At 38.8% G+C, this 224,751-nt stretch overlaps 1 protein-coding gene across 1 annotated transcript; it reads left to right on the forward strand.

Moving 5' to 3' along the window:
* The first annotated feature begins 68,341 nt into the window (after positions 1-68,341).
* TMC1 (transmembrane channel like 1) lies at positions 68,342-208,399 on the forward strand. Its single transcript, XM_087822542.1, has 20 exons — positions 68,342-68,414; positions 122,114-122,161; positions 125,230-125,398; positions 130,419-130,547; positions 148,517-148,607; positions 148,776-148,857; positions 159,039-159,145; positions 162,312-162,410; positions 173,748-173,890; positions 178,419-178,563; positions 179,146-179,340; positions 181,895-182,074; positions 182,188-182,349; positions 186,687-186,815; positions 195,210-195,277; positions 199,019-199,258; positions 203,361-203,486; positions 207,069-207,147; positions 207,248-207,299; positions 208,342-208,399. The coding sequence occupies exons 1-20, from the start codon at positions 68,342-68,344 to the stop codon at positions 208,362-208,364; spliced, it is 2,340 nt and encodes a 779-aa protein (XP_087678668.1). The 3' UTR covers positions 208,365-208,399.
* Positions 208,400-224,751: the final 16,352 nt, after the last annotated feature.

Below are 224,751 nucleotides of genomic sequence, written 5' to 3' on the forward strand. Positions count from 1 at the left end.
TACTACACTGTTGCTGAGGTGGTCTGGTTGGTCTAGGTGTTTGACCAGGGCTCATGTTGAGTCCAAGAGGAAAAAAGGTTCATTCGTGTGTGTGTGTGTGTGTGTGTGTGTGTGTGTGTGTGTGTGTGTTTTGGTGGTGGCAGGAGGGGGGTTCCCCACACCACCAGGCAATTCTCTGACACCAACTGGGTATCTTACAATTCAGATCAGTTCTGACACTATCTGAAAATAATATCAGATTATACAAGTTAAGGGCTCAGTCCCAAAAAGCTGCTCCTACCCACCACCACTACTTCAGACGCCAGTTACAAGTCCAGGTTGTCACCTGTGCTTCTGATTAATTAGCTATAGATCAGAGGTGTCCACCTTGGGCTCAATTAATTTGCTAGAGTGACTCACATGACTCAGAGAAATTTACTTACTAGATTATGGTTTATTATAAAAGGATATAGCTCAGGGACAGTCAGATGGAAGAGATGCATAGGGCAAGATATGAGTGTTACTAGCATTAGGATTCTTGGGTTTCCCAAGATAGAAACTGAGAGAAAACTCCAAAGAAATTTCCAGACAGGTCTTATTAAGCTTATGCTCAAGCACAAGGGAAATAGCACAGAGGAAAGGAAGGTCCTCTGGACTGGTTCTGGGTCTGGCTCTGGGCTGCTGTAATAAGCCGGGGACAAAGTGGACTTGAAAGAAAAAGAGGGACTGTGAAAAGTTTGGGGACTGGAATTTTCCATGTGTGTGGCTACAGAAGTTGGGTTTCTTGGCAACTATCTTGTACCTGTGCTATGGGGGCAAGATGGTGGTGCTTCTTATTACTCCAGAAAGGTCTATAGCCTTCAAACCTTGATCAACTGTGCATGCAAAAACAGTGGTTCAACATCAGCAGTTGAAAGAGAGATAAACTCAGTTACCTCTGTGTTTTTGAGCACAGAGTGCAGGGGTAGTGACATTTTTGCAGTCAGTTTATCCCACATTCCTTCTGACTACTTGGTATTAACTTGGCTTTCTGGCCACCCCGTATTTTCTGTTCCCGACCTAAGTCCCTGTGCTGTCTCATTGGGAACAGGTGCAGAGCTCTCATGCCCCCTTCAGAATGCATCACTCTCCCCACATCTCCAGCACACAATCTCTTCAGACACTGTGGTCTTTTGGGTTTTTATGGAGGTTTCATTACATATGTATGATTGATTAAATCAGTAATTGTCAACCTTTTTCATCTCATGGCACACATAAACGAATTACTAAAATTCTGGGGCACACCAAAAAAATATATTTTTTGCCAATATGACAAAAAAAGGTGTAATTTTGATTCATTTACACTGGACAGCTATTATTATGCTGGCTATTATCATTTCTTTATTTGACAATCTAAGGGAAAAGAGGTCAGTGGCACTGACTAACTAGTTAGGAATTGCGTGGTTTAAAATTTTTGTGGTTCACCGATTGAAAACCCCTGAATTAAATCATGGACTATTGGTGATCTGATCAAGCCTCTAGTTTCTCTCTCCTCTACCCTCCCTGGAGAAGGGGTTGGGGGTGGAGTGGAGTGAAAGTTCCAGCCCTCCAGTTACAGTCATGCAGTGCTTAAGGGATGGGGAGAAGTTCTGAGAAGTGTGTCATTAGGCAGTTTTTGTGTGCAAACATCATAGAGGGGCACTACTAAAGCCTAGGTGACGTAGCCCACCCCAGACCTAGGCTGTATGGTATAGCTTATTGCTCTGTGGGTGAGGAAATATAATTTTCCATCTTGACTGTGACATCCTTGTAAAAAAAAGTCATTAAGAGGAGAAACACAAGTTTAATAATATGCATACCTCCTGTATACATGGGAGAGACCCAGGAAAACTGAGTAACTTTTCAAAATGACTGAAGCCGCTACCTTAAAAAAAAATCTTCATCTAAAGACCAAAGATGTTAAGGATGGGGGAAGTCCGTTACGGGAGGTTACTAGGAAAGGCCCTGTAAACAGAGGTAAGGCTGTTATGGAGCTAAGTAGTCATCTTCTGTACAGATAAGAGTTTCTAAACATAAGGTCATCCCCCTTTTTCTGGAACAGCCTGGGAGACACCCTTACAAGTGGAGATTTTCCTTACAAATGTAAATGTCTTTCACAAAGGGTAACTTCTATGGTGGCACCTCAGTTTTCAAACGCCTCCATTGACGAACATTTTGGTTTACCAATGCTGTAAACCTGGAAGTCAGCGCTTCGGCTTTTGAACAGGCCTTGGAAGTAGAACACGCCCCGCTGCTCTCGCTGAGGGCAAGGTCCTGAGGCCCAGCTGTGGGCTGTGGAGCCCTTGGTTTTTGAATGTTTCAGAGCTGGAACGGTCTTCTGGAACAGAGTACGTTCTAAAACCGAGGGACCACTGTACGTGGTTTTCAGAGTTTCTCCCATGTCTGCAGCTTCTTAAAATTAACCAACCTAAAATTATCCTTATGCCAAAGAGACATATTCTGGGGAGACAAATTCTGTTCCTCTACAACCTGCCATCTTCAAACCTATACAGCATGTGGCCGTACTGACACTGTAGGCAATAGTAATGCAATGGGGAGAATTTGTGTAATGTGTTGCACTATGATGTTACAACTGTTAGTGTCACTAGGCAATAGAAATTTTCAACTCTATTATAATCTTAGGGGACCACTGTTATATATGTGGCTGGCCTGTTGTCGACGGAAATGCTACACAGGACTGTAAAGGTGTTATAGCATAGTAAAAGCTATGAAAATTCCAAGACAAGCAGAATAGGGAAACTGAGACCTATGGTTAAACAGCAGTTTGCACCCATCCAGTAAATCCTATTTTCCCCAAACCAAGGATATTTAAGAGTAAATGGTTTGCATTTCTCCTCCCCAGCCAGAGGGTAAATAGCTTAAATCACACAACTCAGGGAGGCAGATAACAGAACTCCAATTAGTGCCATTTGCCAACTACACCCAAGGAAAGACAAATTGTGGAGGGGGGACACATTTGTAATACTTTCAACAATAAAGATAAAGTTAAAGAAATAAATAAAATAAAAATAAGTTGACAAAAAAATTAAAAAAATGTCATTGGCATTTTTCACAGAAATAGAAAAAACAATCCTAAAATTTGTATGGAACCACTAAATAAATAAATAAATAAATAATAAATAAATAAATCTCATTTTGGTGTATCAGCATACAGCTGATGAATATTCTATTGATTTACTTCTAAGACCTCCCCTAAACACTCAGCCTTTAAAACCCCTGAAAATGAAGGTCTTAGGACACTCTCCTTCCAGGAAGCAAGCCTGTGCCATTCTTTTCCCCCTCTTCTTCCCCCACAGGCATGTGTCCCCTAACCTCTAACGGACCCCATGAAACTTGCAACCAGAGGAGGAACGGGCAGTGGCAACTCATCCTGGACTAACCCCCTAAACCTGTCTTCAGGTCCCCTTTTCCTCCTTTTCTTTGACTTCCCAGTGGCCAAAGCAGCCCAACCTAAGCTCTCCTGTTCTTCTTCTATGCCTTTTCTGTTCCATTGTCCTAAGTATTTTTGCTGCAGTCAATAAATTTTTTCTTTTTTGCCTACAATTTTTGTTTTGATTGAAATCTTTCCCTCAAGAAGACAAGAACCGAGGTCTCCTCCTCGTTCCCCCACCACCTCGAGTTGGTTCTCCTGCAACCGATCCCCAAAGTCACATCAGTCTCCCCACTTAGGAAATTCTAAGGATTTTATTTATTTATTTATTTATTTATGTATGTATGTATGTATGTATGTATGTATGTATTTATTTATTTATTTATAAAATCCTCAGAGAGTGGAAGGGAGAGAGAAACATCAGTATGAGAGAGACATATCGATTGGTTGCCTCCCACGAGAGACCCAGCCAGGGCTGGGACTGAGCCTACAACGGAGGTATGTGCTCTTGGCTGGAATTGAACCCAGGACCCTTTGGTCCACAGGCCAGGGCTCAAACCACTGAGCCAAAACAGCTAGGGTGGAAATTCCAAGGATTTTAGAAGTTTTATATTAAAAAAGGGGACACAGACCAAATACCTATTTCTTTTATAAATCACAATATTATAAAGGGGACTACACATTTTAGTGCTCAGTGACTATTCTTCAAAGTACAGCTGTTGTGCTCACGTGCCTAGATTGGAGGAACTTTCAACATTAGTCATAGTGCTCAAACCATTGAGTCTGTGTAGCCAGTCCCTACAGACATCAAACCATTGGCTCTGTGTCATCAGTCCCTACAGACATCTCCAAATTTTAACTTGTTTTCTATAATTAGAATTTTTCACTTTCAGTATTGGCTAGGGTTCAGGGGCTGGGCTCTTTATGCAGATTGGGCCACCTCCATCCCAAATAAAACCTCTGCTTATCAGGATGTGGGCAGATTTACTCAGCTGCTGGAACAAAACCGAAGGCCTCCAACTCTTCTCCTAGGAAACAATGGGTTGCTACTTGATCTATATCGTTTTGTTTTTCTTTACCTAAGAGATTCACTTTTGTGACTCCATGAAGGTCAAAAAAGATCAAACAAACAACAAACGTCAACCAGCTCTACTCCATTCGATTATAACATCTGGAAGCATTTGAAGTAAAAAGATAAATACATATGTACCTAGGGCAACTCGCCTTCTGCTCTTATGTGTCATTTTGATCTGACCTATAATGTCAAAGTGTAGCCATACAAAATAAATGATTTAGTAAGTCCAATCATTGTAGATACCCAGACTACATAATGAATAATATTTTAGGCCCATTCACTAGGAAATTAGTGCTTTTTCCCATTTAGTCATCTGAAATGGCTGACCTTTAGCCAATACTTTTTTCAAAGAACAGCTACTGTTACACTGCAAGATCAGAGAATTCAAAGCAGAGTGGTAAATAGCCTCTTTTTAATTTGGGAACTGCGCATACTCTACTATTTCTGACCTATTGATTATAAAAATTCATCAAACTATTTTTATCTTCAGTGAAATCTCATTGAATTAGCTCTTGAATTTAAAACTTTAATTTATGGAGTATGTTGCATCCCAGTCAATGTTTACATGTGCACAGTTGCAGAAGGCAGTTGCTTAAAGCAAAGCCATCCATCAAAGAAAGGGAGGTGCCTGTAATTATATTAACGAGACTTGCCAAGTAAAAAAAGAGAATGTGTTTTAGTATATGGAAAAAACAAATGCACTTGGTTTCATGACTTTCCTACCACTTACTTTTTCAATGACTGTCTAATTCAAATCATAAACATTTTTATGGGCATCCTTTTCAGTAATCTTCACTCTATCAGTTTGAACTGAGTAATGCTGGAAATTTCAATCATTACATTTCTTATAATGATAGTTGTTGCCATGGAGGGAGTCATCTCAGATTCAAGGCTGAGTTTTGTATACCTTGGTTACATGGAGTTAGATGACCCTCTTCTTCCTAAGAGTATTCCAAGAGGGTGTTGAGAAACAACAGAAGTGTAGTTCACACTTGGGGGTCAGATGTTGTCTGATATGCCTGGTAGATTTGAGGTTGGAGTGCACATGTGTTAGAGGTAGTGAAACTGGACAACAATGGGTCTGGCCAGGCTGCCTGTCACCACTTGAGCCAATTAAGCAGACACAAGGCTGAATCATATATAAGTGTTTATTCCAATATTGCCGGCAATATGGGAGAACAGGGGGTCATCCATGAAAATCTGCTCTAACCTCCTCTCCCCAATAAGCCAGATGCTTACACTGGGTAGAAGGACAAAGATTACATGGGAAAGTAGGCAAAGGAATTGCAGGCATGGGGAAGTAGGCAAAATGGATAAGAATGAGTATAATTGTTCAATGCAGGATGGGGTTTGAGGGGCGCCTCCCCCTCTGGATGGAGAGGATGCAGGCTAGGGGTACCAAAGGGCAGGCACCTCCGGGAACAAGGCTGTTATCTTTCCATGATAAAAGAATGGATCACATTCCAAATGTTAACTCCCATGTCCCAGGACATACAACTCCCAGCCAGGTTAAAAAGTGCTTTTTCTAATTGGAACAGAACAATCATAGTTAACAAAACATGATTAATATTTCTTATAACTATAGCTAAAAATCATGGTCAACAGAGTATAATCAACATCTCTGCCCCCAACAATAGGAGTACAAAGTGACAAGTTTTGTGAAGCCACATGGAGTCCCTAAAACTGAATTCACCATAAGAAAAATGTTCCGTGGGACAAATCAGACTCAGGTACAGGCCAGATGTTGGAGGACCTGTGAGAATGAAAGAGGTGTTGTGTTCAAGTGTGGCAGCTGATACTAAAAATCTTTCCTAATAAAACCACCTTGTGTGTCAGTTCAGAGAGAAAATAAACAAAGCTGTCTCCCTATATTTGCTACCCCAAATCCCAGGAGTGTGCTGTTTTTTACCTTCCCCTCTTGCTGCCCAATACTCCTGAGAGTCCTCAAGGAGGGCATAACAGACAGGGCTATTACTCCACTTGCCATTCTCTGTGTGCATTACTGGCTGGGAAGAAACTTGGGCTGAAAAAAAAACAGTGAGAGGAGCGTGGGCCACAGAGTTCTGGTGTGGCTAACAAAGACACCAATGTTGGGATCAGTGTGCAATGACCAGAAATGACTTGTAAGAGCTTCCTGAGTGATTCTGACGTACTGGGCAATGGGGAGGGAGAAACTCTCAGCAAGGGCCTGGAATTCTTTCAAGAACAAGTCTGAGTGTAACTGATAATGTGACATCATTTGTACTAACAGTTAAAAAAGTCAAGAGCCATTGGGTGATATTATTTATTATCATTTTATTAGTAGTTTTCTGATAACCTTTGTAGGACAGGTCTTTATAAACAAAAAAACAAAAAAACAAAAGATTGAAATGGAACTTCAGCTGATGCCTCCATTCTAAATTATATAATAGCAATTGTATCACACACACACATACACACACACACTTACTGATTCTGTAACTTTTGGACAGCTTTACTTCTTAAGAGGTGCTATGAGATGTTTCCATGGATTGTGTTCTTTTGAAGCCAGTTGAATACTTATAAAATAAGAGATAGACTATACCCAGTAGAAAAGCAAAGGGTTTTGATGTTAGGCAAAATACACTAGAAGGAAAATATACATAGATATTGTTAGAAGATAATTTTTAATAAAAAAAAAATCATAGCTATTAACATACAGGGATGATTTTCAAATGTATATCATATATCTACTTAGAATTCAACAATATCAATACAACATTTAACATTTACCAAACATCACTATATGCCTGAAACTGCTAGGGCCTGAGATACAAAAATAATGAAGACACAAACTGCCATGAAGGAGTTCCCAACTTAAAAGGAAACAAATAATTCAATAAATAATATAATAGTGATGCTCTGTGACACAGGGGAAAGAGTAACTGCTTTGGGGAAAGTGGTTTGAGATGATGGCTTCTCAGAAAAAGGCTCTCTTAGCCTGGGTTTGGAAGATGAGTCGGGTAAGGAAGTGAGGTCATTTCAGGTAGGGGAAAACCTATGTGTAAAAATGAGGGCTTATCAAATAGAATTTTATTCACTGGATGGAAGTTTCTGCAGTTTTTCCTGTGGGCTAGAGAGCCTCAAGAAAGCTAGTATAACAAGAATTTAGGGAGCATTTAGAAAGTGCTTAAGGATAACACTGGAGAAGTGAGCTTTAATCCAGTTTTTGAGAGCTGTGATAGGGAGTTATATTTTATACTGTAGGCAATGGGAAACCATGAGGTGTTTAAGTAGAGTGATATATTTAGATTCATGAATTAAAAAATAACACTACCTGGCGCCCTTGTAAACGACTCCCTTTCCCACCTCGGTCCCACTTCTTTGTGGAACTCTCTCATGTATCAGTTGCTTGATACATGATCATCTTTTCTAAAATATGTGATCATCTTAGTCTTTTGATGTTGTAAATGTTGATTTTTGAGAAATAGATTTCATTTCATGAGACCATTCTTTTACTATATTGTTATAATGATTTTTGTACAATAAAAATGTTTCAAAGTTGAGAAGTTATGCATTCTCAATTTTTAAGATCATTTTTTGAAATAGTGGAAATGTGGTTTGTTGGTAGAATCAGGTGTCTTAATATGTGTGGTGATAAATGTGACCTCATTGTTTTCCAGATGCAGTGAGGACTATTTAAAAGGATCCACTGTGGAAGGAAGATTCGAGATCTGAGTGAGTTTACTGTGGCATGTGGGAATCCATAACCCATTTTGGTTTTAGTTATTTTTAAATACACTAAATTCAGGAAATGATGGTAAAGACTATGGTTTTGAAGACGATGTAGCTTGCTTTATATTTAAAATACTAAGCAGCAGAAATAAATAGGTACTTGAAGTAAATTAGTCTAGAATCACAAACTCTTATCCTAATTCAGAATGTTTCTAATTTAGAGAGAAGTAAGCCTATAAAATGTGGTTACATTGATTACCATTTTAATTCCGGCCACAATTTGAATAGTTATGTAGGGATTTTTGCCAGTATTGTGAACAAATTAAGACTTCAAAATATCTGTTGTGCAATGTCTGCCTATTGTGGGCATTCAATAAACATTCAGTTGAATCACAGCAGTTCTCACTGTAATAAGTTGCTTTCCTCAGCTGGATAATTTTGTTTAACATTCACAACATTTACAAGACCTCTGGAACTTTTCTCTGATGGGGAAGTAGTATGGGGAGTTACTATTTACTACCATAAAGAAGACATCCGTATTTTCTTACAAACTCAATTCGCATCTAACACTGTTCATACCCTAATTAGATCCCCTTCATGCTTCTAGAACTCATTTGGTTCCACAATTATTTCAACAAACATTTATCCAGTACCCACTCCTTGCAAGGCACTGAGACACATGGGAAGAACACATTTGTTGGTATTGGTTTTAGTGTTGTCTACATAGAGGTTTCAGTTGCTTAATATGTAAGTCCAGAGTCTTCCATTATCTGACAGCAGAGCTCATTGTTTTTCATCTTCTTCCTTTCTTTTTCCCCCTGCATCATTCAATACTGATACATCTGAAACTTATATAATGTTATTAAGTGATGTTACCCAATAAATTAAAAATAAAATTCTAATGTACTGAATTCCAGTTCCATATCAGGAAATTGCAAGTCACTTACAGAAGTGGCTGTGGCTTAGGAAAATGGATGTAAGAAAAGGTGAATGGAGTTCAGCTTAGTGACTAAGAGCTCTGGCTCCCTGGGTTCAAATCCTCTCCTTATCACTCACTAGTTGTGTGACCTTGATAAGGGACTAAACCTCTGGAAACCTCCATTTTCTCATCTATGAAATGCAGATAATACTAGTATCTATCTCAGAAGATGATGTTAAGTGTTAAATGTACTCATGCATATAAAACTTAGCACATTGTTACCACCTGATAGATGTTAGGGATTGCTATAGAGATATAAATCTAGGAGAAGGTTTTTCCAGTAAAATTTAGGAAGAAGTAAAGAAAGCTGAGGAAGCAACCCCTGCCTTAAAGGCACCATGTTCTTTTCTTTATTAGAATGGTGAGAACTCAAATGTGTTTCTGAGGGTCTTTTGCCCAGAAAAGTTCTTGAAAGAGCCCAAGATATATTAACATGAATATTACCAAAAGGATTTGGAAAACAGCTCCTCAGGTGTGCAAAATAGGCCCACATTACGAAGAGCCGTTTGAGCATCCACTTTTAAATTTGTCCCTGAAATCATGATGTCAGTGGAGATGGCAGGAATTAGAGCTCTGAGTTATAAAAATGAGAAAGGACCACAGGTCAGGTTTAAAAAAAGAAAAACTCAGAAAGAACCAAACACATTTAAATCATGCCCCCTCAGCATGCAAGCTATTTGTGATGGAGCAAATAATTTTATAGTTCATAAGCTTAAAATTATAGTTTATAGTTTTTCTTACTTAGGAAAAGTGGCCTTCTGAAAAGTTCATAGTGAGCAAGAGTTGGAAAAAGGAAATTAATTATGCAGTATATAGTATGCAGTCATTAATTTAAGATGTGCAATGACATCAGCAATTTATTTCATATGCTGTCTTTGTTTTCATAGTGGTTGAACAATGTCTGAAAGCTTCCTTAGAGTTACCCTTTAGCTCACATTCCCAATAGACATATTTCTTCAATAAGGTCTCAGTTTGCTTTTCTTTAATATATTCTTTTGTGAAGGAAGCTTAATGAAGTTAATTACTGTTCTTGGGTTTGGGAGAAGACACTATTATGCTTTCTGTAGGGGACACTATTTTATGTATTTAAGTACACTATCTAAATATTTAGTAGGTATGAGTGGCCCCACAAAAGCGCATACGTATATGTCCAGTAATCATTTGAAAACCACATCTACAAGCTTATCATTGCTAACAGTAACAAATTACAGGTAAAAAGAGGCTGTGTACAAATAAATACATGCACTTCTATGTGTTTGATTTAATCTGCTTGAAATTAAGCTTAACATATCTATAATATACAACATGAAACATACTATTTTGAAATTAATATTGTATTTAACATATTCATAAGCATTATATTTTTTAGCATTTATTTTCAGATCAAAGGTTAAAAGCTTAAGATACACAAAAATTCTTAACCTTCTGCAAGAAGTCTAAAAAGTGATTGAAGACATGCCACTGAGAGACTGGAGGGGAAGCAAATAGCCTAGGAGACAAAACAGAATTATAAGATGACAAAAAAGTTAGAAAAAGAAGAAGACTGATTGAAAATGGGTGGGGGGGGGGGGAGGGAGGAAAGTAATACAGGAATTATTAAACAGAAGCATTGGATTCAAGTAACCAAAAGCTATAATTAAAGTAGAAGTTGAAAGTATTTCAAATATGTATTATGACTATGAGGAATGGAATTTCAGATGTTAGGACCTTGTGTTTACCATATGAACAAATAAAGTATTTAATTCTTAATTATAAAGATTTTGAAGAATGTATGTTAGTTATGATATATTTCCAATAAATGATTATGTTCCAAGAGCGCACTGGGTATAACAGAAGAGGGTCTGACAACTTACTTGAGAAAATGGAGCCCTTCCTTAGTAATAGGGATAGATAGAGTATGTTTCTCCTCTCCTGCTGGCAGAAACCCACGAGTGGTTTTCTTTGTGAACACTGGATATTTACTGGTTTAGCCAAGGGAAGGATGTACATTTGTCAGGCAAAGAGTTACCTGGCTGATTATACTGAAGCAGGGATTCTCAAAGTATGGTCAGAAGACCAGGAACAGGGGCAAGCAGCATCGGACACCTAGTTAGAAACGCAGATGCTCTGGTTCCGCCTAAGACCTACTGAATCAGAAACTGAGGGTGGGACCCAGGCAAAGCTTAGGATGACTGTCCTAAATGGTGGCAGTTACACCTCTGTTGGTCAGATGTCAAGTAAGAAGAGGAAGTATGGTGACATATGCATGGCATCTTTAAGGCACTTTTGAAACACGTGTGAAAACCTAAATCAAAGGCCTTCTCCTCTATGAAGCATTCCCCGATCACAATAATGAAAATGAAACAATATTTCCTCTATTCTACTGCTGCAGAAATTTCCCTGGTCAGGATTGGCCTAGTTGCATATTCAACTTTGTTTTTCTTGCAGTGCACAGCATGTTTAATTGACATGTTTGAAAATTAAAATTAAATTGAATGAATGCCTAAGGTAAACAAATGTGGAGTAATTTATCGCATTATGTTCAAATTCCTACTTTAGGGTGAAATCAAGCATAATAGTAGAGGGAGGAAGAGAATACATACATTAAAGATTAAAAGGAGAAAAGGGAAGAAATAGGGAGAGAGCTAAATAGGGGAAATATCAAGGAAAATTTAGGAGTGTAACTTACTTCTACTCCTGAGTATTGAATTGCCTTTGACTTTTTGGTATATGCTCAAATTAGTTAATTTATAGAGATGTAGTAAAATTTTTTTCAATTAAATTTTCAAATTGAATTGAATTTTAAAACTGTTTGGATTTCTACTGAGCACTGAGCACCTTGCTCGGAGCTGCTGGAACAGGGCTGAAAAAGTTCCTGCTTTAAAGGAACTCATAGTCTAGGGCAGTTTCTCAACCTCAGCGCTACTCGTATTTGGGGCCAAGTAATCTTTTGTGTGGGGGCTGTCCTGGGCATTGTAGGGCGCTAAGTAGCACCCCTGGGCTCTACCCAGTAGATGCCAGGATCATCCCTATCCTTAACTGTGACAATCAAACATGTCTCCAGACACTGCCAAATGTCCCCCAGGGACAAAAGTTTCCTCCAATTGAGAACCACTGGGCTAGTGGAAGGAACAGACACCCTACAGAAGTTTCGCACACACCATGGTAAGTGTCATGAGGCCACAGGGCCGATGGGAGTGCAGTGAGGGGGCATCTCACAAAGACTGGGGGTGGCGGGAATTAGGAAGACATGGAGCAGGAAATAAAGCGGAGTGGGCTGCGGGGGAAGCGAAGGAGCAGGGGGAGGAAGGGGACCTTGGAGGGGGAAGCTGGCGCAGTGGTGGGGAATTACTTGGCCCAGGCCAAGGGCACAAGAGGAGAAAACGCAGAGGCCTACACCAGTGTGCTACATTAAGGGACCCAGAAGCTGGTAAGTGCCATGTTACCCAAGCGTAACGTGCAAAGGAGGGGAAAGTGGGCTTTGCAGACCCAAGGCCACAGACACATTTTTCATAGCCCAAGGTCAGTCTTCTATTACCCTTTACAGTGAGCTTTTATAATTATCCATTCTTCTCTTGTCATTGCTGGGGAGTCCATTAAATACTTGCCACTATACTTGGTCCCGACAGTTAATAGACTGTAGCATCTTTTATTTCTTCGCCTAGCACTGAAATCAGTTGAGCTTTTGCCAAATCTCAGGTGTGGTTTTTTGTGTTTTTTTTCCAGGTTTGGGGCAGGGACATTTAAAAGATGCATGATACTTGAAAATAGAGAAGAAAATAGCTTTAGCTGTTTGTTCCTTTGTTCAACCTCAAGCTTTTCATTAAAGTAAAAAAATATTTAAGGATATTGTCATCATTTTAACTGAGTTCTTTTGACTTCTTGTGAGCCCTGGGAAAATGGGAATCAATGTCTTCTTAATGCCTAATATATAGAAGATGCTTGACCAACTTTTACTAAATAAAATATATTTACATATGTTATTTGTAATAGTAACAAAATTTAACTATGTCTATTTGAACTTCTATAACAAAATATCACAGACTGTGTGGCTTATAAACAACAGAAATTTATTTTTCACAGTTCTGGAGGCTGGGTAGTCCAAGATCAAGGTGCTAGTAAATTTAGTATCTGGTGATATCCCATTTTCTGGTTTATAGATAGCTGTCTTTTCACTGTAACTTCATGTGGCAGAAGGGGCAAGGGGTTTCAGGGGTCTGTTTTGTAAGAGCACTAATTCCATTCATGAGGATTCTGCCCTCATGATTTAAGCACTCCCAAAGGCCCCATCTTCTAATACCATCACATTGGGGATTCGGTTGCAACATAAAATTATCCAGTGTATAGAATGTTTCTATAGAGTACAATTCGTGATAAACTTCTCAAGGATGTGATCTCATTTAATGACTACAACAGCCCAATGAGGTAAGTAAAGAATTGTTTTTAACTGCATTACAAGTTGTGTCTTATCCTTGACCCTATATTACTTAAGCCACACTCTTCTACCTCCTACACTGAAAGAAAACTGCTAACAGAAATATTTTACATCTCGCTTAAGTGCTTATTCTTGTGGTGATAGATAATAGAGAGGGTAGGCACTATAGGTTTTTATTTCCAACTTTTTAAAAGCATTAGAATCATAAAACAATAAAGGAGGCAGGAGCCTTTAGAGTCAAACCTTTTGATTTCATAGGTGAGGAAACTGAGGTCACATAGCCACTCAGTAGAGCCAGATTTATAACTTGTATCTCTGGGCTCCTATGTTTGGGTGGACACACCAGGATTTGTTAATAGGTGTGGGTACCTGAAATTCCTATGTCTCTCAAGCAGCAGACCACCACACATCTGCACAGCAGGAGCCGGGATTGCGGAGGTTTCTATTGTACAATGTGTCTTCTGTAGACACATATGTTCCAGAAGAAGGCTGGCTTCAAGGATATAAAAAAAACACATTAAAAAACGATGTGTATGCCTATTCTTTTATACCAATATTGAATAATACAATCTAGGTGTCTAAATACAATAACTTGTTTTATTTTTCCCAGAAGAGGAAGCAAGGGTCCAGAAAGGCTAAATTTTGCATAGGATTTTATTGGCCAAGTCAACATCTGTGTGCTTCCTAGCAATGAGTCATCTCTATTCGTAATAAGTAGGGCAGGAGGGCAGCTGGAATTTCCCAGCTCATTCCTAGGTCGCTGCTTCCTGTCTCTGCTGCTCTTTATCCTTTGTGGCACAACTTGATTGGTAAAAAAGGGAAACAGAGAGTACCCCAGATAGTTGCCTGTACTGACTCAGATGCCTTCGGCTTGTGTTATGAGAAATTCAGGGCAAAACAAATGTCTAACTTTAATGACAGTATGAATAATTGGATCTCTTCCCAAGTTTTGTTGCTCAATATCCCACCCAGAAAGGAACACTGACTACACTCAGGCTTTCAAAGGACAGCTATGACTGACAAATGCAAAGCTTGTCACAGGTGACGAAGCTCAATAGCTAGATCACCGCTGAAAGAAAGAAAAACACTTGGAGCTGTTGTGCTGTCTCCTTGCTCACATGAAAAAAATCCTTAAAGCCAAAAACTAAATAAATGTTGATGCACCAAGCATTACCCACTAGTCTTGCTTGTCCCCGAGTCTTGAGAGCCCTCATTAGGCCCTCATTTGGGAGGGTGAGTGTGTGTGTCTTTCTCTAGAAGGTGGCAACCCTGAGAATAAAAGGAAAGGATCTTGTTGAAGATGCATTAAGTTCCTATTGCAGTTAACACATCTGGGGCACCCACTTTAGCTCTTAGGATAACCCACTCCCTTGCACAGCTGTTGTTTTCGCATTCCATGTGTACAACTTGAATTATCCAGTGGCCTTGCTTTGAGGAAATTCATCATATCTTATTGATCTTCTCACTGTCTAGGACAATGGGGAGCACAGGGAAAAATGCACAACAGATACTGCTGAAACTAAATTAACTCTACAAATTTGAAGTTCTAGGATGCCACTTGATCACGCAAGCCTTGTTTTCCAAGACATCACCTGCCAAGGGAAAAATTAAGAGCTCGTAGAGTCACGGCAGGGTTAAATTCTAGCATTCAGTCTTTTTATAATTGGCATTGTTTACTCTAAGAGCTTTCTTTCCCTCTCTGTTTCTTAAAAACAAAGTAAGACAAGACAAAACAAAAACAAAACAAAACTAAACAAAACCCCTGTGACCAAAAAAAAAGAAAGAGTCAAAAAATGAGTAAGTTTTTAGTCTAGACCAGTAGATTTCCCTAACATCTGTGGGCCCAGGGCACAAGTATGGATGGAGAGAGAGAAGGGGGAGACTCCCATTCTTTTCCTACTCCTGCTCTTGGCCTAGTGGGAGAGGCTTGGAGAGCATGTGATCAGCCCAGCAGGCAAGTACAAGCTCTTTGTCCACCAAGCCCCCTTGGAAAATACTTGGTTTTGGTGTTGTGCACACCAGGTAGCGTGGTCCACCTGTGGGAGAATAGACTGAGAAGAGAGATCTATCCAGGCCCTGGAATTGTTCTTACTGTCATTTGGACAGATAATGCAGGGCCTTGGGTACCAGGAACATGGTCTGGGTAGGGAGTGCGTATGTATCAAGTGGGCATGGGGTCCTGTTGGGCATGTTCTCTTGACCCTTAGGACACTTTGCCCCATGAGGAACATGGCTGGAAGAAGTTTCCCTGAAACTTAGGGTCCAGGGCAGGATTCCCAGTTGCTCAGATCTATGAGCAGTACTGTTAAAAAAAGGCACCCTAAAAACTTGTTTAAAATTCAGATTTCTAGATTCTTCTTCCAGATACTCTGATGTAGCTGTTCTGTGGTTGGACCCAGGAATCTGGCTGTGCAGCCACTGGTGGGTATTCTGGTGTTTCCTGATTTGACTGCTCATCTGGGGATGTTTACCATCCGGAGAGAGGCTTCTTTCCTCTGCCCTCCCCCAGGCCCTGAGTGACTCACCCTCCTCTTGTTGCTGGACTCTCTTTATTGTGTTTGCCAGCACCCCTGCAGTGCCTTTTGCAGAACTCGCCTGTTCCCTGTATGCTCGCACTGGTTCTGTTTCCCTGCTGCCACCTCTATGGATTGTTCTGCCCCTTGCTTGTTGCAAGAGGACTTGTTATTGTTCCAGCTGTCACTGTTATCAGTTGCAATCACTGGGCTGTCTCTGTTGCTGGAAGAAAGGGCTTCCACTTCTGTAAGCTAGACTTAGAGCTCTTTCATTAAATGACAATGATACTGTGGGACTCACCTCCCCACTCACCCCATATGGCCTCATGGTTTCTACCCCTCTAGGTAGTACTTATACCTGTTCTCTGAAACCTGAGAATGGGCCCAAGTCCTTCAGTATTCCCATTTTCTTGGGGCATTTACCCCCCAGAACAAAGGTCCTGAATCTGAGAACCCAAGACTTGGCTGTCAGCCCTAACATCCCTCTTCTCTCTTCCTTCAGGGAGTCCACATTACTTTCTTTCTTTTTTTTTCTTTTTTTAATATATCTTTATTGATTTCAGAGAGAGGAAAGGAGAGGGAGAGAGAGAGATTGAAACATCAATGATGAGAAAGTCATTGATCGGCTGCCTCCTGCATGCCCCTGACTGAGGATGGAGCCTGCAACCCGGGCATGTGCGCTGACCAGGAATCGAACTCTGATCGCCTGGATCCTAGGTAGACGCTCAACCACTGAGCCACACCTGGCTGGGCCGCATTACTTTCTAAATTTCTTGTATTCCTGAGGCTGGTAGGCCTGTAAACTGAGTTTCATTGGGACTTCTGTCACACTTACGTGATAGATTTATCTAACAGGATTAAGTAAATAATTGTGAAATCCCTCTTTTTGTGTGCTTGTAAAAGACCCGAGAAGCATGAAGACTGGGCAAGGCCAGATATTATATAATTAGGCATTTATTTAAAAATATGATAAAATATGGGCCCAGAACATTAAAAAGTTAGTTAGAAGATATTTAGGTATTGAACAAAAGTTCCTGTGACTTTGTGAATAATAAACTCTGCTGTGGTAAACTCATGCACACAGAATAATATCTGTGCATTGTCTTTTGTGTATGTGTATATAAATGTAATATAATATAATATAAAATATAATATATGTAATAAATATAATATAATTAATATAATATGTAAATGCATTTGTCAACATTTTTGGTTCATGTTCTTAAATAACATTTTGAGATTTTCATTCCCAGGTTGTTCCCAGGTTGATCTTTTTTCTTTGCCTTTACTATTCATTACTTCTGGGAAAAAGTGACTCAGAACAACACTTAAGAGAGAATCTAATATTTGTCCTTCGGGTAATAAATCCATTAGTCTGGATATAAGAGAGAAAATTTAGAATAAAACTATCAGATTAAATCAGTCTTTCCCACCTGCAACTAGATAAAAATTTCCAGAAGAAGGGAGAGAATGAAAACTTGGCTTCCCAATTAAGGGCTTTGCCCCAGTTCTGAGGGTAGAGGGTAAGAGCTATTCCCCCATCTCCCCCCACCATAAGTTTTGGGAATGGAGGTCAGGGAGTAATATAGGGTCTGGAGGAAAAGGCAGAACTCAGAATTTCTACATGACCATCATGAATTGGAGATAATGAGAATATCATTGAGGTGTACCTGGACTGGTGCATATGAGACAACTTCATGGGGTTTCTTTAAAGCCCAGGGCAATCGAAGAGCAGCAGAACGTTTTACATGGCTGAGAGCTGTATAGTCATGGAAAAGACTTCAGAGCTAAATGATCTTGCAGTGAAAATAAAGGATACACAAAGACAGTTGATCTTGTGTGGAGCAACAGCTAAAGACCAGTTGGGACTGAGAATGGATAAGTGGATGCACCCAGGACATATGGTTGCCCACAACTGATGTTTCTTCCTTGATATATTATGAATTATTTTACAGTATGAAATCCTGCAAGATAATTGCTATATTGTTGATGATAAATGCTATACTTCATGAGTTCCAAAATAATCTCAGCTATTGTCTCTTCAAATAATGCCTCTGCCCCACTATCTGTCTCTCTTCTGCGATTCCAATGAAATGCATGCAAGTTCGTCTCAATATATTTTCCATGGCTCTTACTTCCTCTCTTGTATTTCTCTTTTTTATGTCTTTGTGTTTCATTCTAGATAATTTATTGTGACATATCTTTCAGTTCACTAATTCTTTTTTCAGCAGTGTCTAGTATACTGTTAAGTCTATTTATTGAATTCCTGATTTCAGTTATCAAATTTTTCAGTTCTAGGATATCTGTTTCTTGCCAGAATTTTAAAGTTTGACTTTTGTCTCCTTGAACTTAGCAAACACAGTTGTATATAAACCTTTTAAAGTAATTCCAATATCTGAAGCCTCTGGAGTATATTACCTATTTGGATTCCCATCCCTTCTGTTTTGGGGACTGGTAGTTCATCGTATCATTTTAGCTCTTTGACGCCTCTAAGATTTTTGTCTCTTAAAATTTCATCAAGCTTTTTTAGTCATCTTTTGTGAGAGGATTGTTTTACATTACCTAGTCTGACAGGAGAAGCAGAGGTAAGTTTTGATTTAAAATAGTTTGTTGGACTTAAAGCTAAGTCATCTTGAGGCTATGGTTTTGTGGTGAGGTGAGATGAAGCAGATTCTCAAGAGCCATGCTGATTTTTTACCATGGACTATGGTGAGACTTTAAAAAGAGTACTGTAGTGTATTTTAATTTTCTTGGACAGAATCAAATTAATCTTCAGAAAGACAAAATGCAAATCTAGTCTTGTAAGGGCTTGCTGATGAGACTAAATTTTCTGAGTGCCCGAGGAATGGTTAAGAAGGAAAAGGCAAAGTAATTTATTTATAATGACCCTATGGCTCAGAATTCCTAAATGGGAGTCAGTGTACTAGTCTGGGCTTGGGCTTACTTGGTATAGAGGATCCTGTCATTGTGACAAACTGATTTTTCCCTAAATCTGCATACATACAAAAGTGGGGGTGGGGGTGAGGGGAAGGAGGAAGCTACATTCTATAGTAAGGTCTGATTCTTTCTTAGCCTTGGAGAAGGATGCTGAGATAGCTGCTAGGACCAGCTCAAGTGCCCCTCTTCTTGCTTTGCCTGTCAAAAGCTGAGCACCTTGCTGTGGAGTGTATTTATAAAGAGAACTCCCACAGCTCATAGTGCATAATTTGAGATAGGCTTGTGAAGTCTTGAGGAACCCAAGAGAGAGAGAGATACCTGGCTCTAGAAGGATCTTTGTGCAGCCAGAATGATTTACTTTTACCCAGGCAGATAACTCTGCTCCAGAGACTGGATGAAAAATTGGAGGAAGAGGACATGGCCTGGCAACTCCTGTGAGCTGTGCTTTAAGCAGACTGCTGCTCCCCCTCCTCATTTTCTCCTGAACATATTCCACCAGAGATGTCTCCCAGCAACCACCAGAGTTGTGGCTGAGAGCACCCGGGCAATCTGATGAGTCTGGGGAGATGCCAGCCGCACAACCTTGCACTGCTTGTCATGTGAGTATTCTTGTTCTGGAGAGACAAATGACACACTCAGAGCAGAGATCCATCTGAGGTAGCTTATGCAAATAATGAGAATTTTTGATGATATAGGACACACTGACACAATCTAAGACAGAAATATCTATGCTTTGGGAATAAACTAGACCAGAGACTTGAACATGTCTTCGTCTATGTGGCTGATTTCAGGATTTTTTTCTCTTTCTTTGCAGACTAGACTTTTCTACTTTTTCATGAATCAGTGGAAAAATACAATTGCTGAAAGTTACCAAAGTTATATGTTCCACCTCCAGCTACCTGGAAAGAGGCAGCTGTTTTTCTCTTCTTTTCCAATTCCAGATTGTGGAGCCAGATACCTTCTCCTGGCCCAACTGACTACGGTCATAGGGTAGGACCATGAAACAGAAATATGACATTAGGATCCATTCCTTTAACCATTTTATAGACAGTAGTTCACAGGAAAGGTGGAGGAGATGTGGAGGGAGGTGCTAAGAGATGTAAAAGAGCTCCATCAAAGAAAGCTCTTTAAGGTGATTCAATTTGTTATAAGTATTCTGGAAAAATTCTTCACTCATACAACCAAGAACTGGTAAACAATTAAAAGATTGTATCCATGATGAAATTATAACTGATTGGTTAAGAGCTAATATAGCTGTAGATTATATAATTTTTAAAATTTGTGGTCTAAATATTATTTTGGCATATGTGGAAAAAAATCCCAGCTATTTTGAAAACCATCATCAGAAAAATATTTATGAAAACGTTACTGGAATAATATATATTTAGCTCCTGCGAGAATGTCCAGTTCAACTTCCTTACTTTACTGATGAAGAAACTGAGAGCTCACTTCACAAGATTGTAAATTTAAAAAAAAATTTTACTTCAAAATGCTTTATTGTTTCCACTTGGCCCAATGCATGGGAGAGGGCTCTAGGATGGTTAAAAGGATGCCTAGTGATTTTACGGGGAGGCTCAGGCAAAAGCCAGACACCAGGGGAATGCAGAGGGGCCCCTCAAAGGCCTCTGGGCTCCAAAGGCTCCTAATCCTGCTTGATGGTGAGTCTTTGGAAGAGATACTTGCCCAGCCCAGCCTGGGGGCGGGTCAGCCTGTGGAGGGGAGTCAGGTGTCACCCAGCCTCGTGGGTTTCACCTGCTCACCCAGGAAGTGTTCTCCAGGAAGTCACAGAGCTGAGGGTCTGTGCAGGTAGATCCCAGGCATGCGGATCCCAAAGGGCCTGAGTCAGGTTCCTCTCCAGGACACTGTGGCTTCCATGGCATCCCGAGTTTTGCCCCATTTACCTTGGGAAGGTTCATAGCACATCCTGGAAATGAACACAGCTGCTGATGAATTTAGGAGCTCATGGTTGCTGGGCAGCAAGGAGTTAAGGTAAAAAAATGGTGTTGGCTGGTCTCAGGCTGAGGATGGCTGGGGTGATTCTGAAGGTGGTGACTGTAAAAGAGGTTGGAGGGTGGTTGGAGGCTGGAAGATGGGGTGTCCCTTAGTCTGTTCCATCCAAGCACTGTTGAAGCAAAAGACAGATCCAGGGGACCACCGAGGGCACTGCTGATTGAAAAATTTTTTAAAAGCAACTTTTAGGTTTTTTATTCAGAATGCTTTTTTAAAACATCCCTGAAAATAGTGGTTAAGAAATAAAAAATACCAAAGACCAATGATGTAACTGACAGCCTGTTATAAAGATTTAGAGTACTCAAAGATCTGGTGAAAGAAAAGGGTTATTATTAATTTTTTTTATATCAAAGTAGAAATGGTTTATTTTCAGTATCACTACTCTTGCTTTAAGAGTGTGTCTATTATCTGTTAAGCCAATACTTGTGAATTGTCCCAATTCTTAGACAAAGACAGTCGATTCATGGGTCTCTTAGAAAGAAAAACTAGTTGGGTGTGTTACAGCCACATGAATCATCTGGGATATTGCTTAAGGCTATATTTGTCATGGGTGAAAGAATGTTTTCAAGGGAAACTATAGGTCTACCTAAAATTACACGGTTCACCTCTGTTCCGAGGACTCATCTTTTTAGGATGTTGTCAAAGGTGCTACAAAAGTACCCTTGTAAACTGTGAGCACTGCAGGAAGAAACTCTCTCAGGGTTGTGAGACTTCATCCCTGAAAGTTTGGATTTCTCCTGGAAACTTGTATTTCCATCATTGTTTTAACTGCCTTCTCAAATCCTCGATAACAAATTGCATGTCTTACCATGGCTGCATTTAAACTTTTCAGACTATCGCCTTTCTTTTCCCTCTAATCCAATTTATAAACCACAGTCAAGTGAGGGTATTTGATATGCCAATTGTGTCCTTTACTCTGCCTCAAGAACCTTCAGTGGATCCATATTATCTCCAAAATTCAATTCTAGCCACGCATCCTGAATTTCAGGGTCCTACAATCTGCAATATCTAGTTGACATTGTTTCTTCCTCCATTTTAATACTTGTTCTTTACCTCATGAAGGAGATAGGAAGATAGGGTTCAGTGTGTCCTAAGCATTTCATGCTCAGTCTTCACTATCACATTTTATTCCATTATTTTCCTTTCAGAGGCTGATGTGATTCTTCCTTAAGGTGCAAGGACAGAGGTGTTGAAACTGGGGGCAGTCAGGAATCTGCTTCAGCGAGGCTTGCTTATCCTTGGTTGTGCTTGCCCTTGACTTTTTCACTTTTTAAATTTTAATCCCACTCCCTCTCCAAACTGGGAGCTATGTCTTTCTAGAACTTGTTCTGAATGTTTACCTTCATCCTTACTGTTTGTAAGCTGGCACTTAGGCCTGCTTCTGTCCTTGCAATCTGACCCTGTCTGTGCAGGCACTTGTTTGTAGTCATTTCTTTTGATCCCTAATCATTATTTCCAGACTTCATCATCGCCGTTTTGATACCTCTCTCTTTGGCTGCTATAAACCACTGGCACTCATGTGAGAAACCACGTGCTATAGTAGTTAAGAGCACAGGATCTATAAGCAAACTATGTGGGCTTGAAACCCAACACTGTGTGACTGAGGCAAGTTACATAACCACTCCCTGCCTCAGTTTTCTCATCTGTGAAATGGAGCTAAACAGTACCTCCTCGTAGAGTTGTTTTAAGGCTAAATTGAGTTAATACAAGCATAGTGATTAGTTATTCTTCTCAGCTTAGCTGTTCTGCCTCCTTTAAATACAATCACCAACACTACTTTATTTGTTCTTTATTAAAACTCCCGACCCTTTTGGAAGCTTGGCCAAACCCTGAGCTGGATTGGTTTCTCTGAGTTAAAGTTTGCTTCTGCTCTCCTTTTCACCTTTTCAAACCTGTTCTTTGATTTCCATCTCTAGCCCCATAATCTTTAATTTCTCTCACCTACATGGATGGCCACCTTTTCTGAAATGCCATGGCCCTCGCTGGGCTAGCCACCTATTTTGATGCTGTCTTATATTAACCAGCACTGTCCCTTAACCAATTCTTACCTCTTTATCTTAATCTCTCCAACCAAATTTAAAACTTCTGGGTACAAAGGATCCAAGGTCATCCCTTTGGATCATTCATAGCCTATAGAACAGTAGATACTGAATAAGTGCCTGAAAGAATTGTTTGAGTAACCATACTTCCTTAAAGAGCCTAGAAGCCTTCCAGGATGGTTTTGAGGGTATTAACTTCAGAAGACAAAGCTTGATGGGTAAAATTTTCCTGACCGCCAGTGTTCCATGTGATTCTCATGAATGAGGTTTGGCTAGACCTAGGGATCTGAAGGCAGGAAGAACATTCTTGGCAACACTGCTTGTGACTTTAGCAAGAAGTGAGTTCATAGGCTCTCTTAGCAGACATAGCTTAAAACTGAAAGAGGAGATAAAGTAAAAAGAGTTATAAAACAAACAAACAAACAAACAAACAAATAAAAAAAAACCTGAGCGAAGTATTTGGAGTTCGAGAGCCAAAGAATCTGACCTAGGACAAGACTTCTGATCCAAGCTCTGACTCACAGAACAGGTCATCTGCTACCTTTAGAATTCAGCTTTCTAATGTGTAATATGAAAATACCGGCTAGATCTTGCCTTGGCTTTCAGTATATGATGATTGGGCCACGCGGCTCAGTTGGTTGGAGCATTGTCCCGCACACCAAAAGGCTCTGGGTTTACCCTGGCTGGGTAGCTCAGTTGGTTAGAGCATCATTCCCATACACCAAGGTTGTGGGTTCGATCCCCAGTTAGGGCACATACAAGAATCAACCAATCAAAGCATAAATAAGTGGAACAACAAATTGATGTTTCTCTCTCTGTCTCTTTTTCCTCCCCTCCCTCCCTCCCTCCCTCCCTCCCTCCCCCCCTCCCTCCCTCTCTCCTTCCCTTCCTCTCTCTTTAAAGTCAATAATAATAATAAAAAGTTTCAGGTTTGATTCCCAGTCAGGGCATATACTTAGGTTGAGGGTTTGAGGCAACCAAGCGATGTTTCTCTTTCACATGGATGTTTCTCTCTCTCTCTCTCCCTTCCTCTCTCTCTAAAAATCAATAAACATATCCTCAGGTGAGGATTAAAAAGAGTGAGGGTCTGGCTTTACATTTTATCTTTACTGTTATACTTGTTTTTTGTGTGAGGTTGCCTTTGAGCAGTGAGAAAGGGTTTTCCTTGCTAAACCAGTTTCCTCTCCTCAACCAAAGACCCACTATCCACTAATTGTTTAAACCAAAAATGTGGGACTTCTTAATTTCACTTTTGTTCACTCTTGCCATCCGTATTGTGAGCAAATTTTATCAGTTCTACTCCAAATGTAGATTCCAAATTTATCTGCTGGGTTCAGGCCTATCCACTGCTTTTCATCTCCCCTTGTCATCAAGCCATAACAACTTTTCATTTAGATTATCAAAATAATCTTCTTATTGGTCTCCACATTTTCATCCTTGCTTTCCTACCATCTATTCTCAGTACTGCAACCAGAGTTATCTTGTAAAAACAAATTTGATCACACTACTTTCCTGTTTAAAATACTTCAATGTTTTCTTTTTGTGCTTAAAATAAAATTTAAATTCATTTCCATAGCCGATAGGGTGCTATATGATTTGGCTCCTGCTTACTTCTCCAGGCACAACCCAAAGCATTCTCTATTTTACATACTGTCTTCCAGCCACATTTTTTTCTTTTAATTCCTCAAACACACCCCATTTTTTAATAATACACAGTGTTTACTCTGGTTGTTCCTTCTACATGGAATGATTTTAGCCCTGCCCCTTGAATGGCCTTTTCCTTCCCATTCTTCAGTTTTACTACTTTGTAAATTATATTGATGTGTTTTCTAAGAAAGAAAAAAACAAAAGCAAAAAACAAACCCTTATACCAATATATTGGTCTGTCACAATAATGTATAATAATATTACAGGTTCTCTTTCTAAGACTTACCTTGGCAAATTTCCCAGTGACTTTATTAAAATTGATCTTTGGCTGTTCAGGTTCAATAAACAGTATAACCAGATTTGTCAACCTGTCTTTATTCACAGTTAATCAAAGAATAATTTTTATCAAGTTTAATTTTAAAAAGTCTCTTTTACACAGAACAACAGATATAGTCCAGAAAATCTTAAAGAAATAAATGCATTTAGCAGAATCATAACAATCCTATTGCATGATAATTTCCAGAAACCGTAAAATTGGCCATGTTACTGCTTCTTTGAAATAGATTCTAGTGGCTTTTAAATGTCTCTTCACTCATAATGTTCCACTAAAGTATCTTCACTAAAAAAATATTTTTCACAAATTTGTCATATTTGCTAAAAAACCTCTGAAGTTCTTCTGCAAAAAGTTAGAGAAAATCACTAAATGATAACAAACATTGACGTTATAATCCATGGCTTTAGAGCAAGTGCCCATTCTTGGTAAAAATGATCAATGCACTCAAATGTCCTTTTGATTTTATTGTTGCTACTGATCTTTTTCTTCAGAATTTGATTTTTTTTTCTACATAAGTGTCCATTTTCTTACAATTGGTGTTGTATATTTATTGGGTTCTCCATAATTTCTGTTCACTGATCCTCAAGGAAAAATTTTAAAACCTGGTGTTTCACACACATTGCCCAAAGCCGATTCTGTCTCGGCAAATTTCTTTATCTGATTAACCTCAACTAAAACTTCACTCCAGGAAAAAAGTTAACTCAGAAAAGAAAAATAGCCTTAGCAAAGAGAAAAACCTGAGCGATCTTCCTGTGTACACATTTTCTTTAGTATCTTACAGTAGGTCAAAGGTTGGGATTAACGTTTCAAAATGTGTCTTTATTCTGTGTACAGCTTCCAAGTGAATAAATACTCCATTGTTCTGGGAAAGCCTATTCACACATTCTTGCAATCGGCAGCATTTCCCACCAATGAATCTTTTTAAAATTGATGAAAAGGAGGAATATATTTTTTCAAGGTTTTCAAAAATATGTATGAAGAAAAACTTCCAAAATTGTGAACTCCTCAAAGATTTGGAGGATGATTTGCACAGGGCACAGATAAAAATTTCAAATGAACCTCTTTGAATTTTTACCCAAATCCCCAGTGAGTAATGGCTACAGTTGTAGCGTTATCATATGTGTGTATATATTTGTTTATTTTTACCACAGTAGAGGTTTATGTCCAGTCTTTTCCTATCCAGTTGTTGTGTTGTAACTTTTATGTGAGTTCAGCAGCAGTTATCCCAGAAATAGGAAAGAAACTTAAGAATGAATCCTTTCTTTCATATTTGCCATCCACAATATGGACATAACTGAGCACGTCACGTGTGCTCAGGGTGTGACACGTCGGGAGGATTAGGAGCTACAAAAAGGGATCAAAGACTTGGAGACACGCACCGGGACTGAGGCTGACTCTAATTATTCCGCACCTCCCTGAACCTAAGGTGGGAACAAATGCGTGTGGCTGAGTGTCTTAGTTCCTACTGCTGTAAGCTGCAGAATACCACAGGCTAGGTGGCTTAAAAACAATTTATTTCTCGCAGTCTGGAGGCTGCAAAGCCCAAGATCAAAGTGCCAGCAGATGTGGTGTCTGTTGGGGCCAACTCCATAGCTTGGAGAGGGCCATCTCCTTGTGCAATCCTCTGGTGGTGGAGAGCAGAGCACCTCTTGAATGTCTTTTCTAATAAAGGCGCTAATCCCATTATGAGGGCTCCACCCTCCTGACCTAATTACCTCCCAGAGGCCCCGGCCTCTAAATACCAGTGCTTTGGGGATTTAGGCATCACCACATGAATTTGGCGGGGAGACACAAACATTCAGTTCACAGCACTGTGTCTGTGTGTTGGGAACTGATTGTGTAACTGGGAGCTCTTCAAATTAACTTCCATGTAGAATTCTGTGTGTCTTAAAGGATAAGTAATAGAAATGTGCTACTTTTCAGTTATTAAAATTCAACAGTAACCGCAGCAATTATTTAGAACTTAGATCAACAAAAGATTTTTTCCCCCCAGGAGAAGTGCTTTATTGTCGACATTGTTTAGAATTGCCAGTGGATGATGAAGATAAAAAGCAGAATGATTTTAGTCAGTTTTATTACTGCTTCTGAGCTTTCTAAAGACATCACACTGTCCTAGCCCTGGGCGTATACACACTCCTGAGAGCAATGTTCTCTAGTTTCAATACTTATGACCCCTTCATTTAATCTTAATCTCCAATTTCTCTTTATCTCTCATATAGTATGTATAACACTTTGCAGTTATATACTTCTTTGTTTGTTTATGTGAAGTATCTGTCTCCTCCACTGGATTGTAGTTTGTATTCTCTATAAGGGAAGAAACTATATCCCTTCTATCCACCGTTTAATTTAGTGCCTTCCACAGTGCCTGCACATAGCGAACAGACAAATATTTGCAGAGTAAATGAATAAAGGAAGATTTTAGAACAGTTTATAAGAAGCAATAGATCCCCAGAGCCTAATGTTTCAAAGAAGCAACTTTATTCACAAACATCTTTGCTGGGTTTTATTACTCAGCAGATGTCTGTTGCAAGGCCTTATACACTCATATAGTCCCATCATAAGTGATCATCCCAAATCATACTTTATATTGCATTAAAGACTTTAATTATGCTTTCTCTTCTTTAGTGAGTCCGCCATGCTAACAAGGAGTACAAAGCACCTGGAAAAGTAGTCTCTGTTAATCAGATTAGAATTAGCTAAATTTTAAATTAAAGAACCAGGGAATACTTTGCAAGCAAATAAATGATACTTATATTGAATTACTTGCTATTTGAAAAACCAGCTAATTGACTACCTATCTTGTTTGTACCATGAGATGATAATAACTGGATTTTAGCATATTGTGACTATTTCTATTCTGATTTATATTGTTGTTCTATTTATTATATTTAAAAAGGTATGGTGTCAGCATCTCAATGCTTTTCTTTTTACATATGATAATTTCTTTTAAAATTTAAATATTATGTATGTGTAACTATACATGTGTACATTTACACAAATATGTATATATATATATATATATATATATATATATATATATATACTCATGTAATTCTTAACACTACATAAAATGTGACTTTTAGGGTTCAATTCTATATATTTTAAAATATAGGTACAGCCCAGCTGGTGTGACCCAGCAGTTGAGCATCAACCTAGGATCCAAGAGATCGTGGTTCGATTTCCTGTCAGGGCACATGCCTGGGTTGTGGGCTCTATCCCCAGTAGGGGGCGTGCAGGAGGCAGCTGCAATGATGTTTCTCTCTCTCTATCCCTCTCTCTTCCTCTCTCTGAAATCAATAAAGATATATTTAAAAAAATAAAATGAAATTAAATAAAAGTACAATGTTCCAAGATATAAAGCATAGTCACATGTCAGTTGCTGTGCTATTATTATTTTTTATTTTATTTTACTTTATTTTTTGGAATTTTAACCACCCAGGATGAAAAAACCTGAATGTAGAGTTAAATATCTCATGTAATTTCAACTCTATACTAAAAGAAATCCATTTATTTATGAAATGACTCAGTTATGGATTCTCTAATCTTCTCTATTGCTAGGTTTTGGAGGGACAAAAAAGGAATAAAATGAAGCATGAAATAGAATAGAAAGTAGAATTTATACCATAATAGTGTGCTCATATTTTTATCAGAGCTTGCCTGTACTTCTGATACATTTTCCTGCCAGCTTGACATTTTAAAGGCTTATTTTAAATTGATCTCTCCTGAGAAGTGGCTGACTCAATGTATAGAAATGACTATGGTTACTTTCATCTTGCATTTTCTCTTAAAAATAGTTGAAATTCTGATGCCCTAGACACATAATGATTAGAAATTATGCTGCCAGTTCTATATGGAACTATCTCAATTGATCTTTTCAATACATTTGTGTGTGTGTGTGTGTGTGTGTGTGTGTGTGTGTGTGTGTCTAAATACTGGTGTATCTCTACGGCTATCTGAAAACAAATTCAATTTTTAAGCTAACTGAATTTTATGTCTGGATATTTCTGTTAACTTTCACAAATGGAAGTCCTTTAAAAAATTCATTTACTATTGGTCCACATTCTCAAAAAGGGCAGAAAATACCTAACAATATTTCCTCATGATGCATAGCACACACACTATTGACTTTTGATTCTTTAAAGTCTTGATATTTTAAAAGCATTTAAGAAATTGACTGATTCCACTGTATTGGGTGTTGTCTTTTGGGCTTTGGCTTTTCTTAGCTATGTTCATTCGTTGCTGAACAACTAAGGACAGTTCTTTCTTACCAAAAATACTTTTTAAATTAAAATTTTTTTCTTAACTTTTGCCTCAGGCTACTTACTTCTGGATCTAGTGTTGCTCCAGCCTGCTGAGCATTCCAGAGGGCTGCTGCCCGAATTAGCCAAGGTTTGAAAATGTTGACTGTGTTGACCTGAATTCTTTCCAGATGCTATTTGCATACTTTCAACCAGAGTGGTTATTTCTCATCAACAGACCAAAACCTGGAAATATTAGGACAAAACTATGTGTTGTTTCTTGGTGAGATTTTTTTTTTTAAACACATCTTTATTTCAGAGAGGTAAGGAGAAGGAGAGAGAGAGATAGAAACATCAGTGATGAGAGAGTCATTGATCGGCTGCCTCCTACATGCCCCCTGACTGGAGATTGAGCCCGAAACTCAGGCATGTGCCCTGACAGGAAATCAAACCACAATCTCCTGGATCCTAGGTTTGTGCTCAACTGCTGAGCCACATCTGACTGGGCTCTTGGTGAGATCTTGACCTTAGTATGTCATTCTTCCCTCTTGGTTTGAGCTTGACCTTTGAAAGTTAGAGGAGGGTAACAGAATAATGGCACATGAGCAGCAATAGGATGTGACAGGACAATCCTTGGAGTGAAAGTAGGAGAAGCTGGCACTAAGCTGGCCTCTACTACTAACAAGCTTAAAGGATTTTGGTATATGACTTTGTGGGTGTGGCTTTCTTATCATGAATAAAGGGGTTTGATCATCACAAAATCTCATTATAAAATAAAGGGGTTCGATCAGATGACTTTATAAGGGTCCTTCTCGCGCTCTGACATTCTGTGATCTATTACAACAGTTAAAGGCCCCAGAGAGTAAAGGAGGCAGAAAATTCCTGAAATTTACTCAGTTTCTTTATTTGTAAATATTCTTGAATTCTGAGCTGCAATTTCTTGGGTAAATGCCTTAAGCAACTAGATTTCTGTTGACTTACGAGAAATGCACAAAAGTTGACCTACTTTAATGTAATTGTTAGTAAAAGGCATATAAATGACACATTGGAGTGTCAGAAAAATCAGTAGTTTCATTTTTCATGTCTATGAGTGTCTCTTATTAAGATTTAAATGCTCCAGAGATATTATCTCATATGTTCTCACAACATCCAGATGAGGTAGTGGTAGTGGTAATCCCATGCAAATATGCAGAATCCTCTTAGTAACTATTTTCTTAGGTCTTTTTTGGCTTGGGGCCTATTAGATGATGTTACTCAGGTAAATGAATTCATGACTAAGGTTAAAATGAAAAGCAGGACTGTTAGTGACATCTTATGTAATTGGGAAATTTTACAAAATCTAAGTGACTCATTCAGAGTCAGATAGGGCATGGATTATTAAATCAATGTCACCAAGTGAACACTTCGGTGCTTTGGGTATGACTGTTTGCTATATATTGTATGGCCCAGTGAAGATGGAACAGGAAGTGGAGAATGGATTTGAATTGGAGGGCTGATGGTTGTTAGAGAAGGATGCCAAGGATCCTAAATTCTATTTGCATAAGTGTTCCCTAAGTTTGTAATTCATTCATTCACTCCTCCATTCAAACACACACAGACATTCTGCTGAGGGATAGGGAAAATAAAGGTGATAAAAAGTAAACTAATAGATATGATTATTTAGATTAAGATATAAAAATAAATATTATGAAGACCAGGAAACTGGTAATATGACTCAGAGTAATGGAGGTGCAGGCAGAGGTAGCTATGTTAATAGGGTGGAGCCCTCCCTGAAGAACTGACTTAAGTAATAAAACCAGCCACAGGAACATGGAGGAAGTGCATTCCAAACAGAGGAAAGGGCAAGTGCAAGGACCCTGAGGTGGGCAGAGTTTGGAATGTCTGAGAACAATCACAAGGCCAGTGTGTTTGAAGCAAAGGGGGTGGAGGGCTGGCAAGACATAAGGCCTCGTTGGCCGGGGCAAGGAATTTGTATTTTAAAGTGTAATGGAAAGCCATGGGAAGAGTTTAAGCAGAGGAATGACTTGATCTGATTTGCATTTTAAAAAGATAGAGCTGTGTGCAGAATGGATTATGTATTGTAGAGGCCCAAGAGCAGAAGCAAGGAGACTATCACTCTTAGTCCAGATGGAAGATATTGAGGGTTTGGATTTGAAGAGAAGCAGGGGCTTTCCAGGAGACAGATTTAGGGCTGATGTTTAGATTAATGGATCAGAACAAAGATGGGAGAAAAAGTACGCTAAATCGCTGGATTATTGCCCGATGAAGATAAATAACAAGGAGCAGGAAAAAAAAGGGCACTAGGTTCTGAAACAAAGAACTTCTGGGAATTTCTTGAGGGCCCCTTAGCAGAAGGACTGTAAGTTTAAAGAACCAGATTTCCTTTTAGTAAAAATAGAATTTGTTACCACCCGTGCAACTGGTCATCATTGGCCAGGGATGAGTGTAAAGAGGAGGAAAGACTCAGGCCTCATATGAGGAATGATAATTTGCTTGAAATTCAAAACCAACACACTTTTGATTGTTTCCCACATATGTGACTATCAAGTAGGAATACTGTATAAGAATTACAAAATAAGAAAAGTAAGAAGATCAGTAGATCAGAAGCTAAGTGGATCTGACCACTAATGCACTGGGTGACTGCACAAGTCACTTGTCTGTGAGCTTTGTGCCTTGTGAAATGAAAGCTTGGATTGAGTTCTCCCTAAGGAATTTCCAAAATTTTTCCTATATATAAACCTCAATTGACACTCTTGTTTTCCAAAAATATACTGTTTAAAGCAATTGTTCTTAATTGGGGTACTTTTGCCCCTCAGGTGACACTTGACAATGTGTGGGAACATGTTTCATTATCATAATTGGAGGTGAGAGGTGGAATGCTACTGGCCTCTAGTGAGCAGGGGCCAAGGACGTTGCTGAACATCTTACAATGCACAACAGAGACTCTCCCCCGACCCCATGCATACAGCAAGGAATTAAACAGTCCAATATGTCAACAGTGTTGAGGTTGAGAAACCCTGGCGTAAAAGAATGACAGAAGTGTTAACAGGTTGCTTCTGGAAGAGATTAAGGGCGATTATTTTCCTGCAGTTTTAAAAAATGTTCTGTCCTTTCCAAATGTTTAATATTGAGCACATTTTGGTGTTGTTCAATATCGAGTACTTTGTGTTTTTGTTCATTTAATATTTTACCATGATTTAAACAAACAAAAAACACACACAAAAACTTAAGAACTGAAAAATAAGAAATACCACCACCAAACAAATGTCTCCCCAGACCTGGGCATGAGTCTCCTGAGCAGACATCATTGGCAACACGCCTAATGGCATCTAAACTGTTAGTCAGGACTGGCCGAGGAAGGAGGAGCCTGCACTGTTTGATCTGAGATCTGCAGAAGACCTTACTAAGCAAACATTCAAGATTTCCAGTGAGTCACTTGCCTGTGGCTTTGTCCTGCTTGCTCAGGTCCTCCTGTGCTTTGGTTCGAGAGAGGCTGGAGAGGAAAAACAAGCTTTCCTTTGCACTGTCCTTGAGCAATACCTACAGCTCCGGCTGGGGCTCCTCGCTCCGTGGGCCTCCACAGCTGGGCCAGCGTGGAGTGCGTCAGAACCCGGAGGCAGGCTGGCTCACTGGGAGCAATGATTCTAATAATGTTAAAGGTCACTATTAAATTATTTAAAAATTAAACATTAAATAACATTTCAGGTTATATTCAGAGAGAGTATATGTGCTCCCCTAACACCATAGAGAAGCCAGAAATTAAATAAGACTGCTTCTTTAGTGAGGAGAATTGTTCAAACAGAAGGCATAGGAAACATTCTTAACTTGTCTGTTTATTTAGTGAGTCTCTCTCTCTCCCGGCCCCCTGTCCCCCCCAACAAAATTCCCATTCACTCTCATTACTTTACCTCAACCCAACCCAATGAGAGTTAAATATCTTCCCCTTCCTGTGGAATACTAGTGTGTCGATGGCCCTCTGTAAAGCTAAACATAAAGTCATGAGTTTGTGAAATAATTCAGGTTACACTGTTTTTGAGATTCCAAGGTCACAGGGAGATTCTGACCTGTGAATTATCTGGTAAACTGTCACAAGCATGCACTGCTTTGTCTGTTCAAATTTGGCAAATGCTGAGGAGCACTCATCCAACCGGAGAACTGGACTCCAGCTCACACAGCAAAATAGAATTTCAGGCTCAGTGGTTTTTATCTGTCACCACTTGCCATTTTTCTATTGGAAGAAGGCAGATTGCTTCACTGATCTCTATTTCTGTTTCATCGTTTGAAGAATCAGGATGATAATGGTGATCTGGCTTACATGCTTGTGAGGAGGAGTTATTTTAAAACACTTTACAAGTACAAAAATGTTTGGCAAAATTGCAGAGTCATCCAGATGCTGCACCACCTGTCTGTCTCCTTTGGGGAAATTCATCGAAGTCCACACCCCTCCCAAACTGACTCTCCTGGTTTTTATGTCCTCTCGCTCTCTCTTTTTAATTTATCTTTATTGTTGAAAATATGATAGAAGTTCCCCTTTTCCTCCATTGACCTTTCTGCACCCCCTGCTCCGCTACCCCCCACCCTAGGCTTTCACCACACTATTATCTATGTCCATGGGGTATGCATATGTGCACATAAATTCTTGGTTAATCTCTTCCCACCCACCCACCCACCCCCGCCTTCCCTCTGAAATTGGTCAGTCTGTTCCATGCTTCTGTGTCTCTGGATCTACAGTGGTGTCTCGGTTTTCCAATGTTCTCTGTTCCCGAAGACCATTCAAGTTCGGAAACGTTCGAGCACCGGAGCGTTTCCACAGGATTTACAGCGTTGGTAACCCGAAATGTTCGTCAACAGAGACGTTCGAAAACCAAGGTACCACTTTTTTTTGTTCATCAGTTTATTTTGTTTTTTAGATTTTACATACGAGTGAGATCATGTGATACTTGCCAGACCTATGTTTTTTCTGTTGAACGGTATCTCCATTTAAAATGCTTACTGCCTGGCCAGTGTGGCTCAGCGGTTGAGCATCGACCTATGCTCCAGGAGATGAGATTTGATTCTGGGTCAGGGCACATGCCCGGGTTTCAGGCTTGATGCGCAGCAGGCTGTGTGCAGGAGGCAGCCGATCAATGACTCTCTCATCATTGATGTATCTAGCTCTCTCTCTCCCTCTCCCTTCCTCTCTCTGAAATCAATAAAAAAAAATATTAAAAAAATTAAAAAAGAAATTAAATTAAAATACTTACTGTATGTGTGTGATGCAAAAGAATTCTGTTAAAGTATTAATACCTTGAAACTTGTGTTTATAAGTTATACTTTTCATTATAAAAAGTGTAATTTCTGGTTTCAACAATTTTATTTTGAATATAAGAAATGCAAATAAAGTCCACTTTTCTCTTCAAATGGAAGAGTCTACTCTGCAATCACAAGAATTTTTGTTTGAAAAAACTTAGGGTCTAAGTAAGTCACATAACTTTTCAATTTGATGCCTTATTGAATTCAGATAAACACATTTTAATGTAAGGAATGAGCCAAAGATCTTTTTCTTTAAAATGAACTTCATTTAGATTTGAGACACAAATTACCTTGAGAGGAAAGCATTTCTTTTATAAAGAGTAAGCTGGAATAGACAACAGAATAAGAGAGATAATTTTACACAAACATAACTTCAGTTTTATACTAGAAACTTCACATGGCCCTCTTTTACCACATTCTTAAGGGATCATCTCAATGGCGACCTGCTCCACAGTACTCCCTTTATAATGACCAGGTCTTCTTCTGAGCTCCTTCAGCACTCTGTGGCTTTCTTGTGAAACCACAGTAATGGGTGATGCTGCTCAGCAGCAGGGAGTCCAGATAGCAAAGAACAGGGCCTAGACAAGAAAAACAAAGAAAGAGAGAAATAAAAGAGCTGTGGAATGGACAAACAAAAGAGAACCTGCAAAGCAGACACCAAACCCAGAAAAATAGGATATCATGATGGTCACCAAAAAAGAATTGTTAAGTTTTGGGAAGTTGAGATGAAGAAAACGAGTTCATTTATAATGCTTTCATCTAAATAAAAACATTTTAAAGAAGATTGGCTAAAGAAAGAGAGTAGTGGTCAACCATGTCAAATGCTGTGAGGATTAAGAAGTGTCTAGATGAATTTAGCAACAAGGAGGTTATTGGTAATGGGTGTACAAACCAGACTTCAATGTGTTTAAGAGGCATCAATTATTTTGGAATATATTGATTTCAGGTTGAATTTAGGGAAGAATTCCATTGTCTGAAAGCTTTTATTTGGCTGAGGAATATCAATTTATTCTTAAATAGGTATGTTGAAAGGAGCCACTAGGCCTATGTGACCTTGATTACAAGAAAAATGAATGATAACCATGACAGATCACCCTACATTTGTTTCTAGCTTTTTACAGCTCAAAACATTGTTGAAAACACTAATTATCACAATATCCTCAAGAAGCAGGTGTTAATACCTACCATATACAACTGTCAAACTCTGATGTTTGGATGAAAACAATTATGTCATGAGTCATAAGCTATTACTACTTAGTTCACTGGAGTTGCATTACACAAGTATCTGATTGCAGAAGCAAAGCATGAATGTACCACAGAATTACACATGCATATATAAACATTTCCGGCCATTGATCTTTATTTAACTTTGGTCAGATAAGTTAATGCTCTCCCGTGTCCTTGTATATCCTGAGTCAGCCTCATGCACATGAACGTTGCCCTAATATACTCAATTTGTAAGTATCTTTGATAGAGCTCTCACTTTCTTCCCCTGTGTTTATCTCCTGTCTGCTTCCCTAGGTAGTGTTTTGTAAGTTTCACCAGCTCTCCTCAACTAAACTTCACTTTACCACCCAAATAAACATGATAATTATTACTTTATTTTTCTGATTGCATCAGGCCTCTGTAGGGACACCTGTTAGCCACAGATATTTAGATTTGATTTTTCCAACAAATGTGTATTTCCGATCAGATACAGGACAATGACAATAGCAAGGCTGTTTGGGGACTTCTGGAGAGAGAAGAAAAATGAACTCAGCTGTGTTTAGGTTTCTGGTCTTTGTCTCTGAACCATATAGTAGATTTTCATGGAAGTGAAACTATCAGTTTTAGGAGATCACAGCAGTGGCAGGGACAGCTGATAAAATGAAGTTAACTTATTAGTCTCACTACTGGCCATAGTAATACAATAATGTCAACAAACAGCAACAGGTAACATTAAGAGGGGCTTACTCCGAGGCAGAAACTGTTTTTAATTTGATTAACTCTCTCAGTCTTGTGAAGCAGGTCGTGTCCTGTCTTAGAGCAGAACACTCTGAGGATCAGCAAGGTTAAAAAGTGACTTGTCAAAGGTTAACAGAGATAAGAGTTCAGAGCTGGGATTTAAACCCAGGTTGCCAATTTCAAAACAATATTCTGTGATTCTTCCTCAATTACTTCATTACCTTTTAGGCATACTTTCAAATAGTGCGTGTTTTGGGACCTTTTAACATCTCCAGATGGCTGGAGATGTTAAAAGGCCCCAAACAAGGTAGTGATAATTATAACATCTACTGTCTAATGATATCTCACCGTGCTATAAAACACCCTTAGTTACCATTCTATCCACTTGGTTACCTGCGAACATTGACTCTTTAAGTTCTGTCCTTCCCTGGCTATATCCTCTTATATACTCCAAGGCAAGGGTCTTGAAGGTTCTCATAAAAAAATTTTTTTAAAAAAGCACTTTTGTGGGTTTTTTTGGTCACTGGCTTTGCATTACAACATTTCTTTTCAAGCTCTCGTACTCACCAAATTGACTATGTCCTATGCTTAGTCATATGACCTGCTCAACTGCTGCCTGACATATGTGTGGAACAGTGCTCTTTGTAATTTACAAAATTCTATGTAATTTATGTGATATATATTTTGCAGCGCATGGTAGATTGCTTGAAAACCAATATATTTTTCTTATAGCTGGAAGTTTAAGTGAGATTATACATGAAGATCGTTCATATTTATCATCACTACAGGAGGGATAGATAGTTTGATTCATAAACATTTGAATACTTATTGTGTTGGACATTGTATTAGGAAGATGCAACCTAATGTGTTCAGGAGTTTGTTAGTAAGCAAATAATCATAATATAATGGGATAATTGATTTAACAATCGTTTATTAACTGTGGTATGGAAATACAAAGATGCAACTAAGTCTTTGGGGATTCAATGAAAACTTGACGGAGATGTGGCATTTGATCTGTCTTTCAGATTAAGGAGAAAGTTAACAGGTGGACAATGATATGGTTCAAATGCAGGACTTATAAAGAGAGAGTACAGCATAACAAGGATTTTTTAATTTTTTTTTTTGAGAAACTGAGTACTTTGGGGAGAGTTGAAGCTGCAACTACATAGTCTTGATGATGAGAAGAGGTTGGAAAGTGGATTGAGATTCAATTGAGAAAAGTCTTCCAGATCAGATGAAAAATTTGGCCTTATTTAGGCAATAGGAAGCCATAGAAAGATTTAGACCATCATTAGCTTTATATATTACAATAGTAATTTGGCTTGCCATAAGGAGTATGGATTGGAGGTTTATAGGAGAGGACTCCAAGGGACCAATTCATCAAATCCAAGTGCCAATAGTTGAAGAGACAATGACAATCAGGATTAACACAGTAGCAGTGGATTCCAGAATTATTTCAAGGATTTAAAAAATGGACTTAAGAGATCATTTGGGATGGGAGAAAGATAGAAGATGGGGGGAAAGAATAAATTGATGTCTTCAGTGATTGATGATGCTTTTGCTGAGATTGGGAATACTGGAGGGAGAATAAATTGGGAGAGGAGAGAAAGATATTGAATTTTAATTTGAATATATTGAGTCTGAGATACTGGTGGGACATCCATAGCCTAGGCCCTTCTTGATTGTTATTTCCTAGGTGATCATATCAAAGTCCTGGTGATAATCTCAATCACACATATCAGTTGTGGATAAAGAAGAAACTTTGAGTCTTGTGTACCAATCCTTTATTTACTCTGCCACTTAGAAAAATTGCGTTTTTACCAATGCCAGGGTTTTTTTTGTTATTTGTTGAGATCAGCTTAAAACTTCCCCTATATTTTCCTAATTATTGTAAGCTAGGGAAAGCATTAAATTGTGTTGATAAAATTGCTGGCTACAATCTGGCTTGAATGATAATAGCTTAGAATCATGAAGCAGCAATATTTTAGCCTGAGAGAAAACAAACTTTATCCTGAACACATGTGTTCTTTTGCCTCTTTCATCTGATGCTGCTTGAAAATTTTATTTTTCCACTTTGAATAGTGGATTCTGCCAACTGTTTTAAAAAGCTTTTCTTCTTTTAGGGGAGGAGGGGAACAGTTTTCCCTCCCTTTTGTCTGATAGCTGAGAAGTGAAGATTTAATCAGGGAGAAAATATACACACTACAAACCTCAGAATGTTCCCACTGCTTTTAATGTTTGATGTGCCTGACAGATTACCCTTTCAAAACAGAATAATCGGATAGGTGGTGCTGGAAAATATCTTTTCCATCCAAGGCAAAACCACATAGACATTGAAAAGAACTGGCATTAGCCTAGTCATTTGGGGAAGGGGAACATGTCCTTGGGGCACAGATTCTGTACTGAAAGGCTTCATCTCTTTAATCACACACTCCAGTCTCACCCCAGAAGGTGTAATGAAAAGAACATTGAGCAAGAATCAGGAGACTTGGCATCTATTTTTGACTCTGTCACTTTGTGGGACTGGGTGAACCTTACCCCTTTCTGTGCTTCAACATTTTATAGGCAAAAACTAATGGTTGCATTAGATGATTTCTAACTTTAACCAAAAAATAAGTATAATATATTTTTGAATTCCCACTATATGTCAGCTACTTTTATATACATACTGTATATGCACTCAATATAAATTATGAAAACAAACAAACCAACAAACCCATGTTACCCTTCAGTTACTGATGAAGAAACTAAGGCTCAGAGAAATGAAAAGATTTATTCGATGTCAGGCAGTTAGTAAGCATTTTTGAGGCACAATCTTACTTTATTAGTTGTCCTTTCTACAGTACCGCACTGCTGCTAAACAATTTATATCATTCGGCTAGAAGAACATGACAGGTAGGTATATCTGAAACAAAACGTACCCTAGGCAGAGCAACTTTGACTATGAATTTGATGAAATCTCAGAGTTTTGAATTGGGTGCTTAGAAAGTGACCATGAGGAAGTGTTACAACTCAGCAACAGGCCCTTTCTTATTCCTGCCAAGACTGAAGAACGATTCGAAAGCTGAGGAGGAAATAAAACACTAAATCTATTGCATAAGAGGTGCCTTGCAAATTGTGAGGTAGTTAGGAAAACGTTTAGCTTTACTCTTATCATTTTATATGCTATATATCTTTGAGAATTAATACTTGTAAAAAAAAAAAAGAATTAATACTTGTTGTTTGGAAGGGTGTGTGTTTAAACACTTTTCATGTGTGTACTCACATGCAATTATTTCAGCAGTGGCTGGGGGACCATGTGTAGAATAAGTCAAGAAGAGGCACTGGCTCTTACGGGAGGTAAGCCCCTAAAAACGACCAGTTGTGTGGAAGTTCCTCCTCCATTCCCTCATCAGCCATCAGTTCTTCCAAAGGCCCAGAGAAGTCAAGGTCTGCCATTGCCTTTCTAATGGAAGCCCCCAGGAAGCCACTCCATGAGGAATGCCTTAGGCTTTGGGACATGTATAGGATTGAGGTGGGTGGGAAGGGGAGAGGAGAAAGCAATCCTCAAGGTTGGAGGGGAAGATGGGGAGTGGATCACAATTGCTAAAAGAACAGGACCTTTGCAGAAAAGAGGAGACTCAACAATGATAGATGTGAAGGCAGGAGAACAGGCTGGAAACAGGAAGAGCCCATAAGGAGACTCCACTGTGAATAGCTGAACACTTTAGAGTCTTTGGACTCATATAAAGCTTATTTGATTGTTGTTGATTCTGCCACAGACATATCTTTCAAATGGATTCCATCCATTTCTTTCTAATCTACCCCTACTATTTTAGTCTGGGGTCACTCTCCTCTTTCTTGAGGTTACTGCCGCAGACCTGAGCTCCCAACACCAAGTGCTTAGTCATTTTCATCTCTTCATACATTCCACATAATATAGCCAGAGAGATCTTTTCAAAATGAGAATCAGACCCTGTAGCCCCCCAGTATCAGCTGTGTTATCATCTTCCACTTTGCCTTCATGGTCAACTTCAAGCTCTCTAGTGTGGGGCGTAAATCCCTTTTTGATTTTCCTGCCTCAAGCCTCACCACTCTCCACTTCACAGATGATGCCCCAACCATAATACATTCCTAGTAGGATTTCGTAGCCTCTTCTCTGTCCTCAAGGCTATTCTCTCTGCTGCATGATTCTCTTTCCCTTTTCCATGAAGACTCCCTGTAAACATTTCCCTGAAAAACTTGTATTAATTCTTCAGATTTCACAGAAGATGCCACTTCCCTTGGGAACACTTTCCTAACTGCTCACTGAGAACATGTGTTCCTGTTTATGTTCCAAAAGCACCTGGTGATCACCCCATAATAAGAATTATCAAACCTTCTTTTAGATAGCTATTGACTTCTCTGTACTCCCCACTATCGTTTAAACTTTTCAAGCATGGAAAAATTTGTTCATCATTGTAACCGCTTTCCCCAGGACAGTTTCAGATATTTGACACTAAAAGAAAACCAGTCCTGTGGAAGGAATAAGTGACTATTTAGCACCATTTACAAAGTAGATCTTCAGCTAAAGAGAGCTAAGATACCATCTTATTTTGTCTCCAATAAACAATCCTGCCTTTTCCATCTTTGTTTATTAATCAAGACTTCATCTTGGGGCTCTAAAACTTTGTTGTAATCAAAGTCCTAGATCCTGTTTTATTCCATACATTAAATTTACACTTTGGTCAAATTTCCATTTCTGTGGCCAGTGAGTATATAATTAGTGAGAATTGAAAACCTGTAAGTATGTGGAGGTATGGGAAGGGAAGAAGAGGGTATGGGACCCATACTGATTATTTCTTTGGGGATTTCTGGTAGAAAAGGATCTCCAAGATTAAAATGGTTTTGATTTTGTAGTCAGCTCCTTTTTTTCAAATTTACTGCTTCCTCCTCCACCTTTTCTCAAACCCCCAAGCTGAAGTTCCCTCTTCAACAAACTCCCCTCTGCCCCACAATCAGTCACAAAGCTTTACCTATGGAGAAAATGCACTACTTGACACAACAGAGGTAGGAACCCCTACTCTAAACATGTTTCTTGTACTTTTGTTTTGATCAGATTTCCCCACTTTCCAACTAAAATGGAAACTAAGAACCATATTCTAGCATGAATATGATCAAAATAAAACAGGATTTCTTCAAGAACTTCTGCTAATGTTGCATTTATTCAGCAGCTACTCACTGAGCCATGCTATAAGTTTAGCACTGTGTTAAGCACGGTGGGTTCAAAGATGTAGAGGACATAGGGTGTTTCTCAAAGAAGCTTACACTGCAAGCTTCAGTTATTATAAATAAATATTGCTTAACTATAATACTCTTGACTTACATTCTTAAATATTTTGGGTCTTGAGAAATTTGTTGATTTTTTTTTTTTCATTATTATGAAATGCCTGTTAACTCAGTGGATTTTAAAATGTTTGGCTAGTTCTCTGATCCAAGATAGTAGACTGAACATTCGCATTTACTCCTTGTGCTTCCCCATACCTCTCTGAAATAGAACTGTGAATGTACAAAATTAAGTAAACCTATACAGCAAAGGGAAAAGAAAGAGACATTATTAGCAGATAAGAAATTTCTTTAAAATTTTAGAAAATGAAAGGTAAATTGAATAATAAGCTATATATAGCATTATCAGTCATGTTTGGAAAACCAACAGCATAACAAGACAATCCAAGAAAAACTAACCGACCCCAATCAAAATGGAAGTAATTTGAGAAATACAGACATGAACTAAAAAATAAATAATTAAAACCAACAGTTTGTATTTGGTACACCCAGGAAGAATTTGGAAATCTTTGAATCCATAAAATAAGAGTAGGGCGCAGTGAAAAAAACTGGAGTCTGTGACCAAATGACGTGTGTGTGTGTGTGTGTGTGTGTGTGTGTGTATAAGTAGGTAAGAAGCAAGAAAATCTTTTAAAGGAAGTAGGGGGCTGAGCTTATTGGTAAAGTACATGTACAGGTGGATAGAGCCAGGCATTTTATGCAGAGGAAGCGACATAAACAAAACACAGAGTGAAGTCCAGGAAACTATAGAAAGATTATAGACCTGAAGTGTGCATGGAAAGAGGTCAGCCTGGTGAGAGAGACAAGAGCTAGTTCTTAAAGGGCTCCAGGCTTTTAAAGCCATTTCAAAGAATTGGCCATTTATCTTGTCAGTAATGAGAAACAAGGACACGTTTTGTGGAGATGATTAATTGAGGAAAGGATTTATATAATCAGATGTATTTCAGGTTGATTGCCCTGACCGCTGTTTGCTAGACAGAGTTGAAGGGTTAAAGCCTGAGGCAGGAAGAGGAATCAATGGACTGAAATGGCTTGACCAAAGGTGGTGGCTTTGGGCTGAGGGTGGGGTGTCAAAGCTGTTAAGGTGGTGGAATTGATTGGGCTTCGTGAGTCGAGTGGCAACATTCTTCTAGGCAGAGAATACAGGATAAAGAGCAGATTTCAGAGGAACATAATGAGCCCTTTTTTAGCTCTTTGTGAATGTTCAGAAATGGCAGCTGGTGTTGCATAATTGCGAAATTGGGGCTTAGCTAGTTATTGGCTTCTAAGAACATAAATGCATTCTTTTTTTCCTCTGGCCTACTCTTTGAAAAATGACACCAAGGGGTGGGGCTCCAAGGGTGTCTTTTGGAGTAAAGACCTAAAGGTAAGTTTCTTTACATCTTTCTTTACCTTCTCTGTCCCTTTTCAACATTTTGGCTGGATGTTCTACCTACAACGGTAATCCAAGATCATGGCAAAAGTTAAAAAAAAAAAATGTAGAAAGCAGTGAAAAAAGCCCCTTAAGTATCTTTCCCAGAAACAACTATTACTAGCAATTTGGCCTACAGTCTTGCAGGGTTTTTAGTGTATATTCTTTTACTTGACCACTCATTATATTTTATGGGGTCTTACTATAATACAGCTTTTGAATTCACGTATTCCATTTTCAATTTTGGGGGGAAAAAAGTAGAGAAAATAATGTAAGACCTGCATGCATAGCATTTAGATTTAAAAGAAATCAGCATTGCCAAATTTCCTTTTATGTAAATAAAATTTTAGTTAGAACTAAATGACCCCATTGCTATCACTTCTTTCTCTTTTCCTCTCCTCTCTCCTTTTCTGTATCCCAAAAGTTTGCCCTATCCTGAAGTTGGTGTGAATCGGCTTGATGCATGTTTGTTTTTTACAATAACTTTCTACATATCTCTCTATCCAGAAATAATATATAGTAATATTTTCTATTATTTTATTATTTATATTAAATGTTTATACTCATAGTATCACACTGTGTACCCTTTTTCAATTTGTTTTCTTTAAATGCAATGTTATGTTTCTGAGAGTTATGTTGCTTCACATAGATTACTTTTAAAATCTCTATGATACACAATTTCACTTTTCTTGGTATTGTTAGTAGTGCTATAAAGTGTATTCTTGAACATCTTGTAGAAATATAAAAGACTTTATAGAAGTGAGACTATGGGAGGTACCCATACTCAACTTTACTAGAGATTGACAAACGACTTTCCACGGGGGGAGATACCAGTTTTCATTCCCACTAGCAATTTGTACACTTTCCAGATTTCTTTCATTCCTTGCCAGGGCTTGCTTTTTTTAGATTTAAAATTTTTGTAAATCTTATTGATTACGCAATGGTATATCTGTGACGGTTAATTTTATGTGTCAGCTTGACTGGGCCATGGGGTATTTAGTTAAATATGATTCTGAGTGTGTCTGTGAAGGTGTTTCTGGATGTGACTAACATTTGGATTGTCCCTACCCACCCATCCCCAATGTGGGTGGGCCTCATCCAATCCATTGAAGACCTAAATAGAACCAAAAGGAAAAGTAAGGGAGATTTCTCACTCCATGCCTGACGGTATTCAAGTGGGATCATGGGTCTTCTCCTGCCTTCACAATAGGACTTGGACTAGAACTTACACCACTGGCTCTCTTGGTTCTCAGGTCTTCTCACTCAGACTGGAACTACACCGTCAGCTTTCCTGGGTCTCCAAATTACTGACTGCAGAGATTGGGGCTTCTCAGCCTGCATAGCTGCATGAGCCAATTCCTTATTAAAATATATCTATATCTATACCTATAGTTATGCCTATGTATCAGTCTATATCTATAGCTATATCTATATTTATATCTAGATATCTCCTATTGGTTTTGTTTCTCTGAAAACCCCAGATTAATACAGTATTTCAGTATTGTTTTAATAAGCGTTTCCCTTGATAATTAGTAAGGTTGAACTTTTTTTTCAAGCTTATTAACCATTTAGATTTTCTCTCTTATGAATTTTCAGTTCATATACTTTGCCCAGTTCATACGTGTCTGGTCATAGCCCATCCAACTGCTCGCTCTCTCAGATACTTTACTTTAGGGACATCCTTTTTGCCTTCATCCCCCTATACCCAGAAGTTAAGTATAACATTTGTTTCAGTATAAATTGAACAAAATGAAGGCTAGCTCAGAATAAAGAAGGGTGATATAGGCAGAGGAGCAGTGTGTCCTGTAAATAAGAGCTTTAGAATAGAAGGTAGAATAACTGTGCAACTACCTAAAGCACCACCCACGAATGGCCTCATCGTACAGAATGACATTGGCATGCTGTGCCAGTATTTCTACCCACCACAATGACCCAGAATGAAGGAAAAAAGGGACGTTGTTGCTAAGTTCTGTATGGATCTTGAAAAAGAACATACCTCACTTTAAGCCATTAAGGAAGCAGATAATAGTTTTCAAAGTGGCTGGTCTTGTTCTCCTTTGTATGGTTTATAATGATCCTAAATAATTCTCGGGATAAAAAAATCTCACTTGTTTCATTCTCTTTAATTATAAAATTTCTGTTTCTGTAACATTCTGGTGGTATTTATGTCACATGTTTACTTTTTAAAATGTTTTCCTGCCCAGCTGGGCGTGGCTCAGCGGTTAAGCATCGACCTAGGATCCAGGAGATCAGGGTTCGATTCCCAGTCAGGGCACATGCCCGGGTTGCGGGCTGCAGCCGATCAATGACTCTCTCATGATTGATGTTTCTATCTCTCTCTCTCCCTCTCCTTTTCTCTCTCTGAAATCAATAAAGATATATTAATGAATAAATAAATAAAATGTTTTCCTTTTTTTGTCTTTTTCTTTTCTGCTGTTTTTATTAGACCGTAACATTGCCCTGTGCTCCTCATGGGTGTTTCTTGGAAACCAAGAATTTTTGTCATGGCAGAATTGGGACTAACAGGAAGAGCTGTGGACAGGGTCTCCTCTAGTCAATATGGTTAAAGAACTTAGATAAGGGAGTGTGTTGAGTGACCTTCATTTAATGGAGTGCTCAACCTATTCTTTGCTCCAGCATGGGTGGCCATCCTGTCTTACCCCTTGGCTCAAGAACTGATATAAAATATCAGGAATGCAAAACAAATATCTGATTATTGCTGCAGAGACTTCTTCCATTATAGATGTTGTACTCCTTCAGACTGCTCTCCAGTTGAAAGTTTTCCTTTCAACCCAGATTAAGATGAAAATCCAATTTCAAAGACTGTTTCCTTTTACAAAAGGCATTTAACATCACTCTTTCCTCCAATAATATGGAATCAGTTTTGAAACTCCATTGGAAACCTTACCCATTCACAGGGAGATTGTGAAAATCCACCTGCTAATCATAGGAAGTCTGAACTGGTATAGGGTGGCAAGTTAACTTAAGGTGGATGATAGTTATTTCTTTGTCACTTTCTATACCTATTCTGCGATGAGAGTCATGAGAAGTATGACACATGCTGAAGGTGAACCTTTAGAAGGGAACTCTCTGAGAATTTTTCTGGCCACTTGCTCCTTCTACAGTGCTCACATATGCTCTCACATCTCCCCATGTGCTGATCAGGGCTTTGCAGAGAAACAGTACCAGTAGGATATGTTGAGGATATATTGAGATTTACATGGGAGATTTATTATAAGAATATGCTCACTCAATTATGGAGGCCAAGAAGTCTCATAATTTGTTGTCTACAAGTTAAAGAACAAGAAAAGCTTGTGGTATAATTCTGTAGGAATCCAAAGACCTGAGGACCAGGAAAGCCAATCAATGAGGGCAGGAGAGGATGGCTGTCCCAGCTCAAGCAAAGAAAGCAAATTCACTTTCCTCTGCTTTTTCATTCTATTGAGGCCCTCAACAGGTTGGATGATGTCCACCTGCTTCTGTGAGAGCCACCTTCTTTACTCAGTCTGCCCATTCAGATGCTAATCTCTCACAGACACACCCCAAAATAATGTTTTACCAGCTATCTGGGCATTCCTTAGCCCAGTCAAGTTGACACATGCAATTAACTATCACATTGGGCTTACACTCCCATCCCCCATTGTTGGATTTGCTCATTGTAACTGTTCGCTTATCTGTCTCCCACAAAGACTTCAGTATGACTGTTGGATTCCCCAGCTAGAGCTGGGTGTGGGGAGAGGAGCGAGCTGCCAACTCTCAGGAGGCTGTTGCACTTCTTTCAGCCAGGTTTCCTCTCTCAGCCCCTACCCTGATCTTCCTTTATCTCCCTCTTGCTACTTAAAAGGAGACAGAATACACTTGCATAATGGATTTACATGTATTGTCTCATTTACATTATTATTCCACAATACTAAATGAGGTTTAAAAACTAAATGCCACATTCTTAAATTTGTAGATCTCTGGAACAAGATTTGGGAACAATGACAACATTCTGAACTCCCAGAAGGTAACAACTATGGGGATTTTTGTAGACAACTGAGAGAAGTACATGCACAGATGGTTTGCTTTTATTGGTCCATTCTTGCCCAGAAGGCAACTAACTGAAACAAAGGAGCCTTTTACCAGAGGGTGTGGGGTCACAGCAGCTTTCAGGGTGGCCTAGGTCCTTGCTCTGCCATGCCTCTCTCTCTCTCTCTCTCCCTTCTCCCTTCTGTATTGCTCATCTTGTTACTTTACAATCCAGGACTTGTGACATTTTTTCCCCCTCTAGAGTGGAAATGACAGCGCTATAAAGCATTAGCTTCTGATTGGTATCTCTGAATCAGTCAAGAGAGCTGGGGCGATTAAAACTAGGCTCACACATATCTTCCCATCTGATAAACAAGTGTTCAGAAATACAGGAAAGACTTGTTAGAAGGTCCCCAGGAAATTATTTTCGGTGGTAAACCTGCGGAAGTAAAGCAGGTTTCCTCTGTGCCTAAAGAGATGGCACCACTTGGGCAGAGCCCTTTGGCAGAATCTCCCTTAAGATAACAAAGCAAGCTGTATGAATCACTTCTAAAAAGTAGCTCAGATGCAGAAAGAAAAAAAAGTAGCTCAGATGTGGAAAGAAAAAAAAAGTCCAATTTCACTGAGCAAGAACTGTGATTATGGTGAGCTCCAACAACTGTAGTAGTTGCCAAGAAGTTAAAAATACATTTGAACTCTGAAGACCCCCATAAATATCTTGGATAATCTCAGTTTATGTGCAAAATATGTCATGGTCTTTTTCTCTTTTTTCTACCTCTCGTCCTCTCCGTTCTTCTCTTTTCTCTTTCCTGTCTGAACTCTTTCTCTAGACCCTCTTCTTTCGGTTCTTTTTCTTTCCCATCCCTCTCTTCTAGCTTCCCCTTCCTCTTCCTCTCTAATGCTCAGTGCCCCTTTGCATCAACAGACATGTGCTAATTATGTGCTAAGAGCTGGGCTGTATCAAGATGAATCAGTTGTTTCCTGCCTGGCACCAAGGGACGGTTTGATGGGCTGTGCCCGGCCCCTCACTGCACCCCCAACTTGAACCCCCTGGAGCATGCTTCACTCACCAGCCTTGACATTCTGCAATATTGGCAATTGAGATTTTTCTTAATTTAATCAAAATTATCCTCAGAAAAACCTGTTGCTTTTTTTTCTCTTTTAAAAAATTTTAGCCCTAGCTGGTTTGCTCAGTGGCTAGAGTGTTGGCCTGCGGACTGAAGGGTCCAGGGTTCGATTCTGAACCTCAGTTGCAGACTCAATCCCAGGCCCAGGATGATGTTTCTCTCTCTCTCTCTCTCTCTATCTTCCTTTCCCTCCCTCCCTCCCTCCCTCCCTCCCTCCCTCCCTCCCTCCCTCCCTCCCTCCCTCCCTCCCTCCTTCTCTTCCACTCTCTCTGAAAAGCAATGAAAAAAGTATCCTCAGGTGAGGATTTTAAAAAGTGTAAATAAATAAATAAGTAATAAATAAAATTTAAAATACAGTTGACATTCAATATCATTTTATACTAGTTTCTGGTGTACAGAACACTTGCTAATTTTTTATTGACCGAGAACATATAATCTAAGGATAATTAATGTGTTTATTGTGCCTTCAACTGCTCCTTTTCCAGCAACACATCTGCTCCCTGTCCCTCATCTTAGAAACCCTGCCGCCACCACATTGTTCCTGCCCTCAGGCGGCTCACCACCTAGGAGAGTCAAGTCTAAATTAATTGCTTTAAAATTCTTTAATCACTCTGGGAGTTGACAGGAAAAGCTGGTACAAGCAATTTAGAAGCTCCCAGTTTGCAGACAGTTACACCAGGGCCATGGGTAGAGCAAAGGAAAAGAAACCTCAAAGTCTCGGTGCACTCACTGTGATTGTATAAAAGAGAGAAGTGTTACTCCCACAGGTACTGGCCGGGACACTGGGTAATACCTTCAGTTCTAGTCAGGTAATAAACAGTTCGCCCAGTAAATAAGTAAGATCTTAGTTTCTGTAGCAGCCTGATCAAGATCAGCTAACCTGTAGGCACAGAGCAGGACTCTTCCTGCTAAAGCTTTTGGCAAACTCTTTTCAGCTTTATGCAAGGGATTAGGTTAACTCTTGCAAAACTGGTTCACCAGGCACAATGAAATGACTAAGTGGATTTTTTTAGTATCTGGCATATTGTGCCTGAGCAGCTATAAATCTATTTACAAGCTGGGATTTCAAGGGAAGGTAGTATTAGCTTGCTGGAAAACAAGCCAACTGAGTTATGGGCCTTCACTCAGCCACCAGCCAGCACACTGTGTTTTCATCTTTACCTCTTGCAATTTTATTTTCCTTCTCAAGGACTTTTGACCCTGTCATTTTTTTCTTTCACACAAATAATTTCTCTCCACCCTGTTGTGTGTGTGTGTGTTCTGATCTCCCTACAGGGGGTGGAGAATCCCATATAGGCATGTCCATATTATTAAAAGTACTATCTGCTTATTAACCACTCCAGTGACGAAAGCCAACTGACAAACCAGCAGTGCTCTTATCCTTCTTTGCAGGCGGTGAATCTGAAAGCCCAGAGAAGTTGTCTTTCAACAGGAAGTGTTTGGAGTCTGAACGACTCTGCCTTTAGACAGTGCAGCTTTCAGTTCCCAATCTTGGCAATGGGGCAGACAGAGGGTGTGGTCAATACAGATTTTACCATAGGGCAGTGTTTCTGGTGGCTTGTTCCCAGGAATTAGTGACAGCAAGGTTGCTACAAAAGCCTTTAGTGAAACAAGGATTTCCAATAAGGGAGCGGTCTTAGAGTATTAAATATGCTAATGTGTCTTGGGCATAGTCAAGGATGAATTATGATATGTGTCATTTTTCATATTTATCATTAAAACCACATCACCAACTGCCTTTCTCAAGCTTAGCATTCTCAGCAACATACTTTAGAAGTGCCTGAGGGCCTCGGGAAAGCACCGAATGAATGAAGCATCAGAATAGAAAACTCCCTGTCTTAACTCCTGTTGATGCTGGCCGGTGGATAACTTTCCACTTTCCATCACTGGAATTGATCTGAGAAAGGTAATCCTGAATTGAAGACGGCTGTTTGAGGATCCGAGGCTTCTGGAATTTCCCTAGTTCCTTCTTGCTTCTTTGTCCTACCTTGTCCACTTTTAAAAATCAACACAATCCATTTGGCAACAGAGCCAAGCCTTTCTCCAGAGAAAGGGGTTGTAATCACATGTATATTTACACATTTTTTATAATCTGTTCAGCTGCCTTATTTTTCTTTTTAAATATGTCTTTATTGATTTCAGAGAGAGGAAGGCAGAGGGAGAGAGAGAGATAGAAACATCAATGGTGAGAGAGTCATTGATCGGCTGTCTCCTGCACGTCCCCTTCTGGGGGTGGAGCCTACAACTCAGGCATGTGCCTGACTGGGAATCGAACTGCATTCTCCTGGATCATAGGTCAATGCTAAGCCATGCTGGCCGGGCTCAGCTGCCCTTTTTAAAGTGCAGGTCAAAGTTTGGTAACCTAAGCACTTACTCAAACTGATCCTTTTACCACCCTTGTTTCTTCTCTGCAAGCTGCTTTCTCTGGCTTCTCCTAATCTCATTATTGCCCTTGAATCTACAATTTTGTCTCCCTAGTTCCCAGAATCACCTGCCTGGTCTCTGCTGTCCAGGACTCTGCCTTAGAAACCTTACACTCGCATTTCTGTATGTCACTGGGCTCACCCCTGGCTGGCCTCAGAATCACCCGGTCTCCATGCCAGTGCTGAGACAGGCCAGTAAGTTAGGACAAGTGGAATAGGAAAACTGAGACAGATAGCTGAACAAACTAATAGCAATTTACAGCAAATACAGGTCACCTCCCTAGAAATAACATCTAGGCCTCAGTTGTATTTCAGCTCCAGACCCAGAAAAACAGCAAAACCACATGGGAAAGACTAGGACCAGCTACGATGACTGATGAACCCTTGCCCTGACATTGACCAATCAGTGAAGACCACGGCCATAAAGGAGCACACCTAGAAAACTGATGAAAATTCTGCTAAAACCATCCCCTGAGACCTCCCCTAAGATTCCTGCCTGCAAGAGAGAAAAAAAGCCTTAAGACAAAGGACCCAGCATGTGGTCTCCCTTGGGGAGCACCTCCTCACCCCACCATTCCCTTTTCCCCTCTTCTTCTCACACAGGCATGTATCTCATAAACTCTAAGGGACCCCCTGTAACTTGCAACCAGGGCAGAAGTGGGCAGAGTCAGCTCATCTTAGTCTAATGCCCTGAACTTGACACCAAGGCTTCCTTTTCTCTGACTTCCCAGAGAGCCAGGACAGCCCAACCTAGGCTCTCCTGTTGCTTCTTCTATGCTAAGCCCTTTCTTGTTTTACTGTCCCCAGCTTTAATAAATGTTCCCTCATAGTCATCTGGACTCCTGTTGTGAAATTTTTCCTTCATGAAGTCAAGAACCCACATACTACCAGCTGGCCCTAGGCAGACCCGCTTGGGACGACAGGTCCCCTTTCCAGCAACAGTGCCATTGACTCCACTTGGTCCTTGGACTCAAGGATGGGGCCCAGGAATCTCCACTCCTAAATGGCACTCCAGTTGATTCTGATGCCTGCCACGATTAAGCAACACTGCTTTAGGTTCTGGAAACATAGCCTCCGTCTTTTTTCCTGGAGCTCCTCCTGGGCATGATTCCATTTCCCTTCCTCTCCCTGCAGAGGGGTGGAAATGGGAGTATTTAGGAAGTGTCTACTATGTCCCAGGTGCTTTAAATATGTTATTTCCTTTAATCTTCACAATACTCTAATGAAGTGTATATAGCATCATCTTTATTTTAAGGATGAGGAAACCAAGATTCAGAGAGTCTAGGTAATTTTCCCAAAGGTACATCATTAGGAAATGGCAAAGCAAGGCTTCAGACTCAGATCTGTCAGTATCTACAGTCTCTTTTTCTTTTTTTAATATATCTTTATTGATTTCAGAGAGAGGAAAGGAGAGGGAGAGAGAGATAGAAACATCAATGATGGAGTCATTGATCGGCTGCCTCCTGCACACCCCCTGCTGGGAATCGAGCATGAAACCCGGGCATGTGCCCTGACTGGGAATGGAACCACGATCCCCTGGATCCTAGGTCAATGCTCAACCTCTGAGCCACTCAGGCCAGGCAGTATCTACAGTCTGACTACTTAAAAAGTGTGGTCCCTGGACCAGCAGAAAGGCATGACCTGGGGTCTTGTTAGAAATGCAAATACCCAGGTCCTGTCTTAGACCTACTAAGTTCTTTTCTGTGGGAATGAGGTCCAGAAGTCTGTATTTTATCAAGCCCCCCAAATGATTCTGATGTACCCTAAAGTTTAAGAAGCACCAACCTAGAGTACCATGCATTTCCCCCACTATATTCTCTTGTCCTTTTCTCTTATTTCTTTGCTTGGAAGAATGGCCTTGCTTGTTTCCCGGTAACCCCTCTGTCGGCTCACTGTGCAGCCTCGCTCATATCTTTCTCAACCAGCAATTTTATTACACATACCCTTCTCATTTCCTTCACAACACTCACGGTATCTGACTGAGCAAGCACGGGGACCCAATCTGGCTTCAGTTTTGCCCTGTCTCGCCTGTCTCTTAATATCTCCCCTTGCACATCTCAGGCATTGAAGACCGTGACCTCCAACCCCCCTTCCTAAACCTGGGGGTGCACATTTGCATGTGGGCACACACACACGGAGTGAAGGCTGATCATGCCAACTACCTGCTTGATTAATTTATGTTCACCACAGCTGGCAAATCCTTACTTGTGGTCTCCCTCAAGCTTGGATTCCCAGGCAAAGGAAAGCTAACATCCAGTGGCCTTGGAAAGTCTCATTTAGCCTTGAACTGTATTCCTTCAAAGCGAAGCAAGGGTGGGGAGATTTTTGAACATGCATCTGCTGATAACGTGGCAGGCACCTCCTCAAAACTATAATCTCATTCAGTGTTGGATACTGTCCAAGTCAAAGCAGAAATGCTCCCATGCAACTCTGCCCTTAGTCAGAGGTTTCAGGGTGGAAAACAGCACTTGCTGACTCTGCCTCTTTCGGTAAGTGCAGAAGGTCCAGGCCGCTCAGCAGAAGCCGGGTACACTGTACGACAGTTTGATCCCAACGCGAAAAGAATTTTTATGCTACTTGGACTACATTTGAAAAATGAATTTATTTCAATATCTTCAGCCTCCTAAATAATACATAATGATTAGCGAACAATTAGCATTTGAGAGTTCAAAATACATAAAGTTTTCTTGGGTAGCTGAGGCATCATTGTTAAATAGAATAAGGGAAAAAAGAAGTTTGACAAGGAAAACTTAGTTTAGGGGTCCTCAGTTACTTACTTTTCTTCAGTTACATTTAGCTTCTCAGATTGTTTCTTCACTGCCGTCTTTAAATATTAGGTTATATCCCTGGCTGTCTGTAATGGTCAATTCTTGCTCGTAGGATTGTAACAACTTGAATTGCGGTTGGTATACTGAGAGGCATTTGGATCATTTATATCTTTCATTCTCTGTTCTAAATGGATTCTCACTGGATTAGAGCTTCTAGCCATGCATACTCTTGGGTCAGCTTAATTACTAAAAGAAGAATTACAGTTTCACTTTACAGTGACCCTGCAAGAAGTATCAGGGCAGCTCAATTTCAAATTCTGCTCAGATTTCAAATATATTCTTGATACATTTTGCTTAGCAGTTTATTTGCCCTCTCATCACCACTGTTTTTCCAGAATAACAGCACCATACTCTATAAATAAAACCCAATAATATGAAGTGACTCAAAAGTCTGGTTATTTTTATTAGTAAACTATTTTGGGGGTGAACACTCCACATTTTACATTCTCATGCTCCAGAGCACTGTAAATAAGTCTGAATTGTTTTCCTTGGGTTCAAGAGAATGTTTTGGAGATGATTGGCAGAAAACAAAATTAGTAAAATAGTGCTTCAATTTTTGTGTTGGATAAGTTTAGAAGGAATGATGGCATCTTATACTTAACAATAAGCATACAAGGATTTATAAAAGTTGGCCAACTGTAAGAAAAACACATTTAGAAAATTGTGCTATGACTCGATGTTCTGGCTATACAGCTGATTTACTTGTTGCTGTTTTCTTCTAAATGTTTAAGATGTAATTTAAAGCACAGTTTATTTTGGCTTCCATAGTCAGCCTGAATATTAACTTGGGATTTAGTTACTATCTGAAGGGGGATTTACTTCTGACAGTGAGACCCAAATAGCCCGCTTGGAAGTTTCCAAAGAGGTTGACTAATCTTTTTAAATCCTCCATTCCCCTCTGCCTTCTCTCTTTGTATGCTAATTTATCACATAGACTCTTTATTTTTATTTTCTGGAATTGTTACTTCAATGTATGGGGAAAACAAAATTCAATGAAACTGTTGATTTTGAAAATCTTGACTTTTTTTATATTTCTTAAAAGTAATTTTATTTCTAATTTAATAATCTTGCTGGTTTAAGGATTAAATGTAAGTTATTCATACCCTTTTTAAATACCCCACTTGTGGAACCCATGCTAAAACTCAGAAATATTGAGTCAATTATCTACAAATTCCCATTCAAAACTTCTACAAAACAGAAATATGTCTTCATTGTTATCACAAACAAACAAAAACAAACAAAACCATTTTACAAAACAAAAGAACAAAACAATTTTACATCTATTTCTAGGATGTTATGTTAGGTGATGCATGGGTTTAATTATTAGACATCTAATAACCTTTGTCATTTATGAGCAGATAAAATAACTTCACCACTTTAACCTCTCTGGCTCTGCCTCTCACCATATGACCCTTTATTAGAGGTCCCAAGAACAAATTATGCACCAAAATTCCAAATGAGCATCATTGTTTGCTTACTCTATATTCCCTATTAAAAATCTTATACAAGAGCTTTTGTTTCAGAACTAAGTACCAGGAAAATGTTGTTTCCCCCAAGCAATGGTATGTTTTCTCTTTCTGGACAATGAGAAGCATGTTATTGAACATATTTTCCTTTGTGCTTTGGCTGCCAGGAAGCTCAGAGCCAAATTTGTAGCCTAACTTTTAAGTTTCTATGGGCTGTATAAGATTCTATGGCCCACATATCTGGGTTTTTCCTTTTTTCTTGTATTGACCTTTAATCCTGGCTTCAGTTTACAAAATATGCCACTAGAAAAAAATTGTACAAGTCCATAGTCTTCCTGAAATCGTTACGGAGTAAAGTTGGATTATAAAAAACCAGTAAGTCAGCTGTTTGAAAACCAATGCATTTTTGCAGGGAGATGACTTTGTGAGTGATCTTTAGGTTTCTAGTCCAACCCACAGAAGCCCGTTGCATTTCAGCGTTCGCCTCAGGTTCACTTCCCATGTGGCAGGCAGATGTGCTCCCAGCAGAGAGGTCCACAAGTACTAACAGGGCTCCGTCTCTCAAGGGCCTCGGAGGCTAAGAAGGAACGGCAGATACAAATACTGTGAGACCAAATGAAATAGGTGTTAAACAGCAATAAAAACAATTCAATGGAGGGGTACAGGAGAAGGAACGATTCATTCTTCAAAGGCTTCCAAGCTGAAGAGGTTTTTTGAAGGCAAAAAAACCTGAGGGCGGGTCATTCTGAGCCAAGGAGGCTGCATGAAGAAAGAATAATGTCACTAAATTGCCGTCAGAAGTGACACAAGGTTGTCAGCGTTGCTGCAGAGCATTATTAATAAGTCGTAGATTATCCTTCCTATGGCTCCTGGAGGAAGACAGGTTTATGTGGAGGGAGTAGGGCTTTTTGAAGGGCGCTGCTGGGAGTTTCAGCCCACCGGTCCTCATTGCATGCATTCCAGCTGAGAAACGAGCTCCCCTTGTTCTCGATAGAGGGTGCTCCCTGGAGGGTGCTCCCTGGGACTTCTCTAATGCTGTCAATCACCACCGGGGCTATTTCTGAACTGCCAGTCATAATGAAGAGGGGAAGCTAAGAGGAAAGGAGAAGGCAGCCGAGGAAGAAGGGGGAAGCCGAAAGTGATGACGGAGGCCAGCTGCCTCTTCCCAAGCAGAGGGAGGGCCTGAGGGTTAAGAGCAGGGGAGCCGGGATGCGAGTTCCCCGATTGGAACAGACTGAAATGGGGGGGAGAAAACACGGCTTCCTGCGGCGTCCGGGGAAAGGTCAGTGGAGACAGAAGGTGCTGGGCCAGAGTGGCCCGCTGTGCGCACGGGGCTGGCGCAGCTCGGTGCACTCGGCGGCGGCTTCGCCAGGGCCCTGCCAGGGCCGGGCAGAGGCTGCGGGCGGCGGGGATGCCACCGCCCTGGCGCTCGCCCGGGTGGACGCTGGACTCCCGCTGACCAGGGCACCGCCCCGAGCTGTGTGACTTTGGCAGCTAATTTCTAACATCTAGAAAAGCAGCTAGGGCAAAACCAGAGGGAAACTTCATGAACGGCAACGGCAGAGATTCCGCCTGGCTGTGTGCTTTTGGAAACAATTTACACAAGGGCTCATTTCGACAGGCACGGATGTATACAGTTCAGCAGGCATTTTATATGGAAACTTCAATTAATGGTTCTAATTGGTACAGAATTTGCATAGATTAGAGAGCCCCACAGGCCTACACATTAGGGCTTAGGGGTTTGAGGTCACTGAATGGAGATGCCAGTTTGATTCAGGTAAATAACGAGTTTTAGAGAATCCTCATAAAGTTCGCCTAACACAAACTAGACAGCCTTTTTTTTTTTTTTTTTTAATGTCTCAAGCTACTTATTTAAGCAATAATTTTAATAGCAGAAGATTGGTGACAACTTAGATGCCCATCAATATGGAAGAGATACCTTATGTCTATCCATAAAATTAAATATGTGCTTTTAAAACAATGAGGCATGTAATAAGGTACAGTGTCTAAGATGTATTTCTAAGTTTAAAAAGAAGATGAAGCCCGGCCGGGCATGGCTCAGCGGTTGAGTGTCAGCCTAGGATCCAGGCGATCAGGGTTCGATTCCCTCGATCCCCAGTCAGGGGCGTGTAGGAGGCAGATGATCAGTGACTCTCTCATCACTGATGTTTCTATCTCTCCCTTCCTCTCCTTTCCTCTCTCTGAAATCAATAAAGATAATGTTTAAAATAAAAAAAATAAAAAGATGAAGAATAATGTATAAAGTATGCTTCACTTGTGTTTTAAAAAGAGGAGTCTATGTATACATTTTACTGTATCTCTCTGTATATAGTGTGTATATAGTGTATATATATAGTGTACATTGTGTATATAGTGTGCATATATGTAGTGTGTATATATAGTTGTATATATGGTGTGTATATATAGTATATATATGTGTACATAGTGTATATGTGTAGTGTGTGTGTATATAGTATGTATATATAGTGTGTGTATAGTGTATATATGTAGTGTGCATGGTGTACATAATTTGTATATATGTAGAGTGTATGTATATAGTGTGTGTATAAAAGTATAGTGTGTGTATATACTGTGTATATATATAGTGTACATAGTGTATATAGTGTGTATATATGTAGTGTGTGCATATGGTGTATATATGTAGCGTATATACTGTACATATATCCTAGTGTTCCTTTGGAAGGCCCTGGGAGGGAATATTAATGATCAGAAGTAGGAAGGAGACTTAGCTTTTCACTATGTTTCTTTCAAACTAGGCAGTCTTACCTTGAATTTCTTTCACTCACTTTTGTCCAGTGGCTTAAACTAGCTCTCCATCTCTCTAAGATCCAGGACAAAGGGAATTCCTGTGTGGATACCAGGCAGGGCAGTTCTGATTTTCTAGTCCTCTTCTGTGTGGATGTGTCTGTAACTTGCGTCAGAGCAGCTGCTGGCCTCATTGTGAAGTTTTTTAAAAGGCTCTTCTTCAGACAGCTGACTGAGGAAAACCCCTCCCCCCATGTGGAGGGAGCATAGTAAGCAGAGTGGAATGGATCTCAGTGACTACTTACCCCTGAGTTTGGGTCCAATCCTTGCACTGCACAAGCCTCTGTGGTGGCCCTGAATCGGGTCACTCTGATGGGAGAGACTGTGAGTTGAAGCCACCTCACTTGGTGCATCACTAATAGAAAACTCAAGCTCTAGGTCAATCATTACACCTGTCCTACTATTCCACCTGCCCTCAGTCTTCAGGGTGACAGAGTCCAAGGAACTAACGGTAAGTCCATATTATAGATAATACGAGTGCCATAGAAGAGTGTCTCTGAAGGGCTTTCAAAGTGTAAAGAGGAAGCCACTTATTCTGCAAGTTGATGGTTATATCAGTTGTCTAGGCCAGTGGTTCTCAACTGGGACTCCTTCTAATGGAGACATTTTGGGTTAACTCAGTTCAGGGTGGTGGTGCTACTGGCATCTAGTGGGTAGAGACCAACGATGCTGCTGAACATCCTACAGTGCACAAGATAATATGCCCCAACAAGTAATTATCTAGCCCAAAATCTCAATAGTGCTCCCATTAAGAAACCTGGTCATATGTGGGTAACAATTACTTTTAAAAATATCAGTGGCTTTGCACTCCAAACTTAAGGGCTAAGGATAGCAATAATCATTTAATTCGCTCAGGAAGCTGAAATTTGGATAGGGTTGGGTGGGAACAGCTCATTCGTATACCATGTGGCGTCAGCTGGGACAGCTCAGAAACTGGGGGCCAGAATCATCTGAGAGCTTGATCACTCACATGTCTGGCAGCTGATGCTGACTATAAACTGAGACCTCAGCTGTGACCGTCAGCTGGACCACCTACACGTGGCCTCTACATGTGGCCGTTTGGCTTCCTCACAGCATGGTGGCCGGGTTCCAAGGCAGAAAGTAAAAGCTGCCAGTTTCTTAAAGCCTGAATCTGGAAACTGGCAGAGCATCACTTCTATCATATTCTGTTCATCAAGGAGTATAGAGCCCAGATTTAGGGGGAGGGAACATAAGCTGTTTCAAAAGGACGGTCAAAGAATCTGGAGGCAACGTTTTAAAAATGCTTCCCAGAAAGAAAAAGAAATGCTTCCCAGGTTTATTCCCAGGGTAGAAGAAATGGCAAGACTTTTTAAGGTGAAGTTCAGGGAATGAACATTCTAGATAAGTGAACAGCACAAGTCAGGGCACATCAGAGCTGAACTCACCTCAGTGTTCCAGCAGGTTCTGCCTCCTAGCTACTCACTCCTAATGCTGACATAAAACTTTTATAAAAATGTTTGATCCAACTGTGAAATATAGATTAAATACACTGTTTCATAAATGTAAACTGCAACCTGAGTTTATTCTGATTTAACTGTCTAAAATTATACATGATTCATTCTAATGCAAACAAAATTATTTTTTTTAAAAACTGTTATTATTTTTTTCTGTTAAATGTGTGTTTCCACAGTAGTTTAGTTTACTTGTTTGGGGATTTTATAGATTAGTGGCATTCACTCTGCTTTGGATTCATTTTGCTTTGAACTTCATGATTTCATTTAGACTTCAAAACAGGCTGGTGATGACCTGAAACACTTTCTTCAGGAATCTGATGCTGTGTTGAGGAGCAGCATAAATGGGCCATCCTTTTTCTGATTTTGAAAAGGGGATTATTACCAATATCCATCAGTATTCCTATCTTTTTGGAATCAATCCTAACAGCATTGGCTGTGGGTCATAGAACTATTAATGGTGGAGTTAGACCTCAGATCAGCAACTTCAGTTCTTGAGTTCAGATAAGAAGAATTCAGACCCAAGAACTCTGGCACAAGTTTATTTAGCAAGTCACAGAGGCAGAAGAAGTGAGCCAGCTGGGCTGTGTGTATTCAGAAAACATGTTACAGAGGCAAAAGAAAGGCCCTTGGAGCTTAGGAGAAAGCAAGCAAAGATAATGCCCCTGAGGGAAGAAAAGGAAGAAAGGCATGGGCATGATCTAGAGAGGGAAAGAGAGAGAGAGGGACAGAGTGAGAGAGAGAAAGAGAGAGCACGCACTGGATTCTTTGTCTTAAGGGTTTGTATCCGTTCTCTAAATGTGGGGATTTTAGGGGATGCCTCAGGGAAGTGTCTCAATAGAATATTCACCAGCTTCAGGTGTGTCTTTTCAGGATCCTGGTCTCTACTGATTGGAAGGCACTAGGGTAGGGGTCATTGGCCATTGCATCTGGTCCTTGATGTCAGCCATGGTATTGCTTCATCTGGTTTTGCTGCTTTTCTGTGCCTGGAGCAAAAATACAACAGAGGCCTAGATGTTATCTCTAGTTAGAGCAGAACTCTGTCTCTGTGGTCAACAGACCTGAGGCTTTGTTCCTAAGATTATTTGGTGCAGGTCAGAAGCTCATTGTCCTGAGGGCTTAATTCTTAAGGGAAAAGTCCTACAAGGGTTGTATGGGAGCTGTATGAGGCTATTCTCTGGCCCCCTTGTCCCTCCTACAAGGGGATCTAAACCGCATGACTGGTGACATGCTAAGGGAGGAAAGGTCACCTTGGGAGCGAGGTCTTAGCATAAAATAGTTGTTTTTCCTAGTTTTTCTCATTGCTAGGCACTCAAGACTTTCCTCCCAGTGACAACATACCTGGCCTTTCGTTCCTGCTCTGCTCATGCCTAACTGCCTACTACTCTTTCAGATCCATAGAATTTTAGAGCTGAGAGCATTATTTCAAAGTCATCTAAGTTGAACTTCCTCATTTTCCATATGAGGAAACTGAGAATCAAAGATGCAAAATGACTTCCTAGAGTTTTAACTTGGTTTCATGCAAAAATAAGAAGGGCAGCTAGTATGTTCAGGGGATCCACTGATGAACTACAGGGGATGGAATGCTTCCCCCTGTGTTCTGTGCTGAAGGAGATCCAGTTTCTTAGCTTCTGCTGCATTGGCTTCTCTGTGACCTGTGTCTCAGCCCTTGCCTGCATCTACTCCCTGTCCCCAGGCCTGGACCATTCCATCTGGCTCCTGATTATGCACCAGCATCTGCCTTTCCCCTCACCCTTTGTTCTCACTCTTTCAAATTCAAGGGAGAGTTGCTCCACTGATAGCATTTGGATTCAGCTCATGAAAAATTCTATAACAAGTATACTTGACCGTTTGATCTCTGGCTTCTCCCACACACTTGCCCTTTATACCCTGAGAGCCAAAAGCTTCATTTCTTTGGAGCAGATTGCAATTTCAATGGAAAGGAAATAACTGTGCAGCCTTCATGCTGAGCTCAGTTTTAATAAGAACCAAGTAAAACTTAATTTTGGTCTACCATGGAAGCTCAGGCACTCAATCAGGATGTAGAAATCTCTCCTCAAGCACAGTTTGGTGGTTATGCTGTTGGAAATCCCTGGCTGAGGTTCAAATTCTGGCCACACTATTTACTAGCTGTGTAATAGGGAAAGATGCTTAAACTCTCTAGACTCATTTTCTCCCTAATGAGTCTAGAACGCTAATGAGAGCCCACCTCAAAAAGTCCAACAAAATTTGTTAATGTGACCTGGGTGTCAAACTCCTGCAGTTTATAATCCAGTGGGGAAAGTGAACAAGAATTAAATAATGATAAGTGAATATAAAAATTACAACTAAGAAATTCATAAACCATAAGTCCATAACTCAGGACTTCCTGAGCAAACTAGCATATCTGGATCCTCCCCAGCCTAGCTCTCCCATTACAAAGAAGGTTGGGAAAGACTTCCCTGAGGGAGGGAAGATGGAACTGAGATCTGCAGAATGAGTGAGGATTACTAGGCACAAGGGGTAAGACAGAGCAACTTAGGCCCAGAGAGCAAGCAGCACATGCAAAACTCTGAAGGAAGAGCAAACAAGGAGCCTGCAAAGATCGAAGACCAGTGTGGTAGAAGCTCGAGGGCGTGTGGCTTTAAGGGCAGGGGCTGGATCACTTGTCTGCCTTATAGGTGTTAGGAATGTGGGTTTGATTCTGGCCGGTTTTACTTAGGGGAATTTCAAGACCACATCTGCATTGTTTTAAAAAATCAGTCTGTCTGCACATGAGAATGAATTAATGTTAAGTTCTCTGTCTTGGCTTTCAAAGTGTAGCTCTTAAGCAATACCAAAGCCTGGGTCGCATCCCCAGAGATTTGGATTCAGTTGGTTTAGAGTAGATCCCAGTAGATTATCATATCTGCCAGGGTTGAGTTTCACCCTAGAAGGAGGCTTTGATGGATGTGGGGAAGAACAATTGCAAAGTCACCACAGTAGCCCAGAAAAGAAACGATGGAATAGGTCCATAGCAGCAGCAGAGGGGCTACAGGGGTAGGGCAGCGGCTCTCAAAATGCAGTGAGTTTCCGATCCCCTGGAGGGCTTGTTCAAACGCTCCCGGATTCAGTAGATCTGGAGCAGGGCCTGACAATCTAAGTTTTTCACAAGTTCCCTGGAGATGCTAATGTTGCTAGTTCATAGACCACACTTGGAGAATCACTGATGTGGAGAAAAGCTATCAGATGGTAGATGAAATCATCATGCTTTGGTGGTAGATTGTCTATGCAGCTTTAGGTGAAGGAAGATTCAAGGACGCTTCCGTTTTCTGAATTTTGCAACTGAATATATGGGTTGTGCCATGCATCGGTAGCAGCCTATCAGACCAGAGAAGGTCATGAGTTAAGTGCTACACAAGCATTGGAGGGCGCCTTTGAAACAACTAAGTGGATTGATCAAGTAGGGACATACATAGAAGACTTGGAAGTGTAGATGATTAGGGATATAAATTGGGGGGCCATTGGATAATTGGTCATTGAAGCCAGCAACTTCTCATGGGGTCACTCAGTTCTCTTTTAGTCTGCTCTTATCTTCAGTTTTAAATCTCTGGCTTCTCTTTTTCTTGGCCTTTCCAAAGTGCCATAATCCTTCCAGCCTCAGTGCCTTCTTGCTTGCTGCTCTGTTAGGGAGAATGCTTCCCCCCCCTTCCACAATTTAACTCCTTTTGCACCTCTGGTTCCACTCCTCAGTCTTAGTCATGTGTCGTGTTAGCAACCAGGTACCTTTGTTTCCTTCTACACCACGAATCAGAGTCAGTGATTACGTGTTTATTTGTATGGTCATTTGCTAAATGTCCGTCTCCCTTACTAGATTTTACGAGGACGCCATTGCCTCTGAGGGAGGGTTTAGCACAATACCAAATCCTCTGGGAGAGTTGTTGAGAGTCCAGATTAGTTACAGAGGTGGTGGTGGTGGTTAAGACAGTGGTCACGTCTCCAGAAGGGGGGGAAGCAGTCAGCTCCGTGAAGCAGTTGGTGTTTATTGGCTAATGAGATTGTTTTGTAGGACTTGGGTGTGTGAACCAGCAACAGCGCCATCTGGTGGAAACAGCTATGATCTGAGATCAGGCTCGGGGTTGTTTAAACAAATGTGACTCTGGGAGAAAAAACTCATTTTTTTTTTAATACTTAAAAAATTCGAGTAAACTGTGTAAGAGGAGAGATAGATTCTCTTTTGAGAGAGCTAGTTGAAAAACTGGGATGCTTACTGAAAATTGTGTTGAGTTTTCAAGGAAGAGGGGTACTGTAATTAAGAGGGGTTTATTGGAAGGACATATGGAAATAAGGAAGTTAGAGATCTCCACCCAGAGCTAGCTTCGCAGAAAAACAGGAACAGGCAATATAGCTGGCTTCTCGGGGTGATTTGCATTTTGGAACTGATGGGTGAGTAAGGATCTTGCTCATTTTTAGCCCTTTGTGTTTAACCCCCCTAGTTTCGCCTTGGCTCCTCCAGCATTACTCATAGAGGCCCTCCTCCTGCAGGGCATGGTGTTACTAAAATTGTCGACAGGAGGGGCTGCACAATCTGATGAAGAGAGGTATGAGAGCGTACTCATAATATTTGTTTCTAATTTCTCTCATAATGGAGAAGAAATGTGACTTTAATTCTGGGATAGAAAACAAGCACTGTGACTATGTATCCCACAATGTATGTAATTGATTTAATGTCTATCATGTCTTTTTCATATTCTATCAAATCGTTCCAACTAATCCTTTCTCCTTGAAATTTTGAAATGGTTTGAGGAGATGCTACAATGCCGGTAGGAGATGGACATACTTTCCCTCCCACCCCCATTCCATCCCCACACAAGCCCAATTCTGCTCTGCATCTAAGTAAACTACTCCTGTGGCTACCAGTAGACTTACTGAAGTAAGTCTGGTCAGTCACTTCCCTGGATATGATATCACTATCAGACAGAGCTTTTGTATTTGGTCACTGCCCATTCTGCATATTTTTTTTTATACTTGAAAAATTCAAGTAAACTGTGTAAGAGGGAAGATAGATTCTCTTTTGAGAGAGCTAGTTGAAAAAATGGGATGCTTATTGAAAATTATGTTGGGTTTTCAAGGAAGAGAGGTACCATAACTAAGAGGGGTTTATTGGAAGGACATATGGAAATAAGGAAGTTAGAGATCTCCATCCAGAGCCAGCATCGCAGAAAAACAGGAACAGGCAATATAGCTGGGCTTCTCGGGCTGATTTGCATTTTGGAACTGACGGGTGAGTGAGGATCCTTCATAGACCACTGTACATCCTGTATAATATTTGCTCAAGGGTCTGGCGCTCTCTGTTATTCCATCCAGATATGATCATTGTAGGGGGTCACATAATACCGAACATCATCCCCCTACCAGTTAAGTGGTTTTGATTCAAATAGGCTTAAATAATAAGGGAATTTATTTCTAATATAACTGGAAAATCTACCATTAGAATGGCCTGCAAATGAGGGTTGATCCAGGGGTTCAATGATATTAAGAACCCTGTTTGTTTTTGTACTTTGCCATCCACAGTGTTGGGTTCATCCTAACATTGTCTTCTCTAATTATAGGGTTTGTTTCCATGAGGATAAACTAAACTCTGCTGTGGTAGGCTTGTGTCACCCCACCCCAATTCATACATTGAGGCCCTAATCCCCAAAGTGATATTAGAAAGTAGGGCCTTTGGGAGGTAACTAGGGTTAGATGAGGTCATGGAGGTGGAGCCCCATTATAGGGTTAGTGCCCTTATATAAGAGGAGGAGGAAACATCAGAGCTTCGTCTCTCTGCTCTGTGAGGACACAGTGAGAAGTTGGCCATCTGCAAACCCGAAAGGGGGCTCTCACAAGACACTGAATCTGCCAGTACCTTGATCTTGGGTTTCCCAGCCTCCAGAACTTAATTTTCAAGCCACCCAGTCTATGGCGTTTTGTTCTGGCAGCCTAAGCAGGACCATGAAGTTGGGGAGCTGCTGAAACAATGCCTAAAAATGTGGGAGTGTTAAAGGTAATTCTGGCGAGAACTCAGAAAGAAAAAGAGAGCTGTAAAAAAAGGCTGTCATCTTCTTAAAAAATACCTAAACAATCATGACAGAATGTGGGTAGAAATATGGATGGTAAAGGCCATTCTGGTGAAGTCTCAGGCAGAACTGAGGAACGTGTTATTGAACAACAGAGAAAAGGCAATCTGTTATAACGTGGCAAAGAACTTGACTAAACTGTGTTCACATTCTAGTGTTCTGTGGGAGGTAGAACCTGCAAGTGATGACATTGGGTGTTTAATTGAGGAAATTTCTCAGCAAAGTGTTGGTTTCTCCTTACTGCTTATAGTGAAATGCAAGAAGAGAGAAATGAATTGTAGAAGGAATTGTGAAGCAAAAAGTAACCAGAATTTAAATATTTGGAAAATTCTCAGCGTATCTGTATTGCAGAGAACACCAAGGGTGTGGTGGAACAATGTTTGTTAGGAGGTTACTATGGTGTGAACCATACACCTGATCAGCCACACCAGCAGAAACACTGCTAGGTTGAACTAAAGGGGACAGCTCTCGAACTTCTTAGATCCTATGGGACTGGACCATAAGGCTATTGGGCTGTGCAGTGTTCACGTGTGAAAGACAAGGGAAGAATAACCCCAAAGGCTATTTGGAGACAGTCGGGGCTGCCTGCCTCCTCAGTTCTCTTCCTTCCAGGCATCATCTTCCTCCTCTATATCATTCTGTACACATGAAAGGGATCAGATTTAGTCATTAAACTAATTACACTAAGGTGTGAGTACTCCCCCTGTCTACCACTCTTCATTCTATGGGCTATGTGAAAAAAACCTTGGATAGCTGCTCACTGAGCCATCCTTCCTTTCTTTTCCTGCAGTTAGGAGCAACATCAACAGCAGTTCTTTTTTTAAAAAAAAATATATCTTTATTGATTTCAGAGAGAGGAAAGGAGAGGGAGGGAGAGATAGAAATATCAATGATGAGAGAGTCATTGATCTGCTGCAGCCTACAACCCAGGCATGTGCCCTGACCGGGAATCGAACCCTGATCGCCTGGATTCTAGGTCAATGCTCAACGGCTGAGCCATGCCCAGCCGGGCTCAACAGCAGTTCTTCCAACACTAGTCCCAGGATTTTCTGGTGAGAGTGGGATAGTCTGTGTCCACATACTTTTTCTGAGCCTCAGACCTGGGGGCCCACCTCCATGGAGTCACTGTCTGCCTACTGATGTCCCCCATTCTGACTTCTTCCCCAGGCCACTCTCCTTCTATCCCTTTGCCTGAGGACAGCAGTTCTTAATCCACTTCTTTCCAGGGCTCTGAGACGCTGATCACTCAAAGCCAATGCTTATAATTGTCTCTTTTTCAAACCCTATCACCTCAAAAACTGGGTGATCGTTTTACCAGTCTCTAAAACATGGAGATAGTGTTCCCAGTGACTGAATGTCATTGCTCTTTGGGACATAGAAGAACAATTAAAGAGTGGTTGCAGGAATTCTCAGGAATCTCTTAAGCGACGGTGGCTGATGGGACCAAGGGAACAGACATGTATTGCATTTAATTACCCATGAAGATGTTTATTTAATTGAATTTTGCTTCCTAAAAATGGAAACTAGTTTGTTTATTTTGATGCCGCATAACTTAAATGCAATAAAGAGCACATGTTTCTAATATGTAGTTTGATGAGTTTTGCATATGTGCACATCTATGTGACTACCACCCAGATCTCATAACATTTCTAGCACTTAAAAGTTCCTTTTGCCCCTTCCTGGTCAGAATGTCCTCCAAAGTGTTTACTTTTGAAAAGAATTGTATTATAAATGTTTCAAACATAAATTATAGAGAACAACAAAATGTACCCTTATACATATATCGTCCTTACACATATCACCCAAACTCAGTGATTATAAAAATTTTGCCACACAAGATTCACCATTCCCCTCCCTTTATGTGTGTTAAGTCACATTTTTCTATTCCAATACGCATGTCTAAAAACATGGAGATTTTCTTACATAGCCATAACGTCACTATTATCCATGAGTAAACAATAAATCCTTGGAATCACTTAACGCACAGTACACATTCCAATCTCCCCAATTGTCTTTGTATATTTTATTTGTTCAAATTTGGATCCAATCAAGGTCCTGAGTAGTTTGTTCTCTCTTCTCTCTCTTTCTCTCTCTCTCCCTCTCTTCGTGTCATTGACTTGTTGAGGATATTAGTAAGCTGACCTGTAGAATGTCCCCCATTCTGGATTTGCCTGTTTCCCTGAGGTGGTGTTTAGCTTGTTCCTCAAGCTGCCTTTCTCTTTTTCAGCTGGAAGCCGGCTCCAAAAGCTTGATTCAGTTCAAGTTTTGCAGGAATATGACGTGTACTCTCCTTTGCATCACTTAGGAGGCTCATCAGATCTGGCTGCTCCACTTCAATGACATAGATAGTGATTCTTGAGTTCAAGTGCTCACCACCTGATCTCTTTATTTCCTTATCAGCCTTGCATGCAATGGTCACCACATGAGCTTTAAACATTCTGCAAATATTCATCAGAGCCTCCATTGAATACCTTTTATATGCCAGATACCAGGGTTACAAAGGGGGACAAGACAACCCAGCTGCTAACAAGTATAAAGACTGTTTATGCATCCTAAGCCTATTAGCATACCCTCCAAAATATGGGGTTTCTATTTTTGAGGCAGATTTCTAGCCAAGGAAAGATATGAATGGAAAATAAAATGGGAGCCTGGAGGTTCCCTAATGTCTAATTAACTTATTAACGTTCCTTCCTTCTCTTGTCCTCATTCCATTCCTTTCCCTCCCATCTCCCATTTTCCAATTATTTTGCCCTCATAATGTGCCAACTAAATCGAAGATTAGTGTCAGAGGTGTGGCGCCCTAGTTCCCTCTTGTTTGTGTGCCGCGTGAATCATGACGGCGCTAGCGAGATAGCAGATCACACAGCCGCCTGATTTTGTGAAACAGGAAACTGACATGTACGAAAACCTTGCTGCTATTCCAGTTTACACAATGACCGACCCCAATAATGAAGGACTTCGTTACGAAAGTACCCAGCAGCACGCCTTCTGACCAGCAGCAGGGACTTTTCCAAGTCGAAAGGTAGTCAAAGGCACACCGTGTAAATCTACACCCACGCGGGCCCGGGAAGAAACTGTATACACGTCTCCTCTGGAAACTGCTGTGCTGTGTGTTTAAGCTGCAGGCAGCTTAAAGCAATTAGAGTTGTATGTCCTCAGGCATCCTTCGTGGAATTCAAATGTTAAAGACTTTCATTCCACCTTGAGGAAAATACAGAACTAAGTAGAGAAATGAAAGCTTAAAAAGCAGGAGGAAAGAACGAAGGAAAAACCCACTAGAGGCTCTGGAAATAAATGTGTGCAATCCTTGACTGTCAGTGGCTTGTACATAAGCCCCGCGAAAATCTCATGTTCCTGCTTCATTTTATGACAGCGTGGAAGGTACATCGGCCACCAGCAACCTTGTAAATATTTGCGGATTTGGATTTCACAAATTGAAATACAGTCCGCCGAGGGCTTTGCTGCTCGTGTTACAGCAGAGCCGTGGCAACTATCTCGAAATCGCCACGTGGGAGACGGCTCAGATGATGAGATGCGGAGCTCCTAGCCAGCAAAGTTTACTAGGAAAGGCTTTCTAAGGCTGCCTCGTTAGAGAAGTACATTTTACACTTGTCATGGACCAAACAAAGTTCTGTTCACTCAGTTTGCTTCCTTTATAGAGAAGAAAGAGCCACACAAGTGCCAGTCACACGGGCAGGAAAAGTTTTCTTGCCAAGTGGGTCAGCGGACACGGGGACCGCGTGCCCCACAGTAGCGCAGGTTAGCTCAGGGCTGCTCAGCTCCGTGGAGCCACAGTGCTCTGTGACAGGCTTCAGTTTCTGGAAGAGGAAGGGCCATTTTGAGGGTACCTGTTCTTCACGCTCTGTTAGATTAAGATTGAAAAACCCTAGTAGCCGCTTGTATGAACTGGCATGGGGTGATCCTGGCTACTCACGTCAGCCCCAGGGAAAGGCTTCATTTTCCAAGCTTTTCACCACGTGGCCATGGGTTTGAATAAAAGCTAGTGTTTACTAGGGGCAGACAGAGAGCTGGTAATGACACCTCTCACAAGTCCCTGGCCCAGATAGAGGGGCCACCGGGCCTTTAATGTTATTGGGACCTGTATCCTGTGTTCTCTTTGGCTCCCTTAATGGAAGATAGCAACAGTAACAACAGTATCATAATAAAACCCAGGTGCCAACGCAGACCCTTTGTTCTCTGTCTTCTCCAGGATTTCTACATCTTCCCAGGGATTAAAGTCAGCTCAGGGCTGGCTCCCACTTCCAGCTTCTGGGAGACCATCCCATAGTCCCAACCCCCCCCCCCCCCCCATGCACGTTCCCTTCTCTCCACCCCGTGCTGAACCAAATGCCATGCTCATTCCCTTTTCTTTGAGTTGCATGAAAAAACACACACACCTTCCTGGGGGCATTTTTGTGTAACAGTCTTTATTGCATATTTGAGAAGACAGATGGGGGTTTAGATCCTAGCAGAGCAAACATCTTAAATGGAAAAAAATAACCTCAGCCACCATAGTGAGGCTTTTCTATTATCTTTTTCTGCTCCCTCCTTTATTTCTGTAGCTTCCCCCTCAGAAATGGAAATAGGCCCTATCCTCAGTCTCTGTTCTGGAATTTTCCTGTAGCTCCCAAGACAAATGGATGTGCTTTTGCTCCGCTAAACAATTTTCTTTAGGGCTCTGTCCTCATTGCCCACCAGTCTCTGCAATTGAAAGAGGGCAGCACAGAGATTTATTTTCCAAGTAACATGAATTATTTCCTCTCTCTGTTCTTCCAACTTGGAAGGCAGATTTGATTATGGTGAGTTTTGATGAAAAGCAAGGTCATATTTTTCCTCCAATACTAGAAAAATAATGTAACGGAGCATTATAAGGTGGTGATTGTTCCCTGCTCCATAATGTCATCTATGATTACTAATATCTTTTTCCGCCCCCAGAGGTTGACAAAAGTGTAGCAAATACAGTGGACGTGGAGCCTTGATAATAAAATTACTAAATTCCCTAAGGCTAAGGGCCTGGTTTGGAGCTATGAGATTCCTAATCTTTGCCTCCTTACTGCTAAAAAGGCAAAGATGGCTTAACAGTTTTTAACAGTGAACCACACTTACAGGGGACCAGGAGAGAGGAAGATGTCTTTTGGGAGAAAGCAGAATTTATATCGTGGAAACTATTTCTTCTGACTTTTTTTTCCCACGGGGGAGAAGAGCCTTGGACTTGTTTCTTTCCTTTTCCTGTACACCTGGGGATGTCAGAGCCATCTGTTTATTTCTCTCCACTTGGTTGGGTGCTGACAATGGTCCCTTGTCTTAAAGATGCTGCCTATTGGAGCAGCAGAGTGTTTGATGCTAATTGGACATGAAAAAAGTGGTAGGAGAGACATGACTTAAATAGGAGGGGGAGTACCAGGGAACATCTGCATTTCCCACCATTTTATTTGCAAAGATATTTAGATTTCTCTCCAGTAGGTGTGTTCCAAAGAAGATGGATGGGGCAAAAGCCTTCTTGCAGATATCTCCAAAAGGAGCTGACCAGTAGGAGAGTGGATCCTAATTTCAAGAAGTCTCTTGGTTGGAAAGGGCTAGTGAGATGAGTATAGGAGGTCATGCTGAAGTTGGATTTTCCAAACCAAAAAAAGGCATCCTCAGTACCCTCCTATGAATGAACAAATGCATGTCCAGGAGACCGATGGCCCTGCCATGTTGGTGATAGAGAAGCAGCAACAACCACCAGAAAGGGACATCAGAATTGCCATCAGCAGCTTGTGGTTTCTCAAATAAGTCAATGTTGCCTCCTCATTCTTACCTGAAGTTTGGGGGTAGGCACAAGCTGGAGAATCAGAGAGGAGAAAGGGAGAAGGTAGTCATGAGAAAGTAGACCATGCCTTCAGTGACATACTGGAAGCAGATCATGGATGTTCATGAGGCTAGGTTTAAATTTCAGGAATTTTGCCGGTTGTTCATTGGTAGCTTGACTGAGCCATGGTGGGAGTACTCAACATGTCACTCAATATACAGTGGAAATCAGAAAATGCTACAAATTGGAGCCTTTTAATTTTCTCTCCCCTGTAGAGCTGGTTTACTAACATGTCCCTACTCACGCTCCCTGTCCCCAAGCAGGTGCACTCAGGGGACAGCCAGAGCCTGAGGTGGTAACTTGTCTGACTGCCTTAATAACCAAAGTGGATTGAAAAGTTTTAACACTAGACTTAAATATAATTAGAAATGCTGCTACCCAGTAAGAAAAGGAAGGTCAACAGAATGGAATTGTGCAAGTTATTAAAAAACAAAACAAAATACCATTCTATATTTTTACCACTGTGCCTCTGGAGGGAAGGAAAAATAATTTCTCCTCTAGCCCTCTGAGTTCTAGCTGAGACCCCCTACAATAGTAGATAGATTAACAAGAGAAAAACAAACAGAAATTTGTTAACATGAATACCTCATTACATCAGAGGTACCTAGGGAAAGATGTGTAAATCCCTGAAGCAGCCTGAGGTTGTCTTAAATAGTATCTTAATAGGGAAAGGGGAGGGAGAATGTAGGCCTTTTAGGGGAGAGTACATGATTTTTAGGAAAGATGAATGGGTCCTTAGAAAATAGACCCTTAGGTTAGAGGTATGGTAGTTTGTGACAAAGTTTTTCTGGGTGTAGTGTCAACTACTAGTCTTCTATCTTGGGATAAGAGCCAATCTTCTCTGGCTGGTGCAACTCCCAGGGAAGGGATTTATGACCGTTGAGTTCCTTTTGAAGCTCTGTCTTTAGGCAGATAAAGGGGGTTCAGAGAAAGCCTCTCCTTGCATTTGCTGTTTTGAAAGTGCCTACAACTCAAAATAATCAGCTTACCAAAGTATCATATTTTAGGGTGAAATATTCTGCTGGCCTTCACTTCTGTTACAGGTTGAACTGTGTCCCCTTCCCCAAAAACATAGGTTGAAATCCTAACCCCCAGTACTTCAGAATGTGGCCTTATTTGGAAATTTATAGAGGTAATGAAGTTAAAATGAGGTCATGAGGCTCTAATTCAATAGGACTTGTATCTTTATTAAAAGGAGACATTTGGACACAGAGACATACACACAGAGGAAAGCTGATAAGAAGACATTCAGGGAGAAGACAGCCATATGACCAGAATAATACATCTATAAGCCAATAATGCATAGATTTCTAGCAACCACTGGAAGCTAGAAGGAAGGAATCTCTCCTACAGCTATCAGAAAAAGTATGATCCTGCCAACACCTTGGTTTTGGACTTTTAGTCTCCAGAATTGTGAGACATTAAACTTCTATTGTTTTTAGTACTTATTACAGCAGCCCTAGGAAACTAATACAGCCTCCAAAATCCAATTGCAATAACTGCCATTTATTGGTTATTTACAATGTATGTGGTGTGTGCCAACACCTTGCTTTATTTATATTACCTACATTAATTAATACAAAAGTCCTGCAAAGATGAGAAAACTAAAGCTTCCATTGATCATTGCAAAAGAACATCAGAAATTTCAAGGGAAGGGGGAGCCTCATACATCTCAGAATCAACAGGACATGATCAATAGATTTCTCAATGCAGACTATGAAGAGCTGGGTACTTTGTGGGGAGTTATTTTCATTCCATTCAGACCCCATCCATTGTTCCAATTCACTGAAAAACTGGAAATTGTCTTTTGACCTGATGGACATAGCAGTAGATAGGGACATGATGGTGAGCAACCCTACAAGTAGGATATTATCAAACAATTTGCAATTAATTCAAGCTGTTGTAACTTATAAGTGTTGAGTGCTCCAGGGAAGAAACAGGCTTAGACATCTGGCTGGATATCCCAGCTACTCTGGGCCAAATGCTTCAGGCTGAATGATTTAGCAAGAATAAAATACCAGGGGCACAGAACCAAGCCAAGCTGAGAAGGGAAACTATTCTAAAATGTCAGTCTGAAAAGTAGTGAAATGGTAGCGGGGTTGTGGTTGGCTGTCTATGACCAAATAACTACCATGATTCTGGAGCCAGGGGGATTATTCAGAAGGCCAACAAATGTGAGGTCAGCTGCCTCCCAATTGCTACACCCAGCTTATCTTGCAGCTTTGACTTAAATTTTAAGACTCATGACTTAGGGCCTGGGATAAAAATTGGGGGTTCATTTCAATATCAACTGATGTTGTAATTTGGGGGGTCAGGATATCTGAAATGAAGTGAGAGTTTCAGTGTCTCTCAGAAAACAATGGCAACAGACAGGATGTTCTGTCTTGGAGAGTATGTCTACTGGAACCTTGGAAGTGGAGGAGGTTTTTCTCAAATGTAAAGATTTGATCTTAATGTGGGTGGAGAGAGGCTCCAGATGATTGCTGTGTTTTCCTGGCTCATGCATAGATCTCACATTTTAGACCCATGAGAAGCCTTTACTTACTAAGCATGCCTTTTGCTCTGAGCTTTATGCCAACTGCTGGGGACCCACAAATGAAAATGCATTTTTTGCTGTCAGTAAAAGTTAAGTAAGTAAAAGTCTTGTTGAGAGACAGACATTCAAACAATACTTATATGCAATGTAAAAATTAGTACTAAGGGTTAGCACACGGTGTTTGGGAAGCTTTGAGTTAAGAGTGACCAAGTCCTCAGTGGTGGGGAGTGGGCTGTCAGGAAGGCTACAAGGAGGAAGTGTAATTATAGGATTGGGGTCCATGAACTAAGTTAACAGGTGCCAGACTACAAAGGCTTAAGGGAGGTATTTAAGCCTTTTAAGCTGCATGGTGACATGATTAAATGTGTAGTGTAGAAAAATCTCTATGGCAGCAGTGTGGAGTATAAAGTGACAAAAATATACACTCTAGTTTCCTTTGCTTTAAATGGCAATTTTACCTTTACCTGTGTACACATCTTATTGACTATAGTCAAGTAACAAAATACACAGGTATAGAAATTCTGTTACATGCCTGTATCTAGCTTTGTCACGGATTTACCATATGCCTATGCTCCAATCTTACAGTTGTACAGTACTGTTTATCAAAATGCTTAAGACTAATGAATAATAGTCTGTGTTCAAATGTACAGTCTCACAATGATCACTGTAGGCTATTTTTAAAATAAATTTTTCCTTTGAATCTTTGGCTTTATAAAATACATTAACTGAATTTGATAATAGATCTCTTGGAACATGGTCATGTGGTATGAAGTACTTTATCCAGCAGAGTCAAAAATATAATGGTAAGAGTTATCCTACAGAAATCCTATAGTTCTCAAGCCATCCCTGGAATTCTTTCTCTAGTTATTTAAAAAAATAAAATTAGCTATTCTCATGTATGTAAATAGTCACAAAAAGCAGAAATCCTTAGTAATGTATTCAGTTAGAACTTATTTTCTATTTTACTCTTATTGAACAAGCTCAAAAAGAGTCTGGAGGCTTTGGCTAGAAATAAATGATAAAGATTTATTCAAGGGCCTTAGGATTTGCAAAGTGTAAGCACAATTAAGGCAATACCTAGAGTATTCTGAAGAAGAAAGGAGAGCTAAGAGTTCTTCTAGTAAAGAGTGCATTCTTGAGAAGAAGCAATCCTGCATTCTTAGCCTCTGGATTGGTCCAGTTTGTTAATTCTCTAGATGATCAGTGGTCTGGATAGTGGATATCAGGTCATCTGGTAAAGTAAACATTTCTTAGTCCTTCAGGAAGTAATCAGAGAGTTATTTGAGAGTGTGGTGTATATCTAGGCATTAATGCAGGGCTGGAAAGTTCAAAAGTTTAAGTTCCTAAACTCATTAAAACAAGAATAGACTCTTTTCCTCATGCTTCAACCTACTTGATTTTGGTAATTTAGCAGCTTGACTAGAGTGACTCCATTTTATTTCTTCAGTCTATTCCTCGCCCTCTATTCTATATGTATGGTTCTCAAATTCCACTGTGGATCACAGAATCACCTGCAGGGCGAGTTCAAACAGAACACCAGGTCCTGTCCCCGGAATTCCTGATTCAGTTGGCCTGGCATGTGGCCTGAGAATTTGTCACAATTTCCCAGGTGACCCTATGGCTGCTGGTCCAGGAACCACACACAGAGAACCACTGCTCTGAAATAACAATGGCTAATTTTTATTGGGCACGTTCTGTGTTCCAACTGTGTTCTGAATATCTTATTAATATTAATATATTTAATTCTCATGGTAGCTCTATGATGCAGGCATTTTTAGTATCACATTGAAGGGCAGCAGACCGTGCCACTCCAAAATATTCATCTTGGACATAAGGATTATTTTGAGTTGATTATTTTGAGAAACAGCACAGATCAGAGAAGCTCTGAAAACAGAGTAGAAAGTACCGTTTTGTGAGGAAAATCTACATTTACAAAGGAACTCTCATTTGTAAGGGAGTCTCCCTCTCTGTACCAGGAAGAGAAGTATGACTCTAAATCACTAGAAGTTCTTATCGGTGAAGAAGGCATCAGGCTGCGATCTGCAAAACAACCTTACCCTTGTTTACTAAACTTTTCCTGGCAACCGCCCCATAACTGCCTCCTCCCACTTTTCTTTCTTTTGTCTTTAGCTGAAGATGGTATTTAAGTGGGAGTGCTAAGCCGCCCAGAGAGCCACTCGTTTTCTCTGTTTGTTTTTCTCTTATGAAACTGTCTTTTATTACAAGGGTCTCAACTAAAACTCAGAAGGGTAGAGGAAAACTATTTTTCCTTCTCTATGACATTGTTACAAATGAAACCAAGGTTTGAGAAAGTAAAGTAACTTACACAAGGTCCCTCAGCCAGTAAGTGATGGTTTAAGATTGAATTCAGCATTATATACGCTAATGAATTGCCACCAGTCCAGAAACTCTGGGAACATTTTGTGTTTCAGGACCAATATTGCCTTGCTCGGCTATAGATGTCTTTCTTTGTGAAAACATTCACATTTTGAGATAGAAAGTTACTTCGTCCCCAAGGAACATTTCTGACCATAAATTGCCAAACCTGCTGACTCATAACAAAAATAAAGAGCATCTACTCTTTAGTTCTGGCTTTTACTTTTGGGAAGTGGTGGGAGAAAGAATAAATTGCCACCCACCATAGATCATTTTATTTTTATTTTATTCAATGGCATTTACAGTACTGTATATGGAGGTGGTCTTGAGAGCTTTGTGGAGATTAGTTTTTCAATAGCAAACAGATGGCTCTGCTAAATATTTAAGGCATCTTGGGGAACAAGAGTATGACCCTGATTTGGCCATGTACATCACTTTGCATCAAGTGCTTTGGGGTCTGAACATCTAAAATGCACACATACTTTACTGGCTTATTAACTCATTGCTGGAGTCACTGACGTCTGAAGCTACAACTTCATGCCTGACCGCACACCAGGGATTTTTTATTGCTTACTTTACTGGCTCTTTGCCTGTTCTCCTCTTTTTACTCATAACCATGTATGTGTAATGCCCAGAAAATTCTTTCTCTCCCTCTCCTTCCCTCACGCTCTCTCTCCCTTTCTCTCTCCTTCTCTCCCTCCCTCCCTCTCTCTCTCTCTCTCTCTCTCTCTCTCTCTCTCTCTCTCTCTCTCTCTCACACACACACACACATACATACACACAGCATCTTTCATGGATATATTAGGTCAGAAAAATGTCTATGTTCTCAAGCTAAGCATAAAGCTTCTCCTCTGATTACGGCAATGCCCTGTTTAGTATTAAAGCTCTTATCTTTTCAGAATGAAATAAAAGGGCCATCATCACTTGGTGATGAAGTTTCCTGTAATTATAATCTCATCATCAAGGAGGAAACACTGATACGCAATATGCCTAGGTTCCAGTGTACAATCCTAGAATGCATAACACTGTGTAAGCCAGAGGGAGCAGTAAATCAAGAGGGCAGGGATGATGGCAGGATCTCTTGCTGCAGAGAAGATAAGGTTGATGAGGGTGTGGGAAAAGTCTATCAGATTTGGTGATCAAAATATTCAGGGCAGTTTTAGTCAAGGGCTGACACTACTGGGAAGCTGAGCAAGCAGTTAGGCCCCTCTTGTCTGATATTATGACATTATGATGGACTCAGTAATCAGGGTACTTAAAACTTTTCTACCAATGTTTAGCAGCTTGAGGATGCTAGCAGAAAAGTAGACGGCAGGGAGGGTTGGGGGGCATGTTGGTACTTGGGGTTGAAGGTCTGAATGGTGGAAATGGATTTAAGGATTATAGTTGTTAGAAAAGGTAGCATTGATCTATCTGCCTATAGAATTTTGTTTTAGAAGGGAGACAAATAAAGTCAGAAGGCCAGAGAGGATTTAGGACAGGATTTTCAAAGTGTTCCCTGTTTCAGCTTGGATCAGTGGGTCTGAAATAAAGGCCAATCTATGCTGATCTCAGTACCTTCTCCCATAAGTATCACAGGATCTTGGCTTTGATCAGTTTGAGATATTAGGGCTCTAGGCTGGGGAAGTCCTGTTTGCTCCCCAGGTCCACCCTCCACCTTCCTACACTCTGCTCTGTGACTTGGGAGGCCGACTTATAAGGGCAATAGGTTATCTTGCCCTCTTGCTTCTGTTCGGACCTGGCCATTGGGGAACTCTAGCATGGGGTTGGAAGGAGGAAGACTGTGAGGGAGGCATTCATTCCTCTACTTCCCTTCCTACAGGTGATCTTGGTCCTCTCCCCTTCAGACCTAGAGATGGTAATAAGCTCACCTTTCTTAGCCTTTTGATTTCTCTGTGCTCTGCCACACCTTTACAAATGCCTACAGAAATTATTCTGCATATGCTTCACTTCCTCAAATTACCCAAGTTGAATGTTCCATCTGGACCCTGTCTGACACAAGTTTTATGTAAGATTTCATTATAAAAACTTGTCATCACAAAACACATGTTTGAAACCAATAGACTAGGGCAGGGGTTGGCACACTTGTTTCCTAAACAGCCAGATAGTAAATATTTTTGGTTTTATGGGTCATACAATCTCTGTCATCACTACTCGACTCTGCTGTTTGAGTGAGAAGGCAGCCACAGACAAGTAAATGAATGAGTGTGGCTGTGGTCCAGTGAAACTTTATTTATGAAGCCAGGCAGTGGGTTTCTCTTTTGGCCAATGGGTTATGGTTTACTGACCCCTGATGTAGGACAAGCACTCTGCTCTTTAATCTGTGAGAGTGGTTCTCAATTTGGGAACATTTTGCCCCATGCTGGATGTTTGGCAAAGTCTTGAGACATTTTTTTTGTTTATCACAACTGGAGAAGGAATGTTACTGGCATCTAGTGGGTAGAGGTCAGGGATGCAGAGGTCAAGAAATCCTGGTCTTGAAGAGGTTAAGGAGATTGTCAGTTTGTTCATCACGTCACTGTGACTTTAGTGAAAAAAATCAGTTAATTTTATAGCTATTAGGACTGGTAGAATCATGTTTTTTCTAGCTCTAATTTTCACATCATTTTACAGTACTTCTTAGAAAAGTGGGATATGAAGCATTTATTAAGAACTGTGATAGTTTCATCAACAATTTTTTCATCCCTCAAATCATTAGTCATATTAATCTACCTTAACTTACTCTTTTTGTTCCCTAAATATCTTTTGGATAGATATAGCGTTCATTCCTCTTTTAGCAAAGTTTTGTCTGTCTGACATTCTGAAGCTGTGTCTTCCTAGATTTTCTCAACTTGCTTATTAAGATGAAGGACTGCTCAGTGGAAGAATTATATTTGGTCCAATGGAATAGATATGAATATGGTATAAGTGTGGGTGGTGGGTGGTGGGGGGGCTGGAAGATGAATAGCTGAACATAAGACACATTAGAATACTGAAAGGGGGGACTGTTTTCTTTGTGTGTGTGTGGGTGGCATGGCCTAGTGTAGTCAGATGGCACTAATGAAGGTCTCAGGAGTTGGGAAAGACTGAGACACTTTATTAATGGCAAGAGGGAGTAAGAATGACAGCTAGGAAAATGAATGGTTAGAAAAGTATGTTGGGGAATGTGCCCCTGAGCTAGTCTAGCTTTTGATTTTAATCTTATGAAGCTCTGTGTTTAAGACTGGCTACCTTAACATTTCAGAAAGGGAAGGAGAGAAGTAGATAGCTCCAACATGGGTTATGGTACTCTGATTTTTAAATGAACCTATATATTATCCTTGAACCAGAGGAAAACTGCAACATTTATATTCCCCGAACTGAACTGCTACTTCTTTTGACTAATGTTTTTGGTTTAATGACAGGGGACTATGTCTCACTTCCTCTCCCTTTCAGTATTCTAATATTTCTCAGGCTTAGCCACTCATCCTCCAGCCCCCCAGCACCCACCTCCTCCCAGCCCCCACAAGCTGCATCCCTGCACACATTAGTGGGCAAGCTGAAGAGCAAGGACACATGGAAATCTGTATCTGGATAACATCAAAATTCAATCAATAGAGCAGCCTGGCAGTGGCCTTGAAGAGATGCTTAACTTTTGGAAATTACTTCTTTATTGCAACCAATGCTATTAAGTTTAAAGGTCCAAAAAGATAAGATAAACAGTCACAAAGGCCTTTTAAAACTCATACTCAGTGTGTTAAATGGGTTTAATCGTTGTCAGTTAAATATGGTGATATTAAAGTGATGTCCATACACTGGCAAAACTCAAATCATTGACTGCTTAATGGGGGACAAAAATTTGGAGAAGAACGGTAGATGAAATGTCACTTATATGTCATTTTAGAGTCATTTTTGCAGGGTTCTCAAGGGAATAATTTGACCTTAATGTACTACAGTGAAAAACAGCTCTACCTAGGTCTCTCCTCAAAATTAATTTTAGAGTTTATTTTTAGAGTGGACACTTTCATCACACCCTAATTTATAGATTGATAATCCTTGACAGATTGTTTTAGAATAATCCTGATCCTGAATACCAATGGAGTGCAATTGACTCCAATTTAGCCAATGTAGTAAGTATACAATATAATCTTTTTTTTTTTTTAAATATATCTTTATTGATTTCAGATGGAGGAAGAGAGAGACAGAGAAACATCGATGATGAGAGAGTTGTCATTGATTTGCTGCCTGCCTCCTGAACACCTCCGACTGGGGATAGAGCCCACAATACTGGTATGTGCCCTGACCGGGAATCGAACCACCATCTCCTGGATCCTAAGTCAATGCTCAGCCTCTGAGACATGCTCAGCCGGGCTATACAATATAATCTTAAACCTAGCTAATATTGATTATTTCCTATTGCCAGGCAATATACTAAACCATCTACATGGTTTACTATTTTAATTCTGGTGATAAATTGGAGGTATGTGCAATTATTGTCACCCTCATTTTACAGATGGAAAAAACTCAGGCTTGAAGAGATTACATAATTGGCTTAAAATCACACAGTAAGTGGTGCTGTTAGACTTTACACCCAGGTAACTTAATTTCACAGCCTACACTTAACCACTGTCTCATTCTGCTTTCTTTTTCTGTATTTTTTTGTAGTGAATATGAGAAGATAATTTTGAGAGCATTCTGGTATGTTAGATATTAATAACCCAGGTGATGAAATTGCCTATAATACAAGCAAAACTGTGTGGTCTTGGGGAAATCATAAACTTGTATCAGTACAAGGAGAGATTGTACTGAGTGATCTCTAAAAGGTATTTTCTTCTCTAATACTGTGATTCCAAGACAGTGTATAGATTTTTAAAACCATGTCCTTCAGTCAGATATTCATTTTATTAAATTATTTGGAGTAGATACTCCCTAAATTCACAAAATAATTTCCCAGTCCTTCTTTGACCCTATTGGTTGATGCTTAGATGGACTCAGAAACTCCAGAGTCAACAGGGAGAACATTGCTTAAGTCATCCTTTTGTCAAAAAATGGATGTTTGGCTACTACAGAAAATTCACAGAATTTTAGAACTGTCAGGGGCCCGAGACATGGTCTAATTCAGTCCTCTGGGTTAGATCATGGCTAGATCCCTTCATAGCTTCCTCATCTGAAATCTGGAGAGGTTCAGCGGCATGCCCAAATTCACAAAGCTAGTTCACAGTAGAGCTGGACTACAATTATCTGGATTCAGATCCCGAGGCTCTCCCAGTGAGTCACAACCACTCTGCCTTCACTTCCCCAACTCATGACAAACCACTGCCTTGTGTTAGCCTGGATAGTACAGTGGAACAGCAAGATCGGAGTTTGAATCTCAGCTCTATTCTTACTAGATGTGAAACTTCAGGGAAATTTAAAGTGAAAATATGTTTGTATGTATATATATTATGCAAATTCATGTATAATGATCAGGATTGATGTACAATGTTCATGATCACCAGACTGAACCTCAGAGCTTAGTACTGACATATAATGGGGATTGTGTTAGTACTAAGTCATATGCCTGCAATTGTCAAATACAAACATATGGGAAGAGAGGTCAGTCTAATTTGTAAGTGAGGCCAAATGATGGAATGGGCTGGTATGCTCCAGTTTTCAGTCATTTTAATAGAGTCAAGTGATGAGAGTATCAAACCATGACAAGGGCACAGGAGGATGGGTGAACCTAATCCCAAAAGGCCTGTCCTCCCCTCTTCCCAAACCAGTGCAATGTTTACAATGAAAGGAATGGCTCCACTTTCTAAAAGCCATTAGCACCTGTCGATTTAAATTCGTATTGTTGAATTAAATGTTATTAACATTGTAGGTCTGCTAGCTTTGAGTTTGTAAAGGTGTTTAGTCTTGTTCTTATATAAGGACTGTACTCATAAGTAGTTTATATCTCATTTTGTATTACATATTTATGTAACATTATTATAATATAGAAAATTAAGTTAAAAAATGAGAGAGGATTTTTTTTCTTTAAGAACTACTCATACATTTTCTTCTGGGCATGAAAAATGCTTGATAGTCCAGTACAAGGACTCCTTTTAAGTGTTAAAGATTTTCTTAGGCCCAAACATGATGACAGGTTCATGTTTCAAATATGTTAACTGAGACAGTTCCAAATGGTAAAAGACCATTGTGAATTCGGTAATGTTCCAAAGTAATTTCATTTATCACACAGGCATTTATATGCATTTTACAAAATGCTAGTACATGAAAATAATTGCATGCAATGCTATTCACTACAGAATGATTTATAAGAGCAAAAGAGTGAAAAAAATTCAAATGTCAACCAATAGGGACTGTGTGAACTCATGATGTTATATCCACACAATGGAGTACTACACATGTGAGAGACAGAACAAGGACTGTTTCTATACACTGCCAGGAGTAACATTCAGGATAGATTGTTAAGTTTAACAGAAAGACAGACAAAACAAATTGTAAGCTACTATTTATCCAAGGAGAGTATGTGTGTGTATATACACACAAACGTGTATATATAAAAATATATATGCGTACACATGATAGTTAATTTGTGTCAACTTGGCTAGGGTATGGTGCCCAGTTTTTGGTCAGACACTAGCCTGGATATTGCTGTGAAAGTAATTTTTAGAACTGACTAACATTTAAGCCAGGAGTCTGAGTAAAGCAGATTACCCTCAATAATGGGCGTGGACCTCATCTCATCAGTTGATAATCTTATCAAAGACTGAGCATTCCCCAAAAGAAGGAATTTGGCCTCACGACTGCAACATCATATGATTTCACTCATATGTGGAATATAAAACTGAAACTTGCGGACACAAACAACAGTGTGGTGGTTGCCAGAGGGAAGGGGTGAAGGGGGTCTTAATATATGGTGATGGGAGAAGATATGACTTTGGGTGGTGAGCACATAGAGCAATATACAGATCTTATAACATAGAAACCCACACCTGAAACTTATATGTTCATATTAACCATTGTCACTCCAATAAATTTAATAAAGTGTTTTAAAAAAGTAGAAAAGACTGCAACATCAGCTCTTACCTGAATTTTCAACTTGGTGGCTTATCCTGCAAATTTTGGATTTGCTAGTCTCCACAATTGGGTGAGCCAATTCCTTAAAATCAGTCTTCTCTTTCTCCATAAATACAGGGTGGGGCCAAAGTAGGTTTACAGTTGTATGTGAAACAGTTTATTCTTGAATTATTATTTCTTAATTATTATTTTCCATACGAACAACCGTAAACCTACTTTAGCCCCACCCTGTGTATGAATGGAGATGGAAAGGGTAAAGAGGGCAGGGATAGAAGCAAGACTTCTCTGGATATAGCTTCTTAGTAGATCTGACCTTAAAACCAAGTTAAATTCTATAATTAGAAAAATTAAAAGGAACAATTTCTTAAAAGGAGGTAAAAATAAACACATTAACCTAACTATAAATTGAGTTGGTGGCAAAACCACACAAAAGAAATTTTCAAGTTACTTTATTTTATTTATTTTCCTTTTAAATTCTTTTTTTAAAAGGAAATTTCTTGGGTGGCACTGGTCAGTAGGGTCATACAAGTTTCAAGTGTACAATTCTATGATACATGCTCTGTATATTGCATTGTGTGCCCACCACCCAAATCCAAATCATTTCCTGTCACCATATATTTGGCTTCCTTCACTTTTTTCTATCTTCCCACCCCTTCCCTGTGGTAACCACCACACTGTTGTCTGTGTCTATGAGTTTTGGTTTTATATCCCACATATGAGTGAAATCATATGATTCTTAGCTTTTTCTGACTGACTTATTTTGCTTAGCATAATATTCTTAGTAATTTGACTGCATGTCCCTAGTGAGATATAAATGAAGGTAAAAGAACTGCAATAAGCATAGTTTTTAACAATTATTGTTAATAATTATAATATTGAAGATGGCCAGTAGACTTATGAAAAGATATTCAATGTCACTAATCATCAGAGAAATGTATATTAACACCAGGATGAGATAACCTCACACTTGTCAGAATGGCTATCATCAAAAAGTCAACAAACAAGCATTGGGGAGGGTGTGGAGAAAAGGAAACCCTCGTGCACTGTTAGTGGGATTGTAAATTGGTGCAGCCGCTGTGGAAAGCAGCATGAAGTTGCCTCAAAAATTAAAAATAAAGCTACCATATGACTTAGCAATTCTGGTTCTGGGTGTTTATCTGAAGAAATCCAAAATGCTAATTCAAAAAGATGTATGCATCCCTATGTTCACTGCATTATTTACAATAGTCAAGATGTAAAAACAACCTACGTGTTCACTGACAGACAACTGGATAAAGGAGATGTGGTACATATATACAGAGGAATATTACCCCGCCATAAAAAGAAAGAAATCTTATTTGCAATAACATGGATGGACTTAGGGGGACTTATTTTGCTAAGTGAAATAACTCAGTCAGGGAAAGACAAGTACCACATGATTTCACTTCTGGGGAATCTAAAGAACAAAATAACAGAAACACTCAGGTACAGAGAACAGACCGATGGTTGCCAGGTGGGAGGGGGATTGGAGGGCTGAATGTAAAAGGTGAAGGAATTAAGAAGTATTAATTGGCAGTGACAGAATGGTCATGGGTATATAAAGTACAGCATAGGGAATGTAGTCAATAATATTGTAATAACTATGTATGGTGTGAGATGGGTACTAGAATTATCAGCGGGAACACTTCATAAGTTGTATAAATGTCTAAGCACTATGCTGTACACCTGAGACTAATATAATATTGAATTTCAACTGTAAATAAATTAAAAACAATTTAAAATCATTTTGATTTTGTTACTCTAAAAGTATTTTATATGTGTACATATTACATATATTAATGCGATCATGTTTTACTTTATCTTAAGCTATGAATGTACAGATATTAGAATGAAAGGTAAACATGATTATGTTAATATTATTAGGAACCAAGTTTTTCAGAGTAAACAAAAAGAGATAAAATTATAAAATTAAAGAAATTAGTAATAACCTTATTATCGTAAGTTGAGATTTGAAAGATCGCTATCAACTCATAATACTTTTCCTCTTAAAAATTAATTATTTTTTAGTTCTGTTCCCTAAAAAGACAGAGCAACAAGTACCAAGCCAGTAGCAGTAGCAATAAACTCCCCTACTGCCCAGATGGTGCTCTTGAAATACCATTCCACTAAAAGAAATGGGGCTCCTTGGAGAGCTGGCTGATGTCAGATATTGGGCAGAACACGTACAAAAAGGTGCCTGTACAATTGATCATGCTGGAAAGCAGGGAAGCTATAAAAGACTCTAGGAGTTGTATCAAAAGAACTCGGGGGCCAGTGAAAAAGGGCTCCCATCATTTAGAGTTGCAATAATTTGAACATTATTAGGAATAACAATTCTTTTTTAAAAAAAATATGTCTTTATTGATTTCAGAAAGAAGAAGGGAGAGGTGGAGAGAGAAAGATAGAAACATCAATGATGAGAGTCATTGATCGGCTGCCTCCTGCACACCCCCAACTGGGGATGGAGCCCACAACCCAGGCATGTGCCCTGACTGGGAATCAAACGACGATCTTCTGGATCTTAGGCTGATGCTCAACCACTAATCCACACCGGCTGGGCAGGAATAACAATTCTTAATTCACAATGATATGAATATAATTAATAATCCTATCATAGATGTTCATAGCAGCATTATTAAACACAATGAAATATTAGAAGCAGCCTAAACATTTAAAAATAGCAATATGTACTTATATATAGGAATGTCATTTAAGCTTTGTAGAAAAATAGTTTATGATTTAGAAAACTGTTTACAATATATTATTAAGTAAAATATGTTATGAAATATCATACTTACAGTATATTTCCATTTGCTAAAAATAATATATGTATAAATATGCATAGAAAGAAAACTGGATGAATACACAGTGACTGTGAGTAATTACTGTATCTGTGGTAGGATTACAGGCAGTTTTATTTTATCTACTCTTTATTTTCCAATTTTATATAGTTAGCATACATAATTTTTATATTTTTAATAGAAAATGTTTACTAAATATTTGTCTAACCGAAAAATGCAAATATTTTTTGAAGTGGTAGCATTTGAATGGAGAGCTATATTATTTTTCAGACTATAGGTAATGCTTGCATTCAGAGATTTGATACTCTGGGTAGGAAACTACTGATCTAGTTCAACTTTTTTCATTTTAAATATGAGCAAAGCCCAGCCGGGAGTGGCTCAGAGGTTGAACATCGACCTAGGATCCAGGCGATCGGGGTTCGATTCCAGGTCAGAGCACATGCCTGGGTTGTGAGCTTGATCCCCAGTCGGGGGCGTGCAAGACGCAGCCGATCAATGGCTCTCTCATCATTGATGTTTCTCCTCTCTCTCTACCGCTCCTTTCCTCTCTCTGAAATCAATACAGATATATTTTTTAAAACTAAATAAAATAAAGATGAGCAAAGAAGAACCCTTCCCCCTAAAAAAAGTGAGATGACTAAGCCAAGGTCATCTTCACCAAGCAAAGAAAAATAGTCAAAAGTGAAACATGTGGTTATCGTTTTAGAATTATATTTGCATTATTTTGAAGTTAACCTGGATCCTCCATCTGTGTGCAGAAAGCTTTGTACTCATCTCCTAAACCTAGAGAAAAATGGCCGAGTTTGATAGAGGTGAATTTATCACAGACTAATAATAAGTGACTAAAAGATTGCTCTTTAAGAATCTTAAATCTGGTCAGTGTAGATTTATAGTGATTATGTTGCACCTCAAGAGGTTTTGTTTTTTTTTAACCCCTCCCTGTCTCCCTCCCTCCCTGTGTCCCTCCCTCAAGAGGTATTTTTGATAGATACATTACTGTAACTATCTGGCAATTCACTATTTTAGAGCAATTAAAATTGGAGGGAGATCCTTTTCCAAAGCGCCCCACGAAATTCCCAAGGAGACTGACACTGTCAATCCGGGATCCGAATGCAGCCAAAGAAAGTGCTTTGTCACAAGAGGGAGTGTGTGTGTGTTTGCACCAGGCATATTAAACTCCTTTCAGCTGACTTGAAGCATAAAGCAAACGTATTTGCTGGGGCAAACAGTATAATCAGCCACAGATTAGGGTGCAAAGAAGTGAAACACTCAGTGGAGAACAGAAAGGAAACCTCTATAAGGAAATGATCTCAGTAGGCTTGGGTCTTCAGATTTATTGTGTTAAAAGAAAAAAAAGATGCAATTTAAAACACATTTGTTTCAAAAGGAATAGAACAAAAAAACTAGATAAGATAAAGTAAATTGCAGTTAAAAACAGAGAGAATAGAAGCCCTGTCACATCGGTTGACTCGGGTGGGATGATGGGCTCTTTAGCCAGAATGAGTGAAGCAAAAGGGTTCCTTACTGGTTTCCCCTCCCACCCTAACTCTGAATCCAGTGAGCACGGCAGAGAGCTTTATTCTGCCCTAACCCTATGGCTGGTTTCCTGCCTTATCAGAGTTGAGTTCTGCTCTGATTTTCTTTGGATGTTGGCTCCACTGAGGGTGCAAAGAAAAACAAAAATAAAGGCCTCACAGAAAGCAAACTAGTGGCTGCCAGGGGTTGGGATGAGGGGTGTGGGGAATGACTGCTTAATGGGCAGAGTCTCCTCTTGGGGTGATGAAGATGGTCTGAAACTAGAGTGTGGTGATGGTTGTAGACATAGTGAAATGTACTAAATGTCACTGAATTTCACACTCTAAAATGGTTAAAGGGTGGATTTTATGTTTTGTGGGTAAATAATAAAAAAATAAAGGCCTCTGATGTAGTGCTTTGGGGAGACTGATATGAGGAAGAATGGGGAGGTGCTGGCATCAGGGAGGCCAAAGGGAGATGGTGAGAGAGCGAGGGGCTGTGGAGATTAAGCTAGAATCAGTGGGGCTTCTGGCTCAGACCTGAGTCCTGATTTTCTTAGGCTAATCCATGTTTAGTTCTTTCTTAGCCTTAATTCAGCTTCTGATTCAGGTTCACCCAAGATTTATACAGAAGTCATAAGCTAGGTGTCTTAGAGTCTAATGTAGCTTATAGATTTGTATTTTATTTTATTATTTATGTTTATTTTATATTTTATTTTATTATGTATAAATGTCTTCAGATGGGATATGCTTGTTCCAATTCTATATGCTCCCCACGGATCCCTATTATTTTAAATTGTTCCTGCTTCATTAATTTATAATACATGCCTGGCTCATGAAAGCATTTGTGTTTGCAGTCCTTGATTTTTCAGTCACTTACACATGCAAAGCACAATGTTAGATATAGTTTACTCTAAATGGGCTCTTGTCTCATGGAGTCTTTTTAGGATGAAGACACAATGTAAATGCCTTATTACAGCAGAGGTAGGATAAGCACCCAAATGGTAATACAAATTAAGTGGGCTGAGAATAAAGACAAATTCAAAGATCATGTAATATCTCTTTGCTTGCACTTCTGCTCTTTGCATTGAGATTTTATTTCAGTGAAAGCAGTTAAAGAAGACAAATGGTATTTGTTAAGAAACTGGGAAGAAATACCATCTAACCTGTAACTAATAGTCATCAGAGCATAACACTTTATTGTAACACATTTTTGCTTGGGCATGAGGAGTGTATTACATTCTTAATAAAACAATTTTGGCAAGATGAAATCTATATGAAAAACATATACACTTGGATTCTTAGCAATTTAATAGCAATGCTCTCAGGATATAAAGCTACTATTTATTGATTCCTTCTCTGTGCCTCACAGATGTTATTACTGATCATAACAGCAACCCTGTAAGTCAGTGTATCAGAGGAGCACCTTGACATTAGTGAGGGGACAGTTTGAAAATTTTCTGTCCTTAACTCCAAAACGTGCGCATGGCTCTTGGATTTCCTGAATTGTATTTCCTTGAAGAACCAGATACTAAAAAAAAAAAAGAATCAGATATTACTTGTGGGTATTCTCATGTCTCATTAAAAATTTCCCTAATTATTAGAGCTTTAGTTTTATCTCTGTTTTGATAGTCATTTCAATAAACAAACAAACCAAAATCACCTTAGAGAAAGATGCCATAGGAAACGAGTAGAAAACATATTTGAATTAAGAAGACTTTGAGATGATCTCATGCCCAGCCATTACCTCACCACAACTGCATGAGAGCTCTGTATGCAGTGAGAACTCATTCGCCGAACCCAGTTGACTTCCAGATTCATACATAAAATAAATCATTGTCATTGTTTAAGTTACTATTTTGGGGTGGTTTGTTGTGCAATATAGGTAACTGATACAGATGTCCGGTAGGCAGTTGGCTCTTTAGGTCTAAAGCTCAGGAGAGAGATCTGGCTTGGATATATAGATTAGGAAGTACTTTAACAAGGAGAAAGTCATTGAAGCCATTTTAACTGATGAAGTCATGGGGGAGATAATGTACATTGAGAAAGAAAAAAAGAACCTATAGTGGCACCTTTAGTAGTAACACTGAAGGGATCAAAAAGAAAGAAGCATTTGCAAGGAGACTGAGAAGGCATGGACAAGGTGATCAGATGACAGTCAAGAAAGATGATATGAAGGAAGTCAAGAATGAGAGCATGCAGAAAGAAGGATTGCTTTCCGAGTCAAACACTGTGGAGGGAGGGCGAGTAAGACAAAGACTGCAAAGTGTTTCTTGGATTTAGCAACGATGAATTTACGTTGTTGGCAAAAATAGTTTCAGGGAAATTGTGGGTTAGTCAGTGATGGGGGCAGAAGCCAGATTGAAGAGTTAATGAGGGAAGAGAAGATGAGAAGGAGGGTTGTTGACTTTTACTACATTGGTCTGTACATAATTCTTTTTCTGTAATTCAAAACCCATAACAATAGCATCACGTCTTGAATCCTAGAATTCTACAGTAATATAAATAGGTCATATAGTGGTGTAGATATACTGTTATACTTTAACCTCCAGTTTCCAGTTATAAATATATTATTGTGTGTGTGTGTATCATTATAATCACTTTAAATCTCTTATTGCTTCTCTTGTAATTAAAATAGTTCACCATTTAAAATAGTGCTCAGTATTCAATGTTCATTGGTGCCTTGTAATTACTCCAGAAAAAGAATCTCAGTTTAAAAGTTATAAACTCTTGAGTCATCTCTGCAGGAGGAATATCTTACTTTTGCCGGAGAAGTCTGGGGAAAATTATTCTAGTCATAGCCTGCTAATTCATGGGCCTGATTGTCAAGGGAGGCTGGTGTGGGACTCTGCTTATCCAAGTAGGGGTCAAGGCCTTCTCGGCGACAGTGAATGAGTTGCTAGGGGTTTGTGGGGAAGAATTCTCAGTTCAACCTGTAAGGAGATCTTGTTATAATGGCTTCTAAAGGCTCCTCTAAGCCTCTCTTCCCCACCTCTTTTCAGGGGGAATCTTATCCCATCTCTTTGAAGGCTGGTGTGGAGGCAAGCTCTAGGATGAGCCTGGGAGTAAGGTCTTCACATCAAATATTTACATTTCAAAGGACTTGAACTTTATATTTCAAATGTCATTTCCAAATGAGGGTTTACACACACAAAACATCGACTAAAAGATTTGCAAGATAATGTGTGGCATGCATTTTCAGCTCCTGTTGCATTCCTCCACTACCCTGGCTGCAGCATCTTTCTACAAATCCTATCGTTTCCTTGTAAATATCGCCGGAGTATATTGTACTTAGAAACATTCTTTTGTTAGATGTAAAAGTTTAAAATGTACTGCTATTTTTGAAAATCTCTTTTGGGAGCAATTCTTCATGTTTTTGGATGCCAGAAACTTCTAAAATGGAAAATTCTTTGGCATTTCTCAGCACCTGAGAAGTCCTACCTGGGGCAACAACTTTGACTCTGTGGAAGGAACTGTGGGGTGTGGAGGATGATCCTTTGAGTGCTCAGAGGGGTTTGGGAAGGGTAGAAAACAAATACTTGTGCATCGAGCACGTTTTTGTACTTAACACTATACTGCACTCCACACATTCTACATTTAATCATGTAGAATTGCATGGAATGAGGCCCGAGAACACAAAGTCCTGGGGAAATGGTCTGAGCTGTCATCAGAAGGGAAACCAAAGCATATGGACTTAAAAGCAGTTTACCAAGGGGTTTTAGATAAGGGTAGAGGGGAAAAGATCTTGGCAAATTTATTCTGCACAAATATTTGTGTCCTCCTCGTTTGTGTAGGCTTTGTGACTCCTTGTCTGGGTTCATCTGGTTGGCAGATGGATGCAAATGCCTTTTGGCCTCAAGGAGGGCATGCGGAACGCACGCGTGGATTGTGGCTGTGCGATAAATCGGAGAAGCCGAGCCTCAGGGGGCTTCAGGTGTGTGAGCGGTCACCTCGTGTGCATGCACGTGCTTGTGCTGAACGTACCACACTGATTTAAATAGGATTTTCAACGGGAAAGATTTCACATGCTTCTTTAGTGTGGCCCAAGTGAATATATTTTTAGAGATGAAAAGTAGAGCATGTTCCAAAAAAGCTTTTTTTCTGCCATCAGGGATAGGAAGACTTTTATTTATAACAATTTCAGGTCCATAAATAACTTCAGCCATAGTATAATGGGGCAAACAAAAAAAAAATTAAGCAGTAGATGATTAGATAGTGTTATTTTACAGAAAACCTTATTTCTGTTGCCTTTGTAAAATATAGACCTTCTTTTCTTAACTATGATTAGAACAAATTCTTTCCTAAGATCTACTTGAAAGGAATATCTTGCCTAGGCAGCAAGAAGATGGTTAGTACAATTGATCTTATCTCTTGGCCTTGATGATTCAAAGGAAAATACATCCACAGGAATCAAATCCTTTGAATTTGTTAATATTTATTATAATGTAAATATACATGGAATAAAAATATGCATGGAATGGAAATATACACAAAATGGAAATATTCAGCAATAACTAGAAAAAGTCTACTAATTTTTGATCTACTACTATATGCCAGATTTTTTTTAGTTATAGTCACTACATCATTTAAATTCAAACAATCCTATAAGGTATGTTTTATGATCACCATTTGTTCCAATGGTGTTTCAAAGACATTAGGTAATTATTCCAAGGACACTGGTTAGTAAGAGCTGGAAGTTTGAACCTAGGTTTGGCTGACTCTGAAACTTATATTTTTTCTAAACAATTTGCTTTTCAAAGTCATGACAATTACTGGGTTGTATTACTAGGAAGGCAACTATGTTTATTATTCAATACTGTCCACATTCAAAGAACTATTTGTTGAGCTTTCTTCCAGGCACAGTGATAAATAATGTGGAATCTAGAGATCAAAGTTGAGGTGTTCCTGCACTCATGGAACCCATGAGCTAGTGGCGAAGTTAAAAAAAATAATAATAATGAATATGAACATTGGGCATTGACATCTTTCAAGGTCAAGCTCTGCAAAACTCTATCAGTGAGTTCTGCCTCTGAGTTAGAGTGATCAATCCAGTGCTGAGGCGAAATTCCAACTGGGACCTCAGAAAATAGTGGTTAACTCTCAAAACAATATAAATTGCTTGGCGGGTGGGGCACAAGAAACTAGGAGAAACTACCCAAGAACTTCACCAAATAAGCATTGTCCTCTATGCCCATAGTTCTTTCAATAGCCTGACATGGCTGGTGAAAAAGCCATGTGGCTCATGGTAGAGACCATGGACTATAGAAAATTAGACATCCATACACTGCCACCATCTTAGATACCTTGGCCACATTCCTAGTCTTGCACCATGCTGTAATGGACTTGGCAAATGCTTTTTTCTGTATATCCCCAGCTGCTGAGTCACAAGATCGATTTGCCCTCATATGGGAGGGCCAACAATGAACCTTTCAAGTGCTTCCCCAAGGCCACTTGCACAGCCCAACAATGTCTGGAGATATGTCCCTGTTCTCCTTCTCCATATCAACAGAATGCTCCCATTACACGGATGATGTAATGTTGACATGTGAAGACTTGCCTCTGCTGCTGGACACTGCATGCTTTGATGTGTGCTGTTGCAGAAATGGTTACTGACAAGGTGCAAGCTTATCCAACCTTTAAGAATGTGAAAGGGGTGCAAGTTTTTGTAGGGATTTGGAGTTTGGGGAGGACTTTTATTCCCCACCGGGCACAGTGCCTCCATCCTTATACCACCTAGAAAAGAAAGGACATACGTGGGTCTGGGGATCAGAACAGCAAGTCACCTTTGAGAAGGCAAAAATACTAGTGAAACAGATTTAAGTTCTGGGCCTCTTCCAGTCCGGGCTACCATTTGAGTGGAATGTGTCTGTGATTCTGAAAGGTAGGGGGTACGCTCTGTGGCAGAAACAACAGAAGGAGAGAGGACCTTAGAACTTTGGTCTTAATTCTGGAAGGAGCAGAAACCCAATATACCCCCTAGAGAAACAGCTCTCCAATATACACAGCACTCCTTCAAGTAGAACCTCTCACGAAGGAGCAGCATATCATAGTAAGAACTTCCCTTCCCATCATGGGGTCAATTGAGAATATTTCCATCAAATTACCTCGCCAGGGCTGAAGCTCCCACTTTGACAAAGTGGATGCCTATTTGCAGCAGAGAAGCCCCCTGTCCACCAGCACTCATGTACTCCTTTGTTGGGAACAAAAATCTCCTGCAAACAGAACCAACCCAACTGTACCAGGGATATAGGATAGATGTCACTGGAACTGTGCAGTCAGTCTGTCACATTAAAAGATTGAGACTGGTTTGGTGCTGGCAGACTGGTTGAACTGCCAAGGTATTTATTGGGTAGCTCCAAATGGGACCTAATGTTTGTGTGGCACAGATCTTTGGCCATAGCTTTCATCTAAGTTGCTGGGCTCCTGCACCCTGGGTTTTCCCTAGGCACAGGGGAGAATCTGCCCCATAATATCAAAACTTGCCTACCTCCCTCTCCTCAAGGCTAGATGGGCACATTTTGTTTTCCACTAATAAGGTCAATCATCTGCCATAGTCATTGTTCCCTCCACTGGCCTGGTGGACTTTATAGTGCACAAAGAAGCCCTTAGTACATTCACCCAACAAGCCTTAAATGATAGCTGGCAAGCCTGTCTTTATTGAACATTGAAATGTCTCTAATGAAAAAAGCTGTACTGCAAAATAGGATGACCTTGGATGTTATGACTGCCTCTCAAAGAGGCACCTCTGTCATTATCTAAGCAGAATGTTGTGTGTTTATACCTGATGACTCAGCTAATGTATCATCTTTATTAAAGCACATGTAGATACAAGTGAACACCCTGAGTGATTTAACTCCCAGCCTAAGGAATTTAATAAATCAGTGGTACGGATCATGGGGCTTTTGGAGGAAAGAATCATTGCTTACTTTGGGAATCATTCTCTTAATCTGTGTTTTCTCTTGCATGTGCCTACATTGTTGCTATGGTTTCTGCCTCTAGTACAGCCAGATAGCTGCCAATGAGCCACCTCTGTGCTGGTGAAACTCCTTGCTCATGGCACATTGTGAAAGGGGGCGGGAAGGCATGTAAGATTGTAAGAGCCAGTCATGAGGAGTGGAGTCTTGGAGGAGGTCATCAAGAGGACCTCACCCTTGAGCTGGAGCCAAGCAATCAAAACTTTATCCCATGCCCTGTTCTTGGAATGTGTGTTCGTTTTGTCTTCCCCACATCAGAAGCTGTCTCAAGGACACAGTCTTGAGACAGAAAGGTGTTGTTGAGACCATCTGGACTACATACATGACTGAACTTGTTAAGGCTTCTATATAGGCTTTTAAGATTCTGGTGGGCAGGTGCAGAGGTCTACTCATCTTGTGGCTGCCCAAGACAAGTCTTGTAAATTCCCTTGCTTGTTAAAACTGCCACCTGCCAATCTGGAGTGGTCTGCCTCTTTTTTCTGTTTCTCCTTGACCCCCTTTTTCGGGGGCTAGTTTCAGATTTCACCCAGGGAACTCCTGAGGTTATGAACCAACATACACATACTGCTAGTGGTCTCGATTTGAGATTATCTAAATGAGATTGTGCCTTTCTTCACATGTCCAGTGGCTCTGTGTTTCCATCCCCTGAGAAATTATAGTTCATGTTTTTGTTCATTTTTCTCTTGGGTTACAGGTCATTTTATATCTTCACATGTGAAGTATTTGTTCAAATCTTTTTCCCTTTTTTCCCTTTTGGGGTGCTTATATTCTTGTTGATAGGTAGAAGTTCTTTGTTTTTTATACTTTTATGAAGTGTTGTGTGATTGTAAATGTTTCCTACTTTTAAGAGTTTCTTTGAAATACCTTTTGGTGAATAGAAATTTCTTATTTTAATGTAGTTGAATTCTTCTGTTCTTTCTTTTATGGCTTCTGTCTTTAATATTTTGTTTAGTATTGCTTTTATGCGTTTCTGAATCGAAGGCTTGCAGAGCATCATTTGTTAAATTACCCATATGTTTATTATGGTTTTTGTCAGAATAGTATTTAGAGTTATTTTATATATTTATATCTAAGTTAACGTAAATTAAATTACATATTTTTCTCACCCTAGATTACAGGCCCAATGATTTGCAACAAAACTTCATAATCTCTTTACAAATTCCCAAGTTCAAGAACCACTCTGGGCATCTGTAAATATGAGTACTTGTATCAGCTATATCCTATCTCACCATTACAATTAAGATCTAGTGTCCAAATAGGAAAAATCTCTGTGAGCATCAGCCTTACAGAGCTTTGGCTTAAGTCATAATTCCAAGTGTGCTACAAACTACTTTGGCTAAAATCTATGTAGCAACCTTTATATTCTAGAAGGGTCAGATCTGTGCACAAATCCATTTGTGAAGCCAAAAGCCGCTGTGGTGTAAATGTACCACCAGGATCCATTTCAGAACACTGCTTCCTCTTGCCAAGGTCAGTGGCTATCGCTGAAGTAACCAGAGAATGCTGGTGTCTTCACTGTCAAAAAGACCACCTGTTTTGCAACATTAAATTTCAGCTCTGTCTCCTTTCTTTCTCTTAAAGATGGAAAAATATTTTGTTTACTACTATAGGAAAATATTATTACCTTTCTATGAGAAGTTCTGATAGAAAAAAAAAGTTTTAAAATCTTGCCTGGAAAATAACAGTTTCCTCTTATAGCAAGTTTTATTTTCAGAGAAGTTGAGAAAATGAAGACAGTGTCTCCAGGTTTCTCCCCATTGGAGATGGATTGTTCTGGAGCTTTGCTACTTAAACCCGAACTCCAGGTGTAGCAGTATCTTCTTTATTTACTCATTTAATTTGCCTAGTGTTCTTAGTGGTCAGTATTTCTCACCTTTCTAAGAGTGCACTCACTTTCACTGCCCTCAGTATATGTCATTAGGATAAAACCCTAGAATGAAAGGCATCTAAAACGAGGCAAGCAAACACCTACAGAGTGGGATGAAGCCAGATTTGCTTTGAATAGGACTTACATGATCAGTTTGGTTTTATTTCAAACATAAGTTCCAAATACAGCCCTTTTGACCTGTGTACTCCATCCCTAAATGGCAAACTAAACATTCATGAAAATTTAATGGTGAGGAAATTAGTACCTTCTAATGTTTCAGACTGTGAAATGGCACCAGGGAGCACTTTCAGCGACAGGCAGACGTGTGTGGATGTGCTGGACCAAACCTGAAACATTTGTCTCTTCAGCCTGTCATCCTTCTGCAGGTCAGCCGGTAGCTGAGACTTTCTGACAGGACCTCCCAGGATGCCGCCCAAGAAAGGTATTTCAAATAAAGACCTGGTTGTAGAATAGCCTACCTTTCTTAGAGATTGAACACTGAAAAGATTTTTCACAATTTTTGTTCCCCCTTTGGGGCTTTTCCCTTTTGATTTTTTGTGTGTGTGTGTGTGTGTGTGTGTGATTAGAGTTTCTTTGTTTCTTAAGAAATTGGAAAGGGTTCAATATTTCTTCAACTTGTTTTCTTTAATGGACATATGATTTCACCAACTAGAAAGACTTGCCTTTCTTCCACTTAGGAAGACAATGAGGGGAAGTAAAATACACTGAGATTCCAGCGCAGCAACTCAAATTCAGGGTTCAATCCATAACAGTGACCTACTGTGAGGTTGGTGTGTGGGACAGCGTGGTGAAGGAAACCTGTTCTGCTTCAGTTTGTGAATTAAATACAGTCAGAGTTAAGTAAAGTTGAAAAGGAGAGTAAAGAAGATTAAGGCAGGGCACGATGAAGCGAGACATAAAAACCAATTAGGAGCACTTCTGTGAAGAGGCGAGCCACGCATTTTTGTTCGCTATGACTTGCCATAGGGGCGCATCTCAGTACCATCGAGAGAACGTGTGAGGTGTTCAGCTGTCATTCTGTGATGCTTACGTAGCTCACATTTGGATCTGCTCTCAGCCTCATTTCAGTCCCCAAAAGACAAACTGGTAGGTTTTAAAAATATATATTATTGATTTTAGAGAGGAAAGGGGAGAGAGAAAAACATTGATGTGAGAGAGAAACATCGGTAGGCAGCCCCCAACGCATGCCCCGCCGGGGATCAAACCCGAAACCTGCGTATGTGCCCTGACCGGAATCAGACCTGCCACCTTTTGGTGTGACACCGCTCCAACCAACTGAGCACACCAGCCAGGGAAACGGGTAGAATTTTTAACTATGAGAAACCTAGTAAAACATGTTTGCTTTTCAGCATAGAACTCCAAATCCAGATGGCCCTGGCGCCGCCATTCCTTTATCTGATTTATTTCATCTTAGCTTGGAAAGTGGAGACAGAGACCACACCTGGAGATAACCTATTAGAGTCATCCAGCTTCAGTCCTGTGCCCTGAGAACCTGAGAAGTATCATATTTAATATGCTTAATAATTTTATTGACTTCAAACACTAGACAGTCTTAAGAATATCATTACTGAAGTAGGTAACCAAACAGATATAAAAAACAACCACTTCTTTTGAGGCTCCAAACAATTTCCAAAGAAGTTACTAGAAATACCCCAGAGTTGTATATTAGCTTTTAACAGGTGGGGTTGGTTTTCCACTAATAAGATCAGGGTTTGAATCTTATGTAGACATTAAACGTCAGCACCTCTAGGATTTCCCAACCTGGGGTCCTTAAGCAGCTCTGGCTATTTTGGTAGTGATGGTGTTGGCAGGCTCTTTTTAGAAATTCAATAATTCTTACAAAAACTTGCAATAAGGCTGCTCAGGCTATCTTCATGACAACCATTAAACAAGCAGTTGGAATTGATTATTCTTGCTGTTTATTAATATTGTCTATTATTTATCTTATTGCTTTAACAACAATGGATGTTTTAAACTTTCATTGTGTTATTTTGATTATGAGTGGAATATATGTTGTAGAAATGTGTAAATTTTAGAAAGATATATTAAATAATAACATCAACAAAAAACATAGTATCCCACAATAAAAGATCACCATTGACATTTGGGTATCTTCTTTCAGGCTTTTTTTATGAAAGCTCTGTTTGGTTTTATATTTAATAAAATGGATACAAATTAATACATAATAAATGTCATTTTTTAGACAATGCTTAGACTTTATAAGAAAGGAAAAGAATGATAGAATTGCCTCTTTTGGTTACATAAGATCATAGTATCATAACAATAGTTTCCATTATTGGTGCCTATTCACATGCCAAGCTCTGTACAATGTGCAGTGATGAGTTACCATGATGGCTAGCTGTGAAGCAATGACAAGGGACATCTTACCATGATGTCTACCACTTTCAACAAGCTATGAAGGGACATAGCAGGTCAACTGGCAGGTGTTTTACTCAGCGTGTTGATCTTCTCCAGACAGGACACAAGAAAACACTATTTCTAGGAGTAGCCCATGAAGAGATAGAAGAAAGGTAAATTTGTCTGCTTGGATCCCTCCTATTTCCTGTTTTCACCCCACGGAGGGTTAACACAACAGATCTGAGTTGTGTTATCCAACCCCTTCGATGGAGCATCTCTGTAAGATGCCAGATACCACACTTTATGGTGTGGCGCTCCATTCAACTCTGGAAGTGACAGAGACCCTAAAAGTCTGGGCTTGCAGGTAGTCTACTGCCTGAATAACTTCCTTTAATATTTCTTGTAGTACAGGTCTGCTGGCAATGAATTTACTCAAATTTTTTATGTCTGAGAGAGTCTTTACGTTATTTTTGAAAGACATTTTTTATAGAAATAGAATTCTAATTTGATATATATATGTATTTTTTCTTTCAGTGCTTTAAAGCATTCTCTTTTTCATAGCTTTTGATGAAAAGTTGGATCAATCTTTGTGTCACTTTGCTCTGGCTGCTTTTAAGATATTTTCAGTATTACTGTTCATTTTAATACTTTGTCTGTGCTGTGCCTTGACATAGTTTTATTCTTCTATTTTCTGTTTAGAATTTGCTGAGCTTCCTGGATCTTGTGTTTATAGTTTCTATCAAATTTAAAACAATTTTGGCCATTATTTTCTCATTTTTTTCTGACTCCCTCTCTGGGACTCCAAGTACATATATTTTAGACTGTTTAATATAATCCCATAGCTTTTCTTTTTTTAAATCTTGTTTTCCTTCTATGTGTGTGTTGTTTTTGTTTTGTTTTTGACAATATCTGTGTCTTCAAGTTTGGTACTCTTTTCTTCATAGATGTCTAATTTATTGTTCATCCCATCTAGTATATTTCTCATTTTAGATGCTGTATTTTTCATCTCAAGAATTTGATTTCTATTTTAAAAATATTTTTTCTTATGATTTTCTTAAACATAGAGAGTATATTTATAATAGCTGTTTACTGTTATTGTCTGCTAATTCCATCATCTATCATTTCTGCATTTAATTGATTCATTTAATTGCTCTCCTGGTTGTGACACATTATTTTTTCCACTTTTTGCTTATCTAGTAATTTTTTTATTCATTATTGGTAATATTGAATTTTACATTTTTGGGTTCTGGATTTTTATAGTCTTTTGAAAAATTTATATACATTGTTTGATTATTTTCTGGGATGCAGTTCAGTTACTTTGAATTAGCTGGATGCTATTAAGCTCTGTTAAGGTGAGTTCAGCACAGGGCTAACTTGGTCCAGGTAATAACCTGCTGAGGACTCTAACCAATTCTCCACGAATTAGGAGGTCTCTCCTCTCTGACTGGTGGCAAACTTGAACTCCTGACTCGTGAGCTCCAGAAACTATCCTGCCCACTCCTCTCTCTTGGTTCTTTCCTTGGTTGTGGTAGTCACCACACATGTATGCACACATCAGTACTCAGCCAAAGTTTGAGAGGGTTTATCTGCAGATCTCCAAAGCTTTTTTTCCTCTGTAGTCTTTTTTCTTTTTTTAATTTATCTTTATTGTTGAAAGTATTACAGGTGTCCTCTTCCCCCCTCAATGATCCCCTCCACTCTGCTCCTGCCCCCTCCCCAGCCTTCCCCGCACTACTGTCTGTCATGGGCTATGCATATATGTATATAAATTCATTGGTTAATCTCTTCCCCCCCACCCTCTAAAATAAGTTAATCTGTTGCATGCTTCTATGTCTCTGGATCTTTTTTGTTTGTCAGTTGTTTTTTCCCATTAGATTCCACTGTAGCGCCTTTTTTCCTGGTTATTTCACTGCACAAATTATGGCTGCATTGGACTCCCTAAAATCAGAACAGTGTCTCCTCAACTCAGTGAGACCACAAACCTCTATTTGGGTTCCCCTTTTCCTGTGTTGTAACCTAGAAACTCTCAGGAAAATTATCAGGCAATGTCAGGGCTCATCGCATTTGCTTTTTTTCTTTCAAAGATCACTGCCTTGGGCTGTCTGTTGAGCAATGTCGAAAAGAGATATTTCATATATTTTATCTGACTTTGTTGTTGCTTAAAGTACGAGAGTTAATGCATTTCTAGTTACTTCATTGTAGCTAGAAGCTAAATTCCAATGCTGTGTTTATAGTATGCTTGGGTTTAATTATTCAAGGATTCCCTTTAGTTATCATAGCTTCTAGGTAATGTAAACAGATTGAGAATATCTTCAAACATGTTTTTCTACTTTGGATTAGTTCTCACAGACCTGGCTCTTAGCCAATGATATAGATTTTTAGTATTTATATGCCAATATTTATAAACATTGAGTATATCCATATGGAATATTATAATGGGAAAAGAAAGATGAATTACTACTCTTGTCTGATGTCTTCATAGGCCTTGGAGGGACTTGAAGGAGAGTCATGAAATCCATAACTCTGTATTAATGAGACAGCATTAAAAAGATTCAAGCCAAAATTGTCCTAGCCAATTAAAATATCCCAATGAAAAGCTGAATCTCTAAGATTTTTTTCTTCCTGTGACATGTTCTATAACAGTTGTTTCAATTTAGGAATTTATTTTTAAGACAAATTCAAATATTTTACATTAATATGTGAGAATTCTTCCTCCTCTTCTGGTTGTTGTATGGGGAAAAGTCAGTCCCCGTCAATGTAGAGCTTCAGATTTACCAGTACTGTTCTTAAATTATCCTCTCATCCCCCTGGGTTTGAACAAGCTATGGATCTTTAGTGCATTTAACATAATATTTATTGATTATTGAATACAACATAAAGTATAACAGACACTCCTGGACTTTAAAAAGCTCATAACCTATTTAGGGAAATGAGACAAATACATAGAAAATGTTAAAAAGTAGTATAAGATCATAATGAGAAAGATGGTTGAATGCAAGATATGAAGTGTGAATTGAATTGTAGTGGCAATATACACTATGTGCTTTTTTTCTTTTGCAACTCTTTAATCTTTTTCTATGGCTCTCTAGTGAACGTTCTTTAATTTAACCAGATCATTTCTTAGATGCAGAGCTAAAACATTCAGCAGATATGAATCTGAATAGTTATAAGTTTGGATGATTACATCAAATTTCTGACTGCTACCGTTCTGTTTATGCATCCCAAGCCTGTTCTTGCTCTTATCACTATACCATGTCATTATCTCTCAGCAGTGTGGGTAGTGGAACAAATGTTAGAATCATGCAAACCCAGGTATAAATTCTTTCTTCACTTCTTTCAGGCTTTAGATCTTGAATGGGTATGTTAGTTAAGGGCAATTTAGTTAAAGATAAAATATTCCAGCTTAGCTAACCTAAACAAAAAGAGAGCTGGAGGTGGTGGACACTCATGGGACCCAAAGGCAAGGATGATGTTCAGTCTCAGGCTCAACTAGAACCAGAGACTAAAGTACTACAGCAAACCCAGAAAATTCTCTTTGTGTCTTACTTCTGCAAATCTGCTTAATTCTTTCTGGCTACATATGATTTTCTCTCTCTTACCTGTCATGTTTACTTTTTACAGTAGACATGACAGGTAAGGCAGAAGCTAAGAGTATGAAAACTTTCATTTTTTCAGCCATGTGGGTGAATAAACATGTGTATGTTTGTGTCAGGGTACAGTTCACAGAAAATGTTGGGAAGTTGGTAGGAAAGTTCCCATAAAAGCAGAGTAACTGGGATAATAAAGTGATGGCTATTCACTATAACTAATAATTTCTTCTATTTTAGTCTAATTTATATGCACAAAATCCTCCATAAATACTAATTTTCTTCTCCCTTTCTAGTCAATTTTTATTCTGTCATAGACAATTTTTTTGCTAAGTGTACATAATATGCATTATCTACCAACAGGAATGTGTTGATTTGAAATTATTGAAATATTATTGAATTATTGAAAACAGCTTATATTTTCATTATTTATCAAGGCAAGTATCCATACATTCCTCTTGGGCTAAGTAAATGCAGTGGAAAGTAACAGGGATTGAGTGATTTTGATGATTCTTCACCCCAGAAGGTTGTTTGCTGGGGTGAGGGTTGTAGAGCTAAAGAAGCTGCCTATGGGGCCAACTATTGGGGCAATACCTATGGGAGTTTAGCAAAAGGCCCCAGTGGAATGCATTAACCAAGTAAAAAAACCCAAAACATTGTGTGAGAGTTTCCTCAGTGCAAAAAGGATGGTTCTGAAGAATTCACAAATTTTCCCATGCCATAGCCATAGATGGACCACAAGGCATGGTGGCCACCCAGTGTGAGCAAAAATGCTTAACTTTCTGCCCTTCCAATACTCATTTTATTATTCCATGCCATGCAAGCATCGGAAATCACATAGTGAGTGGAGGAGGCATAAGTTAGGAGAAATGGTCAAAGGTGTCTCCATTCCCTCCCCCACTTCAGTCTCCATGACTAGGTTCTTAGCATGAGTAAAAAGAGGGAGATGCTTTGGAAAGGATATGAGATTGAAGTTTTAATTTAAACTAGATTGGATATTTTAATACCTTAACACCAAAAAATAAATATGAATTATAAAAGTGATGTGGTTCTTATAAATGACCAGAAAGCTATAGGTTCTGCCTAAAATGTTATCCAGGGCTGGGAAAGTGAAATCTGAAGAAGCCTGATTAAAGGTAGCATTTATTTATCCTTCCTACAAAGGATCACTTATTGAAGTGAACTATAATTATAGTTAATAGGGCATATAATATATTTTGATATAAATGTCCAGTTCTTCCTCTTAAGGGAACTAGTTAGAGCCTTAAAGCAAGACAGCTAAGGAATTTCTTATGGGGTGGTGTAGCTCATCCACCATCTGTGTGCTCCATTCTGCTTCTGGTCTAATCTTAGCTGGGATCTCTATTTGTGATTACAGGGACTTAATTACTTAGGACAGAGAGTTCACAATCTTTGCTTTCTAACTCCGAGAATGACTTCATGACACTACAAGTCTTTTTCTACTCCTGAGGGCTAATGGTCTGTCTTAATTCTCATGTCTGTCCTTTTCCCTGGAGGGGAGGATTGTCTATAATCTTCCTGTGTAGTTTGATTAGGTCTTTCTGCCCCCTTGATATTAATGCTCTTTTTTGCTTAAAGTCAAAACTGAAAATGGGTTCCTTATTTATGTAACATAATAACACTTCCTGGGTAATAAATAATTAAACAGACTTCCCAACAATAGTAGATGAATGTGTTTGTTTGTTTATTTATTTATTTTTAAATATGTCTTTATTGATTTCAGAGAGAGGAAGGGAGAGGGAGAGAGATTGATAGAAATATCAGTGATGAGAGTCATTGATCGGCTGCCTCCTGCACACCCCCAACTGAGGATCAAGCCCTCAACCCAGGCATGTACCCTGACTGGGAATTGAACTTCGATCTCCTGGATCATAGGTGGATGCTCAGCTGCTGAGCCAAGCCAGCCGGGCTGGTTTTTTTTATTTTTTATTTTTCACCCCACAGCCAATATTGTGTGCAAGTCAAGTTTGCAACTAGTCCAAGCCTTTACATATGGTGATTTTGTGAAATGGAATATACTTCTTTTTCATTGAACTTACTGAATTACATTCCAGTCATTTCTCCAGTTCTTAAACATCTGGTTTTTGAGAGGCAATGACCAATACATAGCATCTTCCTCCACTCTATCTGCCTTTGAAAATATGTTTTTGATTCAAACAAGAAAAGTTTTCCTGCCTCTGTACTTCTGCTCCAATTCCCCAGATACACAAATAGTTTTACAGAGTTCTAGAGTTTCTCTGACTCCACACAAAAATTTTTCTTGTAGATACGTATTGGCAATGCTGAACTTCCACTGAATACTTAGAAAATAAATATATTCTAGTTTTTAACATCTTCACGGCAAGGTTCTTACTGAAAAACATCTCCTGGACCCTGCAGGGGGTGCTTGCAAGTTCCATTCAAAATTATGAAGTATCTTGATTTGTGCTCTCCTTTGGCTTCCCCGTGTTATAATAATACCATCATGATCTAGGATCAGGTATTCTAAAGCTCTCGGTCTTCCACCTTTCATTTTAGCTTGCTTTCATCCAGCTATCTGAGTGAGGAATGTTAGTATGTTATTTTTACACTGGAATATAAATTATGGGTAGTTAAAAGTGTGTTTTTCAATTTTCAGCCATGTCTGATATTTTTCAGATCTTGCCTAATTCTTAGAGTATCATTCCATTGTGTCTCTTCTTTCATCAGAAGGCTTAGATCGTTTGCATTGCTGCCATGTGACATTTGAACTCCCCAAACTGGTATGTCATGGTCTTCTGCCATTTGAACTTAGTCTTACTTTGAACTCGTATCTAATCTAGTTGATCTACTTCATTCCCTGACTGCTGAGCACGTGCACCAACCTCTATATTTTATTTTATCGTAGTAATCACCTTAGTCTCTCTCAATCTTTTCCTATCATCACTCCACCCATCTTCAAAGCTCAGTTGATTACCACCTCCTTTCTGATGCTTTTCTGGATTTCCTCAGTAAGACTCAATTTCTTCCTGTTAATGTTTTCTGTGGTATTAAGTCTGCATCATTTACCTGTCACTCTTCTCCATGTGCTTTGGAGTGGAGATGTTATTTATGTCCCTACTATGGAGTGACCATTTTTACCAGACCAAACATTGAGACTCTTGGCCAAATCATTTGATTCAAATTTGTGAGTTTCTTTACATAATTAAAAACTTTTATAAAATTAAATTTCATTCTGTAACATTTTGTTTTCAAATTCACAAAAGTGGAAAAGTCCAAGGATCAGGTGAGTCTGCTCATGGATGGTTTGTGTTTGCTATCTAGCACATTATTGCTCTAGAGAAATTCTACATGTGGAACCAGATGATAATGCAGATGTTGTCAGCAGGGCCCATAGTCAGAGCCAAAATAGGTTTATAGACTTGAAGGATGTTACCACCAGGTCTGATAGAACAGTCCAGATTTGCCAACAGGAAGAAATATGGGAATGATTTATCTTGCCCAGAATCTGATCTCTTTAACTGGATGACATTTATCCTGTCTCTTTAGGAAACCTTTGCATGTGTCACAGCTCATCATTTATGTTTTGATGTTTAATAGCACTCAAAGGTTTTGTTTGTTTTGTTTTAATGATATGAGAGAAAGTGTATTCACTTAATAAGCTATGTATTCAACATGTGTTACTTTTTAAATAAGGGAAAGAATTTTGCAATAATACATCATAGCTAGCAAAATATTTGTAATCAGGACTCTTCTAGAAATTTCAGGACATATCATTGTATCACAGATTATACTGGAAGATCTAGGAAAACAGGAGCATGGATAACTTTCAATACCATATATCCCCACAAAAAGGGTTAAGACTTAGTAAATATATTGAAGAATGGTGGACTGTTTGAACAAATACATAGATAACAAAAGGAGTAGACCTAGGTTTTATAAGACACTTCCTGAGACCTGCTTTTTGGTAGATATAAGAAGAGACATTTCTAGTCTAGGGCCCCACTCCTTGTTCTTAATTGCTGCTTGCAGGCTGTGTTAGAAAAGGAGATTGGCCTCTGGTGTTGTTTTCCTTGGTAGGTTATAGGGGATCAAAGGCAGAACTTGTGGAATTAAGTATATTTTTAGATTTCATGACTTATTTAGATAGGTTGCTATAGAAAGTGGTGCAAAGATATTTCAAGCATAGAATATCACATCCAGGGTGCTTTAACACTGCATTCAAATAACCCAGGATGAGATGGGGGAAGCATCTGCAAACTGAAATAAACAGCTACAAACTCTTCTTTGGAATCTATAAGTCTGGCAACTGGTGACTCAGGTAGTGGGTCAGAAGACCTGAATGTTACCCCTGGCATCATGATGCCACCTTAGTTTATAGACTTGGAGATTAATCTCACAAACCTTCAATAGTTTGCTTCCTTTAAAAAAATCTGTTTAGCTTTTCCCCCCCAATGAATTTCTGCTGGTCCATGGCCAGATGTAGGTGAGGGCAACTGATGCGTGTGAGCTATCAGCATCAACTGGTAGGAGGGAAAATTCTCCCATTCAGGAGTGAGTGACATTTGCTTTCTCTATGAAGAGGAATGACTTGTATAATGGCGTTGGTCCCTTGCCTTGATTCCTTCTCAATCCCCTGCAGTCGCATCTCATCTGAATGGAGGAGGCTTGGGTTATGTGATGAGCAGAGGTGCCAGGCTGCTTGAATGCTGTAGTGAGAAGATGGCAAATTAAAATATTAGAATTCTCAAGAGGAACAATTTATTGAGAGGTATAAGAGATGCAGTTAAGGAGAATATAGATTCTTCTCTAAGGGAATTAGAAAAGAACCCTGAAGAAGCAGTCTCATCTCTTTGGCAAATTTCTATTCCCTCCATGGCCTGTGCCTCCTTCCATGTGACTTTGCTCATGATCTTCCTTCCTCTTGGAAAAGTTTTCTATAATAATCCAAAGGCCCCAAGGCTCAGGGAAATGTAGTAAGAATGAGACTGGAAGGTATTGGTAATATCCCTATTGTTCATTAATGGATTGGTTTGTTCACTCATTCACTCATTCATTCATTCACTCTTTCATGCCACAGATATTTACTGAGTTCTTACTATTTGCCAGACACTAAAGATAAAGAGTTGAAGAAAATCAATAAAACTCCTTTCTTCCAGGAGCTTACCTGACTTGTGGGGAAAATAAACAGTGTATCAATTAGCAAATAACTGGATAACATAATGCCAAGTGGTGACAGTGCTATGAAGAAAATTAAAGCACGGTAGGAAAATTAGTGGTAACTTGTAGTTTTTGTTTTTTTCATCTGGCTTTTGCATCCTCAGTGAGGTGGGAGTGACAAAGGAAACTTCCAGAGCTGACTTTCAGGTTAGGGCAGTTTTCTACCCTTAGTCCCACCCCTGCCCTCTCCCTTGGGCCTCTAAGATCTGACCCCTAGATTCTGAAGTGTAAGCCAGCTCCTTCCCTTTAGTTGCCACTACATTCACTATAAAAATGTACAGGCACTACTACATTCCTTCACCTAGATAAACCAGAAATCTCTTTTCTGTTTTCTCATTTTTACAATCTTGTAGACAGCTCTCATCCATTGATGCTCCTTCTTTGCCGGTTTGTACTTCTTAAAATCCCTTCACTACCATGTGTGGTTGGATCTTGGGAAATACTGAAGACAAACACCTATATGCAACTCACTATATCAAATAGATTTATTCACTTAGTAACACAACCATCATTGGCTTTCTCTGTGGACCCTGGATATTTTTGATCCTTGCAATTTTTGAATTGTTTATGAGTAACACAGTCATGGAACAGCACCTATTGTTACAAATTCCACCTCCACCCCCATTTTCCCCAATGGAGTTGTCCTTCCTCTCCACCAATCCCACTCTGTTTTTGAGATTCCTTTAATTCCCAGTCATCCACAGGAGCCTCCAGCGATTTGTCAGTTACAGTGTAGGTTTTCCTACTCAGTAACAGTTTGAACAGAGGGTTCTGCTCCAGTAAGTTGTGATCCTCTGCATCTTCCTGTCTCTCTCTCCAGTTTTGAGGCTGCAGTTTGCCCTATGACCTCAATTCTCTGAAAGACCTAAGAAGAGTTGTTGATTTTCAGTTTGTTCAGCTTTATTCCTGTTGTTAAGATGAGATAGACGACTTCGGGGATCCTGACACCTGGAGACACAATTTAAGTCTGCCCCTTTCATGCTGCTTACTCTGATCATCTCAGCTCTGAGATATCTCCTTTCTCTCAGCTTCTGTCCTTGACATTAGATATCAGGTAATTAAATATATTCCTACTTAACGCCAAATGTTTCACTTCTTATTTGCTTTATGGCTCCCCAGGTTTCATTAGATTAATGTAGATTTGAATTCCTTCTATACACCAGACACTGCCACACACTGGTTTAATTATCACAACCTTCCTATGAGATTATTTGTTTACATGATTTGCTGAAATGGGAGCTGATGCTCAGAGAGGTTGAAAAGGAGCCTGTGGTCATGCTTTTTGAGTGGCAGAGCTAGGATTTGAACTCAGATCTGTTTGATTCTAAGAACAAGACAATGGTCCTTCACCTAAGCTATAAAGTCCCTTTTAGTGCTTTGTTTGTCTCCACAGACACTAAGTATATTCTTGTTGCTTGAATGAACTAATAGGTAAATTATCTGTGCCACCTTTTACTACTGATCTCTTCTCTGTAAAGTGAGGATCATGGCAGGAGCCTGCCCTAACAATAGTCACTGAGGTCTCTTAATTTGGCAACTAAGACAAAGGAGAGTTAATTGACTAGCACCCTCTCCCATCACTTCTCTTTAAACTTCCAGAATGTTCCAGAAGCATTTTCCTGAGCTCTATTACAAGCTGGAACATTTTAGCCACTACTAAAGAAAGCACTATTAACATTTTATGAGCTAGCTTCTTTCTTAACACTGTGGGAATCAAATGTTTTTTGCTAAATACTGGCTGCTCTATTCCTGTTTTTGTTTTGTTTTTTTCATGTTTTATGATTCAGGCCTTCTTTATAAAGACACACCCAGAATAATGCTTAACCAAATATCTGGTTATTCTGTGGCTCAGAAAAGGTGACACATAAAATTAATCATCACACGCTTTTACTAATGCATGCATCTTCTCTAATATTGGGCACGGAGCCTTGCACAGAGTAGATGAACGATATATATTTATTGAATTACATTGGATGAGGTTATGCTTAGAATATAGCTCAGATATGGACAATAAATTATTAATACCCCATCATTGTTCCCTATTCTTCCCATAGCCAATACTGATGGCAAATGGTGGGATTGCCTCTTGTCACAGTATAATTTGCTCTCGAGACAGACTGGTGTTCGGATCTACCCTGTGTCCTTCTGGTTTGGTATTTATTCTGGTTTAAATCATTGACTTAACAAGCATCCACTGAGCACTTATGTTAACGCTCTGAGGGACATCTGTGAGAGGTACTGAGTTGAATGGAGCCTGGGCTAAAGAATAAAGTGTGGCAAACTTGTGGTATCCAGATATGCATTTTGTGTTAACCACCGTTTGGCCGTGTAGCGACTGAAGTTGCTAGCAGAAACCTGGATTTGAATCTATGCATATGTCCTATTTCAGACCCCCTGTGTTGCTAAGTTGCTTGCATTCATCGTTGTTGACTTTATAGCAGAGACTTTGGCACCTTTCAGGTGAACTTTTACAATGCATGGTGTGAAAACAGATGTGGAAATAAAAGGCTAGGATTTAAATCATGGTTTTGCCACTTATTGGTTTTGTGATCTTTGGCAAGTCATTGAACAGAGTGTATCCAGAGTTTCTTTGATAGAAGGAAAGAGTTGAACTGGAACATATTGATCTCAGTAATTAGTCCCATCAGGCACAGATAAATCTTGGATGTGTATCCTCAGTTAGCTTGTTCATTTTCACATTGAAGACAATGTTTCATTTTAGAAGAATAAATTCTATTGTTTAAGAACTTGAGTTTTGGAATTCATACTCATTCTCCTAGCTTTGATTTGTGGTTCTGCCACTTTCTTACTATAGAGACTTTAACAAATCAGTTAATTTTTCTGAGCCTCAGGTCTCTTACAGTAAAATAATGCTTGTAATTACTATCTTATTACATTATTATGAGCATGAAATGAAACGACATTAGTTGGAATGTATTTTGCACAAAAAAAGGTCTTAATAATTTTAGCTTTTTTTTTTTTTAAAGAAAAAGTTATATATGTTATACATATGGTCTCAATTTTATTGTCATAGATTATATTATATTCTGTTTTTCATTGAGGTATCAATTTCACCCAGGAATTGGTTGACCCTTGTGAGATACGTGATTTGGCCAGTTTTGACTCTGATAGTCTACAAAAAGAAAGATAATTAGAAATCACTGGTTGTAATCTTATGTAATATGTTTAATAACCATGACCAAAATGATGCCAGGAATGGATCATAAAGTCACAGACATAAATTCTTTCCTTTGTTTTAATAATATTACCCTTTAGCATCTATACTAAATACTTATGTGTTGGAACAAAAAAAATTGATGTATTTATTGGTAACACTCCTAGCTCTCATCCAACTAAAAAAATTTCTGTGTTTACCTAGTTTTTTACCTTTTTGTCTTTATTTTTTTCATTTTTATGTATTTTTATTGGGGTGACATTGGTTAATAAAATTATATGGGTTTCAGGTATACAATTCTATAATACATTATCTGTATATTGTATTGTGTGTTCACCACCCAAAATCAAGTCTCCTTCATCACTATTTATCTCCTCTTTACTCTGTTCTACCTCCCTCCGGCTCCCTTCCCCCTGACAATCACCATACCTCCCTCCAACCCGCCTCCTCTCTGACAGTTGTCTGTTCTCTATCTATGAGTCAGTTTCTGTTTTGTTTGTTAGTTTATTTTGTTCTTTAGATTCCACATAAAAGTGAAATCATATGGTACTTGTCTTTTTCTCTGACTGGCTTATTTCACTTAGCATAATACTCTCCAGGTCCAACCATGCTGCTACAAAAGGTGAGAGTTCCTTTTTTTTAAGGCCTCATAGTATTCCATTGAGTAAATGTGTAAATATACCACAGCTTTTTAATCCACTCATCTACTGATGGCCACTTGGGCTGCTTTCAAATCTTGGCTATTGTAAATAATGCTGCCATGAACGTATGGGTGCATAAAATATTCTTTCGAGTTAGTGTTTTAGGTTTCTTCCGATATATTCCCAGAGATGGAATCGCTGGGTCATAAGGCAGTTAGTTCCATTTTTAATTCTTTTTTTTTTTTATATATCCTTATTGATTTCAGAGAGAGGAAAGGGAGAGAGAGAGAGAGAGAGAGAGAAACATCAATGATGAGAGAGTAATTGATCGGCTGCCTCCTGCACGCCCCGACTGGGGATCGAGCCCGCAACCCGGGCATGTGCCCTGACTGGGAATCGAACCCCGATAGCCTGGATCCTAGGTCGACAATCAACCGCTGAGCCACGCCCGGCCGGGCCATTTTTAATTCTTGAGGTAACTCCATACTGCTTTCTATAGTGGCTGTACCAACCTGCGTTCTCACCAGCAGTGTACTAGGGTTCCCTTTTCTCCACATCCTTGCCAACGTTTGTGGTTTGTTGATTTATTGATGGTAGCCATTCTGACAAGTGTGAGGTGATATCTCATTTTGGTTTTAATTTGTATCTCTCTGATGAATGGTGACATTGAGCACCTTTTCATATGTTTATTGGCCATCTGTATGTCCTCTTTGGGAAGCCTCTATTCAGGTGCTTTGCCCATTTTTTAATTGAATTGTTTGTTTTCTTGGTGTTGAGTTTTATAGGTTCTTTATAAATTTTGGATATTAACCCCTTATCAGCTGTACCATTGGCCAATATGTTCCCCCATTCGATAGGTTGTCTTTTCATTTTGTTGATGGTTTCCTTTGCTGTGCAAAAACTGTTTGGTTTGACGTGGTCCTGTTTGTTTATTTTTGCTTTGTTTCCTATGAGAAATGTCTGAGATTTTACTGCCTATGTTTTAGTCTAGGATTTTTATGGCTTCAAATCTAACATTTAAGTCTTTAATGCATTTTGAGTTTATTCTTGTGTATGGTGTAAGGAGGTGGTCTAGTTTCATTTTTTTCGCATGTCCTTTTCTTATTTTCCCAGCACCATTTATTGAATAGACTGTCTTTATCCAATTTTATGTGTTAGACAAATATAAGCAGAGCAAGGACAATGGGCCAAGTATAGAAATTCACCAGGGAAGCCCCAGATACCTAGCAAGGGGCAAAACTGGGAAAACAAGAACTTCACCCCCAGGGTAACTTACCCTTCCCTAGCGTATCACTGGGTATATGGTTTAGACCCCCCGACCTTTTCTTCCCTAAAGATAACATCTAGGCCTCAGTTGTATTTCAACTCCAGGCCCAGAAAAACAGCAAAACTAGACAAGTGATGCTGTGAATGTCTCAGGAACAGCTACATTGACAAATGACCCCCTGCCCTGGTACTGATCAATCAGTGAAGACCATGACCCTGAAAGAGCACTCCTGGAAAGCTGATGAATATTCTATTAAGACCCTCCCTTAAGACCTTCCCTAAGATTTCCACCTGCAAGAGAAAGATAAATACATACACTCAGGATAAAGGATCCAGCAGGTACTCTCCCCCAGGGAAGCAAGCCAGCACAATTCCCTTCTCCCCACTTTCCTCTGAAGGGACCCCACTAGACTCGCATCCAGGGGAGCAATGGGCAGCGGCAGCTCATCTTGGGCTTACCCCCTCAACCTGTCTCCAAGGCCCCCTTTTCTCTGACTTCTCAGTGAGCCAAAGCATCCCAGCCTGGGCTCTCTAGTTGCTTCTTCTATGCTCTTCCTTGTTTCACTGTCCTAAGTACATTTTTACTGCCATCATGGACCCAATACCCTTTGGCTTGGTGCTATGTAGCCCTTCCTTTGGATATCCCCATCCCCAATTTCCTTTGCTTTAAATGAATTTAATTTTTCTTTATTCACCATCTGAGATGGCTATTTAGCCTGCCTACCCACCACCAACTTTAACCTTTCAGTATGTTTTTGCCTCCTTTGTCAAATATTAATTAACCATAGGGCATGGGTTTATTTCTGGGCTTTCTATTCTGTTCCATTGATCTGTATGTCTGTTTTTATGCCAGTACCATGCTGTTTTGATTACTATGGCCTTGTGGTATAGTTTGATATCAGGTAACATGATTCCTCTAACTTTGTTCTTTCTCAAGATTGCTGTAGCTATTTGGGGTCTTTTGTGGTTTTATATAAATTTTTGAAATACTTGTTCTAGTTCTGTGAAATACTCCATTGGTATCTTGATAGGAATTTCATTGAATCTATAGGTTGCTTTAGGTAGTATGGACATTTTAATGATGTTAATTCTTCCTCTCCATGAACATGATATATGCTTCCACTTATTTGTGTCTTCTTCAGTTTCTTTCTTCAGTGTCCTATAATTTATTGAGTTCAGGTCTTTTATGTCCTTGGTTAAATTTATTCCTAGGTTTTTGTGGGGGTTTTTAACACATTTGTAAATGGGATTGTTTTATTAGTTTCCTTTTCTTATAGTTCATTATTGGTGTATAAAAATGTAACTGTTTTCAGGATATGTATTGTGTATCCTGCTACTTTACTGAATTCATTTATCAGTTCTGGTAGTTTTTTGGTGGAATCTTTAGGGTTCTTTATATACAGTATCATGTCATCTGCTTGTTTCTTTTACTTTTATCTAAAATTAAAAAAAAACAAAAACCAAAAAAAAGCTCTTCCATTTATAAATTCTTAATATATTTCACCCCAAAAGTTCTCATTTTGCCCCTGCTATTTAGAATGATGCTTATACCAATGCACGACTCCCACTTTGTCTTAAATTTAAAATGATCTTTTATTTGAGGCATATGGGTTCATGGTCTTGTCTTGTATTTAAGCTTTTATTATCTGCTTTCTCCTCCACCTTCAAGATCTTTTTTTTTTCTAGACCTCTATTTTCTGACTCCAGAAGATTTGCCTATGTCTCTCTGTCCCACCTTCCTTTTTCTATTCTTAATTGCCCTTTTAGCTTTACTGAAACCAAAGCATTTGTTATTTGTACAAAATGTAATATATAATATTTTAGGGGGAAAACCTACTATTTCTTCTAATATTCTACAGTGAATGGCAATTTTGTTATTTTTGACAAAACATATTTCCTCTAGAGTTTCAAAGTTTTACTGTGATTTTTATTTTTTATAAAGTCACCTGAAAAATGGAAAGGATAAGATATATCCTATTGGCTGTTATGAAAAGGCAATTAGATGCAACCTTGAATATTTGTAGTTTATATATTGCCAAACAAACAAACACAATCTAATAAGTAAATGTAAAATTACATCCATGATAACTGCAGCATGGAGAATGGATTGAATGGCACAAGAGGGGCTAATTCAATATTCCTGGAAAAAGGCAATGATAGCTTTTCTGTGATTTTGACAGTGGTGACTGAGAGAAACAGACAGATCCAGGATGTAAAATCAATAATTCTTGTTGATGGATTTGGGATGACTTCAAGCCAAATCTCAGCTCTGTAAATTACTAGCTATGCTAGCTGAGGTTTTTTACTCACTTCTCCTCTCTAGTTCTCTGATTCCTTATCTGGAAAATGAGAATAATAATGCCCACTTCATAAGGGTTTTGTGAGATAACAAAATTTTCCATTTAGTGCCAAAACAAAAGACCATATGAATCTCGGGTCTGTCATTCCAAAAGAAGATGATTATTGAGCCTGGTATATTCTCCTACCCTGCGAAAACCAGGACAGGGTGTAGTCAATATGTCTAGCCAATTGACATACCTTCATCACATTTCATTTCACAAAATTCATTTCTAATAAGCATTACTTCAATTAACAAACCATCTGGTATTAATTTGAGCTAGGGATGGCTGAAGTGCTTCTGACTGGTTTTTCAGATGTTAAATCTTCATTCTAACATTGTGTATTACTAGCTAGAGTTAACCACTGCCCTTAGGATAGAAATTAATGCATACACCACAGTCTATGTGAACTATTTTAATAAAATTACAGACCATATCCAAATTACAGGTTTAGTCTTATTGAATACAATAAATTGAGTCTGTGGGGGAAAAACTGGAATGGGTGGATGGGTGGTCACAATGATTACAAACTTATGAGGACACCTAGAATTCAAAATTCCTTTTCATTAACTGATTTCAATGTTAACTAATATTCCTAGTTCAATAGCAAATCCTACAAAGTATAATTTCTCCCCAAGCAGCTAAAGAGTAGGGAAAAAAAATGATTGTTTTAGTTAATGTCTGCTCTGTCTTTTTCTTTCTTTTCTTTTTTTCTAGAGAAAAACAAACTAAATTATTTTATCTTTTTGGGAGCTTTACTATTTTGTCAGGGAGACGGTTTTCTGAAATTTCAGGAAACTACAAATCCAAGCCCTAAACCACTCATGTTCTCTGTCTTCTCTTCTGTTGCACCCTTTTTCTCACCATTCAGCCTTCTTTCTGACTCTACTCTGCCCCCACTGCCTTTTGTTCTTTAGAAGACACTCATTAACATTTGCTAATGTATGCTAATGAGCAGTAATTAGCATCTTCTATGGGAACAAAAACAGTGTAAGGAAGGCATGTGAGGACTGTACAGAGTTCAGCCAGCCTCGCTTCCTGCTTCTTTATGCTCTACGATCAATTGTCTGCTTTCAGTCATTTCATAATTCTTTAGAGTTTTTTTTGTTTGTTTCATTTTGTTTGTTTAGCCATAAATCCTGACAACCATTCTTTATGACTTGGAATATTGCAAAAATGCTTTGGGGGACAGAAAGATGCTTTTTTGTTCTAAGCAATCCAAGGATGTAAGCATAGCCACCAGGGTTTTATAAGGCATTATTTTCATCTGGTTGTTATTTTGGTATCCTATTACTATAAAAGATTCTAGCCACAAAAACTCACACAAGCTAATGTATTTTTATTTCAGCACACTTATTTACAGTGGTTGCCCTTTACGGTGGTAATTGCACTGTGAGAGCACACACTCTGAATCTATATTATGACAGCATGGTTAAATAAGAAAGATCCCCTCCCCCAAAATAATCTAAATGCAGAGAAAAAGCAAGACACATCACTACTTTTTTGTAACCACAGAGAGCTCTAAATGCCTTTGTAAATAGCTATTTATTTATTGAATTTGTATAGTTAACAAAAAGCCAACCCTCCAAACCACATAGAATAAAAGCTGTTTTTATTCTTTCTGTAGACCAATGGTGTCATGAAATATCTAATTGTAGTTTCTCGCAAATACTCCAATATATATAATTCGCTATTTGAAGAATTATGCTTCAGTATTTCATAGTTACTCTTCCAACTCAAGGGTGGTAGAATTCGGAAATATACCAGTTATCCTCTTCACTCAGCCTGTGTTTAATTTTAATTTCATGTACAATAAAAACAGAAGGGAAAAGTGCAAAAAAACCCCAAAATCTCTCCTTTTTATGCATGTAAAAAATATTTATTTTCATTGTAAAAGGATAGAAGCAAGGATTTTATTTTGAGTGGATCTTTTTCTCTCTCCGTTCTTTTCAGGGTTAACCATTCTTTCTCCCGGACCTTATATAGTAAAGTGTGTTTCTCTACAGAATTCATCCTGTTCTACTTGGCAACTACAATATTTTATAATATTAATAAATATTAATAAAGCAAGTATCAGTCACTATTTATGTTCTACTTTTAAGGGCATCAGATCCTAAAAAAATAATAATAATAAATTTACCTAGAGGAAAAACACCATAGAATGACAAATGCTACAGCAGTTGTATTTCTTGCCTACTCCCCTCTTTGGGACCCAAATTATTATTCTTTTTGTAGTTTTATAACCACAGTGATTTGAAAGAGCTATTTAGGCCCCGGCCAGTTTGGCTTAATGGTGTAGGGCGTAGGCCGCAGAACAAAGGGCCGTGGGCGCGATTCCCAGTCAAGAGCATGTACCTCGGTTGCAGGTTCACTCCCCGGACAGGGTCGGGTTCATGCAGGAAGCAGCGAACTCATGTGTCGCTCTCACATCAATGTTCCTCTCTCCCTCCTCCTTCCCGTCTACTCTCTTTAAAAACTCAATGGAAAAAATATCCTCAGAAAGGATACAAATAAATTAATTAATTAAATAAAAGATCTATTTAGTATCTCCAAGATATTATAATATTTGAAAATATGACCAGCCTTTTTGCATTAATTATATTGGGGTGGGTTTTTGTTTAGTTTTTTTTTTTTTAATATATCTTTATTGATTTCAGAGAGACGAAGGGAGAGGGAGAGAGAAAGAGAAAAACGAAAACATCAATGATGAGAGAGTCATTGATCAGCTGCTTTCTACAGGCCCCCAACTGGGAATCGAGCCCAGCAACGCTGACCAGGAATTGAACCGTGACCTCCTGGATCCTAGGTCAATGCTCAACCCCTGAGCCATGCCTGCCGGGGCTGGGGTGTTTTTTAATGTATGTGCCCCATTGTGTTCTTTTTTTTCCCAGTGGTCTTAAAGAAGATACTGTCACATCCAGAAAGGCTATCAGCCTAGGTTTGTTTAATTAAACGTTTTTTCCTAGATACCTTGATGATATTTAAGGGCAATGATCTTAGTATGTGTTTACTACTCCTGAGAGGATTCTTTACTCAAAAACTATTATGCTTAATTCCATCATTTGAAGGATTTGGGATTGTTGTAAACAAATGTCATAAGCATCTTCTTGTCCTTAACTAAAAATAGCTGAGGGGGACCAAAATTTTGCCACTCTGAAGATGCCTTTTGGGATACTGGTTTAAAGCTGTTATTAAGAAACAAAAGACTCAGAAAGAACCTTTGATCCTCCCCTGTTTTCTACCCTAGAGATTCATACAAAAACCTGCTTTAGGATGGAAATTTTAGTATGCCTTAGCCTAACTTGAATTAAGTATGTTAAATAGGAAGGCTTCCAGCAGGGGCCTGTAAGGTAGAGGCCTGCTTTGTCCCATTGTTTCTGAGTTGCCTAGCAAGAATTTGCCTGCGGTGTGTTCAGCTCTTCTTCAGCTCCCTGTAAATCACCCCTTCTTAATTCTGAAATCCGAGACCCCATTTCCCCCTTTTTTTCTTTGTCCAAATTGTCATATATTTCTAATGTTGCCTCACTGTCTTTGGAATTTTCATGCTTATGTAAATTCCCCAGGTGCGCATATTAGAATTTGGTTTTCTCCTGGTTAACCTGTCTGTTAATTTGATGATCAGCCCAGCTGGAAGACTCAGATATCCACTGCTTACTCAACTGAAGCTTGAATGTCTCTCAAATCCAACGTGTCAGATTAGACTCCTGATCTTCAACCCGCTCTTCCCATTTATGCTATTCTCCCTACAGCTTTCCCTTCCCCTTCTTTTGCAGTTCTATCCTTCTGGTTACCAGGCCAAAATCCCTGGGGTTGGCCTGGATTTTCCTCTTCCTCTCACATCCCACATCATACCACGGACTGATGACGTGGGTTCTTCAGCTAAGATCGGTTACAGCATAGATTAATATCTTTCTCAGGGCAGTGCAGTCTGCGGGGAAAGGTATCCCACTGAAATGCAAGGGACTGATGTCGACATTTCCTCACACACACAAAGGAGCCTTGAAAAGGAACACCCCCAAAAGCCTAATAAACATAACTAACAAATTGTTGCTATAACCCAAGTAAGCTGGATAAGATCCTCATAACTAACTGTAGATTTTACTGCTATCAAAGAACAAAACTTCTGAAAAGCAGTGGTGTTCTACAGTCTATAAACTCCCATCCCAGAGCATTTCTCTCTGTACTCTCTTGTGAGTGTTTACAATAAATGCTAATGGAATAAATGAATTTCTAGTTTCCAAAGTAATAACCTGGTGCTGCAAACATCCCTTCAAGAATTATAAATGTGGGTCAGAGGAATAGGCAATATCATTTAACTCCTCTAGCTACTTGGCCACTCTGATCCTGAGGAACATAAACTACTTCCAGTGCTACTGGTTAAAAAAGAAAGCCTGGAACAACATCCACTTTTCTGAATGATTCCAATACATTTGAAATGTGACATTTTGCTGTTGTTTCCTTTTAGTGTTTTTAATTACTGGGTCTATTTGCATGAAATGAGGATCTGGGTTGCCTAGGAGTTCATCTGCTCCTATTGCATATTCCTGTCTTAAATAGGCTTACTTCAATGGAGTTTTGCTTGTTGCCTCCAACATTTTAACAGGATCCTCCCTTTCTCTTATTCACTGTCCTCCGAATCACTCTGCAAGAGAGAGTTTATTTTTAAAGTACATAATCAATAGGTTTTGGGAAGCAGCCAAAGCATGAAGGGGTCATGGGATTGGAAATAAACTACTAAATTGCTGAGAGAAGGAATGGCAAGAGGCCATGCCAAACATTGTCTGAGAAGGGAAAGACAGTGTGTTGCTCCCATTTAAGTGTTCTGAGTTTCTCTTGAACAGTCTTTTTGTCTTGGAGGGCTTTCTTAGCTTAGTTCTTTAGCATCACTTTGAGTTGCAGGAGATACAGACCAGCATTACAGTTGCTTTTCAGGCCAAATAATAGTCCATTAAAGTCAAGTTTGTTCTGAGGTTCACGGAGTCTTAAATCTCCTGGTCACAGTGCTGCAATTTAGTTCTTGAGGCTGATGATGCCTTTGCTGATCCTTTGAATCAAGAACAAACCAATTGTGATCGCAATAACTATAAAAATGACTGTTCATGGCCCCTGACTCAACTTCCAGACAAGGGAATGCTATTCAGTAAAGAGGGCACTTAATGAACATGTGCAGATGATCATGCACCAACTGAGACAGTTACTGTTGGAAAGTCACTCAGAGGAGGGAAGGGGTTTTTCTTCAATACTCTCCATTACATCACTTAGAAACCATAGCTCTTTTTTAGTTCTTTACTTGCCGCCACCAGGATGTCTCCTATTGTGAATTTTTAGGTTTCACTTAATGGTCATTTATGACTATTCGTCTAGTATCTGAAAAGATGATTTATGATTTCAACCCTGTTTTTTTCTCTCCCATGTTATCAAAGAAAATTGATTTGTTGCTCATCTCTTTGTTTTGAGACATTTCATTCTGCTGATTTTATTTAATATATATATGATCCTTCCTAAAGATTTTCTTACATTTTTGTTCATTTAGTATTTTTATTTTATTTCATTTAATTAGCTTTATTTAATCTTGTCTAGTGGGTTGATTATCATAAATCAGTATAACATTTTATGTGAATTTTTGCTTTAGCATGTTGCAGAATGGGCTATGCATCAGCCTTTGCTATTTGTCCTTAACTGTTTCTGTATTTTATACACACTGACCAGACATTGCTCCAAGGCTAATCTTATAGCATTAAAACGCCTTCCTAGGGACTTCTCCTTTGACTGATGAAGCTTGGAGGTGGCATTAATTGCAAATAAAAGACCATGACCTATTGTTGAATATAGAATATCTTCTTAGAAGTGTCTGCCTTCACTATCGTGAACTCTCAGTGGTGACATAAAGATCTTTGTGCAGATCCAGTTACAGCCAGTGACAGTGGGCATATATCCACTCTGAATAAAAGAGCAATTATTTTTGCATTGCATGGCTGACGTTGAATGATAACATTTTTGCATATTCTAAAAATTTTTATGCAGATGCTTTTTAAAGGCAAAAAGTACTTTTACAATAATCTTCTTTGTGAATGGAATTTAAACTCTTGGCATGTGTTGCCTTTGCAATATGCCTGTTAAGTTCTGAATAATAACCTTTGACAGCGCTTGAGCAGAAACAAAACCAGAGGTTGTTTCCTGTGTTCACAACAACATTGCCAGCTTTGATTTTTTTTTTTTACTTATGCCCACCCACCTTAAATAAAAATGATAAAATTAATATTTTATAAGCAGGTTACTAGACTATGGTTTTAAAGAATTAGTCTACTGTAATTTTACCATGCCAAGTCTCAGAGCTTTGCTTGTCTCTGGCTGACTAAACAAATAATGAATGGATAATAGTTGACAAGGGGAAAAAATCTGCCAATTAATATATTTTCCCATATTACTTTACATTAAAAATTTTGTAAAATCTTTATATGTCTTCATAAAAATGGAGCAAAACTAAAAAGACACTGTACTGTTTTAGTATGGGGTGAGAGATAAACAGAAGAAATGTTTTTTGTCTTAGAAAGAACTGCAATATCTCTTATCTTCACATTGTCAAGGTAAATCATATATTAGAAAATTTAGTTTGTATCCATATAATACTTAAGAAACAATTGAAATAGAAAATGTCAGCCTTTAAGCACTTTTAAAAAGACTCTTTCACATTGGTTTGCTGGTTAGAATGAAATATTCTCTATTTTAATAAATTGATTTGGTTATAATAACCAATTATGCATGTGGATATAGCTTTACTAAAAATTCAGTTTTCATAGAATAAAATAATTTAACAAACCCCAACCCTATTTATTGCAATGAATTTATTTTGGTTGAAGCTATTTTAAATTGAGCTGACAGGCTTATAATTGATATGTTTTGCAAATGCTCGAAGGCAGTGAGGCAGAGAAATCTTTGCACAACACTGTGTAAGAACCCGTAGCTGTGGATATTTGATAAACAATGCTCATTGGGACAAGTTTACTGAAAAATGTTTTTATTAACTGCACAAAGGAACTTTATTATAAAAATAATAAAAAACAGTGACTGACAACTATACCATCCCTTAAAGAGTTACTTTGTTTTTTCTTTCCTCAACAGTACAAATCCAAGTGGAGGAAAAAGAAGATGATACTGAGGAAAGTTCAAGTAAGTGGGGATGGACCCATGTGGGATATGTTTCCTGTAGAATAGCAGTGAATTCAGGGGATTCATCCTCTTATCTTATGGGATTACACCACCACGTGTAAGCACAGGGGCATGTGTGAATGACTTCTGATGGTCTCGCAAAAGAGATCAAGTCCAGCAAGTAGAATCTCCACTCTAGATTCTATTCAATTGGCACACACACATCCCGCCCAATTTACACGTTACTCATGATCAAGTAGTTGCTAGTCCAGAAAAGCGTGCTTTTTTATTTCTCCACTGTTTTCCTTGTTATAGTCTTTGTCCTAAAAGTTTTTCTCTAAAGAGGAATCTATTACAATGGAACAGATTGGCCATTTTGATTGAACTGATCAGGCGGTTCAATTAAAATGAGTAAGCAAGTTCTTTTGTATTTTATCCAAATTGCTCTGTTGTTTTTACTTAGTGTAGATTTAGCTCAAGAGCCTGGATTGAAACCCCTTTCCAGACTCGCAAATCACTCATGGGCTGGAACATGGGAAAAATCATGTGAGCAAAAGCTTCGAATTTCCCAAAACTGAAAGGAAAAGCAGCATCTCAATTAGATGACACATCAACACCATCAATATAATAACCTAAGTGCAATATGGCCACCAGTGAATGTTCACAGTGCCATTTGTTGTCATCAATTTGCTGCATTTGAAAAGAGCCCAGAATCTCACACAGATCCTGGATACCACGGTTTGAATAATGTAGGGGAGGGAAAAATAATTTTCCCTCTACCTTTTTGAGTTTTAAGCTAAGACCCCTATAATATAAGACAGTTAAACAAGAGAAAACACAAACAAGTTTATTAACACATATAACTCATGTGTATATGGGAGATGCCCGGGAAAAATAAGTAACTCTCTGAGGTGGCTTAGTCTATTTAATTTAGACTTAAATACCATCTTAATAGGGAAAAGGAGGGGGGATGTAGGCCTTTTAACAGAGAGTAAATGATTTTTAGGAAAGATGAACGGGCCCTTAGGAGAAGAGATGGGAAGTATGATAGGTTGTGACAAAGTTTGTCTGGATGCAGAGTCTACTTCTAGTCTTCTTTCCTGTGATGTGTCAGCCTTCACTGGGGATGAAACTCCTGGGGTGGGGATTTATGATAATTGAACAACTGTTGTTGAATGTGTTGTTGGGCAGATAATGTAGTTTAGAGAAAGCTTCTTCCTGAATTTGCTGTTTTCCAAATGTCTACAGCTCAAAGTAATCAACATACCAAAGTAGCATATTTTGGGGTGGTATATTTTGAACTCCAACAGTCACATTTTGAGGTGGCATATTCTGCTACCCTTTAATGTTGAATCAAGCTAATCCCAAAAAGTAACATTATATACAAATCTGCATTTAGTAGTCAACTGGAGACATTTATTTTTTTAGAATTTGAATATTTGGAAATTAGTTAAAGCACTAAAGACAGCCTTTTTATTCTTAAGTGGTAAAAGATAAATCTAATGGCAAACTTTTCATCCATGGTAAAATTCTGCAAGTTTAATAGTTTATTTTTAATACAAAATACACTGAAATACAGAGTACTGGGTGGCTGCTTGAGTTCTTGAGTTATTTGTGGGTGAAATTGTTCCTCAGTACACATCAAGCTTTGTCCTTTCTGTAATCAGGGACTAACGTGCCTAATAAAGGCTGGGTAAATTTTCAGAATGCCAGAATGGGCAAATAACACATGGCATTTGCCATAGTGTTCAACCAGTGAAACTCATGTTCAGTTTTGATAACTGAGTAGTTTTCAATCTGTGTTACCAAACTTTAATAGTATAGGCAATGATTTAAAATATCACTTAAAAAGTTTTGATAAGTAATGTTAAAAGATAAAGCTTATGTGCAAAAATGAACATATTTAACTAATGAATGAGAAATCTGATGAGGGGTTACAACCAGCTCAAAGGCAAATCCAAAGAACAGACGCATTTATAGATCAGGAATATTGAAATGATATGCAAATAGAGACATAACAGTTTTATGGGTTTTTTCCCCTTTTTTGGTGAAGGATAATTATTTCTCTACTAAACAGTTTATTTGTATGTCTGCAGACAAGAATTATTTTGCATTGCTCTCCAATTATCTATAATTTACAAACTTACAAAACAGCTCCCAAGAATCGAATCAGATAATACAGAGGTTATGCTGTAGACAATTTATAATTTTCTATTGAAGTACAATTGAAAACTACACAGCAGCTTCTAAATAAAAGAGATAGTAATAAATATAAATAATATTTGATTTTTATAGAAGTTGATGCTGAATGTCAGAATAAGTTAAGAAAATTAAAATTTTACAGAGATGAAAGTAGAGTAGGATTATATTCTATAAACTGTGAAGGAGGGAACTGAATTCTCTTCCTACTCTACCTGGAAGCTTCCTAAGAGGTTATGGGAAAATGAGGCATTGTTAGTTAATTAAAAAAAAAACACCAACATCATTTCTTTCAGTTTTACATTAAATTTGTATTGACAAGTTATTTCTATTCATAAGGATAGAATGATCAAGCAAGTGTATTTACTATGAATTTATCAAGTTCATTTGAGAAGGGGATATTTAGGAAAAAGAAGAAAGAAATATTTATAATCAAGAATGAGGATAATTTGAATTAGGAGAAATCTCAAGGGCTAAGTTAATGTCTTCAGGATTATTCTAGTTATTCCTGTCCTCTGTTCTAAGACGCAGGTGGAAGTCAACACATATGTGTTGGATTGGTAACCCCTAACCTTGGTTTGCAGCTCATGATGTGATGTTAAACTCCATGTCATCTAGTTACCCAAATGAATGAAGACTGGAATTCTAAAGATTATTAAAATGCATAGTTCTACATTCACATATTTGAGTAGATGAACCACAAAGTAAATGATAACCTAGGTAAATGTATTTAAATGGAAGGTTATGAAATCTATGTGGCGCGGTACATCTTATCATGATACGGAGAACTGGTGTCGGACGTGTGACACTAATTCAAAAGTAAGCGTCCATTGGGTGGCGGGAAAGAACACTTTCCAGCATTGCTCACTGCAGCACTAACTGCCCTGTAGGTGACGAAGAGGAGGAAGAAGATAAGTTACCTCGAAGGGAGAGCATGAGGCCTAAGAGGAAACGGACCAGAGATGTTATCAGCGAGGACGACCCGCCACCTGAACCAGAGGACGAAGAGACCAAGAAGGCCAGGGAGAAGGAGAGGAAGAAGAAGCTGAGGCGGGGCGCGTAAGTCAGGCCCCACCCCAAGGAAACTTCCTTCCGAAGCCCCCCATGGCTGGAAGGCCATTCCGTTCAGGCCCTCTTTGGCTTTAAAATTGGTCATCAAAACTACTTTTAGAAAGACAGGCTTGATACGATGTTGCCACTTTACTCTACTTCGTTAAATGTATTTTAATATTAAAATAGGATTTACAAATGGATATAAATTAAAAATGGCCTAAGAGGAATTCCTTTATGAGAGATTTTAATGGCCATAGTTATTAACATGTTATAATTAATTTAAATATTTTATAATTATCCCATTGGTTATATACATTATTATCGAAGTGGAAAACTCCTAAACAAAGAGCCCCAATTACTTTATTTAACTAGGAGGGGTTGGAAAACTATGGCTAATTCCAGCCCAAGAGTCAAGAATGGTTCTTATCGTTTTAAAGGGTTATTAATAAAAAAAACAAAGACAATATGGGACAGAGCTGTATGTAGCACTCAAAGCCTAATACATCAACTATCTTTCCCTTTACAGAAAAAAAAATGTGTATGGGCCTCTGTTGCAGAGGATTGGCATTGTCATTTTCTTTTTTTTTTTAAAAAATGTATCTTTATTGATTTCAGAGAGAGGGAGAGGGAGAGAGAGAGAGATAGAAACATCAATGGTGAGAGAGCCATTGATCGGCTGCCTCTTGCACGCTCCCTGTTGGGGACCAAGCCTGCAACCCGGGCATGTGCCCTGACCAGGAATCGAACCACAATCTCCTGGATCCTAGGTCAGCGCTCAGCTGCTGAGCCACACTGGCTGGCCTGTCATTTCCTTTTTAATACACTGTTTCTTTTTTAGTTCCACCAGGCCAACATTTTACTGAGTGCTGATTTTGTGTAGAATAATATATTGAATACTATTTAGGGAAAATCCAAGAAAATAATTTTTTGGTCTTTGCTTTCCAGAAATTTGTAGATAGCAGACAGTTTGGAAAACCGTATGTGTAAAGCAAATCTAATAATAGAAATCCTAGACCCTTTGGAAAGGATTTAAGAGAATGGTCAAACCACTCTTGCCAATCCCAGGTGGTAGGGCGCCGGAATAACCATGAGGTGAGGAGATGGCCTCCCAAGCACTCCTAGGACTTTGAATGATGAGGAACTTTCCAAGGTGTCCTTCTAAAATGACACAGTCCAGTGTTCAATTATTAACTATTACTTTCCTGCTCACAAATAATTATAATTAAATACAACTGTATGAAAATTTTGTTAGAGAAGTTTAGCGTTAATAGATGGTGGCTCCTTTTAAAATAAAAGAGTAACCCTTCTTTATTATACTTTTATTAATTCCTGTTTTTAAATCTCCCTCCTCTTTTCTCTCTTCCTCTCCTTCCTTCTCTTTCTTTTCTTTCTCCTGCTTCCCAAGCCCCTCCTCTTTCTTTTTTTATGATAACCCAGTTACCACCTGCTTTAAATTTTTACTCTGATCTTTAAAAATATAACTTTTATTGATTTTTAGAGACAGAGGAAGGGAGAGGGAGAGAGAAAGAGAAACATCGATGTGAGAGCAGAACATCGAACAGCTGCCTCCTGCACACCCCCAGGGACCAGGAATCGAACCCACAACCCAGGCATGTGCCCTGACCAGGAATCAACCCAGCCACCTCCTGATGCACAGAGGACACCCAACTGAGCCACACAGGCCAGGGCTGGCATTTTTTTGTTGTATTTTCTTTTAAAGTATCTTCATGCTTTGTTCCTTTCAAAAATAAAAGACAACATACTTTTAAATTCCATGCCTTATTATTACTTATTTTTTAGATATATTTTCTATTAGCAAAGCTTATGTACCCGACAGTAGTATTTTATTAAGGAAATATCACCAACACATATGCATGACGCAGGTTGTGTTCTAGAGTTTGCCTTTCCTCTCCATTTATGTGAGGTCCTTTTAGAAAAGTGAGTTGGGTGGGAATTTCTCTGCTCTCTTGGTCCGTTCAAGGCCCTCATGTCAATTGCTCAACCTCTGAGGATAGGACCACCAGGTCTTGGTCCCTGCTGCCTGAGGAAATCTTGTCCCTTTGACAGTGTCCATCCCTAACTGGACCCATTCTTATCCTGATCCTGAGAAACCCACAAGCACCCCTCTTCTCTACCTCCCCATTCCTCCACAGAGCCAACTTGGCTAAAATGAACTTCATCTTCATAGGTTTTACCAATTATATTATTGCTGTCACAATTTGTGCAAATATTCTGAATTGTATCATAAATTATTTGGGATGATTGATAGTTCTGATCTCTGGTTAAGGGTCCATTTTCTATTGTTCATTTTGAAGATAAGCATCTTTTTTTTTGAATAAGAACATGTATTAGCAAATTTATTTTGAGAAAGATTAGTAGGCAAACCAGGGCACATTTATTTAGGTTAATTAATTCATGATCTTTTAAATTTGAAATGTTGAAGTGAAAGACTTTAGGGAATTTCCCTTGTGCTGACAAAACATTTGAAACCAACTAAAACCAAGGTAATAATGCTATCTTTGGAGATGGTTAAAAAACACTGCCTTCTTAGACATTTAGGAGTATTTCTAATAATATTACAGGTTATTCCTGACCCAGTTTTAAGTGAATAAGTAATATGTTCATAGCAGTGAGAAATTCAGCACATGATCCCCTTTTCCCTAACAACTGTTGTTTAAATAAATAAAATTTAAGATAGAAAGCCATTCTTGCACAAATCAGCCCTAAATTTTAGAAGATGATGCATGTCTGTGCTATATATTTTTTTAATATGATTAGCACTTTCTTTGAGTGGTTCCTAGAAAAGCAGTTTCCCTGTAATATTTTAATTACCTGTGTATTTGAAAGTAATTCTATATAGTTTAGATTTAGCCTATGTCTACATGGAAACAATATTTTGGGTAATTTTTAGTACAGCAATCATCTTAACTAAAACGTATTTCTCTTCCTAGGACAAACCAACTCACATATTATTCTAATTGGCAAATTAAAAAAACAAATTGTGGCTATAGACGTACTAAAACAATCCTCAAGTGTTTTATGTCACCATAAGATTTTTATATAATAAACATCAAGTAATTAAAACAGAAACAACCTAATGTCAGTCAGAGTTGTATTTTAGTACAGTGTACTTTTATAGTTCTCTTGAGTCAAAATACTATTCTAAGCAAAAATATCTGAATTGACCAAAAATCAACCTGTCAACATGAAGTGTTATTTTAGAAGGTTAATATGAATTTTTATTTCAGTAATCGTGACATCATTAAACCTATGGATTGGTGAAAAAGAGAGGAGATTACAAGGTCATTTTATGATGTGGACTGTAAAACTATGGCTATGTCCTCCTGTTCCTCAGCTGGAAGTTTCAAAAACAGCTCTTGTCATTTCCTGCTGTGTTTGTTCATAAACTAAGTGAACAACAAAATATGTTTCTGAGTAACTCTGACTCAGATCACAGTGTCTTTGTGGGGGTCCAGTTAGTTGAAAAAATATGAACAGCTAATTGAACCGAGAGCATTTAACAAAGAAACTGCTTAATAAATAATAAATAATTGTTAACTAGGTTACTGGAAAAGTGAAAAGAGAACACTAAGGTATCATGGCAATAACAACTTTAGGTAACAGCTACCACCCAAGGGCTAGAGGAACAATGGAAAGAGATTGAAATTAAAATTTAGAAGCATGGAGAAGGGGCCTACTGAGCTGAAAGCACTGCAGAGGGGACAATGCTCAGGTGATAGAGCTCATTCTGCTAGTGCTGGGAACACTGGGAAACTAGAGTCCCCTGCAGCTGTGGGAATGCCCTGAAGCTTCTTGAGTGAAGAATCATTGCTAAGCGCTGGCTGGTGTGCTTAGTGGTTAGAGCACTGGCCTGCACATCAAAGGGTCTTGGGTAGATTCCTAGTCAAGGGCACATACCTGGGTTGCAGGTTCAATCCCTGGCTCTGTCGGAAGTGTCTCGCATTGATGTTTCTCTCTCTTTCTCTCTATCTCCCTACCTCCCACTCTAAAAAAATTCAATGGAAAAAATATCCTCGCATGAGGTTAACAAAAACAAAAACAAAAGCAAACAAACAAAAAAAGAAGCATTGCTGAAGAAGAAGCATCACCCCAAGAAGCAAACACAAAACCAAAGGAAAGATTAAGTTCCTTATTAGTGTCAACCTAATAGCGAGCCAGCTGACAAAGCAGAAATGCACCCTAGAATCCCAGCCCCAGCATTGCATATTAAATACAAAAAGGTGGGTTTGAACTTGAGTGACAAAAGCTTAATAACTGAAACAATCTATTACCCCCTTCCCCCCCCCAAAAAAATGATCTCCACAACATGGCATTACATTCCTCAATTTAAAATTATGTTCTCATGTTTTCATTTTAATTTCTTTGTGTTCTGAACCCTATAATATTTTTGCAATACTAGGAATACAGAAGAGAAAAGACGTATCTCATTTTCTCAGTAAGAAATTAAATTCCCTTGAAAGCCTCTTCAAAGGATTCACTTCCACCAAATATAATTCAAGTTGAATTTTATCAATTGAAGTTTTGAGCTAATTAAAAGATTAAGTGAGCTTTGAGAAACAAATTTTTTTTTATCTCAATTTTTCTCTTTCTCTTGAGTCAGAGCTTTCTTAAACAATTTAAGTGCACTTCAAAAACATCTTCATCTCTAATTTACTATCCTTACTGAAAAATAAAGTTTAAAAATGAAATGTAGAATTGGTGGGAGGAAGTGTACAAGGGAACAAAGAGTCGAGAAATTGATCTTGATAGATCTGTAACTATTGTGAGAGTTTGAAGCTGTGGACTATTTATATAAGAACAGCTTAGATTTAGGACATCAGAATGTAAATACTATTCTTTAAAGTTATATTAATTCCCGAAATCCTGAATCTCTGTTCAATGCTTATGGATCTCAGCACTCATTATGTACAGCCCAGTTGATACACGACTGAGTTTCTGATATCATTTTTTTTTAAGTTTGGAAGTCAAGCAAAACATAACTTTATTAAGTTTTTTTCTTTTAAAGGGATGAAGATGATGAAATTGATGAAGAGGAACTGGAAAGATTAAAGGCAGAATTGGATGAACAAAGACAAATGATTGCTAATGTCAAATGCAAGCCTTGGAAAATGGAGAAGAAAATTGAAGTTCTCAAGTATGATGCCACTTTCCATAATTAGAAACAGTTTCCTTGATTCTGATCTCCTAAATCCTCTGTGTATTACCTATATTTAACGTATAACACTATATGTGATATGTCATATATATAATACTCATATTATTATACAATGTTCATGGTCATATATACATAATATATCATATATATATGTGTGTGTGTATATATATATATATATATACATATATATATCACATCACTAGAGAGGCTGGGCTAATAATTACAAATTTGAAATTATAAGCAAATTTATTGTTTGGAGTCTTATCATCCTTGTGGTCACCTTTAATCATTTATTCCTTGAACTAAGAGTTTCCTTAGTTTAATACAATAGTTATGATCCCTCTGAAAAAGATATATTAGAATTTTATAAGTTTGTGTGGATTATGCAGTCTTCTTTCTCTACAGAATTCCAGCCTAAAATGATATTTTCATGTGACAGCTCTCTTTAAAGTGCAGGGAAGATGCTAGGCCAACAGAACGGTAAACACAATTATAATTAAGGGCTGTGTTAATAACTATTCCCTGGTAACATGTCAGTGACCCGGTTTTACTCTTATATTGAATGCTGATGAAGGGGCAAAGATACTCAGAGACACACAGATTTATAAACTTCTGATATTAAGAATCAAATGCTTATCTTTCCTGGAAAATGGAAGTAGCTTCACTTCTGAGGATCACACTATACAATCTTGCCATGGTGGTTGGGAGAGGCAGCGAGTGAAAAAGGGAATGTGTCTGTGAAAACAGTCACATTTGCATGAAAGTTCATGCTGCAGATTGCATTTTTCCACACAACCATTTTTAAAAATAGTGGTGCCTTTCCAAAGCTATCCCTCCATAAGCCTATTTAACTCACAATGTTAAATATTGTATACACACACATACACACACACAGTGAAAATGATAGTATTATTGTCCCTGGTGATGAAAAGAGAACTGAAGTAGCTACCAAGATAACTCATTTCTAGTCTTGGCTCTGGAAAAGCTTATGTGTTTTTTAAGGAAATTGCTTAACCTCCCAGGGCCTCACTTCCATCATATTTAAAATAAGATACTCTAGATCTACCCACGAGGCGGGAACCTAGTCATCAAATGGTATTGTTCTGTTTTGTGGAGTAAGGTTTTCCAAGTTTCAAACAACGGTTTTCCCAGCACACTTTGCCTCACACAGTTGTTGCTGGGAACTCCTGTGTGTGCATGTGCACCTCAGCCATGAAGGAAGGCAAAAGCAAGCAGTGCTCCTGCTTCCATGGACCCACAAACACGTGTGCATGTGCATATGTGTGTGTTAAAAGTTTACATTCAATGAAGTGATAATGATGCTAAGTGATAGGTTTCAAAATATACTTACTTGGCAAAATAGAAGCTTGGCAACCTTATGTGGGCTCCCAAAATCTATTTTGAAATATTACTGGCCATGAAATCCCCAAACTTGAGAACCATAGGTAACTGTACATAGAAAGTCATAAAATTGGAAAGTGATAATATTGTGAACTTTCAAAGCATAGTATGAAGTTGAGTAAGAATGCCAAAGGCCATCTCTTCCCTTGCCATCTGTATGGGGGTATAGAAATACATGTCCCACTATCCTTTGCCGGTTTCTCCCATGTAGCGCAGTAGAGCAGGTGTGAGCTTCAGACTTAAGCTTGAATTTCAGATCTTCCACTTAATAACTGTGCAATTTTATTTTTTAAATTTATTTATTTTTATTTTATTTTTGTTTAAAATATTACCTTAACTGTGCAATTTTAAATGAATTATGTACTTTTTATGGCTCCTTATGAAATTATACAAATGTAGAGGGTTATGGGAGTCATTAAGTGAAATAATTCATGCAACACATGGTGCCAGAACATAGCACATAGCTGGGACATGCAAGTTGTAATAACTTTTTCATCTCAGGGCAGACTTGGTGTTGCCCGATTTCCCGCAGTGTGACAGGAGAAATGGAAAGAGTGTGGACCTGGCAGGGCCAGGTAGGAGCAGACCTAGCCACAGGCCAAACCAGGACCCTTGAGGGATGGTGACAATATTGGTTGTAGTCTGGATGGACAATAAAATATTGATGCCACAACAAAGGAAGTAGGCTATCTTGACAATTTGGCAGAATCCAGGGCCAGAACCCTCTCAGGATTTTCAAAATGTACACTCAGGGTGGTCTTGTGGTAGATTCCAGAACCTGGGTCCTTGGCCAAGAGTCCAGAGATTAAGCCATTTTTAAAAGTGGGAAGATAGGGATTGGGATGAAAGAAAGGCCAACACCAGACCCTATTACTAGGGCAGAGGTTGAAAATGGTAAGTCCACAGTTGAATCTAGACTACAGATGGTTTTTATTTGGCTCACATACTTTTCCTTTCTTTTTCTTTTGTTATTTTTTTTATTGTGTCAAGATATACATAAAATTTACCATTTTAACAATTTTGGGGAATTTTTGTAATAATATTTTATTGTTAAACTTTTAAAAATGGGAAATTCCACTTTTAAAAAATCCAGATGTCTAGCTTCTCCTGGGTAAGTGAAGGTCTGGTCCCACATTCCTACAGGAAAATCACAGCTGGGGCTGCGCAATCACTGTCCCCTACTAACAGGACATTCACTCCTCAGTTTGCACAGCTCCCAAACAATGCCCTTCAGCTGTTCATGCTTCTTGGCTGAATGTAGTGCGCACCGGAGCTTGCTGTCTCCTGCCTGGCAGCTGTGGAGTAGGTTAGGCATGTTCCCAAGACAGTGATTCAGAACATCCAAGCCAAAACCAGCTTTGCAGAATGGAAGCACAAATTTAGGCCCAGAGGAGAAACAACTGTAGGTTGTCTCCTGTCAGCAATGCTTACTGTCTTGCGACAATTCTCCATGACCAGACATGGTTCCTGCTTGGTGGCTGTGCAGCTCTCAGCACACCTGGGGCCAGCCGCTACGGTCAGCCTGGTTCTCTTTGTCTGAGCCTCCATGATGAAGTTATTGGTACTCTGGTGCCTGATCTGTCTCTCTCTGTAGGCTTTTGAATGCTGTTTTGAGCTTCTCTCCTGTGAATTTCAATTATTCACATTATTTGAGCAAGTAGTCAATAGTTCATGTAGGTAAAGTTTTCTCTACTCCAATGTTACTAAAACATGGGAGTCAGGCAGCTTTCCTCCCTCCCTATACATCTTTCAGGGACATCTAACTCTGAGAGAGTATTTCTAAGGATTATGTTATTCCCAGAATTGGCCTCTAGTCACGACTCCTGCTAAATCTATGGAACCTAAGGCTTTAGGCTCAATATAACTGGAGCAGATATTTTTATCACAAGTTTGGATCTGTGTCTGGGTTCCAAAACTTGCATTATGACTCTGAACTCTGAAATAAATTTTAGAGAGGGTCAGGGTTTCAAGATGTTTTAGAGTAAAGCCTCAGGAAGCTTATGATTCTGAGGATGTTGTGGGACACTTGGATAGTTCTCGGTTTTCGAAAGAATGTCTACCACTAGGGACATGAGCATCCTCAGGACTTAGGGTGGAGAGACAGTTTAATATAAACAATTAATACATTGGCAAGAAGCTCTAAGAATGGGTTGTAAATCCATATGAATTCTCAAATATGGCTCAGGAACTGGCATTATGCAATTTCAAGGCAGCAGAATTTCAATGCTCTTTAGGGATGAAGGGAAGCCTCTTTCCACCATCACTGTGGCACGGTGTTCTTCAGTGTATGTTTTCCCGTGTATAATACAGTTTCACACACTCCAGTAGCCTCATACTTACTGAATAAGAATCTTTGGGTGGAGGGATATGTGCACCTAGCTCAGACCAGGAATGTGTGTATATATTTTTTACTCTAGAAGTTATTTACATACAGTCAGGGTTGAGATTGTCTTTAACTCTGAGAAACAGAAAACTTCATTAAGCAGAACATTCTGCTCTGTGAACAGTCTATTGAATAGGTGAGGCTATGTGTATATGTGTGGGGGGGAGGTGCTGAGGAAAGGGAAATTGTGGTGTATTTTCCAATTATTTGAAGGTCAGTTCCTATTTTTTATTTGTTAACTAACTAAAGAGTATTCAACAGTGAGGATTTTAAGTATAATCTGTTTTTAAGTTGTGTATGGGTTTAACTCAGAAGTTGGATGACTAGATCTTTCCTGCCTGTAAGAGGTGGCCACACTAACCTGGTAGCAGCCACCACCGGTGAAATAAAACACCTGGGTGGAAAATAACAGGTCTACTTATTACTCATCCTGAAACGTAAAACCTTTAACTATATCAGAACACTCTGTGTTGTAAATTAAATGCCCTCATGACTAAACCTAAATAAGTAGCCACTCTATGTTGTCTTAGTAGAAAGAATAGATTTTGGATTGAAAATTAAAGAGACTTAGACTCTGATCTAAGCTCTGCCTCTAACTTCACCTCTCTGAGCCTCAGTTTATTTATTTATAAAATGAAGAAATTGGATTGTGGCCCGTGGTTTTCAAACTGTTGTCCTCAAAGTTCAAGTGGTTTGGAGAAATCCCTTCAATGCAAGGGAGGCAGAGGCACAGGGAGGGCTGCTTTGCCACAATGCCAACTTCAAGCAGAGGAGACCTACAGTTTCTCTCTTCTACTCAGTGCACTTCCATATAAAGCATTCGTTGGAAATGAAAATGCTTCTGTGCCTAGTCACATAAAAAACAGTTTTTAAAAAAGCATCACTTCACCGGATATTTAAAGAAGCTTATTTGAGGAAGGGAGCAGCTCTCACACTTTATGAGTCTACAGGTTAGGGTACAAGCACACTCCAAGTATACTTTTGCATGGGACTGCCTGTTGGGTAGAAGCCATTTTAAAAAATATTTATTTGGATAACAAAAATGTTTATTTAGCTATGATACTGACTGTTTTATTTGTGAGCTTTGTAGCACCCTGACCCAGTATTTCTGGGAGTTGCCCATTGGCTGACTGTGCCTGGTGATTTATTAATGAAACACACAGCGAAGCCAAGAAAGTTTCTTTTAGGATTTCGTTTACACATAAACAGGTGCTTGAAACTGTCAGCTAGTCATTAATATAACGTTCTTCTTTATTCAACCTCCCTGCACCCTCCCACACTTATTTTTGTTAGTTTTTTATTTTATTTTTTTGATTATGGGAACTAATGTATTTCTAAGAAAATGAGAAAAGATAGAATTGATTTCCTCTGTTTAAGCCATCTGGGAAGAATACCCCTTTTTTAGTTTCCTTATAACTTAAGATTTTATTAGGCAATAAACATGATTTCTACTTTAGTTCACAAAGGCCTTTCCTTCATCTCTTATTGTAAAGGAATGAGGAATTCCTCACAAGAAGACTTTTTAGAATGTGTACATACTCACTAACACATGCTTCAAGCATTTGAGATTCTTTTTAACCAACAATTCAATCAAAGAACAGGCCTTCAGTTATTGTACATTATAGGTATCTTGGGTAGATTGTTGATTTTCTCATTCAAAGAATGGAGAGTCTAAGGCAATCTGTATATTTGAATTTAGTAGATCAAAATATAAATTGACATTCAATTTATCTACTATTTAACAAGTGTTTACTAGGTATCAAGCTTTATGCTTTGACCTTGAGTAAGTTTCTTAACCTCTACATCCTTGAGATTTCCTCACTTATAAATTGAGATAAAAGTAGTAGTATTTCACAGAGTTATAGAGATGATTAAATCAGATAATAGGCCTAAAGCACTGAGAATGGTGCCTGGTACACAGTAATCATTTTATACATGTTAGCTATTCTTCACTTACCATCATAATTTCATTTATCACTTGCAACTACCCTTTGAGGTAAGTATTGTTTTTTGGGCTTTCATATAAGGAAAACTAAGCTCACAGAGGATAAATAATTGTTTATGTTTGAACTGCTGTTAAGTGATAGAGCCATGATTTGATCTTGTTTAGAAAATGACTTTGATGTGACGATCTCTAAGTATACTACCAGGCAAGCTCTCCCGGAAGTCATGGGACTGAAAGGTTCACAAATCAAATTAACATGTTCAAATCAGATGGCTTATTAAGTAAATTTAAGCACAGTGAGAAGCGAGGGCAAAAACATGGGATAAATGAACATGTGAGGAATAGAATAGCAGTAGAGTGGTAGTGTAGGCCACAGAACCACACTTCTTGAATCCTGGATTTCACAGTGTTCCTATGGCCTGTCTCTCGCACCCTACTGATGGTATGGTTAAGAGAACTGATATCCCAAAGGGGCCCATGGACTAAAGATGACATAGGCCAAGGGTAGGCATTTGCTCTATCAGAGTGTTTCCTGATCATAATAATATCGTGTCAATTAGCTTGTTGAAATGCCACAAGTTGTACCTGCTTTTTTTGAGCAGAACTCATATTGATTTCAGATAGAGGAAAGAAGACAGAAAGATAGAAACATCAATGATGATAGAGAGTCATTGATCTGCTGCCTCTTGCATGCCCCCTACTCGGGATTGATCCCGAAACCTGGCATGTGTCCTGACCGGGAGTAGAACTGTGATCTCCTTGATCATAGGTCGATGTGTGATCCCTGAATCATGCCAGCCGGGCATGAGTGGTCAATTTTAGGAGTTACAGATATCTGTCCCAAAGTGACAGGATCATAACTTGACCTTTTCATGTCTTTCTGATTATAATATTCTTATTTATTCATCATAATTTCTATTTTCTGTCTTTCTTTGGCAGGTATTATAGTGTGCGAACTTACAATCTGTATTGGAACTCATCTTATAAATTATGCCTTTGTAACATGCTACAAAATTATTTATTAGCTATATTTAATATATCCTACATGCAGGACCAGCTACATAATTTGCAGAACCTGGTGCAAAGTGAAAATTCAAGGCCCTTGTTAAAATAATAAAAAAATTCAATTATTAAAAATTACAAGATGACAACGTCAGAGCATTAAATTAAGCACTGGGCCCATCTGAGTGTGGAGTCTGGTGTAATTACACAGTCATAGGTCCATAATTTGATCCTATCTATGAGTTTCATTTGAATATAATGAGCCAAGAGCTTTATTATTATCTATGTTTAATACTTTTATGAGTTCCATCCATTCCAATAGCAGAATTCAATAATCACTTATATAATTACTTAAATAATTCAGTAAATTTACATTATAGAACCCAAGTCTATGTAACTCCAAAGACAGTGTTCATGAACTATAGCAAGGCTGTTCTTTTAAAATACCACTTGAACATGTCATTCCCATGTTCAGAACCTTCAATGTGTTCCCAGTCATTAACAAAGTTTAAAGGCTTTTGCTTAAAAAAATCAGTGAGCTCCACTATGTGAATTCATACTCTGAATTCCAACTCCCTTTCCAAATCATTAGTTATTGATGATAATGACCATGAGGGTTTGGAGATGGACAAAACCATTTTCACATTTTTTTGAGTGTCTACTATGTATCAAATTCTGTGCTAGGAGATGATACACACATTAACTTATTTAATTTTCATAGAAATCTTGAAAACGAAGTTATCGCTGTTTTACAGATGAGAAAACCGAGACTCACTGAGGTACAGTCGCCTCACACAGCTAATAACTGTCAAGGTGAAGACTCACATTTAGGTTTCTCCACCTCTAAAACCTCATGTTTTTTCTTGTGTGCTGCACTGCTTCTCACTTGAATCATGTTTTCCAGTGACATGATTTTGATCTTCTCTAGACTTCCTGGGTACACTTTCTCACTTGAGTCCAGTCTCCTCTACTTTTCTGCTATCCTTCATTCCTCTGCTTCTTCCAGTCCTGAGTTCTATTTCCTTCATGAATTATTGTCGCTCCTCAGGGTTTTCTTTGCCAACTCCTTTAGAAATGGGACTCAGATAGACCATTATTCATTTGGTCCTCCAATTATACTACATTGTATTGCGTTTTAAAAATTGTATGTAAATCTCCTTCCCTTCAGAAAAGATTTGGAGTTTCTCAGGATATGAAGATGTCTTACAGCTCTTTTTTTGCTTAGGGCCCAGCATAGTGTTCTGTACCCCATAAGCATTCAGTTACTGTTTCCTGTGTGAGGGACAATGTTAATGGTGATTCATTTTGTTGTTGGACACTCATTCTGAAGGCAAGGGGATCATTAACATGATGGGGGCCTTTTAAGGCCCCAGATGAATATGTGAGTAAAGGGCAGGAATGTGCTGGTAAAAAGCACTGATTTGCAGTATTTACCAATTTCCATCACATAAATACTCCCATTCTGACCAATTTCAAGCTGCCAACAGTTTAAAAATCAGCTCACAAAATTTGTGAAAATTCAACAGTCGGTGGCTGAGTCAGCTCCAGCATCTCATTGGGGGAGCTAGTAATGCCTTTGATTAACTAAATTTATGTTAGAGGAACCTTAATCTGGAGGAACTGAGAGCAGAGGCTAAAGAAAAAAACTGTTTATAATGTTGTAACATATTTCCTATATTTAGTCTGTAATCAACAATGAAATGCTTGAATTAGAGCTGCCTGTGTGAAGGACAAACACTAGTCTATAATTTCAGGACTCCAGATAAAGATGCAAAGTCCATTAATAACCTCTTATCCTGGTTTTTACTTTAACACCCTGCTAAAAGTCTTTCCTTTTATATTTTAGAATTTCCTCCCAAATCTGTGATCATGAACAGAGTTTCAATCTTTCTCCCTTCTCCTCCTTCCATTTTCATTTTTTCTCTTCTACAATTTGTCTTAAAGACGGGGGGAAAAAAATTCAAGAGTAACCAATTTTTGAATGAGATCAGAAATCTATTTTGGCTTAATATTCACATTAGAGCTCACCTGCAACAATTGCTTATCTCATCATTTTCATTGCATTGGAACGAATCTTTCCATATTAAATACGAACAATGCCCCTGACAATTCTTTGACTCAGAATTTAGCCTGTTACTATTACTGTATTATTGTGAGTGCTTGGAAAATTACTGTGGTCAATTCTAGTAATGTTTTTAAAAAAGTATTTTGAAATTCTCCCTTAAAGGATATTGAAAGGAACCAAATTATTGTTTTTTTCTTGGCACATGACTATTTTGGAAAATTTTTTAATTGTCAAGGCAGTCAGCTCTGAAACATTTGGGATACTTTTGTCTACCAAGAATCCTCCTCCTTTATTTGTGCCATGATTTGCTTAATCCTTCTTATCTATACTGCACCATTTTGCCACAGTTACCTGGAGATGTTCTATTTTTCACTGTGGTTTGGCAGGTTTTTCAGGTGGCTCACTGCTCCCATCTCTTTGGGAAAGTTTTTAAGGCATTTATGATGCTTGTATCAACCTCAAAATCTCAAGTACAGAGCCTAGTTAAATCAGCCTGAGATTCTGCCAGGTAGTTGGTGTAAGGATATTGGGAAAATGGATCTAAAAATGCTAATATTCAAAGAAGCTTTCCAAGAATCTTGGCAACCAATCTAATTCACTACTTTCTACAAACACCTACTTATCCAAAATTCAAATAACCCCAAAACTGAAATAAACAGGGATTTTTTTTTACAGTGTAAGAAAATAATAATTATAATAAAGAATAAATCTTAGACATAGGGAAGTTCTAAAGTTTCCTTCTATATAGATAAAGTGTGGCTACTATTACCTTAATTTCATTTCATTGTACCTCATTTCCTAGAGTCTTATCAGTCAATGTATTATATATGGTAACACACTGAATCAGGTTTCACAGCTTGCAAGGGTACTCTACCCTCTAATTTTTGATAAATAACAATTTACCTAACTTGGACTCTTTAGAATTTCTGCTATCAGTGACAGCTAAATTTTGCAACTTATTATTAGACTATCTATAACTATATTATCTTTGAAGGGTAATTAAAAGGAGGAATTCATTAATTACCACTAAAAAATTATCTTGGAAGAAATGCTTTCAAATATATTTCACATAATGCTGTAACAATAAAAGAAAAGCAAATGTGCACTAAGATTGCTTTGAGAAATGCTTCCTTGTTGTTCTGGGGCATTGCCATCCAGATCTCAGATAAGGTACAAATTGTGAAGATAGCCCTTTACTTTATTAGGTGCATTATAATAGAATAACCAAGGAATTTTTAAAGATATCTTTATGTATATGACCAAGGAATGGCAAGTAGAATACTATTCTGGGGACTTAAATAAGCCTGTTGCTATAGAATAAAAATGGTTAAGCCTTATTAAAATGCATATACTAAAAGTTAATGTTTGGAGAGCATTATATTAGAATATCACAACAGATTATATGAGAGAAAGAAAGAATAATTTTATATACCAAATATAATGTGTCAAGTTTTCCTTCTGCAGTTCTGAAAAGTAAGCATTTAAAAATAATATAAAACACTTCTTTTTAAATAGTATGTTAATTGTGCTTTTGCAATATATGCATGAGTTTACATATACACATGTATATATATATGTATATGTGTGTTTATGTGTATACGATTGCACATATACCTACACATACACACTCAGATATCTACATAAAGATACGTGCCTCCTTGGATGAATTAATTTTTATATTTATGCATACGCTATTACAGTCCTTTTTGACCAGTGATTGGTCACAAGGATCAGGCAAGGTTAGAAGGGAAGCTTTGGAAGGAAACTGTGAAATATTAAGATCGCGAGTCAACACAGCATAGGAGCATGGTGTGCTCTTTGGGTGACCTCACCTAAGTTGTGTTGCTAAGTGCATAGGACAGACCTGCAGATCTAAGTTTGTCATGGGGCAATAGTCAAATTTACCAGCTAGTCGATTATTTGCAGAGTTCATTGAAATGACATCATTTAAAATTTCTTGCCACTGGTGGATCAAAAGGCAGAACGCCTAGTTTCAAAAGAAAACTAAGGCCCTTTAGCACTTCTAAATATTACCATACAATATGTGAAAAAATATTTTATAATACTTAGACATGCTTACAAAGTGTAAATATGAACACGTAAGTGTTGTGCAGAAATATTTTACCCACACTTTCAAAGCAGAATGGCTCCTCTCACTCTGAGGCAGCACCATGTACATCCTCTGGTCTCACAGTATTTAGCCAGATATGTTTGATTAGAATGCACATGAGCCACCAGAATTAGCACAGTCTGTCTACCAAGCCCTGTAAATGGCCTTGCGAAGATCTGAATGTCAATATAGCTAAGAATATAAGATTGTAAATGTGATTCATGGTGGAAATACCTCCTCTGTTAGGGAAATTCTTGCAAACCGACGCCTAGAATGCCTTTCTCTGCCTACTCAAATTCTATCAGCCCTTTAGAGTCCAGCTTCATTCTTGTCTCGTCTACAATATCTGCAGCAAGCTCTCAGGCCTCCGCTCTCTAATCCCTTTTCACTTCAAGGCTGCGCAGCACTGTTATACAACAATTTTATGGGCCTATAACTCATTTTTCTTAATAGAATTTAAGCTTTAGAAAGGAATCTACATGTTTTATTTCTTTCAAAGCACTAAACGCATTCCTAAGAACATAAAACATACTGAATAAATTCTTTTAAAAATGGCCACTAAAAGAGAAGGAAAGAATGATAAAAGTGAAACAAATTTGCTCATTGACCAGAATTTTGGATGGCCATAGCAATGGATAGCAACTTATATTTTCAGTCCTATTTTTATCTACTTCTGAGAATAGTTTCCCCACAGTAAAGTGGTTGGGAGAGGGTAGGTGGGGAACCCTGCCATTTGCAAATTTTTAGTGATGTAAGGTTGAAATAAGGTTTTAGATTTAGCTTTTCTTATGACTCTTGGGCTCCTGATCTTAAGAATTACTTGTGACTTTAAGGTCACATTCTTCTCAAATCTCATTTCTGCTCAAAAAACAAAGCAATAATTGTAGGCTAGAATATACCTAGATGTCTTAGGGATATGGCCTGGTTCTTCGCAGTCCACATAATATCACCCTTGCTTTCAGGTATTAGTGTTGTTAATTGCATGCTCAATTGATTCATTAAAACAAAACCAAGTAGGATAAAATCCTTAATATAGAGATGAATAAGAATATCTGGAGAGATGTTTATAAAGTTGTGATTGTAGATTGCTTTCCACTGAGAAAGAATTCATTACGGTAACTTTGTTGTACATTCATTATCTCTGCTGATGATCTTAACATTTTTTGGTGTCCTTCTATGGTGGAAAACCAGTTTTGTTGTGACCAAAAGTCAGCACAATCTTTTAGCTCCTGGGAAAATCTGCATGGTCCTTTTTTCCCACTCCCCTGTTATAATAATACAAAGGAATACATTTTAAATCATAGACTGTGTCTTAAATTAGCCAGGTACAGAGAAGAATTAGAAAAAAACCTAATCAGTGAGTACAAGTGGATCTAGTGTACTTTTTTTTATTAAACAACTAAAGCCCAACTATGTCATTTCAACTTTGAGTCATCTGAAATTACTCTGAGATGCTGACTGACTGATCTCTAGTGTATAACAAAAATGTGTTTGAGTCTTTATTTGACATTTAAGGCAGCCCTGAAAATTAGCATTGTTTCATTGCTCCATGGGTCTGAAGAATTTCCTAGGTCTTCCTAGGTCTGAAGAATTTCCATGGGTAGTAATTTTGAACTTAATATAAATTCAACATATCCAAGCATTGCTTTAGTTACTCACTAACACCAACAGCTGGCTTTCACACATTTCCATGGATAGCATCAGAGCTAGTGAAAAAATTGCCTTAAGAACTCTTTGTATACAGTTTATCGCTAAAGTTTACCGCTAATAAAAATTTTAGAGGCTTGGTTCTCTCTCGGTCTCTCTCCATATATATATAAAATCTGTGAAGTGGTACTATCTAAATAGAAGCACACCAAAATAAGCCAGGGGTGTAGGCTAAGAGGCTATATGAATGCACAGGCTAATGTTTCACTTGTTCTTTGTTTATTTGTTACTTGTTTTCAGATTGTTTCTGATGTTTTTATTTATCAAGGGCAATTTATCAAGTTTCCAAATATGTAGAGTGCTATTTATAGTGCTCTTACTTTTTGCCATGAACACATTGCATACATTCATACATGCATACATTATTTTCTATAAAGCACGCTAAAACCCAGTGAGATAGCTATTATCTCTATTTTATAGAGGCAGCACCTGAACATCTTAACAATTACAGCTACTGCCACCAGCAGCCTCTTTATAGAAACAGATTTTTGAACCATCACTTCCAGTATTAGGATGACTTTAAATAATTCTCACAGTCTAACTATGGAGTTCTATTATCTAGGAGGCTTATAGTCCTTATTTTTAGTTTCTGCACATTAGACTAGTTCTTACCTCTGCAGTTTTCTTTCAATTACGCAATAATATTTTAGGAAAATCAGAGTTTTAACTTTTAGTTAATTTAAATGGTCATTTTTTTTTTTAATTTGCTTATTAAAAGAAGACTTCTCATTCTTTTTATCCCTTTACTGGGAAGTATTCATGAATACAAGTTTTGATTACAGTTTCTTTAAAGACAAGTTTTGAAATGTCTTTCATTTACTGGAGCAATAAATGGGTTGCTCAATCATACTATCAAAATGAAAACAGGAGGGAAGAAAAGCCAACTTAACCTAACTCAGACAGAGAACATGTTTCCTGGGATGAGTATGCGTCAAAGGCAACATAGCATGCCCTAAATCCCCTGTGCAATCAGGGTGGTATCATGTGTTATGGGTAAATTATCTATTTTGTAAGTTAGGCCAAAGTGTGCTCCTTCAACTAACTGTGAAAGCATTCTTGAAAGCCTATGAAACCTTATTATTCTAATTACCAACACAAGGGGTTGATAAATTAATTATGAGGCCAGGTATCATTGTCATTAAATAGACCTCACTCAATTATTTATCCCTGAGTCTGGGGTTACAGCTCAGAGAGCTGTGCATATTGTACCAGGGCTTACTTGAGACCTGGGACCTGGAGACCAGCTTATAGTCTTGGCAGGTGGCTTTTGTTGAATGCAATTCAAAGGGATGACACACATTTTACAGTCATAAATTTGGATAGTTTGAGGCCAATAGATATTCAAAGTTTATCCACAAAAGTCTACTTCATTTTAGTCATGTAGAAAAATCCTTTTAAGTTGTCCAGATAAATATAAATGGGTAGGAAATAGATTAACTATAAGAAAAATATGAAGAAATACTCTTGCTTTTTAGTTTTCAAATACATTGCTTTTTCTTTTCTTGCATTCTGATATATATCACGGGCACTTCAGTGGGATAAATATTACTCAGCGTTTAGCTCCGTATTAGATAGTTTCTTTTTTGCATCTTATTTCTAATAGCGCAGTGAAAGATGTCTTCTGGTTAAGAAATCTGTTATCAAGAAGGATGGGATTGGGTGATACTGATTTTCTTTCATCCTAACATCATGCCAGCTCACTGCAAAGGTCAGCCGTGGAAATAGTGTTAAAGCATGTTCTCTTCCTGAGTCACTGACCACATGCAGTCCAGTGTTCCTTCTTCTAGGCCTGCAAGCAGCAAACATGCTTCCTTACATCCCAAGAGTATCACATCACGGGAATCAAGAATCTATTCTTGTTAAATAGTTACTCTCTACCTATCCTATGGCCTCTGACTTTGTTTTAAAGTCATCCCCCAGATTCCTGATGAATTGTCTAGTTATTTTGGCCAGGGTGGGCATTGTGGAGCAGGAGGAGATAGAGTGGCTGTTCGGGGATCCCTTTTATATTAAATTTGGGGGGAGATCTCTTGAAGAATGGAGGAGAGATTAGGGACTCAAGGAAGAGAAGAAATTCACACCTGAGACTATGTGGAGTAGAGTGAAGTCCAGACTTTTATATATGTATATTGAGGGCAGTGTGCGGTAGTCATTGGGAAAGGTGAAACTATGCCTAGAGTCAGGACTTGGCAATTGAAGACAGATAATAAAATCTTGTTTAGATTGTTCAAAGGAAAATTATATTAATAATAAATGATGAAAACCTATGGCTGCCATGTAAATAAATTTCTATATTGTCCAATGAATTTATAATTAATTTTGTGGTGATTTCAATTTGGTTATAACCCTGACTTTGCTCTCTCTCTCTTAAATTGTGATAGTTCTTTCTGTACCACCATCAGCTTACAAAATTAAAAATATTGTCAGAAATATAGAGTAGAATGGCTATCTCTTTACACTTCTGACTGCTTAGAGCAGTCCAGTTTTCTAACTGGCCACTTATCTAGTAAGTGATACAACTCTAATAGGCCCAACTGAGCACCTTTCAATTATCTGCTAAGTATCCAGGGTAGTGAATACTTCCATAAAATAGGCACTTTGACATTTGAAAAACAAATTTAACTACTAAGAATTTTTGATTTTCTATTTGTATGTGTTACTATATTAGAGAATGATGTAAAAATTCCTATGTATAATTGGTTTTATGGATTTCAAAATTCTCGATGCCAACTAATTGAATTATAATCAGTTCTGCTATATAACTAGTTGTATAGGGTCTTTAAAATCACTGCAATATGCAATAGGCAATGAAAACGATAGGATTTATAGGAAAAATGGGAATAGGGGAACAATACTCAGAAATGTCATTAGTGATACACAAAAAGGTGTAAAATGACAGCAACATTTTATACATGTTAAATGGTGAAGAAATACATAACTACTGCAATAAACGTGGCAGTTTACTGTGAAAAAGACCTGCAGTTTGCTGGGGAAGTGTTTTAGCAGGGTGGCAATTTGTGTTATTGTAAAGTGTGGGAGGAGGGTCATTGTAACACCAACTGTGAATGGATGTGGCTTTCGTAACTTGAAGTGTGTACATTTTGTTTATTATACTGCTAGGTTTAGCTGGATGCAATTTTCAGCATTCACCTAGTGTTTTTTGTAGATAAAAATCACACATAAGCAAACAAAAACTTGTGTTATGCTCAGATTGTTCTATCATCTATCAATCATACTAGAACAAATTTGCAGTTGCAAAACAGACATTGCTGTAGAATTATTGACTGTGTAATAATCCCTTCAAAGCTTTCACATAGATGACTTCACTTTATTCTTGCCACCATCCTGGCAAGCAGGGAGGAAAACAGTTACCTGATTTTTGTCTGTTTGTTGGGGAATACTGACCTGTTAAAGGCCACAGAGTAACAAAGGGGACCTGTGCCGGAACCTGCTCAGGTCTCTGTGAGTCTTGGGCCCGTGTGTTTCTTTTGAGACACAGAACACTTGTCAATGTGTGTCCAGAGAGCATCAAAGTCGTGGCCAAGGTCACAGAGACAAATCTCAGAGGCTGAGTTAGAACTATAACCTGATTTTCAGTTTAGATCAGTTCAACATTTATAAATGCCTGCTAGGTGCCACACGCCTGTCTTATCATGTCTATAACACATAGGTAATGCTTAAATGTAATGTGTTTTCCTGATTGTGTGAATCTAAAACCCAGTCCTGAGAACTCAGTTTATTGTTTTTGATGTGGCTTTATTGAATCTTCTAGAACCTGTAGAATGTTTTAGAAATCATTTTTCAATTAATCTTCACAGCCCAGAGGTCATGTCAAATGTCAGAGCATTTGAAAACAAGGCCAGTCTAGTAGCTTTTCTCCATTTCCAGGAGGCTTCCCTATTAAGTTTCTGAGAAGACTAACAAGGAAAAGTATTATCCTAATGTCTGGAATGACTTTGTCTTCAAGCATTGATGTAGAAGGTACAATTAGTACGTACTCCCCTGTCTATTTCTAGCCTGAGTTCTATGCCGTTCAGCTGTATTTGCAGGAGGTTTAGGTTTATTAAGCACCTCCTATAGTCAAAGTAGTGGTCAGCACTGTGGGAGACACAGAAGGTAAAGATATTGGCCCTGCTGTCAAGGAACTGATTTTGGGGGGTCTGTTTGATGACTGCAGAGAATCTCCTCATTGTGCTTGTGTGTTTAATGGCAGAACATGGATGGTACACAAACATAGGTGAACAGTAAGGCACCGCCGTCTAGTTATCGACCATGTCAGCCTGTGTGTGTTGTGTTTGGTCACTAAGTATTGTAAAATTGTGACTTCAGCACTAAAGAACACGTTACAAAAATTCCTTCACCGACTTTTCAAGATTTATTTTGTTTGTTAATAGGTTTATTTATAGTCATGTGCTGAATGGTCTTATCTGTAATACTGCATGTTCCAGGGACCCTCCAGCTGACACCAGCATTGCACCTGTATGATCACCGTCCAGGGCTGGGTTATCTCTTGGGTTCTCTATGGCCCCTGAGACGTCCAAACAGGCCTGGCCCACCTCTACTTTATAAAGTTTTTTTAAATATATATATCAAACAAACAACAATAACAAAGTTCACCAAAGTTATAAATAGTGTACATTTTTAATATGTTCACATTACCCATTTTGATAGATGCTTTTTAACACACACACAAAGGCACTAATATAACTACTGTAAATGTATAAATATTTGAAAATAATGTTAAAGTATAAATTTGAAGCCCTTTCTAAATGTAAGGCTAAAGAGGATTCCTTTCCTTTTTCTTCTTCCTTCAACCTCATTTGCGTTGCATAATATGATTTTTCTGTTTTAAGGTGTAATTGTTTTTACAAGATTAATACCAGGTCAGTAACTGTGTTGCATGTCAATTTGCCCTAAACTCTTTGCCCTATTTTTGCTAAAATAATAATCCTTAAAAAAGAAGGAAAGAAAGTATTTTAAAATAAACATTCTGACTGCCAAAATCTGAAGTAAACTTCAGATTCAATTTTATATGTGGTAGAAATGAGAAGAGCTTGGGTTCTCTATTTTGACATTTAGCATAAATGCCTTGCTTTTCAATGCCTTCAGCTGATAAATAAGCAAGACTAAAATGTCTTATTCTCCCTGGTCAGAATCAAACAACCTAAGCATCTGTTACAAGTCCCTAGGTTATGAAATACAGCTCAGATTCACTTATTAAGGGTCTAGAAGGAATAAGATTGAAAAAATTAATAAAATTAAATGTTTACTACCTTTATATTCTATTACTCTCCACTCACCCCCACCCACCCCTTCTTTTGTTCTCTCTTCTTAGGGAAGCAAAAAAATTTGTGAGTGAAAATGAAGGCGCTCTTGGGAAAGGGAAAGGAAAACGGTGGTTTGCATTTAAGATGATGATGGCCAAGGTAAGTATTTTCATAACTCAATTTGGCTGATGCCATATATTCTCAATGGAGGTCATATTGACCCGTAAAGGGGAGAAAATTGGTTATGTTCTGAGAAAGAGAAGAAAACAACAACATCTTGACAAACAGGAGGTTGGGTTTTACTGATGTTCTTGGCTTCCTTTTCAGAAATGGGTCAAATTTCTCCGTGATTTTGAGAACTTCAAAGCTGCTTGTGTCCCGTGGGAAAATAAAATCAAAGCAATTGAAAGTAAGTGCTCAACAGATCTCATTGGATGGGAAGTTGTCCTGCATAAATGTCTCATTAGCTTATCCGATGCCTTTCTTAGTGGGAAAGATTAAAAACAAGAAGATAAATAAACAAACAACCTGTTTTTTACACCTTTTTTTCTCACTGTGAAGACTGGCCAGCACTTACCCATCACAGCGCTGGAATCTCACTCTCCCTTCCAATGTGAGACCAAAATAGTCTCCCTCTGACCTTGTGCTCTCTCCTACAAGGGAAGTCAGCCTCCTGGACAGTGGCATTGAGTCATGCCATCAGGAAGGCAGAGATTTTATTTTGGCAGTGAACATGACATTGAAAATATAAATACTCTCACGACAATAATCAAAATGCATGTCTAAAGAGAATGAAGAAATCTTAAAGCCCCATTTTCAAACCTCTGAAGTAGAGTAAGCAATAATCATCCAGGAGCTTGCAATCTGAATATCATGTTGTGCCTGCATCTTACACAATATTCACAGTGTACAGGGAAGGCAGGAGAATATACTTCATTAAAAACCTATTTAGAACAGTGCTCTAGGCTTAGAATAAGGCAAATACAATTTTTTAAATATTGTAAATATAGTGAAATTATTTTTAAAAGGAAGAATATAAAGAAAAAGGGATACCATTTTTTAGAGCCAGTGTTGAGCACCATCTTGCCATATTCTGATTTCGAAAGGCTTAGACTAGGGCCTGATTTTCTTCCAGGCCCCGTTTCCCCCACTGGGTAAGTGTGGCGTTGCATCATTAAAACAGAGCCTCCACAAGGAGACAGCACAGCTGAGGGACTCTGCACCCGCACCATTGCTCACGCCTAGCGGGTGCTATTCACGCACAGCCCTCTGTCTCTCATTATCAAATGGGGATGAGTTAAAATACATCAGCTCATTAATTGCACTCCTCCAACATATTTCTGTACCATCTCTTCCTTGCTTTATTTTCCTCCTTAGCACTTATAACTATCTAAAATACTGTATTTTACTAGAATTTTTAATATAATTTGGTTTTATTTTATTTGTGTTCATTTCTTCTACACAATAGGAAAGCAGAGATTTTGTTTTATTGATTCTTGGATCACTAGGCCTAGAACATGTTTGGCCTTAATAAATATGTGCTGAGTAAAATTTAATATAGACAAATCCTCCAAATATCTAACATTCTGAGAAACAGAAGGAATTTAGGTACATAAAAAAAAAAAAAAAAAAAAAATCCAGACATCATGGAATCATTAGGTTTTAACTGTTCAGCTGAAAGATGGCACCTTGAGAGGCATTGAGGAACAGAAGGCCATTTGGAGCATTTAGATCCCGATACAATTTTGTTCTTGCTTTGCCATAGATTAGTGGTTGGCTCTGACTAAACTAGTCATTTCATCCCTCTAGGCAACAGTCTACTCTTTTCTGAAAATGATAGGGTTGAATCTTGATCAGTTATGTGATGCGTTCTAAGAAATTTATAATCATTGATAGAATATATATATTTTCTTTATATATATATTTGCAAATTACTTATGTTTAAGGTACACTAGAGTAGGTTCCAGTCTATCTAAATAATGATGCCCTGCTCATTTGTGTTGCAGTAGCCTGCCTTGAGTGGAATAGAAACAGAATTATTTTTATTTTTATTGCCAGACATTGCACACAAAAAATGAGTTACCCCTATGACCACCATCTATCATGTGTATTACAGTGGAAAAATCAAACTGAGAGCTACTCAATAATACTTTCAGTTATCTTTTCTTCTCCCCCCTTCCTCCAGAAAATTTGAAATAGTCAAACTGGACAATTCAAACAAACATGGATTATTTTCCCTTCAATATATAATTTATTATTTGATTAGGTTGTCCTGTTTTCTTCACCTTTAATGGTGCTTTGCCTCACTGTGGAGAATTGACCCTTTTTTTCTGTTCTATCAGCAATCACCACAACCACCATTTACTGAGTACCACCATGAGTCAGACACTCTACAAACACTATTTCATTTAATCTTTAAAGTGCCTGCCATGTGCACATTGGCCTTCCTATTTTAGAGCTGTGGCTAAGTTGTTCCAGAATTTGTTGGTAGAGGAGTTAAGATATAAGATGGGAAACGATTTCTACTTTGAGGAAGATATTATAATTTTTTTTCTCTTGCATTGTGTCCTAGGGGGGATCCTACCAGGTCAATAGCAAGATGAATAGTTGCAGATTTCTTTAATAGTTTACCTATTTGGGGCATTATTTTCCATAATAAATATTATCCTATCTTTATTTTAAATGAGTTATTTAGTTACTCATACATTTCACATTTTATAAGATTCTTAAAGTACTATGATTTAAATGATAGTCATAAGCACATCACATGCTTTGGGGCCATTGTATTAGTTGAAAAGTCTAAAACCTTTCTAGGGGTATACTGGCAGAGTCATTGGGTTGGACTCACCATCTCATAGAAAATAGTCTTCCAAAGCCAGGGCAAGCATGTGTCTGTGATGGTTTTTGAAGCTGACTGAATGGGAGAAGTAGAACATGGAATTGGTTTTATAAAGGTTGGAGTCTTTTTGCCCCAATTGACTCTGTAGTTTGGGTAATCCTTTTATATCCCTGTCCTCCGTTTCCCCATTGGAAGTTTCCACAAATTTCAGAGTTTAGCTAGTTACTACACAGGGCCATTTTCAACCCAACATTCTATAATTTATTAATTACAACCAGTTTTAGATGTATGTATAAATACCTTTATACTTTTTAAAAAATATGTCTTTATGATTTCAGAGAGAGGAAGAGGGAGAGAGAGAGAGAAGCATCAATGTTGAGAGAGTCATTGATCGGCTACCTCCTGTACTCCCCCTTCTGGGGATCGAGCCCACAACCCGGGCATGTGTTTTGACTGGGAATCGAACTGGGATCTCCTGGATCCTAGGTTGATGCTCAACCGCTGAGCCACACCCCACCGGGCAAGCATCTTTATACTCTTGAGTATAAATTACTGAAACTGTTAAATGGAAAACAGGTTTATAGTAAGAGAGGCCTGAATAATTTACTTTCTCTGCAATTTATTTTCATAAAAATATAGGTTAAATGAGTACCTTATTTTTAAATTGTGTATTTTATATTACAAAACTAATATATATTAGTTTCTCTTCAAGGAATGACCATTAAATCTTACAAAATCTTCCAAAAAATGATTAATTCACTTTGTAATCAGAATTGTCTAACATAATACTTCATTTAATCTTCAGAATAAGCCTGACTTGGTTGATTAGTTAATTGAGCAAACGCTCACTTAGTGCCAATCGCTATCAGGCATGTTTCTAGGCACTGGAGATGATGTGCTGACGAACACAGGTAAAGACTCTGCTTTCATTGATTTTACATTCAAATGAGGTAGTGTGTGTGTGTGAGTGTATATGTGTGTAGACGGATCATAAAACATAAGGAACTATATAATGAAGATGATTATGGATTGTGGTAAATGGCATATTTAAAAGAGGAGCTTTTGAGCTCCACTCCCCGTAGTCTTTCAAAACCAAGTCGCCCTCACTCTGCTCAATCTCTAAGTAAATATTGAACAAATATTTTTAAAATGTGGTTTTAAAAGAGTTCACGATTACCAGCCTTCACGGAGTTTTCACAAAGCTCTCTGCAATAATTGACAGAATCAAGAGGGGAACTCAAATTAAGTCTAAAACTTATGTTGTTTCCATCTCGATTCCAGTAAGACCTGGATCCCCTTTACCAACGTGGACCAGGTACTCACCTGATGACTCCCAACTTTTTTTCATATGAAAAATAGATTTGGTAACTCCAACCACAAAGGGGTGCTGTGAAACTCTATATCACATGAGGATGCCATGGAGTTTTGTTGCATGCCAGCCTTGTAAAGAGGTCACGCCTAAAACCCCAGGGTTGCCTGAAGTAATTCACATGATTAGCTACATTGCATTGCTTATTTTACCGAAGAAGCCGTATATTTGTACTCCTGGGAAATATAATCTATACCCATCATGACACTAACATTACTATTAAAGTCATGGATTAAATTATTGAATCTTTCAAACTACAGATTACAAGTCTTTTCCAGAATCAAAATCTACTTCTTCTTAATAGGATACAAGGCCAAAATTAAGGTATGATTGGCCTGCTTTTCAGACTGGAAAGATCTCCAGATAGGCAGCCCTAAGCACAGACTTTAAAAACTCATTCATGTTTCTTTGTTAGCTCAAGGGCTCCAGAAAATACAAATCAAATTTGCCACATTTAACAATCTATGCCTAGACCAGTTTGAAAGGAACTACTTTGTATCCTAGCCTAACAAGATGGCATTTATATTGTACTCATACAGCAGGTGATTTAATTGGTCTTTTCCCATTTCGAAATGCTCACATTTATTTGCTTGTCTTCTTACCCATCTGTTCAAGAGGAAATTATACAGGATGACAGACTACAAATTACTTTGCCTTAATAATAAATAACCAGAGGGAAAGGTGAAACTTTAAACTTAATTTAAAATAAACACAAGAAAATTCAGGAACAAGAATACTGCATATGCCTAAGGCCTCACATTATACATACCTAAGGCTCTGTTTTATTATATTAATAATATACTATGGAAACAGCATTCATTAGTTATATTAAAGAAAAAATAATTGATAACTTATGGGTCCGTCCAAATGGGTGAATTTGACTGGTCTTAGCTGATTGATGGATGTTATCTATATCCTTGAGGGCACACACATTTATTGCATATTTATTCTGTATAACATAGTTGTTATTTTTAAAACTGAACTATGATTCTACTTGAGGAGTAATGTAGTACTGTGACTAAGAGAGATCTAGATTTGGAGTCAAACACATATAAATCAACACTACCAGCTCCATCATTTACCACCTATATAACTACCTGTGTAACCCTGGCTCCATCATTTACTAGCTGTGTAATCTATGAGCCCAAGTCTCTGTAAAGTGGGAATGCAATAATTCTCCACTTGCAGGGATTTGATGGTGGTTAAATGAATTAATATGCAGAGGTCTAATAGGTGTTTGAAACAAAGGTTCATTAAATGGTACCTATTATCATTACTAATGAAGTCTTGGTTCAGGTACTGTCTGTGTTTTAAGTTTTTAATTCCCCATCCACACAGTGGGACTAATAATACTTAACCTCACCAAGTTCTAGAGGCAGTAAAACAAGTTGATGCTGATAAAGTTCTTCATATACATAGTAGGCCATCAACATACAGGGTGGAGCAAAGTAGGTTTACAGTTGTTTGTATGGAAAATAATACAATAATTAATTAATAATAATATAAGAATAAATGCTGTGTTTCACATGCTCACAACTGTAAACCTACTTTTGCCCCATCCTGCATGTTAGCTGTTATTATTGTTATTATTATTACTCATTATTGTTATTTACAAGAATAAATGAGTTTTATCTGAGAGACAAAGTAGATGAAAATGACTCTTCTTTTTCATCATGCTCTTTTAGCCAAACTATATTAAGGCTTGTTTTTAGTGAATGCCAGTTTTTGTCAACAGCCTCCAGTAGGAGAGGACTGCTAGGATAAATGGACATGCAGAGGGAAGATTTCTTTTCCATCTTTATGTTGAGACAGAGAAAGGTCCTTTAGAGACTTAATGTCAATCAGTTGATTTGTTTTCTCTCCTTCAAGCTCTTTGTTTTGTTAGTGTTCTTGCCCCTCTGCCGTCAGTAGGTGCCATGCGGAAGGAACATTGGTTTCTGGATTCCTCTGTCTTTTTGACCTGTCTGGGTCTTTCCTACAATCATTCTAGTTTTAATGAAATTGATTTCCCTGCAATTTATTTTCTCGACGCTTAGGATTTGGTAAAGAAAATAGGTAGATATGACTTCTCTATTCCCCAATAAAATGGTTGTGAAGCCAATTTCAAGTCTGAGAACTGGAGTTTGGAAGCGCTGGAGTCTAAAGTATTTCATCTATAGTATGTATGGATTATATAGGGAGAGGAGATATTTTCTGAAACATTTAATATGCCCCTCTTTTTTTACCTTTAGATATATTTACACTCATTTGCCAGGGGTTGTGTCTTAGGGGCTGGGAATGAATGGGCTGTGGTGTTAATTAGAAGACCAAAACTATAAAAGGAGGGAAGGAGGGAAGGAGGGAAGGAAGGAAGGAAGGAAGGAAGGAAGGAAGGAAGGAAGGAAGGAAGGAAGGAAGGAAGGAAGGAAGAAAGGAAGAAGGGCCCATATCCTGTGCTTGAGACTCTGCACCAGAGGATCTCAAGTGTGATTCCAAGGAAAAGCTGACCCTAGAAACCTAGAGACAAGGTTCTTCTCCCATTAATGAGTACCTGTAACTATTAACAAGCTGGAAGTCCACTGCTTTCAATAAAACATGAGGAGTGAGCCTGGCTGAAGCAGTCCTCAGGTAGTAGTTACCAGAGAACATAGATAAGAGCCATGAAACAATATGAAATCACTGAGAGCCAGGTGGATGATCAGATGTCCTGAGACGGGCGGATCTGCTATAGCCTTTCTGCACACGGGCCAGTGCATCTGGTTACAGAACCTGGGGAGGTGGGGGTGGGGGGTGGGGAGGTGGAGTGCGCTTATGAAAACCACACACTTTTGGAAATCTTGTAGAACTCTGCACCCCTCTACAAAGTGAAATGAATCCAAATATTCAGACTTCAAACTAATTGATTTCTTTTTAAATGTCTATGTAAACGTTGACTTACTTTTAAGTTTCTATAAAAACTACCTCTGTGTTATGGGAATAAGTATGACGGTGTGTAAAGAATAGACTAAGTTCCAGAAATAGAGGAATGACTTTCACATGAGCTTGTCTCATCTTAGTAAGCAGAGGTTGCGGTTTGCTACGTGCGGACCTTCTTCTTCCTGTAATGTTTCAAAAACAGAAGGTCCAAGGAAATCATTGGTCACTGGAGGTGTTTTGCTGAATGAGACAGGACAAAGGGGTTGATGCAGCACGTGGCCAAAGCTGTCCATTGTTCTTGAGCAACTGAAAATGAGAATTGGGAAGACTGGGAAAACTTTTTGAGAAGAGTATTGTTTGCCTGAGAAAAAGGAGGGAGAAGTACAGCAAATACGTGTAATTATGATGATAGCTAACTGCCGGCCAGGCACTGTAGTAACCACTTTATATATATTTGCTCACTTAACTGTATTAACTCAAGGAATAAAATGGGCTCTTCAGATGGCAATCCTAGCTGCTAAACAAAAAGCAGCTTTTCCTTGGATGGAGTATAAGCTGTAGGTCATAATCATTTTATACAACTATAGCTACATAAAAGAGGGCATCTCCATCATTAACATCTTCTCTTCCAAATAGAAAAAGAAGAATGCTAGAGACTGTACATGTGAATGGAACCAGTGTATTGCAATGAACAGATTTATTTTGGAAGGTGTCAAGACATAGCTTTTGTTCTGTCCTTTCAGCTTTTTAATTTGTATCCTCTTTTTTCTTTCTTTAAACACACACACATTATCATACTAGCTTCAAGTGCACACTCCAGTGACCAGAAATTATATATGACTTACTAAATAATCATCTCAACAAAGCCCACACCCATCCAACACAGCCACTAGAACACTATGGGCCATACTCCCTAGGCTGCACTTCACACCCCCATGACCATTCCACAATAACCAAGGTGCACTTCTCAATCCCTTCACTTTTTTCACCCATTCCTTCAACACCACTCCCATCTGGCAACTGCCAAATATTTTGTGTCCACGAGCCCACTTCTGTTCTGCCTGTTCATTTACTTTGTCTTTTAGATTCAATTGTTGATAGATATGTATTTATTTTCATTTTATGTTCATATTTTTTATCTTTTTTTCTTCTTTTTAAAAAGACCTTTTAACATTTCATGTAATACTGGTTTGGTGGTGATGAACTCCTTTAGCTTTTTCTTGTCTAGGAAGCTCTTTATCTGTTCTTTGATTCTAAAGGGTAGTTTTGCTGAGTAGAGTAATCTTGGTTGTAGGTACTTGCTTTTCATCACTTTGAATATTTCTTGCCACTCCCTTCTGGACTGCAAAGTTTCTGTTGAGAAATCAGCTGATACTCTTATGAGAGCTCCCTTGTAGGTAACTACTTGCTTTTCTCTTGCTGCTTTTAAGATTCTCTCTTTGTCTTTAAACTGTGGCATTTTAATTATGATGTGTCTTGGTGTAGGCCTCTTTGGGTTCCTCTTGTTTGGGACTCTCTGTGCTTCCTGGACTTATATGTCTATTTTCTTCACCAGGTTAGGGAAATTTTCTGTCATTATTTTTTCAAATAGGTTTTCAACTTCTTGCTCTCTCCCTTCTCCTCCTGGTACTCCCATGATGTGAATATTGATACACTTGAAGTTGTCCCAGAGTCTCCTTACACTATCCTCATTTTTTTGGACTCTTTCTTTTTGCTATTTTGATTGGGGCTTTTTTGCTTTCTTATATTCCAAATCACTGTTTTGATTCTTGGCTTTATCTACTTTACTGTTGATTCCCTGTAAAGTATTCTTCATTTCAGTTAGTGTCTCCTTCATTTCTGACTGATTCTTTTTTATGGCTTCCATGTCCTTATTTATGCTATTGAAGTTCTGTCTAAGTTCATCAACTCTCCCCCTAAGTTCATTATAACCAGTGTTTTGAATTCTGCATCTAGTAGATGGCTTGTCTCCATTTTATTTAGTTCTTTTTCTGGAGTTTTGTTCTGTTATTTTATTTGGTACGTGTTTCTTTGTGTCCTCATTTTGGCAGTCTCCCCGAGTTTTTTTCTATATATTAGGTAGAGCTGATATGTGTCTCAGGCTTGGTAGAGTGGTCTAATGTAGTAGGTGCCCTGTAGGGTCCAGTGGCATAGACTCTCTGTTCACCTGAGTTGTGCACTCCAGGTGCACTGCTCCCACCCTGTATGGGCTGTGTACACCCTCCTATTGTAGTTGAGCCTTGATTGTTGTTGGCACATCAATGGAAGGGATTTACCCCCAGGATGATCAGCTGCAAGGACTAGCTGTGAACCCTAACCACCATAGAGGATGAGCTGTGCAGGGGCTCAATCCACAGAGTAGGGCTTACTTCAGTGGGTCTCTGGTGCCAGCTGAGTCTGTTCCTTGAGTATGTTTCTTTTGGAGGTGGTTAGATGGTGCTGTGATGTGGTCTGAAGCTGTCCACTGAGGGTGCTGGCTCTGGGGGCACTGGCTCTGGGGCCTCCTGGGAGGTGCAGGTCAAGGCCAGCTGCTGCTTCTGTTCTGCCCTGAGCCACCTGGCTTGAGCTACAAGGCAATCTGAAGATGATGGTTATTTGTGCTGGACTTGTAGGTGCTTAGGAGAAGTCAAGCTGGGGCCACTTAGTGAGAGGTATGGGGCACACTGAGGCCAGATGCTATTTAAGAAATTTTAGGAAAGTCCAAAGCATGAGCCACTTGTATGGAAAAGGCACTGGAAACAGCTTGGGTGGGCCTGAAAGTTGGGTGGGAAAAGGTCTCAGGAAATCACCAGGGCAGGGAAAACAGTGCCAGTCAGGTTGATGGATACTCAAATATGGCATCTGCCTGCTGGCCCTGTGGGGGTGTCTCAGAAAAGGAAAATGGCCTCTGACAGCACTTTTGTCTGGCAGAAAGCTGCCCCCTAGCTCTTGTACTGATGCCAGACAATTCAGTTTTTCCGCATATGTTCCTGGTTCCTTTCAAGCTGCTGCCCCAGTGCTGGAGCTCAGAGGGAGGGAGTCTAGGTAAGTCCATGTGTGACCCCTTTAAGAGAAACTGCCTGAGACTCCAGAAGTCTAATCTCACTCAGCCACAATCCCCACTGATTTTTACAGTCAGAAGTTATGGGGACGTCTCTTCCTAGCACTGGAGCCCTGGGCTTGGAAGCCTGGTGTGGGGCTGGGATCCATGGCTCCTCAGGGGTAACCTTTGCAGCCGAGATATCCCTCCTGATTTTTATCCACCACACGTAGGTATGGGACTAGCTCATTTTGTGTCTCTGCCCTCCTATCCCTCTCGATGTGGCTTATTCTTTAAATCCCTAGTTGTAGGGCTTTCATTCAGCTAGATTTCAGGTCATTCTGAATAATGTTTGTTCTCTCCTTCAGTTGTAACTTTGATGTGGTTGAGGGAGGATTTGAGTACTGCATTTACCTATGCTACCATCTTGCCTGGAAATCCTTAACTTTTTAATTTTCTTTTTAATAGGTCAGTTTGGCTCATCAGTGGCTTCATACTTCCTCTTCATGAGATGGATGTATGGAGTAAATATGGTTCTCTTCATCCTGACATTTAGCCTCATCATGTTGCCAGAGGTAAGACTCTGACTTCCAGTTTACAAAACATGTTGAAACAAGTTTCTAATGTGATCACTCTCCCAGGAAAGCTCTTTTTTCTTTAAGTGTAGAATGACTAACTGGTTAATCCACCCTTAGAGTCATAGCATTTGTGGCAAAGTTAATCTTCGAAATGGTGCCCATGGGCCAGAAGTCCTAATCCTTGCTCCAAAGGGTATGTGAGCCTCCTGAAGTCATATGTAAAATGTCATGTGTATGCTTTTATGTACATTTTTATGGGAAAAGGTTCATGTCTTCTGTCAGATTCCCAAGGTGGTCCCTGTGCCCAAATGTTAGTTGCCCAAGAGAAAGGCTTTGATACCTTGTGAGTTGAATTTATTTTGCCAAGTTTGCTTTGAAAGAAATTCTTCTTAAAGCAACTCAAGGCATCCAGCTTTTATATACTAAAGAAACACAAAGTGAGCAAATTTTTTTACAGATATAAAGTAAGATAACCCAGACACACACACACACACACACACACACACCCCAAATGAGGTGGGGTTCCTTAGGACCAAGATCAGAGGGGAGACTAAAATAAACTGAAGACAGATGAAGGAAAAGCCCTGAGCTGACGTGGTGAGAATCAGCTAAGGCAAAGAAGCAAGAGTGAGGTTGGGAGTCTTTCACCCATGTGAAGTTAAATGACTCAAAGACCTCTGTGGATGTGTACCATACATAAATTGAGTTAGGCTTTATTTAACCTGCAAATGGTCTTGTTAAGTGCCAATATTTTAAAGCCAATTTGTTCAGTACAGAACTGAAAAGAGCCAAAACTTTGTGTTGTAAGTTTTTATCGCCATGGTTTCAAATCAGGGCCCATTCCTATATCCAGCCTCCATTAGCATAATAATATTCATACTGCCTTATATTCATTGAGTTCTTTGCTTTTTATAAGTGCAAAACACTTTCATTTCTTTTACTTAATGAGCCTCACAACAAATTTATGAGGTAGATTATAAAAGTTTTTGTTCCCCCATTTTAAAAATGTGAAAATTTAGTCCATAATGCTTATTGAATTTAGCTAGCATCCCAGAGTTAATCTTGTTTTAGATTTTGCACCCTAACCTACTAGTTTTATAATTGCTGAGATAACTCTGGGGGTTCTACAGTTATCTGGCTCATAGAAGACAGTGGACATAGATCAGAAGTCCTGTATAGTTCATCTCCAAGGTGAAAACTTTCAGGAGATGCAGGAGAATGCGTTTGTATTATCTACTTCAAATTAACCCTAGCTTTATTTTTGCTCATCTCTCTAAGAAAACTTAAAACTTTAACACTGGCTACTATTGATACTCCTTAGTGTCAGACTCAGGGTATATACCCACAGAGAGTTATCAGCAGCATTTACTGTTTCTCCCATCCCATGCTACCTCCATGTAGAGGAAATGAAAAGTTGTAGCTAATTTGTCCCAACTATATGAAATTGCAGAACCCTTAATAGTATGTAGTGGAGGGAGCTAATATATATTTGATTGGATGTAATCTTAGAACTAGGAAGTATATTGACTTTGGACGCTTTTTTTTTTTTAAATATATCTTCATTGATTTCAGAGAGAGGAAAGGAGAGGGAGAGAAAGAGATAGAAACATCAATGATGAGAGAGTCATTGATCAGCTGCCTCCTGCACTCTCCTGACTGGGGATCGAGCCCTCAACCCAGGCATGTGCCCTGACAGGGAATCGAACCCCAATCGCCTGGATCCTAGGTCTACACTCAACCGCTGAACCATGCCCGGCAGGGCTGGACCCTTTTTTTTTTTTTTTTTTTAATTGATTTTAGAGAGAGAGGAGGGGAGAAGGAGAGAATCATCGATAAGAAAGAGAAACATCCATCAGCTGCCTCCTGCACGCCCACTACTGGGGATCAAGCCCACAACCTGTTGTGCCCTTACCAGGAATCAACAGGAGACTTCTTGGTGCATTGGATGACATTCAGCCAACAGAACCACACAGGCCAGGGCAGCTTGGGATGCATTTTTACAGGTTGTATTAGATGTTAGGGGCATCCTGTTTTCTGAGCAATGATTACCAACTCCAGCAAAAGAACAAAAGAGGATGGGTATCTTTCGTGCTAACATTACACAACCACAGCAGCCAGGGCTGGTCATCTCCTGGTAACAAGGCTCCATTTTTCAGATGCCTCCACCCAGCAGCCCCACTCAGTGTTCCTCTAATGCATATGCCCGTTTGCCGAGAGTTCCTGTGTCCCTGGGAAAACCCTAATCTCTTTGGTCCTCTGTGCCTCCCAACTTTGGGGTGAGATAGAACTGGTCGAATTCATCCTCTATTCTGTTTCATCCTAGGAAGCCAGAGGAGCTGCAGGGCTGTCATGGAAACAGCGCAGCTTGTGTGGAAAAAGGGAGCAGAGGCTGATTTCCAGCCCTTGCCCAGTCAGGCTTTGCACCCAGGTTTCCATCCACATTCATCCTGTAGCCTTACCCCGGGGAAGGGAACGTTTCATCTCATATAAGAAGCAGCATCTGCTTGGCAAGCCATGTGCATACCCTGGGGCTAGTGGGGTGCTTTTTCCAGTTTTCACCAAAGCTCCTGATAGGATATTATTCTTGCCCCCTTACTGGCTTGCTCCGCCCTTAATAACCTCTCTTCTAATCTGATAGCCCAAGACCAGGGCAGTAAGCCTGAGTGAATGGTGAGGCAGGTATCATAATCAGGGTGCAGTCAGTCTTCCTCTTCTTGTCACCCTCAAATCCTATGCGTGATTCTTTTGAGAACTCTCTTCCTTGACATGAAGGAGAGATTCTTCTTCCACCTCACCCCCTATGAAGGTGTGGGTAGTATAGTTTCCTAGAACACCGAAGTCCCCAAAGGCCACCTCTGTCCTTTCCAGACCTCCCCTAAATGAGACCAGTTTGAAGAATGCTGGTGGGTAGCTTTCTGGACAGTGTGGTTGGCCCAACTGCTGGTGGCCCACTGAACTCAAAATGCAGGGTCCTTAGCACTCCCTTTGTTCTCAATTCTGAATTTAATAGGAGATTCACATGGAGAATGGGACCCCCACATGGAGATCCACAGTCCTCATGAAAAGGCCTCAGAGGTGCATTTAAACAAAATGATTTGTGATCACATGTGTGGGTCAGACTTTGTATCCAATCGTTAACTGCTCTCTTTGCTTTTCCATATAGTACCTCTGGGGTTTGCCATATGGCAGTTTACCTAGAAAAACAGTTCCCAGGGCTGAAGAGGCATCTGCAGCGAACTTTGGTGTATTGTACGACTTCAACGTAAGTGTCTCCGCACAGCTGTGTCGGTAGGAAGAGGAATCTCTCCTGATTCTGAAACCCTGTGGCCTCTTCTGCTGGGGCTGGGTGAAGGTCTTAAGACAGATGGTTTTGCTCCTGTTTAAAAAAAAAAAAAAAAAATGAGAGAAAGAAAGAAAAGAAAAGTGAGTAGGGTTTGGGAATATGATAATATGATTAAATGGGAACATTGACTACTGACTGAAGGTGAGCTCAGAGTTCAAAGAGTTCAAGCAACATTCTTACCTCTGGCTTAAAGGAAGAGTTTGCATAAGTGTTCTTAGGAAATTAGAGCTTTCAGATTGCATATTACCCTCCTCACTCTCTAAACAAGCCTATGTAGTGTTACTAAACAGTCAATACCAAATAAAGCTAAATATTAAGTACCAGCAATACTAAATTCTAACTTCTAAATAATACCAAAATGAGGATCACTTGCTCGTGGTACCCAAATGGGGATTTCTCCCCTGTAGTACTGAAATGAGTATTCGTCTTTGAGCTCCCCTGGGTGGGGTCTATTGGTATGGAAGAAACTCCTCCCTGTCCATTGGGAATCATTTTGGAGTGTGATTCAGGTCTGTGACACATGTTCTTTTAAAAAGTGTGACCAAATTGGAAATGCTTGAAAGTGCACAGGATGGAAAAGCAGCAAAGTGGAGGTTGGGGAATTGATGATTCAAGGAATTTTTGAAAACGAGCAAACGAGAACACATTTTTATGTAGACTGGGGAATGAAGAAAGGAGAGAAAAACAATAAGCAGCCTTCACATTCATAGTGTTAAAATGTCTCTTTCACAGATGTTTTGAATTCTATCGTTAACCCCCCTAAATTGTGAGCTTCCTAAAGAGTGGGCACATGTGCTGCATCTTCTTTCACACCCTTATATCCTCAATCAGTAGAAGCTTAATAAATCCTGTTGACTGGCAATCTGAGTAAGAGGGAGCATGTTTACAGCCTTGAGATAAGAACCATAGAAGTTAATTTATGTGACCAGCACTGGAAAACATAAGCTTTAAGAAAGTTCCCAGTCTGTAAATAAATAAGTGAAAATATAGAATAAGCATAGTGGGAGCCCCCCCCCCCCCCCCACTCTGTGGCCTTTGAAATCTGAAATCACCAGTCAGTGGAGTTTTCATTTCAGTTCAGCATTTATTTATGGAATATAAATACACACTGGTTTTACAAAGATGAATGGGGCATAATTCTCTTGAGCTCCAGGCACTCATGACTGCAGAAGAAAGATACATAGGCAACTAATATACAATATGTTATGTACTAAGGAAGCAAAATGTATAAAAAGATACTGGGGAACCCTGAGGAAGTGGTTGATATTTTGCCTGGAAAGGTCTGGGTTTCATAAAGTAGATGGCCTCTAAGTTAGCTTTTGTTTCTTAACTTTTATGTCCTCTTTCTGTTACTTCTTACTTTTTCCATCTCTCTTCCTCCCCACCCCCCTCTCTTGCTTAAATTTCAAAAAAATTATTACTATGCCCCCTGACACCACTTTGATTTCTCAATGTCTTCCTCTGACTAACAAGATAATGAACTTCAAGTCTGGTTAATAAGTTTAAGAACTAATAATATCATCTTCATTTTCTGATGTCTGGTCGTATCAGAGAAAAGAAGAACTGAAAATATGAACAAAAGCCTCTTTTGTTTTTAAGCATATTTTGGAAGTTTAAGTACATACACATTTGTCAAATAACTGAAATTAAAAGCTTTGGTAAAAATGTCCATTTGGGATCTGAGAGATATTAATCAGTTGGAAAAGATGAAGAGGAAGGTGGCTTCTTCGATATTCATTTTCCTTTATCAGTCTAAGCCTGCCTGAAGAAAAATGAATCTAAGGCAGTGAGAGAATGTCAAAAGGCCAAGAAAAAATAAAAGTGATATTATTCACTTAGGCTTTCTTCATTTTTCTGCATCCTGTAACCACTCAGTTGTCTGATGTATCACAAAGTAAGAGATTTTTAGAGAGAGAGGTGTCCTTAGAGATCTTCCATCCCATGTCCCAGGTTATAAAGTTAGGGAAACTGAGTTATGGAAGCGCGCTCAGGATCTTGCGGCTAATGAGTGGTTCCTAATCTAGTGCCCTTCCTATGTCCTTTGCTTGTCGTAACTTTTCTGCATTGATTTTCAACAAGCCTCTCACGGAGTGTTCCTGGAACACAGACTGACTTCATTTAATGCTACATCTTCCTCACAAAGGGTCCCATTTTCAGCTTTTACAGTAAATATGCAATTTCTAAATTAGCTCCTCAAATAGAATGACAGGTTTAGTGTTTACTCTTGCCTGAGCTTTTTACTTGATCGTCAGAATTACCTCATAAAGGAGCCCGCTCTGTATTATAAGATGACCTAACTGGACAGCCCCGGATTCCATCTATCATGACACCATGAAGGAAACCCTTGACCAAATGTCCTTGGGATCCCTGAAAACTCAGAATTCTGCACTTCCAGAGATGCTGGGGGGAAAGACACGTTTCCGGCCCAAGAAAGAGATGACTGGTGCCTGAACAGTCTGATTGGACCATGGATTAATGGTTTGTTGCATCTAAGAAGATTAATGTGCCAGTTTAGCTAAGCAATGCCATATCGATGCAGGAGAAGAGAAGAGGAAAATATTTATAGAACACAGTTAATAGAGGCAGGCATGACCTCTTGTGGTAGAGGGGGCTATAAAATGGCAAGGGCCAGGAAAACCTTTAGGATGGAGGTGGGGAAGGTTGTAAGGAGCTGCTTCTCTGTTGAGCTTCATGTTGGAAGCCTGAAACTTCCCCCTATACTCTCCTCCTCCATGGAGTAACTCCTCGGAAGCTCGATGTTCTGTGACTTATAAGCGTGTATCGCAATTCATCCAAATTCTCTTTAATTAATAGCAGACAAATACCATTCATGTATTCTAGGTCAGTCAGTCTTACGGCTTCTCAAAGTCATCATGTAGAAAGCACTATATTTTTAATCCTTTTATTGAATGCTTAGTGACTGATCTTACTGATCAGGGGAAAATATATTTTATTAAGGTAGTAAGAAATAGGGAGATTATCTAATATGTATACTATGAATCCAATTAGCAGAAATGGTATCATTTGAAGCTGTAGAATCAGAAGAAGTTTAAGTCAGTAAGAAGAAGATGCATGTGTTGGCAAGATACTTGGAGACACAAGGATGATGTAGGAATGATAAAGAGGAAGAGACTGTATAGTTGTGATATTCTTTTAAGGGACAGAGAGGGAAGAACTGAGGTAGAATTTGGAAGGAGCTTGAACTGACATCAGACAGTGAGATCATATGGGTAAAGGCTTGAGTTGTGAAAAAAGGGGAATGCATTTAGCTTTCCAGCTTGAGGGCATCTTGTATATTGCCTATGGATAAGTAGTACATCAGTTTTTCCTTGCCTGTTCTGCTGGTCTTAATAGCTGTGGGAGGTGGGGGAAGCTCTGTTGGGCAGGATGGGGAAATTAACACCTATTATGTGTTAATGAGGCCCATACATTGCATTTTATAACAACCCTTCAAGATGAAAATCAATAATCATTGTATAGTTGAGAGAACTGGGACTGAGAGAAGTTAGTTTGCCAAAGACAGCACTTGTAATTAGAGGAGACACTGAAATTCAAGCTAAAATGTGGCTGACTTTAATGTCAAATTGTTTTACTCTAACATCATTCAAAGCCTATTCTTCTTCCCTGCCCACTTCTGCCGTATTTCCTACTTGAGGGAGGTCTATACTCGAGGGAGACTGTCACAGACATTCTGAATGTCAACAAATAGCAGTTCAGTTCCTTATTTCACGATCATCAACAGTTCTTTTAAGTGATGATCTTCCAAAGTGAGAGCATCTCCTCTCAAACATAACTGTTATCTTAAGTCCCTTCATCTCTTATTGTACTGACCACATTTAGAAGATACACATTATGATTCACATGTGGAATAATATAGCTTTTCTTTTTGGACTATTTCAGCAGTTCAAATGCATCTTTATTTTCAAGGAGTCTTTTGGAAGAGGTAAATCACTTTAGGTTTCCTGAGAAATAGACACCAAAATGATATTAGGTGCAGGAGAAATAGGGGAGGGGGTGACTGTAAATGAGAAAAGGGAATATGAGCAGAATGGGGTAAGAGAGAGGCTTCCGGTGGCAAAGCAGGTCTGATACCTGTGAAAGGAGAGAGGGAAGGAAGAGTTGATAAGAAGAGTCTCAGACTGCAGTACGGTTCTGAAAAAAGTCTTGGCTGGGCTAAGGATGAGTCCCTAAGCAAGAAATGACTATTGGAAGACTCCCATGTCACTCAAGAATAACCTGGGTCTAGTATCCCTCACAATGCTCAGTCATTTGCTGGAGGAATCCTGGTGGGGTGTGGTCTCAGGATGGACAGATCATAATCTATTTTGGTCAATCCAAAGTGGTGGCAACTGGAAGCTATCTTTTGAAGGGCTGCTATAAGGGTCTGTTGGCTCTGAAAATGTGACTAGGCTCCTCTACTTTAGATCAGAACTGTTTCTGTTGCTGTTCTTGGTATTTAGTTTCAACAAGTTTCAAACACACTAGCATGACTTCTTTGCCACAGCCATTGTTTCAACCTAGTCAAGTGCTGACTCAGCAGGGACTGAACTCCTAGATCATAAATTATTCATTGGTGAGAGCAAAAGCATAACCCCAAGCCAGATTGCTAAGCCTCTTGAGGACAAATCTGGGTTTGTAGAGTCCAAGGGATATGATTCTTCCCTGGACTGGAGATCTTAGATTGGAAAGGGTGAGAATCCTCTCATCTCTATCCATAGTATTACTCCTTTGAAGATTTCACTGAGCAGAGAGTGGCCTTGCTTGGGCACATGGACTGGGATTGTCAGGATCTAAGGGCTCCTGTATTTGCTCTACTCCCTCAGTGTCCAGTGCAGTTCCATTTGGTTCAAAGACTCATGAGGTTTGATTAAAATGAGAGGCATTTTATATTCTGTTATAGGTCCTAGGTTCTTTTGTTTCACAGCTTTCTTAACCTGCTGTTCCTGGACTTCTGTATGACATATCTATAGCTTGTGATAGGAGACATCCCTGGGCCTGCTTTTAGCTTTCTTGGTGTCCTTCTGTTCTCTTAAACTTGGACAACTGATTCCTTATGGTCTGTAGTCCTACCAGGGCTTTGTTTCATCTTCAGCAATAACTTCCATTTTTCAGTATCTCCCTCAAGCTGTGCCTGGCCAAACAAAAGATGAGCTTATTTTTGCAAAAATTTGGAATGCTTATGATCCTGATGCCACACTTAACATGAAGCATAACTTCTTTGGATGTGATTTCAGAAATGAGTCTTTTCATCAGTTCAGTGAACATTTATTGAAGATTATCTAGGTACCAGGCAGTGTGCTAGGCATTAAGCGAAGGTGAGCAAAACCCAACAAGGTCTCTGTCCTCAGAAACTTAAAGTCTAGTAGAGTAGTCAAATAATCACAAAACTAAACGTACATAAAACTGTGCCAAGTGCTATGAAAGTAAGGTAAATAGTATTTAGGGAACATATAGCAGGACACCTGACCTTACTTATTACCTAAGGGAGGGAGGTGGATAATAGGAGCTAAGTTTTTCTGAGAAAGTGGCATTTGAAAGTGGCTCTGAAAAGTCAGTACAAGCTCTCAATTTGAGAGAAGGGAGATACATTCTAGGTAATGAAAACAGCAAATGCAAAGGCCTTGTGGTGAAAGAGGGTTGTCTCACTCAAGAGACCATAATGACACTGAAATTAGAGTTCAGAGTGTGAAGGGGTGTCAGGGACAGGTGGCAGTGGAGAGATAGAAGGATATCAAACCATGTGGGACCTTCTAGAATTTAAGACATGATCATTTTTTTTCTCAGAGCAATTAAAAGTAATTTAAGTGGGTGGTGTGTGGGTAGTGGCATTATCAGACTCGAATTTTGAAAAACTCAACAGATTGGAGGAAGACAAGATAAATGTGAGACAAGGGACAATCTATCATTATGACCAAGTAAGAGACTAAGGTGGTTTGAAAGAGCTCAGTTTACATGGTAGGAATTTGCGGATATCTAAATACTGGCTGTCAACCTAATAGATTAAAGGCTGAGCCATTGAGTTAGACTAGAACCTTGCAAACTATTCAATTACATTATATAATACAAATAGCACCAAATCAGAGTCCAATGCATCTACTGTGACAAATAGATTATTTAAATTTATAAACATTTGAAAGCAATTCAGTAAAAACTTTATCCTATGTTCCAACATCATGTATCTCCATTAGACATTATTTGCTTTTTATAAAAAGTACCTCAAATTAATTACATTCCATCATCTTAACTATTTGAAATAAAATATGCACTACTTATATGGGATTGAAAATTTTTGAATTAATTTCTTTTTTCTAAGTCTCAATATTTTCTCTATTTTTAAAAATATTTTTATTTGTTCAAAAACTCATTCTTAAATAGATAATACTAAGGTAATTCTCAGCATGAGCTGTATCCCAATGACCACACCCATTGCTTTTCATGTATGAATTCACAATGCTTCATTCTGCATGACTTCAAAGAACTAATGGGCAGATTTACAAGCCTAGACGTCAAAGAACAACAAACCCCCATAATATAATGCTTTTAATGTCTATCTTGTGAAACAAATGAAGACTAGTTTTCTTATGTGGGAAGAAATCATACATAGCAGCTCATTTTCTAGCCCTGGGATGTCTCATTTTGTAAGAGTTTGAGGCAATTAGACAGCAGAAAAAATTAAGGCATTTTGCCAGCTTTAGTGTCTCCCAGACACTTTTTTGTTGTTTTGATTCATTAATTTCCAACATGAGATTGTTATTGTCATGTTACTGTCTTGAATGATTTATTCTATTTTATTAAAATGGGGTAGTAAAGAGCAGAAAATTAGAAAAGGGTTGTTTAGATAAAAACTTGAAGGAACTTAATCTAACTGAGGATTGCTAATGACCACCAGAAGCAATTTCTTTTTTTCATTCAGTCATTCCACAAGCATAAGTTGAATGACAGATGCTGGGAAATAAAAAAATAACTAACATATAATCCCTGCCCAGAGGGACCTTATGGTCTAATTAAATGTGCCATACAATGCGACAGTCTCAAACTAACAAATATATATCCTAGACACATGGAGGGAGGATTCTGTACTGAAGTTTACTGGAGTCCTGAGAGGATCCAGTAAACAGTAACTCTATTTCCCATGCAAGTTCTGAATGATTTGTTTGAGAAGGAGAGGCAGGAAGAGAGAGCCCTGAATTATGAGAGCAAGGGATCCACAAGCCAGCAAGGGGAAGGGAGGCAGCAACAATGACACCTATCTGGGAAGGAGGCAGAGGTTCACCAACACATAGATGGGCACTGAAAGGAACTGTCTACTTTACAGCTTCGTGAGGGCCCAGAGTTCACTGTCTATAATACTGTTGACAGGTAGAAGCTTATTCCTTCCACTGAAAACTAGATCTGCTAAGGCTCCATCTAGCTTTCTCTTTGCAATCAACTTGCTCCCTTGTTAAGAGTCATATAGCATCTGTTTCATAACTCTGGATGTGGGTTGTAGCAAAAGGAAAGTAAACTCAGAGGTGAGAGGAGCATGAGGTGGAAGTTTGCTGAGTCTGACTGGAGGGTGGTCATGGGCTAGAATTCAGCACATAACCCATAAGTGCCAGGCTGGGTGCAGTTGTTACATTAAGTTAGTTAAGCTTTGTTATGGGTGTTATTAGACTTTCGCTTCTTGCTTCTCTCCTGTGTCCCACTCTACCAGATATTGTGACATCATTCCTTTTTCATCCACACTTGAAACTTTTTTTAAAACACACTAAAGTGTAAATGACTGATAACAACTCAAAAAGAAGTAGAAATATACCCTGACTGACGTAGTGCCCTCTCATGTCTTAACAGAAAGGAAGTTACAGCTTCCTTTCTTATCAGTTTGACTTTATGATTTGTTTTTTTCAGAATAATGGTCTGACAGTAACTACAAATTGAAAAGAATTGCTAAGGATGTTGAAACTCATTTACCATTCTGGGTATAGAGTGTTTCTTTCACTCTATTTGTAGTCATGAGAGACACCACAAGGATGGAGTTCTAATGTAATTTCAGGTGATAAGTGCTTATGAAGAGAATATTTGATGTACAGAACTTTTTTGAGGGCCTCTATAGTCCAGTCTGCTACTCCACCTACTCCACCTATGTATAGTGTTTGGCAAATAGTAAGGACTCAATACAAGTTATCTAGATAAATAAATACACAAGTTGTTTCCTAGCGACTATATCATCAAAACATTCTCTTTCTTGCTGAAGGGTGTCATTGATTATAGACTAGACCATCTGCAGCATTGAGACAAAAATTTCGATTAATAGATGATGAATAAGCATGGAACCCAGAGTTGGACACGACCTCTCAGCGCTCATTTGAAACTTGGCTCCAACTGTGGCTTCTCTGTCACCGATTTAGGGGTGGGAGAGAGCTCCCGCACAGAAAGCCATGCGTGCTCACATGGAAACCGAGTAGAACCTTGGCTGGGCTACGAGTCATTGCTATTTTAGTCACTTCCAGATGTCTGCTGTTGGAGTTTTAAGAAAAGGAGAGAAATGTGTGGAGTGTGGTGCGCCAGCTGGGTGGAAGAGGAAGGGTGTCTCTCTTTTAAGCCTTTCAACTCGTGTTTAAAGCCACCCTTCAAGATAGATTGGATAAAGCTTTTTAAAATTTCTCTCTTCAACACTACCTTTGTCATTTAAACTTGACTGCATATGTAGTAACAGGCAAACTGAAGAAGCCTTTGTCAAATAATCAGGATTCCAAAAACCAGGACTTTACGACTGGATGTGATCTAACATTTATGAAGTGCCAGTCACTGAACATGTGTTGACTGGTACATACACCAGATGAGCCAGCTGCCCCAGTAGCTATTGTGCTAACCTAACAGGTTCACCAGATGCTTGTTAGATAGCTCCTTTCATGTTCTTTTGGTGGTGTCTTTTAATCCTAATACTGTCATTATGAATTAGAAAAAGATCTCAGGTTGTAATGTTTATAAATATAGAGATGAGGCCTTCTGAAAGCTTTTCAAAAGAGTTAAGGAAAACTATTTCCCCTGACAGTAGCGAGTTCACCCGGTTCTTGTGAGGATTCTGTGAGATGATGTCAAGTTTTCAGCAAATGTGACGTGCTCATCAAAACTCATTGATTGATATTATTGCCACAATCATTATCACCAAGTGGCAAGTCAGTAGCTAGGAAATGAGGTAAGGGTCAGTTGCAGGGAATAACAAAGGAGTTTGTAAAATGAATGCCTTAGAGTTAGGGGAAAAAAGAAACAGCTCAGGATGTCTTTAAACTAGACAAAGGGCCAAATGCCAATACTTACCAGGCTCTGGCATTGTTTCCTGGGGACAAGAGGGCCAGTTTGAAGGTTCTGGACAGGGTAGAAGGTGATTGGATTTAAAATAGCTGAGAGGAAGCAGAGACCTTACCTAGATGAACGTGAAAGAAGAATATGTCATGGAATCAAGTGCAGGGAAGTCATCCCAATGATTATTCTCCTGGAATGATTTCTGGGTCTTGGGCAGTTGGCCAACTTGGGTCTATTTTGTTAACTATCTTGGACACAAGATTAGCTCACTTGCTTCTCCTACTTGAGGTTTCTGCTAGTTGTTTAGCCTCAAATTTTCTTTGGGGGTTGGCTTTATTTTTTCTTGAGCTAAAAAATGCAGATACAGGCAGGTAAGGTGCAGGGAGTCACTTTGTTTTTTCATATACCCTCCCATCACATCCTGCCCCTACTTAAGCCCTTGAGCTCTTCTGAGATTTTCTGGAGATGTTTTCTCCCCCTTGCTAATTCTTACAGAATATTAAATAAATTTGCTGCAAATTTTGAAAGCAATAGCTTTTTCAGATCTTCATTAACCTCTTATTTGAGCTAGGCATAACCTTTGTTTAAGGCCATTTTCTAAATGACTTCTCTTCATTCTTCCCCTGGAAATTAGCATCTAGGTCACTTCCTCCTTCTTTTCGACTCTTCCCTTTCCCATTTCCTCTCCTCCCTTTTCAACAGTGGGCTTCCAAGTCCCTGGCTTTGCATAAATGATGTTAAAGTCAGCCAATTGGATTTTCTAAGATTCAAGGGTGGCTCACTTGACCTCAAGAGGAAGCCCCTCATTGGCATGTTATTGTCTCCTCACTTTATGAAGCACAGTAATTAAGTTATTGCCAGAGAGATGAAATTAGAGAGCAGCTCAGGAAGTGGATGCATAGTAATATGGAAATAATACTTCCATGATGAGAGTGAAAAACACAGAGAAGGAAAGAAAGATGAAAATACTGTAAAGGAAGAAGCATCAGAATATGCCAACCTCTGTGTATGTTCTACCCAGGTGGCTTTGGAAAGTGGTGATTCCAACACTGGTGGGTAATTTTAAGGAAAGGGCGTGTAATCACACAAATAAACAAGCTTGTTATGGGAGACTGCTGTAATAGTCTCGATGAAAAGAAGGTTGTGTAGATTGCTTCCATTGTCATCTCCCTGGTTTCTCCCTTGAGCTAAGACACAGCTTCTTTGGTTTAGGAGAGCTCAGGTGACTGGAAGTGGAAACCTGCCGTAACAATTTGAGGAAGCATGCTTCAGAACTTCTGCCCAACATTAAGCAAGCTCTTAAAATTATAAATCTAATGACACCATAAACTGCTTTTTTATTGAATTTATTGGGGTGACATTGGTTAATAAGATTATATAGGTTTTAGGTGTACAATTCTATAATACTTCATATTATTGTATTGTGTGTTCACCACCCTAAGTCAAGTCTCTTTCTGTCACCATTTATCTCTCCTTTACCTTTTTCTAACCCCCCATCCCACTTACCCTCTGACAGTCACCATGCTGTTGTCTGTGTCTATGAGTTTTGATTTTTTTTGTTTTGGGGGTTTTTTTTTGCTTAAATCTCTCCACCTTTGTCACCCAACCCTGCCCCCCCCCCCCCCCCCATAGCTGTCAGTCTGTTCTCTATCTTTGAGCCTGTTCCTTTTCTGTTTTGATGTTTCACTCAATGGGCATTTCATGGTAATGGCTCCACAGCTGAGCAAACCTATATTTGATTAAAAATTGGGTCTATTTAGAAGTCCCTGAATTTCAAATAAACTAAGTAACTGCCAATCAGTATGGCAGCTGAAACATTCACTCTGTGAAGCAAAAACAATAGGGCCCATGTCAGAGCCATCTCCCAAGTTTGAAAATGAGTGATGTTGTCATTCCTCTTAGAAGTCCATCTTTTTTTCTGTGAGTCGCTGTTTACAACATCTGCTAAGTGGCTTTGTTGTTGGCTTTTAGGGCTTGGCGCAATATTCCGTTCTTTTTTATGGCTATTACGACAATAAACGAACAATTGGATGGATGAATTTCAGATTGCCGCTCTCCTATTTTCTGGTGGGGATCATGTGCATTGGATACAGCTTCCTGGTTGTTCTTAAAGCGTAAGTTTCATTGGCCTCTTGGGAAGCAAGCAATGATTTCTGGAATCAAATGGGAGAATGGATCTATATTTTTTTTTGTTTTACATTTGGGGGATGCAGCGTCTATGAGATAAAATGTTATTTTAGTACCGACACTAATGGGAGACTGTTACATCCTCTAAACAAAAGGGTTGAGCACAGGCACAGGCCTTCGGGGCACCCCGCTGGGCTGCACTGATGGCTACGTGCCCATCCAGCTTGTAAGCGTGTTTTTATATGGGTCTTTTTGTACTTCGAAGTGTGAATCAATGTTGCAAACGAGACTGGGAAACAGCTGCTGACCCCTCGTTTTGTGTACAGAGGTTTGTGACTTGCAGAATCTATTCAATAGGCAGAAACTGTTGTTCTCTGTTTGTTTGCTTTAAACCAGTATAATTACTTATCCAAAAATTTCAGCTGCGAAAGACAGCAAAAACAAGTGGCCCCCAGCGAGACCGTCCTGATCAACTGTATCATCATGATTTGTCTTGGAGAGGGATTTATTACAGCATGAGGAAGAATTTTACTGGGGACTGATGAGAAAGCAGTCCACTTTCCCCTCTGCCTCAAACATGCAGGTGGGGCAAAGTCGCTTTACAGTTGCTTGTATGGAAAATAATGCAATAATTAATAAATAAGAATACAAGAATAAACTCTGTTTCACGTACTCACAACTGTAAACCTACTTTTGCCCACCCTGTATTTGTACTACTCTGAGTAAAGACACTGCAGAAACCTAGCACAGTTGTTTGGGGCTATGAATAACCCGTCCTTTAGCCAATTCTCTTCACTAGCTTAGGAGAAGAGTTGAGACACATCAGTTAACGCCCCAACCCTCTTATTTGACTGTGCAAAGGGTAAATTGGCCATTTGCTTCAGTTCAGGGAAGAACCTCTGTCTGAGGGTCCAAGTCACACTGAGCGGAGCTCTCTGGAACAGTCTGTGACACACTTTGGGTCTTGTCCCTGTCACAATTATTGGTTTCACCAAAGAACATTGTCATATTTAGTTTTTAAGTCCTTTCAGGATACGACAAAAGTCTTAAGGGATACCCCATATCCAAAATATTTACTGTCTAATCAGAGATCTTAAATATTAGGTATCTATCTAACTGATACAGTACTACTACATTCTAAAATCTAAAATATTTCTAGTCTTGAACCATTTCCATTTGGCAAGATTAAAGTCAAGGGTGCCAGTTACATTACAGGGGCCTCATGAGTATTGTTTCTGTGTTGGTCCATCAGTCTCCTTAGTCACTGGGAAAGCAAGCTTGTGTATGGTCCAGGTACTCAGCTCCTTTTAGTGACTCCGCAGAGGCTGTGTATCCTGGTGGACTCCCCAGCAGGTCTGCATGGATTCAAATCCCAGCTCTACCATGTACTGGAAGACCTTTGGCAAATTGCACGAATGTTCTGTTCTCTAGTTTCCCATCTTAATAAAATTGTAATAACACCTTGGTCTCATAATGGCCTTGAGGACTAAATGAGTTAATACATAGAAGCAGTGAGATCATGTCTGGCTGGTGGTAAGTAATTAATAAATGTTAATAATTTTGTTAGGGTTATAATCCATTGGCTTATTAAAGAATCAAACATAGCCCCAATGGCAGGCCAGTCATATATGGTTATGCAGTTATACATTAATGGATTTGTGTACTCATTACAATAATTTTCAGGCAGGTGAATTTAAAGGCTATAGAGCAGCATTGTGCAAAGAAATACAAGATGATCCACACATTTCACCTAAAAATTTTTTAGTATCCATATTAAATAAACACACAGGTACAATTAATTTAATTAAAAAATTTATTGAAATTTTTTTGAAAGAGAGGAGAGATAAACATTGAATTAATTAAGTTAAATAATATATTTTATTTAAACACATGCTTCTGGTGGTGACTGTATTGGATAATGCTGGCCTAGAGGAAATGGCAGTTTTTACTAACTGGCTTACAGATGCCATTTAGGATAGGCACAGGGCACCAAGTGCACATTTTCCCCCTCAAAGTCATTCATATTATGCCAATCAAACCAACCTGGTTTTGGTGCCTCCCTCCAGTCATGGTCCCTTGGTTGTTTGTTACCTGATTGGCTAGTGGTTTAAACTCATTGATGTGTATAGCAAGACAGTTACAAAGCAATCCGTGACTCCCACCCACCCCTAGCCCTGGGAACGAGGTTTGGTAGAAAAAGAATTGATGAGATATAAATGATTGTACAAAATCCTTTATCATCTCCTCCCCCCCCTCCCCGCCCTGACAGAATATGTTCTTGTAATAAACATGGGTGGCTTTATGAGATACATTACTCAAATCAAATACTTGCTGCAGTTTCTTCTTTCTCAAGAATGTGTGCATGCTGTTTAGGATAGTTCTGTCTCTGTCTTTTTTCCCTTCTGTCATGTTCTTATGCTGTGAGCATCTGCAGAGTTGCTTCTTACCTCCCTCTCCATCCCCTTCTCCTTCCTGACTTTCATTTTAGCAGAGGCTACATTATAGTGACCCTGTTGGTTTAGGATTTATGAAAGCATTTATTTGACACATGAAAAACCTCCACATGCATCCACAGAATGACCAAATGACCCCGATACGTAAAGGAAGATGTAAACTTGTGGTCTAAGGCAAGAAGTTCAGTATAAAACCCTAGGCAAAGGCATAAACAGAACAATTGCTTCCTACAACCTGCCAGAAAAACAAAGATTCATTGCAGTTGTTCAGAGATATAATAGTTCAAAACAATAACTTTCCTGCAAAAGAAAAAAGTTTCATAAGGATGTACATTGTCTTCCTCTATAGACAAGGGGTAGAGAGCTGTACATGGAACATTTTATAGCTAGCAGGGCCATTTCTCAACAAAGATGTGTTGTGGGCAGGTTGCCAGGGATCTCCTTCCTAACTCCTATCAGTACCCTGCTCCCTGTCTTGCCAGTTCCCACATACTGGATGTTCCCAGTTTGCTTGTCCAGCTCCAACTCCCCTCTCTGGGGGGTCATCAACGGCTACAGAATTTTGCCAGTGATCAGCTTTTATTCAAAATGTATCTGTCAAGCTTTCATATATACTTGAGGCCCAGTGCAAAGACAAATGATGGCATCTTACTCAAATAAATAATTTCTCCCTTGGTTAAACCATGGAAAACATTTCATTTCAATGTTTTTTGACCTAATAAAAGGCACTTTATATGGTTCAACATATCGCATGGTGTCCTAGCTTGGGCACCAGAGTGAAGCTGGAAACCTAAGCCCTTTACCCACCTCTGTGGTTTCCTGCTGGATAACGTAGGTACAGGTCATGACTTTGTCATTTTAACCCTCAGCTTCCCCAGCTGTAAGAAGAAAATGATATTAACTACTCTGACCTCCTGCTAAGTTTTTGAGAAGAATAGTATAATAATACACATAAACACCATTTGCAAAGGATAAAGTAGTAGATTAATATAAGGAATAATTATATTTGGTTATTCTTCATAACACATTAGCCCATTTAAAATATATAAACTTCCATAAGGGGTGGAGACAGTGGGGGACTTTAGACGACCTTAAAGGTGCCTGACGACCTATGATGTCAGCTTTATGTAATTGTGCTCCTTTCTTTTTTGCTTCCATATCATTATAATAGTTTTAAAAACCCAAACCTTATGAGACCATTTTAAAATATGTATCATATGAAATTTCACTTTTGCTACTTATAGTGATGAGGGGAAAAAAGGAAGTGGAATAAATAGAATATAGTTCTCTAACCACTCAAATTAACCTGTAAATAAATGCATTTTAAACTCTCCAATCAAAAAAAAATTTTAAATTACTAAGTAGAATATATGTAACTACTCGGCATAAAGGATGTATAAAAATCTTTATTTTTGATCAAGAGTTGTAGAGCAGGGAGAAAGTTCATGTATTCAGTGTAATCATGGTTTGGGAGGCGATTCTAGGGAGAATTGAAATAGATGCAGTTATTTCCTGACCTGACCTGACTTAGTCCATCCTAGGCTTCAGGGTGTCTGGGAACCAACTGAAACTGTGTAGAAAAGTGTCAGAGCTTACTCATATTTTCTTTTCCTGGGGAGGGACCCAATGGTTTTCTTCAGATTCCTAAAGAGAGTCTTATCCCACAAAAGGTTAAGAGCCCAGTATACGAGGCTAAGAAAAGAGTTTAGGAAAACAAATAAAAGCCATGTATTTTATATAACCAGTTTTATTGTTAAAATCATTAATGTTTACTAGTCTTTTAATCTTGAAAGCCTGAAAAATGCAGTTTAAAAAATTAAAGCAAAATTTAGAAATAAATTTGTATTTTCTGATTATTAAAAAATCATGTTTGAAAATCTGTCTTTTACATATTGCTTCTCCAATTAACCTATAATTATGATATTTTGACACTGACTGCCCTTTCCTTTTGTGTGTGTGTGTGTGTGTGTGTGTGTGTGTGTGTGTATATATATATATATATATATATATATATATGTATATATATTTTCTGGTTGCTGGATTAAACTCCCTGTTTTTATAGGATGACCAAAAATATTGGTGACGATGGGGGTGGTGATGACAACACCTTCAACTTCAGCTGGAAGGTGTTCTGTAGCTGGGACTACCTGATTGGCAATCCGGAAACAGCAGACAACAAATTCAATTCTATCACAATGAACTTTAAGGTAAAGACGCCAGATTCAAGAGTCTTTCCTTTGTATCGTTAAGAGTAAAATTGGAGCTATTCCTTATGTTCCAGCTAGCAAAGTATCTCAAGAATTAAAAGAAAGATTTACTCGTAATTTCTGCTTACCAGGTTCTGATTATGACTGGAAAATATCTGATTACCCATGAGAGCACTATTTCTTCTCTAAATTTGGTAATAAAATAATGCCATTGGCTTAAAAATAGGAGACCATTGGTAATCAGAATCAGATATTTTACATAATAGAACAATGCTCGCTATTTACAGGAATAAGATAGCTCAATATTTAAAATTACTTCAAAGTATTACTTTGTAACTTTAAGAAAACTGTACCGAAAGAGAATTTACAATGAGGACTATCCTATTAGGTGGACCAGAGTCGGTTTGTAAGAATTCCTCCTTTCATTTGTTTTCCTTTGCTTGCAATATTCACTGATTTGTGGAATTCCAGATTTAGTTTATTTTCATTCTTCACATTCTGATGTTTGCAAAGTTAATTGCTGAGTTCATGATACATTTGTAACTCAGATGTTCCCCCCACCCTCCATTTTCTTTTGCATAGGAAGCTATAATAGAAGAAAGAGCAGCCCAAGTAGAAGAAAACGTCCACTTGATCAGATTCCTGAGGTTTCTCGCCAACTTCTTCGTGTTTCTAACACTTGCCGGGAGTGGATACCTCATCTTTTGGGCTGTGAAGCGATCCCAGGAATTTGCTCAGCAAGATCCTGACACCCTTGGGTGGTGGGAAAAAAATGAAGTTCGTCTCTGCATGCTTTTTATGTGCTTAGAACCTGACATTTGAGATTTTGTGGGTTATGCTTCTATGGCGGAACAGCAAATAAGGCCACTCTTTACCTCTCCCCTCCATCCTGCCCCAGGAATTAACCGGCCCTGTCCCACATGCTCCACTCTATTCCAACCTTATTTGCAAATCTGCCTACTGTCTGTCTGTTTTTCGTATTGGGACATTCTGGAAGTTTATATAGTTGGAAGAGATATTAGCACATATATATGCCAACTAGTACAGTTTACCAATGGGGATGATGAATCTCAGGAGATTAGGTGATTTGTTTGTGGTCACAGAGCCATGGAGAAAAGTGAGAGTTAAAACCTAGAACTCTTGGTTTCAAACCCCACACTCTTTTCAGGATCTTATGTTGATTTCGCTGTAGCTCCTGCATCTGTCATTGAAAGATCCAGTTGTTGCCCGAATTCTCTGAAGCAGCTGTGATAGAGCCCTGGTTCCTGTGTTTCTCTCATGGACACATCCTGGTTGCCTCCCCCACTTTGGGCAAGTCTGGCCTTCTCTCTGTCTTTCACTAGCAGCCAGCTGCCTATCTCTGTTTTCTCCTCCTTGGCCTTATTTCCTCCCCCTCTGAATGCTATTCCAATTAGGAAGGTTAGCGCTTTGCCAGCAATTAAATGTTATGAATGTGATTTTCCCCCCCAGCGTATCTGCCCATTTAGCAGGTCAGAGAAGGGAGGTCAGAGGTAGATATTTAGAATCAGGAAATCATTGATCATATGTTGTTGATAAGGCCCGTTCCCTTTAATGAAATTTTCCAGCATACCATTTAGAACTTGGACATTTTCAAAATTTGGGTAGATTTAGTCTGTGGGAAGTATCGACTTCCCACACTGAAATTTCTGCAGAGCCTGTAGACCAAAAAGATTAAGTCTTCATAAGTATACCATCTCCTTAAAATTTTTTGGACAGAAAATGGTATAACTTACAACAAAGGTTTCAAACAAAAACATTCTAGGCATTTCAGAAGTGGTAACACTGGAGATGAAAGACCATTCATTTAAGAGACTATAACAATACAGACATCTCATGGAAACGTATAAGACAGTCAATTGGTGGAAAGATTTTATTTACTTAAACAACCAAACAAACCTCAAAGCCTTTACTAAGTTTGCTGTCAAAGTTCTTTCTTATAGTTGTGATAGTATTTGTGAGCAGAATTATCATGCCACTTTGGTCCATGGTTCATACTGATCATATTTTTGTATAAATAAATCACAGAAAAAGATGGGTGGTAGTTGATTACCATTAAAAGGGTTACTCTTTGTAAGAACCTATTTAATACCCATTTTAGGGGACCCCTGAGTCCTAGGAGCCAACAAATGTAATAGTGGGGATTTATGAATAACTTTATAAATTTGATGAAACAGAATTAAATTTACCTTATATAAGATTGCACAGGATCTGCCAAGTTTTTACATTAGGCTGAAATTATATCATGCTGATTTTATGCTATGCTGATTTTTAGCTCCTGCTGGTCATGCATATACAATGCTCTTAACAAAAATGGAAAAAAATCTATTGATGATTATTTTCTAAATATAGTCTGGTGCTTTAAATCATTCAAAACATGGAGACCACAGGGGGAAATAGAAAATATTTAATGGTGACAGCTTGAGCCAGGATTTTGGAGAGACAATTGCTAAAGTTACCTGAAATCTTTTCTAATTTAAGGAAGACTTTTTCCCCCATCATGAGAGTAGTACCTGCTCTAAATTCTTTCCTTTGATTTAATTTAGCCAGATAATATAATCATGAGAGTGCCAGTCAATCAGGAGTTAAAGATCACACATTTCCTACTTGTCCTATCTCTCTCTCCTTTTCTCTTTTTCTCCCCCACCCCCCTTTTTTATTCTCCTGCCTTCGGCATCATAAACCAGTTCATTTTTGAATCTGTCTTGCCTTGGTTTCAGTGGCTTCAATAACATCATGCTATGTGTTCTCCTTTTGTTTCTCTGAATGTCCTCTGTTTCCTTGGATAAAGCACTTTTTTTTTGCTCCTAAGAGTTTGCATTTCCTCAAATTCAGTATTTAGTCCTGAGTCCATCTCAAGGAATTCATTCATTCTAAGCGATTAAACTAGCCCATATGCATCTGATGATTGTCAAGCTAGTGTTTCCAATTTGTACCTCATTCTTCAAGCAGGTCATTTCCTATTGCTTGGGAAATATGTAGTGTAGCGCGTCATCATGTCAGAATCTGTTACCGTGTAGAACAACACGTGCTCTTTGGATAGAGAGTGATGTAAATTGGATCCCTCCTTATACCAGGAAACACTGTTATTACTGGCACATACACAAGCTCATATACAACCAAATCTTGAGAATGTGAGTTGATATTGTCCCTGATGTTTGAGTAAGATTGAATTTAAAAGTGCACGGGATCATCTTCTTTGGTCTAATAAAAGATCAAAGGAATCTAGCAGGAATCTTGCAAAATTCTAGAGGAAAGCAATGATAATTTCTAAATACTATTAACCTAGTTTATCCCTTGTGTCTCCTTGTAGATGAACATGGTCATGTCCCTCCTGGGGATGTTCTGTCCAACATTGTTTGACTTGTTTGCTGAATTAGAAGACTACCATCCCCTCATTGCTCTGAAATGGCTACTGCTACGCATTTTTGCTCTTCTTTTAGGCAACTTGTATGTATTTATTCTTGCTTTGATGGATGAGATCAACAACAAGGTAAATCTTGTGTCCTTGCCATCAGCGCATTGTTACATTCCAGTCTCAAGATTGCCAGACATGCATTTGAAATCTGTTATCTTCACTTTTGTTTCTAACACTTTGCTTCCTAGATTGAAGAGGAAAAGCTAGTAAGGGTCAATATTACCATCTGGGAAGCCAACATGATCAAGGCCTACAATGCAACACTCACTGGAAATAGCACTGGGGCACCTTTTTATGTGCACCCTGCAGATGTACCTCGAGGACCCTGCTGGGAAACGATGGTGGGACAGGTAATGTCACAAACAGAAGTGCATGACAATGGATTAAAAAGGAGCAGAATCAGTAGTTCTTTTGTAAGCGTAGCCGTTTTGTTTTGTTTTATTGCTTACTAATAAAAAATTGCTAAGATGTATTGAATGCTTACCATGTGCTGGCTGTGAATTTCATATACATTAACTCATGCACTCCTCACATCCATCCACTGAGGGAAGTTCTACTTTACACCCCTTTTACAGTTGCATATAAAGGAATGATTATTTTCAAACAAAGTGAGTTGTTTACTATCTATTTGTGTTTTAATAAAGCACCTAGATTTAGATACAGATCCAAGAGAATATTTAAATAGACTTATATTTAGTGTCACCTGTTTGCCATAAAAAAAAAAAAAAAAAAAAAAAAAAGGTTCTTTGGGAGCATGCACTAATACTAATTTCAGTAATAATAATTTTTGTCAAATAATTGCCTCTTAAGCATTAAAGGAAAGATAATTTTAGGTTAGTCATTTTCATGATGATTGTGTAAATAGCCCAGTTCAAAAGTAGTGATTTTTACCAGAGAAAATAAATAATGTTTCAGATGGCTTTCTGCCCAATAAGAGAAACCAAACTCAAGAAAAACAACAAAATCTACTTTGGGTCCCTTATTTCTATACAGATCCAATTTATATTTTGAAAAGCCTTTAAGTTTATCTCATTAGAATTGACATTTCTAATGTACATTTTATGAACTGATTTTGGACTTTGGTTCATCATTAATGAAAAGACATTTAAAAATATGTCATAGTGCTTCTGTCAGACAGTGGTTTAGTGCCAGCAATAATATGATCTTTGAAAAATTATTTGAATAATTTTGGCCTAAGATAACAATTTATTGAATGCTTCTAATATGCCAAACACTTGAATATTAAATTACCCTCTGAGATAAGTCGTTATTAAATCCGCCTCTGAGATAAGCTCTATATTTTATAGGTGAGGAGACTATGACTTAGAAAGGTAAAGCAATTTGCTCAAACCTCAAAAGAAGTCAATGACTGGAGCCCCGTGGAGTTTAACGAGTTTGTGTCCTTGCCCGCAGTGCTGAACTCTCCCCCAGAAACATGATTTCCATCTACCCATGCTCTCCAAACTCCTGCCATGGAATACCCACTGTCTGAGGCCTTCTGTGATGCCCCTTGTCTAATGTCCTCCTTGTACCTGCTAATGATCCCTTAAGTTTATTGATCAAAGCTGACCAGACATTTTAACTAAATATTATTGAATGTAAAGTTGTTCGTCATGAAGCTCAGGGCTCGATGGGAAGTCTGTGTGGAGACCATGCTCTCATCCTGACTAGCATGCTAGATCTGGGATTGGACAATATCCCAGAGGTGGGCTGGGCTACCATTTTTGAGATTCCCTTTCTTATAAAGCAGTGTATTGCTTCTATAGTATATAAGTAAATATTTTACATTTATTTTATTTTTAAAATATATTTTATTGATTTCAGAGAGAGAAAGGGAGAGGGAGAGAGAGATAGAAACATCAATGATGAGAGAGTCATTGATCAGCTGTCTCCTGCAAGTCCCCTGCCGGGGATCGAGCCCACAACCAGGGCGTGTGCCTTGACCGGGAATTGAACCTTGATCTCCTGGATCCTAGGTCAATGCTCAACCTCTGAGCCACGCCAGCTGGGCTATATTTTAATATATGTTTGAATCCTCTTATGCTATTTAATTGAAAGCTGGGACACTTCTTAGGGAAAAAAAAAAGAATCCTAAGCATTGGAGTGAGGGTTCTTAGGAGGCTGGGGAGGACTTCAAAAACACTCTGAACTTTTCTCTTGCCTGAGGAAGCCTTCCTAACCTGGCAGCGGGAACCTAAAAATATCCTTCATAGCCTACCTCTAAGTGATACTGGTTATTAGAATCTGAACTCAAGTTGCCTGGGAAATGAAAAGGAGAATAAAGTGGACCAGTTCTCTGCCCTTGTGAAAATGTTAATCTCGGGGGAAAGAAAGCCAGTAATTAAATAATTATGCAAAAGTTGCAAATTTACAATGGCAACAAGCACTATAAGAATGAAATGCACGGAACCTGAGAACTTCTTATCGGGAAGCTTGCCCTGTCGGCGAAGTGAGCCAGGCTTCCCTAAATCAGCGATGATGCGGTGATGTATATTTGTTGGCACAGACTGAGTCACAAGGTGAGGTCAGAGGGATCGAGCAAAGACCACATGCAAAGGTCCTGTAGCCTGAAGAGTATGGAGGATGAGGTCTGAAAGAAAGCCGGTGGGGCTGGAGCAGAGAAGACAGAGTGAAGAGCAACGCAAGAAGGGTATGGACAGCTAGAGCCACGGGAGTCGGCTTAGACAGAAATCTTCAGATTATGCAGTAGCCTCACACCCTCTGGCCCACCTTTTTACTCCATCCGTTGCTGCGGCAAACAACTACATATAGCTGTGACCTGACAGCATCTCAGTTGAGCTATACGTATATTCTTACCTTTATTCCAGAGATTCTCAATGTCACCAAGTGGGGCATTAATAACACACAGTGCCATACTAGATTAATGGGAATGGTTGCTGGACAATTTGAAGTTTTTATATATATCTCAATCACACACACACACAGGATTTTTGTTAACAAATTAGTTCACACCAATTATCCTGTTTTGTAAATTTTTCAAAACCTTCTTATTAGAGCATAGCATTTTAGCACTTTTTAAACAACTTTATTGAGATACAATTCATAGACCATACATTTCACAAAGTATATAATTCAATGACTCTAGTATATATTCTTTCACATAGTTATGCATTCATAACCACAATAACACTTTCTTTTTTTTTTTTTTCTTTTTAATCCTCACCTGAGGATATTTTTTCCATTGCTTTTCAGAGAGAGTGGAAGAGAGAGAGAGAAACATCTATGTGAGAGAGACACATCGATTGGTTGCCTCCTGCTTGCAGGGTGGGGATTGATCCTGCAACCGAGGTACGTGCCCTTGACTGGACTCAAACCCAAGACCTTTCAGTCCACAGGCTGAAGCTCTAACCACTGAGTCAAACCACCTAGGGCAACATTTTCTTTTAAGAGCTCACAATATTCTGTTGTGTAGACATCTTGTTTTATTTAATTGATCTCTTCCTGAGCATATTTGACTTGTTTCCAATTTTTATCTGGGGGCATATTTGACTTGTTTCCAATTTTTATCTGGGGGCATATTTGACTTGTTTCCAATTTTTATACTTTCATATTATACATATAGATTTGTGCACTTCTGTTAATATTGCCTTGGGATACCTTTTTAGAACTGGATTTCCTTGATCAAATTCCACACACTTTAAAATGTGATGGATCTTCACCAATTTCCCCCAAACATTGTGCCAGTCTGGCATCCCCTTAAGTTTATGACAGTGCCTATTTCCCCTCACCCTTGCCAACATGGAGAGGCATGGACTGTTAAGTATTTATCACTCTGTGAGGTAACAACTCATTGTTTTAATTTATATTACTGTGGGGCTTGAGCATTTCTGAATGTTTTGACTTTGTATTTTCTCCTGAGGATTTATTCTATTTATTTACTTATCTTTATTTTTGATAGTATTACAGATATCCCCCTTTTTTCCCCCTTGACCCCTTCTACTTCACCCCTACCCGCTGCCCCAGGCCTTCATCACACTATTATCTGTGTCCATGGGTTATGCATATATGCTGTTAAGTTCTTTGGTTAACCTCTCCCCACGTACCCACCCCCTCCCGCCTTCCCTCTGAGATTCGTCAGTCTGTTCCATGCTCCTTTGTCTCTGGATCTGTTTTGTTCAGTTTATTTTGCTCTTTAGATTCCACACAAGAGTGAGATCACGCTATCCTTGTCTTTCTCTGACTGGCTAATTTCGCCTTCTTGTTTGTGCTGTTTGTCAATTGTTTTCCTAATTGGATCACCCATCTATTGTCATACTGATTTGTAAACGTTTTTTAATGTGTTAGAAAAATTAATCTTCTATTTTCTATGCTGCAAATACTTTTTCCAAGTTTGTCTTTTAACTTTATAAATATTGTTGTTTGTCAGATTAAATTTTAAATTTCTGTGTGACCGGTAACTTCCTATTTGGGGTTCTTGCTTCATGCTTATAAAAGTTTATCAGTAAGAAGACTTTTGATACAGTGATTTTGGAACAGAAAATAATTACGTACACAAATAAAATAAAGATGAAACATTTTTCATTTGCTAGATGTGCCTAACTGGTTTCTTTACCACTAATTGCAGTTTCTGTGCTCATGCTATTTAGAAACATGACAAATTTGATATCAACATTAGGACCTTTTAAAGAGAGAAATGCAAATTTTAATGTAAATAATATCTCAACAGGAATTTGTGCGGCTGACCGTTTCTGATGTTTTGACCACCTATGTCACAATCCTCATTGGGGACTTTCTCCGGGCATGTTTTGTAAGATTTTGCAATTACTGCTGGTGCTGGGATTTAGAATATGGATATGTAAGTATGATATTCATTTTTTAAAATCAGATTATTCTTTTGTGACTCATTGTTTATACATAATTTTCAAGCAGAAGACATCTTGGAATTTAGGGGGTAGGATCTCCGCTTTAGATGTCAATCCAGTTGTCCCCCCCCCCTTATCTGAGGAGACCACATTCCAAGGCCCCCAGCGGATTCCTGAAACCAGGAAAGTACCGAACCTTATATGTACTTTTTTTTTTTTTTTTATGTACATATCTTTTTACTTAAAGGAAGCACTTTATGGTTTCTTTTTGACATATTTGAATTGCCACATCACTACTCTTGTGTCGTGGAGCCATTATTAAGTAAAAATGTTATTTGAACACAGGTGCTGCAATATCACAATTGATATGATAACCGAGATGGCTACTAAGTGATTACAGGGCAGGGAGAATCTGCAGCACGGATACACTGGACAAAGTCCTGAGTGGGATAGACCAGAGCAGGGTGGTGCAAGATTTCATCACACTACAGCGGGCGATTTAAAACATATGAATTGCTCATTTCTGGAATTTTCCATTTAGTATTTTTGAACTATAGTTGACCATGGATAACTGAACTATGGAAAATGAAACTGCAGATAAGGGGGAACTACTGTAAATGAAGACCAATGAGTATAGTTCTAATTCAGAGGGGTCAGGCTTGAGCATCACGGCTTACAGTATTCTCATAAATTAGCACGAGATGGCTGAAACAATGGATAGTAAACTCAGTAAATCTCAGATCCATAATCAGCCCCCTCTTCATGAAGCTTGCTGGCATTTCTAGAAAGAAGGCAGAATGGGCAGGGTCAACTGCTTATTCTATTAATTTCTTTGAATTCTACTAAATAAACTCTTAGACACATATCATGGCTAGTCACTGTGCAGCACATGGGAGATAGAAGGATTTAATAAATATGGTGCTTACTTCATAAAGTTCACAGTCTAGTAAGAGCTCAGCAGAGACAAGCAGGGGGCTTTTGAGGATGTTTTGAGGAAGGCCCAGGGAGCTGATAGGTCTCTGGCAAGGGGTGGAGCTGAATTCCAGCAAGCTGACTTCCTCTCCCATGGCAACAGCACATCTTCTCTGAGTTCCACCGGTGTTGACTCCATCGCCAGCTCACCCTCTATGCTCAACCCCAGCTCACCTCACAAAGTTCAAAGGCGGAGGCAGAGCGCATGCTACTGCTCTGCGATCTAACACACTCTGGCTGCCCGCTGTCCCTCTTTTGCAAATGAAACCGTCATCTTGGGAAATATGACCTGGGGGTTGGCCGTACTCATTTGCTTAAAATCCTCCAGTAGCTTACTTAGAAGGAATTCCAAATCCCTGTCTAGGACCTTCGATACCCTGTATGAGTTGTTTCTTTTCTTTCCCTCTGAGCTCATCTCTTACTACTTTTGCTCTTTCTTTGTAAAGTCCACAAACATTGGGAGTCTTTCTTATGCTCAAACACAAGATGGTCCTTCCATTGTGTCGCTGTTCCTCCCTCCAGGGGTACAGGTTCCTAGAATTTGGCATGAGTCATTGCTTCCTGTCATTAAGGACTCAGATAATATGTCACCTCCTTAGAGCTCTTCTCTGACAGTCTCTTTCAATATAGCCTAGCAGACAGTCTCAACACAATTTCGTTTTCTTCAGATGATGTATAACCATTTGACTTTTCCTTTTAAAAAAGTGCTTATTATCTGTCTCCCTCTGTTAGAATGAAAGTTCTATGAAACAGAAGCCTTGACCTCTATGCTTAGAACTATGCCTGTTGCATGGCAGGCATTAGGTGTTGACTGGCTGGTTCAATGATGAACCTCTTCATTCTAGCACCATCAAGGCAACACCATCTATTGACAGAATTCTGTTTGCTTCTAAGCATGTGCCCATGGAGTCAGCTCTGGCTTAGTATTCTTGAGCCAATGATGTTTCTCTTCTCACTAGTGAAGGGATATCCTTTACCCTTGACCTCATTCCTGTCTCATGCCCAAGTGTCAGGACAAGCCCTACGTTCAGAACTGTTTCCAAGGCTCCAGGCCAGCTCTTCTGCCTGGTTATCTGACTTTGAGATCGTACCTTTTCTTAGGTCATTTCTACCATCCTCACTGAAAGTGGCTCTCGGACGAGCCAAAAGCAGTTAGGTAATGCTCTTTGGTGAACGACAGTGAGGTAATGCCATAGATCCAGAACGCTGTTGTGTAGCTTTCCCATTCCCTGCTATGAGGTATTCAGCTGGCTTGGTTTCATTTCTATTTTCCTTGCCTGATTCAGCTCTTCTGAAGCAGACATAAAAATTGCCTTTTTTTTTTTTTTGTTAGACTATCACTTAGCTTGTGCTTGCCTTTTATCCCTTACCACTTTCTTCTTAAGTGCTAGAAAATTTTGCTTCAAATATGAAGTCAATACAACACGGCCTGGATGCATAAAAGCTATAATTAAATGGCTAATTTATTATTCATTGAGTGCTGACAGTGCTCCTGAGTTAGTACAAAGTACGGGAAAAAAGACAAGTTCCTGTTTTAGGCCATAGAGAAAAAATGTTCTTCCATGTTACTTTTGGAAAGCTCTTCAGGGAGAAGTTCAGCATTAAAACAAGTTTTAAAACATTAAGGATGGGCTCTGACCGATGTTGCTCAGTGGTTAGAGCGTTGCCCTGTACACTGAAGGTTTGTGCGTTTGATTCCCAGTCAAGGGCGCGTACCTGGGTCTCAGGTTCTATCCCTGGGGCACATGCGGGAGGCAACCAACCAAGTGTTTCTCTCACATTAATGTTTCTCTCTCTCTCTCTCTCTCCCCCTCTCTTTCCGTTCCTCCCTCTCCCCTCCCTCTCCCCTTCTACTATCTCTGGAGATCAATGGAAAAACAAACAAACATTAAGGTTGGATGATGGATCTTTGATATGATTCTGATTATCATTGGCCCACCAAGTAGACAGCTTACACAATTGAATGCCTACTAGGTGGGAAACATTATGAGCAAACCTCTGTGCTAGGTAATAAAGGGATACAGAGAGAGAAAAGATGTAAGCCTGAGGAGTAGTTGCAAACTTGGGCCTGCAAGCTAGATTCAACTTACAGATATTTTTTCCTTTGGTCCACAGAGTGGTTTGTTTGTTTGTTTGTTTTTAATGAGCTAATATTTTAAAACTGAGAGGTTTACATAAAGAAATATGGGTTTATTGCTTGTTTTAATGTATTAGAAGGCCTGGAAACATGAGACCCATATTCCCACTCAGGAGAAATTGGCTGGAACTGAAAAACCACTGCCCTCTTCAGTCTTATTCATGCACCAGTTTCTCACACTCTACTCCTCTTTAATCTTGCAAGCTCCCATTGTCAATACAGGGCAGAAGATATAAATGTCATAGGAGAAACCTACTTTGGGAAGGGAAGGGGAGAGGTCAATAGAAATGTAGACATAACAGAGGAAGAGGCATTTGAGCCAAATCTTGAAGGATGATCAGAATTTCAAAAGCTTAAGATGGAAGGAAGCATTCTCAGTGAGGGACAGGTATAAGACAGGGCCCAGCAGCTGGAAAATATAGGCAGTGCAGGCAGAGAACAGAAAATATGGAAAATCCAGTATGAGTTAAAAATGAAAATAAAAATCACAGGTAATCCTGCCACTCATGACATTACTTATTTGGATTATTTGAATCACATAGTATTAAATTTATATAAATGTAGATAAACAAGTACTGTAGGCTCATTAGAGATTTTGATAAACATATATTTTAAATGTATATATATTATAAATGCATATTTTATATATATTATTAAAATATATAAACTACATTTTTATAAAAATATATAGTTAATGACTTAGTCGCCTGCTATTTTAAACTAACAGTGACCATTTCCTTATGCTATTAACTCTTCTTTTATGACATAGTTTTTAAATGGTTGTGTGATATTCTGTATTTGAATATATTATAATTACACATATAGCTAGCTGATCAGTGGTGGAGTTAAGACTCAAAACCATGTTTGATCAACTTCAAAGCCATCAACTGGATTTCTATCATGTTGATTTTCACTGTAATGCTTAACCCTAGAAATTTCAAGGACTCTGCACATTACGGTTAATTCATGAGCCAATCTAAGGCATTTGTGACTTAAGGTGCCCCCAGGCTTAGACAGGTCACTTTCAGTAGAATGGAGTTAACAGGAGAGGTTGGGATATAGAATTAGAAGATAAACTGATGTTTTCCAGCTAAGAATGAAATATTATTTAGCCGTCCAGGAAGATGGCATGATAAAGGATCAGTAAGAAGTCATGGGCATCCCATAAGGGATGAGAACATGGGAAAAGGGCCAGCACAGGTTGGATTTGAAGCTCCACTTGAATACTGGACAGAACCTGTCTACGGGGAACTGCAGGTGAAAACATAGGAATCTGTCTACAGGGAACTGGAGGTGAAAACATAGGAATCTGTCTATAGAGAGCTGCAGGTGAAAACCATATTTCTGATTCAAAAAATCTGGGATGGGCCCGAAAATTTACTCGCAAGTTCCCAGGTAAAGCTGCTGCTTCTTGTCTGGGGATTGCACTTGAGAAGTATTGCCTTAGAGCCACAGGCAGGCTAGCCTGCAGCTCTAAGAGGAGTGCTTCCAACTTTGGGAAGTGAGATTTGTGTAAAGAAAGTCAGGCAGTTCCTTGCAATAACTGAATTCCCTCTGAGATCCTGAATTCCATTTCACAATATTCATAGGTTGATGATCTGCCCCAAATAACTAAACTTACAGACAGAGTGGGTTTTCCCAGGCTCTTAGTCCAATGAGCACCATGTCTTCCTTCTGGGTAGATGACTAACACTAGCTCATCACAAACAAAGGTCCAACTATAAAACAAGATAATTTCCAATCTCTTGACTATTAAGGACCTGAGCCCAAAGTCAAATGGGCTCTTTGGTTACTCACCCCTAAAAATCTTATTAGTGAACTTATTACAACTATTCCACTTGAAACATTCCTTATCTCAGATTTCAAGGAAACCTTTTCATTCCTCAAGCTTCATTTACCTTTAAGCTTTTTAGATTTTAGAGGCAATTAAACACATTGCAAATTGATTTACACTGATGTTATTAAAGTATTGCTTTAAAATTTAAACTATAATATAATCTTATATGTTTAGAAAAAGTCTACCTCTAAAGGAATGAACATTGCATTTTATTACTCTGTGTGTGCATGTATGTGTGTGTGTGTGTGCGTGTGTGTGTGTGTGTGTTGTGGGTTGCCTTTTCACTTTTGTTTTATCTTTAAAGTGGGAGTGTCTGAGTCTACATTATTAAATTATATTTCTAAGGTGTTTACAGAAAAGCAATTCTTTAATAACTGAGTTTAATTTTCAACCAATTACATATTTTAGATTAGAAAAGGATTTTAGAAATTATTTAGTATAGAAGTCGACAAACTTTCTCAATAAGGGGCTGGATAGTGTGTTTGCTTCTGCAAGTATATTATTGTGATATAATGAGAAATACCTATTTTGGTCTTCATTCCAAGCTCCTGGCAGAGAATGCCTTAATACCTTTCTAATGTCCTAGACAATAACGGTGCTAGGTACATCTTTTGTTCTAATATTTGGTCTTTGACCCTGGTTCCTGACACAGAGCTTTTAAATTCCTTGGAACTTCTTGGGTGATAGGAACATCTTTTGTTCTAATGAAGCAACTCTTAGTGGATTTGGATAGCTTCAGGATGGAGGCTGGTCACCAGAAAGCCCAAGCCATGATTAGAAGCTTAAAACTTTCAGCCTCTTCCCCCATCCTCCAGATATGGCTCATGGACCATAGTGTGCCAACCCCTAATCTAATTTGTTTCATAAATTTACCTATGAGGAAACAGAGGCCTGAAGAGATTAGTGACTGGCCACCCAGCTAGGAAAAGGTAGGGCAGCGTCTTACACTCAGGTCTGCATCTCTAAAGTATCAGTGTCACAGAACGCTTGGCATGGCAAGGCTGCCCTGTACCCTTTGTCTGCATCGGGTCAGTTTATGCATCAAAGCTTTTATTCCTCCAGTTGCCCTGCTGCAGACAGGGGCAGAGGTTCTCTGTGTGTCCTTTGAGCTTTTCTAGTCACCTGGTAACAAAAAGATCTCATCTCAAATGACCTTTAAGAGGTTTGTGTGCTCGTGAGAATAAGGGCATGCAGTTCTAAAAGGTTGGATTTTTTCATCGTCTGTAGTTCAATAGGCTAAATCATGACACTATTCTAGAGCATTCAAGAGTGAAGGTTTGAATTTGGAACTGACACAGAGCAGAGCTGTTCTAAGGCCACAGATGTTGCCTGACACCCGGCTGAGCATTTGTCAAATGTGTTCTGTGATCTAACAGGGCTCCAGGCAAGGAGAATATATGATCCAGAGCAAAGTGCTCCCAGGGAAAGAGACTCAGAATTAATGTTTTTTGTGATTAGAAGCAATTTATTTTTCTCCATGAAGGCCATATTTTTTTCCATTGTTGATTTTAAGACAAAAACTGTCAACAAAATCCTGTTTTTTTTGGTTTTTTTTTTTGCACATTGACAAACGAGTGAAACACTTTTTATATATTTTAGCAGTATCTTGAGTGAATTTACTTTGAAATCATCCAGGTCACCTTTGTCCTGCTTAATACAGTAGGGCTACATATTCATTCATTCTGTATCATTTTATTTTGTTATTTAACTACTTTGTTGTACTAGTCTTGCTGTATATTCCTGGAACCTGTTAATGAGGCACATTGCCCGTGTCTTTCAGTTGACTAGGAAAGTACCACTGCCTTTTGGGAAAGCGATGAAGTTGACCTGGATTCAAGAATTCTTGAACAAAGCATTTGAATTTTGTGATAATTTTGTTGGAGCTCCAAATCAAAGACTTGTCCTACCGTCTTACAAATATATGTCTGGGTTCTTGGGTCTGGGCAGAACAGAGACCCTTTCAGGTTGTGTGTGTGTGTGTGTGTGTGTGTCTGTGTTGGGGAGGGAGTTATTATGAGGATACATAAGGTCTGAAGTCACACCGGCAGATGTCAGGATCTGGGGCAGTGAGTGATAGGGACCTTCCAGTCTCTTGGTCTCTCTTTCCTGGTCTCTTGGTCCTTTTACTTCCTATCTTTTTCCTGGTCTCTTTTTCTCTTGTTACCAATTACTCAGTCTCCTGCCTGACTATTTTCTATTTTAAATTAAATAGAAGCAAACTTTATTTCCTCTGCTAATGAGCATTAACCCCTTTGATGGGAGCTTTTTTTCTAGAATGCCTATTATGTCACCAAGAAGCCTTTGGATGGGCCACCCTAGGACAGATACCTACTTCAGTTCTTATCAGTGGCTCCTCCACACAAAGAACCACTTGGTCCTGCTGCCCTAAGCAGTATTTATCTAGGAGACAAGCACTGGACACTGAGTTAAATAACTTCTTTACCTTTTGCTATATTTCTCTATATTTATATTATTGTAAAAGAAATTCACATATTTGTGTTGAAAAATGTTTTACAATATACAAAACTTGAAGAAATTAAAGGCCATAACCCATCACCGACATGAAATAACTATTAATTTTGGTGAGTACTTTCAAGTCTTTTCTTTATGCATACTTTCATAATGAGTTGACAAAGATAATGAATGTTTAATTTTGTATATTTTTTGTTTAACATTAAAATATAGTTTTCTCTCCTTAGTTGGTTTGGCTTAGAGGTTAGAGGATTTGCCTGCAGACTTAAGGGTCTCTGGTTTAATTCTGGTCTGGGCATGTACCTCGGTTACAAGCTTGATCCTCAGCCCTGGTCAGGGCGCATGTGGGAGGCAACCAGTCAGTGCGTCTCTCATATCAATGTTTCTATCTCTCTCTCTCTTTCACACTCTCTGAAAAGCAATGGAAATATATATATATTTTGCTCTTGTGTATGTCAATACTCTTCCAACAGTGATGTAATTAGCTGCAATATGTGTCATAGTATAAATGTACCATATTAACTTAACCAATATTAGACATTTAGATGGCTTCACCTCTGCTTGTTTATATTTTTCAACATTTAAAATTACTTTGTTAAAAAACATTCCAAGAAATAGACTTAACAGAATCAATGAGAATGAGGTTTTTAAAGCTTTTATTAGGTATCATCAAATTGTTTTTCTAAAAGACTACTCCGATATTTACTTTCACCAGCAGTGTAGGGGAGCCTGTCTCACGACACTTTCACAGCATTGAATGACAGCACTTTAAAATTAGTCTTACAATGTTAAAAAGGGTGCTTTATTATTTTATTTATTGCTAATTATTTGTTATATTGGTTGTTACACCGTTGCTGCTGCAAGAACGTAATTGAGAGCTTAGCCACCCTATACAGAAACAGAGAACACATGCCTTTCAGTATTCACCCCTTGAGATACTAATCCAATGAACGTCTGTGTCTCTTCTAGCCTTCCTACACCGAATTTGACATCAGTGGCAACGTCCTCGCCCTGATCTTCAACCAAGGCATGATCTGGTAGGCCAGCTGTTGAATAGTCTACCACTTTTTGAAAAGCCTTCAAGATCATTACCGCATAAAGCACTGTAGCCTGGTGTCATGGGAGACCACAACCTATGTCTAAGTCAACATCTGCCTTTGCAGAATGGATGGCTATGAACAGTTTACTTTTTTCTTTTTCAAATCTTCAGTCTTGGTCTTCAAAGGCATCTGCCTCTTTGGCAGAGCATTCCATCAAATGATGCACATCTATGTTCTGGTTGGTAGATTATTGGAAGGTGTTTTATATTTTCTATCTAGGATCTAACAGTGAAACATTAATGATCACATTACTATATGTTGAGTATGAAATAAATTAATGTAAGTTCTTTCTGAGAAACTGATTTTATCTTGTCATCGCTATTGAATATATTTAAAACACAACTTATAGCTACTGTTAAAAATAGTTTCTTACCAAATCCAATAGTTTATAGAGAAGAAACACCTGTTTCAGGAAGGTCAAGTTAAAAATATGATCGTTACTTTGGAACTTGTTTCACAGGGCCATTTGCACATCAGAATTATTCCTTTTGATGTACAAAGGACTGTCATATCTTTTATTAAGTGAAAGCTTTCTCCCTGTAATCCTTGACAGGTTAAGATGAATTGATACAGTCGAAACCGTTTTTGAGTTTGAAAATTGAATCACAGCATGCAATTCATCTGGGGACCATGTGTCTTGGAAATCTGTCACTCTTAACTAAGAGCACGCCAACCCACAAGCAGTTACAATTGAGCTTCTTTACTCTGCTGATACATGCCTAGTATAATATTGTGCCACTGACCACACCATTTTTATGTACAAGTACTAGTGACTAGTCTCAGTTTCTGCACAAGCATCATATGTCATTCAAATCTTTCAACCATTGCTGGCCTGAATTATTAAACCTTTGTGAGACTGGACCTGTCTGCAAATGTTAAAATTATTTTGCTTTAGTGCTTTAAAGACCATAGTCAAGGACCCCGTCTTGCTGCCATGTGGCCTGTCAAATTCTTGGGCCTCATTAGATCAATCACTTCGAAGAACAGATTATGTTCTCCGTTGTTGGGTGTATTTTAAAATGTACTTCTTGGCTAAATTTGCAAGTTATGGGTCATGTGTCCAGAGAGTCATGAAGGGGTGAAATGCATCCTTGATTCTCCAAGCAGGAAGGAAAGTCAAGGTGGCCCAACATACAGCTACTAACAGAGCCAAGGGAGCTGCTTCTGTGGGTTCCGGATACTTCATTCCCTGGAGAGGATTCCCCCGTCCTGGCAGAAAAACGGAGAACATTGCTACTGGAGGAATGAGAAATCACTGTGCTATGTTAGTTTTAAAACTCCCTGGCGCTTGCAGAGTGCCGTCAACCCCTCGGTCCTGAAGGGCATCATTTGTGCAGACGTAGGCTGTATGTCTCTTTCTTGTTCTTAAAGAATTTAGACAACAGACTTGCCTAGAAATTCCCTTTCATTATCAGAAAAGCTGTTGCAATGATATCCTGATTGGTTTCACTTGCAATTTTACAGCTGTTTCTCTATATCACTATTGTTCATATTTACATTCTTTAATATCTAAAAATCTCCAGTTCTCTCATGGGCAGATGCATCATCTAAATCCCTCAGTATCACGGCACTATTACTTTCTATGTATTCATCCTTCAGCTGTGGATCAAGTCTCGCTTCTGATGAGTCTGTACAGGACTCTAGAAAGGGACTGTGCTTTCTGAGTGGACAACAGTGAGCACACACCAGAGTTCCAGAGCAAAAGGACTATTATTCACCTTCAGGTCAACCCTTGGCACAAACTCTCTTTTCCTAACTCCCAGGAAGTTGGTGAGGGAGGTGTGTGGGCTGTGTAACCTGACTTCAGCAGGCTCTCCCGCACAAGGGCTCTCACACATGGTCATCTATTTCATGATGTATGAGGATCTGATGACTGAGTTTGACCATTTGCTACAGAAACAATTAAAAGAATATGGGGATTTTGTATCCAGTTCCATCAGTCTGTGACTGGAGACATTCGATGACTGCTTTAGGTGCTTCTAAATAGTAGAGGTAACTTACACCGATGTTATTAAAGTCAAACATTTATAGGTTAAAATCTGTTTTGTTATGAATTGGCTGAAATGATCAGTAAATCTTTATATTACACACTTACTTTTGAAATAGGCAGCAGAGGCTTTTGTAATCATGCTTTTAAGTGACGAAAGCACAAATTATCTCTATCACAGCAGGATGTAGAGTCAATGGAGAGAGAAGAGGAGTTTAGACATTGCTGCATCACTGTCTCGTTGTACACCATCCCCCCCAGGCTTGTCACCTTTTGCTACCTCATTTTCTCAGTTGATCACACGTGAATAATTTGCTTGACATGTACCATGTCACTGGAGTAATAAGAAGAGCTAAATAAAAGAAGCTCTCACTTGCTTTGATCTTCTTGAAAGAAAGCATTTTATCGGGCTAAGGTATTACAGTGATCTTTGCCTGACAGATGATGGGATCACGTCTGGGTAAGGCACTTAGTGAGCCAAGCTGATTACTGAGTCCTGAACAAAGATAAGATGAGCATTAAGGTTCAGATATCGCTGTGCCAGGACCAGTTTTTCTAGGTTATGGCTCTTGTTTCATTTGTTCAAAATGCCTATGTGATACTCATTTGGAAAAATTAAAATTTAATTATCTAAAGATGCATGTACATATAATAAGTGTGTACATATATATGCATACAGACAAATGATGCATGCATCTAACTCAACTCCCCTCCCTCAAATAATATACCAAATTTACATTGGATTGATTAAAATGCTAATCCTAACTAGAAATGTTGAGTGAGGTCTTTATTATAGTTGGGACAGCTTTAAAAATAGGATTTTGCTTAAATTTCTAAAATAATAAGTTCTAAAAACTTTTTTTGGTTTTACGAAGTTAATGGATTTTCGAATCAAAGAATATAAAATTTATTTTGTTGCAATAACCAATGAAGCTATCAAATAAGAATGACCTCACCAAAGTGGTTCTTGTTTAAAAACGGCATTTAAACATACTCTTTAAAAATCTGATGTACAGTGGGTTTCCAGGGCAAGATAAAGTAAACATGTAAGTGATAAACTATGTGTTAAGTTTTCATCCCTAAAATACATAAAGCTTGCTATGGAGTATCAACAAAACACAGCATATTATACACAAATAAATATATCCTTCCCATCAGCCCTAGAACAAATAGAAAATAGTATCAGAAAATGAAATATTTAATTCTCTTTCATTAAACAAAAATTTATTAGCCATGGCAAAAGTAATTAATCCAAATGTGCAGTTTATGTGAATAAAATGAGTGGTTTTAAGAGTCAGTTATTAAAGTTATTTTTTGGAGGTTATATTAATCAGTGATATGAGTATTAAGGGAAATTAAGTTTAATTTAGAAGTAGAAGACAGAAGGAAAATAAATGTAATACATAGATAGTTTACTGTGCTCCAATTTAAAGTTACTAATGATAGCAGATATAATTAAGGATCTAGATAATTTCTACGAAGGGATTATATATACAATACCTGTAATAATGGGGGAGGTGGTAAAATGTGGATAGAAGATGGAAACAGAGGAGCCCAGTTCATTTATGAAAAGGGCTTGCGTGTTTGAGAATCGCAATACGTTTCCCGCCTTTGGCAAACAGGCGCGATGGGAAACAAACGTGTCCTGGAGCGAAGACCGGAATTGAGCGGAGCCCTGTTTTCCTTTCCAGGATGGGCTCCTTCTTCGCTCCCAGCCTCCCAGGCATCAACATCCTCCGGCTCCACACCTCCATGTACTTCCAGTGCTGGGCTGTGATGTGCTGCAACGTCCCCGAGGCCAGAGTCTTCAAGGCTTCCAGATCGAACAACTTCTACCTGGGCATGCTGCTGCTAATTCTCTTCCTGTCCACCATGCCCGTCCTCTACATGATCGTCTCCCTGCCGCCCTCCTTCGACTGTGGCCCCTTCAGGTTCTTGCCTTTGAAATTCCACTGGGGTGTAGTTTTCTTTCGGGCTTGGACATAGGAATGGTCAATGGTTGTATGAGTTATTTTTGTTTTTTTGCAAACAATGGCATTTTGGTATGGAGGAATGAGATCCTTTGGGTATTCAGGCTCATTCTGTGTCATGGAGATTTTTTTTAAGCAAGTTCCATCTATTTTCTCATTTGAGAATCATAAAAGGGAAAATAATTTAACTGCTCCAGGCTCTGCCTGGGTAAAATGTGGACAGTTAATCCGAATGATTTCCATATAAGGAGATAGCCAAGAGCTGGTCTGGATGGGAATGTTTTCCTGATGCTGGGCCTTCACTTCCAGACATTTGAAGCTATTGCTATGTCTCATGTGGACCATCAAGTTGAAAAAATAAAATATAGAGTAAATAAATATAGTAGACTACCCCACATGGCACCTTGGACATGGGATCCTTATTAGATAATAATATAAAGAGGGTCTCACAATTTATAATCCAAATGCTACATGCCAGTAAAATGTAAACGTTGTTTCTCACATATATTCTCCCTAGGTAACAGGGATAAATCGCTTAAGCAGTAATAAAGAGTCAAGATGGCTCTTTGATCCAAATTGGAAGTGTACCTTCTACAGTTCTCTGTGACATAGTTCTCTCTCTGACACTTATCAAGACAGCAAAGTCCCCAAGATCTGGAAGACTGAGATTTCATTCCATCAGGGGATGACTCTACCACAAGTCTCCCCGCAAAGCTCTGCATGTTGAGTCACTGGGCAGCATACACTGGAGTTTTTTCTCCTTTTCAGTGAAGAAAATATAAATGTGAAAAGCCATGTAAACGACAACCACGGTGTCACAGTGGCCTCACATAATTTCCCTTTTATGCTGTCAGACCCAAGTTACTAAAATTAAGTCAAAAGGTTTGTTGCCCATTGACTTAAGTGTAAAAGAGGCGTTTCACTCTAATAATAGTCTGAGTTACTATTGCTTTACTGGGAAAGACAGAAAGAAAATGTTAAGTCATCGGATAGAGCAAAAATAGCTGGAGTTCTGTCAATTCAGGAAGCCGATGTTGACAAGTCCTATTCATTCCCCGCCTCCCCCCCCCCCCCCAGTGGGCTGAAATAAATAATGCAGAGAGTGACATCTGGAGACTAAATATGAAATTGCAGTCTTAAAGGAGAGATTGGTCTTGATAAATCCTGGATGAATTTCAGAGCACAAAGTTCAAGAGATAAGCCATGCAAAGACTTCAGTTAACTGCAGATTACCCACACAACTAAATATCCAGGATAAATTTTAGGTGTGCTTTTAACTTTTTAATTGGAAATTGATCCTTCTCAGAAAAATATATCAAAGGAACTTAGCTGTCTACAAGGAAAACTCCACAATGTCAACACCTAGCTGGGTGGTGATTTAGAGGTGCATTCACATTAAAGATATTGAGCTGGACATGTACAATGACTGCACAATTTCAGATTTTTGAGCTCTGGCTTCTTTGCCTCTATATCACAAGTTATGATGATTGTAATGAAAAAAAATTGTCTGTGTCTAAGGGATAATATATGACTTTTACCAAGTATTTTCTAATTGGCAGACTTAGGCAAAATTACTAAATATATATCACTATTTTGAGATCAAGAAAATTTAAATATTTTCAATGAAGCATTGGGGAAAGGGTTGTCTCTATCCTATTTAGATAGTCTATTTTTCCTGTCAGTTTTCTCATTTGGGGGCAAAAGAATGTATACATTTTTATTTGTGGGGATTTAAAAATTTAAAAGAGTTGTTCATCCCTAGAAATTAGGTGAAAATGAAGGAGCCTCATGACTTGTCATCCTGGGGACCCTGAGTTTGAGTAGATTTCCCCAGTCTGCCAAGCAAAGGGTGTCTGACCCTTCTTAATACCTGGGTGGGCAGCCAGCTGACAGACATGCATTTGAAGTAAGCCGATGGAGACATCACAGTGATGGCCAGTTGCCCCTAGAGGCAAGTATGTTTTCAGATACAGTGGCCACAATACCTAAGAAGATCCATTCTGCAAAGCAATTTGGTGAGATAGTTTAGCTTGTTCTGGTTTCATAAGAACTGGCTAGAGAGGGTGAATTTCCCAGAAAAATTATTTCAATAGACTATTAAATGGATTTACCTTAAATAGTTCAATAATTTAAAAACTATTTCTTTGGTATTCATATGAAGAAGATTCTTCTAATTGCTCCACCATATTTCCTGACACTTCTTTCCCACCCTCCTCTCTAATAATCTGAACATTTTCTAGTTCTCTAGATTCTCATATCCTTCTCTGCTAACATTACGGTAATTATATTTTTATGTATTTTTCATCTTACTGCAATGGTGATATGTGTTTGTACTAGAAAACCTGGAAACTGTAGAAACATCGTCACATGAAAACAAGCACTACCCATAACCCACAAAGTCCTGAAATAACAATCAACATTTTGGCACTTTGTATCCTGGTTTTCTTTTTTATGCTGATTTTTAAAAATAATTGAGATCCTACAATATGTTTAGGTTTATATTATATTGTGACACTGCTATTACATTCCGGTGGAGCTATGTCCATAGGAAAACTATAGGGTAAATGTAGTAGCATTTCACTTGACTGTGACCACAGCAGACTGGAAAGGATTTCTGGGAATACTGCGAAGTGGCATATGTTGACCTGTTAGAAAAAGGGATTGCCAAGGATTTATAGACGCTTTTATAGTTTGTGCAAAATTAAGAGAGCTCGATTCTTGGTAAGAGACCTGATCTAGGAAAGTTATCTGACAATCCCCAGAGCTGCCAATCACTTTGCATTTGGGACACACTAGGATGCAAAGCAGACCTTTGTAGTTAGGGATTATTTTGTCAAGTTCCAGTCTCCCCGTTCTAACCACATTCATTAGCTCAGCTGGACAGGCCGGAGAAGGGAGGGTAGGCTGTCTCGTCTTCTCTCCTCCTTGCTTACCTTACCCTTACCGTATTCCATGTGGCTCAGATACAGACGGATGATGAAGAAGGAACTTTAGTGGAATAAGTTGATATAACCTTAAATTTTCTATAAACTCTATTCTCCTTTACGTATCATAGGTGTTTCTCATTAGTGTGGAGATCTATAATTCATGTAGCAAAAATTGTACTTCAGTAGTCCAGGGACGCCTGAGAAGATACTTGGAGTCATTCTCAGTCTATTGAAAGATATTATTAGTTCAGGAGAAATAAAATGAAACCAAAATATTATATACTGTATTATCCCAACCTTTATTCTGATGATACATAAAACTTGGTGATAAATACCTAGTCTCTATTCTGAAAATTACATCTTTCCATAGTAAAATCAATATGCATAACCAAAATAATCACTTAGCAAGATGGACATTACATTATAATTTTATATACTAAGTTAAGGCAGACATCTGCTCTCATTATTTTAGTTTATAGGGTTTGGGTCTTTTGCCCATTTAGGGCTTTTGCCTTTAAGCTTATTTTTCCTTCTCTTCTGATTTTATGTGTTTGGCAGTGGAACTGAGCTGGTATTTTTTAAGACCTGTCCAGAAGAAATATTGAGAAAAAAAGGACTCCTCATTCAGTGTGGTTACCTATTAATAGCTCTCATGAAAGGGGTTGGGTGGAAAAATGAGATAGAAGCTATTGCATGGAAAGATGTATTGGATTATATGTGGATTTGATTCCATTAAGCTATTCCTTACGCTCATTTCCAAGGCTAATTTAAAAACTGAGTGCACTGTTTATGTTCTATAAGGAGAGCTGGCTGAGGGGAGGCTGATAAGCTAGTTATAGAACATATTTCAATCGAAATCTTAGAAATACAGCTTTTAAAATGTGTCTCCCAATTCTGTGGTGAATTTCCTATATGCTTTAATTATGTGTTTATGTTGGGATAAAATTTATCATATTTTATTCGTAAATTGACAATATAAGGTCAGAGTATCAGGAGTTACAGTGAAACATCAGATTCCTATCCTGAAAGAGTATTTAGGCAGCGTTTGTGAAAGATTTCTAGTTTCTGTTGTTGTTTTACTGTAACCATGGTTTCCATATGCTTTAAATAAAATCTCTCCTTTTTTCCCCCCCCAGTGGCAAAAATAGGATGTTCGAAGTCATTGGAGAAACACTGGAGCATGATTTCCCAAGCTGGATGGCGAAGATCTTGAGACAGCTTTCTAACCCCGGCCTGGTCATTGCCGTGATTTTGGTTATGGTGTATGTACTTTCTCTCCTCACAGAAAGAGCCTGTGTCGTGCTCTTCCCGGCTCCTTTTCAGTCTCAGCTTTCTCAGCTCCTTCACTCTCTCCAAGGGTTGTGCTATAACCAAACCAAATTCAGTGCTGATTTACATGGTGGTGAGAGGCTTAAATTTATGAGCCATATTCTGATCCTCTTGGACATATTTCACAGCAGTCTGCATCTGTCTTTGCCTGCCTAGGATTATAAGATTTGTTCCCAAGTAACCAAAATAATTATCTGTAAACAGCTAAAGCAAGGGAAACATAACTGTTAAATGCTAGATCTAATCAGCACATCGAGCTTCCCCCCAGCTCCTGGCCCCCACCTCTTGTTCCATAAAGCAGATGGCTGTGAACACACAGAAATGATGAACCTCTAAGTTAATGTTCTCCTTGGGAATATATTTCAGGGATCAGGGCTAAGGGGTCTTAAAAAATTACCCTGTCCTGGTACCTAGGAGGCCATCAGTAACTGTGTGTCCATAATAACAGAATCAGAGGACCAGAAGGGTCTTGGAAGGGTCACCCAGCCTGTCCTTCGAAAGTCAGAGGTGATGCTTAAAGGTGAACTTGGGAGGGGGCTTTTGTTCCCACATTCCTTTCACTGGCTCCTGACTCCTGGCCGCCACAGATAAACTTACATTCTAAGTAAAAACACATGCTTGCTATGGAAGAGCTAAGGACGGTGCCCTAGACCTCCCTTCCATTCCCCAACACCCTCCCAAATAGGAGGCCGGGAACTGCCGCTGCTCTCAGTCAGGAGGGCACGCGTGGAGCCATCCTCAGGGAAACTTTAGAAACAAAGCTGACACAAGGCTTGGATTTGTTTGACTAAAAGGAAAACTAGGAAATCTTAGTGAGAGAATTCCCAGTGGTTTGAGGTAAATGAGCTGGTCTGGGCCAAGTTGTTACCATCGTCTTTGCAGTGGTCACGGTCATGAGCCACATCAGCGAAGGCAGGTGATATATTCTTCAATTGTATAAATTAAGAGGCTGACCCAGAGGGGTGAAGTGACTTTCCCCAGGTGAGACCATAGCAGAATAGTAACAGTAGGACTTCGACAGTACATCCGACAGCCGCCCCTTTACACTATGACTCCTTCTTTGAGGGAGAGCTAATAGCCTGTGCGGATAATTAAACAGTAAAACAGATTCCTGTCCTCTTTTTTAGAGACTGCTTTTCAGTTAGATGAAATTTGGCTCAACTTGCTTCATTTCAATTTGGTAACTGAAATTTTTCTGCAAAACCCCATTCCAGTGTTTAAGAAAGTAAGACACTGTAGCTTAGGAATTTTTTAAATTCTTATCAGACGGATTACTATTATATATTAGAACCTCGATCATGGGGTGGCGTTTAGGATCTGATAGCGAATCTCTGGTGCAGATGTGTTAGAGAACGACAAGCCAGAGGCGGCATGTTTCACCAGATGGCCTTGAGCAACTTTTCCTTCTCCATATTTTTATGATATAGCAGCTTCTGAGAGCTGGTTAAGTTTCCTGTGGCTTTCAAAAGTCAAAGCCCGTTAGCGGTATAAATGAGACCTTGTTTCAAAAAACACATACACACAATTTAATGTCAGATTTTATGACTATATTCTTAACTAGTTGAGATGCAGATTTATTTTTAAGCAAAGGAGCAACAATGTTCCAATATCACTAATTAAATATTTAATAAGCTGTCTTGGGAGTGTGGAAGAGGAACTAACTCTGCCTTTGTTCCATATATTAACTCATTTAATTTTCACAAGAACCTTAAGAAGAAGTTGGCCTCACTGATCATATTATTGATAGTGCTTGAAGATTTCCCCCAAATTTAATGGCTAATAAATGAATTCAAACCCATGTCTTATTTCCCATGTCTTAGTCCCCTCACTCATCTGCAGCACCAAACACTGAGCTTCAGAGGAGTGGGCATGTTCAGAAGCTCTAGAAGCCACTTCTCAGGGATGGTCTACACCCCGGGTGGGCACACCTTTTCTTAAAGGGCCAGAGAGTAGGTGTTTTAGGCTTTGTGGACCAAGAGGTAAAATTGAGGGTATTATGCAAATTCTTAAATAACCATTAAAAAAATGTGAAAATCATTCTTAGCTCATGGGCCCTACTACAGAGGCTGGGAGTCAAATTTTCCCTGGACGCCATCATTTGCCCACCCCAGATAGTGACCAGGTCTAGAGGAAAGCAAGCAGGATAGGAGGCCAAATAGAGGTGCTGCAAGGTTCATTTTAGTTCTGAAGTTCTAATTTAAAAGCCAAATTTCAGTTTATTGCTGATTTTATCTTTCAAACCCTGAGGTCTCATGTTGCACTTTATGGGGCCCAAACAATTAACTTGGCTTTTTATTATCTTTAATTAGAGAATGTTACATGTTACAAGCATTTTGAATTTCCCCAAGGGGTCATATTAAATCAGCTTAGGTGGTTTTTGGTAACTGAGTAGAGTTTAGGTTAGTTCTCTGCAGGCAGTTTTATTCCTTTGGAGACTAAAAAACGATTTATAAGGAATATACATTTAAGATGCATCACAAGACAAAAAAAAAGTGGAAAATAGAGAATTCCAGAGCTGCAAATGACTTGTGAGGTCTGAGTTTCCCCTCCAATTCTGGGCACTTTTCTAAGAAAATCTATAACACACAAACACATTTATTAAACACTGACTTTATGCCAGATATTGTACCAGATGCTTTCATGTATGTAATTTCATTCAAACTCCTGCCACTCACAGAAGAGATAAACAAACCCAGCTAAACCATATCGATAATTGTGTAGCCAGCACCAGATGGCTCATAAAGGGTATAATCTGGCATGTTGGTGAGTAAAGAAAATGTGTTCAGTATCTAGTTATTTACAACGAAGAGCAATGCCAGTTACCTTTTTTTTTTTTTTTTTACTGCATATTTTCTTTTTTTATTTATTTGTGTTGCTTTAAGTAATGATGAGCATACTGATTTTTGCAGCAATGTTTGGCTGGAATTTACTCTTTCTAGAAATGTAAATATTACTTAAAAGCCAAGAATATTCCTTTTTTTTTTTTTTGAAGGAGAGAGAAATACAAACAATACTTCCTATGGAAAAAGCAGTCATGTTAAATAACTATGACTAGGAGGGATTATATTTTTAGTTGTAAAAGCCGAAGGAAGGAATTTAATGCAGAAAGTCAGTTCCTTTTTATTCGACACATTTCCTAAGCTTCAGTAAATAGTCCATTCTCTTGGAGGCCATTAACATCAATTTAAAATATTACTTTCAATTATAATTTAAACTGATAACATATTTCCAAGAAGAGGCTAAAATTAGGCAATAAGTCACAGTGAACAGACCCCCTGGCTGTGGAGGAAAAGACTTGAGGTCCAACTTGCCAGGTCCACTCCTAGTCACTGCAACTGAGTGGCTTCTTTCCTCTCTGTACCTCACTTGGTCTCTTATCCACCAAATAAGAGGTTTAGAGTAGAAAATACCTTAACGTCTACTCCAGTGCCAACAGTCTATGATTTAATGTAAACTTAAGAGGAATATTGAGGAACTGAAAAATACTATATATTTTATTATTTTTTTAAATTTAGTTTGACCATCTATTACCTTAATGCTACTGCAAAGGGCCAGAAGGCAGCAAACCTGGATCTACAAAAGAAGATGAAACAGGTAGGTTACAATATAGTTCACAGAATGATTGCCTTTATTCAAGTAGTGGAAAACACCAGGAAACCTCATGTTTTTCTTCCCTCTTTTTTTCATCGTATAGCAAGCTTTGGAGAACAAACTGAGAAACAAGAAAATGGCAGCCGCGCGTGCAGGTTGGAGATATGTTTATGTTTGCAAACTTTTTTCCTACAAACAGTATGATCCTTTTTTTTCTTTAAACGGGGGCATTTGCAGCAGAGTGGCATTATTACCCTAACTAAGCAAATCATTCCACATTCCTACTGTCCACCTGTGTAGCCTTTCTCAGGCATCATAGCCAGGGGGGTTGGCTGTTTTTGCAGTGGGACAAAGAAAAATTCAGGAATGTAAACTCGAGGATGTTTTTTATTAATTTTTTTAAAAGAGAGGAAGGGATTGAGAGAGAGAAATATCGATGCAAGAGAGAAACATAGTGCAGGCACTGTGGAAAACAGTGTGGAGTTTCCTCAAAAAATTAAAAATGGAACTGCCATTTAACCCCATGACCCCACTTCTAGAAATATAGCCTAAGAATCCTGAAACCCCAACCAGAAAGACCATATGCACCCCCATGTTCGTAGCAGCATTGTTTACAATAGTTAAGATCTGGAAATAGCTCAAGTGCCCATCAGTAGATGAGTGGTACACTTACAGAATGGAATACTATGCCGCTGTAAAAAAGAAGGATCTCTAACCCTTTGAGACAGCATGGATGAATGTGGAGAGTATTTGCTGAATAAAATAAGCCAGTCAGAGAAGGAAATATCACATGATCTCACTTATATGTGGAATCTAACCAACAAAATCAACTGATAAATAAAATAGAACCAGAGGCATGGAAACATGGAACAGACTGATGAATCTCAGAGGGAAAGGGGCAGGTGGGGAAAGAGATTAGCCAAAGAACTTATATGCAAATATTCATTATCCCTGGACACAGACAATAAGGTGGTGAATGCCTGGGGCAGGGGGTGAACCAGGTGGACCAAGGGAGCGGGGGGGGGGGGGGGGGGGGGGGGGAGGTGGAAAACACGACATCAGTAATACAGCACATTTGGAAGATATGGATTTCAGAGTACTTCATTCAAAACCATTAAGCACATTGAAAGCAAAATTTTTATCTGCTTCCTCCTTTTCTCTCTTTTATTACTAATTAATTTATTTATTTTTGAACAGCTGCAGCTGCTGGTGGCCAGTAACTTTCATAGACAAGTTGGGGGCCCAGAGGTACTCCTTGCCTTCCTGTTTAAAAGCACTGACTTACGTGAAGGCCCAGAGAACAGCACTGTGGAGTTGCTGTTCCCCTGTCGGAGTATCAAGGTCAGACAGGTCAATGAGGCTTCACCAGTCCTGACACAACGAGAAGGACCTCCACCTTATTCCAAACGAAGGGTTTGTTCCTGCACTGCCATTTTCTCCCCTGACCCATTTCCTTGACATTTTTCTCTAACAAATTGAGTTTAAAAGAAGGTTCAATTCAGAGATACAGGTTAATTTAGAAGCTTTTTGCTCACTATGGACTTTCACTTTATACGTTTCTTCTGCCTTAGTTTTCTTGGCCTGGGAGCAGGACTACTTCACCCTCTTTTTCCAAGTTTAGCGCTATCTTCATAAAGTACTCATTTTAAGCACTCATTAACTCACTTTTTGAAACAAACATTCTCTCTTCTCTTTTTTTCTACCTGTCTCCATCTATGACTCACTGAAATATTCACCCAAGGTCTTTTTATTTGTTCCTGGATTTAATATGAAATAGAATGGGTGTTTTAGAAGAATAATATCCTAAGTGAATTAGGGACCAGATCAGCACAGAGTTAAGGGGGTACATGGCTCTTAGACAACCCAAATTTTATGAGTTTTGTTTTAAAAATGACACCACAAGTGATTGCTATTTCATGGCAGTCTGATCATTTGACTTCCAATGATCATATCTCCTCAGCTTAGATTCTCATATTGCATAATTTTTCTTTGCTTTTTGTTAAGGTTAGGAAAACACACACTTTTAGGGGGGCCTTCAGTTTTAGATGTGCTTAAGCATTATTATTTATTTAAAGTTTAAAGTGACTTTGAATAGTAACAATCGATCCCCTTGGCCAGCCTGTGTGAACCTCACTTACACCCCCTAACTCCTGCTCTTTTCCAGAGGTAAGCCAATTTGCCTGCCATTCCCTGCAATTGACTTACTGGTTTTTTATCACCCTGTCTTTATATTTCTCCTTCTTTTCTATCTTCGACTGGCCATAGAGTTATCACCCTGTTCCTCTACCAATTCATGTGTTCATCACTTCCATTATACCAAATTCAAGGCTTCCTTCCTCTGGTCAAATTATCCAGACTAGTCTTTATTCCCAATTGTATCACTCCCTTGATAGTCTTTATTTGGACTCTTGTGTCTTTAATTCAGGGTTTATTAATTTATTGACTTTCCTGTGAATTATAATGGTTCTTTATTGTTTCTTGAATGCATGGGTTATCTATCCTATCCAGACTGTAAGCTTCCATGAGCAGGGATCTTATCTTCTAACTCTTTTGTATGCCTAGTATAGTGCTGTGCACAGGTAGGCGCTGAATAAATGCTTGTTAATTAAATTGAATCAATTTAACTTACAGCAGTTGCATTGTGAATCAAAAACTTCTGTTATTTGCATGAAAATATCACTATGATGTAAGAAATGAAATTATCTGTTGATATGCTGACTTTCTTGTCTCATTAGATTATAATGAAGATTATTAAATAAAGTTACTGCTTATTTCTACTTGAATCATTTTTGCAATGTGCAGTAATAAAATTAGAGAATTGGTTTATATGTGCTGCCAAATTTACAATGTGAATTACACTCCCTTGTTCTTGATCTACTTTATAATGAAGATGGTGAGAGATGACAAACTATCCCCCAAGGACTTTACCTCCTAAGAGCAATGTGCTTTTTGAACAAATGCTTATGGTATACATCTCAATCTTTCTATAAATTAAAAAATAAGTTTGGTTTTTAGGTGCACTTAAATACCTACCTGATTTAAGTTAAGCATTTTTAGAAAAATTTACCCTTTCAGTTTCCAGACAGCTGTTGAAATTATTTCCATACCTCTACATGGACAAGTATCTGTGGATCTAGATATAGTTTTTTAATACGACCCCATCATTTAGTCCATTTTCTGAATTTTCTTTCTTTTGTAAACAAACATATTCTGCACCATCCAGCACATTATGTTTAAGTAAGCGATGAGGAAGACTTGGAAAGAATAATTAAAGATCATTTAGTACGTCAGATAGGAAAACACATTTGCCAATATGCTGGATAATTATTAGTAGCTATTTTGGATGCCTTGGTCTTCAAAGGGAAAGCAAAGTTCTAGCTTTATGGTTTCCATTGAGATGGAATATAATTATGCTCCTTTTAGACAGCAAGCAACAAAGACAAACACAAATTAGGTGACCCTCCCATTGCAGTAAGTAGAAACACCATGGATCAGAATTTGCAGGGTTCTGGAAGTTTCTTTCAGCTCAGATCCTAGAGGGGAGAATGGGGCTGTGCTAAACTGAGCACTGGACCAAAAGAAAGAATTCCACAGCTTTATTCTCTGAGCTGTATCATTTCTACTGAAAATAGGAATACAATATTTGCAACTAATAAAGAAAATTGGCTAATACAACTGGAGATATTTTTGCAAAACTTTGGAACTTTCGAAGGTAGATGCTGTGTAAACTTAGCTGACTCCATCTAACTTGACATCGACTCGTGCTTAGGCATCTGAATGACTCAGCTGGGCTCAGGGCTCAGCGCTGGCTTGCAGTATTAGTGAGAATGTGTCCAAATGGAGCCACAGAAGGCATCTTTTGCTTTTATTCAATACTGCAGGCTAGGAGGCACCAAAATGTTATTCACTTTGTTACTCATTTGCTGTTCCTTTTATTCAGTAGTCATGCCTTGATTTTTTGCTTGTTAGCCAACCAAACATTTCATGGAAATGTTCATGCTCATTTAAAATAGGCAAAAATGAACATATGTCACCTGACTTTAAGGAAATTGTTTGAGCTCTCAAAACCTCATGTTTCTCATCTCTAAAAATGGGAATAATAAGAGTCCTATTCCATAGAGTTTCTCTATTCTGGATTAAAAGAGATAGAGCCTACACAGAACATAGTACTATGCCTAGGATGTGGTTAGTGCTCAGCAATAACCATGGCTGTCATTCTTGTTTTTATGAAGCTGGAAATATTTGCAGCCATGGTATAATTAATTTTTCTGCTTGACCATACATATAAACTCTGTGAAGTAATTAAGGACACTGTTGAAATGTGAATTAGCCACATAGAGATAGGTCTGAAAGGCAAGGTGCTTGGGTTATTGACCTCAGAGTTAATAAATATATTTGAGATAGAATCAGAATTGCATAAATGACTGGAAGGATTCATCAGCAGATGAGAATTAGCCTGCTGCAAGAGGAGCCATGGTTGGTGGAGGGAGGATCTGGGACATGGGGGTACATGTGATGTTCTGTTGGTGGTTGAGAAGTAAAGCCTGCCACATGGAAGGGGAGAGAGACATCTGCTCACGTGTGGATGGAACATGACACCACTGGACACTACCATCAAGTGGCAGCCTGAGGAGCATGGCAGGTGACCCCCTGGAAAGGACTGTGGGGTCCTCACAACAGACACCCATGATAGGCACCCCTCAGGTGTTGATTTGAGGGACTGGGGGAACTAAAAGAGAGTACACAGCAAGATCTTCTTGGTCTTCTTTGATAACAGCTGGATTTCTACGATTCTCACTTGCTCTTGTCCTTTCTAAGCTCTTTGGAGAGAACAAGTGAGAATGTAGGGAACCAACCAGCCTTCAGTACAGGGCGGAAAACACTACCCTAGGAAGTGTGTCAAGGCTTGTGGGGCAGCTAGTGCCAGGCGCTCACGGGTCTCTTTCCCTAAGGAGGACACAGACAATAAACCACTATGAAAACAAATAAGCTGAATAAACACCAGTAAATTTAAAAAATGAAGCAACTTCTGCTACTGGTAATGACTAAGCAAAGAGGTGAAATGAGTTGAGTGCGACAGAGTGGCTGGGAGGGCTGCGTGGGCAAGGCGCTTGGAGAGGCTTGGCTGAGAAGGTGGCACTGGAGTCCAAACATAGCTGATAAGAAAGGGACAACCAGCGGGCACTTTTTTGAATGGTTTTGATTACTTAAGACCTCATGGGGAGTAGGAAGGACCTCATAAAAAGTGTTTAAATTTTCATCATTTCCTTGTTTTAGAGAAATAAACATCATTTAGCAAAAAGAGTTTTGTCGAGTATAATCCATACCTGCTCTACATACTCTATTTTTACTCTGTTTAGAACCCCCTCCACACACACACAGAGCAGGATTGTATAAATATAAGAAATGATGAGAATGCAAGAATGACAGAGGCTTAAAGATACAGACTGTTTTTGCCCAAGGTGGCCCAGCCAGGAGGTGACAAAGCTGGGAACCAGAAGAGCCCTTTTTCCAAATTTTGTGCTCTTTCAACACCATTGGAGCCTTTTGCTATGTACTTCTGCTTTATCAGGATCCCAAACCCAGAATCCAAGAGCAGCGAAGAAAGAACACAATAAGTGAAGTTGTCTAGTGGGACTGTGGCAAAATGAAAACTCCTATCTTTAGGGAGCATGACCTACTCAGTTCCAGCTAATTATTAGACTCAGGGCTCCCAGATCTTCCAATTTTTAAAGAAAAGCTGGAAACCTGGATTTTTATACCATGCACTAAAATATTTTAAATGTTAGTAATTAGCACACATTAACAACACACACACACACATACATTCCAGCTGTTGTCAAGGTGCTATCCAAGGGCTATCAGTGTTCACTCTGATATTTCCGATATTAAAAGTTCTTCAAATAAACAGCTCTCTTTTACACATTCTGAAACCACTTTCCAGGGCATTGCTGGTCTTTTTGTCTTTGAAAAAATGAAATTTCTATCGTGGGTCACCAAGACATATTCATGCTTTCCCTGCACAAATAATTTGGGTTTAGTTCCGATTTCAAAATGTACTACCACAAGGGGGAGCTCACACTTTTTTTTCCAAAATTTAAATGACGTTAACACTAATTCATGCAAAATTGAAACCATTATCCTATAACATTTTAGGTGATCTCTTGCTGCTGAGATTGCCTACAGGGCTTGACTTTGTTAAGAATTGTTTCACTAACTGTAAAAACAGACAGCAAACGCCCTAAAATCCAGCATAATAGCATATCAGTCTAATTTTTATTTTATATTTTATTATTTTTATGTTATACATTTAATTGATTTTTTTTTTTTTACCATGATATGTGCTCCAGACAGAGGTAAAGTAGCAAGAAGAACATAAAGTTTGGAGCCATTTGGGGTTCTATAGGCTTAGAACTCAAATTTTAGGTTTAAAGTAGAAGGAAAGACAGGATTACCTGAGACAAGAAATACATTTTCACTTAGGTAACAGAAAACCAGTGGTTAGTCCCTATGACCTGAAGTACCTAAAGATGCCTCTCCGGCTTAAGACCTAGGTCTTGCTTAGGTTTCCAGCTTTGTTTCCTCTACTTCTCTTGAAATCTCTGTGCACTTCAGTCCCAATACAAAGGCCAACACACCGTCCTAATACATCAGCCCACACACCACGCCCTGAGCTGGGATGTAGTCTGGTGGTTGTTTCATTTCCTAGTCGCTCCTGCTGTCTGAAAGGTGCTTTGTTGGCTGCATCTAGACTTGAGTTGTTTTTGTTTTTCAAATAACCACTCTTCTTTCAAAGCTCAGCTGGAATCTAAAGCTATCCAAGAAGACTTGCCAGATCTTTTCAGTCCACTTTAATAACCCACTCATCCCTCATCATAATTATACTAACACAGGCTCTCGACACCTCCCCTGGATCCACTTTTGCGGTCCTCACACCAGCCTCTGAGGTGGGGTGAGGGGTCTCCTGTCTTGCACATAATGTGACGAAGGCAGAGAGGCTGCATCTGCAGGATGGTGGCCCTGGGACTGGGCAGTCCTATCTGCTGGGTTATGCGCAATGGTCCAGCCTGGGCTTCATGGCCTCGTCTTAGCCCTGTAACTTTCCCTTCTCCATTTCCTTCTCTTCCTCCTGCTCATGATCATCTCACAGCTACTTATTTATGTGCCTGTTTACCCTGTAGAGTTTGAGCTCTTAAGGCCAGAGGCCAAGACTTGTCACTGTGCCAGCTCCAGGCTGTCCAAACAGCATGGGGGGTGGTGCTATGGACCCATGGAGAAGAGCATGGCTCCAGCTTTGCCATGTGTTCACTCGTGACCTGGGGGAAAGCACACAGCTTTGTAGACTTAGTTTCCTCCCCTGTAAAGCCTGGAGAGTAACAGTACTTCCCCCATGAAGCTCAGTGAGGACCGAGATCAGTTTCAGATTTCCCAAGGGAGTCTTCTCCAATGATGTTCTCACCGTCTTCTCCTTGCATGTCCTCCCTGAAGGCACTTACAGAGAACCGCAGCCTAGATCAGCTAGTCAAACACTGGAAAATGCCAGAAAATATTCTTGGGGGAGTATTGGAGTGACATAACATTAGACCTGCTGGCAAGTTCTCAGTACTGCACAGAATCACCAGTTAAAGTTGTTAATTTAAGGACCTATCTTACTTTCCAAACTTGTCATTTCTTGGCATACCTCTCATGGGATTTTTTTAAAAGTACACTATGAGGTTAAAATAATTGATATTTATTTTATTTGCAAGCATAACTCACTTAGCAGCAAACAGTGTCCTGAATACCCATTTATAACATGACAACAACTATTGGACCGCAAGACTAGCTTACTGAATCCTTCCTGCATCTCTCCTCCTGTCCAGCTCCTGGAGGTTTCCACGTTAATCTTCAGGTCCCAAACATCTTGCTTTCATCTAGATATCAGTGAATTTCTTGGAACCAGTACTGCCTCCAGGTTGATTGTTAGCCTCTCAGAAGAATTAAGTACTTTTTCCTTTTTTCCTGAGATTCTGAAAAAACAAAAATTTCCCACAACATCCAGGGAAAGAATCTCCACATTGAAATCCTAGTGTGTGATACCCTGAGCACTGATCCCACCTTTCCCCTGGAACTTCCTTATGCTCCTCTTGTTCTATGATTTTTTCTTATAAATCCAGCTTGTTGGCTTTTAGTATTTCCAGGATTTCTCACATATATTGCTTATTCTAAGGTTTCTTCTTTTTAATATTCAGCATGGCTGACAATCCCTTAAAATATGTTTTCTGTTATTTCTAGATGTTTGCTGTTAGAGGGGAAAAATATGTCAGTGCTACTGTCCTGTAATAGAGGCTCAGCATTTTCATTTTCAAACTCTATCACTACAGTAAAAAGATAAGTAGGTCCCCTTTATAAATAGTGTCAGAGAAGGAGAGGCAGGATGCCCCCTGCTTTAGAGATAGATGGCACTGCATTGAGCTTTCCCTATAGCCAGTGCCTAGAACATAAGTAATTTGATCAACAGTGGTTTGCTTCCTGTTTTTTTTTTTAAATCTTTATTAATATGAATCATTCTCACTGCAATAATTGCTTTAATATATTTATCAGTACTTTCTGATCAAGTGCAATATTCCATTATACTGTGCTAGTGAAATGGCAGGCTGCATGGTAAGACATGAATTCGGCTGGCATCCAAGCCCCCAGCTTGTATCAATCAGGGCTCTTTAGAGAACAAAACAGAACCAATAGGATGTATACAGTATATATAGATTTGTGTGTGTGTATATGTTTGATTGGCTCACATGGTTATGGAGGCTGACAAGTCTCAAATTTTATAGTCAGCAAGCTGGGAACCTAAAAGAACCAATAATGCAGTTCTAGTCTGAGCCAGAAGTCCTGAGAATCAGGAGAGCTAGTGGTGTAGTTACCATCCAAAAGCTGGCAGACTAGAGACCTAGGAAGAAGTCCTCACTTAATGTGATCATTAGGTTCTGCAACTTTAAGCAAAAGAACATATAATGAAACCAGTTTATCATAGGCTATCGATATAAACAAGAGTTAAGTTCCTACAGCATCTCAACAAAGTTTTAACAAAACAAGGTTATTCTGAGACATGGTGGTATTTGGAATTTCCTTTGAGAAGATTTCAATGCAGATTAAGAAGAAAGAATGAAAGGAGAAAAGCCACTATAAAATGTCCTTGCTTGTAAATTAGAGATAACACACAGACCTCATAAAATTGTGAAGATGAAATAAAATGAAATCTATAGTACTTAGAAAAATATGTCACTTAGTATGTGTGCAATAAATGTTTACTTGATGTCGATGACGATAATGATGATAATCATACGTGGTCATGCTTCATTTCAGGGCTCATCCAAGGACATATGTTAATAAGAGTCAGAAAAGCAGGTGGTGAAGAGAAGGAGCATTTGAGAGTCTGAAACAATAGTACCAAGGAATAAAGGAATACCAGCAGTGGTTACAGGTGGTCAGTATATTTGAAGAGGTGAGCATTAATTTGGCAGCTCGGGAGATGAAAAGGCAATTTGGAGAGCAAATAATGATGGCATATCTGAAGCTACCATCTTTTCTTCTCTCAAGCCACAAGATGTCAGCTTAGAAATGGAGCTTGGGTTTCAAATAAATCCACATATAGAGTTGAGATGTAGACTTTATCTTGAACACTGATAATCATTGCACTAGTGTGTGGACTTGATGATGTATCTGGTATATTGGTAAACAAATAGGTCATCATATACATGTTAGAAAGAGGAACTAAATTTTCTCACAAAGACAATGACTGAGTCAATACAAATTCCCAAAGCTTTAATGACAAAATCAATAGGATGCTGCCTAATAGACTGGGAAGTAGCTGCAAGTGAGGCAAGTCTGAAGAAATCCAATCTAGTTCATTCCACTGTGAGTGTAAGGAAGGCCCCCAAATTGGCAGCATTTTCATGATCAATATATCGCATGAGGCTATTCTGAGAAGTGTTTAAGACACTATTTCTCAATAAACAGGCCACCTTCATCAGATTTACTCGTAGGATGGGAATGGTAGTTATACATGCTCATTAAGTATGCAAATTTCTGAACTCTACCCTTTTATTTTTTTCAGTCTTAATCTCTGCTGAGTGGGGCCCTAAAATCTATATTTTAAAAAAACTCCCTAGGTTTATTTATGCACAATAACATTCAATTACCACTATCTATTCGGACTAACAGGGATCCTGGGTAAAATTAGGTACAATATCTGGAAAAGGTGTATTCTCCACTGTCCCCATCCCACGAAGAAAAGCAGTTAGAGAGAATATTAAGTTCCCTAGATTGTTGAGCTTGGGCTAATAATCTTGAGGTTGCCATAGAGGCTGTGCTAAAAAATCTACATCATCAAGGTCATAAAAAATCATTTAACATTATGGAGTATTTCAAGAATTCTTTCTGAGAGAAACTGCTACATGATTTCAATGTGGTCATGATTTGAAAGATTGGTGGCTGGGCTTAGCTGGAAAGTCCAATGGCCTCACTCTCCTGTTGGTGGTGGTCATTGGCTGGGATGCTTAACAATGTTTTAATGTTTTTAAGTCTCTCTGAGTCATTATTTCATTGTAATTTCAACTTACTGTATTTTTCCCCTTCTTTCTTATTTTTCCAAAGGCAGAGGCAACATTTACTTATGTTAAACATATGTATACAACTTGTAAAAATATGATATATCAAAAGTAATGGGGTTCCTGAAATTCATGCTTGCTATGAGCTAAAATCTGAAAGTAGAATTTGTTCCTAGATTACATTACATTTTATAAAATGTATCCTCTGTTTGATTCCTACAACTAAATAGGTAGATGAAGGAAATACAAATTTTTTAAAATGCATCTAATTCTGATGCAAATGCAAGGACAGAAGGCAAAGCAATTTACAAAACCATGCCTTACGTAACTTGAGAAATGGAAAGGGGAAGGAATTAATAGTTACAGTTTTGATGATATTTCCTTCCAGTTTTTAATCTGTATGTTTCATAATATTGTCATATTTTTTCTGAATGCTGCCTTTAAAATAAGCTTATGCCATAAATAAATTTTCATAATGCTAAAACATATTCAAAATGTATTTTTAATGGAGGGCTAATTTTTCACCCAATGAGTGAACTGTAATATATTTTACCAATTCCCTGTGGGTACACATGCAGTTTGTTTCCAATTATTTTGTTTTGCTTCACTTTTTTTTTTTTTTTCATTATTACCTAAGGCCAGATTCCTACAAGTACAGTCAAAGCTAATGATCATATTTATAAGACATTGCTAACTGGAGTTCCAAAGAGTTGCACCAATTTACTTTCCCATCAATAATATATGAGCAATGTTTTCTGCCTTCCCTTTGCAGCATTTACAGTATTCACAAAATGTTACCCTCTCAGTAGTTTCTTCAAAAATATTTATTGAACACTTTAGTATGTGCCGGGGCCTGGATGAATGAATGAAGCCCCAAAGAGTTTGTGATTAAGTAGGAGATATAGATACATAAATATATATTTCCAGTTCAGTTTTAAAAGCCCAATAACAGATTTTCAATCTAGATGCCACTAGAGAATTATGATTGCAATGCCCCATATGACAATGATAGGTAAAATATAAAAATATAAAATGTAAAAGGTCTCGCTATATCAAAGGCCAAATGTAGCTGAAGTCACAGGCCTGCTAGGCTTCTGGTCTCTGGTAATTCAGTATCTATGGTGTTGGTATAGGGAGGGACTAGTGTGTTGACAAATTCTTCTTCCAACCCCAATTAATAACACATACTTTTATGAGTGTGCTCTGACTAGATCTTCCAGCTGTGGGTGCTGGAAGTGCTAAAAGATGATGATGGAGCGCCGACCGCCCCTGCCACTGAAAAACGCCAACAGGACATGGGACAGGAAGCAAACCCCTTCTCCCAGCTCTGCCTCCCAAGCTCCTGCAGTAGCCCCCTCAGGGGAAGCTAACCAGAAGCAGGCTGCCAAGTACCTGGGCAAATGGAATATGCAGGTCCCCGGACTCTTAAAATGCACGGCGGGACACAGGGTGGAAGAGCGGAGGCAGACGATGGGCCCTGCCTGTTCCTGGGCCTCTGAGCAGCAAGTCACATCACAGGAGGTCAGCCATCTGGCGTTCTGGGTCGGTGCCTTTTCTTCCTTCCTTTCTTTCTTTTTCTTTTAAATTTGCTTTGGAACATACACATTCTGTATCTTTTAAAATTTCTTTTTAACTGCAATTGATACAGAATATTCTATTCGTTTCAGGTATACAGCGTAGTATATACCTGGTATATAGCCTTTCTATACCTTCTGAAGTGATCACCCCATAAGCCTGACGCCATACAAAGCTATCACAGTATTGTTGGGCATATTCCCTAGGGCATGCTTTACATCCCCGTGACTGTTTTTAGAGCTGGCACTTTGTGCTTCTTAATGTGTCTTTTCAAGAAATGAGATAGGCCTGGGGCCTCCTAACCCTCAGCTGGATTGGTTTATTGCCGCAGGTTTCTATACCTCCACCAGGTGGAGGCAGAGGCCGGTTTATGAAAGGGTTAAATTTAGGAAGGGCATTTGGCTGAGGGTTTCTGTATCAGATTGGGCGAAGCCAAGGTAAACAAGGCAAAATCCAGGAGCTTCTATCCTCTGATGTTTCCTGCCAGAATGTGTCATTATCCTATTGGCTCTGACGGTGACATCGAAGCGCTCCGTTCTCTGATTGTGATACAGGACACTTCCGTTGCAAGGAGTAGAGACTTATTCCAGCTGGACCAAGAAAAAAGAATTGTAATATAAACATACACGAAGAAATATTACAGATGTTTTTTGAAGAGAAACAAAATACAGCCAGCACCTACCAGGAGCAGGGGCTGCTCTTGGCTTCTCTTAGGGGAGACAACAGTCACGCTCGTTTCTGCGGCTCATCTATTCATTATTCATTCATGAAAGACGCACAAGCCTCCACAGGCTGCTGGGGCCTTGCGGGGCAGGGGTCGGCCAGGCATTCAGTGGTAAGGCTAGCGTTAAATACATAAACACAACACGGAAAATCATAAATGGGTATAAATGCTACGCATAAAATGTGCAGCTTTTAAGAGAGCATCATATAGGAACTTAATTACAATTAGGCGGTTAGGGGAAAAAGTTTTTTAAGTGACATTTAAGTGTAGACCTAAAAAGATAAATAGAAGTCAGCCAGCTTAGAGCGGAGCAGGAAGTTTGCTCAGTTATAAAGACTCTGAATGAGGAAGAATTTAACTGTTGCCTTTGTATACATGAGCACTAGGCTTATTTTATTGTGGGGTAAACATAGTTGTGGTGAATGGGGGAAATCCTATCAGAATTAGCCATTCTCCTTGCTTCTTGGACAAGTTTTATTATATTAAATTTACTAGCAGATCTGGTTCTCTTTCTCTCCACAGAAATGACATAAAGGCAAACTTGAACCAGGCATACATGTCATGTCCTACCTACAAACGATTTTTCTTTTAAATCAACTCATTGAGAGTCCCACGATACCAACCTGACATACACGCATCTGTCCAGGGTTTACATACGTGACTGTGAGAGGCCTGACATACATCCCTTATCTTCTCTGACCCGCCTACGCAGCGGGCTAATTAGGAGCTATCGAGTTGGTGACCCTGAGTCAGAATGTTGCTGGTGGCTCCCACCCCCCCAGTTCCTGATTTCACAGACTACAATTCATAATTAAATCCATTGATTTAATAACGCTTCAGTGACAATTATGATTCCTAGGTTGATGTTCCTGTACTTACAGGATTTTGGATAATGCACTAATAGACCGTAGACAGAAAAGTAAATTGGATAACAAAGAGCAGATGCTAATAGTCTATTGGAGTAAAAGTATGGAAACGATAACTGTTCCATCCTGTCTATGCAAGCCTACCAAATGGACGATTCAAAAACCCCATCTATAAAAAAAATCCACTTAGAATTTCCTGAGTGGGAACTTTCTGGGAAATGTAACTAATGTAAATTGGCTTTCATTGCTCAAATGATAGATTGGCAAATTAAACGAAAACGTTCTAGTAACCTTGACGATCCCTTACAGGTATTTATTAAATGGGGAGGAGATTTCCTGGTCTGTTTTTTTTTTCTTTTTCCCATTGTTAAGTCACTCCAATAGAAATAACGATGTATTTTCTCTCAGCCAGTAGCATTTTATTTTCTTTAGGGGTTGTTTTGGCCTCCACACAGTTAGTGATTGGACTGCCAAATCACAAAGATATAAACCAAGATATGAAACTTATTCTGTTGTTCCAAATTAAAATTTATTTTCTCTAGGTATGTGGCAAGACTCCCATAACTGAATCATCCAATAAGCTGGATTAATTAGATCCAGGATGGGTAAGATATAAAGGATTACACTGAACATAAAGTTATAAATATTCTTTCTCTTATGTTGATAGGTTTTATCTTTGGTCTGCAGGCATGTAGAGAAAATGAGTGGACCTTGAAAGGCTTTGAAAATGCTTCTCATGTCTCAGTGCATTGATAAAGATGACAAGCCAGAGTTCCCATCCCAATTCTCCCCAGTCACTGTTGTGCAGCTTTGGGTCGCTTACTTAAGCTCTTTGTGCCTCAGTCGGGCCTATAAAATGGGCATCATCACAACTTTTACATATCATAAGGTTATGATGAGAACTGTAGTTGAAAAGTAAATTAAACGTAAAAAGGAATGAAATGAGATTAGGTTTTTAAAGTACTTGGCACATAAAAAGCCCTTATTTAAAAATCAGGTAGCATCATTAGCAACCTACGATTTTATTGGTTTCTTTGTTTATCATTTCCACAATGTACCTCTAGGGCAGTGCTTTTCAACTGGGGGCCTCCTTTGCCTCCCATCTCCAAGGGATATTTGGTAATTCTGGAGACAATTTTGGTTGTCACAACTGGGGAAGGAGAGTGCTACAGGCAATTAATGGATAGAATTCAGAGATGCTGGTAAACATCTCATAATGCACTGGGCAGCCCCCACAACAGAGACTTATCCAGCTCTAAATGTCCATAGTGCCATGACTGAGAAACTCTGCTTTAGTGGTTGGTGGGTCTCTGAGTTACTGGGTGTGTGTTGTACAAGTGTGCAACTTTGCCCTTTGTTCTCTAATTTATTTCCCCCTACCTCCAAGTCTCCTAAACTGTGTGCTCCTTAGGGACAAGTCCAAAGTCACCTCTATCATGGCCATGCCTGCAGTGTCCAGCCCAGGGCCTGGCCCAGAGGAAGCCTCAGCTAATGCCTGCTGAAGAATGTTTTCAAAATGCTTTTCAGAAAATCCATAGTAAACACCTAAATTTATCACTGTGGGCTATCATGGTGACCATATATGTTGAGCTAACGAAACACGGGACATTTTTTCTGACGACGTATGAGAATGTAGTGCAGTAGTCAGAGCACATATTTTGGAGTTAGAAAGACCTAAGTTTTACCACTTAGTTTGTGACTTCGACAAGTTACAAGCACGTTAGTAGTCATGCATTTATGCTAGGGATGCTAGGAAGGTTTCTCAAGATCATCATGTGAGGTGCCTAGTTCAGGATAATGGCTCCTAACAACTGGGACCTGTTAAGACTTTGGCCAAATTCCCATCCCCACCTCCCCAGCCACAGTCTTCATCTGTCAGGTGGAGATAATAACATCCGTGCACGATGCTGTAAAGATTAAATGAAACCATGATGTGCTTAGCAGGATTTAATAACCAGCAACTATTATTATTATAACATTTCTATTTCAGTGGCAAAAAAATCAAGAGAAGATGTAGTTCTGACTTGTCCTTTTTACTTGTGCACCTCCTCTCTTCATACTCTTGCGAGCAGCAGGAAGGAAACAAAACAAAGCAAAAAAACCAAAGACCGACATTTTAATATATTTTCACATATTCCAAAGGAGTGAGATGAATTTAAAGCTCTCTTCGAAAGAATTTGGACACCCTTGTTCCTGCAGCTACACTGACTGAGAAAGCACTGAGGCTTTTTACTTGCGTTCTGGGCCATCCTTCTAAGTGTTAAATTATCCAAGAATGACTTGTATCTTTTCTAGGACATGTGACAAGAAAAAAATAAATTGTGATAATTACTGTCACTTTCTGCCCCTGTCCCCCTTTTCTTTTTTTTTTTTATGCATAGATGAAGCTGCCAAAACATTGAAAAGTGATATATATCAAACTTACGACAGTCCAGGGGGAAGAAAAGAATAAAAGAAATTTTGGAGCCTACATTTCCGTATATATAATATGGGAATATGTTTTATTTGACTGTATTTGTGAGTGAAAGAGAGAGATAATTATTTCTTATTTTGGTTGCAAGTATCAGAGATGCAACTTAAAAGGAAACTTTATTAGCTCACTTAGCTATGCCTTAGGATTAACTGTATTAGGATGAACTGTATTGGGATGTATTATTTGGGCTGGATTTTTGTTTTATATGCAAACCTGAGGAAATCTTGAGGACGAAGTGTGAAATATTGTTGTCCTCCCAGCGGGAGACCAGTTCACCATTATGCCCAGCAGGCCAGACACTAGAATTATAGACCCCACTCAAAGAGTGGCCCCAAATTATTTCCTTTTCAATCTTTCCTCTTTAATCTTTTCTTCTTAATCTATCATCTATCTATCATCTATCTATCTATCTATCTATCTATCTATCTATCTATCTATCTATCTATCTATCTATCTATCATCTATCATCTATCTATCATCTATATCATCTATCATCTATCTCTATCTACCTTTCTTTCTTTCTTTCTTTTTCTTTCTTTCTTTCTTTCTTTCTTTCTTTCTTTCTTTCTTTCTTTCTTTCTTTCTTTCTTTCTTTCTTTCTTTCTTTCTTTCTTCTCTCTCTCTCTCTCTCTCTCTTTCTTCTTTCTTTCTCCCTTTCTTTCTTTCTCTTTCTTTCTTTCTTTCTTTCTTTCTTTCTTTCTTTCTTTCTTTCTTTCTTTCTTCTCTCTCTCTCTCTCTCTCTCTTTCTTCTTTCTTTCTCCCTTTCTTTCTTTCTCTTTCTTTCTTTCTTCCTTCCTTCCTTTCTTTCTTTCTTTCTTTCTTTCTTTCTTTCTTTCTTTCTTTCTTTCTTTCTTTCTTTCTTTCTTTCTTCTCTCTCTCTTTCTTCTTTCTTTCTCCCTTTCTTTCTTTCTTTCTCTTTCTTTCTTCCTTTCTTTCTTTCTTTCTTTCTTTCTTTCTTTCTTTCTTTCTTTCTTTCTTTCTTTCTTTCTTTCTTTCTTTCTTTCTTTCTTTCTTTCTTCTCTCTCTCTCTCCCTCTCTCTCTTTCTTCTTTCTTTCTCCCTTTCTTTCTCTTTCTTTCTTTCTTCCTTCCTTTCTTTCTTTCTTTCTTTCTTTCTTTCTTTCTTTCTTTCTTTCTTTCTTTCTTTCTTTCTTTCTTTCTTTCTTTCTTTCTTTCTTTCTTTCTTTCTTTCTTCTCTCTCTCTCTCCCTCTCTCTCTTTCTTCTTTCTTTCTCCCTTTCTTTCTCTTTCTTTCTTTCTTTCTTTCTTTCTTTCTTTCTTTCTTTCTTTCTTTCTTTCTTTCTTTCTTCTCTCCCTCCCTCTCTCTCTCTCTCTCTCTCTCTCTCTCTCTCTCTCTCTCTCTCTCTCTTCTTTCTTTCTTTC

This window comes from Miniopterus natalensis, chromosome 12 (assembly GCF_054644295.1).
Source record: "Miniopterus natalensis isolate mMinNat1 chromosome 12, mMinNat1.hap1, whole genome shotgun sequence".
Lineage (NCBI taxonomy): Eukaryota > Metazoa > Chordata > Mammalia > Chiroptera > Miniopteridae > Miniopterus > Miniopterus natalensis.

What these genes read in the sequence shown, in the direction of transcription:
- TMC1 (XM_087822542.1), top strand. Translation starts at nt 68,342, where the DNA reads ATGTACGAAAACCTTGCTGCTATTCCAGTTTACACAATGACCGACCCC. An exon ending in GCCTCATCATGTTGCCAGAG is followed by an intron (nt 159,146 to 162,311) that starts GTAAGACTCTGA and finishes TTTTCCATATAG; the next exon opens with TACCTCTGGGGTTTGCCATA. An exon ending in TACAAAAGAAGATGAAACAG is followed by an intron (nt 207,148 to 207,247) that starts GTAGGTTACAAT and finishes TTCATCGTATAG; the next exon opens with CAAGCTTTGGAGAACAAACT.